The 288,358-nt window shown below is 45.2% G+C and overlaps 2 protein-coding genes across 4 annotated transcripts; one reads left to right on the forward strand and one right to left on the reverse strand.

Moving 5' to 3' along the window:
• Positions 1-78,216: 78,216 nt before the first annotated feature.
• FLI1 (Fli-1 proto-oncogene, ETS transcription factor) lies at positions 78,217-198,061 on the forward strand (the record flags this gene model as incomplete). Of its 3 annotated transcripts, none has more annotated exons than XM_084251093.1 (9): positions 78,217-78,282; positions 145,201-145,412; positions 154,986-155,140; positions 159,821-160,024; positions 168,311-168,376; positions 192,442-192,507; positions 194,087-194,146; positions 195,952-195,999; positions 197,532-198,061. In XM_084251093.1, 9 exons carry the CDS (start codon positions 78,217-78,219, stop codon positions 198,059-198,061), a joined length of 1,407 nt encoding a protein of 468 aa, XP_084107219.1. The 3 variants fall into 3 exon arrangements, with proteins under 3 accessions (XP_084107219.1, XP_084107220.1, XP_084107221.1); XM_084251094.1 differs by having other exon boundaries at positions 78,217-78,255; XM_084251095.1 differs by lacking the exon at positions 78,217-78,282 and adding an exon at positions 138,054-138,101.
• Positions 198,062-227,158: 29,097 nt separating this feature from the next.
• KCNJ1 (potassium inwardly rectifying channel subfamily J member 1) lies at positions 227,159-228,277 on the reverse strand (the record flags this gene model as incomplete). The annotated part of the gene is made up of 1 exon (XM_084249276.1): positions 227,159-228,277. The coding sequence occupies one exon, from the start codon at positions 228,275-228,277 to the stop codon at positions 227,159-227,161; it is 1,119 nt and encodes a 372-aa protein (XP_084105402.1).
• Between the last annotated feature and the right edge of the window lie 60,081 nt (positions 228,278-288,358).

Here is a 288,358-nt window from a genome sequence, read left to right on the forward strand (position 1 = left end):
GCGGACAGCTTTACAGGCACCAGGGAGGGCCTCTTCCTGCATGTTTTCACATAGCCATCTTCTTGTCCCTATGTTTATTTAAATTTTCATATCTCCTTTGCATGTTTTCCCTGCCTTATCTCCCCAGCTAGAATGTGATTCTGGGACGGCAGGCGCTGTGATATTGACATTTTTGTGTCAGTTGTAAAGTGCATCCCCAGCAGACTCCCTCTAACATAACGCACATTAATATGGGCTGGAGGAGGATAAAATGCTATGGCTGGACAGGTCAAAATACAGTATGTGCGGTGTGACACCATGATTTTGAAACCTAAGAACAAATCGCCCAAGTATCAAGTGGTTATTTCTGATAAGGGAGATTTCTTATTTCATTCTTGTGTTTTCTGATTTTCATGCAATATCTTCTTCCATGTATAAGAAGAAAGAAACTAAATTTCATTTTGAAAGGTGTGACTTTAATAGTCTGATTAAAATTATAGACAAGCACAATGTTCGAGCACAGCTGTTCGATCACAGCTGAGGTTAAACCACCACAATTCAAAGCCCAGCCGGGCTTCTGTTATGGACCAGGGGCACCGGATTTAAAATCTCTAATCTTTACCTTCCTCATATATAAAATGAAAACAATGATATTAAAGGCGTCAGGGGTCCTTGTGAGCATTAAAGTGGTAGTGGGTGCTACACATTTAATTCATTGAGCTTTTACTCAAACTGCAACCAAGCTTATCAATGGCAGGACCAAAGTGTTGCCCTCACCCTCCAAGCATCTTCAAGGGAGGACCCCCAGGGGCTGCTCCTCCCTCTTGGCCAGAGGGTCAGTGTGCTGATGGGCAGGGGAGTCTGATGCAGCATCCAGTAATGGAATTAGGACATGCTGGCTGAGAGGTGTCCTGCTGAGTATGGAGGACAGCTGCAGCTACGTCTTAGTGGCTTACAAGTCATGTCTTCTGCATAAATTTTTCCTTTGGAAACAGTCCACTGATTACAGATTGAGTCAGGAGGGAATCAGGACTCCCTCCTCAAGACTACAGCAGTTTCCCCAAGCATGCTTTCTAGTCTTGATTTAGAAGGGAGTCTACCGGAGGGAGAGTAAGACCATGAATAAATGTCTTCTATACTGAATAAAGCAGTCCTCGCCCCCTCCTCTTCATGGAATGATAAAAAGGCTTCTGAGAGGCAGTGTGAGCTCTGCGTTCTCCAAGTGCTCAGGAAGCCACCACCTCAGCTCCAACTGCACGCTGTATCTGTGACCTGGAGCTCTCTACACGTGCCCTGTGACAGGTGAACTGCGGCATCTGCTTAGACAATACCTGCTTCCCAGAAGAGGACCATCATGACCAGCAATTCGAGAAGCGAGGAGTTTGTGAGATGGGAAGAATCTTTAGGGATTCTGAAATCTCATCACCTTTCAAATAAGTAAACAGTGTTAGAGATTAATGCCTTAACTGGGAGAAAAATGGTAAACAAATTCACTGTGTCACTTCAAAGTTAAATTATTAACCCATTTGTAGGAACCATCATCCACTGCATAGAGATCATCCTGGGTGATTCTTTCTTTGTAGCAAGGATAGCAAGTACTGAAGAAGTAAAAATCAAATGAATGAAACTGTTGACAAAGTAATTCTTACATTTTCACAGCAAATGCCTGGGGATTCAGCGAGTAGCATGGTCCCCAGAACACCAAGGAGAAGAAAGAATATCTGATGTACCACAAAAGATCATCATGGGTTTGCTGTTTCAAAACATGCTTAGGACCAGAAGCCCAGCAACCACAGTCAGCGGCAGCCACGAATGCTTTGAGAGATTTATAGAAAGCCACATTCATCGGTTGTTAATGTGCTCGTTATTTTGCCCTGGTTCTGATGAATGATTAGAACTAGATTGGATTTGATTTTCTGAGCTTTTTTGGAAAACTATTTCAATCAAATTCCGGGTTTGCTGCTGACATCTTTATCTAGGATACTTCCCTTTCTTTCTCAACATAGTCAAGACTGTTCCTGAACTCAGGGACCAGGGAGACAAGATCCAGATGTCTCAGGCATTCATATACATCTGGTTTCAACCTGAATTCTACCTCTGCAAGGAGATTTTCTCTGTCCACCCCCATCTTTTTTCTCTCACTAGATTTGTCTTCTTCTTATATCTACTAATAGTGTACTATTTCTTCTTTGTAGAATCATATTGCAACTATTTGTGTGATGTAAATCTTTATTGTAAAATCATAGGGGCAAGAAATGGATCCTTGTTTACCATTGTCCTATAATTCTTCTTGTGCCTATAACCTAAATTAATACTATATAAATATTTGAAGGCTGTATAAATGAGTGGATGGATGGATGGATGGATGGATGAAGGACAGATGATTAGATGGGTAAAGAGATGAGTGGATGGTTATCTATACAAGTTAACTATATACTTTCTAATTTATTTATGATTTCCTAACTTTGGTTCTGTGATTTTTAATCCTTCTGTTGCCATAAGACATTGTACCAAATTTTGACACTCAAGTCTGCCCTCGAATTCATGTCACACTACTGTTTTTGCATGAACTTTTTTTCAGTCAATGAGAAAACAAACTTGTCAGGAGAATCATTTATCTTTTAGGAAGCACAACATGAACTAAAGAACTGACAATTAACCAGAAAATTCAGGCTGTGTAAACACCCTGAATGAGTCACCACTTCACACCAGATTTCTTTTAGTCTGTTATCAGGGTAACTCAGTCTACATCTGGTGAGTTTTTCCTTTCCTATGTAGCTCCCTCAATACATTGCTCATCTTGTTTTTCCTTAAGTAAAATAGAATCAGTTAATTTGGGATTTTGGCTGATTCTAGACATTTGTGTTTTATTTCCCTCCTACTTTGTTTTCCTATAGTTTCAAGTCTGAGAAATCCCTGATATATGTCCCTCATTCTTATTAATGGCTGCTGGCTTATTAATGGCAGTGCACAGGTGTGTAGAAAGGGGATCCCAATAGTGATTTGGAGTGGGATGAGCATAAAGAATGGAAAGAAGCACTTTGGTTGTATAATCCAGTACTTTAACTGCCCCCAAAGCATATAAATCAGTTACGTATTGCTGCATTAAAATATAGTCAGCTAAGGAAATCACATAAGCTTAAACTAAACCTTTGCACCAACCAGAAAGCATCTGGAATAGCCAAAGATGCTGACCTAGCTCCAGGGAGAGACATGCGACTGGAGAGAATCTGGCATGCTAGCTAATGAGATGGAACTCCTAATGAGGGCCCTCTCTTACAACTAGCATCATTACTCATCTCTGGCCAAAGCACAATATGGTGTAGTCCCGCATGCTTTATCTTATTCTGGTGGCATGCCAAAAATGAGTTTTTCAAAATTCTGGGTGTTTGGGTAATAGTTATTTCTAAAGTGAGCCAATAGAAACAAAAGGAGGGTTGTTTTTTTTTTAGTGAAAAAGTGTTACTGTTCCTTGTTTAGACTGAGGCAAGATCTTTTGATGCTCCAGAGATACAGAAGACTGACTCTTCTTCAAATTGAAGAGGTCAACTCTAAAAGTGACCAAAATTCAAGAAACTTAGAGTGAAAAATCTATATTCGAATTATGTTCTTCCTCTAAAATCACTTTGAGGGCCTCCCTGGTGGCACAAAGGTTAAGACACAACCTATGAAGCAATCCGCAGCTACTGCAGCACAAGTTCGATTCCCAGCCAGGGAGCTAGCTACCCACATGGCGCAGCAGACCTCTCCTGACTCGCCCGCTGCTCCCCTCAGCAGTGTGTTTCAGTCAATCTGTCTGTTCTGTTCCCCACTCTCTCTCTGGTGAATCCTCTCCCCCCACACACACCTCTGACCTGTACCCCAGCTTTTGTATGCATAAATAAATAAATCTTTTAAAATAAATAAATAAATAAAATCACTTTGCAACATTATAGTTCAAGGACTTTTCACATGAATCTAAGAGTAATTCTGACTTCTACCTTTTTTCTAAATAATTACTATCATTTTTAAAGTCCAAAAGTAATCAGTGTTTATTGTTTAAAATTTATGAACTATGAAAAAAGTAATAACAGAAGATCAGATTCATCTATAATCCTTCATGTAGAGATATCCTTTGATAACATTTCAGTAGTTCTTTCCAGTCTTCCTAATAGGTATTTTTATTTTATATCAAATCAAATAGTTCCTATTACTCGCGGTATTTTTAATTATTTTTTCTTATCTATAAATTTAAAAAAAAACATTTAATACCATTAAGTGGTTACCTTCTACAGTATGTTTTGTATGCTGCCTGGTATGTACTCACAACTATTCGTAAAACTCAGAAATTTAGAATAGAACTAAGACTTTTTTTAATTTATTATTTACATCACTTTTTATTTTTGCACAATGTACGCATTTTCATCTTTTTTATAGTACCCATATAATTCCTACCCTGCCTTCATTTTATACTGACATTTCTAGTAAAGGAAAGAATCATGAGACCGGGATTCAATGCCTAGTTCTACTAACGAGTTATAAGTATAGAGGGCAACATCTCTGGGTATTGATTTTCTCAATATAAATAAAATATTTATTTATAAATTTTATTTCTCAATATGAAATAAAATATTGCATCATTAACATCTAGAAAGTCCAAGAGGAGGGTTTCTGCTACCTAAAAATCATACAATGCCCCAGTTTTTTTTTAAACTGTTTCGCTATGTCTACCCATATGAAAAGGATTTCCCCTTTCCTTCATCCTTCAATTTGTTTTCCTTTTATTTTTCCATTTCCTTTCCCCTGACAACGAAACATGATACCTTTGATGTGCTCACCAGAAGATGGGTGGTTGGCTGCTTCTTCCATGCTCCCACAATCTAGGCACCAACCTCCTGCTGTGAAGGTCTCTTTGAGCCCCAGGCACAAGGCAGGTACTTCCATGCTTGTTCCTGCCATCAGACTCATTTGAGCTCAGTGTCCCTGGGGCAGAAAATGAACTCCTGGATCTTCAAGTAAACCTCTGCTTCTTGAAGGCTCCAGCCAGAGAGAGACTATGAGAAAATGTAAAAGTCACACTCATTTTCTTTGGACCAGAAACAGAAATGCTAATCTTTTCCTCTTTTAAAGGGACCAGTAAGGATTTTGTGTTCCACATCAAAGTGAAGCTAAGAAGAGAAATGTTTTTCCACTGTAGCTTATGAAAATGAATGGAGACCTCAATTTGCCCATGACTTGAAATGTAAAGGAATTCCTGTGGTCAGATTCAGTAGTTAATAGGAAGATTTGCCAGATTTCCTGAAACTTTCTTAAAGAATCCCCCACAACGGAGATCTTCCGGTATGTTCCAAGACCATATCCTGAAAGGAGTGGAGCCCTACTCCCCCTTCACTGCCCCTCAGATCCCACCAAGTTACTCTACTGGCCTAAGGCTAAAAACGGATCAGTAGATTAAGTACAGGTTTGAATTTTATCTCTGAATATTTCTGTAGTCTACCAATTTGGGTATCTCAAAAAGAGCCAACCTCTGGCCAGAGTCTCCTATAGCATATTCAGAGGGAAGATACAAAGAAGCTTCTGATGTTTTGCTTTTATCATGAATTCCATTGACCCTAGAGATTGTGATTCTGGTGTGAAATAGGAGGGGAGTGAGGACTAGTCACAGCATATTTCATTATCTCAGGAGGTGCTGATATTCCCACATTATCAGCAGGCAGGATTCCAAAGAATGATGGCATCAGATCACTGAGCATCTTCTGAGATATTTCCTCCTTGATTGTTTCCCTCCCATCCTTGTCAGTGTTATTAAACATAGCAATACTATTCATTGAATTAGGCATCCTCCCTACCCTTGCCTTTGCGCTTAGTAGAAGGTCCCTTTTCTCATTGAGAAGTTAAAAAATAAAATGAGATAATAGAAAGACAAAATGCTTTGAAAGTAAAACACTTTGCATATGAAAGAGAGCATGGGTTTTGTTTATGGTAGCTCAGATGAATCCTGCCTTGTCTTATCGCAACAGTCTGTTACAATATTTCATTGTTGGAACTGAAATTGCCTCATAATAGACAAGTGTCATAGAACTTGGATCTGTACATAAACATTGCAGGGAAGCATATTTCAGATCAAAATGCTGAAGTGCTTTTGAACACTTGGAGCTATTCAAAAAAGAAATGAATGCCTGGGAAATCACAAAATACATTGAAATAGAACTTTATGATCAACCAGCAGGGATGCTGTAGAGAAGTGGCTTACATAAAACCAGAAGACAGCTGAGCTTCCATTGGATTCCAGGAATCAGAATCCACTCCACTATCACGATTACCTCTACTGTGATTTTAAATTATTTATAGGCTGTAAGGTAGACGAGAAAGTGTTTCACTTTGAAGGCATCAAACTAAACCTGATAGAAGTTATGGGAAGGCAAGCTTTAGCACAACCCAGAAACACTGTCCCGACAGAAATGGCATATAATTAATTAGAAATGTCATATAATTAATTGTTTCAAACTCCTTTAGAGGTGACAATCACTCAATAATCCTACTAAAACTAACCCAGCAGTGTTAAAACTCAAACTACTGATGTTTAATCCAGTTCTAGTTTCCTTGTCTCACATGCCTTCCCTGATCCATGGACATACATATTTGGCAAATTTGTATTTTAAAAATCCAAGGAAAGCCCTATATTTGTGGCCATCTTCTGCCAGCTCTTTTCAAGTCGTGCTGCTTATAACTCATTCCTTCCTTAGTCTCTCTCAAAGAAGATCAAGTTAATGTGCTCGTGCTACTCTCAGACTTCCAGAAACTAAATTGAACTGGACCAAAACACTTGATGGGAATTTTCTATTGATTTTTGGGGACTGCATGTGGCTATCACGATCTGGAATGCTCTCTTCTACCTTGACCCCAGTGTAAAGTCTTATTCAACCATCACCTCTTCTCCTTTCTGAATCTTCCCTACCTGACTTTAATCTTTCCAGAACCAAAGACAGCATCACTATGGAATCAGGTATTCACATTCCCATTTACCTTGTAGACAAATTTAATATATATTTGTTGTCTATGCTATAGATTTTTCTTTATATTCAGCATAAGGACTATGATTTACTTATCTATCATTCACTAGTGTCTTCCTTGGTAACTGGTCTTTAGGACTTCTGAGGATAGGTTTACTTGGTTGAAAGTACACATAGCTTTTCATCTGTTTTATTTTATTTTTTTTAAAGATTTATTTTTATTTATTTATACATGCACTGGGTACAGTCAGAAGCGCGGGAGGGTGAGAGAATTCACCAGAGCCAGAGCGGGGAGCAGAATAGGCAGAAGGACCGAAGTACACTGCTGAGGGGAGCAGTGGGCACAACAGGAGAGGTCTGTCGTGCCATGTGGGACCCTCACTGGCCGGCCGGGATGGAACCAGGGCTGCAGGCTGCAGATAGCTTCACAGTGCGGCGCTCAACCGCCTGCGCCACCAGGGGAGGCCCTCACCAGGTTTTTTTTGTTTTTGTTTTTTTAAAAGATATATTTATTTATTTATACAAGCACTGGGTACAGTCAGAAGCATGGGAGGGTGAGAGAATTCACCAGAGCAGAGCGGGGAGCAGAGCAGGCAGAAGGAAGGACCGAAGTACACTGCTGAGGGGAGCAGTGGGTGGCAGGAGAGGTCTGCGCGCCATGTGGGACCCTCCTCTGGTGGCCGGGGAGCAGCCGGGGATCAAACCGGCGCTGCAGAGGCTGCGGGCAGCTTCGCAACCCAGCGCTTAACCGCTGCGCCACCGGGGAGGTCCGGTTTTCATCTATTTTAGAACCTAGAAGGCTAGTTACAAATGGATCATGTGACTGTCTCAAATGCAACAGAACTTTAGTATCTTAAAGTTTTGAATAGAGTTAACAGTCTCCAAAACATCTTTTTTAAATCTACTATAGGAAAGATTCAGGGAGCAGGAAAGCTCCTACCCCAGGGCCTTTGCATTTGCTCTTCTTGCCACACCTCTGCTTCCCCTCATTTCATGTATGTCACATGAAGATGTGAACTTATCAGTGAGGTCTTCCCTGACTGTCCTATGTAAAATAAACCCATCTGTCCTCACCCTCAGTACTCCCCACCCATCTTATTTTCCTCCATAGCACTTTCATCATCTGGTATACTATGTATCTAGTGCTTATTTATAGTCTGTCTCCTGTCTCACCAAGAGGAAAAACATACAGCTATATAAGAATGTCATATGATGAAAAATAGAATGTGCACTAGCTTTAACCAATTCTTGCAATAAAAGAAAGACAATTTGTTGGATTTTAAAACTTTATTATTTTTATTGTCACTCAGGTTTAGTGACATGGAAGTATGTTCATTCTCTAGTCTAATTATACAACTTGGTTCTGTAATTAGCCATCTTGATATGACACAATATCGTACTACAAATGCAATTTCAATTGTTAGGATGGATCTTTAAGCAAAGTATGACTGACTTAATTATGTTTACAGCATTGAATATCAGTATCATAACTTTGATGATATTAAGAGGTGGCTTCACATGCATGAGATAAAGATATTGTATAAAGTTGATGAATCAAGAAATGAAAAACTGAGGTATATTATTCAAGGTTATAACACTAAAAAACTAAAAAATAAAAACATCACTTAAAGATTGGGGAATGTATGGGGCATGGTATAAATCAGCTATATATTTTATGTTCTATTTTGGTGGTCAATTGGTACAATTTAAAGTGATTAAGTCAAGAAGCCGTAGTAGGAGTGTATTACATATAATATAGAATTAACTACCAAAAACCTAAAAATAGTTTAAGTGGTTACGTTCTTGACTGGCTGTGGAATGAGACTGTGTAGTTTCACTTTTCATTTCAAAATATTCTGCTGTTTGACTTTCCATTATCACATAATATAACATTTTTATACTTTTAAGAGTATCTCTGCTTTTTAAAAGAAAAGACCACTTATATTGGAATGTGCTGGCTTATAGCTATTTCACTATGACTTTTGCTATAAAATAAATCTGAGCAAAAAAAAACAATAAAAATGTGGCTTTATTTTTCTGACATGATTTACAAGTTGACTAGGAGGACCTCTGAAAAAAATCAAAGGAAACAATAATCCTAAAAAAATTTTGATATAAATTTCTATGCTCCCATCTTCCCACCCTTCATTGTGGTCCTTGACCATAATGTTTTCCTCCTTTATTCAGAACCTCAAGGAGATGAGACATTCAAATTTGAAACTATGAGAGACTCTGCCAGTGGTTGTTTTCAGCGTGTCTGAGCCAGGAATTCTGGAATGGAGTGGGACAGTTCTTATGAGTGTTCAGCATGCAAATGAATGTGCCAAATGTTTAAAGTGTTCGGTGTGATTTCTAAGTCAACAAGCTCCAGGGCTCCCTGTGGCAGAATCAAATTTCTACATGAAGATCTTCTGAGGAAGCTACTGACTTACTGCACACTCTGCAGCCAGCCACCCACGCAGCTCAGAGCACACACAGGTGGGGCAGGGTGGTGGATGGAGCTTCCGTTTTTGTCCAAGCCAGCCTCATCCCTCTATCTCAAAGACCTAGATTTTAGGCATTTATCAACAGACTGCAGGTAACCTTCCTTTCTATTGCATCAGCTCTGAGGACAGTGGAAGGTATCCTGCAAAATTCCTCGTTCCCCATCTCAGTGCGTGGCCGTCCTCTCTTGTAAACAAAGGGTTCTCCAGTTCCTCTGCCCAGAAGGAATGGCATGTCTGTGGGGTGCGCTGGGTGGCAGATGGGGGTAGACAGGAAATATACAGAAAGTGGAAAACAAAAATGATTTGTATAAATCTTCATCTGGAAGCCTGCATTCCTGGTTGCTTGCATTTATAATATTAAGGAGGGAAATTACAAATGAGGCAGTCAATGAGTTGGTATGAATCAGAGCTTTGTTCCTTGGCAAACCCTGCCTGGAAAGCTGAGTTCAGTCTTCTTACTGACTTGCAGCATCAATTTTAAAAATGGCTTTAAAATATGCCCAACACCCATTCTCTTCCCACAGGCCAGAAAGAGTAAGAAGGGATGACCACACAGCTGGTCAAGCTCATGAAAGGGGTGAGTTCTCTGCAGTATCTTTGCTCTCCTCCCAAACTGGAAAGGAGGTGAGAAAATGGTCCCATGGAAGGACAGAACTCATGGAACATAGACAGGGAGCCAAAAAGAGTAATAATTCTCTAAGCTCTGTGATATACCACCCACATCCACGGGCTAGATTTTCTCCCCAAGTGCCAAACCTGCCCTTCCCAGTTACGCTGTAGCCAAAATGTAGCTTGAGAAAGCAGCCAGAAAATTCTACAGTCCAGCAAGCAATAGTGCTTGACTAAAGGCAAGATCCTGAAGATGAAAGAGAGGGAGGTGAATCATTTCAGACCTGTAGATTCCTTTCTAAAGTCAAAAATGCTTGTACCTTTAACTTGCTTGTCCTCCAGGTGAATTTGTGGGACAAGTTGTATTTTTCTCCACATAGTGAATAATGAAATGGAAGCTTTGATTTGATTTGGATCATAGTCCATCTGTATAGATTGAATTGCATGCTGTTCTTGAACCTTCTTGTTTTATGGTCTTTTCCGGGGACCATATTATCAGTAGACAAATGCTTTGCAATAGAAATTCAAGGGAATTTTCTTCGAGTCTGTCTTCCCTACACAGAGCTGGAAGAGCAGATCTCATATTCCTTCCCAATTCCATGCCTATATCCTTTTTCATGGGCACTGAGGCCCCTCACTGCCATCCAGACCTTCTCTCACACTCAGTCCTGCCCTGCCCCCATGGAGGTTTCATATTTAAATTGTCATTATTATTTACTTAATTGTTATTATAATTTTTTAAACTGTTATTATGCTTTACTTTGTTATTTGTGACTTATCCCTTCTGCTCAAGTGTCTGCTAAGACATCTTAGACCAGGTGAGTTCAGTATCACCCATTCTAAGTTTAATTTCTATATGTAGAGAATAAACATGTCTGCCGTGATAGCTCATTTTCCTGTGCTGATGGAAATTAAGATTCAGCCTTTCTCTCACTGGACAGCTTGCTGTTTTGATACTCCTGCCATTATTAGCATGACTGTTGTCATAGCAGTTAGCCATGGAAAGACCCATTAGCTCATCTGATCCCATCTCCTTGCCAGGACAGGATATAGGCCCTAAAATACTTCCTGGTCTAGTGAGTGTTTTAAGGTTTATTTATCTGAGATTACAACAAACATGGCTTCAAAAAACAGGAAATAGAGCCCCATCTTAGTTCATTTTGATACCAGTTATAACAATGTAGTGGAGGCTTTCTGGAAGCAAAGCTCACACTTCCATACAAGGCTGTGTTAGAACTTCTGCGGCCATCAGGGAGTCGTAGTCTGAATCTGTGACAACCCTAATAGGACCTTAGGAGTGTTGGCTATTCCTGCTTTTACATTCCACAGGGCCATCAAAAAAAAAGAAAAAAAAAGAAAATTCTATAAATTTGTGAAGTTGTTAAATTCGTCCTATTTCACTAAACTCCTTATGGGTAAATTAATTGTTTTGTTTGGCTTCAGTTGTGGCCTGTGCTTATGATATATTCAATAAAATTGTAATTAAGACTGATTGAAAAGGAAACCAACCCAAGATTACCAGGAACAAGGGGGAAGAAAGTGCACAAGGATTTTTGGGCTCATTTGTTGTGGGGGGAGGACCTAGATGAATAATGTCTCAGCTCAAATTCCAGAAGCATTTTCCCTACCAATAACTACATTGTTAATGTAATGAACTATATCATTATTAACTACAACCTTAATAAAAATAGCACCTCTTGCACATTTATTACTTATCCAGCTCTGAGCTAAACATTTGACATGCATTGTCTCATTCAAGATCCATTGAGGGAGATGGTATAGTTATTCTCATTTTGCTGAAAGGGGAAAAAAAACACGAAGTTATAGGAGATAAAATAATTTGCCAAAGTCACATATAAGTAAATCTAAATCAAATTCAGGTTAGTCTGACTCTAAAGCCCACCTTTTTCACCACAATGCTATCTGTACTGCCTTTCTGCTCCTGCTTTATGTTTGGATAACCAGTGTTGTCTCAGAAAAGAACTAAGAGATGATAATTTTGTTATTATTCATCAGATAATTTTAACTCTAACTTCATATCTGAGAGGTAGTTGTTTTCTTTGCCTGCCCCCATTTTTCTTTAACTGACCCTCACTAGGTTTTCTATCACTCCTTTCTCCCACTCTCTCCTTAACCTTTTCCTATCAAAACTCAACAGATGGTGAGCTAGGAAGCATGGTCACAGCAGATGACCATGGATAACTCCACTTTCCTTCGATGCCTGCCATGCGCTTAGAAGGGGAAATAGTCTCTTGTGTTCTTTCTCCCAAGAATCAACAAGTCTTATTTGTGTGTGGTTCATCCAATACCTTCATTCTCATTGTCTTCTTTGACATATGGGGCAACCATCTAAATTAGATCAGACAGGATTATTAACCTATTTCACAGATAACAAAACTGAAGCTTTAGAAATCAGATACAATTAGGATTTAAGTCAAATCTGGGTTCAAATCTCACCTGTTTTCCACAAAACTGCAACACTGTCTCAAGAGAATCAGAGCTTGCCCACTCATGCCATCCTAAAAATATGGCCACTTCACCTGGGACGTCAAGATGCCACCCCCCACCCCCATGGAGCAATGATGTCATTCATGCAGGTGAAGTTTCCTTGGTGAGCAGAGGTTTTCTGTAACATCTTGTGTTTATGATGGGTGGAGCCTTATTCTTCTTGCATATAAACTACATTATTTTGGTTTCCTTTAGTTGTTTCTGCATTGCTTTAAACATTGTCTTAGCAAAAATGGTCTTAGGTATTGATGTAGAGTTTATCAACAAATCTAAACAGAAATGCACATCTATAAATACAGACTATAAGATGTAGTGAAATGCGAGTTGAAAGACCTGGATGCTAGCCCAGATCTTCCAGGGTTTCCAGAAAGCCTTGGGAGGGGCATCTAAGCTCCTAAACTCTCCAAATCTTAACATACAAAGAAAGCAATAGCAGTAGACTAGAGAATCCCTATAGGATCCTCCAGCATTAAAAACCAGTGTTTTTAGGGTTCTTGGCTATGCTCACTCTGATCTGGGCAAGGATATTTGTTCTGTGTAATTAGTGTGGTAGAGGATCAGGATATTTTTTCCTGTGGTGTCTGTACTTAAAAGTGTATGTAAGAATGGGTGCCCTGGAGCTGGGTAAGAGTGAGCTGGTCTGAGGAAAGCACAGAAATACTGAGAAACTTCTCTGTGATGCTGGTGACTCCATGCATGGCCTCAAAGTCTCTTCCTTCTAGGAAAACTGTTACAAAATGGGCTTAGCGAGATCATCTCACCCAAACAACACGTCATAAGCCCGTCTGCTTTCCAGATATTTGATAAGAAAAAAAATAAAAGATAAAGTAAGATCTGTTCTTAAAGTCATTACAGTTTATCAGGGAAACAAGTAACAAGATGATCTACATTTTTTTGTGGAGTTTTGTCAAGAGTCAGAAGAGGGAAGTTAGGGACACAATCTCACTGCCCCCGAGGATTCTTTCATTTCCCAAGTCTGTATCCTGCTCTCACTATTGGAGCACTACACATTTAGGGCATTTTCTGCAGATCATTTTGCAGATCATTTTCTGCAGATGCTCCTCATTTACCTCCTTGGGTCTTGAAACACAGTATCTGAAGCCCTGAATTCCTTCCCTCGTGGTTTGGCAGGATATGTCATTTTACACCAACCCCTAGTGTTCTCCAGTCACATCATGTGTGGTAAATGCTAGTTCCCCAACTACATAAACACCTGCACTCTAGCAAGACCAGGATGTGTGTTCATTTTGTTTGTCTAAGAAGATCTACGCAATGTTACGCACATCAAATTTGTTCACCAAATTCTGTAGCTCTTTCCCAATCTTGGCACTTGGTAGAAGCTCATGTTCCTATGCCCTGGAAATTGGGAGTGGCCATGAGGTTTGTTTTCACTGATGAAATCTAAGCATTTCTGACAGAAGCCTGAAGAACGTGTGAACAGTTTCAACCATCCTGTTTACCTCTCTGGTGTGTGTCAGGTGACAGCTGCTTATCAGGCTGTGGCTCAGAGTAGCTCAGATACTATGGAACAAGGCCCCCTGCCAACCTGCCATGTCTGTGTAGTGCAGGGAAGAAGTGTTGCATCAAGCACTGAGGTTTGGCACTGGTCACCAAGGCATAACCTGGTTCTGCCTGCTTGGCACAGAAGTGTTTAATAAATATTTGCTGAGCTCTGTAGCAAGGGTTCAGCCATAACATAAGTATGAGGTAAATAAATTACCTTGACAATGAATTGGGTGAAGGCAGCATCCACTGAACAATACTTCACTAGCTCTCATTCATGTGCAGCTGCTTTTTTTTCTAAAAAACATCACTCAAAGTCATTGACATTCCCCATCTGTTGGCATTTCTTCTACTTGAGGCCACTTGACCTTAGCAAAGGATGTCTCATTCTTTGCCTACAAATTTTAATAGTCAGAATAAGAAATGCCATGATATATGCTAGAAAGAGACCAAGAACTTTGAGAAGAGCTAAGCTGAGAAAGTAGGCAAAGACTGGAAAGGAAAGCTTCATGGGGATCTCCAGCCCAAAACCACTGAGAAATGGAAATCAGTACAGAAATCCTGTGGAGCCTGGTCTCTGCCGTCAGCAGAGCTTGTGTTGAAGTTCAGTATTTCCCTCACCCACTGGGTGACTTTGAGCAAGTATATTTAATTTCTCTTTCTAACCTTCATCTGAGTAAAAGAGCAAAAGAAACCTGTTCTTAGAGCTTTTGAGGACCTAAGGAGATATTGTTTCTTATAATAAGGAAGCATTTTTATAGCCTGTGCTTTAAAACAAAGTCTTAAAGATAAGTAAGATCATTTTCCAGTGATCTTAGCCCCGTAAATACACCACAGAAAGTCTTCCAAACAAATGGGAGTGTTGGGAAAATGAGAGGATATGGAAGCATAACTGAGGACCTTGGGGCATAAATGGGGGTGCTGTCCAAGTTCAGCCTCCAGGAAACCATAAAATGCTTGCCCAGAGCAGTGCTGTGGCCCTGGGTCCTCACACCACGCAGCAGATATCAGGACTTACCCAAACTCAGCCAGTTAAAAGGTCTCTCTGAAATGTGCCCCACAGGGCTGGAGAAACCAGGAAGATTGTGGTGAGTGAAGGTGAGTGAGGGCCCACGTAATGTGAGAACCTGACTTCTAGAACCTTCCAGAAGTTGGAAGTTTATTGACCTTTGTTCTGTTCACTTGGCTTTGAGACTTGGCCAGAGGCCTCAAGACCAGTGAGAATTTGGAAGGTTATTTGACCATCTTCATCTGGGACCACTGAATTAGGCTTTTGGATGCAGCTCCAGAAAAAGCAGAATAAGATGGAAAATTTTGCTGCATTTTGCCCTCCTCCTCCCTGATGGGAGTATTTTACCCCACACTCTCTTACAAAGCACAGCCCCTGAGAATATTGTTCCCCCTAGGGAAGTGGAAAAAATAAAAGATTTGTAGTTAAATAACCAAATCTGAATGCTTTCACATCAGCTCTTTAACTTATTGTTCCAAAGCCTCAATCTCCTGGAAATAGGAATAAACACCTCCAAGTCTGATAATCATTTTATTATATTATAGTAATAACAGAACTTGGTTTGATTTAAACAGTAAAGTTTAAAAAAAAAAAACCAAAAACAAAAACTAGTTTCATTTCTGTTCCTATAGGTGCAGTAAAACCTTTTCTACTGGGTAAAGTCCCCTAACTTACATATGCTATTAATTCTTCTTCACTCAATTAACATTTCTTCTGTGCCAATGATTGTACTAAACAGTGTTCTATAATGTGGGTGAAAGGATAAAACAAAGTCCCCAACCTCATGGAACTTCCAGCCAATGGAAGAAACCAGACATAGAAACAAATTGTAAATCAAAGCAATGGATGCAGTGTTTGAATGTGAGCAGCACATCACAATGCAGAAACCCTGGTTCATCCTAGAGACATCATGGAAGACTTCCTGGAGGAGGAAAGTCTGCCCTGAGAGTGAAATTGGTAAGGGGGCAGGAGGAAAAAGAAAGTGAGGAAAAGTTTTACTCAGGCAAAGGGAGGCAAGAAAATGAAGGAAGACAAACATCCCATGTTGTTGAAACATTAACAGAGAATCATGAGAAATAAAGAATTTTTTTTTTTTCATCCAGAAAAAATCTTCATTAATAGAAAGGGAACTAAAAGCACCTTTCCTTCCTGGAAACACCTCTCAGTCCTGTCCTCCCTCACTGCCTAATTCATGTGCAATTGAAAGGAAAAAGAAAATGTGATCATTGACATGTTCAAAGCTCCCTCAGCTCCCCTCTCACTCTCTCCCATTTTCTGTCCCTTTTGTGAGCACCAAACTCCAATGGTAGGAAGCATTTGTCTAAAAATAGCCCTTCTGAAAGACCCAATCTTTTCTGAGTTTCATAAAACATCTGCTGAACAGTTTCCTATAACCGTTTTTGGCCATTAAATCAAAGCCTGGAGAAACAATGTTCTGTTTCTGTCTTTATAGCAGAGAATCGCCATCAGGCCTTCCTCTCAGATCTCCACGACAATGGGGCCAGAAATAGCCTGGGGAGGCTTTGAAACACCTTAAGGCCTGAGTCCAAGCAGGGACTTACTGGTGTCTTGTTTTTCTTTCTTTCAAGAGTCTGCTCACCTCCAGAGAGCAGAGCAGAGGCTTCCATAGGCAAAAGCCCTTGGGAGAGGTTTCCCCACCCGTGTTCATCACCACCTGCACAGGCAGGCCGGTGTGGCGTGTGCAGACGCCAGGAAATGTCTGGTACAGGGTGGGCAGGGACAGTCACCGTTGTCGGTGGAACAGAGTGTGGGGTGGCCAGTAGCTGGCTGTGTGGTGGTGCTTGCTTCTGGGTTGCCCCTGAGGGACTCCCACTTGTTCATGCAGCACACAGACTCCCACATCTGCTGTTCCAGGGGACATCTCTGACACCAGTTTAAAGCTCTGGTAGGTTCTGTGCAGAATCCCAGTTCACCCAGGGCCTTGGCAAGACATTTCACCCCACTAGCCCTGTCTGTGTCCTCACCTGGAGATGCAGGCCATTCTTGGGTGAACAGGTCCTGGTACAAACGCTGCCAGGTTTGGCAAGCAAGGCAGGAGGAGAGGAGGAAGCTGATTTCCTTCATTTCTCTCTCCTTCCTTCCTCCCTCTCTTCCTTCTTCTTTCTCCTTGTTTCCCTCTGTCTCTCCCTCCTTCGTGATGCCAGTTGGGATACCAAGCACTCTGAGATGCTGACATGACTGAAAGACATAGATTAATATTTTACTCAAAGTAATGGAGCTAAAATCCAGTTAAGGGGAAGAAATCACCCCAACACAGTTGTAAAACCCTCAGATAATCTATCTGAAAAGCCACGATTCAAGAGTTGCCTGCAATCTGAGCAAGTGATCTGAAGCCAGCTAACATTTTAGCTTGTTTGTAAAATCGTTTCTGCACATGTGTCACTTTTTGAAGCAAAATGCAAAAACTATTTATAGATCTGTATTTATTTGATAGAATAGCAGCAGCATTGAATGGGCTGCTTTGGGATTGCCTGTTGCAAATTAAGTGTGTGTGTGTGTGTGTGTGTGTGTGTGTGTGTTCGGGAAGTAACTATGAATAACTGGAGTGGTAGCACTCATAGTCCTGAGTCCCCAACCCTCTCGAAGCCCGACACCTTACTCTCCCAGCTGCTGTGCACAGAATCCTGGGCCTGCCTGGTCTTCTGTTGTGTTTCTTATGAGCAAATTGTATCTAGGTCACTAGGGAAACAGAAGCACACGTAGCTAGGAAGAGGCAAGTAGCATAATATCAAATGGGTCATAACTGTAACTGGGGGGGGAATGTTTCATAAACAGTATTTTCTTAAAAATGCATTCATTTAATTTGTCGTTTTGCTCTTAGTTTGCCTTCCCAGGGAGACAAAAGATAAGCCCCTTGCTGCTGTACATCAGCCATGCTTCATTGACATGCTTAGGCAATGGCCAATGGACTTGTGAGTGGGTCACAATTCCTAAACCCGGTGCCTGTCACAGTCCCAGCCACACTGCCCAGCCTGGAGCAGGTGGCCTGGTGACCACCACTGGGATGAGGTGGGCACATTTGAAGACTGGCGGAGCTGACCTGGACAAGTCTCTGCCACAGCTCTGGAGGCTGCCTTTGGCTGCACACCTGGCAGACTCACACATCTGGATCTGGCCTGGGCACAGGATGGGCATCATCTCCCCTAATTCTCCACCTCAGCAGGTTTAAGGTGCTTTCCACTTGGCTGGGGAGTGTAGCACCTGGATTTCCCAATCTGCTTCTAAAGAACCTCTGTCTTGCCTCCTCCTCACCTTTTCCCTCCCTGTAGGAAAAAACCAGCATATTCCTTGTGGGACACAGCATGACCCCTGCTGTGAATGGGAAGGAGCGGGGAGGTGTGGGGCACTCAGCTGTGTCCATGTGGGCTGATATTACTGAGCCAGGAGGCAGCCACTCCTGCTGGGCAGCAAGGACAGAACAGGGTGGAGCCTTTTTGTTTGGAAGAGCCTGAAAGAGCTTCAGGTGGCTACGTATGATGTGTGACATAGAAAGTCTTCCAACGCCATGTCCTCTGGGTCCAAAGAAGCGGGACTTTGGGTGGTTGTTCCCTCAGAAGCCAGGGATTTAGCATCAGGGTGGAGAGAGCAGCAGGCAGGGGTGAGCACTGGGGCCTCCAGAGTAGGTTTCTTGGGAATAAAGAGTAAAGGTTAGGGAAGGAGTCACTTGTGGCAGCATTTATTGTGACTGGGCTTGAGGATAACCAGAGAAGGCAGCTCTGGCCAGCCCCCCATCCAGGGAAATAACACAGATAATCCAGATCCTCATGCACTCACACACAACACACACACATATGCACACGCACACGCACCCTCATACACACAGCCAGGCAGACCTGGGTTCAAGGTTGGCTCTCCCTCCTCACTATGTGTATATGGGCCATAGCTTGACCTCTGATCCTCAAATTCCTTCATCCAAAAAAAGACAGGTTTTATAGTAATATTTCATAAGATTGCAGTGACATCAAACAAGACAGTTCATAGAGTGTTTCATATTTATTCATCCGGTACTCAGTAAGCACGTACTCTCCATGGGTCTCTGCCAGGCACAAGCAACACCCCAGGGAATAAAGCAAACACTGTAACATGGAGATACAGTCCGAGGGGAGACAGACAGTAAACCAGTGAGTACACATGAAGTACATATTTACAAACAGTTACCACAAGCTCAAAGGGTCGTCCTGTAAAGGGCCTGGGGCTGGGGTGAGGGTGTGGCAGCCTTACCCTCTCTGGGTCCCTGAGAAAGTGGCACTGGGCCACCCCAGAGTGTGAGCAGGGCAGCCTTCCAACCCAGCAAGACTGCATTGTGACCAGATGCCAGACGTGAAGACAGGGGTCCCTGCTCTAGCAGTCCTACACCCGATGAAGAAGACAGTGAAAAAGAACATAGACATGATGGTGACGGCCTGGGGTGAGCAGGGCAGGGCAGAGGGATGAGGAGGCCAGAATGGTCACAGAGGAGGGCACCTGCCCACTCTAGATGGTTCTGCCATCCACCGCATCCAAAGAAAACACACTCTAGTGTGTAAGAACTTTAAGGGAAAGGAATTTTAATACAATTTAGTGTTCAGTAAAAGGAAGAAAAGGGGAAGAATAGATAAAATGGTTTCCATGTGAAACACCCAGCTACTCATCCTCTCAAGGTAAATGCCCAGCCAAACAGGAGTGGCCCAAAGCAGGGCTCTGAGGCCCAAAACTCTGTCACAAGTCTAAGGGGGGACCCATAGGAAAGGAGCAGCATGGGCCAGGCAAATCTGGAAGGAAAAGAGCAAAATCAAAACCAAGATAAAGGCTGCCATTGTCAGCCTCTCCACGGGTCACCCACAGCTGTTTCAAGTGTGTCCTTCCATGTCCCCAAGTCCCTGGTACAAGCCTAAGGCCGAGAAGCAAGTGCAGCTTCTTCACATGTCTCTCTGCTCCATGTGCTTCCTCCAGGTCTCCTTCTTGGATCTCCTTCCTTCTGTTTTCCAGAATCCTCTAGCTTCTCCCTCCTGCCAGCTCCACCCCACTTTAGGATGAGGCAGGGAACTGGTCCCTGGGGATTGCCCTGTGACAACAGCAGGCCATATTTGAAGGTGTCACTTGAGAAAGATGAGGAAAGAAGACAGCCTTGTTCTGTCCATCCAGCTTCTTGTGAAGCAAAGTGGAGCCAATAGGAGAGCAAGGACAGATGGGGCAGGCCATGAGAACTCCATCTGAGACTTCGGGGGCTCAGTCTGGGAGGGAGGCAATGCAGGGGAAAAACAGCTGGACACAAGAAAGATAAACTCATGCCATTCACAGCAACGTGGATGGAGCTAGAAAGAATTATGCTCAGTGAAATAAGCCAGAAGGAAAAAGAAAAATATCGGATGGTTTCACTTATAACAGGAATATAGGGGAACCAAAGTAAGACATCAGTGTAAAATAATAATAATAACAATGCAAAACACAACAAAGCAAAAACAGACAATTATAAACCAAAGACATCCTGCAGGGGAGGAGGAGGAAGAGGGATCAGAGGGAGGGAGGGAGGAGCACAGGGGACTGTGGTGATGGTGCACGGGTGCCTTGGGGAAGGAAATTCTATGGGGACTCAATCTGAGGGGGTGGGGGGAAGCAAATATTGTCTAAAAATATTTTTAAAATGATAAATGTTAAAATAAAAAAATAAAGTAATAACAAAACAAAACAAAACAAAACAAAACAAAAAACAACTGGACACTTGGTCTAGCTCAAAAATAAAGTTGACAGGATTGTTGACTTGGAGTGGGGTTCCAAGACACAGAAGATGCAAGCACCACTCGGGGGTCCTGGCGTCAGCCACTGGAGGCATAAGGGAGGAGACAGGCTGTTGTGAGGTGGCGCAGGCAGGAGGCCGTTTGCCCCATCGTGGCCTCATGAATTCCGAGAGGTCCACTTTGTTAGTTTTATGAGTGTGTCTGGAGTTGAAGGAAGTTTGGGCTGGATTATAAATGTGACGTTGCCAGCTCCCAGATGCATCTAAAACCATGAGTTCACCAAGAAGGAGAAGAGGATAAAGAAAAAAACTAAGAGCTGAGGACTCTGTGGAGTTAAGAGGGGAGGAGAAGACGAGGAACTGGCAGAAGGGGCTTCCAGGGTGTAGTGGGAGGGCTGGAAACATGGCATCCTGAAGGCCGGGAGGGAAGGGGAGCAAGGAACAGAGAGGGAGGGAAGGTGTCCCCGGCCTTGAGGGGAACAGGAAAACCAAGACTGAGAATTAACATAGTTCATTCAGAGTGAGACTAACGGGAGTCTAAAGCTTCATACCTACCCCCCAGGCAGTTTTCTGTTCTTGGTTGGATCCCACCTCCCTGCCTAGGCCTGGGATTCCTGCCTGGAATCCTATTTTGTCTCCTAGGGACAAAAAAGCAGAGGCTGACTCACAAGTACATTGATGTGGGGAATAGAAGGGTCTAGCCAAGACCTTCCACTCAGAAGGTGGAACAAAACCTGGGGCAAGGGTTTGATGGCTGAAACACTCTGACAGGAAAGGTGTGGAGAACAGGGACTGAAGAGAGCCCTCAACCTGAACAATTTTGGAATAATTTTTAAATTTCTTTCTATGCCTAAGCTCCTCTCATCTGAAGGCATAGGGGGACAAAGGCAATTGAACACCAGAGAGGAAGCCCTGTTTGAGCATCACACCAGCAGCATCTGTGATCAGGGGCCGAGAAGGGAGAGCAAGCTGGCCAGCCTCAGTTGCAGGCCCTGGAGCACCCTTCCTGCCCCCCTGCCCACCTTGTTTATGCATAGGAAGGCAGCAGGGCTGGGCTACAGAGAAGAAAGCAAAAGCCCAGGTCTGCTTGTTGCTGATAAGTGATTCTTCAAGACAAGCAGAAGGAATCCAGACAGAGATCTAAGAATATCCAGATGCGGGCACAGCGGGATGGTTCCTGAGGTATAACGGGCTTTCATGTGTGCCCCAGCTCCTGGGGAGAGGCCTGGCTCTGGGTCCTCCACCCCAGTACAGACCCAAGCCCCCTGGGCAGGAGGGGGTCCCTGTCTGTAACCTGATCTCCCCAATCCTGGCTGCTTCTCCTCTGCAGCCCCCTCATCCCCACACATGATCCTGGCTGTGTGTGTACAGTTCACAGAATTGAGTGTGAGGTGTTTAGTATGTGCTTAATAATTGAAAAAAGGAGTATGCATCTGGCTCCATGCCAGGCACTTTGGAGACTTTAATAGATTCAATCCTCACACAGGAATGATCTGTGAAGTAATTATTATTTGGGTTCCATTTAACAAATGAGAAAATGAGGCTCAGAAAGATGAGGTAACTTTCCCAAGATTACACAGCTAATAAATGGCCTCCCTTGGTTCACATCCAGTCATGTGAATTCCATGGTAACCCGGGCTTGCTCACTTAGATGCTCACTGAATTAGCTTTCTTGATATCCGGGGAGAAAGAGAACATTCAAACATTACCTATTCTTGGAGAATTTTGCACCAGGACAGAAAAGGAGAGAGGATTTAACAAAGCTATGAACTATCTATCAAAAAGCACAGTCCAGGGCCTCCCTGGTGGCGCAAGGGGTTAAGTCTTAGCACTATGAAGCTATCTGCACCCACTGCAGCATGAGTTCAATCCCTGGCCAGGGAGCTACCCACATGGAGCAGCAGACCTCTCCTGACTCTCCCACTGCTCCCCTCGGCAGTGTATTTCAGTCGATCTGCCTGTTCTGCTCCCCACTCAGTCTCTGGTGAATCCTCTCACCCCCTGTACCTGTGGCCTGTACCCCAGTTCTTGTATGCATAAACAAATAAATCTTAAAAAAAAAAAAAAGCACAGTCCAAACACTTCTGGGTCTTCCCATCCCCACAGTCTCCCTTCCCTAGAAAAGGAAAAGGAAATTGCCTAGTTCTTTCACTCATGAACATGACAACAAAGAAGCATAAGACAAGAGCAGGGGAAGGATGAAGTGACAGGCATAGAACTGTGGCAAATCAACCTGACCCATATGGAAGGGTGATAATTGAAGCAAGGTCTTTCCAGGTGCCTGGGGGAAAAGATGAGCCCACAGAGAGGCTGTCCTGGGGATTCTGTGAACACAGGGAGGAGAGGAATGAAGCAGCAGAGAGAAAAGAATGGAGTGAAGGGGGGGGGAGAGAGAGAGAGAGAGAGAGAGAGAGAGAGAGAGAGAGAGAGAGAGAAAGAAAGAACACCAAAGGACTGGGGACGATTAAATTTATGGTCTCTTCTGAACCCTCAAGTTTGGTGATTTGGGGGAGGGGGGTGGCCCAGAATCTGGACTCCAGGGTTTTCACTGGAAAAAGCCAAGTGGAAAAAAAATAAGTCTCTAGGTCTTCAAACCTCTTGACAAATAGTAAGTAGCCAAAGACAAATAAGGATCACAGGGAGATAACTTGGAAAGCAAAAGACAGGGATGCAAATAAATGAAAATGGGTCAAGGATGAGCAAAGGACAAACAATCAGCAGCGTGGATGTGCAAGTAAGATGACTCTGATCACCTAGTCTTACTGCTGTCCGTGACCTTCATGTCCAAAGCAGGGTCGCATGGTCCCCTACCTGTTTGCAGGACCCTGTTTGCAGGACCCTGTTTGCACCTGCCTGGCTCTAAGATCCATCTGCAACTCATTAACATGTTGGGGATGTTAGTGAGTCCCCCATTCGATGGTGAGCTCTGTGAGAGCAGGCAGGAAGGACAGTGATACTCAGTGAACATGGTTAGGATGGACGGACGGACGGACGGATGGACAGACAGACAGACCGACAAATGCACAGGAGAGGTCTTTCATGACCGGGCTGATGCTGAAAATCTCTTGATATCCCAGCCCCACTGCCCTTGCTCAAAGCTACCTTTCCCAGGGCTGCATTCCTGTTGGAGTGACTACTTCTGTCCCTTCCTGACTGCCAGCCCTGCCTCGAAAGTGTCCTCACGTCTAGTGTGAGACGCCTCCCGTGGAGCCAGGAGACAGAAAGGGAACTGGCCCAGAAAGGAGATAGCGGAATTGGTAGAAGTGTTGTCTTTTGTGTTCCTTTGTCTGCCTTCCTCCAATCTGTGCCATTATTAGGGGAGAGGGTGGCAGGTGAGGGTTGGAGGTGGAGAAGAGGGCTTTCCATGGATCCTGGAGGAGTGGAGCATTTTAGCCAGAGACCCATTTTTTTATTGCAGGGAAGACAAGGGTGTCTTCTGCAAGCTGAGCCCTGGATCAACACCAAGTAAAAGGCAAAGGACTCAAGCAATGTGTTTGTGGTGTGGGATCTTTAGGGTCTGTACCAACTGGCATTAAGTCAAATCCACAGTACATTCCTATAGTTTTTCAATAAATATATGCTGCTCTGAGCCAGACACTCTGTATACCCAGTGCCAGGAAAAGAGCAAAAAATAACACAGACTAGGTCTTTGTCCAAACTGTGCGTAAGACCCACTGGACAGAGCGTGTTGACAAGGAATTACCATATGATTGCACTTTCAATAATGTGCCAGGAAAGAAAAGTAAATGCTCATAACCCATAGAACAAGGGAATGTGACTCAATCAGGAAAAGTGCTCCCTAGGGAGTAACTTTTAATGTTCCCCTAGGAAGCTAAGGGTAAGCAGGAGAAAACCAGTGAAAGATAGTGGATGAGATGTCCAGTGCAATGGCGCTGGGGGGAAGTGGTCAGGCCCTGTCCAAGAGATGAAAAGGCCACAATGGCTACAGGGCAGTGAGTGAGAATGTGCCTGGGTCCCTCTACTGAGGACCTAGAAAGACTGGAGAATCTAAGACATTTTTGTTTGTAAAGGCCTTGAACTTTAAAAGTAACCCAGAGCCACAGATATGCATGTGTGTGAAGTTGCATCATCCCCTGAGACTTGTGACTCAGGAGCCATGTGAGTCTCCGAGAGACCCACTGCGCCTTCAGAAAAGTGGGGCAGTGAAAAGAGTAAAGCTCTGGAGAAACTGAGGCCAGGGCACCTCCCAGCTATGGTCCAGGCACTGGTCTCACCTATGTGTAAGCAAGTACTAAGCTATGCTTTAAGGCTGAAGACATTGCAAGGATTCAGTCTTGGAGAAGAGCAGGACAAGGTTTGCATCCTAGCAAGGTGGGGGTGCAGGTGGGGAACACAACTGGATTCAGTGACAGGTGTCAGGGGCTGGTGGGATGGGTCAGGGAGACAGGTGCCTGGCCAGGGACCACATTAGGGGGGAGCAGGGGTGAAAAGTGATGGAGCACTAGGCATGGTGAGCATCAGAATGACACAGGAGGAAAAAGAATTCCAGTGATGATGTGCAGTCTAGAAGGGGAGGAGAGAAGAGCTAGTTAGATGCTATAGCAATCCAGGCCCTAACAGGATGGGACTGAGGTTACCACCGCTGGGAAGAGAAAGGGCCACATCTAAGAGACATTTCCAAGGCTGCAGATGGCAGCCCACCTGTGGGAGGTGGGCATATGCACCCCAGAGCACTTGGAGATCTGGAGTTCAAATGACTGGGAGGAAGCTTGCAATATCAAGGAAAGGAGAGAAGGGCGGTGGACCCTGATGCAAGAGGGAAACATTCAGTTGGCCGAAAATGTTGACCGAAAAGTCAACATTCGCCAAACTTTATTTCATGCAGCAAATAAAATGTTAGGCAGAAACCTAATACTTAAAATGGATGGAAAGGGATGCACTGGTTTAAAATGAGTCAGGCAAAGCCCCTCAGCACCCGACCTCCTGCCCCTCTGCTCCAGAGAGTTCCTTAGAAGAAAGCCAACAATCCTCTGCTAGAGGCAGGAGGGCGCCCTGAAGGAGATTCAAGTCAGACATGGGATTTGGGATCCTCAGCATAAAACTGATACCTAAAGACTGTTATTATCAGACAATTATAAACCAGAGACATCCTGCAGGGGAGGAGGAGGGAGATGGGTGAGAGGGAGGGAGGGAGGAGCACAGGGGACTGTGGTGATGGTGCACGGGTGTCTTGGGGAAAGAAATTCTATGGGGACTCAGTCTGAGGGGGTGGGGGGAAGCAGACATTGTCTAAAAAAATTTTAAAAATGATAAATGTTAAAAAAAATTAAGTGAAAAGGATTTCAAAAAACAGACAAACAAGAAAAAAAAAATAACTGATACCTAAAGATATTTGTGATGTCTCCAAGGGATGCTGAGCCCAGGTCCCAGTGGGGACAGTCCCAGGCGGGGACAAGGCATGCAGGAGTGACCTCAGGCCGAGCATCTTGCCTGCTTGGCCTTTTCAAGGGTTAGTTTCATGTGTAGGCAATAGACAGGGCTTCTCAGCAGAACTCTGCTTCCCCTCTCTCCTCCGGCCTGTTCAGATTGCTTTTCATCTCACCCTCTTTTTCTGCACCTCCCTTCGTACATACATTCTCCCTCCCTCCTCCTTCTCGCCTGTTGCCTGTTCTGCCTGTTGCCTGTTCCGTATCTCCACTGTCATCCCTGCAGGTCTGTGTCCTTGCTTTCAGGGCTGCGGAGTTCCCCGCCACCCCCTGCGCCACCCCTCACCCCAGCCTTTCTAGTCCTGGTTTATTTTTAGCTCCATGCCATCCTGAGGATGTGAATATTCCTGAGTCATGGTTTTGCAAGGAAGCAGGGACAGACAGCTAGCTCCCTTGACATCTCTGGAGATCGCTTATCACCCCCTAGCCAGGCCTGCAGGGAGAGAGCTGAGTCTGCTGGTTCCTCTTTGAGAGGGACCCCCACCTCTGCCTGAGTCAGAGAAGCAGCTGCTCCTGCTGGTCCCAGGGAAGCAACTTGAGCTGAACTCCTGGGATCCAGTTGCATCCTCAGCAACGCCTGTTTCAGGAAAAGGGGAGCGTGTGGGAGCCTCTGCTGTCAGGGTGATTGAAAGCAGAGATGAAGCTGTTCAGAGAAGGAAGGCTTTAAAGAACCCTGAATTTGAGTCCAGAGACTTGGGTTTTGGGGCTCTGGACACCTTGTCAATTCAACTCAAGTATTTACAGAATCCTGCCCCTCTGGGACACACTAGTTTGGGCTCTACTTTCACTTGGGCAAAAGGAGATGCTTAAATTGGGTTTCAGGAAGGGCTTCTATCTCTTGAACAATGTCCATGTGCAACGCAACATGTCATGTCAGAGACGCTGACACTGTCCAGGGGAAGAAACTTTACCTCAAAGATTCAGTTAGAGCCACGTAGCCAATAACTTAGAATTAAAAGTCATTTCAGTGTCCTCCCAGGCACGTCTGAGTTGTCACCCTGCCTCTGTGGGTCTTGTCCAGCTCCAGCCTCTACCTGTACTCAGGGATGGAGAGTAACAAGCATCTGGGGAGTGCATCCACTTGCCAGGGACTCAGGCTGATTGTGTGACATGAGCAGTTCTGGGGCTCACAGAAATTGGGGATCTAGAGACCCTTTGCCCTCTGGACCACATCCGAGCAGATACCATGTTTGGCCAGGCAATGACGAACAAGCCCCTAGGTCAAGGACGGACAGTCAGACATCTGAACACCTACCATCCCTTGCTACCAACATCCTGGAGTGAGGGATAAAGAAATTTTGTTTCTGGCCCTCCCTGGTGGCACAGGGGTTAAAGACAGCGCTATCAAGCTACTGGCAGTCACTGCAGCACAAGTTTGATCCCTGGCCGGCCAGGGAGCAACCCCCATGGTGCAGCAAACCTCTCCTGTCTCGCCTGCTGCTCCCCTCAGCAGTATATTTCAGTCAGTCTGCCTGTTCTGCTCCCCACTCTCGCTGGTGAATCCTCTCACCCACCACACCTCTGACCTTTACCCCAGTTCTTGTATGCATGAATAAATAAATCTTCAAAAAAAAAAAAAAAGAAATTTTGTTTCTGTGATACTGTTTCACCCAATTCTCTAACCCAAATTATAAAAAAAAAATAATGGAATTAAATGTGGTTACATAACACCGCGTGTGATAGGATTATTAATTAAAATTAGAGTATTACATCTTGGAGACCCAATTCTTCATGAGTCTCCTTCTATCCCCTTCTACATTCCCCCTATCTTCACCCCCCTCCTCTTTTTTCCTCTCCCTCTACCTCCTTTTCTCTTTCTCCTTTTCTTAACATCACTCCCTTCCCCCAATACACATACACCTTTGGCTGCACCTCAGGTACCATCCTGGCCTCTGAGAACTCTTAACAGAAAATATAAAATGATGTGTAAACCACATAGCTGGGTGAGAGGTGGGAAAGAGAAATAAGCCCTGAGTCCAACTCAGAGTCTAGTTTCTTCCAGATGGACATAAACTATCCCAGGGGCTGGTCTGCTGACCCCGATGCTAGTGCTGGGACCCAACCAATCCCTGTAGGATATTAGTCACTCCCTCAAACCTCCAGGCCAGTTTCCCAGGCTGCAGCGCCCTATAGCAATTTCCCATAGGGTCTCAGAGCCTGAGAACCTTTGTGTCTGTCTCACTTTTGTGGGGCTTCATGTTGCATCAGATATGATTTGTTTCCTAGAACGCGACTTAGCAAATGTTGCAAGAGAAAGATACACACTTTCTCAAGTTCTCTCACATAGAGCTATAGGACCCAACCCATCACCTCCTCCCTGCAGCCACAAAAGCAGTTCAGAGCCCAGGGGAGTCCAGAGTATTCCCCACATGTGTTTCTCCAAGAAGGCTTATACTGGAAGTCCCCAAGAGGGGCCTGGCACAGGTGATGTGCCCACAGAGAGCTGCAAGAAGGCAGCCTGTGCACCCCCTCCATCCCCAGGGCCAGGCTATCTCTGCAAGGAGCCCAGGAGGCAGGAGGTATAGACTCTGAGATTGCAGATTAAAGATCACCCAGAAAACAACTCCCTCTCCCCCCAGCATCCCCTTGGTGGATGTGTTGAGAATTGGCTTAAACTCCACCCTCCCCTCTGCAACAACCAATTTCATCTTTGGAGTCTCTTCAATGCTGTAACATTTCCCTGCTGCTGCTAATGGAGTGGATGGGGTGGGACAGAGGTCACTGGGCTATGCCATCAGTGACAACAAGGGAACACGCCTGTCCATTCATTATTCCCTCCGACCCTCAGCACTAGTCTCTGGTTCCATGGAAAGAAATTTAGATTTTGAAGACAGTACCATCCCAACTAATGGAGACTCAGTGAAGAAAGGAAGGAATAGGGAACGTGACCTAGATGGCAGAAAAGGGCTGGGGTGGGTGGTGGCAACTATACCAGCTAGAGGTCGGGCTCTGCTTCATCACTGAACTCAGGGATGGGGCTTACTTAGGCTCACAGGCAGACTGTACTTGTCTCCACCGAACATGCAGTCCTGGGCAGTAACCACACCCTGGCCACATTCTTTTTTTTCTGCCTGGGCCACCTGCCTCCTGAAGCCTTGATCTTCTCCAACATAACATGAGCAGCCCAGGATGAAGTTAAAGACATTTCTCCTAAAGAGCAAAACTGGTATTTTTACTTGCCTTCTTCATAATGAAACCTGTCGATCTGTCACTTTGGCTGTGAGGCAGCAAGAGCAACCAAATAACATAAAACCACAAACGGATTGCAGCATCTGAAGTGGTATCTTTTATTTCGACCCCCATGAACCATTGCTCAGCTGCAGTGAACTTTCCCTTTAAATCCGTGGAGGAGGCTGGGGGATGTTCCCCAAACACACCTTTTCTCTGCTTCTGGCTATCCCCACTAAGCTGGAAGTCCAAGTCCAGAGGCAAGGGTGAGAATGGTAAGACAAACCTGGAGACAAAGAGAAAATGACCAGGCCCTCAGCCCTAGCTGGACATGTTCTAAACCAGCCTTCTGAGGGCTTAGGGAATCTGAACCCCTGGGTGTTAGGCTGATTTATACTGGCCTGAGGTGACTTCCTGTTATTGAAGAGAAGAAAAAGGAGGGTAGAAACAGAGACATGTTCTGGGCACCAGTCAGCTTCAAAAAACAGCGCTCTCCAGACTTCAGCACAACTGGGGCAGACTGGAGAGGGAAATTTTCACAGACAAGAACTTACTAATATCAGGCAGGCCTTGGGCTTAGTGGGGGCTAGGCCCCAGGATGACTGAGAATCAGCAACAGGAGGTGGTGTCTGCCAGGAGGGGGCTTCTTTGTGCTTGTTCCCTATTTAATGGCAAGAAAAGACCTGGGGAGCAAGCAGGCCCCTGAGCAGATGCCCTGCCACTGAAGCACACTCCCAGGTCAGGAAGGCAACACCCATGCTGAATTTTCTGGGCAAGACCGAGGTTCAAATTGCCTGAGGGGATGTGTCCCTAAATAGAAGCTCAGACCAGGTTGCCAGGGGAACACCAGGCCTACTGGGGGGGAGTTGGCTGTGGATCAGGCATGGCCCCTCCTCAGGGGCACCGTCCTTGACCTCACCTCAGAAAACAGCACGGGCTCCCTCACTGAATGAACTACTCTGTGTTCTTTCTCTGAAGGGCTGCCTCTACAGCCACCTGGCATAGTGCTGTTCGCTTGGTCTTTCTCCACTTCAGCCCTGAAACAGCGAAGAGTCGATAAGTAGTGGTTAGAAGAGTGAGTCCATTAGGAGTCTGTGTTCACAGAATACGCTTCTGAAGCACAGGGCCTCTGTCTTAGAATTCTGTATCCCCTTGTGCCTTGTGTGCACACAGGAGGGGCTCTAGTAAAAATGAGCAATTCTAGTGGGCTCTGAAGGAACACAGAGGAATAAGGAGCAGAAGACAGAGGGCTGGAGGCACTGCCACGGTTATGCCGGGGACTGCCAAGAAAACATATCAGACTCTCTACTTTGGGTCCTCGCTCAGCACCCCCTGCCTGGGGCTTTATACTTTGGGTGCCCACCCAGCACCCCCTGCCTGGGGCTTTGCTTATTCCAGCCCATAGCAAGCCGTGTGGGCTCCTATGCCCCCACCCATTTTTCTCTAACACTATGTTTACATAAGTTCTTTCCACCCTATACTCAGTATTACCCGGTCCCATGTAGTCTCTAAACAGCCTACACCCTAATCTACCAAACCCTCTCCTCCCTGCTTGCAGTTTAAAGAAATAAACCCTTGGTTTGACCTAGCAACCCAAACTAATCGCAGTCAACTTTCCCCAGGGGTGAATTTCGTTGGCTGCGAAAGCACAATACATTCCGGGGTGCACTAGGAAGAGCAGGGAGGGGTATACCAGGGCTCACCTCCTATTCCTTTAAATGCCTAACAATTGCAGGTTTGTTTAGAATCTGTTGCACTCAGCACCCACCTGAGGATTGCATTAGCACTTCCATTTTCATCTCAGGAAACCTAACCTGGGCCCCGTGGACAGGCATTGACTACTGGGTCATTGTGGGGACAGTTGGGGGTCAGAGGGACCTGAGCTAACAGTGAGACCTTGAAAAATGTTTTAAACTCACTAAGCATCCATCTTTTCATGTGCAAAGGAGAGAATAATATCTAACTCACTGGACTGAGTGCTAAGGAAATTAGACAGCCCTGGTCAGGGTCTCATCATTCCAGGTATTTGATCAGGCAAAATGAGTGTGTGAGCCTTTAATTGTCTTGGAGAATATCAGGTACTTTAGAAGCCCCCCCAGAAGATTAACTATCCAAAAAGAGGAATAGATAAAGATGAAGGCTGAAAAAAGGAAGAAAAGAAATGAAAGAATTAAAAAGCAGTTATCAGTACATTTAGATGGACATGGTAATGACAATAGGAAGGTGGCAGCTACTTGGCAGGATGGAGCAGGTGTAAGAGGTAGAGAGGTGAGCCTCTGGGAGGGACAGGCACTTCCTGTAGAGGCAGGCCTCAAAGGCTCAGATTTGAAATGGGACCTTATGGATGAGGGAGAATCCAATAAGAAAGGGGGATAAGGCATTGTGGGCAGACGGGATCACACAAGCAAAGGCATCACGGCAAGAGCCTTTCTGTCCTGGCCTGTCTGTCCTGGCCTGACCTGGCCTGTCTGTCTCTCTTGGCCTGTCCTGTCCTGTCTGTCCTGGCCTGGCCTGTCCTCTCTGGTGGTCTACATCACAGTGTGCACATGACACCATGAGAAATAGGACCAAGGGGCAGCAGACAGTTTTGTGAAGGACTCAATTTGCTTGACTGTGCAGTGGGACTTTATCTGAGTGCTCAGAGTTTTGCAGGAGGGGGAATTCAAGAGATGTGGCCAGATTAATTTCAGGGAGATGACTCAGATGGCTATGTGCAGTCACTGATGGGGGGAGTTAGATCAAAGGGACAGTACATGGCCACTAAACACAGAGAAATCATAGAGGTGGATGGTCCTGTTCTTAAAGGAACATAATCTGCAAAGCCAAGGGCAAACTCAGGGTCACTAAAATCTAAACTGTGAGACCAGCTTCTTAGAGTGGCTTATTTCTCCCGCTCAGTGCAAGAACCCTATCTCTGCTTCCCAGCTGCTTTCTAATCCCAGAGATAAAGGTGAGTAATCCAAAGGAAAGGGCCCCCAAAACCAAAGGGAATATTTATTTTAAGTAGATTGACGTCTGTAGGAAGGAAAAAAAACCCAGCTACCAAGGCCTGATTGGGGAACCATGACATTCACACAGCCTGACCATTGTGTAAAGAGAAAAATTCCTCAAGATTGTGTTTGTCCAAGAAATCAGCCAGTTTACGGTCCCTGAGTCAAAACACTCAAGGATTGGAAGCCAGAGTTTCCTGGGCTGAACCCAGTTACTAAATAAAATGAAAAGGAAAGAGCAATTAGATGCCATGAATTGTTAAACGGAGCGTGGGTTGCCAAGACTCCAACCCAGCAGATGCGACAGAAGAAACTCAGGAAGGGGCACTTGGGTTTACCAGCTCCTCCCCATTCCACACTGTGCCTCCCCAATCAACTGGCACTGCTGGTGCTGCTGAACCCACAATGAGGGCTGCTGGTCTCGGAGATGCCCTGGGACCCTGTGGAGGCTGTGAGCCTGGCCAGGTCTTGAAGGGCAATGAGATTATCAAGGACTTGTCCGAGATCAAAAGAAAACCCTCTTACTAATTTGACTAATATTCTTTATTGATGTCTGGCAAAGAATACCCCCCAAGAGCAAAGAATACCCCCCAAGAGCAAAGAATACCCCCCAAGAAGTCCGCGCCATTCTCCTTCATCCTTATTCAAAGTGCTGTCAGGATGGTGGGGGAACATATATATATATATCTGGAGGAAGGAGGTTGCAAAAGGAACCTGTCCTGGTAGCAATGGTGGAAAGGAAAAGTGGAGACAAGAGTGAAGAATGAGTGGCAGCTGCCCCATAATATTTGGAGCCCATTCACCTTCTTCTGCTTCCCCAGCTGCTAGACCCCAGGGGGCTCAGGAGCCTCCCTGTAAGTAAAGAACTGTGGCGTTCTTATCAGGACCACCCTGGCTGAGCTCTGGGGGCGGGGAGCTGTGGGGTAACAGGGACAGTGACAGGTAAGAGAACCGCTGACCGTGGAGGCCCCATCTGGACTCTGAGTCACTAAATATGACCTGTTTGTAGCAACCTGGAATCCAGCTGCCTGCTGCCTGGGGGAGAAGCCGCCCTGGCCATTCCTGGCAGGGCTGGGTGCGTGTGGGGTTGCCCAGTGACACTGGACATTGCTCAGATGTCTCACACATGATCACACCTCAGAGGGGTGAGCTTTTTGAATTGGGGGTAGTGATGGATGGGAGGTATTCGCTGCTGCTGAAAGACTCCCCAGAGCCCTGGGGAGGGTTTCCTCAGCTGAACTGAATGCTGGGTTCCACTCGACTTTCAAAGTAATTCGAAGTCCTCCGAAGGAGGTGTGAAATTTCTTCTCAAAGGTGAGGCACAAAAACATTTCATAAACAAAAGAAAGAGGAAAACCCCAGCCAAAGTCTGTAAACTATTAACTCTACCCCTGTTTATTTCAAAGAAGCAGATGGACTCGACCAGGTTTTTAGAAATTAAATGGTTCCATTTTCTCTTCCTTTAAACTTGGTTTTAAGGGAAGCTCCTTTTTCACCACTGCTCCTTCTGAGAACAGAATTAGGTGTTTTCTGTAGTCAAATCTGAAGCCCTCAACATTTCCAAGGGGTGGTTCGCCATCACCCACACCTTGCAGCAGAAACAGAGGTGCTGTTAGACCACACGGGTGCCATCAAAGTGCTGGTGGGTGTGTGATGAATACTCAGCTGGGGACTCGGCCTCACCCTGTGGAGCCCTGCTTGTTCGGGAGGTGTGTGAGTGGGGGAGCTGTTTCGAAACAGCATCAACACTCTATGTGGACACCCTGCCTTTCACAGAGGGTGGTCCTCAAAGCAGCCCTCAGGGCCAGGACCTGCCCTGCAGGAGCCCCTCCTTCCTTCTTCTTCTTGGTCACTGACCTTGCTCCTCCTGCTTCCTTCCCCCTAATGTTTTCAGCAAAGAAAGAAACTGTTAGCTAGCTCCCTTTAAGACATTAGGGACAAAACAGCCCTCTATATAGGAGTGTTTGCAAGGAGCAGAGCAGAAAAATTCAGGCCAGGCTGCAGGAGCTGGATAGTGAATATGAAGCCAGGAAGGCCAAGACCAGAGTGGGGGATCCTAGGTTGGGGTCTTTTGAGTGGGCCCTGGATTCTACCAGATTGGCAGAAATTGTTCTGCCAGAAGGGAGGAACACGTTGATAAAGATGACTTTGGAGAGGGAGAAGAGGCCCGGGTTGGGGGAGGCGGCAGAGCAAAAATGAGCTTATCAGCACCGCCCTGGGCAGTCGGGCAAACCAGAGGAGAGCTGGTGGGGAAGCTGAATGGATTCCATCTTCAGCCCTGGCTGCAGCTCAGCAAACACTGAGGATCTGGTCACTGAAAGATTCCTGAACGTACATCAAAAGTGCTAGCACACCCTTTAGTAGCCTTGTAGCGTCGAAGCCACCTTGACCTGCTGTACCCAGCAAAACAGGGATAAGTACAACAGAGACTGTCGGATAGCCAGAGATGGCTAATACACTTGAAGGGGCCTTCATTTAAAAATGGTCAGAAAATGTTTGGCAAATTACTTTCAAACAGTGGGATTGGAAGCATTTTCTTTAAAGTTTTCTTTGATGCTTAGCTTATGCCTGGAAATCCAGAGAGAAATAGCTACCACACCTTTTATAGGATAAGAGAGTTGTCAGGGGGCCCCTCTGACAATCTCCAAGAACACAAGCAGTGACCACAGTGAGGCTGACCGATGTCAGAGGCTGGCATGGGGTCAGGCCAGGGAGCAGGGAGTGGACATGGCAATGCCTTAGGTGGACGCTGGCCAGTGTTCCAAGCATCAGGACACGTGAGCTTTCCTGTAAAAAGCTTCCAGGGAAGCTACCCAGTTTGGAACCTCCAATTTGGCAAATAAGCAAAGGAAAAATTGGTCCCAATTATTTTCCAAAGCTTCCATTCTCTCTGATGTGTTAGATTCCTGTTAGCATTAACCACAGTCAAACATTTGTTTTATCTTGTTGGTGGACAGTCAAGTCATAAAACACCTCCCCCAACAAAGTTAAGATTGTTGATTCTGATACTGGTGCTGTCTCCAGAGTTGGTGTTGGGTGTGTGTGTGTGTGTGTGCGTGCTGTGTGTATTTTAAGATAGCTTGGTAGTTTTCTTTTAAAAGTACATTGAGCAAAGAAACAACACACATTGCAATAACCTTGACTTCTGAAAAGTTCTCTCATTCCTGCAAGGGAGCAATTTTGTTTTTTAAGAGGTGTTTTGCCATAAAGGGAAAACTCTTAGCAGTTTGAATTTCAAGCCTTCGAGTTTTTCTTTTTCTTTTTTTTTTTCAGTCCTGCATAATCTCAAAGTGCCCAGGTCCTTTGGTAGGGAACTTGGTGAATGCAGCTCAATGGCGCCCTCTGAAGGCTGATGGGGAGGGGTGCAGTGAAAGAGGGGAAATGAGAGGCTAAGGAACCTGATGCTTCCCTGCTGGCTCAGAAAAGTCAGCCTATAGGCCCAAAGGCAGAGTCAGCAAAACCAAATGGCCATGTTACTGCTGGGCTGTGACATCAACAACCTGGGTAGGAATGGGCCCACGTAGCTGAAAAGTTGGGCTGAATTTCAGCATAGTTCCTTAAACTCTCTGACTCAGTTTTCCTTTCTGTATAAGATAGAAACACGGTAGTATTTTTTGATTTCTTCCTATTGCGGTAGGTTTCCTTTTAAGTGCTTAGCACATGTGAACCATTTCACCCTCACAGAAACCCTATGATTCATGTGTTATTATTTTCCACTTTCTATACATGAGAAAACAGGGTCAAGAGTAAGTAGACACCTCCATAATAGGTCATGGGCAAAAGCAGATTGGGGGCTTGGTGCTGTGGTCAGGAGCCTGGACATAGTCATTAATCTCACTGCCTCCCATGCTACCTGGCGGGGCCTCTGTGAGGACTGGGAATAAAGCATCCACTGCCTAACAGAGGACATGCGCCGTGAACAGTAGCTCTTTGGGTTCTTATTCTTAGTTGACAGCTGCCATGCAATGACATTTTGACTGCTCTGTATCTCAGTTTCCTCATCTCAGCCATTTTATGCTAACCTAAAAACCTCATGGAACCAGACAAATCAATCACTTCATCTCTAGGACAATTCCTCATCAGTGAAAAGTGTTTGGTGATCCTTCAGAGACCTCCGGCTCAATGACATTGAAATCACTTTGGTGACCTTTGAAAGAGACATGGAAAGTAGGCATAAAAGCCAGCACCTGTGCTTTGTCCCTTTAGCTCTGTCCCTTGCTGAGGACAGGAACCTTTACACAGGAAGACTGGTTAGGAGTCTTTATAAAGTGATTAGAAAAAAAGTCTTGGTGGCAAAGAAGACATCCAGAAACTCTTGAACATTCTGATCCTGCCCTCCTGGCTCACAAATCCACCCTATAGCATAGTTCTGACATCTCTTCCATCCTCACTTAGGTGTAGTGTAAGAAAGAAGAACCTCAGACGCAATGGGTCTCTGGTTACTTAACTCCACTACCCACTGCTGGTGGAAGAGATAATCCAAAATGATTTAGTATCTAGCCATAAAATTTACCATACAGGCAGGAAATTGGTAAAATGAGATAAATTGGTAAAAATGAGATAACTAAGAGGGAAAACTACATTTTAAAGCTCCACTAACTCTTTTGTGATGGGTTAATTTCCTTTAGCATGATGTGCTTATTTCAGTGAGTATAATGTCTTCTAGGTCCATCTATGTTATCACATATAACAAAACAACCTTTTTTACTGCTGAATAATATTCTGTTATGTCTATACCACATTTTCTTTCTCTGCTCTTCCTTTTATGGACATTTGTGTTGTTACCACATCTTGGCCACTGTGTGAATCATGTTTCCATGAAGCGAAAGTGCAGACAACTTTTCAACATTCTGACTTTAATTCTTTTTGATGAATGCTCAGAAGTGGGATTACTGGACCATAGGGTAGTCCTATTTTTAATTTTTTGAGCCACCTGCATATTGTTTCCCATAGATGCTGCACCATTTTGCATTTTTACCAACAAGGTATATGGGTTCAAATTTCTCCACATCCTCACCAACGTTTGTTGTCTTTTGGGTTTTTTTTTTGGTCACTAGTCATCCTGGCAGATGTGAGAGGATATGGTGAGGAAATACCACATAACAAGTTTCAAATTCAAGCATAAAGAAATAATACCACCTCAAGAAATAAATTAGGTATAAACCCCAAAATTCAATGAACTCATACTATAAATTGTTTGTGCTGTTGTTCTTTATATTGTTCTTTATATTAACTTGTGACAATAGAAGAATTTAATTCTGGAACAACTTCCCAATTATAACTCTTACACACACCGTGTGTGTGTGTGTGTGTGTGTGTGTGTGTTATTATAGAGTCTCCTCTGCATACTTTGAAAGAGAAGGACAAGTCAGTTGAGGGCCAGGAGGGGAAAGGCAAGAAGCTGTCTTCTATGGGGAAGTGAGTTTGAAACACACTTACTAAAGGAAAGTCAAATTTAGGTGATGTTTCTTTCATGAAGGGGCTCTGAGTTCTTCTCCAGCACAGCAGTTAATGAGCATACGCTGGATTTTCTAGGAAGCCTGGCTCCTGTTCCTTACTAGGAACCTGTGCTCTGCGCTGGAGAGACCCCTCCTGCCCAAATGCTGGTGGTGCAGCCAGTGTGAGCTGGCACAGAGATAGTTGCAGGCAAGCAGGTGGACACCAAAACCAGGTGGAGGGGGATTGAGCAGCCCCTCTAATCTGACCAGTCACAGCCCATTCTGCTCTTCTGTGCACACTTCAACGCCCACCTCGGGCCCACTGCTGCCCGCCAGGATCAGTGCTGGGTGCTGCTGGGACCAGCAGGAGGGCCCTGTGCATTCCCTTCTTCGGCTGCTTAGGGGCGCTGCAGGAGAGAGCCAGGTGCTCTGTGGCGATCCTGTGGGTGGAGGGTCTTTGCCAGAGAGCAGAGCAGGACAGTGACACCTGTCAGAGGAACACACAGAATCCTCTCAGAAGGGGACCTATTAGTGAGGATGGTCCATCACAGAAGGGCGAAAAGAGCGGTTGAACAGAGAGTCCCAGGGAAGGCAGCCTGGGAGCCAAGAGGGTTGTATGGGTGGGACTTGGCAGCCAGAAGTGGTGGGAATACAGCCTGGAAAGGCAGAATGGGGGCCTGGAAGGGCCCGTGTGCCACACCAAGGTTTGAAATGTGTCCTCCCGGCAGTGCACAGCCTCTTTGGATTCTAGAGGACAAAGAAGACCTCTAGGGGAACCCTGTATTCCTCCAGGATGCAAGGCTGGCCTGAGGCTGGAGCGACACTGGAGCAAAGTAACAGGGCAGAGGCCTCCCAAGGTGCCAGGCCATCTTCCCTTAGCCTCCATTTTTTCTGTTAAATATCGTTTCTCACCTGAGGTCAATAAGATACATTCATGCCCACAGGGCCTGGCCTGTGTATCAATTTTCAACTTAAAGCACAAAATTGCTGCAAAGAAAAGAAAAATCTCCAGCACTCCATGGGACTTCAACGAGAATCCAATTTGGAAGAGGTTTGCCACCAAATAGTTTGCATATAAGGAGTCTAAGAAAGATAAATCACAACAACTGGAACACGTGTGACTCTAGAGATGGAACAGATCACACAGGCCAGAAATGAAATGACCTGTGGACCACAAGGCCCAGACCTTTAGCATCTCTATAATTTTTAAATGCCCTTAAAAACAATGGATCCTACAACCCCAATGGAATAACTGACTACGAGTCAGAAGCCTGAGTCCAGCTCAAGCAGAACTTGGCCACGATGACTCTAGGGAGTCTCCAGCCCTGGAAAAGCACCTGAGGGCTGCCCATCACACCCCGGACCTTGCGCTCCTCCTTCTGTCCTCCTGCCATCTGGGCATCCCAGGTGGAGAAATGTGGAGCAACCATTTGGCAAATAAGACCGAATGGAGAGATGACTCTGTTCCTCCAGAGCTGTCCAAAGCAGCATCTCATTGCTTCTGAGCCACATAGGATTCAGGGGATGCAGGGAGCACCCCAAAACCTGAAAACTCCCCACACTGGTCCCTTGAGGCCTTCCCCTTCCACAGGCTCAGCGGAGGAAGACTGTGGACAGCCTCAAAGCTCCTGTTACCAAGTCAGGTAACATGATCCTCCCTGCGCCTTCACCCCCTGGCTTTCCTGTAAACCTGGCTGCCCTGGAAGACAGACTCCAAAACCACTGACAGTCCTCCTGGGAAGGAGGAGATGATCCTGAAGGGGTCCTTCCTCCAAGGCTCTGGCCAGGTCAGGGTCAGCCCACTCAGGCCACAGTATCCAGGAGACTACACAGTGAACCCCAAGTTTGAAGAGGACCAGACCCCACTCCCAGAAAGGCGGGCTGTGCCTGGTATATCTCTATACTTCCCCTGCCTGGCACATCCCTGGCATGCTGTCAATGCGCACACATAGTTTAGTGAGTCTTCCTCATCACCATCATCACCATCACCAAAACAGCCTCAGCAAGGGTAGCACTAAAGCTTCCCAGTCTAGTATCCAGGATCCTGCACTGTAGGGTGAGTTGAAATCTCCCAGCTGCCCCATGAAGGGGGTTCCATCATCCCATTTTGCAGGTGAGTGTAGTAGAGCCGGGCTGGCCCCTACCTCTGCGCACTGGAAGGTGCCCCCTCTGGGAGACTCAGTCCTCATTAACCAAGTCCCCAGATTCTCAGAGGTCCTGAGATAGTGCCCCTAACCAGAGGGGGTGATGTGGTAGGAGGGAGCATCTTCCCCACTCACACACCCGGGTCAGAGTGTTGTCCTGTTCTCCCACTTGGTCTTTCACTACTTAGCTATTAATGGTCAGGTGCTTCCTGGGGTGTTATGCTTGGAAGGTGAGGGCAACAGCATCATGACACATGTGGGCTTTGTAGGGGTATGTGTGTGTTTTACAGGGGAGCAGGGAGTGAGTACTGGAGAGGTGTTACAAGGCAAGGAGAAGGACACCCAGAGACCCCAAACCTGCCTGCTTTTAATGGGTTCTGCCATCTGCCAAATCAAGAGAAAACATACTCTAGTGCATAAGACCTTCAACAGATAAGAACTTTAACACAGTTAGTGTGCAATAAAAGGAAGGGAAAGCATGCACATGAAACACCACAGCTACCATCCCCTTGTAGTAATGCCCAGTCAAACAGGGTTGGCCTAGAGCAGGGCCACTGAGACACCAAAGCTTGCCACACATCTAAGGCACCTTCTGGTGGGACAAAAGGGGCCAGGCAAGTCTGGAAAGAAAAGAGCAAAATCGAAATGAAGATAAACACTGCCATTGTCAGGCCTCCCACCCATGTCTGTTTCAAGTGTCTCCTTCCATGTCCCCCAAGTCCCTGGTGCAAGTCCAATGCTGAGAAGCAAGTGCAGCTTCTCCACATGCTTCTCTGCTCCATGTGCCTCCTCCAGGTCTCCTTCCTTCTTTCTCCCAGACTTCTCTCCACCTTCTCCTTTCTGCTCAGCTCCACTTTCCCTTGGGTGGGGCAGGGAATCAGAACCTCCCCTTTCCCTGGGGACCACCCTGTTACAGTGTGAGCAGGAATTATGACAACCAGATCAGCACCCTAACTAGCCTGCCTGCCTCTAACTTTTATTTCCCCCCAAACCATCACCCACCCCCTAAAGCCTGCCTTCCTAGCTGACATCCAGGGAAGCTTGACTATTAGTATCCATTGCGCCTACTCCTGAATTCCAACTTCTCACTATTGCTGACCTTCCTGGGCCTTGGTTCCCATTTGCAAAATCATTTCCCCTTTGGTGCTGTTGCTAGGTGAGTTTCAGTTGGTACAGACTGGATCAGGAAGTCAACATCAAGTAAGGGAAGAGAGATGAAAGTGTGTGTGAAGAGAGGCACTTGGGGCCTCCCTGGTGGCGCAGGGGGTTAAGATGCAACCTATGAAGCTATGCGCAACCTCTGCAGCATGAATTCGCTCCCCTGCTGGCCAGGGAGCAACCCACATGGTGCAGTAGACCTTTCTTGTCTCGCCTGCTGCTCCCCTCAACACTGTATTTCAGTCAGTCTGCCTGTTCTGTTCCCCACTCTGTCTCTGGTGTATCCTTTCACCCCCCACACACACACCTCTGGCCTGTACCCCAGCTCTTGAATGCATAAATAAATAAATCTTTTAAAAAGAGAGAGAGAGAGAGAGAGAGAGAGAGAGAGGCACTTGGGAGTGGTGGGGAGTTGAGAGGGCTAAGGTGGGGAAGGAGCACAGGCAGGTTTATAGCCGAGGGGAGCAAGCAGCAGAGAGGGAGTGGTCAGACACAGGAGAGGTCAGAATGCCTCCTGGAAGACACAGAAGGGCTGGCATGTGGTCAGGGTGGAGTTGGATGAATCAAACTACAGGAGGCTTCTTCCCCTTCTGCTGGGAGCTGAGTAGGCAGGAGGGAGGTAGAAAGCTCTAGAAAAGATTATGTAGGGCCTCCCTGGTGGCTCAAGGGGTTAAGACGCAACCTATGGTGCGCTCTGTAACCACTGCAGCATGAGTTCGATCCTCAGCCAGGGAGCTACCCACATGGCACAGCAGACCTCTCCTGTCTAGCCCGCTGCTCCCCTTAGTAGTATATTTCAGTCAGTCTGCCTGTTCTGTTCACCACTCTGTCTCTGGTGAATCCTTTCACCTCCCACAACTCTGGCCTGTACCCCAGTTCTTTTATGCATAAATAAATAAATCTTTAAAAAAGAAAAAAAGAATATGCGTAACTAAGTGGACACATGGAAAAGAAAATTCCTGGTAGACTCCCTTTTCTGTCATGAAATGGGAACGAGAACAGTGGTGGAAAGCAGGGGCTGGCATATTTCAAGAAAGCTGGAAGTGAGGGGAGATGATCTGGGCCAGGCATCTCGGGGGATGGATGAAGGGGCTTGACTAAGGGCCAGGGAATGAGCTCTGAGTTCTGGCTGAGTTAGAAGTGCATGGATTTTAGCTGCAAAATTGTAAGTTTCTCTTTTTTTAAGTTAGTGGAAAATGGTAGAGGATAATGGAGAGTTTAACCGAGGATTCCTAGGCTGCAATAGCAAGTGCCAGGGAGAGGAGATGAGAGACAGAGGAGCAGGGGTTTAGCAGAGAAGAAAAGAAGATTGAGGGGGCCAGGGAGGAAAGAAAACAGGCTGAGGGTTGGGAAGGGGGAGCCTTTGTGCGATGACCCGATGTGTTAGGGATAAATGGCATCGTGGGGTGCAGTTGACCTCAAATACTTAGGCTTTCGACCACATTATTTTGGAGTCAAAATGAAATTATTTTGGATTCAGGGCAGAGTTAGCCCTGGCCTAAGCAGAAAGGCCATTAGGGCTGCCTCTGTGCCCTTTTCCACATTCTCTATGATTAGAATCTGTTTCCCATGAGCTCTCTCCTAGGTGGGGGCCATGGTGAGGGCCAGGGCATAACCAGGCAGGAGGTGGCCCGTGCAAGAGTAAGCGTCTCAGTGCCCTGCAGGCTACCTGGAAATAATGATCAGCCTGGGCTAGTCAGGGCTCCGCGGAGCAGGAGGAAGAAAGCAGACACCTCTGGGTCTCAGAATTTGCATTCTAGCAGGTAATATTTTAAAAACAAGCATAAAAATCAACTGGGCAATAAACATGCCCTGCCTTTGCCAGGGGTTAGGAATCTGGTACATTCCTGTTCTGGTTTAAGGGTCCATAAATGATGGGTGCTGTGAGGACCTGAGCCACCATCAGCTTGGCTTCTTCACTTCACTGCTAGCTCCACCAAGAAACATTCTCAACCACCTCCCAGGTGCCAGGCAGTGTGGGGTCCTGAGCGGCCGCCAGGAGTTTTCAGTTTGGCACTGCGACCGCGCCCCCTGGTGGCCATTGCTGTGCCTGCAACGTTCACGTCCACCAAGACCTGGAAACCTCATCTGAGCCGCAGCCCCTTCCTTTCCTTTCTCCCCACCTGTTTCCACGAATTAGAAGCCACTGAAATGTAAAAGTAAATAAATAATGCAGCTTAGCAAAAACAACCGAAGAACCTGAGAGAGCTACTGAGTGTACCCTTGGCCTTCATCTGAGACGGCCACAGGCAGCTCGGGAATCTCACTCTGGAGGTGCCAAAAGCCGCAGGAGCCACTAACCAGAAATGCGCGGGTTTCTTCTCTCCCCTTCCCAGATGGGTCATTTTTCCTTTACCTCCAGCCTGCACATGGCTGCCGGGAAGTGGGGTGGGCTCCCAAGCTCGGAAAAGTGACAGCTTTGGGGGGCCACACACGCTCCATGTGCATCCACGAAAGGCTATACCTCCATGTGCATCCACGAAAGCTATATATATATATATATATATATATATATATATATATACACACACACACACACACATACACACAAACACACACACACACATATATATATGTAAAGTCCACCTTGTCTTAAAAACAAGCAGAGAACTGGCCGCACCCAGGCGTGTGTCTGTCACCACCCCTTCCCTGGCTCTGGACGGCCAGATTCCCTACGCTTCCTTTTCTTCTACAAATGAATGAATCCCAGGGAGGCAAAGATTGGTAAGGGGGAGAGAGGTCTTGGCAAATTATAGTTGGTTCTATCATTGTCAAAAGCCAAATAGGAAAATCCAAGAAAAATATTCCTGAATGATTGGATTTGGGATTTAATGACCCATCTGTCAGGTTTCGCTTTGTGTGATGGCTGCCTTGACACAGCCACAGGCTGGAACAAGATGCCCTCAAAAGCCTTTCTGTCCTGTCAAAGCACCCAGATCACAGGAAAATGTGTGACTCTGCTAAGATTACTTCTTCATTTCTCAATGCCCTGGACTTGACACCCTTTTTTCTTCCTCCTTACAGATAAGAAAACTAGCAGTACTGTTGATCTCATTTGCACACAATGGAGATGCTTACTCAAAACATCACTCAGTGCTTACTGCCTTAATCCTCATGGGACCACACCTTCAGGGGGTCTTCTGACAGCACAGAGTCCTTCTCAGGCCTCTCTGCTCCCTGTGGGCCACACCCCAACTCTGGGGAGCTGTTTTCCCTGCCGTGCCCCACCCCTTATTCCTTGTTCTCCTATAGCTTCCCTCAGAATCCCTCCCTCACTGAGTCCACTGGAAAATCTTTCCCTTCTAGTTCCTACTCAAACGTCCTGTGAACTTGTCTCTGGCCAGCCCCCTCGAGCCCCCAGGGTGTGGCACTCGGCTCAGTAACTCTCAGTAACTCTTCTTACTGCGTGGATGGCTGCTGGCTGCTCTGTCCTTCACAGTACAGGGACTCCCAACAGGCAATGTTCATCCTTAAACCCCAGAATGTAGAGACCACACTCACACTGTGACAGGCACTCATACTTCCTTGTTAAATTAATAGGTGAATGAACAGAGAGATGAGACATAGAGAAACAGAAAAGGAAGGAAGATAAGAAAGGCACAATGGGAGAGAGAGGAGAGAGGAAGCAGGAAGGAGAAAACTGGACTGTTTCCATTTATTGGTACCCAAACCCATGCCATCAGGAACCCTCACTGGGGTTTCCGCCATATTGAATCTCCAGATTAAATCTCCAAATTCCCGATATCCTGGAAAAATCAAATGTTTGGGATCTCATGCTTTTAGGACTCCTGTGTGTAAGGGGTGGGATGGGGTAACAGAGAAGCGAATTCATACTGTGGTATCAGGAACTAACATTTACCTCCTCTTATTTAACATTTGAAATTGCGTCGGTCTTTGTTGCCTTAACCTCATAGAGTAAGTTGTGAAATGTTGATTTCTCTGTGAGGGCACATATTTGTAAGGCAGAAGGGAGATCAGGGAGCTTTTTAATGAGCTACAGGTTTTATACTGCTTGTATGATTGCACCAAAGTAACCACTTTATCCAAAGCTGAAGTAGGCCCCAGGGGTCCCTGTCCTAACACAGGCGCTTGAACCAATGTCTCTGAAATCCTAGTTTGGAATCTGCAGAGGAAGTCTGAGGATTTGGGGCAAGTGGGGAATGGAGTAGAGAGATAAGGGAAAAGAAGGAAGGAAACGAGACAAGAAAGGGAGGAAGACAGAACTCCTTTGGGGGCACTCAGTGCAATCTGATTCTCCTGCTGTCCATGCTTCATCCATGAGCCAAAAGCCTTCACAGGATATATCAGTTCTGATGGAAACAGGAAGCTCGTGAGGAAGTTTCTAGAAGAGGAAGAAATGTTTCAGAAGATTAATCAACATGGTGGAAACCAGAGGTGGTGTTTGCTTGGGCACAAACTAAGACAAACAGGACACCAAATGATCCTCAAAACAACCTGTAGTGGGGACCACACCTCGGGACCCCCAAGGCTTTGCAGCTGCCACTGCTGTTGCCACAGAGAGGATCCTGAGATCACTATCCGGATGTATAAGACCCCCAAGTGACTTTTCCTTAAGCACTTAACCTTTCCAGCAAAGGAAACCTACCATCCCTGACACCTGTATGGAGCTTGGTTCCTCACTTTGCCCCTGTGAGCATAGAGTCTAGCACAATTGCAACTGCACTTGTTCCCACAGCATCCAGGAAAGTTGTACTGTTTTATAATTTCCTGATGCTGTAAGTTGCAGTGTTCTGTAGTCACCTGATTCTTACCTGAGTCCCTGACTATAAACACACCAACAAGACAGACACTAGGTCCTGTTGACTTCATGTCCACACTTAGTCCAGTGCCTGAGAGCAGATCGATATGCACTTGCTGTCTATCAACCAGCACAAAAAAGACATTCAACTAATATGTGTCCAATCGAGTCCAGTATTAGCCTTGCTTAATAATAACAGCAAATATGTCTCTAGTGCCCACTGCTATGTGCATTTTGAAGGTACCGGCTCATTTAGTCTGCACAATAACCCTCTGAGGCATGAACTGTGTTTGACACACAAGAGAGCAGAAACACAGAGAGATGGAGATCATACCCACAGAACCAGTACCTTTGCTGTCCCCAGTACATAGCAGTGTCTTGTAACTTCTAGAGACATCCAGGAATGGGGGTGTCAAGGTGTTATCACGCAAGCCAGCAGCATTTAAATATATTATAAAGACCCAATATTTGCTTTAAACCGCAGTTACAGAATTCAGTGCAAATGTTAGAAGTAGTTTTAAAGGAGAAATAGAGTGTAAAACTGACCGTTTTTGCCATCATAGTCTAGATTAAAAACTCAGGAAAAGGATGCATGAAAAAGTAAAAACAGTTTACATGCATTATCTCCTCCAGGAAATGCTTCAAAAACAACTTAACTGCTGACTTTGAATAATTAAAGAAATATAGATTAAAGGTTTTTTTTTGAAAAACCAACAGTGCTGTTAAAAGCGCAGTGCATTTCCTTCTAAACCGCTTTCTCTCCACTGCAGTTTAGTGTTTGACAAATCAACTGTGTCCTCTCTCCCCTTCCACCAAGCCCACTCCCACCTACAGTCAAGCACGTTGAATGCTTGAAACACATTGATATGTATTTCCACCCCTGCTAACCTGGTGGCTGTCCAACTTGGTTGTGTATTAGATCAGCTGGAAGTTATATAAACTATCTCGTACTTGTGGTCAGGTCAACTCCCTGAGCTTCTGATTTAATTGGTCTGGAGAGTGGTCTTGGCATTGGGACCTGCTAAGGGCCTCCCACAATTCCAGCACAAAGTTGGAACCATGTTCACTGAAACTCTGCTGCCCTTCTCAGTGAAATTTCTAGAAGTTTTTCATAAACTTCCCCTTCTCCACAAATACTCCCACAAATGAACTGCCAGTCTCTGTCTAGATGGCTGTGGAGCCCCTGGAGGCTCTCTTCAGACCCCCCTGATCTCACGAGAGCTTGCAAGCCATTTATCTCAGTCGCCTAACAAAACCCTGTGGTGACTTCCCATTTGTCTCAAAAGAAAAAAAGAAGATCCAGAGGGGTCGTCTCACTTCCCTCAGCCTCAACCCACTACTCTCCTCTTAACCTCAGCCCCCAGTCTCCCCTCACAGCTCTCCTTTCAGTCTCATCCCCTTCTCAGCCTCCCCTCCCCTCCCCATCTAACTCCCTCAACCCGCTCCTCTCTCCCTGCATTCGGACTATGGTCACCTTCCAGATCTTCAAATGCCAAGCTACTTCCTGAACATGATCTTTCCCCATTTTTTTCCCTTTACAGAGAAGGGTTCCCCCATCCCTTACTCCAGCTAACTTCTTATCTTTGCCTCATCCGCTGAGACATCATCTCTGCATGGAACCCATTCTTCACAGATTATGCCCCCTCCCTCCTGTCTATGCACAGGTGTAGAAGTATCCAGTGGCATCCTAACATCTTGCACATCTCCTTTCCTTTACCATAAGCACCTCTGCATTTGTCTCTGTGGATTTCTGACTGATATCTGACTTCCTGCATCAGACTGTCACAGGGTTGGTTTTGACTTAATGTCCCCAGAACCTGTCACTGGCATGCAGTAAGTGCTCAGTAAATGTTTAATAAAAACAGATTCTGAAAACCATTTTATAGGGCCTCCTGGTGGCGCAAGGGGTTAAGCACTACACTATGAAGCAATCCACAGCCTCTGCAGCACGAGTTTGATCCCCAGCCAGGGAGCTACCCACATGGTACAGCAGACCTCTCCTGACTCTCCCGCTGCTCCCCTCAGCAGTGTATTTCAGTCGATCTGCCTGTTCTGCTCCCCACTCAGTCTCTGGTGAATCCTCTCACCCCCTGCATCTCTGGCCTGTACCCCAGCTCTCGTATGAACAAATAAACAAATTAAAAAAAAAACATTTTATAAAATGCAAGTGATAAAATAAGACATTGTAAGAAATTACAAGAGAATATACAAATACACCTAACTAGATGTTAAATTCAATCTCAGCGACTTTGAAAATAAATATCATTTAATAAAAATTCTGTCACTTCAATTATTTTTTAGTAACTATATTTTCATATGGAATATTCAGGAAAAAAATTAGAATATTAAAGTTGGGTATAACAAAATCTTAATTTTTATCTCTTCCTTAAAAAAACTAGAAACAGATCTCCAAAGTGTTAATAGTAGTCATTTTGGGTAGTAGAATTATGGATGATGTTCATTTTTTATATATTTCTCACATTTTTTAAGTTATTAACAAGAAAAATATTTTAATCAGAGACAAGTTTTATGAGCCAATTATGCTTTCTGCTACAGGTTACAGAAAACCAAATTCAAAGCGGCTTAAATAATAATAGGAATTTATGGCTAACATAATTGAGAATATTTGTTTATGGATTAATCCAGGTCCTGGTTTTATTTCCTGCAAACATTTTAGGTCTATTCCTGTGTATAGTTTAATTCCCAAATTGACTTTTCTAATACTGACAAAATTACTGCAGAGACTCCAACCTTCCCATGCCTAGAGAATGCAATACAGAAGGAGGGAAGGCATCTGTGCACCTATTTTGTTAGCTCAGCTTAGGACTTAGGTCTACTTGACTGAAGGGTTTTGCCAGGTAGTAATGTCTCCCTAGCCAGTACTAAAGGTGCGCTCAGATTCCCCTGAAACTTACAGATGAACAAACAGAAATCCAGGGCTATTGGAAATAGGCAAGGAGGAAATGGGTGTTTGATAGACATGTCACTACAGACTTTTAAAGTAAAATGCCTGTGTGCATAATTTAGAAGATTATAGGGCACTATGATGCAGCAAGAAGGGCATTTGTACAAGGGAAAGATGTCCCTTTCGTATAAAGATTCGTACAAGGGAAGATATACAGATTGAGAAAGAAGACCAAAACTGTCTCTGCAAACAACATGATTGTCTATGTAGAAAATCTAAAAGCCTAAAGGAAAATACTGGCCCTTATAAGAGATTATCACAAGATAACAGCACACAAGGTTAATATACAAAAGTCAATTGCTTTCCTATAGACCAACAACAAGCAAGTAGAATTTGAAATTAAAAACATAATACCATTTATGTTAGCACCCAAAAACCTGAAACACTTAGGTATAAACTAACAGAATTTTTAAAAATGAATTAACAAAAATATATACAATATCTAGATGAGGAAAACAACAAAACTCTGATGTACAAAGTCAAAGAACTACATAAATAAGGACATTCACAGAGAGGAAAACCCAATATTTTTAAGATGTCAGTCTTTTCCAACTTGACCTACAGAGGCAATACAATACCAATCAAAATCCCAGCAAATTACTTTATGCATATGAATAAACTGATTCTAAAGTTTGTGTGGAGAGGCAAAAGACCCAGAATAACCAACACAACATTTAGGAAGAACAGAGTTAGAGGACTGATATTATCTGAACTGACTTCAAGATTTAATGTGATGCTGCTATGAAGTCGTTAATACAGTGTGGTGCTGGGAAACAGACAAATAGATTATTGGAACAGAATAGAGAGCTCACAAATAGATACATATAAATAAAGTCAATTGATCTTTGACAAAACAGCAAAGACAATTCAATGGAGAAAAGATAGTCTCTTCCAAAAATGGTGCTGAGACAACTGGACATCTACATGCAAAAAAAGATAGGAATCTAGACAAAAAACCTTACATCCTTGATGAAATTAACTCAAAATAGATCATAGACCTAAATGTAACTGCAAAACTATTAAACTCCTAGAAGATAACATAATAGAGATCTGAAATGACCTTGAGTGGGGTGATCCTTTTTAAAATAATACATCACCAAAGACACAAATACATGAAGAATATAACTGATAAGTTAGACATCATTGAAAGTCAAATCTCCTGTTCTATGAAATACAACATCAAGAGAATGAGAAGACAAGCCACAAACTAGAAGAAAATATTCACTAAAGACATATCTGAGGAAGAACTGTTATCCAAAATATGCTAAGAAGATAAACGAAATATACAATTAAAAAAACTGATTAGGGCCTCCCTGGTGGTGCAGCGGTTGAGCCCTGGGCTGCGAAGCTGCCCGCTGCTCTGCAGCGCTGGTTCGATCCCTGGCCGGCCAGCGAGGGTCCCACATGGCCCACAGACCACTCCTGCTGTGCCCGCTACTCCCCTCAGCAGTGTACTTCATCAGTCTGCCTGTTCTGCTCCTGGCTCTGGTGGATTCTCTCACCCTCCCATGCTTCTGACTGTACCCAGTACTTGTATAAATAAATAAATAAATCTTTTTTTAAAAAAGATTAAAAAATGGGCCAAGGACATTAACAGAAACTTCACTGTAGAAGAGCTGCAGTAGATAACAAGTAAACATGTAAAGAGAAGCTCCACATGTAAAGTTACCAGGGAAATGCATATTAAGACAACGAAATACTACTACACAATTATAAGAATGGCCAAAATATGGAACCAAACCACACCAAATGCTGACAAGGATGCAGAACAATAGGACCCTCATCCATTGCTGGTTAGAATACAAAATGGTATAGCCACTGTGGAAAACAGGCAGTTTCTTACAAAACTACCATGTGGTTGGGTAATTGAGCTCCTTGCTATTTATCCAAAGAAGTTGAAGGTCCAGTCCACACAACAACCTACACAGATGTTTATAGGAGCTTTGTTCTAATTCTACTACAAGCCAAAGCTTGAAAGCAACCAAGATGTCTTTCAGGAGGTGAATGGACAAATAATTGTGCTTCAGACATTTAACACTAAAAAGAAATGAGTTATCAAGCCAGAAAAAAGACTTTGAGGAAATCTAAATGCATACTAAGTGAAATAAACCAATCTGAAAAGGCAATATGATATATGATTCCAACCATATGACATTCTGGAAAAGACAAAAGCATGAAGACAATAAAAAGATCAATGGCTGCCAGGAGGTGGCGAGAGGGGAGATGAATAGTCAGAGCACAGAGGAATGTCAGAGCAAAATCCTCTGCATGGCCTCAGATAAACTATGGACTTTTGGTGATTATGATGTGTCAATGTAGGTTCATCTTCAGTAAAATGTTTTTTAAATTACCATTTTAATGTATATTGCTGATAAAGGGGGGCTCCATGCATAAGTGGGAGCAGATAGGAAATCTCTGCCCCTTCCTCTCATTGTTCTTTCCTTTAATTGTAAACCTAAAACTCTAAATTAAAAAAAGTCCTTTTTTAAAAATGGAAATGGGACAAAAAGGGTGCTGGAACCCAAAATCAAAAGACTTGAGTTCAAATTCTTTTATGCCTTTTCGTAGGTGTAAGAGGTTAATCTGTTCTCCAGATCATTCCACATGTTACCTGCTCTGTAAAATAGTGACCTCCTCCACTGCCATGGGAAGGAAGAAGAGAAATATGGAGGCAGATTTGGTGACAAGAAGGCAAAGCAGTTCCCACTTAGTGACTTGTATTTTCTCAGTGAAGTAGGATCTGAGATCATCCACAGAGCAGGAAGAAAAGCAGGAGTGTGAATGTGTGGAGAGCAGAGAAGGCTTAACAAGTCTTTTTCATAGCTCACTCCAGAAGAAGGTAGAGAGATCACCCCTCACAAACTAAAAACTCAATAAATATTTTCTGAATAAAGAAAGACTAGCTTAAAACATTTTAAAGATGAATCACAGTTTTATAATTAAAAACAAGCTGTAGGTGTAAAGTGCACTAGGCAAATCTAAAATGGAATTATGAGAGAATGGAATTATAAAAGGATTCACCTACTAGATATTTGCTTTGGATCTTCTAAAATGCAGATGTCCCATTTCAGGGAGACCACCTTATAGAATTGTCAGGAAGTATTTTCACCTGTATCACTGCTAGTCCTGTGCATTTAGGACTAAGGACTAGGTAACATGGTAATTTACCTAACTATTGAACATCATCAGGACTAAGCAATTGTTATATAAAATTTCATTCCACCCAGAAAAGATAATAGAAAGATTTTTTTTTTCAGAAAAAAAAGCAACTGGCATTTTGCTGGAGTCAACAGAAGGGAACTGTGATAGAATGAAATAGCAAGAGAATGTACAATTAGGGATATATTCTGTAGGTTGCTGAGAAAGGCGAGTTTTCTGCACAGGCAGTGGGTGAGATTCTTCCTGAATCCTCTTTTCTCCCAAGGCAGGGGGTTGTGGGGAGGAGCAATATGAAGAGCTATTAGGTTATTCTTCAAAGACTCCAAGTGTTTTCCTCTTCTCCTGCACTCCTGCCCCCTACCAACTTCCATCCTAATGAAAACTTTGCCTGGCATCCCAGCATCAGGGAAATTAATCTCAGTGGAAAAAAATTAATTCTTACCTCTTGTCCCAATTCTCAACAAGAATACTATAGCTGTTTCTTGTGAGCACTGCAGTCTTGTTTGACAATATAATGGGACCTGGTTAAACAGATGAAAAATGCCTTAACCTGAGTGTTTATCTCAATCCTGCCAAAGTTTTCAGCCCCCCAGGCGCTCCCCTCTTTGCAGAGAGGGTCAAGAACCTTTGGTTGCAGCCCATGGCTGTGAGCTGGCGTCTTGCTACACCAACTCACTTTTGCAATAGCAGAAGGCAGTAGTTTCTGTCAGATTGAATTTCCTGATGTGTGCTGGCCTGTGTCAGGATCTCAGTGGTGTCTGGGGGCAGTTTGTTCTTCAAAGTCCTGTAATAGAATGGAAAGAGAAAGAAGACAGGGAATGCAAGAAACCAGCAGAAGAGCAGGTTGGCAAGAGATGCCCTAGAATGTCCATCTGAGGATGGGCTGGAGGTGCAAGGATTGGGACCCACCAACAAATTAGCCTAAGAAGGCAACTCTCCAAGTTTCCAGCCCCATGTCGAGGCAGAGTTTGTGATTCAGGGTGATGGATTGGCAATTCCTTGAGTCAAATCTACAAAGAATACAGTGAAAGGAAATTGGAAATTTTCTAATTATAGCGTCAACAGGTTTGTAACCAGTCAGGATAATTTGAATGAAAATGCCACTTAACATCTAAATATTTAGTGTGAGAAGTATTGTGTCCTATCTGATGATTTCCAACCCAGCCTCCTTGGGGTTTGCCTCTGACCAGGTCTTCCTGTATCCTCTAGCCCAGATCCCTAACACTTAGCACACTGTGTTGTGTTGTAATTTTCTTTTTCTTTTTTAAGATTTATTTATTTACTCATGCAAGAGCTGGGGTACAGGCCAAAGATGGGGGGTGGTAAGAGGATTCACCAGAAACAGAGTGGGGAACAGAATAGGCAGACTGACTGAAATACACTCCTGAGCGGAACAGCGGGTGAGTCAGGAGAGGTCCACTGTGCCATGTGGGTTGCTCCCTGGCTGGCTAGGGATTGAACTCCTGCTGCAGAGGCTGGGAATTGTTTCATAGTGCGGTGCTTAACCCCTTGCACCACCAGGGAGGCCCTGTGTTGTAACTTTCTATGTAATAAGACTTCCCTCTACTTTGACTGAGCTCTTTGAAGTCAAGGAATTGTTATCTCCCACAGATCTCCCCTCCCAGAAGATGCCATATAATACACTTTAGTTGGCTTAATCAATGAATGAATGATCACATTAGGTCATTGAACACACACACACACACACACAAATAACACTTTGGGTCTCCGGGAACCACTGTAAGAACCACATAATCATGCACATTTATCAGACATATGCCAAATAAATGGGTTTCTTTCAGCTCAATACCATTTTGCCAAGTGTCTCCAAGAGAAATCAGCTTCCCCTCCATGTCCTGTCTAGTGCTGGGCAGTGATGTTACTGTTTCCCCCTTTAAACCTGATTTTAATGATGTCCAAAAAAGACTCTGGAAGGAATAGAAAGATGCTAATATAACTACATATTCAAAATGTTAGTAGGAGATATTTCAGCCAGTTTTCTTTGTTTACAATGCATTGTATTGTGAGTAACTTTATCCATGTTTTGCTTTCACTAGCCTGTGGCCTCCTTCTAGGCTAGGAACTTACTGTAGAGCTAGACTCATCCTCGTTACTCAATTTTTGTGGAATAAATAAGCAACAATTATTTAGGAATGTGCTCAGAAGGATCTAAGACATATTTATTTGACTTTGCCTTTCTTTATGGTGGATGTTGTCTTTCAGTCATAAACTTATGTGCCTTGTGTGGTTCCTAATATTTCTGTGTCTATTTGTTTGGGGGCATTACCGTGTGTGTGTGTGTGTGTGTGTGTGTGTGTGTGTAAGTGAAATGAACACCAAATCATCTCAATTGCACAAACTGCCTTCCTCAGATAATTGCACAAACTGCCTTCCTCAGCCTGCCCAACACGCAAGCAAGAGAGATCTTGAAAAGGACAGAAAAGCCCAGGAACACAATGGAGCAGAGAGAGAAGAGGGAAACCAAACAGTGGAACAGAACAAGGTGGAGGCAAAACTAGCAAGAACAAAGGAGATGGATGTTGCCATTTGCCCCTTCAGTTTGTTTCCACAATGTTAAAACTGAAATAAAGCTGCAAGTTGCTCCCAAAATTGAGATATCTCTTTTAAAAATGATCTCTCCAGTGATCACTGGGGCAGCTTGTGTCTGGAGGGTCATTAACCTTCCGCCCTCCATCCTCATCCCTGGGACTCAGGGGGTCCCTGTCTCAGAGACTGCCTTCCAGAGGGGGTCAGTATTCCCTCTTCAGAGCCCCCAGAGCAAATGACTGAACAGATTAGGACGGATTAGACAGATAACAACTCAGACCCTTTTACAAGCACATTTTTCACTCGACACTCAAATTCCCTTCTGTGCCCTACAGTCTCACACAACCCAAGGACTGGATAGTATTACTGAAATATCTTTGCGCCCGTCGAGTGCGTGGAACTGTGCAAAGCCAGATGTTCTTGTAGCCCTGTTTTACTGAGTTATTTATATCCATATAATATTTGACATTTCCTGTGTTGTTAAAGAGTTGGGGGCCCTTGACTTATTTTTAAGAGAACAGTGCCGACTTTTCATTTTTTTTCTTTGATGCCCTGTACCAGAAATAAGCAATATAGAGAAGGCCTGTATTAAACATGCTGCATGTCTCAAGTCTACATTGTTTTCATGCCTTTCATCTTAAATGATCTTCATGAACACAAAGATGTTCGAGTCCTCTGGACTGAACCTGTGAATGAAGTCTACCGTGCAATCAAAGCACATGCCCGTGGGCCTGACAGATGTTAGCCAATAGGCAAAGAGAGAAGTTTTAATAAATACTGAAACTGCAATCCACATTCCCAGAGCTAAGCTTTAATGCAGTATTGATACATGAACTACACATCTCTTTGAACTTGATAGATGTGGAAAGGGCTAGTTAAAATTTCTCCAGGCCGAGTAAAATATTAGCTGGCAGATTTCTCTGGCTAAATGAAATAATGGAAACTTTATAGAGTTGAAAGTACTTGGTTGATGCAAAGTTGTAGGTGTATTTAAACTGTGTATGAAAGTTGATATCATAGAAGGTAATCATTCTGCTTTCCTTGTTTATTATAAGATTTGTTCACAAACTATTCTTTTTATTATTAGGATCTCCAGACTTTAAAAGAACTTTTTCCTTTATAGGATGTGACAAAAAGAGAGAAGTCCTGAGCAGTCAATTCTTGGTATCCCTTGCTGTTTCACACTGAATGCAAGGGTTATAGAAATACACCCAACAAGACATATGAGTTATTTGGGGTCTCTCTAGCTTTCAGTGTTGCTTTATAAACTTTCCCCAAACTCCCTACATAACCTTTTTTTTCTAGATCAACTTCCTTTCCTAAAAACAGAGGAGGTATACACATGTCACCATGCAGAGAAACTTCCAGAATACATTCCATTTTTCCATTTTCCATAGTATATCTAATTTCTTTTTTTTAATTTCTTTTAAAATTTTTTTTTATTTATACAAAAGCTGGGGTACAGGCCAGAGTCGTGGGAGGGTGAAAGGATTCACCAGAGACAGAACAGGGAGCAGAACAGGCAGACAGACTGAAAGCACTACTGAGGGGAGCGGCAGGCAAGACAGGAGAGGACTGCCTTGCCATGTGGGAATCTTCCTGGCCAGCCAGGAATCGAACCGGCGCTGCTGAGGCTGCAGACAACTTCACAGCACTGCGCTCAACCTGCTGTGCCACTAGGGAGGCCCCAGTATATCTTATTTGTAATCACCTTACTCTGTAACCCTCCCTACCCTTTGAAGACATGGCCCTCCTGACAAATCAAATCCTTCCCACCAGTTTAAGAAAACAAGACCACAGGGCCTGCCAGTGCCCATCTGATGAGAGCAAGCTTGCCCACCCCATGCAGCAATCAAATCCTTTGCAAATCCTCTAAGCTGTGATAAGCCTCTAGTCTTCAAATAAGATCCAAGATCCTCTTGGAGTGTGTAGGTCAGGATGGCCCTCAGGGAACAGACTGCTCAATTGTATCACCAATTCCCCAGCCAATCATATCAGAGTCTACTCTGAGTGCTCCTCATTTGTTCCTCTGCAACCACTGCAGTGGGGGTGAGGGAGTGGTGTCAGAAGGTCAGCATGATCTGGACCACCTATCAGATCTTATTCTCAATCTGCTTCTCCCAGATTCTTTTAGCACCTATTAGCCACTAGCGTCTGGCTTCCAAGTCAAGGTTTTTTCCTACCTCCTGAACCATTTGATTTTTCTCCTTCTACTCCTATTCAACAATTTTCCTTGAAGTCTCTCTGGATGTCTTGTTTCCTTTGTCATAAGTCATCCATCATTCTTTTCTATTTACCTCTGAACTTTCTCCCCACTGCCACTGACAACCTCTGTCTTACCCTTGAGAATCTCCCTCTTGGAGCTATTGTATTTCACTGGTTAAAACAGTCTGAATTTGTTGGCCAGAGCATTTGAGAGAAGGTAGAATTGTGTTCACAGTCTTCCATAACCCATCAAATTCACACATTAAGTATAAGCCCAGGGAAGCATTTCCTTTTCTGAAGTATGAATATGAACACCAAAACATAATCCTCTATTTCATCAAGCACCTTGGTGGAAGCAAAGACTCAAGTCCAGGAGGGACTACCTCCTGAAAAATCTAGTCTTTTCCTTAAAGAAATCAATTGATTCACCTAGTTGAAGCCAGATTTTATTAAACAAAGGTCCCAAGGCTTGACTTTGGTATAAGAAAGCTCATTTCACATCAAGACTTTCACAGTCATCATTAACACTAATAACCTAGCAACCTCTCCATGAAAGTTGGACGATAGGATGTAGATAACATAGGATAATCCAGTAACACCACATGGAAAACAAATGAACTAAAAATATTATACTGGGCTTAGTCAATGTAAAATTTCTAAATGCGAGAACCAACAGTGGAAGGGAAAAAAATGACATCAATTCTAGAAGAGTTAAGAGCATCACATTTTAGCATATGAGAACTGAATAGAAATAAGAGCACACATGGCAAGAGTCTAGTACCATGCCCGTCACATAATAAATTCTGTGTATTTCAGCTGGAGTCCTGGGTGCGGCATCAGGGACAGGCTATATCTCACCTTCAAAAAAAAAAAAGAAATGCAGGCACAGAGAGGAAAAAATGACTTTCTGACAAAAATATTTCTACTCCTACCCCAACTCTACTCTCAAAGTCCACACAGTCTACTCGACTGGCCAGAAAAGTCCCCCAATTCCTGATTGCTCTTCTCTAAGCATACATTCAGAAATGCTTAAAAAACAAACATCCAGTCACCAGATGTCCCTAACATCTGGCTAAACCCATAAAACTATCCTCTACCACCACTACCTCCTTCCCAAATCCAAAGTGTATGTTTGGGGTTGGGGGCGACTTATGAAATCTCTGATGTAGTGAAATAAAATCTTGACATAGTCTTCTTTGTGATTTTTTTTTCTTTCTTTGTTGTACATCCTAATTCTCTCCTCATTGTTAGGAGGCAATCACATGGTTGTAAAGAAAATCTTGACTTCTATAGCAAGAGGATGAAAAGGAAAGAAATTCTAGCATTTTTTTCTCACTGAAGTTTTAACCTAAGCCCCTGGGAATTGAAAGGGAAGGTCTGAGGTGTGTGAGGATTACAATGCATATGTCAGAGCAAAGACAAGAGAACTGGAAGGAGAGGGACTTGATCACCCTCTCTACCCCACAGAGACTGGTGAGGGTAATCTGGGTTGGGAGGAGAGGAGTAAAGATGCTATGGTCAGGACCTGAAAACCACAGGTTTTGGGGCTGATACAATAGAAGTAATGTCAGGGGGTTAAGAAGGAAAGGGCAGAGTCCCCATGGAGACAGTGAAGCATCACCAGCAGCTAACTGGGGTCCCTGAAAAAGCAGGATGCCTGAGGACCACCATGCCGATCAAGTCATGCACATCTGAGGATCTCAACTCTTCCAGGGAACAGCCGTCCACCACCAGTTTCCTGCAAGAGAAATTTGTCTCCTCCAGCAGGACTCCCAGCCAGGTTTCAAGATGTTGCTGAGCCTCAGCATAGGTGTGAATGTGTGGACATTCCAGGACCCTCATGTAGATCCCCTAGAACACGATGGTTGTCTGTTTCCCAACCAAGCAGGAATAGCATAGAATGAAAAAATGAGCACCGATCCTTCAGTAAGTCTAGAAAATGGTCTCAATCTCAGCACTATTGCCATTTGAGACTGGATCATTCCTTGTTGTGGGGGGCTTTCCTGTGCATTGTAGGAAACTCAGCTGCATCCCCTCATTCTACCCACTAGATGCCAAGAACAAACCACCACCTCCTTGTTGTGATAATGAAAATGACTCTATATTTTGCCAATAATCCCCCTGAAGGGGTGACAGGCACAAAACTCTCCCCACTGGAGAACTATGCATCTAGAAACTAAAGTACAGAGCCCCCCTCCTCCCCATCACCCTGAAGCTGTACCTACCTGACAGCTATAATTGGTGACCAGCAAGCCACCATTTCAGACACTATCTTAATAAACACATTTTTAACAGCCTTAAAATATTTGAGGCATCCAATAGTTCCATTCATACCTCAAAACACGTGCATGTGTGCATACGTACACATGCACACAAGCACGCACGCGCGCGCGCACACACACACACTTTAAGAGGTGTGGTATAAACCAGCTTCCTGTACAAACTTATTTCTTTTCCCAATGCAGTAAATGGGTTCAGCAGTTAAGTGTAAAGGGGAAATCTGTGTTAGCTTAATGAGTTAGGGTGCAATAAGAGGAAACTAGATAACAATGGCATGAATGGTGAAAACGAAAATGAGGACATTCAAAATGGAAACAAGTCAAACACAGGATTTGGGATGGGCAGCAATTTTTGCGGCATTGATAATTTCTTGAACACATGCTTGGGCAATTATCCTTCTCCTCAAATAATCATTAGTAAGCCCCTCATTTACCATTTGTATAATACCGAAAAAAAGTGTGAATTTTTCTAATGCATTTTCTTCATCTTCAAAATGGGGATATAACAGTATATGGGATTGCAGTGTAGATGAAATGAAGAGTCAGGAAAGCAATTAGTGTAGGGAACAATAATACAATAATCTCTTGATCAAGCTAACCACTATTATTTTCATTATAATAGAATAATGGCTTCAACCAACAAATGTTGGTAATAACATTTACACCTGTCTTGAAGCACTTAGCTGGTCCTCCCTCAGCCTTATGACATACACAGAGAGGTCATTGAACACGCTTTAACACATGAATGAAGTTCCTAGACATAGGTTTGGAGGTTCCAGTCTGTGTCCTCGGATTCTCCCATGAGTTCTCTTTCACCAGGCCCACTCCCCACCACGCTGGGAGTTCAAACCCCTAGATTAGGATGATTTTTGACTGACTTGAGTAGCTAAAATAATAACGAATTCCATTTGCTCATTTAACTGGAGGCCAGAACCTGGACAGATTTCAAGAACATGGTGTCAGGCCTCTGACAACGCTTTCCAGAGACTCTTGAGCTGCCTTCTCTGGGTGGTTTCCTTCATGGTAGGCCACCAACCTCACTGAGACAGAGAGAAAATGGCTATTTGCTGCTCTTCTTAAAGTGGGAAGGAATGTTCCAGAAGCCTCGGCAATCTTTGCCTCCAATGGAATAAGGTCCCATGACTGCTCCTGAGTCAAAGGTGTTCAAGAAGGATGAAACTTCCCTGGTTTAACATAGTCAACTCATAGCCCATGCCTGAGCTAAGGGAGGCTCAGCCACCTCACAGAAACTCAGAAGAGGCACACAGTCAAGATTTCCTCTAGAAACACCAAATCCTTTATGGTGTTTTAGACTTAAACTTCCTGGTGAGGACATTGCCCAGCTCCTACTTTTGATGTGATGACCATCCATCACAGAGTTATAGGTGAATCTAATAAAACTCCCAGCAAGGAAGTAAGATTTGAGGGGACTCTGAAAGAACGGACAGAGTCATAGACCCCAAAGATCTCCTGGAGATATTGATCAAAAAGGAGAAGCAACCAGTTTGAATGAAGAGACACTAAATGCATGGAATCCTCAAAAAGAGGAAAATTCCCTGTGGTAGATTTTCAAAGTCTCAGATACCCCACCAACTGCTTCATGGTTCTTTCTGTCACTGAATTTGCTCCAAGTAATGGAAAAGAACTCTACACCCTCCTTTTGTTATTTAACACGTTGCAGAGAAGTTGGCTCATTAGCTTTTTATGAACAGTTTCTCCTCTGAAACATCATAAATCCTTAGCAGTTCTCCAAGTGTGGGGTTTGCTCTTTGTTTGCAGGTTCTAGCAGCAGCTGATCTGCAGATTCTGCCTTGTAATGGTCTGAAGATGTCCCCTGAGGACAAAGATGAAGAGCTGAAAAAACCCCGGCCTGCATGCCTAGGGAAAACAATTACTACAAAATGCTTTCCTGGTGGATTTGGGGTTTGTGTTCAATTCTGTGGTGAAAGTCACTGCTCTCTGTTGTCCTGTTGGAAGGTGCAGGAATCCAGTGGAAGGCGGGGTGAGAGAGCATTCTTCCAGTTCGGAGGAGACAGAAGCATGGATTGGATGAGTGAGGTTTGCTGCTGCACAATTTCTGAATATGCCCAGAGCACACCCTGGGGTGAGAAGCGGTAGCTGAAGAGCAGTGAGAACCTCCCAGGTCCCCCGCAGGACACCCAGCCTGTCACGGTACATGGAACCAGCAATGATGCAAACTCCACCCTCCACATCAATTAGCAGACCCCTGCCCGCATCCTCACTGCACTCACAAGGGAGTCCTAAGAAACAAGTTCACTAGGAGGAAAGAACAGACCCTGGCCTTATGGGTAAATAAGTCCACTGCCCACTGCCTTCAAACCAGACTCTCCCAAACCACTTGCCACCATGACCCCTGCAGCCACATCCAGTCTTTCTAGCACTGAATTGAGAACATTCCATCCGGCATGTCTGTAACCGTAATCTCCAGAAACTCAGTGTGCAACTGAAATCTCTGTGAGCAAAACCCCAAAGTCTTGCAGGTAGGAAAGGCTGAAAAGAGCTTGTTGGTAGACTTTTGCCAGGCCTGCCGTGCCTTGGAGCATTGCACAGCTGGGCCCAGGTCTTAGGCTCAGGTCTGTGGCGCTGGGGCTGCGGGACAGGCAGAGACCCCGCCGGTGGTTCAGCTCACGGGCTTCCTCCCTCACTGCACACATGTGCTCGTGAAGTTTTGCGAACTCTAGCCTTCTGTTTCTGTTTATTTGTCTTGTGTGGTGTTGTTTTATTAACCAGGAACTTGAAAAGGAGGCTTTCTTTGTTGTATGGCCATTTGGCAGAAGACTAGAGGTTACAGTAGCAAACAGAGCCTAAACATTTTTTTTCAAATCTCCATGAAAGTTCCTTCCAGAGAGAAAAACTATATCCGATTCCCTGTCTTCCATTGAACCTCTGAAGGACTCCCCACACCTTACCTTTAAATAACAGAACCCTAGCCAAGGAAAATGGGAAAACATAAATTTTTGCACGTAAAATGAAAAATCAGAGGGTGCAGACAGGGCTGTGTCAACAGGGTATTTTTAGCTATCAGTGAATTTTTAGCATGGACTTTTAAGGTTTGGTCCACTGCAGATGGACTTGGGATATTTTTTAGGACCTCTGCTACCTGTGGCTATCTGCATCTCATTTTCAACAGTGGATACTGTCCCCACTTGAAAGCCTAGGACAAGAGAGGCCAGGTTGGGGTGGCGAGGAGAGAATGATGCACTGAAGTTCCCAGGGACAGAAGAGCAGAGAAGAATGTTTATGCAGAACAGTCCCTCCATGGCGCTGACTTCTTCATGTCCCGTCTCCACTTCTTATTGACTGTCTCCCTAGAAGTAAATCTCACCCTTTTATTGTCCATTACTTTTTTTCTTGCTCCATTGCAGAAATCCTCATCCCTGTGCTCAAAGAAAGAAGAAATTAAATGCAAAAGAACCCTCTTGTAAGTTCTCAGAATCTCTGTCCCAGGATCCTCACAGAATGGTTTTGAAACAGAGGGGGTGACAGTGAGTGACGGGCTCTGGCTGGGGTTCAGTTATCTCGCCCGCCCCTTGTGCCAGCAGAGGAGATGAACGCAGAGCTCAGTTTTCCCTCTATTTCCCTCAGCTGTCACGGGTGGCTAAGTCTCAACGATCAAGCTGTGGCAGTTAGAGGCAGGAAATGGAATCGGAGAAGGGAGGCTTAAACTCGCCCACCATGGAGAGACAGGGTGCTTCAGCTCTCCCAGGTCCCAAAGCCCCCAGCCGAGTTTGCACCTGAACAAATCCTCTAGGACTCCTTGGACCCATTGCCTTTGCTGAACTTGTGAACATGTGTCTGCGTCCCCACCAGTGAGGGCTGTCCAGGCACCTTTGATGGGCTGTCCTGTGCTTCCTGCAAACGCACTCAAGAGAATCAAATAATGTTCAAAATTCTGAGCGAGGTGTCAAGAGGGGTGGTCACAGTCATGCTTCTAACCAAACGAAATAATCTGAATACAAATCGCTTTCCTTGTGTCTCAGTGTTCACCAGTTCTGAGCACGGATCTGCTGACCTGAGGTTGGAGACCCTTCGGTCAACACCTTCCATTCAAAGTTTCTTTTCTAAAGTTGGTGCTGCTGCCTTTGATCAAACATTGCACGTGTGGGTGAAAGGTGACCTCTTACACCTAAATGGCAAGAATTTGGGGATCAACAGAAGCAGCTTTTCTTACAATCATGCAAGAGTAATGAGCTAAGAGAGGTCTTTTCAAAGCATGTAAGCAGGATTGTTTGCAAACTGATCTAGATGAAGTCTTAAAACCAAAACTCACTTTTCAATCGGTGTATGTTCATATTTGTGCCTATAAACTGAAGGAAGCTTTTCTTATGCTGATGATCAGTTCAAAAATGCTAGTAGTTTATCATGCTAGTGCTTCTTAAAAATCAGTCAGAAAGAAATACAATATTAAATTTTTTTTAAAAATTAGTCAACATTCAGTAATAGCACCTTCAGTTTTTTGGGTAAATGACAATTTAGGATTATACCCCTTATCTGTAGACAGATTTCAATGGAAATAATTTACTGGTGTTTTTATTAGAAGTTTTCCCTTCATTTCAGTATAGGTACACCTTGGCTACTTGTAGCTGCTGAGTTCTGTAGAGTTTTGTGTCAGTAAATTTCATCACTTAAAACCACAAAAAGGTAAAATTTTTTAAGATAAAAAGCTGTTATTAATATAGCTAGTATTTGTTGAAACTTAAGTTCCAGACACTGTGTAAGTGTTTTAATACATAAAATAATTTAGTCTGTGTTAGAATCCTTTGAGATATTGACCCTTTTGCTGTGGCTTTACTTTAATGAGGGGAAACTGAGGCTTAGGAAAGTTAACTAACTTAACTAGTTGAGGTCATACAGGCAGGCACTATGTAGCAAAGCCACTACCCAAACCTAGGTCTCTTTGATGCAGTATAATAACCATCAGAGTTGCCTGTGATATTAGTGATGGTAGTTTAATAGTAATTATAAGCTTATTTGTCACAGCTCTAATAGCAATCAAATTTGATATATAAATTTATGCTTAATACATGCTTACATTTATATACATCTTCCCTTTCAAGGGGTTTTCCATTGGGAAAAAAAGGAGATAGGCTATTTTCAATTACAAATATAATCCAAATATAGGCAAAAATAAGCCTTTGTGTATCTATAACATTAGGTGACTGCTTACATTTCACTTTGGAGACTAATTATCCTTAATCTCTTAAAAATACAGGGTAAAGTTATGTTTATAATTTTATCTCAGTATTGAGCTATTTATAAATACTGATATTTGTGGCTCATATTAGTCACTAGTGACAAAGTTGAACAAAAGCAATATTGTTTAATGCAACAATAGCAGTGTTGTACGTGTAAATTCTTTAAAAGAAGCACTCAGATGTGTATATTTCTCAATACTATTGAGATATCATTTTGCTCTGTTCTACCTATAGATTGAATACAATCCCGGTCACAATTCTAATAGGCTTTTCAAAATATCAACTAAGGGATTCTAAAATTTATATGGAAAGACAAAGGTACTAGAATAGCCAAAACAATCCTGCAAAAAACTAGTTATAGGACTCACACTATCCTTTCACACTATGATTTCAAGACTTACTATAAATCAACTGTAATAAGACAATGCAATATTGTCCATTGACATACAGATCAATGGAATAGAATGGATAACTCACAAATAGACCCACATAAATATGGCCAACTGAATTTTTGACATGAAAGAATTCAATGAAGAAAAGATACATTTTTCAACAAACAGGGCTAGAAACTTTAGGTGTGTATATGCAAAATAAATTAAGTGATTAAATACTGAACCACTACACATTCCTTACACTTTATGCAAAAATTAATTTAAAATAAATTAGGGGGGCCTCCCCGGTGGCGCAGCGGTTGAGCGCTGGGTTGCGAAGCTGCCTGCGGCCTCTGCGGCGCCGGTTCGATCCCCGGCTGCTCCCCGGCCACCGGAGGAGGATCCCACATGGTGCGCAGACCTCTCCTGCCACCCGCTGCTCCCCTCAGCAGTGTACTTCAGTCCCTCTGCCTGCTCTGCTCCCCACTCTGGCTCTGGTGAATTCTCTCACCCTCCCGCGCTTCTGACTGTACCCAGCGCATGTATAAACAAAACAAACAAACAAATATAATAAATAAATAAAAACATGCCTCTATTAAAAAAAAAAAGTTTAAAAAAAAATAAAATAAAATAAATTAGGGACTTAAATGTAAAATTCAAAAATACCAAGTATTTCAAAAATACCAGAAAACCTAATATCTGCATATTCTGCATATGACAAAGAATTTTTTAGGCATAACAACAAAAGCAAGATTCACAGAAAAAATAAGCTGGAGTTTATCAAAATCTAAAGCTTTTGCTCAGAGAAAGACATTTAAGAATCAAAAGACAGGACACAAAATGGAAGAAAGTATTTGCAAACATAAATCTGATAAAGGATGTGCTGCTAGATTATGTGAAGAATTCTCAACAATTTGAAAAACAAATTACTGGACAAAAAAATCAGAAAAATCACTTTACTAAAGATTATATAGACATAAGCACATACAAGAAAAGTTGGTCAACATCATCAGTCATTAGTAAACGAAAATTAAAACCAAGTGCCAATAAATATTTAAAGTGGATCTTTTAGATCTGCTAGCAGAAATTCAAAATGATACAACCACATCAGGAAATGGTTGGTAGTTTCTCAGAAAGCTAAATATTCACTTGCTATAAAATCTAGACTTTCTACTCTTAGGTATTTACCCAAGCAAATTGATAATTTGCATATTGGGCCTCCCCGGTGGTGCAGCGGTTGAGCGCTGGGTTGCGAAGCTGCCCGCAGCCTCTGCGGTGCTGGTTCGACTCCTGGCTGCAGACTTCTCCTGCCGCCCGCTGCTCCCCTCAACAATGTACATCGGTCCTTCTGCCTGCTTTGCTCCCCGCTCTGGCTCTGGTGAATTCTCTCACCCTCCCGCGCTTCTGACTGTACCCAGTGCTTGTATAAATAAATAAATAAATAAAAATCAAATCTTTAAAAAAAAGAAAAGAAAAGAAAATTTGCATATTACCCAACTCCTATGTAGTTAAAGCTATAATAAGTAGTTACAGCTTTATTCACAAAAAATTGGAAATAGCCTAGATTTCCTTCAGTGGGCAAATGGATAAATAAAATACAGTACAACGGTACAATGAACTGTTACTTGACAGTGAAATATTACTCAGCAATGAAAAAGATTATGCTATTAATTCGTACATCTTAAACACATTTTACCAAATAAAAGAAACTAGACCCAAAGGCAACATATTGAATGGTTTCAGCCACCTGACATTGTGAAACAGGGAAAACTTTGGGGACAGAAAACAAGCCCCTTGGCCTCCCTGGTGGCGCAAGGGGTTAAGCACTGCACTGTGAAGCAATCCACAGCCTCTGCAGCACAAGTTCAATCCCCCGGCCCTTCAGGGAGCTAACCCACATATGGCGCAGCAGACCTCTCCTGTCTTGCCTGCTGCTCCCCTCAGCAGTGTATTTCAGTCTGTCTGCCTGTTCTGTTCCCCACTCTGTCTCTGGTGAATCCTCTCACCCCCTGCATCTCTGGTCTGTACCCCAGTTCTTGTATGCATAAAAAAATAAATCTTTAAAAAATAAAAAAAAATCAGAGACATTCTACTTCAAAAATGTCAAGGTCAGAAAGAAGGGAAGACTGAGGTGCTGCTACAGATGGAAGGAGACTAAGAAGACCCAACACTTACATGCAGTGTTGTAGGGTCCTTAGATCCTAGAACAAAATGCAGGCATCCCAGGAAAACCAAAGAAGTGTAAATAATCCTTAGTTTTACTCATCATCTTGTACTACTGCTAAATTTTCATAATTGTATCATGGTTTTAGAATAGGGTGACATCAGGAAAAGCCCAGGGAAGGGTGTGTATGAGCAGACGGTCTCTGTGATCTTTACAACTCTTCCTCTTGGGATGAAAGGAAGAACAATAGAAGGTAACAATGGATGTTGTATACGTAGAGAGGAAGGGGGTGGGGGTGCTATGGCATCGTGAGTGAGCAACCCCATCACCACCTTAAGGAGATGGGAAATTAATCTCTTTCGTGGTACATGGTGACAGAAACTCAACAAGGAACTATGAGCTTCCAAGTTAAAAGTCCTAGGCTCTAGTCAAATCTGTGGCTCACTTTGAAGTTTGATAAGTGACTTACATACTGATTTAAATAATTTATAAAATACATTACTTAGACATTGTAGGAATAATGATTCTAAGAGACCTAAGTATCTCACATGTGACTAAATTTTCACTATGTAAAAGATGGTGACACAATCACCATGTCCCCTAACAGCGTATTTAAATGTTGCTGGCATAAAAAAGAGAAGTAATTTCTACTTGAGATTCTGCTTCTTATTCTGGAAAATTGAACAGGAATTGCTCTGAGGTCCTTTCCAATCCCATATAATTCTAAGTGCTATGGCTTTTATTGGCTCAGATTACCTTTTCAATAATTCGCTTATTAAAACTGGTATAAAATGTACCCTAAAGATAATGTAAGAGGGCCTCCCTGCTGGTGCAGGGGTTAAAAACAGTGCTATCAAGCAATAGCCAATCACTGCAGCACAAGTTCAATCCCCAGCCAGCCAGGGAGCAGCTCATATGGTGCAGCAGACCTCTCCTGTCTCGTCCACTGCTCCCCTCAGCAGTGTATTTCAGTCGATCTGCCTTTTCTGCTCCCCACTCTCTCTGGTGAATCCTCTCACCCACCCCACACCTCTGGCTTTCACCCCAGTTCTTATATGCATAAATAAATAAATCTTTAAAAAAAAAAGATAATGTAAGAGGTGGGGAGGGGCAGTCCTCTCACAAACATATTGTTTACAAAATTTTTAAATGCTAGATCATAGTATTCATATAAATGTTTCCACAGGACCTTAAGAGGTAACCCCATTTTCATATACTCCATCTAATGGCAGTTTCTCCAAAAGCCTATCAGTTTCATCAATTAATGTCAGCAGAGCACTGGACCAACACGGTATTGGAGTTTTGTGTTAAATGTGTGTATGTGCATGTGTGTATTCAAATAAGAGACTGTGGCTTTTTTTCTTTATTTGATGTTAAGTTATATGAAAAGTACATCTGGAAAATAGCTACCCCCTTAGCTCTGACTCACACTCTTGTTATCTTGGTGGGTGCCACTGTCCAGCCCCCTGCAGCTGTGATGGAGCTGACATAACGGGGCCTGAGCAGCACTTGACATGTGCTCCCTCCATTCCCGCCCCAGTGGCGCAGGCAGGAAATGCCAGCCTCCTCACAGGAAAGTCTGTTGTGGTGAGATTTCCCGATTTACTTTATAAACGCAAGAAGGCCAGATACAGGAGGAGATAAGCACTCAAGATTGCAAAGTGCTTATCATCTCTCAGGGTTCTGAGTCCCACAGCAGGACCAGTTTCTCTTCTGAAATGCAGGCTAAATTTCAGTTGGATTCCAAATCGAAAGGACAGCCCAACTGAAAAATATGATGGGCGCCCACACTTATTAGTCCTTGCAAGGAAACCACTCCAAACCACTTGCTGGATTTTTTTTCACTAGTTATGGTATTCTCGCCTTGGAAATTCTGAAGCTAATTTAGAGCATCTCCCTCTCCACCATAGCTGCCCCTTGGAATTGACTGGGGGCACTGTAAAAAAGATGGGGTATCTGGTTCCCCAAGCTAGTGGTTGAAGTCAGGGTACCTACTTGATGATTGTCTCAAGCGACTTGCAAACTTTTTTTTATTTTTATTTTTATATAAATATTATTTATTTATTTTTTTTACATAATTGTTCATTTTTAAACAATGTTTGCTTTCTCCCCCCACCCCCAAGTGTCACTTTTTAAGGGAACTCTTCTCCCTGACTATGAATTTTCCCTGCTGGTGATGTTTCTATAAAAAATGTACTAGGAGGAAGAGGGTAGAGGCCTCAAAAGGACAAGAGGTGGCTAACTGAGTTAATAGAGGACAACTTCTTGTCCTCTATAGTGCGATTTATATTCAAGAATGTTCTTCTAGACATATAGGCCAATCCATGCCCTGGTTGGTGCCTGGGAATTTGAGAAGGTGCATTACATACTGAAAGGGGAACCCTATTCCTTTAAGGTTTGCTCCATTCCACCCTTCTCTTCTAGACACTTTTTGCAAAATAGAACCAAATATCACCCAAAGAAGCATCATGAAGACTACATAGAGAGTGAAATTAATTTCCTGCTTTATCCATTTCCATGTTATGAATTATTTTGGAAAATTGAGAATTTGAGAGTCAAATATACAGTTCATCTGTGTGTTTATCATGAGTATGATATTAAAAAAAAAAGAAAATGGGGTTTGGAATACAGCTATGCTCCATTTTCCCTTGTTCAAAAATCTAGAAGTCACTTTACTTCACAGGGTCTGATTTTAAACCATACACCAAGAAAACGAAAACATACCATCTACTTTTGATCTCTTATCTAGAGACACCAGGTTTGCTCAGAGGAACTTGCAAGGCTGGGAGTCCCCAATGTTTATTGTGTTAAGTGGGGTGCATTGTTTCATGCTCAGCTGTGAAGCACATTGAAGTGATACCGGGAAGCCACGTTCTCTTAGGGACCCCACTATTGCCTGTCTGTCAAAGTCGAGGTGCACCAAAATAATAATGACACATCACACCAGTATCTGATCGGGCAAGTATTTATGCAGCATCTTTTCCCCCTAGAATTTGGAAACATTTGAACAAATGCGCCTCAGTTCTTGAAAGACCATCGTTAGGGAATAGTACTAAGGATATTATTTATACGTCTCTTCATTGAATTCTCAGTCATACTTAAACCCCACTCCTCCCATCTGCACTAAAAAATATACTCCAAAGTTGTTCATGTCACATATCACTGGCTTTGATCCAGTTCAACGTTACTGGGTAGTTTTTCTGTTTTTAAATTGGGGTCATGAAGAACAAAAAGGGGCATCTCTGCTTTGGCAACACTGCCCTTTTATGCTCAGTAACCAGAGTAAGTATACTTTTATTTCTTGGGATTTTTCTCAAAGGGCAGTTTTCACAAAGGGTGATTTTTCTTTTCAACAAATGCAACCATCTTCTATCTCAAAGTTACACCAATGGGTCCTGTTGTCCCACTGTAGGCAAGTAGACTGTGAATCCTTTAAAGTCACTATTTTCATTCTCCTTCCAACAGTGATGGCAGCTTTTTCTACAAGAGGGTTCTGAACCTAATGCTTCCTTTTAATTCTGTTCTTTCTTCTTTTTTAGGGTTGAGTAAGTCGAGATTGATAGAGCAAATATACAATAGACTTTGCAAACCTTTGCCTTCTCAGAGAGAGCAAAGTGATATTACTCAGATCCTTTTCATGACCTATGCTCCTACCCCTGGCAAACGAATGAATGAATGAATGGAGGAATGAATGATATTCCACTTAGTCAGAAAAGATTCACCCTGCCTGGAACCATACTGGCATGACTACAAAGGATTAATTCCATTTTTTTTACAGGAACAGGGATGGAAAACACCCCTGATAACTTGGAAAAATATAACCCTAGATGAGTGTGTATCCACGCACATATATTTAGTCTATCTATCTATCTATCTATCTATCTATCTATCTATCTATCATAAGTAATTTACTCCTTAGAATTATTGAACAAATGTAAGCTGAATTGTGTCTCAGGGATAAACTAATAAAATTCAATTAATTTATTAGCATCCACGAGGAGATTGCTTAAGGAGGAGAACAATTTGCTAAGGGAGTTGGAGGGGAGGAAGGTTTATAAAATATAGACAAATGTTTGTTTTCAAGAGTTCCCCTTTGCTTTTAATGCAGTCTAATTCATTCTCCAGTAGCCTCATTTCTTTATCTCCAAGTCTTGGAAACTTTATGTGTTGTTTTTTTTTTTTTTGTCTACAGGGGGAAGGGATAATCTGTTAGTTTAGGGGAGACCCTTCCTCTTGCATAAGTTTGGATCAAAGCTCTCCTCACAAGTCTCCATCCTTCTTGTTCCAAATGTCCCCTCCCCCATTTTGTATCCCAAACTATCCATGGTAAGCTCCCTTTTTACACTGAAAATACATATGAATGTCCTCATGGTGTGTGTGCTTGTGTGTGTACACACACACACATTGATATATGATGGGAATCAAAGGTCTGACCAGGTCACAACATCTTAGAATCTGAAGAGACCCCATCTGACTGCTCTTCTCATGGAATGTGTTCTACTGGCTGCCTCTATTTCCTGGACTTATCACCCTGAGCAGATTTTCCATTGCTTCTTTCTGTCTCCTCGTAATTTCCAGGAGAGCAATCTAGGAAGCTTGTCAAGGGTTACAAGAAGATACTGATAATGAGAGATAAAGAGGGTGATACCCCATTGGCTACCCTTCAAAATCTGAAATTATTTGTTGGAAGAGCAGAAAGCAACTTCCTTCCTTCCTTCTTCATCATTAAAAACAAAAAGAATAGAAAATCCAGAGGAGACTGAAACTCAATGTGGCTTTGGATTATATTTGGTTTGGAAAGAACCCCAAAGCTAGGTACACGGCTTTAGACACATAGCTATCCATGACCCAAAATATTGTGGATGTCAAAAAAAAAATGGAGATTGCTCATCATAGCAAAGTTCTAGAAGACTTGAGTGAAGTGGATCAGTGTTGTCAATTCACTTTAATTTGCCTGGAGAAGCCAAATCATGGCAAAATACTATACTTCAGTTGTATCAGTTTGTGTGGACTAACATAATTAAAAAACAATGGGCTGGGTGACTCACACAACAAAAATTTATTGTTTCAGAGTTCTGGACACCAAGGTAAGATCAAACTGGCTGTGGTTTGCTTTTTCCTGAGTCCTAATTTCTTGGCTTCTAGTCAACTACCTCTTGCTGTGACTTCTCCTGGTCTTTCTTTGGTGCCCCTCATTTTTGTGTCCTAATTTCCTCTTCTTAAAAGGACACCAGCAATACTGGATTAGGGTGTACCTCTTTTACCTTTTTTGCCTCTTTAAAGGTTCTATCTTCAAATACAGTCACACTGTGATGTACTGGGGTTATGGCTGTAACATGAATTTTTAAGGGAAAACAATTTAGCCCCAAACAAGTCATCTGAAGCAGAACCAAGACTCAAACCTAATCTTTCTAACCTAAGACTATCAATTTGCCTTTGATATACTTTCTTTCCCAGGTTAAATAATCTGGCAGAAGTATATAAATAATCTGGCATGCTCTAATTGGAAGGTAGCTCATGATGATTTAACTATAGCTCAGATAGCTCAGTTAGGTGATTTAATTGATCTAATTACTGAATAAGGAAATGGAGTCCTTGCTTAGAATGATAGAACCCATGGACAACCCAGGGTATTGCCACCCAGTGACCATCACCTGCTCCCCTTTCTTGGATTCCAATCTCTTGCTCTCCTAAACTCCACACCAGCATTACTCAAGCTCTGGAGTGCAAATTTATGCTCCAAGGAAGCAGTTTGATACAAGCTGATGAAAGAGCAATAACCTTGGATCAAGAAACTCCTTGCCTCTTCTTCTGAAAGCAGTTGGAGGGATAAGCTGGTTTTAATGAGTCTTCCCCGCTCTTTTCCTCCAATCCTCTTCTCCCTTGCGCCTCCTTTTGACAGCTGTTACCAATTTTAGCAATTTACTTTAGGCAAATTGAAGGCTCCAGGTGACAAAGAGAGTTGACCATACCCTCCTGGAAAATGAGATTTCCCATGTCCTCCTCCCAGCCCACCATTGCTCCCAGATTGGGTGGTTAGGGCCACAGACACTTCCAGTGTGCACCCGTGACTCTTTCCACTGCACATCTGCACAAGCAAGGCAGGCTTCCTGATCTGCATCCAGCTCTGAAACCCTATCTGAAAGGAGCTCCAGATTATTCCTCCCTTCATTCTCAGCTCACTTGTTCTCCTAGGACAGCCACTGAGATTTTTATTTGCACATCTTTTGGAATTAGTACATATTCTGGCTCTTGAAAGTATAGGAAGAGCGGAAAATAGATCACCAACTCCTGAAGAAGTTGGTATAGAACTCAGAGACCAGACAGCTCCATCACATGACCACACTCTGAGTACTTGGAAAGAAGAATGGCTTCCATTTCCCTAGTGAAACCATTTATGTAAAAATGAATCCAACACATCAGCGCTGATTCCATGTAACCTTGCAAAATAGAAAATGAATCAGTATCATTCAGGTGAAATTTCCTGTCAGTGCTTCCTTAATAAAAATGTAATGGTTTTTTTCATTTTATATTCCCTTCTTCAGGTATGGGCCCAAAGGAAGGATGTAGCTAAGTTGCTCCACTTCACTATCAATTGCAGTGTGGATACTAGATATTGGCTGTGAACAAAACTAACCCCTGCCTTCAGGGAGTTTCCAATGTAATGAAAGGAGACAAACCTCAGACAGATCTACAAGGAAGGATGTGACAGTGTTATCCTTCAAGAAAAGGAAAAAGGGGGGAAGACGGGCAGACAGACTGGGGGAGAGAGGAGGCGGGTGGGGTAAGGAAGGAAGGAGAGAAAATAGAAGACCACCATGTCAATTTTTAAAAAATAAAATTGACTTCTCCAAAGAGGAAATGCAAATGGCCAACAGGCATATGAAAACTGTTCAACATCACTTGCAATCAGGGAAATGCAAAGCAAATCTACAATGAGATACCATCTTACACCAGTGAGAAAGGCACATATTAAAAAAACTAGCAGCAACAAATGTTGGCGAGGGTGTGGAGAAAAAGGAACTCTCCTGCACTGCTGGTGGGAGTGCAAACTGGTCTAACCACTATGGAGAGCTGTGTGGAGATTTCTTGACCTACTAAAGATAGAGCTTCCATATAATCCAGCAATTCCACCCCTAGGTATTTACCCAAAGGACACAGAAACATCAATTCCAAAGGGCACCTGCACCCCTATGTTTATAGCAGCACTATTTACAATAGCTAAGCTTTGGAAACAACCCAAATGCCCCAAAATAGATGACTGGATCAAGAAGATGCGGTACATATATACCATGGAATATTACTCAGCAATCAAAAAAGATAAACTCATGCAATTTGCAGCAACGTGGATGGCGCTGGAAGGGATCATGCTCAGCGAAATAAGCCAGAAAGAAAAAGAAAAATACCAGATGGTCTCACTCATAGCAGGAATCTAGAAAACCTAAATAAGGGACCAGGAAAAAGAATAACTATAAGAAAGAAAAAATCAAAATCAACAAACAACTATGAACCAGAGACACACTATGGGGGGGGGGCGGGGAAAGAAGGGATTGGGGTCAAAATAAGGGGGTTGCAACTGTATAGGGGAACATAAAAATAAAATTAAAAAAACTGTATTTTTGTGTCATTCAAAAAAAATTGGAGTAAAAATTTTAAAAAGGAAGAACCAAGGAGAAACGATTTCATCTGAGTGGTATGGCATTAATTAGACAATTTGTTTAGTTCTCACCTCCCCTAATATAGCTCATTTTCAAATCACCAACTTTCTTGAAAAGGAACTATGTTTAAAGTGCATGAAATTACATCAGCAGTATTATCTGATGTAGGAGTGCCTCCTGTTTTATTTGCGGTTGTGTGGAATAGTGTGCTCGTTCCCTTTGGGAGGGGAGACGATCTCTTCAAAAATTCCAAGAACAAAAATACAGGGGGCCATGGCTCGGGTACCTCTTCAGCCCCTTCCCCTCCCCAGCCCAGTCTTGTTTTCCTAAGCTGTGGTCAGGAATGCGCGGGGCGGGGGGCAGGGTGGCCCTCAGCGCTGAGCCCAGGCAGCCCCAGTCACGGTCCCGGGCTGGCCTTTCACCTCATAGCTCTCCCGGCTGCTCTTATTAAGCAGCAAAATGTTTCAATATGTTGAGCTTTGGGGGAGGGACGCAGAGAAAAATCGGGATATTGTTGAGAAGGAAATAATGAATAACCCTGACGCCAGTCCTCATACCCCCCACGTGGGGAGATGCGGGTGATAAGTGTGCTTTCTCCTGAAATGGAATCCTAGCAATTGCCTTTTGCTCGGGAATCTTCAGAGCCAGCTGGGGGTGGGAAGGGGGAGGTAGTGAAGAGAACGCAGGTACTAAACAAATTTTCTTAGTGCTGGGGACCAAAGTAGTCAAGGATGTGAGTCCCTCGCTCCCCCCCAAACACAACAAAACGAAAGAGGAGGGGGCAGTTTGAGAAATTCAGGCCACTTCTCTAGGTTCTAGGAATTGATATGCTCCCATGTCTACTCTTACCTGTCACCTCGGCTTCCCCTTTCTCATCAACAAGTTCAAGGGCTCTAGTACCTGTGTATTCAAGGCTAGGGCCTCCTCCTGAGCACTTCCTGGAGATCCAGGAGAGGAGTGAGAAGAGAGAGAAACCCACTCGCCAGGGAGGGACCCCAGATGCCTCAGTCAGCAGTGCTCTTTATTTTGTGGAGCACAGACTTGGGGTGGAGCAACTGCAAGACTGAGTGTGAACCCCATTAAGGGCCAGGTCTACAGTGGAAGAAAAGAAAGGAACAATACGCCAAATTTCAAGAAAGCACAATTTTTGTTTTTCTTTTTTTATTATTTTTTACATCATTGTTCATTTTTAAACAATATTTGCTTCCCCCCACCCCTCAGGTGTAGTCCCCATAGAGTTTCCTTCCCCAATGCACCCGTGCACCATCATCTCAGTCCCCTGTGCTGCTCCCTCCCTCCCTCTGATCCCTCCTCCTTCCCTGCAGCATGTCTCTGATTTACAATTGTCCCTTTCTGCTTTGTTGTGTTTTGTACTGTTATTATTTCTTTACACTGATGTGTGTGTGAAAACACAATTTTTAAAAAAGACTTATTTATTTTATGCATACAAAAACTGGGGTACAGGCCAGAGGTGTGGAGGTGAGAGGATTCACCAGACACAGAGTGGGGAACCAAACAAGCAGATCAACCGCAGTACAATGCTGAGGGGAGCAGCAGGTGAGACAGGAGAGGTCTGCTGAGCCATGTGGGTAGCTCCCTGGCCAGCTGGGGATTGAACTCGTTCTGCAGTGGCTGCAGACAGCTTCATAGGTTGCTTCTTAACCCCTTGGGCCACCAGGGAGGCCCCAAACACAATTTTGAAGACTCAGAAAGGGTTCCTTAGCAAATGTTTTTAAATGTGTGTGCTGTGCACGTGGTGTGTGTGTTTTAAAATTAAAGTCCCATAATAAGGTTGTTTCTCTGACACCAGCAATCCATTTTGCATTTCTATATGCTGCCTAGGAATCACAGGTCAAAAGGAGGTGTGTTCCTAGCAAGGCCCAAAGGAGAAGAAACCTTTTAATAGGAAAGCATTAAGGACTTTAAGATAACAAAGGGGACTTGATCCATAGTATAGAATCCCAAGAAATAATTGTGTGCAGAGCAATGATTTGAACCATATAATCAGCTGGTAGGAGACCTGGGTCTGCATGTCTCCTCCTGGCTTTAGGTAGCTGCATCTTCACATTTTGTGTGTGTGGTTTCTAGGATTCCTTGACATTTCCTAGTAACACAGAGAGGTTTCTGGAAAAGCAGTTAGAGGCAGATGGGTGGCTGCCTATTTGAACAATTCATCAGACAGCAGTTGAAATATTGATAAGAAAACGGAAATCAAATTAAAAGACGGGAAAAGAGAGAGGAAGAGGGAGTGGAGATCCAGAGAGCAGGAGAGAGGCAGCGAAGAAGAAAGCTGAACGCATGAACTGGAGTATTTCCTACAGCCCCCCAGGATGTGCAGGGACTGAGACCATCAGTCTGTATGCTCTGGAAAGAAAGGGAAACTGACTTCAGGCAACCAGCACATTTAATTCTGCACTTCCAGGGTTCTGGGGGCTCTGGCCGCATAGAATTTGCACCAAGAACGGAAAACGTCCTGGCATTGGCGGAGTTGCTCTCCTGCGGGCTTAGGACAGGGTGTCCAAGGTGAGGTTATTTGTGTGGGATCTCTGGGGGTGCTGCCCGATGCAGGCTCCTCTCTCTGCCTCATGCCTACTCTGGTTTGTAGTCGGGGAAATGTAGATTATCTGAAGCTCTTTCTTTCTTATTCTCTTTGGGGGTTTCCCTCCCTCTCTTGGAACTTTCTCGCAGACTTTAAAAGAAAATGGGGGAGATGCTAAAGCAAAGGCACTGGGCAGAGACAGTGACTGGGAATCTGGGTGCCAGCCTGGAGAAATGTACCTTGCCTCTGAACTGGTGTGTGTCTGTTGTGGCTTCAGGAGCCAAAAAGCTGGAATTTGTTAGTAGAGAGAAAAGTGTTTTATCAGAAACATATTGGCTGAGGGAGAAGCTGTGCGCTGCCACGTTAAAGATAAAGTTTTGGAAGAAGGAAGGAAGGGTAGAGGAGAGACAGCCGCCAGACTTGGCAAGGCCGGGAGAGACTCCAGCAGAGGCACCTGGCATCCCAGGGGGTTCTTGCACCCTGCAACCCAAGTATTCAGCATTCAGACATCATCTCTCCTGCCACTGAAAATAAGACATCATTCATTGTCTTTGTCTCTGCCTGGAAAACCTGCTTTCTTTCGGAAGGGTGGAGTATGTATGCTCTGGGAAAAGGACATTCCCAGATCTAAGGAACTTGGAGCCAACCTTCCTCCCTAAAAGGTGAACTGGGAGCAGCTAAGCTGCTGACCCTGGCAGAGGCATTGGGGGGAGGTGAAGAGTCAGGCTGAAGGTTTGTGCCCTGAGGGCTGGATCGTTGGCAGCTCTGTGCATATCTGTTTCCTCCGGGCTGGGGTTGCAAAGTGGGGAGACCTCCCTCCGTCCTGAAAGGCTCTCTTCTTCAGCCAAGAAGGGCTTCAAATGTAAAACTACCCGGGTCTGGAGAAGGTGGGGGCATCTGATGACCAGCAGCAGAGGGTTCAGGAGCTATAGGGAAGAGCCCCAAAGGTGTAATTTGTTCCTCAATCTTCAAGGTTCCTTAGTTTGACATCTGGGAGCAGAGGCACTGAGCGGGCACCTGCTACCTGGGCACTCTGACCCTTCTTCACTGCTCCAGGCAGCCTCTCTTTTGTTCCCCTTATCACCTGCACCCCACCTACTCACCCTTGTTCCACTGGCGAGTGACTGAGATTTCTCCTATCCAGGTTAGTTCTTGGACCTTCTCAACCCTTCCTCAACAATTCAGGATGTTTCAGACAGTCCCCGACACGTCGTCTTACGTCAAGGTAAGACCTGACAGCGTCTTTAAACAGGTAATGATCCCAGCCCCTTGCCTCTCTGGTCTACGGTTCTGTCTTTCTCCCTTTCCCTGGAAAACGGTGCAGGGAGCAGGCTGAGCTCTCAAAAGGTGGTTCTGGAGCTAGGGCCATTGGCCACCAATGGCAGAGATCTTCTGGAATCATTGAAAGAGGAATAACTGACGCTCTTGGCTGCTTCTATTTGAGAGACTGGAAGCAAGCCGGTGAAACTGGTAACCTCTGTGCAGGGAAGCAGAGACCCGGGGGCCCTTGGAGTAAGGAGAGTTGGGTGCCAATGAGTGGTGAGCTCACGCAGCTGGCGCACAGCAGGATCCCCGAGTTATGGGTGGCGTGTATGGGTGTGTGCAAATTAGTTCGCGTGTGCGAGCGCCCGTGGGAGGGTGTGTGCCAGTGTGAGAGAGATGCGCTCGATAAGGAGTCAGTCCTCAGATCCACCTTCCTTGATCCCAACCGCTCCTTCAGAGCGAAGATTGCTATATTTGACAGCATATGGAAGTTTTTTTTTTTTCTTTTCCACAACAGTTCCCAAGAATGTAAATAAACCGAGGCCAGGACATCTGGGTTACACGTTTAATGAAAATCCTGCTGAGGGGCGGGGCCCAGGGCGTGGGCAGAGCGTCTTCCCTGGGGTGGGGACAGAGGTGAGGTCTTTCCGCAGCTCAGGCACAACCTTCTTGCCTCCCAAGTAGCCTCACAAAACGGGGGACTTTGGGAGCCTTCCAGGGCACCCAAGGAAAGACTCTCTGCAGTTCTGCAAAGGTGCTCCGCCCTCTCCTTCCCAAACTCCGCCTACCCAGAGCACCCCTCAACCCCACCTTGGAGCTCAGCTCACTCCAGCATCCCAGCTTCTGAGATGGCAAGGCAGTATGGGTCTGTCTAACCCCACGTGTGCACTTCAGTGGGACTCCCCAATTTCCAAGGAGGGCCAATTTTCCCTATCCCCCCTATTCTAGGATTTTTCTAAAGGGGAACCCCTCCCCCATTTCCCAGCGTGACATCCATTTCCCAGTGTGACTTTGGGGAGGCTAGGTGAGGGAGGCTTGACTGGGAAGAGGCGTTTAATCAGCCACTGGGCTGGGAAAGGATGGCTCCCAGGAGGTGCCAGAGAGCGCATGCTTGGGGTCCTGAGTCCAGGTTCCAGCCAGGTTAAGCACACCCACCACTCTCAGTGCACCCAACCCAGCTAAAGGTGTGCTCCTAAATGCCTGTCCCCCACAGCTGCAGTCTTTAAACACACACACTCCCACGCACACACACATGCACCCCAGAGCCTGCACTCATATGGGGACAAGAAGCCTCAGGATGACCTACCCCACAGGGACAAGTGGGAACCCAGGAGCCTGACCCAGGCAGAGTCAGAGAAAAAGCAAAGCTGCCCAGGAGAGCTGAGCGGCAGGGTGCTGGGAAGGGGAGGGAAGCAGCAGTCCAGCAGCTGTAGGCCGCCAGAAGAGCTTCTGGCTGCAGGAGCTCTTTTCAAGGGAAAAAAATGGGTTTTTCAGCAGCCACAAAGTTTGTATTGTTGCACAAAGGGGTGCATTGATGACGGCGAAAGGTCTACTTGGCAGGGACAATCTTGAGTCTGTTCTGCAGGCTCCCTAAGTCGACCATTTGCCAGAGGGGCATAAACAGTCCTGGGCTGCCAAGCTCCTGCCACTCCAGTCAAGGACCCAACTCTGAGGCTGTTGGCAAACACCCCAGGAGCCATGAGCCTAGAGGCCCCCAGAGCCAAGGGTGTCCACCCCACCCATGCAGCCATCGGGACTCTAAGAACCCACAGAGTGTTCAGGGAGGTGCCACAGGAAGTGCTTCAGGCGGGGTAAGAGGCTGGAAAGAGCAAAGGAAATCATGAGCCCCAATAGGTGAATAACCGTGGTAACATTAACATAGCCCTGATCTTTGCCAGACCCTGTTCTAAGCATTGTATTTGTTCTAATTCATTTAATGACAACCTTAGGAGGTAGTCCATTTGCAGATGAGAAACTCAGGGATGGAGGGGTGGAAGGGGTGGTAAGGGGCAGAGCCAAGACACAGGGCCAAGCTGTGCTAACTGACAGGTAAGCTCTAAACACTCACTTTGTCTTTACTAGAGCCCCGTGAGATAGATTCTAACACCAGTGTATACATGTGGACACTGAGGCACAGAAAGGTTAAGGAGTTTGTTCAAGGCCACACAGCTTGTCAGCAAAGAGCTAGAATTCAAACTCAAGTCGCCCAGCCTCCCAAATGAGAGAGAAACTTCAACCAGAACCTTGGACTTGGCAGATACCGAAGTTCCATGTAAATGCTTATGTGCACAAAACGCAAAGCGCTTGCTGATCCCAATGAAGAGCATATCCCTGGAGGCCCCTTTCTTGCCCCACACTATACAGGCAGGGTCCTCCACTTCCCTATTGTTCTGGCTCCCCGACCAACCAGCCCATTCAGTCTATGCAGCATTCTGGGGGAACCACCCCCTAGGAGACCACGGGAGACTGGTGCCCCCAGAATGTTCAAGCAACACCAGAGCCAGCATCTGCCCCTGAAAGATCCTAAATGGTCCTTTCAGGAGCACGGGTCTCTACTTAGAATGAATGTTGTTGGGAGCAGAGTCTGGGAAGCAGGGAGAGTGGAGAATGTCTAGGCTGAAATTCCCCCTTCGCCCAAGTCCCCCCTGTAGGCAGTGACACTGGGTAAAGGTGCTGACAGCACTGGCTGGTCTCCACGCCTTGTCAGTCTGCCCTCTCTGGTCTGCTTTGGACCCTTGGGATTTCCTCATCGACGCCAAGTGGTCTGGGGACCGGGCCCTGGAGCGCCTCAGGGTTGGGGGCACACAGACCCTCCTCCTCCTCCTCCTCTGCCTTAGGACCCCCGCCCTCCTGCCGCCGCCAAGGCCTCCCACGTAGCATTTTGAACCCTTTTGGCGCTAAGGCAAGAAGGAGCGTGGGGAGCCGGCAGGGTGAGCAGAGGCTCTAAATCTTCCTTCAATCTGTGAGTAGATGAAGGCTGAGAAACAAATTCAAAGCAGGCGCGCCTGCAGAGCCTTCCTGCAGAAATATTCCCCGGCATTCAAGCGCATCCAGGGGCGGCTCGAGCTGCCTTGTTTGGCTAAGGTCAGACGAGACTCGGGTTCTCCAATAAAAATAAATCTCAAATTAATTATGGCCTCGAGCGAGGGGCCAGACACTTGAAGCTGCAGTTGTGCAGTCTGGAGTTTTGGCGCTTGCTTGCCCCATCCCTCCCCCGCGCCCCCCTGCCTGGCCCACTCCCCACCCCCTTGCCAGCTCCAATACCCGCCAGGAGGGGCTGGCTAGGAGGGCAGACGGAGGGGGAAAGATCGGCCCAAGACGCTCTGCCAGGCCTGGCATCTTTTAGGGTTTCAAGTGACAGAGTGAACCTGGGTCCCGAGGAATCACAGGGACCTGAATTCTGCTGTGTGTCCTCTCACCCCCAACCCAGTCTGGGACCAAAGAAACCCAGGAAGTCAAGTCTGGAAAGTCTTGACCGGGTCAAAAGGGCTGACATTGAGCTAGCCAAGACACGTTTCACGCCGCTGTGCTGCTGCTTCCCTCCAGAGGGAAGCAGGACTTCCGCATCTTTGAAAATATTGTCAAGTGTTGACCGTGTGAGGCAAGTCATCCCACTAACGTTCTGATGAAAATGGTCCAAATCCAAATGTTTCCTGAATATTTGCCCCCATGTCCATGCCTTCTGTAAGTGACCCTAGACTTAGAAAGGTGTGCTGGGCTGTTGGCTGCTGCCCTTCTGCTGCTGGTAGCTTTTGTTTCAAACGCTGGCTTCCTTTCCTTGTCCCTGAGCTTCCCGGATTCAAAGTCAGTCGGGGCTGGTGAAATGGGCACAGCCCTAGTTCCTGGGCACCAGTCCTGCCCTGTCTGGGAAAGAAAGAGGCAAGACAGCTTCTGGTGAGCCAGAAAGAGGGTGTGTGCAAGTGTGTGGGCTGGGGTAACCAGTCTTTAGCCCGGCCACTGGGAGAAGGGAGAGAGGAAGGTGGGTGAAGATGGGTGGAGGGCAGAGGGCTGAAGATGGGTGGAGAGAGAAGGGGTGGAAAAGCAGAAGGGAGAGTCCTCCCCGCTCCACCAGCTCCAAGACAGTTTTCATTTGTAGTGGGCCTCACCGCAGGCTCTCTATCAATTTGTCTCAATGCAAACATTCGAAATATTCTCTTTGGCTGCTCGTGAAAACAATGTGAGCTGCCAGGATCAAACCATCTTTCCAGATGTCTGGTGGTAACCACATTAAACAAGGCAGACTTGTTTACTGTTGTGTTTGGTTAGGGCTCTCCCCCCCCCCTTTTGGGGCTTAAAAAAGAAGCAGCAGCAGCAGCAGCAGTAGAACGGAGCTTCAAACCCAGGGTTACATAAGTGGGGCAAAGTTGCCCACCAGCATGTCAACAGGGAATGGAGGGAATCTCAAATTCCCTCTGAGAGCAGTTCAGAGTTGGGGATAGGGGTTCTGCTTTCTGGGTGCAGAACCTTGTGAATAGATAAGGCCTCCTCTTGGAAGGGTTGGTAAATAGCAAAAGGCTTGGTACCAGTGCCAGTCCTGGAGTCACAATGAGAGGGTAGTTGTGCCTATGCCAGCCCCCTTCACAAGAACAAAACTGCAGGACTTTGGTGTAACAGGCAGAAATAAAAAGTGCCACTGGTTCCACAAAGGAGGGTAAGAACTCATTTTAATCTGATTCCCTATTGAGCACTCCCAATGGGAGACAGCTCCCACCGAAAATCCTTGGGGGTGCCAGGGATGTTGGGGTGACTGTACTGATAAATACAGTGAAGACAATCTGTCACTTGTAGGACGCATAGGAGTTGGGAAAAGAATCCTAGGCAACCGTGCTACCGCCGAGGTGGCGCTGAGGTGGCCTTCTGAAGCACTAGCAGTGTGAGTAGAAAGGGGCACAGTGACTGCTCTGGGGGACCATCAACCCCCTCCATCTCCTGTTTGCGCAAAGTAGGAACAAGGACTCCAGGTGGTGGGGTTGGAGTCCTTTCTGCGTAAAAGAGGGGCAGTGGGGCAGGAGATGCCTGGGTTGCTGGCCAGGTCGGTGGGAAGCAGTGGTCTCCCCGCACCCGCCCCAAAGCCCTGTTGTCGTTTGAAGGTCGGCAGAGTCTGGGCTGAAAAGGAAACAATTTGGGGTTTGAAAGGATGTAATTCATTCTTCCTTTCCCTTTAACCTCTTTCCTTTCTGGAAAGCATGTGGAAACGCTGAAGGGAAGAGGGAGAGAGCAGGCTGCTGGCTGGCTGGGGAAAGGAAAGGGTTAAGCCTGATTTCTTTTAATTGAACTCCAGAACTGGTGGCCCCAGGCAAAGGGGGGGACTGACCCCGCTAGCGGTAACCAGATGTGGCGGTCTCAGGGGAGCCCCAGAGCAGACCCCTGGATTGAGAAGCAGACAGGAGGTGGGAGGGGGGGGTCGGCCCGGCCCCTACCCCCTCCCCCACTCCACCCCCCATACACACACCGAGTCTCAATTGCTGGCAGGCTGCACCCGCCACTCCAGGTCTGGTCACGTCCAGACCCGTGTCTGTATTCGAACCCAAAATTGGAGCTGAATTGATGAGACTAATTTCGAAAAGGGGTGGGGGGAGGGAGGGAGGGAGGCGAGCGAGCTCTTGGGCTCCACGGCTCCTGAAGAAATAAAGAATTAATGTCACCTTTTTCGCCGCTGTGGACACCCATTTGAAACTTTTTCTTTCCAATTGACTCGGATCTCCTCTGGAATTTTTTTCCTCCTTCCCCGGGTGGACTCTTAAATAAAAGTGAGAAAGTCCAAAGCGTGTTCTGGAGAGCGCGGACCAGGTAACCTGTTTTGGAAGTCGGGGTGAAGGGCGCCAGGCGGAGAGCGCCCCGGGGTCCCCTCGCCGAGCCCGGAGCCCGGAGGCGGCCCCAGCTGGAGCGCGCGGCCGCCCTGCGGGGACCCCGGGGAGGTCTCCGCGCGCAGGCGGACGCCGCGGGCGAGGGGGAGGCTGGCCTCCCCGCGGGGTGGGGAACCCGGTCCCGAGCCCCGGCCCTCGGGGCTCACTCTGGGAGAAGCCAGAGCCTTTGCGACGATGTTGCGTGCCGCGCCCCGCAGACCCGTTGGGGGCAACCAGCGCGGAGGCCACGTCCCGCCGCGGCGGAGGTTTCTCGGGGCACGGGGTGGCATTACCAGGGCGGCTCTGGCCGGGGAGTCCGGGCTGGGGCCTTGGGGTCCGGGTCCCGGGAAGCGTGAGGGTTTTTGACTCCGGCGGGCGCGGTTAGGTGGCCGCGGGTGCCGCTGGTTGCCGCCCTCCGCCGGCGCCGGGAGCGCTCCAGAAGCAGAGGGCCCCGGCGCGCCGCCCTCAGGGCGTCCCGGCTAACAATGCTCCGCGAGCGCCGTCCGCGCCCCGACGGCCGAGGTCCGTCCGCAGCCTCCCCGAGTCCGCCTCGTCGTGCGGCCGAGCGGCTCCGGGGCTGCGCCGCGCCTCGGCACCCGAGCGCCCGGGGTGAGCCAGCTCTCATTGGATGCAATTTTAAATGGTGGGTTCGCTTCGCGCTGCGCCCGGACCGTCCCCGGCAGCTGCGTCCAGGTTATCCCCAGCCCGAGTCAACTCTCCCGCTCCCACCCCCTCCCAAAAAAAAGTTTGACTCCGGCTGGAAAAAGCATTAATGAACGTATCTGTGGGAAGAAACGGAAAGCGAATGAGTCAGGAGGGCCACCTTCGGCCAACGGCCCCAGGAAAAGGAAGGAGGCCAAAGGCGCTTGGTTTTGGACTTTGGGGGAAGGTGTTGGGGCGGGGGTGCAGACTGCGGGAATCAGGGCGCGGGCGCCGGGCGTGGGCCCCGGCATTGTTCCCGGCTCGCGCTTATCTCCCAGGAGCAAGTATCCTGTGCGCGGCGCACGAGTGTATCTGGGCACCTCCACATATTTATATACTGTGTGTGATGCAAAAAGCAGGACCAGCGGAGGGGAGGAAGAGGGGGTGTGGGGGAGGGAACACGAGGGAGAGAAGGGAGAGGAGAGCGCGAGGCAGAGAGAGAGAGAGAGAGAGAGAGAGAGAGAGAGAGAGAGAGAGAGAGAGAGGAGAGATAGGACTTCCTCCCCGATTCGCAAAGTGAAGTCACTTCCCAAAATTAGCTGAAAAAAAGTTTCATCCGGTTAACTGTCTCTTTTTCGCTCCGCTACAACAACAAACGTGCACAGGGGAGCGAGGGCTGGGCGCTCGCGGGGGGCACGCAGGGAGGGCCCAAGGCGCCAAGGAGGCCGCGCCGGGCTAATCCGAAAAGGCTGCGAGGTCAGGCTGTAACCGGGTCAATGTGTGGAATATTGGGGGGCTCGGCTGCAGACTTTGCCAAATGGACGGGACTATTAAGGTAAGCGACCGGGCGGTGGGTGCGCAGCGGCAGGGCGGGCCAGGGTGGCCAGGCGGCGGGCGGACTGGGCGCGGGGTGCCGGGGTCCCGGAAGACGTGGCCACTCTCCCTTCCTCCCGCGCCCCGACTGTGCGCCGTCTCCTCTCGCTCGCGGGTCCCGAGTACCACTCGCGGGGTGGACACGCAGACTCCCGGTCCAGGCGGTCGCCCCCTCTAGCCCCGCCGCGGAGCCCGGCCCCCTCCCACCTCGCTTACCGCCGGGCTGCGGGCGGGGGCGGCGTGGAACCTGGGGACCCGGGGCGCCGATCGAAGCCAGTGGCCGGAGCCCTTCGGGTCCAGCCCTCCCACCCGGGAGGAGGGTGCCCTGGCCCTGATGCTGGGCACACGCCCGGCGACTGGTTTCCTCTCACCCGAGGCCGGAGGCGGCTGAGGCGGGAGCTGCAGCCGCCACCAGCTCGCGTCCCAGGCTGTGGGCCCCGGGGCGGGCAAGTGGATTGGTTGCAGGCGGATAGGCGTGCAAGTGAGTGTGTCCTGGGGTCTGTCTGAGCGGGCTCCTCCAGATGGAAACCCCTGTTTACATGTCAGCGCGGGCGGTTTCCCTTCCTCTTGGTACTTCTGTTGCCGGGTTCTTGGCGCTCCGGAGCAGCGGACACCCCAAGACTAACCAGTCGATTTAGCTGCTTCTGGGGCGGGGAAATCTGCTTCCCTAACCTAGGTTTGCGCTGCTGCTCCGCTCCCGATCCCCGGGGCTTCGCGCTCAGCATTTGCGCCAGCCGGGAGAGAAGGCCCCCCAGGGTCTGCTCAAAGAGGGTCCTGCGCACTTTAGAGCCGCTGGCCTTCTGGTGGCCAGCAGGCCTGCCAAATCCAACCTATCCTCCCCACACCTGATGCCCGGGTCTGGGATGCAAAGTGCAGTCGAGGGACGGGTGAGGACCTGGCTTTCATGTCAGGCTTCAGGAAGGTTGACTACATGCTCCCTCTGGAAGGGAAAAGAGGGGCCACCAGCAGAGAGAAGGGACTCCCCCCTTCTGACTGGCCTTAGGGAATAGAGAGGAATGAATGGGACCAGGAATCCCCTGCGAGGACTGCCCCTCAAACCCAACCAGGAGTCTGTCTGGAAAAACTATTAGACTGGTGAGGTGGGGACTGGCAGAGCCCGCCAATCCCCAGAACCCAAAGGAATCAGCTCCGTGCTCATGACTGACTATGAGGAGGCTAAGATATAGGCTTGGAGAATTCAAGAGATTTTTATCATTTGGGTGGGGTAGTGGTTTTTATTTTCTAAGGTTTTTTTTTCCCCTGAAATATGCTGATTTAGGTAAAAGGCGCCAACCGAAGGAACTTGAAAATCTGGAGATGAGATAACTGATTTGCAATGGGTTAAAGGGAGCCTGTGTGAGTCTGGTTCCTCCTGGGTGAGAAGAGGGTGAGAGGATTCCTATAGCAAGGGGGATTGGTTGCTGGCGGCTCCATGCCTGTCTCCACATTGGTGTTTGTATGCTAGTGTCTCTGAATCTCTGGCTTAATAATAAGGCACACTGCTCTAGAAAACTGGCCCTCATTAGGACACTTACACTTACCCAGAAGGGCCCCTTCCCATCCGGAAGGGTGGTAAGATGGCTCCAAGCAAGGTCTTGATGTGGACACCCTAAGGAGAAGTGAAGCAATATCTCCACGATGCTCAGAACTCTAAGCACAGGCCCTGTGCAGAGGGAGGAAGCTGTGGTCTTGTACCCAGGATGTACTAACCTCTGTAGATACACACAGGGATTGGCATGGCAGGCAGTGAGAACAGGCTTACCCCAGAATTGGTGGGTGTGCCAATTCATCCCATGAATTGGGATGGGCATGGAGATCTTCTTTTCATGTTGATGGTAGCAGAAGCCTGTGATTCCCTGCAAACCCTCCCAGCGGGACCCTTGCCTCTCATCTAGCTTAGCTGGCCACACAGACCCGTATGCACAGAGCAGGGGCTTTTCAAGCAATCTTGGGTCCCCAAAATTCTAAAGGATGGAGTCATTAGTGTATAATTTGTGTTTAGATTGTGTGAAAGCCACAGCTTCCTGTTCACCTGTTTTGGGGTTCCCAGACCCCACAATCAAAATGGTTTAAATACTGCTTGGAGCTGACAGTGGACAAAGAGAGGCCAAGCTGACTTCTGGCTTCCATGAGAATGCACAGTCCAGTAAACCTATTTGAACTTCAGAACCATTGTGAAAATGAAACAGTGGGACTGCATTACCTGTACAGGCATATCTTTCCAAGCCTTTCCATCCTTCAAACATTAGACTTGTACACTCTTACCAGAACGCTTACCCATATGTCCACAAAATCCAGCCCTATACTGATAGGGATCTTAAGACATTGTATACTCTATCTAACTTGTAGGCACAAATCTATCACACGTGTTCCCGATTTGAGTAGCCATGAAAAATCATCTTTGAGTAATTATGGGGTGTATTAATTTAGGCACCTGCATAGTTATTCCTCAAAGAGAAGGCATATCAACATTTCAATATACTTGTGTATGACAGCACTCAGATGGTGTTTCGTCCAGGATGTCAAAGAAGACTGGGTTTCTTTCCAGTAGCCCTTTATTTTGTATATAATTTTCATGATTCTGTGTGGTTACAAAATCTCAATCATGTTGCACTTGTTATGATAGGTCCTTCTGTATCATGTTTTCTTTTCCTGTCCAAGAATGTCTCCTGGGAACCCTCGGAACACCCAAGTTTGTGCGAGCTAATCCACTCTTCTTTTGCCAGACAAGTTAACCTGTGATATTAAACAACATGCCTCTCTACCCCTGTTCCCCGCAGTGATATTATCAGTGTTGAGAGCACGTGATACTCGCTGCTGCTTTAAGAAATGACCTGGTTTCAAAATCTGCATCTGAATTTTCAGCAGGCCTCTGTTGAATCCAATTATTTCATTCATGGTAGCTTGATTCAATGCGCACGGTGCCATTAAGAATGGGGAAGCAGAGACTGTGAATGAAATAGGGAAATGAACAGTAAACTTGGAGTCAGAAAGTCTGGGTTCATTCTCAGCTCTACTCTTTAATTGTTCTTTGGCCGACAGCACAGGATTTGCTCCTTGAGTCTCAATTTCCTCATCTGTCAAATGGAGCCATAGAACCTCTTTGCCATAAGTCAAGGTAAATGAAGTCTTTCACTTAGTTGAATGCACATTAGTTGAATTTCTCCTGGGGGATAGAGCTTGTGGGGGCTGACTGGTCAGCAAATTAGATCACAGGCCTGCATTTACCATAATGCATTTTTTCATTAATCCAACAAATATTTATGATGTGTCTCTTATGTTCCTTAGCTCTGTTTGATGTGTTGAGGATAAAACCAGGATTGAAACCCTGTGGGCATTTGCAATCTAGTTGAGATAACAGACAAATATATAATTCTATGTCCAGGGATGATACATCTCCTGAAGAACAAAAAAACAGGTTAGGGAATAGAAAGTTCTGCAACTATATCAGCCAGCATGGTCAGGAAGGATAGGAGCCTCGAAAACATGGCAATGGAGCAATGAGTTGTCATCCCTCACCTCAGCAGAGTGCAGCACCACAGTCAGTGCATGAGAGGTGAGCACAGAAGGATAGAAAGGTTGGTGTGGGGATGTCTGGAAACCAGCAAAGAATATTTTCATCAGACTGGCTCAGGAGGGCAGGTTCTCCTAGCAAAGCAGTGCTTGTCTAGTTGGGAAGTTTCAGGATAGTACCCAGGGAGGGAGAAAGAAGCAAAGTGAGGAATAAGGCTTTACTTCTGTCCTGGAAAGTGGGGCTTTCTTTTAAAATGCTTTTAAAAGAAAAATCATGATGTGTCTGATGCCTTCACTTTGAAGGGTGAACCCCTTCTTCTCTCTGACCTTTTAACCTTTATATCACTTAGATTTTCAAGAATTCCAGGCAGGATAGACTCTGTCTATCTATCCCCATGACCATGAAGAATTGCCTTCCTCAGGGCCTCCCCTGGTGGCGCAGTGGTTAAGCACTAGGCTGTGAAGCTGCCCGCAGCATCTGCAGCACTGGTTGGTTTAATCCCCAGCCATCAGCGTGCGTCGCACATGGCGCGACAGACCTCTCCTGCCGTGGCGCTGCTCCCCTCAGCAGTGTATTTCATCAGTCTGCCTGTTCTGTTCCCTGTTCTGGCTCTGGTGAATTCTCTCACCCTCCCACGCTTCTGACTGTACCCAGTGCTTGTATAAACAAACAAACAAACAAACAAACAAATAAATCTTTAAAAAAAAAAAAAAGTATTGCCTCCCTCAGGAAATCAATTTCCAAATGGTGAATTTGTTCTGTTTGTGACTAATTCCTCCAAAAAGCTTTCTTTCCATTTCTGCTGTTATTCAAGTTCAGATATACAGGTTGACAACTTCAGAGATTATTTAACCCTGTAGTTGCATTTTTATGGATGGAGAAACTGAGGCTAGAGTTGTTTAATGAATTATCCAAGATCGCACACAACAACTGACTAGTTTCTAGGCAAGCTTCAATTGAAGCTAATCATTTCTTCTATGGAAGCTTGATTCAGTACAAAGATGGGGAAATAGAGAAAATGCAGACTTGGTGAATGAAACAGAGAAATAGGGCAAGCTCCTAATTCACAGGCTAGTGCTCTTTCCACTATACCATTAAGATTTCATGTACTTTCATTACATTATTGTGAATGGTTGAATTCTAGAGTTGATGTATTCGTGTGTGGGTGAGAGACAGAGACAGAAATGCTTTAAAAAAAAATCATGACGTGCCTGATGCTCTGAACTAAAAACACTTCTATTATTGAATGAAAAATGCATTGCTACCATTTATATTAAATCCATACTTTAAAAAAAATATTTTAGGGTAGGATTTTTACATTAACTGTTTTCTAAAAGAATTCCTTTTCCTGTAAATAAGCAAGGTCTCCATTGCAAGGAAACAACAAAAAAATTAGTATTTTACTTAAATAGTCAATATGCCCCTCTTCAGACCAGAGGCAGTTAGGCTGAATTTCTATTTTAATTCTCTTCATAATTGAATGTTTGATTATTCAAATAAAATATATTTTGATGCACTAGAACATATCTTATGGACCAACCTTCCAGACTATGCAGCAAGTAGATATTGAATAACAATCTCATTAAATAAAATTTAAGAGTTTGAGGTCTCATTCTGTTTGGAGTTGGCCAGTAAACTTGGCATTGGCTTTAAGAAATGGTTGATTTAAATCAAGCCTAATTTCTAGAAATGTAACATTATTCTACTACTAGTACTAAGTTGCCCCAGCAAAAAAAAAAAAACAAAACAAAAAAAAAGAGAAAATTTGAGAAATATACCACCAGACAGAGTTTCTAACAGATTGAGGCCTCTATCCTACTTCATACTCCAGAAAATATCCTCTGTCTTTAAGTTATCCCTGTAGCCACTTGCCAAATCCTAGTCTTTTCTGGGAGAGGTCTCATTCTAGCTGAAGTTTGATAGATTTTTAGATTTGAACTATGCTAATATAGGGTTAGAATGGAAAATGTACTATTTCTGTTTATTTTAGACAAGCAGCTACATTCTGTAGATATAGATCAATGCTTTTGTCTTGAATAACATGGCTTTCTTCTTTTGTCCTGTGCCAAAATAGTCTTCCTAAGTCTATTCTTTGCTTGGCTTTTTTGTTATTGTTGCTACCTTGATGATATTTTCATTTGTGTTTTTATCTATTTTATTGAGGTAACTTTGGTTTACAGCATTGTCTGCGATTAGGAGCAGAGGAACATACCCTTTCTCCCCATTGTGCCCCCCACACCCTTCGTAGTTTCATGACATGTTGAAAAGACTAAAGAAAATTGACAAAATATTCAACTAGCCATTAGCTTTTTTAGTAATCTCAGAACTAAGATTGTTCTGAGGTGTTTTTGCAGGTGTTTTTTCCTCTGCTGAAGACCACACCCTCTTTCATATTCTGTTGCCTTAATGATTTATATCTGAAGTGTTCATCCCAATGTCTTAAGATCCCTATCAGTATTCATCAGTGGGATGGTATTATGAGGTGATATTGCTCTAATTCTGCTACTAACTGGCATCATGATCAGTAGCCTGTGCACTTTGTGATGTTTCTCCAGAAGCAATGGGGTTGGTTTGTTCTCACACTGTCATTCTTGAGGCCACTGTTTTAGAAGTATAACAGAATTCCATGGAATTCTATGAGGATCTATGAAATCTGTGTGCCCTCTGCTGTAGAAAGCTTGCTGACCCCATGTGCATTAGTAAACTGACCAACTGAATTAATGCAAGTCAGAGAGGTCTATTTCTTGACTGTTATGCAGGGACTGGACAAGGTAACTAAGTGCTGTCAAGGTACGACTCTGGTGGCAAAAGGGCTACTGGCCTGGAAATCCAACAGAAGGATGAGCTGTGAGTGTGTATGTATGTGTGTGTGCAAAACAGAATGCAGTGTTATATTAGCTTTTAAGAAGGAAAGAGCAATTTCAGAGAAATAACTAGTAACAATAATTATTTATACATCCCTTGTGTTGCCACAACACCTTAACATACACCCTTGCATTTAATACTCACAACAGCCCTATGGGAGTTAATATCACATCTCCATTTTACATGGGAGAAAGTAAAGTTCCAAGAAGTAAAGCAACTTGTTTAATAGGTGATTAGCTGACAGCTAATAGGTGATAGAGTTGGGTTTCAAACCCAGAGTTTCTTATTCCAGAATATTACTTCTAAACACACCAGCCATACTTCCTCTTGGTGGATATGAACCTTGGCTTCAAAGGATGGATAGTACTTGCCTGGGAGGGAAGGGTCAAGGATTTTATAGGAAAGTGGAGTACTTTGGTGGGAGGTGCATGAGAAGGAGAAGGTAAGAGTGGAAGTATCAAAAGGAATTGAATTATGCTTTAACAAAGAATCTGAGTCTTATGTGTCTGTATGAAAGGAGCAATTAGCATAATTTTACTAGAGGAATGATCTACATAATTCTATAAACCTCGTAGGAGCTGAATCCTTCCCTTGTTTCCTACTCCTTGGAAATGAAGATGGGGATGTTGCATCACTTACCAGAAAACAGAAGTGAGCAGCAGTCAGGATAGAAAACCTGTGATAGTGTCAGGCAAGCAAGTCATACAACCAGCTCTCTTTAGAGAATCTGTTTATTTAACATGGGGTAGGGGAGTGAGGAGAAACTGTCTCACTAGATCCCATAAAAAAAAAGTGTTGATCCTTTTTACTCCTCTAAATATATTTTTTTGGGAGATTTCACCCAGTTTCAACAGGGCTAACACTCTTGGATTACCACTTGGTTCCTTTTGAGAATAAATTGTCAGAATATAATTGAAGAGTCAAAAGGGAAAGTTGTTTCTTGGAGAACCAAATGAAATTTCTATGGATAGTCAGACAGGTCTGACATATTTTCCTAGGTCAATTGAGTCCTTCTCTTCATTTAAAAAATACTGACATTTCACCCAGGCTAACCAAAAACTCAGAGAGTTATCACCATCATTCGAAGCAGGATTAGAAATTAAGTGTTCAGATGCATTTTCAGACAATTCAGGTCAACTTTACAGCAGCTTCAAAAGTGCTTATATCTACAAAAATGAACCAAAATACTGAAATATGTAAAATATTTTCCCTCATTGGTAGGCATTGTGCCTGCCATTTAGTTCGTGAGCAAAGTCCCAGAGTGTGTGCTGTTTTCAAGCCACCTCCAAGAGAATGCAGACTTGAAAACTGAAACGCTTTCCCAACAGCAGGGCCCATTTACTCAAACGGCACTATGTGGCCACCGTAATGAAAGACCTCATGTCACATCTCGGTGCACACATGCAAGGGGCCAGAGTTACAGGTGCCATGGGAGCTTTAACCTTGAATTTCTAGACACGTGTGGGTTTCACATGTCTACTGGAATCTAACATTCCAGTAGCAGAGTTGTTCTGTCTAACTATATGGGTATTCATTGATTTTACAGGTGAGGAAGTCTAAAAGTGAATGATTTTGCACTGTTGGTCATGTAGCTGAAAGGCAAAAACAAGCAGGCCAATAGTTGTAAAACTACTCAGCTTTAGAGTTGTCTTAAAGTCAATATTACAATTTATGTAAGTGCATATATTAAGACTGAAATTTTTATTCCTGCTGAGTCATTTTTGTCTTTAGGCAGTTAGCACTTAATTTTTACTCACTCAATTATTTATTGCACCAAAAGTTGAGTACTGTCAGGATCAGAACTCAGCAAGATGCCTATCCCATTCTTGCAGACCTCTCAGGTTACTCTGATTTTCTAGGCTTCTACTGACTTCTAAAAAGATATGCAAGAAACTGTTAATTTTGAACTCTGATCACTGGCAATCACAAAAGACACTCATTAGGAGACATCTTTATCTATGGTTTGTTCTTGTAAGAAAATGCGAGTACATTTCCCCAGTTTGTAGCTCCTATTGTCTCCTCACTCTTGGGTGATGCTGGTCCATTGTATGAACATTTTTGGAAAATATTCGTACAATCAAGTTAGCTCATCTTCTTTTCTCAGCTTTAGTTCCTCTACTTATATTTTTAACATAGAGAAAAATACCACAAGTAAAGCAAAAAGATAAATGAGAAATTGAGAAAAATATTTCTCAGGCATAAAACAAAGAACAAATGCTACAATATACAAAGACTATCCACAAATCAGTAAGGAAGAGATAGAGCACTTGGCAGAAAAGTAAGCAAAAATGTTGTGAATAGATAGTATTCGAAAAAGAAATACAAGTGGCCAGTAATATGAAAAGACTCTCAAACATGTGCATGAAAATATTCAAATGAAAATAATGAAATTCTTACATTTATCACCTGTGGGAATAGCAAAGATTCAAACAACTTAAGAATGCTTTGTGCTAGAAAGTAGCAGGGGACCCGTGACTCCTTAGCCCTGATGAGAGCACAACTTGGTATAATCGTCCTGGAGGGCAGTTTGTAAACATCTATAGAGATGTTAAATATTTACACACTGATTCAGAAAAATTTGCCCTACAAACACGTGCACTCAGATATCAAAGATTGATGTGCAGGATGGCTTTTGTGGCAAAATTTGGAACAAATCTACATAGCCATCAATGGGGACTAGATAAATAAATCATGGATGAGTCATATATAAGAAAATATCAGGTAATGGTGAAATTCAATTGTATTTATATGATAGTTTAGAAAGTTCTCCAACTTGCTCATGGAGAAAAGCAAATTCCAAATGTTTGGTCCTATTTCTGTAAAAGAAACAGTTGAAAAAACACACCTATGATTATTTGTTCATAGACAATTTCTGGGAGGATATGCAAAAACTATTAATAGTGGTTGCTTCTGGGCAGGGAGAATTTGACTTTTACTTTTCACACTAAAACTTCTGTGATGTTTGATTTTTTTCCCCCAGTGTGTCAGGTCTTTCCTGTTTGATTTTTTTAATCATGAGTATAGATCACTTTTATAATTTAAAAAAAAACTGATATAAAAAATAAAAGGGACTATTGGAAATAGACTTGGAGAGAATGAGCTGGGTGCCATCGTTCTACCCCAAATGTGTGATCTCAGAGACTTTTGTAGTAAATACAGATAGAATAACTCCAATTCTAGGAACTGGGATCTGAATTCTACCCCCAAAACGCTATAGGATCTTAGGCAAATTGCTTCCCTACTTCAAAATTCATCAGAATTTCTCATGTGAAAGATTTTTCTCCTAAAATAAAGGTATGGTTGTAAAGATTTCCTTTTTAGCTCCCACTTTAATAGGACTTTGGTTCTTGGCAGATTATAAAGGTATCTCTTATTTTGGGCATGAATAACTGAACTTCTCCTAGTCCTTCTGTCTGTGACCACGTGCCACTACTGCTGCCCTCCCAGGGTGAGGTGAGAGGTGATCTTCACGAAGGCCAGTTAAAGCTGGGCTCTTGGGTGACTTTCTGTGAGCTGGTTGTTTTCATTACCAAGTGACACTGGAGCTGTGCTAATCCTTTTGCATTAATGCAAACTAAGAATAGGGCCTGACTCTGCTTTGGGGTCTTACAGTCTTTTCCAAAAATTGGTCTCCTTTAAAACCCAAAACACATTCGGCCCCAAGCGCCTGTCCCCTGGACTTTTTAAAAAGTCCTGTTTAATTGAAGGGAAATTGAATTTGTCTGGTTTTCATTCATTTACACTTAACTCTTAAAAAAAAAAACACAATATTTTGAGGACTTATTTGATGTCCAAGAAGAATTTTGAGCCTCTTAATGAGCTTTCTGGATGGCTTTTTTTTCTTCTTCTTAAAACAGGAAGTGGTGCTGTGCTATGGGCAAACACAGTAACCCAGAAAGGCCCCAATTCAGTTTGAAACTGTATCACCCACCATAGTGTCTGGGTCCCTTGGTCCTAAGCTTACTTAGGGGTCTCCACTACTCACCTTCCATCTAAGGGGGAATAACAATGAGGAAGATCAATAGTAGTCATAAGAAAAAGAATAAGCAATTTATCTAACTCTTACTGTGTGCCAGTATCTGTTTTGAACTTAATCTGACTCACATTGTGTCATATCAGACACATGACATAACCTTTATAGCCACTTACACTTGGCCCTGTAACACTCCTGTGATGTCTGTAGAATTTTCATTTTGGAAAGGTAATGGGATTTACCTAAGCTCATGCAGGTAGAAAGTGGTAAAGCAATAATTTGAGCCTAATCCTGTTTGCCTCTGGGGTTGCTAGAGCTTGAGTACTGTGATGTGTCACCAATTCACACACACACACACACACACATCTGTGTAGTTTAGGCTCTAAATTTAATGCATCTCTTGAGGACTCATGGGATTTGTTTTGTCCTTTAAGTGACTGATCCCTCCTGCCCCATACACACAGCCTACACTGATCTTGCATTGCTCAATTCTCCACCACCCTTTATCAAGAAAGCCTAGGCCCATATTTCCCAGGTAAGAGTTGACTTTGTTAGCAGTTGTACTAGATAGCAAGCAAAGAGAAGCCGAAACCAATAGGTTCTACTTTAGTAAACTAAAGAGGTGATAAAAAGTTTTCTATGTGGCTCAGTAGAAAACAGCACTTTATTTGGTTCTTTGACAATACTCTTTCTTCTACCCACCTACCTTTTCTCTCTCTCTTTTCCCCTCTTGCTCTGACTCTTTCTTTTACATCCTAGTTCACTCATACACACACAGACCATATACACTTAAAAAAAAAAAACAGATTTGGAGAGGGTTATAAAAACGCACAAAGAAGGGAATGTTTTGCAAGATTAAAAGGAAATCATTGAGAAAGGCTAACTCCAGGCTCCAGTTTCTCCTGAATAGCATTTCTTGTTATTTCAAGGCTGATTGACTTATAACTGCACCCACGGCCACCTCACATCAGTTCCTTTTATCAGCCCAAGTGAGGCTTCCTGTGGACTGGTCCAGCTTCCTGATGTATTTCCTTTTTCCTTTGGCAGAACAAAGAAAACCATAGCTCCAAGGATCCTTGGGACCAAACATAAGTTAGCACTGAAGAACCTATTATTTTAAAATTTTCATTCTCAATGCATAGGACCAAGGGTCAAGTACCTGCCTTTGCATTTTTTTTCATATTTGTACAGCATGTTTGTGATGGACCCCATGTGCAAATATCAGGGGTCAATAATTCACCCAGGTTGTTGTTTGATTTTATTCAAAGAGGAAAAATTAATCCATCCTCCTTATCAACACCAAGTTAGCATCCCACCCTCACCCCCTACACATACAACTTCAAGAATTATTTGGGAAACCTCTCTATATTGGGGTGACTCTCCTGTTGCCCTTTTTCAACACAACAGGTCAGTAAAGAAACCCTTTTATTTAGAAATTTCATCCTACCTGTGTTTGAGACTCTAACTCTAGAAACATAACATATAAGAAAAGAAGCATCAAAATATCTCCAAAGAATGATGGAGTCAATTAAAGAATTCCAGAATTTGGGATAAGGGTGTTGTGTTCTTCTTTTGCATGGAATATATCCTTCCACTCCTCACCATATGGCCTCACCACCAAATTGTCATCCCCACCTACTTAGCCTCACCACTGGCTGTACACATTATTTCTTTTTTTTTTTTTTAAAGATTTTTTTTTTTTTTAATAGAGGCATGTTTTTCTTTATTTGTTTGCTTGTTTTTGTTTTGTTTATACATGCACTGGGTACAGTCAGAGGGGCGGGAGGGTGAGAGAATTCACCAGAGCCAGAGCGGGGAGCAGAGCAGGCAGAAGGACCGAAGTACACTGCTGAGGGGAGCAGCGGGCGGCAGGAGAGGTCTGCGCACCATGTGGGACCCTCCTCCGGTGGCCGGGGAGCAGCCGGGGATTGAACCGGCGCCGCAGAGGCCGCGGGCAGCTTCGCAACCCAGCGCTCTACCGCTGCGCCACCGGGGAGGCCCTGTACACATTATTTCCCAGAGACATTTAGGCACGACCCAGGGTCACAGGGAGCACCACCAGGAGAGTGGGTAAGGCTTGTGTCTGTCATAGTTCCCACAGTTTGTACTATGAGTTGCCAACCTATAGTATCTCTCAGTTCCCTTTGTGTATAAGGGGTCACTGCCCAGAAGAGCTAACTAAGTCTTCAAGAAGTGATGTGTTTCAAGATCAGTAACGGGTCAGACACTCTGGAAGCAGACCTGAGATCCTCATGGTCTCAAACAACACATCACACAATAAAGGTATTTCCAGAAGCTAAGATTTCAAGATTCCAAGATTCTTGGAATCCACAGACATTCATGCTTTCCTGACTCACTGGGCCTTATTTCCTGACCATTGTCATAGTGTGATGGGGAATACGATCTTTTCCATAGGAACCAGCTGGGCAGCTAAGCAATCACGTAGCCACCAAAAGTTACTAGAGCAGGACTTTTTTTCTTTCCAAGGATCATTGCTTTGGAAGAGGAGATAATTGAAACTGAAATATAGCTTCTCAAAAAGACAAGAGATATATTTCTGAAACAGTGTGATGCACCGTGGTTCGTTCATAGTGACTTCTCACAAATCAGTGTGGAATTTTATCACCTATAGGTGAAAATGAGCCGAAGAGGTGTTCTCAAAGAGGAAAATCACCAGAATGTTTATGGCATGAGGTGTTCTTTGAGGGGGGTGTGGGCATGCTTGGGTGCTGGACTTGACATAACCTGCTTTAATGATGCCACAGAGAATGGGCTAATGACTGCACCTCTGCATGTGAGTACGAGATCTTTTTGCCCCAGTCCTGCATTCCGGTCTCGTAGAGCAAAGATCCAGGTGCTACATATGCCCCTCTCCCAGTTCTGACTATGTTGTGTGTAAAGAACCGTTTACTGACCTTGGCTCTCCCCCCAATAAGAGCATATTTGGGTCATCTTGCTCAAATGGGGACTTTGGTGCAACATTGAACTTCCATAGGAGTCAAGGACTTAAGGGGCACCTGTAATTTCTGCATTTTTCTAGAAAAGGGAGGGAGGAAGAGCAGACTGCTTTTCTGGAAATGTTGTTTAGGAAGCTGGCATGTGGGGAATTTTCCCAGGATGCCTCAGGGACGGCATCCAGGCCTGTGGATTTGCTGCTCTGGCCACTCCAGCCTCTAAGCTATCCCTTCTGGAGAATGTGGATCTTTGTATACTTGCTAGGTCTGTAGGATGTAAAGGAATACCGGAGTCACCCCTCGTTGCCTTCCCACATTTTGGCTCTGGAAGGTCTGTGGACAAGCCATGATCAGGCAGTGGGGCTTAGAGCTCATTGAAATTAATCGTTTCTTCCCATCAGTTTGGGCTGGTTATGACCCAGACTCTTTTCTGCCCAGAGTACCCCTTTAAAAAATTTTTTAAACCCTGTGTGTATTTCATGGGAAATTTCACATGCCTGTTTCTGATTCACTTCCAATTAAAGGCTCAAAATGCTGGTTTTGTAAGAGCTCTTTGATGATTCTGATTCTTGTTGGTTCATCTTTTTTTCCTCCCTCCTAAAAGTCTACAGAAGTTTAATAAATGTTACTCAGACATTTGCATGCTTAATTGTTAAAAATAATTAGAAACAGGGGAGAATGTTTGACTAGCATGCAGAAAAAAAACACATTGACAGGGCAAAGAGAGAGACAACATATGGACCAGTGAAGGTGAACGCCTGTGAAAAATAAGGGGTATCACTGGGCAAAGGTACGTGGGTGTGCTCATCAGGGGGAGGGTGACTCCAAGCACAGGTTCCCTGGAGGCGTCCAGGCTGTATTACTTGAAACGTAAAAGTCCCCCTACCTGCAGCCAGAGGTATCAACAGGTGGTCAATTCAGTGGTCATCCTCACTTGGTGATGGAGCAGGTGGTGTTGCATTTTCCAGATGCTAATGTTGTTTGGAACACCATTCTGATCATAGGGAATTAGTTGTCCTGCCTTACAGCAAGCCTCATTTTCCATCTCCTTCCACATCATTAAAAAGCTTCGACTTATCTGGGTACACCAAATGCAGAAGAAACTGACAAGGCAGAGGCACGCTCCCTTAGGAGAGGTCCCATATTAGAGCATGTTTTGGTCATTTTGTGTTGCTGCAGTGGACCCTGAGTGGGGGCCATCGAGTTCTGCCATGGGCTGGCTGGGCACATTCGACAAGTTATTCTCCCGGTCTTAATGCAGTGTTTCCTTGCCCCTAAAGAAATCAGACTAGTACTAATACAATCTTCTTCCATGAACTGGGTAGAACTGGAGTGATGGATTGCTTTGAGTTTCTTGCAGAATAGTGTTAATTAACTGCTGCAATTGGACTATTGGGTAGCTCATTACATGATTACTCTTGTAGCTATAAATCATGTACTATTTCCATTTCTGCCTCTCTTACTTGAATTTTTTACTAAAGAGAAATTCCTCCCCACCCCACTGTTTTTGCCAGGGGTTGGTTAGCCATATCCAGTTGACCAGACTTACAAAATGTAATTTTGTGTTCATAGTGAAAGACGGGAATGCTGTGTGCTGTGTGGGCCTTCTTGCCTAAGAAGATGACACACACAAAAAAATTGATAAAACCTGGCAGCGAGAGGCTGGAGTGTTTTGCAAATTGTTGTGACAGTGGCAGGATGGTGCCATGAAAGCCTGTGCAATTTAGTATGAAAACCTGGGTTTAAACCAACTTATTAGCTGTGTCATCTTAGGCCAAATACTAACTTCTTGGATCTTCCTTTTTCCTATTTGTAAAATAAAAGTAGTGATGATGGTAATCACATGTAATATTAAGTTTTCTACTTGCCTTACGCCTAATTACAAGAATCAAAGGAAGTGTGGAAGAAAAAGCACTTTTTGATTGTGAAGTGACGTGGGAATGATAGTTATTATCTCAGTTATTTTTTTCAGCCAGGTCAGTGTGGGAACATAACACATAATAAACGTTGCTCAAAGTGAATCCATTGGGTTGCTTTTTCTGTGGCTCTAAGGACTGCAGTGCCATGTGCATTTGGTTCATTTCATCTATTCGGATGCAAATGCATATCTTATGCATATCTCTCTGCCCTTATAGACACCGGCTCCATAAAAGCACCAGTACAGACCAAACACGGCATATTCCTCCTTTCCCTCCCTCGTATCCGGCCATTGTTCTGCTCCTGAAACTCCCATCCCCATCAATGGGGGTTTTACGTAAAAACTGATGGCAGGATATGAGTGCAGCTTCAGGAATTCCAGGCTTGTGCTGCTGATAAAAAGTTATGTCAAACTGAAAACACCAGAGAAACAAACTCTCCTGTCCAACCTATGCTACTCAGTATTGTTTTAGGTTTGTTTCTGCCTTTAAAGAATCAAGAGCCCTCCAGAATTTAAAACACATATCTTTTATAGCATACCATTGCCAGTAGATTTTAAGTGTCCATCTGGCTAGCCAGACAACTCTGGCTATCCCCACTTATTCACCTGGGTTGCCTCCTCTGTTATCTCCTACTGTCCTCCTAGCAATGGGTTAAGGGAATTTAGAACCAAACCAGAAGTTGGCTAACTCAGAGATTTCAGTCCATCTACTGCTTGGCTTTATCATACCCTTCCAGAAAGAAGAGTTTCCTAACCTGGGAGTGACAGTAGAACTGACCTGCGATTTTGCTTGGGATAGGAGGGTCTATCTTAGGCATTGAAACTGCTAATAGGTTTAACTGAAGAAAGTTTGTGTGAAGGGACAGAACCAACAAAGTAATTTCTCCTGACCATGGTTCTCTGCTAGTGCTTAGATTAGGAATAACAATGCCTTTTCTCTGGAATGAGGACAGGCATGTTTGATCTTTATTCTCATCATGCATCATTGGTATCTTAGGAAAAGTTGTGTCTCTGGTCTTCTGTGCTAATTTATTCCACCAAATATCACTGCACCTAATATGGCCCATTACCCCACCAAATATCATTATATGAGTCAAGTGAAGTGAAGAACATTTGCTTGTATCCTACCCACTCTGAAATAACTAAGTGATGAAGAGAGAAAGGAAAATAAAGTTGACCCTTTGCATTTTTTTTTCCAATTTATGTTTTTTGCCTCTTTATAAAGTTGAGGTTACTCTGAGTTACATTATTTGTGTCATAGAGGTGTAGCCTCTCCGCTTTTAGGTGTTGCTACTACACCAAACCCACCACCAAAGCCCCCACAGTCCATCCCCATAGTCCCTTGCAGTCCCTCTCACTTGGTTCTCACCCCTTCCCTTGACCCTTTTCATTTTAAAATGTTCATGCAGACATTTAGCATTGAGATTAAGAGCTTCTCAATTTTTTTTTTCTGAAAGCATTAAATTATATATCTGTGGTTTATTCCTAGCCAGCAGAATTGGGATTTCAAAGTCCCTGGGGTTGGACAATGAGCTGCTCACACACTGATTTGTAGTTCCTTGGGAAACATGGTCTAACTAAGATTTTCTCTTCCTATGAAAACAAATGACCGCCAAGATCTTGATACTGCATTAAAGAAGCATTCTGTGCTTTTCTACACCAAAACCGCAGAGTGAAGGTAAAGAGAACAGTGAGCATCTCACATACATCATGCACTTGTCACTCTATATTTCAAATCATGAGGAACATCTGGCATAATGGAAATAAATGCAGGCTTTCAGGAAAGTCATTTTGCTTGATGGTGATGTCTACCTTGGTGAGGCTGGATTGTGAAAAGTTTCTGACAACCTCATCAGTCTTACAATGTCCTATTTCTTGCCCAAATATTTACAGATCTGGAAATATTGTGACATTTTCTGATAATTTTGAAGTAATTCTAAACTTCTATTTTAAATGTGATTTGCATAAAAGAAGGCAATAATATTTTCCTGGACTGTGGAAGACTCAAGCAAATCTCTTTTGTAAATACTGATGTAGCTTCATGAAAGATAGGAACTTTGCACAAATTTTAGGACAAGCGATTTGGGAAACTTCATCAGTACTTCTCAACTTTTTAACCTTATAAAGGCAAAAACCAGGAAATTAAGAAAATTGTCTTTATAGTAGTGGTCATAGCTTTCCAAAAGAACTTTCTGCAAAGATAGCATCCATCATGTTATTCCACACTGTCCAATATGGTAGCTGCTAGGTCTTCAGATGACTTCTGCGCCATCAAAATGTGGTGGTGAGTGCAAAGGGAACCTAAAATTTTAATTTACATCTTTTCATTTTTTTAGTAATGTAAATTTATTTAGTCACATGTGGCTAGTGGTTATTGATTGGACAATGCGGGTCTATATAGTTCAAGTCAAAATGTTGTCTGAAACTCCAAATTCAGCTAGAGATTATATTTACATGGATTATTTTTATCTGAGGTCAGTCAAGTATTGTCTTCATGGAGACTAACACTTCCACTTATGCTTCTGACTAACGTTAAAACAAAACAAAAAGAAAAATCTGTGTCTAGCACTGCTGGGTACTTTATTGCCAACACTGGTCTGAGTGGGAACTGAGGCTGCTGTTATTCTCCTGGTTTCATCACCAAAAAATATAGTGTTTTTTCCTCCCTTCTGTTAAAGGGGGCATTTGGGACTTAGCACAGGGAGATTTACAAATAAAGATAAAATGTATATTGACCTTGTCAAAGAAAGGTATGGACTTTTTCTTGTATACCTTTTCATTGAAAAATGATTGTGGCCAAAGAGAATACTATAGAATGTGACTTTAACTTCCTCTTTAGGTAAAATACTGACTTTATGCATGACATTATTTGATTTAACTTATTTATTTATATGTATTTTTTTATTGAGGTAGCATTGATAACAATACCGTGTACGATTTAGGGAAGATGTATGTCAACACACCCATTATCAAGGCACCCACAGTCCTTTATCAGAGACTACTGGAATCCCTCCCTCTTGTGTTCCCACCCCCACTCCAAAATTATTTTAAAGATCATTTTCAGCTCTAATGCTTTGTGCTGTCATGAATAATATGTTTGCTTAATATGTAGGACTCTATCCTATTAACAGATGGTTGGCTTTTCTCATTCCCAGATCCCTATAATTTGTTGTGGAAAGATTTCTCCCTAAGTATAAATGCGAACAAAGCAACTTAATTTAGCAAATAACTAACTGGAGTGATGGTCTCTGAACCCCAGTTTCCCTCCAGGGAGTGTTCCTTAGGTTTGTGCGTTTCCTGGTATAGTCAGTTAAAAAGAGCCACAAGTGTGATATCTAAAAAACAGGAGTCAGTTTCTTTCCTTACTTTGTGGCCTTTGCCTACATATAACAGGAATGTATGACATACTATGCCTGTGGTTTTGGAATTACTATGAGGAATAAATACCCCAGAACCTCCTCTGAGGGAGATCTTCCCTCCTTACTAATATCTATCTAGAGAACAGACCTACTGTGGCTTTTGCTTTGGAAGACCTAAGGCTGACATCACGTGACTGTCAATCTGGTGTCCATCACTGAATTTGTGGCATGCATTTCTGAGTTGAAATTTTTAAAATTGAGATGGACAGACACCACAGTCAACGTTCTCTGTGGTCTAAGTCTACATAATGATTTTAGGGGTGATGAGCCATTGTGGTCTTCTTCTCACTCACATTTGCCCTGCAGAAAGGATAAAATACAGATCAGCCCACAAAACCCAGTGAATGCCCAATTAAAGTCTCTAATAGTCTTTACTGATTACATATAGATTTCTTCATTGACTCAATATTTCTATGACTCAAGCACTTTGGGAAAAATCTCTCTAGTTTGAAGAATTCCTCCTTGGTTCTTTTTATATTGCATCTGGAATAAGATGAGAAAGTATATGGAGAGTACAGTTCTGTGACCATGGTGATTTAGTTACTTCTGTCAATTTGTTTCAAGCATCTAAAGGCGGATTTTTAATGTTTTCTGTAAGCTTCTTGAGAGAAGACTCTCTGCCAATTTGTCTTCGAAACCCCAGCACTTGGCACCTTTTCTTGTGTTTATTGAGGGTCTTCTACGTACTGGGCACTGAGATACAGCAGTAAAAAGAAGGTGTATCTCCTGCTTTAACAGAAGTTACAATCAAGCAGGGAAAACAGTTATTTAGACAGTTGTTATAAACTCAGAGAGTTCTGTGAAAAGGGAAGTGCAGGGTGCTACAGGAGAGTATAAGATGAGGGCCTAACCTAGTCTTGAGGTCAAAGGCTTCCCTAAAGGAAGTGACATTTAGACTGAACCTTGAATGATGAACGGGAGTAAGCATGCAAGAAACTAGCAGAAATTTTCTGCTGAATGAATGAATGAGTGAATGAAATGGCAGCTTCTCTACAAGGCTGTATCTAGCATTGCTAAATTAAGTATCACAAGCTTAGTCATTCTAACCATAGTCCTTCTAGACATTATGTGTCCATAAGTCATTTTCTTAGCAGCTCTATTCTTCAGTCAAGTCAAGTGTAGTGAAGAATATGGTGAGAAAACAATTACTTTTGAAGAGTTTATCAGCTAGAGTTTTAATGAATGCATAGAGTACGTATGTGTTGACAGCCTTTAGTATGCAACACATCCAGAAATACCAAGAGCAACAAGATTTGAAAAACTTATGCCCACCTTTGAAAATCCCAGTCTGTAGAATCACTTGGTCTCAACTGGGTACAAAGTAAGGCAGCCCTTTGGCAAGTAAACTGGGGAAGATGTGCTTGCTACCTTTGGTATGAACTCCTATCTGTCCTTAGGCAAAGGTCTGGGTCTTTTCACACTTTGGTTTCCTCAACTGCAGAATAAGGAGATTCTGCTTATGATAACCTTACCTCGAAGTGATGTTGTAATAAAGATGGCTGTAAAAGCATTTTGCAAGATCAAAAAAAAAAAAAAAAAAAACAAAAACGCCTACTAAACAGGCATGCTATCTATATCTGATGTTTGCTAGAATTTCAGAGAAACTCTATAATCTTAGACTATAGAGCGGCTAAGAACTGGGATTGGTTTGTAAATCTTTTCTGGAATTAGTGTGCCCTTTACTTCATTATTTCTTGAAACCAACTTTAACAGGAAATATCAGTAATAATGGTGATGTTGATTGAGCTGTCACTAATGGACCAGGCACTATCCTGAACACTTATTGCATTTTAGGACCTCAGTCCCACCACAGTGCATGGATTATTAGACACTCTTTACCAATGAAAGGAGACAATTCTGGGGACTTGCCAAAAATTAGGCAGTTAAATAGGCCCTGTCTGATCCCAAAGACTTTACTCATGACATATGTGCAATATTTTGAGCTTTTCAGAATAAAAGCTCAGGGTTGCTAAGTGACTACACATATACAATTAATTATCCCTGCCCTGGAATACAAGAGTGTTAACATTAGCAGAAGTTTATTTTTGCAGTTCTTCTGGTGTTCCCACATGCCTCCACCCCTTTTCCTAACTGTAGTACTACTCTTCTGTTATTTAAAGAAGAAAAAGTACCTATTTCCAAACTTGTCCAAATAGAAAATAACTTGCAATAAAACCAGTGAAAGTTGCTGTGAAGAACTGAAAATGTTGACGTGTCCTTCATGTTCGGTGAGACCAGGCTATGGAATTGGAGGAGCAACGCCAGCAGACAGACTCTGCTTTCTCACCCAGATCTTAAACAATTTCTAAGGGTCTTTTTATGAGCTCCTTTATCCCCATACCCACCTCCTTTTGTGGGACGCTGTAGAGAGAAAACAGTATCTCTACCTTCTCGAATGGAAACAATAGACCTTGCCTGTGCTACTTTTATTTCCCCACTAGGGAATCTGAGAGATGACCTGTTGGAATTCCACTAGTAAAGGTCATGCTTTGAATTCAAGGCAGAGGAAAAAGCGAAGAAAACATTTTGCCATGGTACCCCCTGGGCCCTGAGCACAGGGGGGCTCTCCTCTCTACGCTGTGGTCCGCTGATAAGGCTAATGTGGATGCCAAGTGGAATATTTTCAGGACAAAGGAAATTCCCTGTTTCATTGTGTAAAGGAAAACACAGTCCGCTCAGGAGAGCAAGATTTTGGGCATGGACACAGATTTCCCTGCTGGCAGGTTGGGGGCTGGGGGGCAGAGCGAGGCTCCTGGCACAGAGGGAATGGGGAGCTGCCTGCTACTCCTGAGCACGTCTGTCCCTAATTTCATCTGGGGAGCACTGGCTTGGTTGGAAGTCAAGAAGGGGTCATTGCAGTTTATGGCATTCATAGGGGTGAGACTGTTAGCGAGGCAGGCATAGGGCTGGGAGAGTTAAAAGCCTGATTCATACAATGTGGCCCATTGAGGAATCACAGAAAAAGCACCAGGAGATTTAGAGAAGTTGATCTGGTTTTGAGTTTAAATTCTGGACCTCCTTCTCTCCCCACCCCCTCCAAGCCAAAATGTCAGAAAAGGGCCTGGTTTCCCTTTATGGAGTGCAAAATAAACAGATCTTCAGCAGCAGGAGAGGGGCCCAGTTCCCCAGCCCATAATGCCAGAGCTGGGGGTGGGGGGCCGTGGGGAAAAGCAGTTATTCTTCTGTCTGGTTAGTATTTGGCATTGACTTTCATTTTCTCCAACCTCTGTTTTCTAGAAGACTGCCTGTACGGGAAGTACAGGAATAAAAAAGAAGCTGATCTTGGGGGTTTTCTTGCCAGACTTCAAAGGAGGTGGGTTTTGGATTTTTGATAGTTTGGGGAGGCATTTCCGAAATTAAAACAGCTTTAGGGAATTGAACCCCTAGTCTGAGACCTTAGCTGTTTGCCTCTCTGGGAGCACTGTTCTCCCGATGGAGCCGGCGCTCCCTGGGCTTCCTGAGCACCCCCCCCACCCCCAGCCCAGGAGCCCACAGGGCCTGGGCACGGTGGGGTCAGCTGTGGTTAGCCTGGCCACTGGGCTCTGCATTCCTCTGGGCTTTGCTTGGTTTGGGTGGGTGTGACCACGAGTTTACTCTGGAGAAAACTTAGACAAAGAGTCTAAATTGGGCAGGATCTCGAATCTAATGACTTGTTTACAGATCCTGTACTTTTTCCAGGGCAGGGAGGGCAAAGAGGAAAGAGCTCATCCCGCCAGTGGGCATGGCATTGTTTTTATTCTGAGGAGGTTGGATAGGTCAGAAGGCAGCTGGGCATCTGCTCTGCAGCCATGGAACAGGCAGCACCCTGTGTAATTTTCCAAGGTGGGGAGGACACCATGGTGGCCTGGTCTCTGGCCTCCAGCTTGACTTCCGGGGAGCTACTCTGGGGAGAAAGTCTGACCCGCCACATAAAGGGCCTACTTCCTCCTACAGCGGCTTTGAGCAATGGGGGAGATGACCCACTTCATCTCTGCTCCAAATACACCCCTAGCCAGAGCACCCAGAGAAGAATGTGCACCTGTGAACTGACTAGGGCAGCAGCACAGCTTCCCAGAAGGCCCTCTCATAGGAAAGCTGCTCCTTACATTTTGCTATAAGTTGACATTTAATGATTGTCAACTGTAAGAAATTCATCTGAAGACTGTTCTTCCAAATTCTGGAAGGTCTTCTGGAGCTCAGAGGTGCTGCTTTCAAGACATCCAGACCCCTTGGGCTCAGCCCCAAAGGCAGCTGGACTGCAGGGAGGTGTGGGAAGCGTCCACAGCCACCTGTGCTCTGGGCACTTTGTAAATATTTTTTTTGGTTCTCACACCAATCCGCAAGGCACATGTTGGAATTACCATTTGATGAGGAGGAAACTGAGGCCCAGAGAGGTTAAAGCATTTACCCAAGGCCAAACAGCTGCTAAGGTTGTCATGCCATATCAGCTTTGCATGCAGGCCTAACAGGTTTACAAGGTGAGACAAAACCCAGGTGTGCCTGTGCACTCCTGTGAATGCAGCCTCTGACTGTGCTGTCCCACTGGGCTGTGGCTGATTCAAAACTGTGCTTAGGAGATTGTGCTGCAGTTAGAGAGACACGCAAGATGCTCACATCATGGTCTTCTTATCCCAAAGTCTTCCAGATGTTCTCATAGGCACATCCACAGTGGTGCCAGGGGTGTTGAGAGTGGGGAGTAACCCTGGTAGCCTCTGTACCTTCCTGGCTGGGAAGCCTCATAAAGAATGACATCCCCAGAAAACTGTTTGGAATGGGAAGGGATTCAAATTAGGTGGCATTAAATAGGCTACTCACCAGAATATGTAAAACCACAAGAGCTAACATTGACTTTCTATTTTGTCATTTAAAAGCTCTGTGATTACTATTAACTCACTTGAAGGTTGACAGTAAGTGCAGCAACTATTATAATGGAAAAGAGGGAACACAGAGGCTGGTTGCTAATCCCAGCTTCTGTCTTCAACCAGACCTGTGACCTTGAACAAGTCACTGCACATCTTCTAGTCTCAGTTTATTCATCTTAAACATGAGGGCCTTGCCCTGCAAAATTCCTCACACTGTGGGTATTGAGCTACAGAAATGATTCTCTCCAACATTCTGATGTTCCCCCAAAGCTGGCCATGCGCAGTGGGCTACTGAGTGCCCCTGGCTCTTCCAGTGGGGTGCAGCCTGAACAATGGGGTGGTCAGGTCTGTGGCAGGAAGGGATAGGTGGCAAGATTGCTTTCCACTTGTTTCCTGCACCTGGACAAAGATCAGAGGCTGTTATTGGTTAAGTTTTTGTTTACTTTATTGTTGTTGTTCAACATTACAGAAAAAAATACTTGTGTTTTTTCAAATTTCAACTGTTCTTCTCTGCTGCTAGCCCCAGCTCACCTCTGTGTCAATCACTGGCTAAATCTTAGTTAAGAGCAACAGATTTTATTATTTATCTGTACCCGGGGCTATAGGTGGAGAGTCGGTGAAATGGGAGAAGCCATAGAGCAGCTGAGGTTGGACTCAGTGGAAAATCCAGAAGTGCAGATGTGGATCCAAATTGGGCTGAAAAATCTCATGAGATCAGGCTTTCTTGGACTTCCTGCTTTTAGCCTAAGCAGTATGTTCAACATAAACGAACTTTCGGTATTTTGAAACTTCCGTTTCTGATCTCAGAACCTGGAAGTAAAGAACTGTTGTGAACATTTCCACAAATTTTGTCATGGTAATTCTGGAGGCCAAGTTGCACCCAATAATTATGGACCCTGGGGCTCATCGCTACCACCGCTGTTACTGCGAGACGGGAGGGAGGAGGCGACGGGAGGGAAAAGGCGCTTGGGTAAAGAGTCAGACTTTGGAGACAGGCAGGACTAGCTCTGCCACTTCCTGCCGTATGACTTAACCTCTTAGCTTCTAAGTTTCCTCATCAGTTAGATGAAGAAAATATATCATTTCATAATGTTAGGACAAACTGGTGTGTAAATATGTGTGTGTGGGTGCATGCACTCTCCCTTTTTCTCGTATAAATATATGATGTGTGCATATGTGTGTATATCTGCACATGCACCTACACTCACATCTATACATATCTGTGAACACCTCTATGTAAAATGTGTCTTCATTTATCTATTTATTAATTTATTTATGCATACCTTGAAACAGTTCTCTGGGGAGTCTAAGGCAGCCAACTCCTGATAGATGTGGTTTTGGAAGTTGCTGACATCTTCCTAATTAACTGTCAAATGGTGCTTTACACAAAGGCAGCCAGGGCTCTGGATGGAGACAGGATGAGGTACTGATTTGAGGGGCGGGGGCGGGTCTCCTGTGACAAGTGAGACTTACACTGGACTTTCATCACATCTGCTTTTGCCTCCAGGGCCCACTTGCTGTCCTGGAACAAACTAGGAAGTAATGCCAGGCAGGCAGGTGCTGTAGGAAAGCAAGGCGCTATGGGAGAATGCACCGTCATCACTGAAATGAACAGCACTGTGCAGCGGGAGTGAGGAGGACAGAGTCCAACACAGTAAGGCAACGGGAGACAAATCCACAGCACTCAGAGTCTGCTCCTTTAGCAAGCATTCAGTGCTCATGCATTCAATAATACATTTTTAACTCAGTAAATGTGTTATTAGTTCTTTGGTATATTTTAAAATCATGTTTTCCAAAGTTATACATCATCCTTATAAAAAAATTTGGAAAGGAAAAAAGAAAAGTCAGGAAAGGAAAAGATAAAATCATACATGGTCTCACAACCCAGCAAGTCACCTATTGATTTCTTGGTGTATTTCCTTCCAGTGTTTTTAATGCAAATAGAGAGAGAGAGATGTGTGTGGTGTTTACATATCACCAGAATGATATTGTTCAGTAACCCCCTTGAGCCTCTTAATTTTAAATTATAGACATTTTCCTTATCATTATTTTAATCACTACTTCTTAATGGTCATCTAGTAAACTATTACATGGACGTTAAGTGCTGGATTTTAAAGAGTACACGTCATCGTCATTCCCAGCTTCTGGACCTGGCATGGCATTTTGTAACTGCGCTCAACATTTCTTTTTTATTTTCATAAAATATTCTTTTTAGGTTTTAGAAATGAATCCACATGAAATGCTAAAAAGCGATGTTAAAGAAATCCCAGAGTCCCCTTGAGTCATAAGACCGGAGGCCCTGGGGCGGGGTGCGCTCACCTCCTTGGGCTAGCCCCTGGAAGCCCCTGGGAGACCCGACTGCAGGCACACCCAGAACCTGATCTGATAGCACAAAGACACCCACAATGCTGAATTTCCTGCTGCCATAAGGCCTCATTTTGCATAGGCTGTTTGACTTATACATACGTGGAAAGCAACTGCTAATAATAGAAGACTTGCCTCCTTTCTTCCGTTGTCAAGCTCCGCAGTCACTGCTTAGAGACTCGGGGCTGGGGCAGCTGCCTGCCATGGCACCGCCCCTCACAGCAACAGGGTCAGCCTGCTCCGTGTGTGGTAGAGGTGGGGAAGGTAGTATTCTGAGGGCTCTTTGTCTGGAGAAGGAAGGGACTTCTCTGCAACAGGAACCCCTCTGCCTCCACCCCTGCTCACCCCCTGTACCCAGCCCATTTCATCTCCTCTAGCCCCTACTAACCTGAGCTTGCTCAACTAACTAGGAGAAGCTGGAATCTCCTGGTAGTTTTGGTAACATGTGTCTTGCCTTACTGGGTGCTGAGTTTGAGACTAAGAATTCTCTGGGCTCACCCCTGCAGAGAGCAGGAACATTCATTAATGCCTGGACTCGCATTCATTCATTCTCCTAGTATGTAGTGTTTCCTATCCCAGGCACTGTGCTCAATGTAGGGAAAAGATGGAGGATAAAACAGACAAGATCCTTATTCTCAACGATTATAAAAAGGCTAAAAAGGGAAGCAAATAGAATCGACAAGTCCACCGTGAGGATATCAGGGGAAATACCATCCAAGTTATAAAAGATCCTTCATACTTCTTGATCTGAGGTTGACAGTGGAGTCATGTCTTAGCCATCCCTTCGAGTTTGGTTCAAGCTCACTGTTCTTCCAGTCGCTGAGCTGCCGAAAGACTAGATTCCATCTCTGTGCAAAATCAATTATGGGCAGGGAGAGCATGCTCAAATACACAGGCCCACAGACCCCTGTGGTCAGAATTCCTAAATGAACTTGAACCTTTGGGGGCTGGGCTCTGTTTACTCTTGGCACATTGGGATTTCCTGTTTCTAAGAAAGTGGACTTAAATGCTCAGCTGCATTAACCAAACAACATATTGACGCAAATGAATCTGAAACTTGCTGGCTCTAGACTCTAGAAGATTGAATTTGGGAATGAAGACATGTGGGTGACTTTCCAAATTCTGAATTTCAAATCAGGTGACTCAGGTCAGGTATTCACTGGGGGGACGCCTCTCCCTACCCTTCCCACCTAAAACTCTGCTAAGTGACTCTAGAGTAAGAAACTTCCTGGTCATCCTGAAACAGGAAGGGGGTGAGGACCTTTCCTCTGTCCACGGCTGACCTGAGAGGTAGACAACCAGGTAGCTATGGTGGGATGCTCTCAAAGATCCCTCCTCTCAAAGCGTCCATCACCAGTATCCTGTCTGCCTGAAATGGTCATCATGAGCTCATTCCTTTGAGGACTCCAGAAGGCTTATGTCAAAGTGCAAAAGTTATCTTTTGACATGGCTTGAGTGTTGCATTTACTAAATGAACTTAGCTTAGCAAGGTCCTGTGAATGAGACAAATCTGAAACATTTTGACAGGGTGGGGAAGCAGAAGGCAGAGGAGAAGCTGCCAAGGATTGCTTTTCAGAAAGGCCCAACCAAGAAAAGGGGAGCACCATGGTTGGGGTACAAGTGGAGGATGTTCAGACAGGACAAGAATAGGCGGGGGACACCAATTTGATGATTTGTAGATACCAGGAAACTACCAGGCCTACTTATCCACAGTTGGCCTTCATGCTGGGCATCTCATCTGTGGCCCTGGTGGTCTGAGAAAAACTGCAGGAGTGTGAGTGCTCAGGCTCCAAGGGAAACCCCTCCCTCTGCTGGGGAGAATTTTACAATTGTTGTCAATATTTGGACCAAGAGACTAAGTAGTTTGTTTTTGACAATTAAGTACAACAATGTGAGACATTTAACATAGAAAGTATTGGAGATTTATTCCGTAATGGGAGCTATAGTCATTGAGACATTGCTAACTACTATTGATCAATCGCTAGTCTGATGTATAAAGTTCCCTTGGGAAGACCCACAGTCTGGGGAGCCATGCAGTGTGCAGAAAGGCAATGTAGAAACAACGCATACAGTCATTCATTTTGTATTCTAACCATGTTTCCAGTATTGTGAACCAGTAGGAGTAGGAGTCTCCAAAGAATCAGGGGAAAAATATCCATGACGACTGTAGACAAGTCCAAAACAACAGCACAGCAGTTAAAGAGAACAGAGGAACAAGTGGGAATCAGGCAACACAAGCAGGATAAGCCAAAGGAATTTAAAAGAAAAGTTTAATGTGGACTAGTGTGGGAGGACTTCATGGAGGAGGTGTGTTGTGAGCCACATCGACTCATCTTCCTGGCTGCTATGTCTTGGGTAATAAAGGGCCTGAACCATGATTTTTGCAAATATTGGAGACCCAAGAGCATGATGAGCAGGAATGGCTGTGGATAATTTTATGGAACTTTTGATAATAGACATTTCAGAAAAGGAAATGAAAGAACCATATTCCTGGTTCATATGTGCACTAAGCTCAAGGAGGTGGCCACATGTAGGAAAGGGGAGGGAAGAAGAGAGACAAGTATAGGAAGACCCTGTTTGTGATTCCAAGGGATCAGTCAATGGAACCCACTTCTCCTTTCATGAATTCAATCATCATATATTTATTGAGCACTTACTATGTCTGAGCAGTGTGCAACATGGAGAATGCAGGTATGCGGAAGACATGTCCTTATCAGATTAACTCAAAGTCCCCTGAAGAAAACAGTCATGAATGAATTCTCACTCTAAAAAACAACAAGCATTTTCACAATAATAAGTACAGTGTCCCAAGAGACTAACTGCAGGAACAACTCACTGGACAGGGCTGGGTGCATAAGAGATAGCCTCACATAATACAGGAGATTCTGATTTTTTAAAAATATATGTGATTAAAAAAAATTTTTTTTAAAAGGACATGATTTTCAAAATGACTTAGGATTTACCTGGCAGGATGTTCCAAGGAAAGTGAAGCATAATGTGGGAACAGGGTACCCCAAGTGAGGGGAACAGGCAGGGAAGCTGGAAAATAGTTAGGATCTGACCCTAAAGAACATTTCATATCAGGCTACAGAGAATTTGGATTTTATATCATAAATGACAGGAAAATATGTACATGTTTTATAAGAGTGGATGACAACTAGCTACTTCATTCAGTTAAGGAAGCATTAATAGAGGGCCTACTACATGCAGCACACCCAGGTGCTAAGTCATGCATAGAGAACATGGCCCAAGCCCCCCAGGGTCCACTAATACCCTTGGGGAAAAGCAAGTAGAAAGATAGGGTGAGAAGAAACAAGACTAAATTGTTTGAATGTAAGGTGAGTGCCTTGTTCTAGGAGAGGCATGAAGAAAGGTTTATGGCTGCAGAGATTGCCAAGAGCCCAGGGGTGTTCCTGCCCTCCCAGGTCAAGGCCGGCTTGATGTGGAGGCCCAGCCATTTCTCAGTGCCTTGCCTTGGTAATATCATCATGACTCTCTCTCCTCCCACCAGCCAAAGTGTTCCCGTTGGACCCACAGGGGACTATGGGTTCAAGTGGAAATGCCAGCAAGTAGACAACATGCAAAACCACCCTAACAAGGCTGAAAGCTTCCTTCCTAACAGACCTTCATGCTGTAGAGGCCTGGGGCTATGACTCTAGGTGTTCTGTTAGTTTAGATAAAAACTATAATTAGCTTCCATGAATTCGAGTGAATGTGTATGTGTTGGGGGCGGGAAGGGGGGGTGAGTTGTTTATTCTGTATTTGTTTATTTCTGGCTCCTCTTCTTGCCTCTAGTCTGTGTCTAACTAAACCCTTAGGTTTACACTCACCAAGTAGCCCACTAGATGGACTGGAACATGATCCCTCCATTATACTTGGAAATTGATAAGGGCCCTCCCGGGGCTCCCTCTTCCTCCTCCTCCTCTGCCCAATCCCCGCCATGTGCATGTTGGTGAATCCACACAGGTGCACACATTCAAGCAGTACATAGACAGCTGGCAGGTCCCCTCAGATTATCGCCAAAAGTTTTCACCCATCACAATTCATCTGTGAATGCCCACTGACTCTTAAAAGTGGTTGGAGTCCTTACCCCGTGGGAACCTGGCAAAGGGGCCAAAACTAGGACAAGATGACCACGTGGACATTTTAAATATAATAAATGATTTCCAGAAAGCTATCATTTCATCCCTTTGATTCTCTTCCTTTTCTTTCTCTCTCACTCTCTTTTTGACTGAGTTTTTGGTGGTTTCAAAACTAGCAGCTGCAAACTTATGAAGGAAAAAAACCCAAACCACAAAACCTGTCTTTTGAAAACTGTATGTGCCAGTCTAAAAGCAATAGGCCGTGCGGGAGGAAAGCCAGTTAACTGGTCAGGAGGACAGAGCAGAAGGGCAAGGATCGCAGCCATGTCTTTAGAGTGGAGAAGAATTATGATGTGTCCAGAGCACAGGGGAGGAGCGACCAGGCAGGAGAGGACTTTAGGAGGAGGGAGGCCCTGCCAGGCAGGGATGCCCTCTCGCAAAAGCCTCCCTGTAATTGGTTGAACTGTCAGAAACAGTCTGGCCTCCCTAATGCAAATCAGACCAGCTGTTAATTACCACATTACTGGTATCTTCTTCCAGGACACCCAAGGTCCAGCCTCTATTCTGAGTGAATTCTGAAGCTTTCGAAGCACAGAGTAACTGTGACTAAGTCCCAGCTCTCCTATCTCAGCCCCATCCTCCCAGCTAACACCCACTCCTACTCACCTACATTTTCACACTTTGCAGAATACCACTGATTAAACAGAAAGATACCTCCTCAAATGCAGCCCAAACTCCTACTCTATTGCTAGTTTCCACTACAACTCAATCTGTGGGAGAAGGAAGCAGGAAGGACGTGATGGGAAAGGCTGACCCCCTTTAAAAAGAATCAAGTCCTTGTTTGGCCCAAGACTGGACAAAGGAAGTCCTGAGGAGTTCCCTTGACTCTTCAGGCTGGAGAGAATTGTTCCTTAGTGACATAAGCTGGCCCGGGCTACTGCTCCTGATCTCCTCCCCAAGGCCTGCACCGATGGCATCTTTGGCCAGAACAAGGAGGTAGTTTGGAGAATGATCTTGCACCCTGCTTTGATTGGGGAGAGCTATTCATTGATCAAAGACAAAGGAGACCAGCCCCCAGAGCCCCCTTATGGATAAGACTCCTTGTCAGGGACAGTGGGAAGCGTATAAAGGAGAAGGGCAAGGTACCTTTTCATGAAGACACAAAGGACTCCAGCTATAAAAATAAAGCAAAAGAAATGGAGTGTAAAATTGAGTGAAGTATTTGAGGAGAAGCAAAGTTGGTGAAGTGATCAAAACTGGGTGGGGTTAATGAGAGAAAGCTTAAAGGAGGAAGTAAGTTCTGAGTAGAGGTTGAAGGAGGGGAGGGACATTTGGGGTAGAAGAGGGGAAGAGGAAGTGTGTTCTGCGGGGGAGGATGGGTAGTTTATCTTGGGACGGGTGCTCCTGACGGCATGGTGGTCTTCGGAGCCCTCAGTCCACGGTGCCACACTTGAAGGTCCCACCCAGAGCTAATATCTGCATATATTTTCAAGGAGCAAGAATATTATTATTTATCAATACAAGGTATATCATGCAGTGGAAAGAACATGGACCTTGGAAAGAACACCTTTTGAATCAGACAGATCTGAGTTCAAATTTTAGCTCTGCTTCTTATAAGCTGGGTAACCTCCCAAGCTTCAACTTCTGCACCAGAAAATGAGGAAATTGTTTCATCAGGCTATGAATGAGAATGAAATTAGCTGAGACAACTTAACGCCAAGTTCCATACCTGCCAAATAGTAGCTCCCAAATCCATAGTGGCTGGTATTATATATTTTACAGCTTGTAGATTAGAAAAGCAGCCACTGAAAACTGCTTTAAGTCCCCCAGGGAAAGATAAAGGAATTGGGATGTCTGGATGCTAATCTCAGCAGGTCCCGCCCTCTTTCAAGTGTTCAGTGTGACCAAGTCAGCCAAGATTTGGGTAAATTATGGTGCTAGGTCTATGGTTGTAGTTATAAACAGGGCTGACAGATGAGCTTCAGAATCTGGCCTGCTGTAGCCTGAGACCTCAGCACACGAATTTAGGTCCCATTTGATTGAGAAGTACCCAGGCATGGGTTCTGATAAATTCTAACAACCAGCTCTCCTGGCCATAGGTGGTGTTCATCTATGGCCAGGGTGTAAATGTACCCTCTGTGCTAAACTTCAAGCTACCAATGTGAGGGTCTGAACAGGAGTTGGGGAGAGAGGCCTGTAGTCAGCTCTCTCAAACCCACATAAGCCAGCTCCAGCACCATTGTCCCATCAACTGGGTCACAAGGGCCAGCCATGGTCATCTCAGAGAACATGGGTCCTATCTCGTGTGCCTGGACTAGACTCTTAGTGGTTTGTTTAGAGGAGCAAGTTATTGAAGGAAAAAGAAGAGTAGCATTCCTGCTGTCTTCTCTGTCTTGCATTGGGCAGAAGTAAAGTTTACCTCCCAGGACCCACTTCCCTCAGTGCAGTTCCATACTGACTAGCAAGTTTACTTTCCTCACAAGCTGATGCACAACAAAACAAACCAGGTGGCTCTCTCCAGGGGACCTTCAGCAGAGTGGCCTTGCTTTAAGAGGAAGCAGGAGGCGCAGTCCCAAAGGCAGCACGCTCCTTCAGGGAACCAACATGTCCCCCACTCCTGTGCTGTGCAGGTGGAGTGGCCACATTTGGCTGCCTGGACAGGAGGAGCTGTGAAGAGGTGCACTTTTGGTTTCTCTTTAGTGGTGGCAGGGTCTGACTTAATCCTTAGTGAATTATTTGGTAGTGACTGTCACAGATTTCCCAGTACACCAGAGCCCCAAATTTCTTAGCATTGTCTGTGTGCCCCGTGGCTGCCTTGGTGAGGGTTCTGCGGTCTCAGCTAAGTCACATCTAGAACTGGCCTCTGTCTCCTGCCTGCTTCAAAATGGCCTTCCTGGACACCAACACTCTTTCATTTTCCCTCCATTTCTCCTCGAGTCCCTGAGACCCCGTGAGTACAGCAAACTCAGGCAGGCTCTCTGCCTTCCTTTCTGGTATAGTCTCCACAGCCCCCTGCGCAGACTTGTGGACTCACTAACAAACCAGCTCTGCTTCTGTTTTGTAATAAGGAAGTGATAGAAGGAATGGTCAGAAAAGGAGCAGTATCAGGGCACACCCCCCACCCCTCCATAATTCTGTGTTGGGATCCTTCCTATAGTCACAGGGAGACTCATGTCTCCATTCCCCATTTACCCTAGCAGGCACCACCAACTTTACCTGGATAGCAGGTAAACCTTTAGCTACATCATGTTGAGGGCTCTACTAAACCAAGTAAACTTAACCACATTCTACTAACCCACTAGCTCTGTGTGTGTGTGTGTGTGTGTGTGTAATAAATACAGAAAATACAACTCTTTTCAGCTCAGCTCCAAACACCAGAGAGCATGCATGTCCTTCTGCCTGTGTTCTTGGGTTCATGGAGCTGAGAACCTCCACTTTTGGCCTCCAGTGCTGACAGATCCTGTGCCTGTCTCCTGCACAAACCCCAAAGACTGGCCAGCTATGTGAGTCTCCCCTGCAAGGAGCAACTTCTGCGAGGCATCTCTGCTTGGTGACCCACTGTGGGTGAGGACACTGGGGACACCCCGCCCAGTTCCACCCAGAGACCTCATTATGCTCTGTGTTGAAAAGAAGCCTGGTAGGGGGAGGGGTTAATAGAGTGACAGGAAGTGAGCTTATTATATATATAAACAATGAGCCATGTTCACATTTCAGGTGTCCTGATTTATCTCGCAGGTGGGAGGGAAGCACTGCTGGCAGCCTGTGGCTCAGGCTCTGAGTTCGGGAACAGGATTTCCTCTGCAAGTTGTCTGAGATCAGATAAAAGTCTTAATCTCAGGCACACACAGCCTCAGGCTTGGGCCCTGGCCACTGTGTACTTGACTTTCAGTAATGAAATTGAGCAATGGTTTGGGACTCAGGACAATTAGGAGATGGGATGGAGAAAAGGATCAGACTTGACACCTGGGGGACCTCCATGGGAAACGTGGGTCCATTCAGCAGGCTCCACAGCAATCCTGTTGCAGTAATTTTACTCCCTTTCGCCTATTGGTACCAAGTAGAAAACATGGACCTACCATGTTTTCTTAAAAAGATAACCAAGATGAAAATGCATACATTGCACAAAAATGAAAAATGATGCAAAAAATATACAAAATTAACCCCCCCTCCCCCCAAAAAAAAGATAGGAACAAGAACCGTCAGCTCTGTTTCAAGACTGAGGACTCCTGGGCCTCCCCGGTGGCGCAGCGGTTGAGCACTGGGTTGCGAAGCTGCCCGCGGCCTCTGCGGCGCCGGTTCGATCCCCGGCTGCTCCCGGCCACCGGAGGAGGGTCCCGCATGGTGCGCAGACCTCTCCTGCCGCCCACTGCTCCCCTCAGCAGTGTACTTCGGTCCTTCTGCCTGCTCTGCTCCCCGCTCTGGCTCTGGTGAATTCGCTCACCCTCCCGCGCTTCTGACTGTACCCAGTGCATGTACAAACAAACAAACAAACAAAAAAAAGACTGAGGACTCCTAACCAGCCTGGGAGAATGTAGCCCACGCATTGGCTGGCCAGACTGTCAAGTTGGAAAAACTTATCAACCATTCTCCAGAAAATTTGCACTAAAGGAATACCCATTTTCCCAAAATGCCTCTTTAAGTTTAATATCTTTTCAGAATAGGAAAAGCCAACACTTTTAGGTGTCACATTTATTAAGTGGCTCCATGTTAGAGAGTGATCTGAGGAAATGGATTGAAACACCCAGTCCCTAGTCTCACAATACAGAGCTTGTCCATGTTGGATGAGCCAGGCAAAGGGTTTAAGGACTTAGAGAAGCTGAGAATCTTGAAATCAGAGACTAGACCTTGCAGAATTCTTACTGCTCCAAAGTTCTATTTTTTCATATTCTTACAACCTCGACCTTAACCAGCATACATCATGCATTGGTTATGTGCACACTATGCTAACAACACTTCTGTTCTCTCCTCTGGTCCCGACAACCCCATAATAATTAATCTGCATTTTTACAGAGGAATCACATAGACGTTTCCCGATTTCCCCCAGGTCACCCAGCATGCACTTCAGAACAAAGCCTTTACACCCACTTGGCGGGATGATTTCTGGAGCTCCACTCTTCCTAATATTCATGTCGATGTTTATTCAACAAGGGAAAGCAGTGTGGTAAAGGGTAAATCATAACTTTAAAGTCATGCCCCAGCCTTGAGAACATGTTGATGAATTAACTGCCAGCTCCAAAGCCGTGGAGAAGGGCTCTGCTGGGGTGGGGGGTGGAGGTGATAGAAAGAAGACCTCTTTCCTTTCCTGTTGTCTGCTCCTGTCTGTGGACAAAGGTGATGTGTGCTGTGAGGTCCTTCAAGCCTAGACACCCTCAGCTCTTCTGTGGGCTCTGCCTTTGGTGGGTTTTGGAGGACTGAGGCCTAAGACCCTGTGAGACTACAGCAGAAAGGATGCATTTATTTGTGGGGGGACATAATAGGGGGAAGCAAAGACTAATTAATGAATTGCAAGGGAATGCAATCTATGGAATGAATGATTTTCCCAGATGGTGGTATTTAGAGTCTCATGGAAATTCTGCATTTTTCCATTGCTGTTTCCCATCCTTTCTCGGCCTTGGCTGAATGCATCCGGAAATCCTTTGGAAAAGAAAGCACGCTGGTCTGTTCACCTTGAAAATAAAGAAGCCAAAAAGGGGCACTGTCCCTCTTCCTTCTCAGATGGAGTGATTAATTTCACAAGCACCCCAGGTGGCCTTGCGGAAAAGACAGATGCCATGTCCTCTCCCAGTAAAAAAGTTCATAATCATCTGTGCAAAACAGCACCTTTGGATAAACACAATGTGGCTATATATATACCCTTGGCTGCTTCCTGTTGCTCTTGCAGCCTGTGCAGGCTCGAAAGGTAGGGTGAGGCTGTGACCATAAGCCACACAGTGACATGTACATTAGCCATGCCCTCTGCTTCCTGTGCTACTAACAGCCTAGGCTGGGTGAAGCGGTGCTGCAGTGCTGCCCAGGGGGCGGGAGCACTGAGACCTGGTTGTGGGGTGGCAGAGAGGTGCTTTCTCATTTCATCAGATTGCTTAGCTGCAGGCAGATGTTGCTGAGACAAACACCAAGGAACCAGCATGTGCGTCTAACGGTCTACTGGTCTGCTTGTGTAATTTTTGCACCACAAAACAAGAGGTCAAGTAAGAAAGGGTGGTTAACAAATTGAACAGTCCTTTAACAGTTCTGTTAAAGGGGCCATGTCCTTAACAATGCTTCTTTAGTGAAGTTTTACCAAAAATCATTTGGTAAAACCCAAGACCATGCACTAGAAACCCACAGTGCTAGAAATAGTAACCATGATTTGGACTTTTAAATTGCCTCTCCTCTCAGGATTGCACAATGCTAAGTAGACATTTTAGAGTGTTATTTTGGAGTGGAGAATGGGGCTCCCATTTTCCCAAGCAGTGGAATTTAGGCACAATAAAGTGCCGAGAGAGGTGACCAAAAGCTGTAGCAAGGCAGAAGAGACCAGAATAAAACTCAGCAGATCCCTCCTTTCTCCATCTCCTAAGCCAGTGCTTGCTTATATTACTCTTGTGGGCCTCTCCCTCCCTTCCCATGTAGGAGAACCCGGGTACAATTGTTGCATTTTTTAAAAGCTTTCAGGGAAACTCTGATGTACAGGTAAAACCACTGTGAGTCTAAATACTTGGGTCTCGTGTTCTTTATGACCCGCTAAATTCAAACTCTAATTTATTCATGCAACAGATATTTACTGTGTGCTTATTGTCCGCCACACATTATGCAGTCCTCTGTGCACAGGTGAACAAGCAGACAGAGGATCTCCCTTCATAGAATTCAACCCAGTGACGTTCATCTAGTGACACTTATCTGGAGACATGAATCGTACTTTTGCACAAATGAATACATAATTATAAAAGGGGTATGCAGCGTGAAGGAAAGGTAAAGAGTGTGCAGAAAAAGAAGTTAGGACTGGATATAATTTAGATTGGTACATTCAAGGAAAGCCCTTCTTGAGATAAGACATTTCCACCTGCATGAGAAAGATGGGAAGGAGCAACAGGCTACATTGCTTCCAGTGTAACAAGCAGTGATTCTAAGAAGCAACTGATAACCAAAGGAAAAGAAAAACATAAATCACCTCAGCAGCTGTGGCCCCAGGCTCCATGCTGCCTTCTCACAATAACTAAGGTGGTTTATGGCAGGAAAAGAGACGCGGGAGACCCAAGGAGGTGTGTCCTCTGATGACTTGTGATAAAGAGTCTATTAAGGTATTTCACAGCTTCCAGAATGTGTCTGAAGGATGTTCAAAAGTGCTCTATGCAAACAAGTTCTGTGTTCATATTTTTGTGGGGAACACTGGGGTTCTACATCACTAGATCTGCAATGGCCCCAGAAGTTCCATCAGCACCTCAGGTGATCTTGATGCTGCAGGTCCCGGAAGCTGAGAAAAGATAAGAGGACTCCTAGGGCCTCTTAGCATCTCTGCACACATTTCTGTGACAAGCTTCCTGGGCTTCCCCTCAGTCCTTTTAACCTGATTTGCACTGAGTGAACACAGCCAAGCTTTTAGGTCAGGATTCCTATAAAAACAAGAACCTTGACCACAAAAGATGATGAAGATGATGGTGATGATGATGATGATGATGTGATAATAAGCAAAGGGAATCCCAGACAGCAATCACCCTTGGGTCAGGATCTGCTGGGTGTCACCATCATGATGCCAAGGCCGCATTTGTCATTTGGACTCAGTTGGCAGGAACGTCATGTGTGGTATAAGATGCTGTGGTGTGCATTGAAAATTCCTGAAGCTGTACAAATACAGGATCCAGCCGACTTCTTTCCAATGAGCCCATCTGTCTTTGTCTAATTAGTCTGGTCTCTTTGGCCGCCTCCCTTCCTTTCAAATGGAACAAAGGTACCCAGAAAGACACATCTTGGTGCATTCATATGCAAAGAATTTTTGTCTTTTATTTTCTCTCCCTCTTGTCAGGCCTATCTGAATGAAAAGGGCTGGAGAAACTGGCTCTTTTCAGAGAGGCTTCTTTTCCCACATGCTCCTCCTATCTGGGCAGCAATCAGTATGGGGTGGGGTGAAGGGAGGTGGTGTCAGAGCGCGTGATGGTGACGGGTTTGCTGCTAAGATGCAAGGGTTCAGAGTACTCTTACCTATGTCTCCACAGGCTTCCTGAGCCCCTAGTGGTCCAGAAAACACCGTTGTGTCATACACAGAGGGAAAAAAAAAAACCTTAATGCCATTTTCCAGAGATTTGAATAAGTTTAAAGGAGGGGTGTGGGAGGAAGAAGATACAGAAAGGAAAATGTGAGAAAAAGTAGTGCTCTCCTGCATGGTCAGGAGCACTGCCTTGTCCTTCTCAAAACATTCAACTTAAAACTTTAGGGGAAGACCCTTATCTGTGCATGCTCAGAGCCTGAGATTTAGCGAAAGACATGTCTACAGATGATTTTTATGTAAGAACATATTATTTTGTGTGAGAATAGGCACACAATTGAACTCATTTAAAACCAGGGGGAGAGAAAGAAAATAGGTTATGTGTCTTCAAGGATGGGTGCAAATTGAACGTGTGGGTCCTTGTGACCACACAGTCTGCATTTTGGTGTGTTTTGCTTGGTTTGCACTAATGCGCTGACTGTTGGTCACTTACTCTTAGTGGCCAGTTTCATTTCCTGGTTTTGAGAAAATGGCAGTGAGGGCTGCTGCTTAGGCACACCGTGTCACTGAGGGAAGTGAGCAGTTTTAAAATGTCCAAACCAGCAGCCTCGTGTCCAGTGCATGCCATCAATCAGCAATGTCTCTGAGCCTCTGATGAGTCCCTTCCAGTTTAAAATGGTAACTTAAGGACAGATAAGGATCTCGCTTTACAGCTGCTTACACTTGAACTAAGGGAGCAAGATCAAAAGGGAAAGAAAAATGGCATCGACATGAGAAAAATAAATGTACTCACTGCCATAGTGTTTGGGGGGCATGGAGTGTGTGAGAGAAGGGAGGACCCTGTGGATAGGGCAGGTGTCTGCATCAAGAGAGCTGGGGTACACTTTGTTCTACTAACCAGCTTTGTGACCAGGAATGAGGTCTTAGACTTTCAGAGGCTTCCTATCTTCATCAACAAAGTGGGGGACAGGAATAATATTACCTATTTCTCCAGTTTATTGTGGTGAGCAAGTAAGATTATAAGAGTGGAAAGGCTCCTATTAAGATGCATATATGAGCTATAAAAGATCTAAAAATCTGTTATTAATTGCTATAGTATGCATAGAGGGAAATCAGTGTAGAAAATAGATCTTCCACCATTTCTATTAAAAAGAGAGAGAGGCAGAGCCTGAACCAGTATAGGAATTAAAGTAGCCCAGGACTTTGTTCGAATCTTTGTCGTATACTTATATTCCTCTGTGATAACCTAAGGGTAATCACACTGAAAGATTTAGGATGAATTTATCATTTCATAGGTTTGGAGAAATATAGTCAAAAGAATGGACCCTCTAAGTTACCATTTGGTTTTCATTTTCAGGGAGCTGACCTCCTATTTAGAACTTTGTGACTGTGTAGTTAGTATAATTCCTTGAGGGATCAAGGAGGGGGAGAAAGGGGCCAGGCAAGTCTGAAGTAAAATGAGCAAAATCAAAACACAAATCAAATAGCAACTACCATCATTAGCCTCCCCACGTGTCTCTCACAAGTATCTCTTCCAAGAACCTCTACGTGTCTCCTTTCATGTCTCTCAAGTTCCTGGTGCAAATCCAAAGTAGAGGAGCAAGTGAGACCTTCTCCATGAGTCTCCCCTCTCTATGTGTCCCAGAGTCCATCTGCCTCCCCTGTTACATAGCCTCACCTGGCCACTCATTAGGTGGGGCAGGGAATAGGGTACCTCCCCTTTTTATGGAGATGTCTCTGTTACATGAACACTAAACTTCATTCTGGTACCCAGAGGCCAAATCTCAGTTCCATGGGCATCATCTTTCTGTATATTTTACGGTGGAGACTTTCCTGTTTCAACCTTTCACCCACCCCCACAAACAGGAAATGCAAACCACTTGAGCTTAGCATGCAGCTACCCCCCCTTCCCAGGTCCCCACCTCTACCCCACATAAGTACGTTATTCTTAGCTTTCCATTTTAAAGACCTATACATATTCATTTGATATATGCAGGACAATCCCTTAGAAATTGTTAGAAAAAGACCTGGTAACAATTCCTGCACCCAGGACCTAAGTTTGAAAGGGGTGATGTGACCTGATAAGCTGCAGCTTTTGATGGTGACATTAGCCCTTGGCTTCTATGAAACCTTAAGATATGTACTTTCAGCAGCAGGCTTGTAGTACTTGAAATTCTGATTGTTGATTTGATATCCAGAATAGGGTTGTCATTTGAGCACTTTTAATGGTGAATGCACAAACCTGAAGAGAATTCTTGAAACACACCTATTTCAGACACACCCAAAAGCATGTACTGGAGATAAAAATCTCCACTAGAGCTAAACCATCAAAAACAGGGTCCTATGACTGATAATATTCCAATATACTTAATTTTTTTTTACTGTTTTTCTAAAGCAAATGTTCAGCACTACTGTATATATGATCAAAGGAAAACTAGAAACAATGACTCTTTTTCTGATTCTAGAAAAGATAACTACCTCTGTGTTTATGAGCAGACTTTCTGCTATAGTTCTATCTGCATAAGTTAAATATTTGTATTGAAATGTTTAGTAGTTTTAAAAATGCACAGTCACTAGTGGGTATCTGTGTGTGTGCAGGTGTATGGAGGGCGCCATGAAAAAGACAAAGGCCTCATGTTATTGGAAGTAAACCTGACTCAGCACCCCAAACCAATCCAGCCCCTAGTCTGTGTCCCAAAGGACTTTACCAACCAGAGGACAATGCTGAGTCTCCCTCGCCTCACTCCACCAAATATTTTCTAAAGGATCTTTAAGACACTCAACACTTAAAGCACTAAACACTAGAAGACACCCTTAGAAGAGTATGGGGTGTCTCTCTGAGCTCAAGAGGCACATATCTGCAGTAGATTTGAATCTTAAACAGACAAGGACTTTCAAAGACCTTTTTCAAATATAATTTCTTGGATCCAACTAGCTATGCAATAAAGATGTGCTGTGCCCTCAATGGAAGAGGAGAAATATTTCTTAATAAAGAACAGAGAGAAGAGAAGGAGGCCCGGGGACTGGCCTGTTTCTACTTCCTCCTCTGTAAAACAGGAATCCCGAGCAATGTTGTCCTCAGGACCATGTTAACTGGGAACTGGAAAAACAAAAGCACAAAGCAAGGTGCGGTGAGACTGGCATGACAGGCACAGATGGCTTGCCCTGCAAGCCTGCAGAAGGCTCCACCCCCAAGCGTCAGGTCCCTGCAATAGGGTGCTTCCCCCTCATGGTAGCCAGTCCCACAACTTGTACAAATCCTTGTGAGCAATCTTCTCCAGCACCCAATTTCCAAACCATGATTTCAGCCTTGAACAAAGTGCACTTTTGAAAAACCATCTTTTTAAAATTAAATTTATTTATTTTCTTACATTGTTATTCATTTTGGGACAGTATTTAGCTTTTCCCCTCCAGGTGTCATCCCCATACTTCACCCACCACCACAGCACCCATGATCCATCACCCTAGTCCTTGTGCTCTTCCCTTCCCTCTTTTAAAATTCATTTTTAATGAAATAAATAACATGTGAGCACATACTTATTAATATAATTTCAACAGAGAAAGAGTCCTCTTGCCTCACCATACCCCACAGTTTCATTTTTCATCCTAGAAGCGGCCAGTGAGGATTTATTGCGATTCCCTAAACAAATTATTTGAAGGATAAATCAACTGTTTACTTCAGCAAACTTTCTTTTAGGTTAAATTTCAGTTATTTTTGCCATAACGTTACTTGTGAGGTTTTGGTCTGTGTGTGTGTTGGGGGGGGGTACTTTCTATACCCAGGCAGATGACTTCTTGACAGTTATGTGTATGTAGTATTGAGGGTTTGGCATCAGGAGCAGACTTGCTTAATAAATACTTTTTTTTTGGAAATAACTTGCTATCTTTATGTACGTAAATAAGCACCAAAAGATCTCTAAGCAAAAGACTCCCACATCAGCAACACAGAACTTTGGGGCCAGGGAGTAATAAATAGCAGAGCCAAGTTCCAGCACTGTACTTCGCATCTCAGTCTTAACAAGGCATGTCAGTGTCTTACCATAATATTACCATTGTGGTTGTATAATTCTTAGAGAATATGCTCGGGGGAGCACACATTCTACATGCTACTGTCATCCTCCTGCCTCAACCTTTGTGCTTTAGGTGTATTTCATTCCTGTCCCTCATTTTATAGAAGAGGAAATGGAACATTAGAGTAACCCTTGCTTAAGATCCCAGAGCTGGACACTGGCGGAGCAGAGATCAGAGCTCTAGATCCCTTGTTCCAGTTTTCTTTCAACTTTGTACTACACCTTTGCATGTGCTTCTGGCTCACACCACATACCAAGAAATAAGGTTAACCAATGCATTGAAATAGAGGGCAGCCAAGCCCTGGCTTTCTTGCATGACTCAAGTGCTGCAAAACTCAGAGGTCCCCCTCACCCTCAATTCATCCACTGCCTCCCCCAAGCTTTCCAAATGCTTCCAGGCACAATGCTCAGGTTCAAGATCACTCCAACTTCTGGGTATCTTCTTGGTGGTGATCCCCTGCATTGGGTAGAATGAACAGAACCCAGTTCTGGCTTTACTCCTGGCACCCCCACTTCAAGCTTTGTGACATGAAACAAATCCCATAACCCCATGCAGGTTTCATTTCCTTACCTGTAATTCATCTGTCCTCCCTTGAAGAGTTATCATGAGGTGCAGATAGTGCAGCGCCTGTAAAAAGCATTTTGGAAAAGAAAATGTTATAGGTAGTTTGTCATGGCTATCAATGTTTGGTTCATTCTTTAATGTCCAGAACTGAAAATATCCCCTCCATTGATGTCAGAACAAAAAAGTCAAACACAGACGAGCCCCAGGACAGCATTTCTTCTTTGGAGCCTCCTGTCGTATAGTATATAGGTTGGCTTTCCAGTGTGTGGACTGAAACAAAACAAAAAACAAAAAAGAAGAAGAAAAAGCATCAGCAAATATTGCTTGGTTTTGCATTTTGCCTTCTGTTTTCTGATTAGAGTCTCTCTGGCCCATGAGTGCAGAGAGAACCTCAAAAGATTGTGTTTGCTGCGGATAAGCACCAAACTCGATGTTTATCAGCACTTATCTCCTGCAAACTCACTCCCTGGAGGCTTCAAAGACCGGGGAGATCTCTCAGCCTCGCTCAGAGGAGGGGCAAGCGCCTGCAGGTGTGGCCCCAGCCCTTGCTCTGTCCTTAGGAGCAAGGTGCTCCTCTTCCTCCCCATGCAAAAGAAGGAAGCAGCAGGTTTACCCAATGCTTGGGGATAGGTACGGGTGTATAGAGAACTACAAAAGAAAAGGAGTATTTTGAAACAAGCCTAGAAAGGCTGAGAAAGTAGGTAAAGTGGAAGTGGGGAGAGAGGCAGCCTATCTACCAGACTACCCAGTCTCCCCACCCCCTTTCTAGTCCTTAATCTACCAGAAAAGCTCATGGCACATTCAAAAGGTGTTTAAATCCCCTTCATCTGCTCCCAGCTCACCTTCCCTACCTTCTTGGACATGCCCACTACTCTCAATTCAGAGATTGTTGGCAGAGAGCAGGGCCAGAGGGTGGGAGGGGGTGGGGGAGGGGGAGAGTGGGAGCCAGCATTTTATTAGGCTGTTGAATTTGATTTATTAGGGGGGAAAAATCCTTCGCTTGCTTGCCACACAGGTTATTCTCAAAGTGAAAACTCTATTTTACTTTGAAAAAAAAAAAAATAACGGTGAAAGTGCCTACAGTTATGAATGGAGCTCTTTGTTACCTTCCAAATCGACAAGACAGACTGTTTGGTTCATGTCTGTGCACCAGCAAAGGATTGCGGGGGCCTGGGAGACAGATGTGGCCTTAATTGCATGGAAATATTAGAAGATCGTTAAGCCATTTTGACAGGATTTTCCTCTTGCTGCAGGAGCAGAGAGGGCCACGTCTGAGCTGCATCAGGCCTGGCCAGACCTCTAGCTGGGCCTCTTGCCCCCCCACCTCCCCCCCTTTCCCGGTGAGGCACACATGGGCCTTGATTCACTTGCCTTGATATTAGAAGCAAATCGATGTGTCCTTGCCACCATTTCTGTGTGTGTCTGTGTTCCGTAAGTGCAGAGAACAAGCTCCCAAGAGACCCTCTGACTCAACACGCGGGTCAAAGGAGAAACTGTATATTGAGATCAAAATCCAGGAATGAGTATGTGTGTGTACATGAAAAGAGGGTGCAGAGGTTGTCTTTAAACTGAAGCCTGTGCACCATGATATAGGGACCCACGGAGGCCTAGAGAGTAAATGTCTTAGCACAACAGATCACGGTATCAAAGACAATGTCTTTTCCATCTATTCCCTTTCCCCTTTGGATCTTACATGGGGGAGCTCACCGAAGTAGTGGCCTGTTGGGTGTCCTGAAATTAAGCCAGAGAAATCCTTCAATGATGTCGGGTTGTCAAAGAGCAAGGCCCCATAAGAACAGCCACCCTTGTTTCTCCCAGGCTGGTGACTGTACTCTGAGCCACCATCCCTTCCCTTACTTGCCCCCATTAATGTTCTAGAAAATTCAATTTTTTAACATTAGCCCAAATTAAAAATAAATTAGGAGAATTAACCTGCTGGGAGGTTAGAGGGAAACCTTTAAAACTGTAGTTCAGTGAGGCCTTCTGGATACCAAGAGAAAATGTTTTGAATCAAATCTTTCTCAATTAGATCAGACCATCAAGTGTTGGAAGTTGGGTCCTGGAGTTGATTAATATTATACAATCCTCCTTTATAGGGGTAAGATCATCTGAGCATCCTGAAAGTTGGAGGTCACCACTCAGAGTTGGTGTGGTAGGTGTTTAGATGTGTTTGGGCCAAGGCTGGGAAGCTTGGGAACAGGGTGAATAGAAAGAAAGAGCAGTGGAGAAGAAGTTTCAGGCAGCAAAGATCCTGTTTTCATGCAAATATTTTGTTAACCCAAAGGGAAAGGGACGGGCTACCAGACAGAGGTGGCACCCCAGAACCACCAGACTATGCCCTTGAGGCTGCTGCTCTCCCTGGGGCTTGCCATTTGAGAAGCACCAGCCGCATGTTTCAGGGCCATGAGCATTATCTTGGAGCTCCAGTTTAATGTACAGTCACCCTGTCCATGGGGTTCAGGACTCCGGAGCCCCACTGGCTGGATGCCAGTGGGAAGCAGGGGCATCTCACAGCAGGACCCTACCACTGCTCCGCAGATTCCCCAGGTGCAGGCAACACTTTAGGCCTCCGCAGAGAGAGCCACCATGTTTTACTAAGTGGAGACAGTGCCCTTCCAAACTCTATGGGAACAAGCCTTTGGGGGCACAGGGGGAGAGTCTCTATCTCTTCGCCTGCTGTCCCCTCTTTAGAGGAGGGCATGACATGTTTCATTCAAGTCCTTGCTGGCTATTTATGACCAGGAAAGTCCCTCACCATACAGTTTTTGAGTCAGTGGAGTGTTAACACCTGGCCCCTTGGTCAGATTCCTGCTCAGTTCACTGCTTTCTGCCCCCTGAAACCCCCCTTCCTTGGTTATTGGTTGTGCCATCTCTCCTCATGGCCTGCCACCCTCTCAAGAAGCAATGGGTCAGCTGCTTGATTTACTTTCTGACATGCCACACAGGGGTGCCTGGGGAAGCCTTCATCCCTATTGTTTTCTCAAGCTCCTGGGAACAATGCTTCATAGTTTCCAGAGTTCTCTTGCAGACCTTGTTCTTATTTCATTTTAATTCCATTCCACAATTCCCACCGTATTTAATTCAAGCCCTTCCCCTCCTCCCTTCCTCACATCACCTTCTAATCATGAGTATAGGCCCCATTGATACAGCAAGCTGACTTGATGCAGCTGCTTCGTGAATGCCTTGTATGTATCTATTCATCGGTACCCTGTGCACAGAGAGAGCCCGATGGGTGGACGAGAAGTTTCTACAAATCTTCCAATTTCAAACTAATCAACAAATGGTATTAAGACTCTGTGGTGTTTTTTCCATTGAAATAATTTCCATTGACTTTTATCTCAGTGCCTGGTTCAAAGCATGTGTCCAATAAATATTTGTTAAATGAATGAATGCATCAACGAAGGAATGATTTTTTTAAAAGATTTATTTATTTATTTATACAAGCACTGGGTACAGTCAGAAGCGAGGGAGGGTGAGAGAATTCACCAGAGCCAGAGTGGGGAACAGAACAGGCAGACCGACGAAATACACTGCTGAGGGGAGCAGCAGGTGTGGCAGGAGAGGTCTGCGTGCCATGTGGGACCCTCGCCAGTGGCTGGAGATTGAACCTGCGCTGCAGAGGCTGAGGGCAGCTTTGCAGTCCAGCACTCAACCGCTGCACCACCGGGGAGGCCCATAAGGAATGATTTTTGATGACAAATAGGTTTCGTGATTTCCTAATGAGACAGGATGCACTAAAGAAATACACAAATGTCCATTGCCTGTTTTGAGCAGTCTGGCCACCAAGCCCAGGTGTCTTGTCACAGCCTGTGTTGGCCAACCTGGTGGCCCCTGTCACCCATCTGGTGACATGGAGTTATTTCAACTTAAATTAACTAAAACTGGAAAACTCAGTTCTTCAGTCACATTAGATACATTTCAGTAGCTGCCCATGGCCAGTGCTTCCATATGACATGGCACAGATTTTAGAATGCTTCCTATCACAGAAATTTCTACTGACCCACACTGGGATATAGTGCCAAATTAAAGGGTTTGATTTCTTTCTACAAAAAAGAATTTATGTAAACTCTTTCTTCATCAGATTTTATTATAAGAATGAAACTGAAGAATATGCTTTCACTGTTGTTTACCGGGACCCTCAACACCTTTTAAGAGCCATTCAGACTGTTAGATCTGAAACCTTTCTTGATTCAGAATTGGAAAGAGGAAGGTGACCACAATGGTCCCCCAAAGGCATCAGCTCCCACAGTTTCCTGAGACGGGTATGACTGGGAAAGTTGACATCATTGACTTTGGCCTTCACATGAAATTCACCAAGCCTGTAATGAATGTGGGCGATCCCAATCCTGCAGGAAATCAAGCAGAAGGAGCAGTGTAAGAACTTGACAGGTCTTGACAATGGACCTGAAAGGAAAGGTTCTATGCAGGAAAAGAGAGATGAGAAGTTTTTTGATGAGGTTTTTGGACATCTCCCAGCATTCCCAACTGGAAGTCAGTTTCCCATTTTCCATACGCTTTTGTTATGTCAATGATTAAACCTCACTGCCACCATGACACACATCCTTGAGACAGACAGACATGATTTCTTACTGGGCAAGGCAGGCTCTTTCAAGCATCCAAGAGTCGAACACTTAGTACCCTTTACAGAGTAACTAAATCCCAAGCCCCAGGAACTGTCAGTGAGTTTCAACTGGGTTTTCTGTTCAGTTAACTTTACTGAGATTGACAAAGAAAATATCTCCATGTAATCCCACTGAGATGTTTTCATTGGAATATCACGGCAGGACTTGTTCACAAAGTATCTGCTTTTCCTATCGATGGATGCCGAGAGACAGGAGGCCCCCATGCCAGACTGCCTAGGTTTGGCGCGCAAGTCAAACAAGGATGAAGGCCAACCCGTGGGCGACAGCTAGGAGGGTGGCTGCCAAGTGCAAGGCCAGCTGTGTACCGGAGATGGAGTCTGAGCTCCAGGAGCGGGTGCTTGGCTCTGTGTGTGGACCAGGCTGTCCTCGGTTCCCCTTACCTCCTCCCTGGAAGGGAGATCAGGGATGACGATTGGTGGGGCCATGAAGTGAGGACACTTAGAGATCTCCAAACTTACTCAGAGATGGCATGGCCACAGATGCACCCTCTAGACTGGGAGAATCTAGACAGCAAGAGGAAGCATTATTAAAAGTATTTTCTGGAACAATAGGCATACACCAGGTTTGACCCAATCACATCGGATTGTAGGATCACACACTAATAGATTTTAGGATTGAGGCCCTGGGAGGGCTCTGGCAGATTCTCCAGGTCCATTCCCTTATGATCTAGGTAAAGAAACAGTCCCAGAGAATGAAGCACTCTTCCTATATTCGAACCTGGGAATGAGAATGAGAAGATTAAGCTTTAGGAGCGCTTCCTGTATGACAGGCATGAGTTAGAACACTATTATTATCACCATTTTACCGAAAAGGAAATTGTGGCACAGAGAGATAAAAGAACTTGCTTAAGGTCAAAGAAGTAACAAATGATAGATGTAGAATTCAGATCCTGATAGTCTGGCTCCAGAAGCTACATCTCAAAAAAGAAGGACAGCTCAGTGAAGGGACATTGTAGGAATGAATCACTCATCCACCCATCAACCTGTTTTTTTTTCCATAAAGATTTATTTATTTATGCATACAAGAAATGGGGTACAAGCCAGAGGTGTGGGGGTGAGAGGATTCACTAGAGACAGAGTGGGAAACAGAAAAGGCAGACTGACTGAAGTACACTGCTGAGGAGAGCAGCGGGGGAAACAGGAGAGGTCTGCTGTGCCATGTGGGTAGCTCCCTGGCCGGCTGGGGATTGAACTCATGCTGCAGAGTTCAATAGTGCGATACTTAACTCCTTGCACCATCAGGGAGGCCCCCATCAACCTTTTGAAGTAGGTTCCATCATTGTACCCACATTCAGGAAAAGGAAGCCAAGATACTTAATACGTGTTAATAATGTCTGTGGATAAACCACAAAGAAAATCCATCCTGAAGGGTCTACAGTTCAATTGGAGAGAGAGAACATGAACTTGTGAAAAACTGCAGTGGACAAAAGTTAAAAAAAATTAAAGCAATGTGATGAGCTCATCTAGATTAAAGTGCTAATTGGAGGTAGATCTAGAAAGCACTACAGCCTTCAGCAGAATGAGAGGTTCCCGTGGGCTGGAATGGGCAGGGAAACTTCCTGAAAGGGATGGGAGAACTGAGGTGTTCTGAGAGGTCCCCTTCCATCTACCTCTTCAGGAGACCTCGCCTCTGCCCCTCACTCACTCTTCTTTCATCCAACCCACACAACATTGCCATCGAAGTCAGTCTTCTCCTGAGACTTGGGTCGTTGAGGGGAGGTCTGTAATTTTTGAGTCTCATTTACCTTTGTCTCCAGATCCTAGGTGAATGCCTGACACACAGTAGTTGCTCCATGAAGGCCTGATGAATAAATAAGATTTGATGAGGCAGAGGGTGTGTCCCTACTCAATGCAGGGACAGCTGGATTCAGCAAAGGAGAAAGTAGACTTCTCCATAGGAACACTCAAGGAAATGTGTATCAGGTATGTGTCCAAGGCTACGAAGGCTGGAAGATCTTATACCTTAAGAAGAGAAACTATTTTAAATAGGACATTAAAATGCAGGAGGCAAAACAAGAGAGAGGGATGGAATGGGAGCAGGATACAGGTGAATGAAACCAGAGGGCAAAAATGAACAGGAAAAGGAACAGAGGAGCAGAACAAAATCAAGTGCAAAAGGCAGATATGGGCCCCAGGGCTGCTGACCCAGCCAGAAAGTGACCTTCCCAGGCATCGCCTCCCCGTCACACACCCATCCTCAAGGTCGTAGCCATGAGTCGTGCAGCAATATGGCAACCATATGCTCTGGGGCCACAAAAGAACTAAACACCTTGGAGGAGAATGGTTCATCCAGATGTGAAAGTTGGAAATACTGTATACACAGGACTAGGGGTCACCAGCATGGGAAGGAAATAGCCACTAAGAACTGGGAAACGGAGTCTGGGGGTTCCTCATTTCCCAGTGCCCTTTGTGGATGTGAAATAAAAGTCTCATGCTACTCCTAGTCTGCCATAAGGGTGAAATGGCACCACCCCCACTCCAGTCTCCCCCACCCTCCCACCACCCCACTGGTGCTCGGGACATATGTCCTGACTTGTGTGCGTAAGGTCGGCACCCCGCTTCTAGAGGCTGGAGTGGTTTTCGTCTTCCCACGAGGGTGCTCCTGGGTAGGGCCGGGGAGAAGAGAGCAGAGGGTCCCTTGTGTACATGTCTCCTCCTGGGCTTCCTGTGATGATGAGGGCGCCAGTTGCCACGGAAACTGTCACATGAGGAAATTGCCAGATAAGATCACAGCTTCTAGGAACAGGACCCCAAGTGCTTGTTGGGGGGCGGGGGCCAAGGAGCACATGTCAGTAGCTTTGTGTTTAAATTTGAACAAGAAATGGTCACTGGATGTGGCCGGTAAGAAGGTGGACAAGTCTTGGGGGGGCGGTGTTGAGGCTTAATGGGAATTGCTCATAGCAGAGAAAGAATAGGAATTCTTGGCACGTGGGAGGGGCAGGACTGGAGGTGCTGGGTGAGACATCTGTATTTCCATCACATTCTGGGGTTTTATCCATTAAAAAAAGCAATTGTAGACCTGCCAGGTGCCAGAAGCACTGCTAGCAACTGGGGATGACAACAATGAACACAACTGACTTGTTCCTCTCTGGAGGCAGAACTGGTCTTTGAGAAAAAGGATGGGAAATTTCCCATGACCCCAGGAGTCAAAGAAGTACCCAAGGGCACTTGCCACCTACACTTCTCATCTCCCCGGAGCTTATAGCAACTTCAGGAAGCGCCTTCTCCACCCCTGGTGGACCAGTGTCTGTCGTAGCAGAAAACAGGGTTTGTCTCAGATCTGAACTGCCACCCCTCCCTTCTCCGGTAACTCCTTCCACCACAGGCCCAGACTGAGCCTCTCAGTTGCTGCCAGCCAGACCCATAAGACCAGACCCCAAGGGCAGATCTTAGGGTTCCCACTCTCGAGCACTAAGAAGCTCAGGAACTTTATCCTGACTCCATCATTTCTGCAGTGGATGGAATACAGACTCGTGACACGCTGCAGCCGCTCCCCACGGAGGACGCTTCTTCCAAGCTTTCAACTCTCTGTGGTCAGGGCAGTGCGGCCATTCATCAGCGTCAAAGAGCGTTAAACGTCTGATAGAAGACAGTTAAAATTTTCCAAGAACCAAGAAGTTAGGTAATTTGCTCAAGTTGCATAGCCAATAAAGCTCAGCATTGTCCAGGCTGGTAGCCGATGCCTTTATTGGAATAGATTTTTAAAACAGTACCCTCTGGGGTGAAGAGATCATAGAGGTGCTTGGTTTTCTTTGCCCTTTGTCTTTTGCTAGCCTCTGCAGCAAACTGGGCTAGGGGTCCATTGTGGGAAAGAGGTTGCTTCCAGCCCAGCAAGGCCCAGATCTTCAACGAACCTTATGTGCCCCTGCTTCTGTGGTCAGAAAACCGCTTTCCAATTCAGAGAAAACATTCAAATATAAAGCCACCTGCATGGCATAGGGTACCACCACCCCAGAGCCTTGACTGGCATGCCAACCACTGACCCTTTAGTTCCCCCAGCAGAGAAAGGAAAGGAAGGACTCAGCAGCAGTTATCTGGCCACCCAGATGGATATATTCCATGGCTGGTCTCGCCACCCCTGTGAAATCATGCTGAGGGCAATCCTAGTGCAAGCAAAGGACAGTGACAAACAGGGAACCATTTCTGCTGGCGACTAGGTCCCCTCCCTGACTGCTCTTGACTCCCAAGACTGCTCCTTCCCTGCCGGCTCCCTCCATGGCATCTGGATTTTGCACTGATTTGATAGATGACAGTTTTTTTTTTTTTTTTCACTGCGGTCCCTTTGCACTACAGAACCCTCCTGACCCATCAGAGCTAGCACGAGAATACCAGCTCCATCGCACAGAAGAGAACATCTAATCTTCCTAGCCAGAGTGAACCTCAATATCTACCTCACTCTGCCCTGCGCCTTGTCTCCAGACGGTCCACCTGTGTGGTCAGGTCACCCCCCTCTTATCTTATCCAAGCTTGCTCCCGGGTTTTCAAATGCAACAAATGCTCCATAACAGATCATTGCCGGTCCTTTTGTTGTCCCTACTGTCGCTGAGAAAAAGCAGAATGGTCAGACTTAGAGTAAAGAAACAGTATGTCAGGCATTCTGTACCATTTTCCCTTCTTGGGGTTCCCACGAGCCTTCAGTCCCCTTTCCTGTCTGTTAGTCTCCATATTCAGCACTTTTTTCTTTTCAGCAGTAAAATCATTCTCTGTGGGAGGAGAATTTAACTTTGATCTTCTGAGATGCCCTTTAAATGTGGTTATGGTCAAAAAAGTGACTGTGAAAACTCAAAGTCAACAGACAAAGGTAAATACCCACAGGAGACCTGGAGAAGCAGCTAATGGGAGACTGATTAACCGAGGCTGCAGCTCTGGGTTCTGTTACATGGCGTGTCCTTCCAGAGCTCAGAGACCCTCTTTCTGAACTCATTTAGGCTCATTCCCTTAATTTATTAAACTCCATTAAATAAAGTACTTTCATCTGCAAAGGATGCTAATTCCATCTTCCCGGAACTTGGCCGGCGGCCTTTCTCTGGGTCATCCACCGCAGAAGCCCCCTCCCCAGTCAGTGAAGATTTAAGTGACAGGGAGGGAGTCAGGGGACTGGAGAGAAGGGGCAAAGTTCAGTAAAATACTTCAGAAAATAGCCAAGCTCCCTGAGTTTCCAGGCAGACTTGGTTGTGCCACACAGCCTGGGAATAGAGTTAACAAAGGGGAGACGGTCTGGGGGAAGAGGCAAATTTTGCTGCCAGGCTACCAGCCAGGCTACCAGCTTAGAGATTCACTTTTGAGGGACCTAAGGCAGGTACTGAGCCTCTTTAAGCCTCATTTTCCTTTTCAATAATATGAGGAGCCTAACTAACATCTTAAGAGGCTCAATGAGTAATGGTTGTTCAAGTTCATGTCACCAAATAATATTAGTTCTGTTCTTTCTAATTTAAAAAAAAAATGGTCCTAGTTTGTTTTCTCATTGTTGCTTGTCTGGGGGTGACTGCACTGTATGGTTATCAGAGGAGTCAGGTTTTAATGCTGAAATTGGCTCTCCCTCATTGTCTGAATCTAGAGAAGTTGCTTCTTGCCTCAGTTTCTCATAGTGCCAGTTGCTGCCATCCAGGGTCAGGGACCTTGTGAAAAGGATACTCACAGGAGGATGCTCTGTGTCATTTGAATATGGGCTCTTGTTGCTGATTAAAGTGAAAGAAGATGTTCCAGTTACTATGGCTACATAAGAAATTACCCCCACACCTAGTGGCATAAAATCACTATTATGTCCATGTCTCAACCTTCTTCATCTGAAGATTCCTTGAGTCGAGTCTGGAGGTGGAGGGCTGGCGCCCGGTGGCTCCTGGCCTCCGCCCCTCTCCTGTGGCCGCTCCTTTCATCTCCCCTGCTTGGCTGGTTTGGCTTCCTCATAGCAAGGTGGCTGGCTTCCAAGGACCAAAGGCCCAAGAGAGAACAAGAAGCAGGTGGAAGTCGTAACACCTTTTATCACTTACGCTTGGAAGTCATGCAAGGTCATTTCTGCCACCCTCCGCCTGCGCAGATAGTCATAAGGTCCTATCTGGATTCCAGGGAAGGGAAGTAGGCCCTGCCTGTTGATGATGGGGAGTGGCAAAGATTGGAAATATTGCTGTGGTCATTTGGGGGAAAGGCAGACCGCCAGCTAGGAGTGCAGGTGGCAACTGCAGTGTGCCCGTGTGGAGGAGCTTTCAGCTAATATTTGCTGACTGATGGATGTTTCCACTGTCTCCCTTATCCAACTTTTCATAAAACTTAACTCCTCCTTCCCTTTCCAAGTGCCCTCTGGGGATGGAAATAATGAGCAAGAAGGGAACACATAACTGGCAATGAGAGCAGAGGGAAAAGCACAAGACTTGAATTAATTCACAGCAGCCACCACCTCATGATAATTCAGATGTGACTGTCATGAGCCTTTACCCCAATGCTCCCACTGCCACAGAGCCCACAGGTTTCCAAAAAGCAGAGAACACAGAGCACTTTGCTCCCTGCAATCTTGTCTGCATTTTGTATGCTCTAGCTGGCAAGAGAAGGGACTTCATATCATTATGCAAAAAATGTAATAAAAAGCCAAATCCAGTGTGCTGCCTGCGGGAACCCAGAGATCAGCTTTGCAGAAGCTGGATCCAGAGGCCTGGTCTGGGGGTCAAGGATAGCTGGTCTGGCCTCCTGGGACTCACCACCAGCCACAGAGTGTGTCATTACAGATTCAGCGCAGGACCAGGGAAAGGAAGAAAGAGGAATCAATGTCGAATTAGTGTTTCTGGGGCCCCATGTCTTGGGTCATTCTCTGTACTAGGAGCAAAAGCTCAGTCCAGTTGTAAGGCTGAGAGGAGGGAAAAGAGTTCCTCTCCTTAACAGTCTGAAATTTTCCTTCTCTAACTCCATTTGGCTCATAATGGTGGATGGTTTGTGTGTCCTTATTTCTGCAGCAGGGAAGACAGCAGAAACTTCTCTCTTGTGTTCCTGAATAGAATGGCCAAGTCCTCAGCATACCCTCTCCAATATTTCTTTGCTACTCTGGTTCAGCTTTGCAATCCTTTATTTGCCATTAATACATTAATCAGCCACTGCGGCAATGCTCTGAACACATCCTTGTCACTCAACTGACATGCACATTGGTGAACCACATTTGAATTAATGTAAAGAAAAGAAATGTTGGAAGATACCTGTGATAAGGAAAAAAGGAAGGAGGGAGAGAAGAAGGGAGAGAGGAAGGTAATGTTATTTAGATGACAAAATCTAAAATAAGTGCAGGGTTTTTTTTTATTAATGAATTCACAGACATACACTTGGCATTTCTGGTGTTAACTGCGCACACCATGTGTCAACAGAAAGATGAGTAGGTGCCATTCTCCTCTCCCCATTGACACTCTTTTTTAACAGAGCCTTATCTATGCCACCTAGAGGCCAGAATTCAGAAGCCAGAAAGACAGACAGGGCTGTCGCATTAATGGAACATCCCTGGTCTGAAAAGGAAGAGTGGAATCAGTGAGTAAGGTCCATTCTCTAGAAGCCCGTGGAATTTGCATTTCAAAGTCTTCTATCTGCAACCTGCTGATTTTGAACGTTGGGCATCTTGGTTCCTTTAAAATAACCAATGCAGAGGAAAAGCGGGTATCTGTCTGGCTTTATCTCCTCCCCTATCCTACTCAATCTCCAGTTTCTCACATCAGCCTTCAACATTGGGCATCTTTTATTAAATTAAAAAAAACCGAAGTGTTTATATGCCCTAAGAATTTTAAGTGTTTGATTTGTGTCCTTATTCAGTGTTTATAGCTGTTAGCCCCAACCTGCACATGAGTAAAGGGGTTCAGGGTGTGTGAAAAAATTTCAACAGGGGGTGCACTAATAAGCGACCTATGGGACTGGGATGGAAACTCAAATCTCTTTGAATCTGAAGATTGTGCTTGAAGTTCAGTAAACACAAGTCACCCTCAGGGAGATGAGGGTCGACTTGGGTGGTGCCCAGGAGCAGGCCTTAATTTAAATCCTAGATCATACTCACTCACTGTGTAACCTGAGTAAGTTAGTTAGTTCCCTGAATATCAATTTTCTCATCTAAAAAAACGGGTGACAAATACTTCCCTCATTAGAATGGCTGGGAGGATTAAATTAGATTACGCTTATAATTGAATCTATTTAATAAGTGTTTTGATCATTGTCTGCTACTTTGCTCTATTTTCTAGAATGAGCACCCTGGGTATATTATAAATGAGTCTCTTCCAAACTGGGCAGGAAGGAGAGTCCCAAGTAGGACAGGTACCCCATGGCCATGGACCTCTGCTGCTGCCTGGACCAGCAGGGCGTCTCAGGAAGGAAAGCTGACTAAGCCAGCCATTATGGCTGTCTGATAGCTCAGAACTCACTCTGCCAAATAGTTGCCTTGCCTGAGCTCTCTGGTACAGGGGCCCAGCGGGGCACTAACATTCTGGGCCACTACATTGCTTGGAGTCAAGGGACTATGTGCCTCCCTCTGAATCTAACACTCAGTGGCCTGAGGACTAGAAAATTGGGAATGACAAGCCTGGCTTTCCCAGCATTCAGCAGAGCAAAGGGAGCTCCTCAGAACCAAATTCCTAACCAATTCAAGATTCACATAGGCAGCTGTTGGGTCAAGGAGAAACCCCAGAGCTCAACACCAGCCAGGGTTAAAAGCCCACACCTTCTGTCTTTCCCTCTTTGAAGTCAATTTCTGTGTAGCATGCTCCAAAGGAAACTGGGCTCAAGCAGTCTTTAACAGAATACCTTGTGTCCCCTGAAGAAAAGGAGCAGTGTGGTGTCCTCATCTGTAGAAGTAAAGTCTTTAAAAACTGAAGGAACCGAGCCACTCAGGATGGTTGGTGAATTCTTATGCTGGTGTTCGTTACATGTTCTGTCTATCCGCCCAAAGTGAAATACTTGCCATTTCCTCAGTGAAAGATTCTGGAACACCCACAATGTACTTATGCCTGTAAAGAGTTTTAAGTGCAAATAAGAGTTTCAAGACATGAAAAAGCTTTGAGTTTAAGTAAAAGTAAACAGCCTTATCAGACATGCATGCAATAGCCATGCTACACGTGTGTGACAAGCTTCAAGTATGCAGTTGAGATGTCTGCCAGCTCCTCACCTGATAAAAGCAGCACCTTGGGGCCCACAACCACATCTATTTACCCTCTGCTGAGTTCCCTGAGCCCGCAACAGTGCACACTGTGCTCACACTAGTCTGTCCGTCTGTCACCTAGCGCCATACTCCAAGCTGGCCTCTTCCCGCCCCATGTCCGTCTCCCCTCACTGTGCCTGCTGCTCTCAGAGCCACCTCGAAGGCTCCTCACTGGCCCTGCCTGTCATAGAGGTGGTGGCATACTTGTCAAGGGCATGGTCTAGGGATGCTCTCGTAACTCTCAGCCTTGTCTGGCAAAAAGGTAGCTATGTCCTGGCATAAAATGTTCTCTGCAACTCTAATTTTTCACCAAGGCCTCAGATCACCTTGCTTAGGGACTTGTCTCCCCAAATCTGTAATTACTACTTAGCAGCCCCTCACCCCTGCCCATATTACATTTTCTAACTCAGTCTAGCAGGCCAGAGAGGGAAGAGTTCTCCTTTATCTTCTCTCTCTTCCCAACCTCCATCAACCACCGATTCAGTCCTTCACACTGTTACCAGAAAAATTAGGGAGTCCTTTGTTTAATCCATGATTGCAAACAGAAAAGTGTGTGTGTGTGTGTGTGTGTGTGTCTTCCAAGCAGTACTCTCATTGGGTTTTTAGAAGCTCAGTGAGTCAGAGGGTATGATCAGGATGGGTTTCATGGGATAAGGAAAAACTCATTTATCTAGCAAAATGGGAAGAGCTGGACTGGCATCTGAGTAGGAGGGTAAAGAAATGATGCTCACAGCACCAGGCTAGCAAGCTCTAAGACACAGAATTGCTCCGAGTGGGGCTCATTTGGTGGAGCAGCGAGAATGGTGAGCATTGGACAGGAGGTGCAGCCGGGGGTATCATGAGAGGCACGGGGGCAGCTGAGGCAAAGCCGTGGTAGGTAGGAGTGAGCTCGCAGAGGTACCAGCAGAGTTGCGCAGGGTCACAGAAATGTTTACAGCTTTCAAGGGACCTTGGTTGGACCAGGGACTATGTAAGGTGGACTGCACAGGGAGGAGTGGGGAGGTGTGTGGTCACAGAGGAAAGAGTCTGGAAGAGAAATTCTGAGGGAAGCACACATGTGTGGACCCGGCACAGACTGGATAGAAGAAGTGTGAATGTTCTTGAATAAATCAGAGTTTTCTCTCCCTGGGGTGTTATTACTTGACTGAATTGTGAACTATATTCTAAAGGAAGCTTCTACTGAAAAATGAAACTGGAAGTCCAAGGTCAGAGTGTCAGTGGGGTTCTGAGGCCTCTCTGGCATGCAGGCGGCTGGCTCTTACTGCCTCTCCACGTGAGCTCCCTGTGCACATGCATCCCTGTATCCATGTGTTCAAGTTTCCTCCTCTTATAAGGACACTAGTCACTTTGCATTGGATCAGAACCCAAACTAATGTTCTCATTTTAACTTAATCATCACTTTAAAGAACTACCTCCAAATACCATCACATTCTGAGATTCTGGGGTTAGGGCTTCAATATATGAATCTTAAGGGAACAGTTTCGGCCTTCACAGGTGGCCTAAGAGACTGAACTTGAACACTAATGATGAATTTAGCAAACGCTTATTGGTTGCCACGTACTATGTTCCAGAGAGTGTTGTAAGCATTTTTGTGTATTATTCCTTCTTCTTTTTTTAATTAATATTTTATTTTATATAATTCTTACATCATTTTTCATTTTTGCACAATGTATGCATTTTCATTTTGGTTATATTCCCCATACAATTGCACCCCCCCCCTTATTTTGACCCTAGTTCTTCCTCTCCCTGCCCCTCCCTCTGCCCCCGTAGTGTGTCTCTGGTTTACAGTTGCTTGTTGATTTTGATTTTTACTTTGTATTAATTAGTCTTTTTCCTGGTCCCTTATTTAGGTATTATTCCTTCTTATCCTGACAATTGCAGAATTGTATAATTCTAGATTCTATAGACTCTAAATTAATTCTAGATTATAGGTTATTATCTTTTCTGAAAAGTGGTCAATTTAATTTGGTGTAATTATGTGACAGAGGGAGCACCATGCCCTTGTTCCATGTCTCAGGGTCCCTGCGATTTGATGACACTTGGAATAATAGAACAATCTTGCTGTGCTTTGATTGGTAGAAGATTTCTGGAAAGTGCAATTCATTGCAATGTGGGATCTCCACGAATCAAACCTGCCTGCTGCTGTTGGGACAGTGTGTGAGGGAAGACAAGACCACCTCCTTCAGAGGGTCTTCCCTTTTTGTCCCCACCCACATAGCTGAGATTCCAGACCCCTTGTTGCGCAGGCTGAATTGCCACAATTAAGACAGGAAACTGTCATCTCAAGGAGTCAGGCAAGAAAGCATGACAGAGCACTATGCCCTGTGGAGGCCAGCAGCCTCCCACCCACATTGTGTGGGTTACACCAGCACACCCCAGGGCCCCCAAGAAAACCGCTGGGCATATCTAGCAAGCTGGAGACACCTGTACATACAGCTTCTCACTTAGTCCACCTATCAACTCCGAAAAAAGCTATTCTTATTCCTGTTTACAGATAAGGAAACTGAAATTAGTTGGGGCCACAGCCCTGGCCCCACCCTTCCTCTGTGTGCTCTTAAGCTGATACTTAATTCTTTGGATGGGTCTCCCTGGCCTCGCCTACAAGATAAATGCTTGCACACATGCCCTTTCATAGCTCCACTGCTCCATGCAGCTCCTGAGAATCTTACCTGTACCCTGTAAGCGCATGCTCAGCCATGGCGCTCTTTGAACAGGGGGTGGGACCTGGCTTCTCGGCCTCCCCCTCTCCAACCTGCTTTCTGAGAGTCCCAGTCTACAGGCTCAACAAGTAGACACACTCTTGAGGGTCCCCCAGTCCAGATTCCCTGCTTACCAGAGAGAGAACCCATCCACTTTGCATAACTTGCCCCCCGGAAAATGAGTCAAAAAGCAGTTGGGACAGGCCTCCTTGGCAGCCGTGCCACTCAGCCAGCTCAGAGGGAGAGTGCTGTTTGACTGCACAGAATGACACCCACCTCTCTGTCTCTGTCTCTGATCTTCCAGGAGGCTCTGTCGGTGGTGAGCGACGACCAGTCCCTCTTCGACTCGGCATACGGAGCAGCCGCCCATCTCTCCAAGGCCGACATGACCGCCTCAGGGAGTCCTGACTTCGGGCAGCCCCACAAAATCAACCCTCTGCCCCCACAGCAGGAGTGGATTAACCAGCCAGTGAGGGTCAATGTGAAGCGAGAGTATGACCACATGAATGGATCCAGGTAAGCCCACCGGGCCCCCACGCTGCTCAAGGTCAGACCCAGCAACTCACTCCCCAGGTGTCTGAGTCAGGCACATCTGACCAACTGGCTCCTGTGTGTCTGAAGCAGATGGGTCTCTGGGCTGGGCCAGGGAATCTGAGTTGAGAGGGGCATTAGACCTGGCCCTCTGGGCCCCAGTTCAGAGGCCTTGGTGGCCTGCACACACTGCTTGAACACCTGTGTTGTGCCAGCCTAGGTATAGCCCCTTTTGGATAACTTAACACCTAGACTCTCTTCCCGTCTTGTTGAAGACACTTAAGCTCTCTGGGTAGGTGGCCCTAGTGCAAGGCTGGCCAAACCATTCCTAAAGCACAAGTCTAGGAATGACGATAACACTGGATATAGACAAGGGCTCACCGTGCAAGGGAGGACACAGTGCAATTGGAAAGCGTGTTTGTTGCTTGGGGCAGGGAGGACTGTACAGATAGAAATGGAAGAAGAGAGCCTAAGAGAGAAAATCATGTGGGCAGAGAAGTGCCCACTGGTGGACTGGTCCAGGCTCTGCCTCTTCATAAGTTATTGACCTCTTCCCTAAAATAGGGCTGGCAGATCTATCGACACTTCACAGGCTTGGTGCAGGGTTATCACGGAAGCTGTAGGGGAAGGACACAGGACAGTGCCTGGGACTCAAAATTGCTCCATCATGAGGGCGATGGTTATGAGTAAAGGTTTGAAAGGGAGAAAGTATCTTCTCATCCTGAAACACCAGGCAATCCATGAATGGATTTGCAGCACAGACCGAAAAACGGCAAATGAGCCTGGGCCCTGAATGGCAGGCTAAAAAACACGGAATTTATTTTATAGGCAGACACCAACTTTAAGCACTGATGTGACAGTTAGCATCTCAGAGCTGTGATTTAAGACAAGAGAGCAAGCAGGGTGGGGAAAGCCCAAAAGGTAAGCTCTTGATAGATCCCAGATAAGAAATCATAAAGTTCTGAACCAGGACGATGGTAATGATTATGGAAATAAAAAGAGATAGTTATACAAGGGACATTCCAAAGAGATAATTCATAAGGTTTAAGTGAGTAACTATTAAAGCATGTTAGGGGAGGGTTGAGAGAAAACACTAGAACATTCAGCAGACAGTAGAACATTCAACAGACAGTAGAAGAGCAGACAGTAGAACATTCAGGTAGAATTGCCTTCTAGCTTTGGGAACTGAAGCACAGATAATATTTGGAGGCTGGAATTAGGTTTGGGTATCATCTTCATAGAGTTGGAACTGTGAGTATGGATGAGGTCTCTACAGATACCAGGGTAGAGAGGGATGAAAAAAGGGAGCAAGCTTGTGGCTGGAAGGAGACCTCCCCCAGACAAGCCCCTTGTGGAACAGCCAGCCCCACCACATTGCAATCCCACTGACCAAATCTAGTGACTGGGATCCCAGCCACCTTCCCAGAATCTTAAGATTTCAGGAAGGTTCAGCGGTTCTTAGCCAGGAGCACCTGGAATGAGTTTCTTTTTTCATAGATAATAAGGGTCATGTGCTTCTCCTTACAGTTCAGTAGGGCAGAGTTTGTGAAATATTTTCCCCTATTATCTTTTGCTCCTTACGCTATCCTCTGAGGTAGCTGTTGTAACTGTACTTTTTTTATTTAAATATTTTATTTTATATAATTCTTACATCTTTTTTCATCTTTGCACAATGTATTCATTTTCATTATGGTTATATTCTCCATACAATTGCATCTCCTCTCTTATTTTGACTCTAGTCCTTCCTTTCCCTGCCCCCACCATAGTGTGTCTCTGGTTTATAGTTGCTTGTTGATTTGGATTTTTACTTTGTATTAATTAGTCTTTTTCCTCGTCTCTTATTTAGGTTTTCTAAATTCCTGCTATGAGTGAGACCATCCGGTGTTTTTCTTTTTCTTTCTGATTTATTTCGCTGAGCATGATCCCTTCCAGCTCCATCCATGTTGCTGCAAACTGCATGTGTTTTTTTTTTTAATTGCTGAGTAATATTCCATGGTGTATATGTACCACATCTTCTTGATCCTGTCATCTGTTTTTGGGCATTTGGGTTGTTTCCATACTTAGCTATTGTAAATAGTGCAGCTATAAACATAGGGGTGCAGGTGCCCTTTGGAATTACTGTTTCTGTGTCATTTGGGTAAATACCTAGGAGTGGAATTGCTTGTTGTAACTGTACTTTGAAGTATGAAGGCACTTTGGGCTTTGAGTGGAGAAGAGTCTAAGGACTGGGAGGCAGTGATCTCCCATCAGGACCCACGCTTTCTGATTCCTGCCCTATGAGCTAATTTCCCACCCCTTCCTCTCCAACTGAATATGGGGTTCTTGCATCCATTTGCTCATTTACACTGCCCCCCAGTATTGAAGAAGGCAATTCCACAATGATTCCCAATCTGACCTGACCCCAAGAGCATGTTAGAAAGCCAGACCCCACCCCTGGAGGCTTTGGTCTGTGGTAGCCTGTATCCGACCACCATCACCCGCTGCCTCCCACCCCCTTCCAAGCTGCAGCTCTCTTCCTAGCCCAGGACGTAGCCCTGTTCCCCCACTTCCTCTATCCTTCCTGAAGTCTATTCTTCAGAGAGCATTAAATATTTTTAATATTTAAATATTAAATATTTAACTCTCTCACTCCAAGGCCTTTAATGACTTACAACAAAATCCAAAGTCCCTTGGGTGCCCCATCCTTCTCCCTTTAACACCTGCTCCCCACCCCCCATCCCACCTTTTCCCTCCATACCACGAGACTCTAGCTGCTCCTGGACCCCACACACATGCCCACCTGGGAGTCTCCTCCTTGGTGTTGCTTTTTTCTGGATCATTTCTGCTCCATCTAGTCATCTGACTCCCTCCCTCACTTGTTTTGGGTCTTTCCCAGAATGTCACCTTCTTGGAAGTCTTGCCTCCACCTGATCTAGAACAGCACTGTCTCTCATTACCTAGCATTGATTCTTCTTCTTCTCTCTTCCTGGTTCTTGTTATACCCCTCAGTAAAATGTTTTACGTACTGAGCAGTGCCTGGCCCATGATAGGTGCTCAGGAAATCAAACAAATAAGTACCCACGTGTCTGGCTAACCGGATGCAAAGGTGAAGATGCTTTCTCAAAGTCAGGTAGGTCCTGGGCCAGGACAGACACAGCCTGGTGATAGTCCCCAGAGCAAGTCTGCGTTTGTGCTGAGAGGCTGCATTTGGAAGCTGACTATGCTGTCCCCTACTCCCAGGGATGCCACAAGTCCTCCAAGTTAATCTTCCTGGGAAAATAGGGTCTCCCAAAGAAACCAGTTTTCAGAAGTCACTTGTCAGGTCCTCCCTAGCTCCAGTCATACCAGAAGGCAGCTGGAGTGCTGTGCTGCCCAGAGCAGACCTACTCTTTACGTGGTTCTCATTGCACAAAGCAGCCCCTGCTTTTGATTTGCCTGATTGACCCAGACTAACAGCAGGTAACAAAGTAGGTTCAGAAAGACAGATGTCATCTCACCACTGCTCCCCACTTTGTTGGAACAAAGAAGACACAGTGGACTTTCAGAAACACAGGTCAGGCACAGCCATCACCAGCACCTCATAAATATCCTCTAAGTGCTCGCGTGTAGGCTGGGCTGGTGGGCAGCAGAGAGCAAGGGTTTTCAAAAAAGTCTTTGCTTAGGATGGAACCATGTCAGGTCCCACAATTAGATCATGCAAAAGTAACACAATGAAACAGATGCCAGTGAATTTAAATGTCTCACCCTCCAACCTGGGCTCTTCAAGTCCCCCAGTATTACTGATAATGGCTGCATTTCTGGTTATATGGTTTGATGGTTTTCAGAGGGCTGATTCACCATGATGCAAAAGATAGTTCTGACTACAGACTAGAAAACCAGAGCAGAGGTTGTAATTTGGGATTTCTTGGCTCATGGACTAGATTTGTGCTGTGTCATGCTGTAGCCACTCACACAGGTTGCTGTTGAGCACTTGAAATGTGGTTACACAAAAGTTGACCTGTGCCATGGATGTCAAATACATACTAGATTTAGAAGACTTAGTATGGAAAGAAATGCAAAATATCTCATTAATTCATTTTTATATTGATGATGTTGAAATAACCTTTTGACTATTGAGCTAGTTTTTAATACATTGTAAATACACTGTTAAAATCCATTTCACCTATTTTTTAATTTTAAAAATATGTCTACTAGAAAATTTTTAATTACCTATGTGGCTCATATTCCACTTTTAAAAAACAATTTTTAAAGATGTATTTTTGTATTTATTTATGCATGCAAGAACTGGGGTGTAGGCCAGAGGTATGGGGAGGTGAGATGATTCAGCAGAGACAGAGTGGGGAGCAGAATAGGCAGATCTACTGAAATACACTGCTGAGGGGAGCAGTGGGAGAGACAGGGGAGGTCTGCTGTGCCATGTGGTTCAGCTCCCTTGCCGGGTATCGAACTCTTGTGCGGTGGCTGATGATAGTTTGATGGCGCTGAGACTTAATCCCTGTGCCACCAGGGAGGCCCTCATATTCCACTTTGAAAGGATGGTGCTGGGCTGGAATATTTGGGACTGCCCTGTGTTTCACAGTAAATTCTCTCCAGTTCTTTGGTAACTTGGGTTTCTCACTTAATTTTTCATGCGTATTGGAGGTTCCACAGATATTTGGGTCTCTGGAGGAGGCAATTGTGTGCCTAACGCTACATGCCTTCTTGCTTTTTATTGTAGCAGCAAGTCCTTTGGGCCAGCGGCAAAGGTCAAGTGGAGGGTCTGAGGTTTGGGGACTCAGAAAAAGTCAAGTTAGCTCAGGTTGTGAGAGATTTACTCTCCTTCCTATCTTACTGTTTGGGGTATCTGTTAGGGTGAGTTTGTCTTAAGCAGCACAGGCCATAGGTTCCGTGTTGGACGGAGACTTCAGCAACTTGATCCAAGCTGTGGTCTGCACATAACTCTCAGCTGCATCCTGTCTCAACCACGGGATTGGGGAAAACATCCCACGGAGCAAAGAATATCAGTTTATGGTGGGGAAAGGCAAGTGCTTGCTTGCCTGGGTGTAGAGCCTGAGGCCTCAGCAGCCTGCCCCATCCTCCTTGCATGGCCCCCCAGGCTCCAGATGCCTTTTGAGGACACCCAGAGACTTCCCGTCTCACACAGTATGATCAGCATCACACACCTGTTCCTTGTGTCTCTCTGTCCACAAATCACGGTTCCTGGGTTCATTCCGAAACTTACAATATGAAGCGTGTCACACATAGTCTGGGTGGGAGGTTATGTTCTGGATTCTGGAGGAGCTAGGAACATCTACAATGTATGGAGATGAAAACAGCTGTTAGTTAGGGTGATGGCTTTATAATGGATGATTTCTTTTCTTGAAATTCACTTTTAATCTATTGCATATAGTTTTCAAAAACAAAAATATCATATGCACACTTCCACATATGCATCCTTTGGAATGTCTAAAGACAAGAGAGATTGTTGATTTTTGTGCAATGTACTCATCACATGGAAGACACTCGTGAGAGTTCCTAATACAACTGTGTGGCTTGGGGAACCTTTGAACTGTCACATGGGTGGTATGACATTTGGGTCACTCTGTTATTGAGAGTAAATAAGTCTGGGCTTCAGATTTGGGGATCTGGATGATATGCCTTGAGTTAAATCATCTGGGTTGAATAGAAAGTAGAGAGGATGTTGCACAAAGTCTAAAGAGGTTACCTTTGGGAGAAATCATTGAAATCTTTTATCCAAATATTTCTCACTTTGATTTAAATTGCTTAGCAGCTTGCAAGCCACTTTTGGATAACAGCAACAATCTTTGTAAAACAATGTTCATTGAATATGCAAAAATGGTCTCTGAGTAAAGCTCCTATGTCCTGAGGTGAGAATAAAGGACAAGGCTGCAGAGTCCGCATCCCTTTGCTGTGGCCTCCCAGCCACGTCTCTCCCTGGTCTGAGATGGAGATGCTAAGTGACTCCCTCCTCCCTGCTCTATTGTAGTGCTCCAGGCCCTCTTGTCTCCTGTCCCAGCGCTAATAGCTGCTGTGGGCCCCAGCCCCATGCTAGCTGTAAGTGCAGGTCTCAATACAAATTAGCAGCAGTGCAAGCAAGCTGAATGGCACAATCTTCCCCTGGATCCATGCTCCCCCCCTCCTTCTCGCTTGTTTTCATTCTGGGCCCTCTTCAGAGGCGCCAGCTGCCTCATTAAAAAGCAGCTTTTATGCTGTGCTTCACCTGTACCCACCCTTAGCAATAGCTGGTGAGCCCAATGGCTGCATGCAAGGGATGTACAGCGCCTGGGAGCTGCAGACCAGAGAGCTGTGTGACAGGCCAGCAGTAAAGGTATGGCTTTCCTTCCTTCTCTCCCGGAGCAGTCAGAGTTGGGCTGGCCTGGGCATGGGAAGCAGTCCAGAGCTGGTGCCAGGGCTTCTCCGAGCAGAGCAATCTGGGACCGAGGACAGAGCCTCACCCTGTCCTCATTGGCTGGGAGAAGCACCAAAGGGCAAGTGACCAGGCAAGATCACCTTGCCCAGTGGCAAGCAGGTGCACCCACAGGAGCTGGAGGAAGGAGGGGAGAGCTTCTATGGGATAAGAAACAGGAGGTTCCAACCACTGATGGCCTCCAGCAAGAGGGCCCAGGTCCTAACAGCAGTTCTGATGTTGTCCTCAGGAGCTGGCCCCGCTGCCTCCCCTGCACCCACCTCCTACCCTAGCAGGTGCTGATCTCTTGGGTGCTCTTCGCTCCTCTTCTCCCCGGGTTACATACCAGCAGCTTTTACCAAATTCATGTTTCTCTACTCCCGGCACCAGGGACTGGCCCTGCGCGGGACAGGAGCCTGCACAGAGAGAGTCACTTCATCTGTGTGATCCCTCCGGTTCTGACGTCTCACCTCTACATGGCCAGGGGTCAGGTTTGGGTTCAGAAATCCCCTAGACCAGGCGAATGAGGAAACAAATTTTTCAAAACTCATCTGTCCATGTTCCTGGCGGGAGCGCAGCCTGAGGGGCCGGCCCCTCCTCTCCCAGCATGCCCCCGCCTGGAACATTGCTCTTCTTGCTGAAAGTTCCCTCGCCCCTGCCCACAGCCCTTGCACTCCAGCATCCGCCCGGGGAAGTGTGTGCTCTGACAACCCCACCCTTTGCCACAGTGTTCCCAGCCAATGAAAACGTTGCTGTCTTGGGTAAAGGCCAACTTAATCCTCCAAACTTCTGCTGCACTTGGTTGTTTCACAACTGACAAGTATGCTGGGAAAGGCCTCCAGACCATAGTTGGGGGCGTGTGTGTGTGTGTGTGTGTGTGTGTGTGTTGGGGTACGTGTGTGCGTGCATGTGTGCGTGTGTGCATGTGTATGGGTGCACACGTGTGCATGCATTTGTGTATGTGTGTGCACGCATGCATGTGTGTTTGTGTGCACACGCGCCCGCTTGTGGTTAGCCCTGAGGAGGGTGTGGGACCTGGCGGGCTCAGCCAGAGCTCAGCTCAGACACAGGACCAGGGTCTTTCTGGGACTGCTTCATCTCAGGCCAAGTCCTTCAGCAGCAGAAGCCAAAGGGCCAAACTCTGGTGAAAAGCCCCGATGTGCTACTGCCTCCCCTCAGACTGCCATGGGGACATTAAACCTTCAACAATCTGGGCCTCTGACGGCTGGTTCTTGGTTCTCTGCCTGGAAAAACAGTAGGCGAATAGTAAAACCTTAAATTCTAACATGTGTAAGTTATACATCTTATTTTCATTTTCAGCCCATGTTCCCCTCTGTAAAACATCAGGAAAAAATTACCGTCTGACTTCTAATATCTCAGTGGAGCATTTATCTCCCAGCTATGATAAGTGATCTTCGATATTTTTTTCCTTTCAGATTAGGAAACAAATTCATTTAATTTTCTTTATTGAATGTGTTCGGGCCCCCGCCCCCCTCCCCACACACCCGCCCAAGTCCCCGCCCTCCTGGGCTGTGGCTTCTGCTCTGGCTTAGTGAAGGCTCTCCCTGCTTTTGGAGCGGCCGCCACCACGTGGCGGGATGGGCAGGGCCCTGCAGGGCACCACCCTGACCCTGAAGGCCTCCCCCTGGTCCCCTCCTGCCCACAGCTGCGAGGGTGGGCAGCAGCCAGGCCTTTGGAAAGCTGGGAGAGGTCTGCGGCCCCAGTGTTGGCCGGCTGTAATCTGAACCTTATCTGAACTTGGTCTGAAGGCCTGGTTTAGAGCGCTGGGGAGAACTGGCTGTCTCCCAGCTTGCCAGAACTGATGCTTCCTGCTCCTGCTATTCCTTATCTTCTTTGGCCCTGCTGCTGCCGAGTGACAGAGTGGAGGCTTAAGGCAGGGCAGGGTGGCACTTCTCCCCAGGCATGCTGGGAGGATTCAGGAGCCATGCTGGGTGGGGGTATGTGTAGGATTCTGCCAGTCGCTTTAGGGCACCAGATGGCTCCAAACGGGGTGTTGGCTCAGCGCTCCAGACAACTGTCCGTGGCTGAGCTGAATGAGCAGCCTCTCTGCTCCCAGGTTGCAAAACACCAGGTGCTAATTGAGCCCCAGACTTCCAGGCGCAGTTGGGTGATTGCTTCGTTCCGTGTGCATTTCCATATGCTTCTCCGGGGAGCGTGGTGGCGGAATGCCATGGGGCCACGGCCTCTCTGTCAGGTTGAAGTTCTTGAAGTCTATCCTTCCTCCACTCAGCAAACAGCACTTTCGCTATGTGTTCAGAAAGAGAAGCTTAACCCCCAAGGCCCAAGTCTTCATTCTACTTCCACCTTTACAAGCTGGGCAACAATCCCCCTACCCCAGAAGTCACCTCAACTCCCAATTTCCTTAACCATAGAACAGGAGCTATTAACCCTTGCTATGCCTCTCCTGGAGTGTTATTGGGAAGTTCAAATAGAACAGTGTATGAGAGAGTGTTAAAATTATATACATGCCATAGATATAATTCACTCAGGAGATATTAATCACTCACATTCTATGCAACGCACCTTATTAAATACTTGAAATTGAAAAAAGAAAATAAGGACACCATCCCCAGGAAACTTCCAGTCCAGCCAGGGATAGGGCACCTGAACGGTATGACAGTTGGCCTCCCCTTCCCAGGCCCTTTGTGTTTGTTTTCCATGGAACCTGGGTCTCCTAGGACTACAACCGCATCCAATTGTCCTGGGCCAAATTCTAGGTGACAGGGAGTAGGGTCCAGTGGGACAGGAGAGGGGGGGACCTCTCTCCCTCAAGACAGAAGTGAGGTGCCGAGGGAGCATAGAGAAGCCCTGCTAGGGAGCAAGAAGGAAGGCCAGTGCCTCTGAGGTGTAGGCGGCCAGGCAACAAGGCTAAAAATGAGAATGACAGTCAGGGTGGGAGGGCTGCAGTACTGGACGCAGAAGCCAGGCTCCAGGCTGAGGGCAGAGGAACCTGCCAAAAGCCTTTAAACATAGTAATTATAGGATTGGGCTAGAAGTTGGAGAAAACCCCAGTGGGAGCGTGGAGGATAGAAATAAGGTGACAGCAACAGCACCAGATGGGACTGGGAATGGCTCCACGGCTGTCCGAGTCACCGGCTGGGGTGCGCTGTGGCCATGGTCACTTCCTCTGGGTTTTGTCTCCTCTCCTCCAGGGAGTCTCCGGTGGACTGCAGTGTTAGCAAATGCAGCAAGCTGGTTGGTGGAGGCGAGTCCAATGCCATGAACTACAACAGCTACATGGACGAGAAGAACGGCCCACCGCCTCCCAACATGACCACCAATGAAAGGAGGGTGATCGTCCCCGCAGGTACTTTGAGAACCAAGCTGCTGGCTGGCATCATCACCCTCACACTTCTGGGCTAATAGTTGAAGGGCAGACCTGCCCCTCCCTGGGGGCACATGTACCTTTACCAGGTACCCTCTTCTCTTTGGAAACACTTAACTGGGAAAGATATCCGTCTCCCTCCCCCCCACCACATAGCTGCCATCCAAGGCAGTATCTCAAATGGCACCAGAACCCTAAAGTGCACATTCTGGAGTCTACCCTCCCCACCCCAGCTCACATCACACTCCACCAGCGTGCCTGGTGCCGTAGATTGCAGCCGGCAAAGAGCAGAGGCAAGACCGTCTGAGCCCAAAAGGAGTTCTTGCAACCCTGGATGGGCCCACCCTTGCCTTTCAGAAGACTAGCTTCAGAAGTCTGCCTTGTCCATCAGGCATGTTCTTCCTGGCATCTGCAGGGTCCTACCTTTCCAGAATTGCAGCCAGCTCTTTCAGTTTCAAAATAGAAATAACTATATTTAACAAATGGAGAACCTTAACATGTGTGCAGCAAGTTACATCACTATGTAAAAATAGCCTGTTTCTCCTAAGTCTTGGTGCTGTTGGTACAGAAAATAAAGTCATTGTTCAAGCCGTTAGCCCATGGGCCGGACGCTGCCTTGGCTAGACCAGCAAGCTCAGCAACCTGGTCAAAAGGGAGTCTGAAAATTGCAGCACGCAGAGTTGGTGCCAGGTAGAAGGAGTAAGAACATCCAAATCGTAAGCAAAGTGAATTACAGAGCAGGGATTAAAACTAATCCTACTGAAATAGCTTTACCAAGAAGGCAAAACTCCTTCCCTTCGGAAAAGAGTTACCGCAGTTGTGTCTGAAGGCAAAGGATTAGACATCTCTTTGAGGCAGCTCAAAGGGATTGGTTTGCCAGTCTCAAAGGTGTGGTTTTGTAACAGGCCTCCCTTCCCAGTCCTTTCAGTTCCTTTTCCATGGAAGCTGTGTCTCCTGAGGACTACAGCTGCATCCATGTGTTCTGGGCCAAATTCCAGGTGGCGGGGAGTAGAAGGCAAGGGGCGAGAGGGGCAGAAGAAGGGTGGGCCAATGGGGACCTTTCTGTGCCCTCAACGACTTGAAAACTACTCAGGGGCATTTTTAGGCTCCTTCCACAGGCATATGACCTCACAAAGGAAGAAGGAGAACGGTGCCCCCTTTACTGAGTACTTCCTAGAGGCCAGACACCATGCTAGGGACTTTATCTGCATTGCGTTACTTATGTTATATAATGTTTGATATCCTCCCTCTCTCAGGACACCAGGGAGGGATGTTTAGCTCAGGTGCATTTATATAGTTTAATAAAACTCTGCCTTCTCCCTTCTCATCAAAAGAAGGCAGACAATGCAACTGTACTACAGTGAACATGGAGGTTTCCAAAGGCAAGCAAGACTCCTAGGCCTTTGCTCAATTGGTGTTAAACTTTTTGCTTTCCCAAACAGTGGTCATCCAGGGAAGGAAATCTTGAGGACAGAAAAGTTAGGGAACAGAGAGCTGTCTGGACCCAATGTTGACACCATCTTGTTTGGTAGTCACTGAGAGCAAAAGTAGCCAGACAACGGGTTGATCCTTCTGCATTGCTGTTGAAATACTTTCAAAGGGAATAACAAGATGTCAGTCTCAGTAGGCCAAAGTAACTCCGGCAGTAATAATAAAAATTGTGTAAACTCCTAGCAAAAGGTTTTTAAAGCATTTGGTGTAATGAATTCACTAGTTACAGATTGACTTCATCCTATTACCTCTGGCTAGATATTTAAGCTTTATCCTCAGATATTTTGACTTCCTCCAGGTCAGCCTCCTGGACATGAAGGAAAGTCTCATTTGGGCAAGTCCACAAATCAAAGCAATAAAACACTAGTGGAACAACCGATGGAATTTATGGTGGGATTTTAAGACAAGTATAAACGAGGGCCATAGTTAATCACCAGTTCCAAGTTCAGATGGGAAGAAACCGGGACTAAATCATCCAGGAAATACATTTGGAAGAGTTTAGTATGATCCAGAGTGGAAGATTTATAATTCATTGTGTTGTAAAGGGAGAGAAATAATATTGTGATAGAGCCCAAAGCAAGGGAGGAAATAATAAAATAAATAAAATATATGGTAAAAAATTGATTTTGAGGTCTTGGATACTAGAAGTGAGGAATTAGGGCAGGCAAAGGAGATCAGATGAAATAATATGCAATATAACCTGACTCCTCCTAGGATATTTTCTTTTTCAGAATTCTGAAATGGTACAAATTTATTTTCATTTACTAGTGGTCTATGCTTTTTTTTTTTTTTAAAGATTTATTTATTTATTTATACATGCACTGGGTACAGTCAGAAGCGTGGGAGAGCGAGAGAATTCACCAGAGCAAGAGCGGGGAACAGAGCAGGCAGAAGGACCGAAGTACACTGCTGAGGGGAGCAGTGGGCAGCAGGAGAGGTCTGCGCGCCGTGCGGGACCCTCCTCCCGTGGCCGGGGAGCAGCCGGGGATTGAATGGGTACCTTAGAGGCTGCAGGCAGCTTCGCAACCCAGCGCACAACTGCTGCACCACCGGGGAGGCCCATATGCTTATTGTTTTTGAAAGTAAAAGAGTAAAATAAGGCAAGAAATTTATCTGAGGGGTGAATGCAAACTTGAACAAGGGAACTTTTAAATCTGGTTTTTGGCCTAATGGCAGAGGAACTCACAGGTGATTTAAGGCATGAGAAGACAAGAGCAGGGGAGACTTTGGGTTGGGGGAACCTAACTCAAAGTTTAGGTCCTTTGCACAAAGTGAAATCCTGGGAGGACTTTGCTGTATCCTCACCTCAAAAGTCCCACCAGCAGTGGGACTTTGGATCAGTGACTTAGCCTCTCAAGACTCTACTTTCCATCTGCAAAATGGGGATAGCAAAACCATTGTGTAGGATTTCCTGGATAAGTCAAAAACAGGACCCATGGAACAGCTGGCGCATTGTAGGCACCCAACCTGAGCCCTTACTTGTTACCAGTACTGGGTTGATGATGTGAGAGTGGCAGCCTGTGACCTGGGTCATTCTCTTCTAACCCTTCCTCTTTAGCTAGTTCCTCCACCTCCAGCACAAATGCAGCAGTCCTTCCCATGCATGAGTGTGCAAGGCACGTTGCAAAGCCAACTCAGCCCCTGCTTCCTGGATTCTCATATATAAAAACCAAGGTGAAGGGAGCACCCACACCAAACAAGGGCAATCAGCAGAAGCTCTGAGTAAAAGCTATGGGGAATGGTCCCTGGCAGCCCAGCTACAGGGAGGGAGGGAAACAGCAGAACTTGCTTCTTTCTCCGCAGACACTCCTAATTATCCAAACCTGGTTCCCATTTTGACAAGAGCTTTCACAGGCTCTGAGAATGAGAGGGTGAGCAAGCAAAGATATTTCTGCCAAATACAAATGCTAATAAAACAGGTCCAGTAGAAGCTGGGGGCTAACAACAGACATATAACATCAAATCTCCTCCCCACCTCCAGGAAGCCTTCCATGTCTTTCCAAGGTCATATTATTCCTGAGCTACCACCACGGAGCTATGGCTTAATTCTGTGCCTTCCTACCTAAGTATTCTTGTGAATAAGACTTCCATGGGGCCAAGCGCCCTGCAGTTTTCTTCTATGATCAGCATATTTAAGGTGATTATTGGCTATAATAATAATTGGTTGCCAAAGAAAGAGATGGTTTCCACATTGTGTTAACTGATAGGATATAGGGGCTCTACCTACTGTGGAAGTTTCTGGAATTCATCACCAACACCCAAAGTATGCCCACTCAACCCACTTGCACATGAGCTGAGAAGCTATAGGGCAGAGTAATTATAGGATTGGGCTGGGGATGACTTCAGTTCTTACATTATGCATGTTCCACTCAAGGCCTGAAAGATTTTCTCTTTGATACCATTTCTCATCTGGGGATGGTCTGGTAGAAATTTCAATGCTGGTCCCCAAACAGGAGAAACCCAGGTTGGATTTATGTTCAAGAGCAACACCACTAGGTTTTCCAAACGCGCAGACAGTTGTGGTAACAGTGTACGTGTATATTCCTCCCCACAGCCCTCGAGGGATCGGCTTCCCCCTCGAAGTCGGTAGTGTTCTTGAGGTACAAACGGCTTCCTTTTCCAGAGACACTGGCCCCTGGGTCTGTGGAACTGTATTTATTTTCATGTTGGTAATGCCAATTCTCAGGCAAAGGTGTCAACGGCTCTCCAGAAACTTGAAAGAGCGTCCTGACAGCATCGCAGTGAGGCATCTGAGAGCCTGCCGAGTGCTGAGTGGCTCAGGCAGTGCCAGATGCCATGGCTCCAGATGGGAGTTCTGGGAGGACCATCTCAGTGGGAACCCACTTTCCCACTGAGAGAGACAGTGTGGATGAGGAAGGGAGGAGGGGACAAAGTGGGGAAGGGGGGCGGATGGAGAAAGACGGGTGGGAGAGAGGAAAGCAGAGAGGAGAGGAAAAGAGAAAATAGAGAGGGAGAGCAAGAGAGAGAGGGAGGTCGGGAGGGAGAGATCCAGAGGGAGAGAGAAGAGAGAGGAGAACCAGGAGGAGGAGGGAGAAAGGGCAGGAGACAGAGGACCGAGGCAGAGATGGAGAGAGAGGCTGCCCAGGTTGCTTGAAGGGGAGGTCACCCAGCTGCCTGCGGCCCTCACTAACAGGCTCCTCTCCTCTGCAGACCCCACCATGTGGACGCAGGAGCACGTGCGGCAGTGGCTGGAGTGGGCGATAAAGGAGTACGGCTTGATGGATATCGACACTTCCTTTTTCCAGAACATGGATGGCAAGGAACTGTGTAAAATGACCAAGGAGGACTTCCTCCGAAGCACCACCATCTACAACGCGGATATGCTGTTATCACACCTCAGTTACCTCAGGGAAAGTAAGTGCCTTGTCAGTTCCTGGGCAGGAAACCCCCAGAGGGTGCAACCTACCTCCCGGCCAGGAGCAAGCTGCCAGGCCCACTGCTCTGTGGTGAAGATGGGCTTCCCAAGGATCAATCCAAATGGGTTCCCCAGGTCAGGCCTTGTGCCGCAGGAGCTGCATTTGGGTCTGTAAAGTTACAAAGGTCATGGGCTCCTACAGGCCCTGCAAGGAAGCTGATCTATCCTGTAGAGTCAAGGGAAATAAAAGGATGGAGAGGAAGCAGGGTGCTGTACTCAAGTTGTCTACCAGAGGCCGGTCACACTCTTCCCTTGAAGATCTCTTTCCAGAAACGACTTTACCCTGTAATTATATATAGATGGATGCCGTGGCTGGTATTTTCCTAATTGAAAGCTCCTACAGAAACTTCATGGATTTAGTACTTAATTTTTGAAAATCTACACATTAAATCCCTCTCACCTTGGGGCCAATCTCTGCACTCCCTAACCCCACCTTTTCCAACTAACACCTCCTCCCCTTCTTTGCTAAACAGGGAGAGTAGCAAAGGATCTACTGAAAGCTTCCTCCTGAAACAGTCTGAAGGGAAGGAATTTTGGGGGGAGGCATGAATTCTACCACCAAATAACCAGCACCTCCCTCCGCTGCCCCTGGAAAAAACTTTAGAAAAGGAGAGTTTATGAATTTATGAAAGAAAGTGCGAGGTTGACCAATGGATTTACCCAATGGGAGGGTTCTCTAGCACTGAGCCCCCATCAATTTGATATGAAATATACACAAAGATAAGAACAGAATTCTTTTTAAGGTCTGCTAATGACCTTGGCCTTAACTCTTCACCAGAAATCCAGGCCAGGTGGGTATATCAGTGACACTAAGTATTGAAAGGGTATCCTGTGGCTAAAAGTGGTGCCAGGATCAGGGAGCTGAAGACAAGGAGCTCAGTCCATGCATAGCTTTCTAACTGTCAGCCTCGGTCCTACAGTCTCAGGTTGCTGTCAGTGGCCAGGGCTGCTGGGACACTTGCAGGGCTTAAGTTTCAGAAGGAACACATTTGATGATTTTTTAAAAAAAAAAAATTATTTATTTATGCATTCAAGAGGTGTGGGGGTTGAGAGGATTTACCAGAGACAGAGTGGGGAGCAGAACAGGCTGAGGGCAGCAGCTGACGAGACAGGAGCTGCTCCATGTGGGTTAGCTCCCTGACCGGGGGTTGAACTCTGGCCGCAGTGGCTGGCAATAGCTTGATAGCGCTCACCTTAACCCCTGAGCCACCTGGGAGGCCCCGCATCTGATGATCTTAAAGATTCTTCAAAGCTGAGATCCTTGGACAGCAGCACAGGTCTGCTTTTCCTGGCCTCCTGACCTCTGGGTATTAGTTCTTCATTTGCTACCTGCTGCTCGTTGGGTCTTTGGCTGGCCGTTTCTGTAATCTTCCGCCTCATTCTGCAGCAGTGTGCAGTGCCCTGTGTGGGCTAGGGACAACACACACTCTGTAAAAATAAAAAAAAATAAAAATAAAAAAGACTTCGGAAGTTTCCACCGATGCCTCCGGGCTCTCTGGTCACCTCTCGAAGGCGTCTGGTAACCAGTGGGAGTGTGGATGAGGCATATATGTTAACACCAGAGCGATTACCTCATGTCTGAGTCTTGCTGCAACATGAGGTCAGCCCAAGAAACAACAATTTCAAAAAAGGAGGCAATTTTCCACCCAGTTCTCTGAACTTTGGAGAATGAGCATTTTCTAGCTCTGTATTTCTTAGCCTTAATGCTTATAGAACTTTTTAAGAAAGGATCTTTTCACAGAATTCTGCAATGATGCAGGGCAGGGGTGGGAGTGGGCATGCAGACATTGGCACAAGGAGACCAGCAAAGCCCAAACACTGGGCGATTCAGCCTTTCTGCTTCTTCAGGCATCGTATGCAGGGGCAGGAAGAGTCACGGGGTCCCTTTTCTTCTTCTGTGGGAGAACAGATGCACAAAAGCATGGATGCTTGGGCTCAGAACTCTAAAAGAGCCCAAGTGTCTTGGGCTCCATGGCAGATGCCCCTGTTGGAGATATGTTCTAGCACATTCTGACTTAATGTGGGGAAATCCTATTCTGCCATATAATCCCAAACCATGCCTTCCAGTGGGGACATAAACAGCCCAAGTGTCTGCTAGGACTTCCTGTCATAGAAAAAGCAAGCTGCAGAGACTCAAATGAGACCAGAGTTTTTTCGGAGGAATGTCATGTCAAATTGCCCAGGAATGTCATGCAGGAGAGCATATGATAAGGGCAAGCAGGTTGTAAAGGAATAGAGCTCAAGAGTCTGGTCTTTGGGCAAGAAAAAATATGGATTGCTTCTCCTTTCCTTCTTTCTTTTGGAGAGTATTTATAGATCTTAAAGAAGATGTCTCCAAACAATAAAACTATGAAGTTTCCAGAAAGGAGCTTATTAATAAAACAAATTTCCAGAGTTGAGGGAAAATGGAACAAAGCATATATATGATACAATGTTGAGTGAAACAATGAAATAGAAAGCATTTGGAGCCTTGATATAAAATCCATGTCTACCTGCAGTGAAATAATTAAGATAGTTGCACTGAGGTTCAAAACAACTTGCTTCCGCATGGTATTGTAGTGGTCTGTGAAGGCCTTTTGAGGGTCCTAGTCTTTACATGATCTACTATCATAGAAAAAAAAAAATGTGCTTCATGATGCCTCCTAATTGGAGTCTTAGAATCTAGAGCCCTCGGGCGTTGGGTGGTGGTTGGCCTGCTCAAATGCCTGCAGGAGTTCACGTGTCTGTGTCTGGATTGCTGGGAAGTCCCTACTGCTGACCAGAACGCCTTCAAACACTTATTGTTTTTCCAGACTTAAAAGTCTAACGGATGTTTTTTGCTCAGGCAGGGAGGCCAGTGCTTTGGGGAGGAAGGCCGGGGCAGCTGGACGGAGGCAGGGAAAAGGGGTGCTAATTCCTTGTGCTTTGTCATCTGCCCTTTTGTTGAGAAGGGGAGTGGGGTTTAAACATTTCCACTTTTGGCAAGGGGTGGAAGGGAAATAGCCAAGATCCTCAATACAGATGGAAGGAGAATTATAGGACTAAGGAAAGTCGAAGGAGTACTAAGAATGGAAGAAATGGGACCATGTCACTTAGCTGAAGGTTTAGAAAGTCCAAATAGTTGCACTTCTCCAAAGTGACTGATCTTTCTGGACTTTAAGAGAAAAAAGGGCAACCTTGTAGGAGCAGAAGCTTTGGCATCAAACTTATAGTTTCACTAAAGGTGCCTGAATATTTATTCTGGTTGCCTGAGAAGGGAGTTAGACTTACACATTGGATAGAAAAAAGTGTGTTTTTCCAGAGTGGAGAAGAAATAGTCATGTCTTGGGCCCCTCTATCCCTGTCTGATGGCCTGGCTTGCTAAAATTTGCCTGGTCTGCCTGGCGGTGGCTGTTCTTCATTCCTTGGCACTTCAACTGTCCCTGACAGAGTGGCTGTGACCCCCCAACGTCCCTGTGTAATACCCACCCCACTTGAAATTCCAGGAGGATGTCCTCTGGTGAGGATGCCCATGGTATTTGGGATCACTCTGGAGTCTCCTGAGGGACACTAGGGCACAGGCAAGCATGTCCACAGATGTTGTTCCCTTGACATGCACTGGGTGGTCCCTTTTGGACACCACGAGGACACCTATTAATAATCCCCATTTTAAAACCAAAGCCACGGAGGCCAGGAGTGCCTTGCAAATTGGTTCAGAGGTGAAAAACTGGTGAGCAGCCTAGATCTAAAACCCAGTCCTCTAAGTCACATGGCCTGTCACACTGCCTTGAATTGTGACTGAAGAATGGAGGGCATGAGCTCACCTGTGCCATGCTGGTCTTCTCTACTTGAAAGTTTGCTCACTCCCCTAGGGCTTTCCCCGTGAAGGGCCAGTCACTTTCCCCACAGCATTTTCTGGTTTTATTTGTACCAAGAGATAAATACATTCTGGAAACTTTCTTGTGGCCTCCTGGAACATGGCAGATTAAGCCAAACCAGTCACCCTGCTAACCCTGTGTCTTTTTTTCTTCCCTCTGGTGCCCCTCTCCTCCCACCCCCTGCTCCCCACTTTGGATATGACTGCCCCCGGCCCTAGCAGTATCTCTCTCAGGCACGCCCGGTTTGGCAGAAGCCCTGTTTACCAACGGGGCTGCAGGAAATGAGATTGGACCTCACAAGGCAAGACTGGACCCGGCCTCAGAGGGAGAGCTGTGCCCTCCTGGCAGTTCAGACTCAGGGCCACTGGGGGGAGTTTAGGGTTTCTGGGAGCCCTGCAGTTCTGGGCAGGGGTGGTCAGAGGCAGAAGAAAGAAAAAGAATCTTTTTTTATTTTCTCAAAAGTTATGTTCTGTCTGCATATTTGGGTCTGAACTGTGGAAAAATACTAAGAAACTGCATTTTAAAAGAGTGGCAGTGCAAGAGAATGAAATATATTGTATGACAGGGAGACCACAGAAAAGGTATCTATCTTGAGTCCCAGTTTTAATTTAAACCTAATGGAAAACACATTTTGTGCGTTGTGGCCTTCCCACTGGCAGCCTCGGATGGCTGGGCAAAGGTGATGGGTCCAGGCAGTTAGGCTGGTGAAGGATTATCCCTTCCAGGCCCAAGGTCTGAGCAGTGCAGGAGAACAGGATCCCGCCAAACAAAGGCCAGCCTTCCCTGGACTCAGTACTCAGCCAGCCTGTTGTCTAGAGACAAAACCTTCCATCCCTCCTGCCTCCCCCTTCCTCTCCCACCTACACTTCAGCCTGAGCCATTGACGGCAGCGTAGAAAAAAGACCTGGTTTCAATAGGCCAACTGCGAGGGGATGCTGGTGAGCCCTCTAAGAGGCTGACACAAAGGCTTTGCCCCTGGACCCTAGTGCTCCTTACTCCAGGTGTCCCAGATGAGCAGGTTAGGCTGGGGGACTGGAGAGCTGAAGAAAGCTCTATTGTTATGGGTCAACTCCACAGCTGCAAGGCTTTACTCTGTTCGCTTCCCTCTTTCTTTGGATCCTTAATGCTGTGTCCAGTGCTGGATGGACTCAAACATGGAAAATTCCTTTTTCCTTATGCTTTCACTTTGGGAAGGCCATGCCATTCTCAGCAACAGTCACTTCATGCTTTTTCAGAGCTAAAGGGACCCCAGATAAATTCATATATATGCATGTGTATATATGTTTATATGTGTGTGTATGTATGTATGTATGTATACATATGTAAACAATATATATGTAAACAAATAAGCAAATAAACAAGTATTTTCACTGTAGTATAGAGATTGTAAAAGTTATATACAACTCAAGGAATGATCACAGGCTGAATCCATCACTTGTAGTAGCACCCCCACATCAAGGGGTAGAGTGGAAGGCCCCTCGTGCCCTCTCTCCATCACTACCCCCTTCCTCCTCAAAGGTGACCACTGTGCTGACTCCCAACACCAAGGCCGTTTTTGCCTGTTTCTTAGACTTTGCCTGGAGGCTGAAGAGTCTGCTGGACTGACAGCAGGTTTTGCAGGACAGACATCTGTGCTGTGTGCTTTCTGGTTGTGTGACCCTGAGCAAATTACTTGACTTCTCTGAACGGAAGAGGATAAGCTTCCACCCTTATGGAATTGCACGGCTCATGGAAGGATTAAGTGAGAGACTAGAGAGAAAGCATCCATTACACAGTACACTTTCTGAGAGCGCTGGCTTCTCTTCTCCCCTCACAGACTCTTTACTATGCTGGTGTCAGGAGGGGCAAGGAACAGCAGTACCGCTAATGCTCACAGAACAGTCTCCTAGAGGAGAAAGAAACCTAAACCACTGAGTGGGAGGGCAGGTTCCGGGAAACCTTCTTGATTCAGAACAAGTTCCCTTAACAGTGTGCTGGCCATCCACTGCCACCTGAGGAACCAGTTAAATAAGAGCCGAAGAGAAGGGAATGTTGATCCCTTGGGCGAGAGTCCAGATGCCCCAACCAGCCCCTCCACATCCTTCTGGGAGTGAAACTTGAACCAAGAACAGTCTTCAGGGCAAAATCCCTTTCCTAGGTTACCATGAAATATGTATTTCATGCAAGCTTTGCTGAGGTCAAACGACCCTTTCTCTTGGCTTTCTGGGAGTTTCCTGTGGAATTCACGTGTGCCCAAAGAAGAACTTTCACCAAGGGGGAAATTTAATAAATGTGGTTTATCTGAGCTTCGTGCTCCAGCTAAATCTGCCCTAATGACTCACACAGCTTGCTCCTCAGAGACCAGCATTTTTCTTTATATGCTCCAGTCATGAGCTTTCTGCCTGAGGGAGAGAATGTCGGGGACTAAGAGGCAGACATTCTTGGTCTTTCTGCTCAGAGTTTTTTCTACTCCCTTGGAACGTTGGGTTCCATTTCTTAACCTCCTTCCAGCCATGGAGGATTATTTCTTATTGCAGCAGAACCCATTCATAACTCCCATTCCAGAGGATAAAACCAATGCCCAGCAAGCTCTTGAAAAAGGGTTTATTGTATGTAATTGTGGTGTCTGTGGGAGAGGGATCTAAAATTAGCCATGATAATAGCTAGCATTTATTGAACACATAGTATGGGCCAAGGTCTATTATGAACCATTTACATGTTTGCTTTTATCCAATCCTCATGATGACCATTGTTAGCCCATTTTATATATGAGGAGCTTATGGCTTGCAGAGATAAGGTAAATAGATGAAAGTCACATAATAAGTAGTAAAAGGCCAGTCCAATTTTAACTTCTTATTTGTATAACAACTTACACTAAAAGAGGGTTGTCCTGGCCTGACTTGGTCACTGACACTTTGAAGATGGGCTAACCAAATGCAGCTGGTTCTTACATGTGACCTGCATGTGACTGTCTCATTTCTAAAATGGTGTCCACATCTCCACACTTAAGCACAGAACAGCCTCCATACAGTGACCACCCCTCCTCTGCTGTCTGGACCTATTTCAAAGCCAGAAGTAACAGTCACCCAAGCCAGAAGTCATAGGTTCTAGGCAGTTGGATGATTCTAATAAAATGCTCTCTCATCGTCTGGCCTGGTAGGGCACACACTTCCTTGGAGGCAAGCAACCAGACGCCCACAGCTGGGTGAGGCGGCAGCTCCATTCCTGCATGCCTTCCATGACCGGAGACTAAAAATAGGGCCGTCTGACAGCCCACTCTGTGTTCCAAGCCCTGGCACCCAAGTCAGCCCACTCAGCCACAGGGAGCAGAGAAAAGGATTATTTAAAAAGACTTGCTTAGCCTCCAATGCCCGTGTCAAGCTGATATTGTCATTTGTAAAAGCAGAGCCCTGGCCTGGTCTTGAGAACACAGGCACATTTCCCCAGGAGACGCTCCAGGAGAACAACAAAAACGCCTGCATTTTATAGAATGAAACTCTCGAAATCGCTTGAGACAAAGGAAGCAGTCCAGTGTTAGGGAGGAAAGGAGAAGACTTTTCACATGTAACAACCACAAACAATATCAAGCCTTTAAAATGCCTAGACGAGTGTCTGTCATTGAAGTTTGAGAGATTGTGAGCATCATGCTAAGACGACAGGAAATTCACTGCATGCCCCTCGTGTTCAGCTCTAGTCACTTAGACACATGCTGAGGGAGGAAAGAATTAACCCATGCTGCCCCCCTTCCCAATTCCCCTTCACCAACAATGAATATCCAAGAAAGACCTGCATCCAAACCCAGAGACTGTCACAGTAAGAGGGAGTTGCACTGTCTTCTCCCTGGGTGTGGCAAACTACAAGGTACAGGCCAAATCTGGCCAGCGCTGGCCTGTGGACAGAACAAAACAAAAACAAAGAAGAATGTGCAAGAGACTGTGTTTAGCCCACAAAGCTGAAAGTATTTACTATCTGGTCTTTACAGAAGTCGTTTGCCAACCCCTGTTGTAGTCCAACCCCTTCATTTTTCTGATGAAGAAATCAAGGTCTAGACACATAAAGTCACTTGCCCACAGTCACAGGGGGAGTTAGTAAGAAAACCAGGACCGATCCTGGCTTTCTGATTCATGGTCCTGTGTCACTGCCATGATGTGACGCAGACACCCAAGGGCTTCAGAACCACAAACAAGTCCCACCCACCAGTGCTCTGTCCTAACTTACTGGGACCCTAATTCCAGGAAGCGATGACACTTCCCCCAAATGGATTATGTTAACATTTTTTTTCTCCAGCAGTCATCTGTCCCTCTCCCTTACTCCCTATCTCTTCCCCTTCCCATCCCTTCTCTGAACATCTTGTGCTCTTGCTCTCAGAGGAATGTTCTGGTTATAACCTGCTTTTGCTTTGCCTTTCAGGTTCACTATTGGCCTATAATACAACCTCCCACACAGACCAATCCTCACGGCTGAGTGTCAAAGAAGGTGAGTGTTCTGTCACATGCACCTAGAAAGTTCCATAGTGCCAGCTGTGGAACACACGGTTCAGGCTGCTAAGGGGGGCATGGAGAACGTTGGTTCTACATACCTTTCAGCATTTTCTAACACACAAGGCAAGATGCCAAAGCTTATCCCACTGGTGCCACTCATTACAAAAAATACTACAAGTTTTTAAAATGTCTTCTCATACCATAAAGATTGGGCTTGAAGTAGTTACTCCATTAAAGAAAGTGTGTTACTCTTAGAATGCTCACTTTCAAAGCTGATGTTGGGAGATTTGTCTGTGGAAGATCATGAAATGAACATTTTAAGGATTCCTGCCATGTCATATCTTAAGGGATTTTTTTCCCCCAAACACATTTTAGCAATGTCAGTTAATTTTTCAAGTGGTCATTTAGGAGTTTGGTATGGCTGGTTTGGTTTGGTTGAGAGAGAAAGAAAGCAATCTCTTAGCAAATAGGGTTTTAGCAAACGTTACAGTAGTGTTTTTCAGAGGCTTTGTTTGTGAGATGTCAATATTTACTGCTCCAGCTATATTTACTGTTATATTCTAGGCATTTATACAGGTGTATGATTCAAGATACCTGGCTTAAGGCAGAATAAAATGTAGACAAATAATTACCAGGAAACAGGCAGTTAAAAAAAGATCCTGCCCAAAGCAGAAGAAAAATTCGATGGAGCAGGGACTTTTTGATGGCATCTTGAAGAATGAATAGGAGTGCAGCACACAATCTCTTTTCTTGCCTTTGGCTCCTTCACTGCTTCTTCTTTGACCCATACTCACCAAATTCAAAAAGAAAGGTAGAATTTTTCAGTACCAGTTGCAATTAGCACAGCATATTTCAGAGAAACGTAAGTTCTTCTAAGGGAAGAGGCTTGGAAATCACTTGGTTCCAAATTCGCCTGGGTTGTGGAGGAAATAATGACCCAAACAGTCTGAGTGTCATCTTGGCCAAGGTCACACCTTTGTATTTCCTATTAATAATCAGGAAATATAATCACACGATCACCAGAAAATTTAGTGGAGGAAATATACAGCATAATGAATCTGCTTTTAAACTTCTGTGTTCTCATCTGCTTCCTTCTCTGTCCCAGCTTGGACCAGTCCTATTTATACAACTATTTTCCTTTCCAAATCAGATTATTTATTGGTCTTTGCCATAAAAACTGCTGTTATACTGAGTCCAGCCACATTCTATAGTCCAAGCCACATTGTGTTTGAAGCTATTTACCTCATGATGTAGATGTCCATAGGAGAGAAAATTCATTATGGTTACAAACACGATAAATTGGAGGTCAGGGCATCTTTGGCTTTTTTAGGGGTGATCACTTCATGTTGTGAACCTCCATTTGCTCTCAAATGATGAGGAAGAAATAAATCAGAAGACCTCAGCCCTGACAAGAGATGCCCTGGGGCTGAAAGTGAGGGCTCTGTCTTTATTCAGAGCCTGGTTTACTTATTGTACATTATTTCATTTGCAATAGGATCTGCTTTTTGGAGGGAAGGAAGAGGGAGGGGACAGAGAAGGGAGGGCAGGAAAGGAGAGGAAAGGAGGGTAGGAGAGAAAAGGAGAGAGGAAAAGAGGAAGAGAGAGAAGAGAATAAGAGAAGAAGGCAGGAAGAGAGGGAGAGAAGTACTCCTTAAAATCTCCTCCCATTCGGGCCTCTCCTGGTGGCACAGGCGGTTGAGCGCAGCGCTTTGAAGCTGTCCCCAGCCTCTGCAGTGCCCGTTCAACCCCAATCGGTTGGCCGGCCGGCTGGCGAGGGTCCCACATGGCGCAGCAGACCTCTCCTGTCACGCCTGCTGCTCCCCTCAGCAGTGTGTTTCATCAGTCTGCCTGTTCTGTTCCTTGCTCTGTCTCTGGTGAGTCCTCTTACTCTCCCCCGAATCTGGCCTGTACCCCGCTTCTTGTATAAATAAATAAATAAATCTTCAAAAAAAAAAATCTCCTCCCATTCTAGACAATGAGACCTGCAGACAACATCAGAATTAACCAGTGAGACTCTGGGGCAGTCAATGAGAGAGTTTCTGGTATTGAGCTTAAAATACAAATTTTCCTTTAGAAGCTAGTTCATAAGAGTTAAACTGTGTTGATAAGCGACTCATTATTCCTCCAGGGGTTTAGCTTTTCAGTCCCCCCCTGTACCTGTGACCTTGCATTCCCCTCCCTTAGCTCTTTGTGTGTGGTGAGTGCATTTGTACGGCCGCTGGGCTTACTGGGGCTCATTGCAGGAGCAGCTCGCTCTTGCTTGCTGGGTAGCAGCCCTCTTGTGAGATGAATTAACTGTAGTCCCCAGGCAAAAGCACGCTGCCAGGACCTCTTTCAGGTGGTGCCCGGGCATTTATCTCCGACATTGGCCTTGGCCTCTAGAGACGATTAAGGCTGCGCTTTGCAGGTGCATCTTTTGTGCCAATAATGCTTTCCACTTGAGCTGTCTTGCTGCTGTAGCCTCCCTCCTGCGAGGTGGTCTGAACAAGCCATCTTGCCACAAAACAAAGTACATTAGCAAGACAAAGCTAACGGGGCTTTTCTCTCCTTCCTTTTCACCCTCCTGCCCACCTCTCTCTCTCTTTCTCTTTCTCTCTCTCTCTCTCTCTCTCTTCCTGCTTTTCTCTAATAGCTATCTTTATTTCTTAACATATTAAATGAAAAAATAAAGAGCAGACATGGTGCAACCTTGTTTGAATAAGACACACACACAACCCCAGACAAACCCAGAGATCATCAAGAGCACCAAAGTGCTGTGTGTGTGTGTGTGTGTGTGTGCATGGCCTCACTACACAAAGGACAGGTGCTGCCATCCAGTGCAAAGAAGTCGAAGAGATGATGCCTATTAGTGTTTCTTCGGTGCACTTATCAAATCAGAATGCCTTTTTACTTGAAAATAGCACAATGACCCTTGCTGCTTGTCTTTTGAAAACGGTTGCAATCTCTAAGGGCTATTTGTGGCCAGGAAGTAAGGCTAGATTTTAAAAATTAATCTCTAACTGTCTCTAAGCCCCTGTAAATTCAGTTTTCTATGGCCATGACTGGCAGCCGGGTCTCTCTACCTTGGGTTATCGAGGCTTGTGAATCTTTAAAGTAAATTAAGGGTCAACCCATGCTTGTCCATTTCCAACACAGCTATCACTGTCTCTGCCCTGGACTTTACAAAGCCTCATGCACTTCATACTTTGTCTCTCAGTTTGTTTTTGAACTTTGCAACATCCCCAGGAGGTAGATAGGACTATCTCCATTTTGCAGTCAGAGAAAGTGGGGTTCAGCAATATTAAGGAGCTTGGGGGAAGGGGACAGACACAGCTATTCAACATCAGAGTGAGGGTTGGAAGATCTCCCTGTTAAGTTCAGCCTTTCCTTCCTGCTGACTTTTCATAAAAATAATACTTGGCCTAAATGTAATTTGGGTAGAGATTTGGATTTTCTCCCATTGTTTTTCTCTGTCACTATTATCTCTATCCACATCCTTACATGATTCTATTTGACCAAAGAAATTTATACACAACCCTTGCACAGCACCACCCCCTTGTCCCCACCACACAGAGAAAGTTGGAGACCTTTGTTAAAAGTACTGATGCCCGGGCCTCCCCAGAGGCGCAGTGGTTGAGTGCTGGGTTGCTTGCGAAGCTGCCTGCAGTGCGTTCAATACAATCGGCGCCTGCTGGGCGAGGATCCCACATGGCACGCAGAACTCTCCTGCTGCAGAACTCTCTTGCTGCCCGCTGCTCCCCTCAGCAGTGTACCTTGCCAGTCTGCCTGTTCTGCTCCCCGCTCTGTCTCTGGTGAATTCTCTCACCCTCCTGCACTTCTGACTGTACCCAGTGCTTGTATAAATAAATAAATCTTTTAAATTTTTTTTATTTTTTATTTTATTTATATATATAAAAAAAGATTTTATTTATTCATTTATACAAGCACTGGTTACAGTCAGAAGTACGGGAGGGTGAGAGAATTCACCAGAGCCAGAGCGGGGAACAGAACAGGAAGGCTGACGAAATACACCGCTGAGGGGAGCAGAGGGTGACAGGAGAGGTCTGCGTGCCATGTGGGACCCTCGCTGGCGGCCAGGGATCAAACCAGCGCTGCAGAGGCTGCGGGCAGCTTCGCAGCCCAGCGCTCAACCACTGCGCCACCAGGGGAGGCCCAAATAAATAAATCTTTGGAAAAAAAAAATGTACTGATGCCCCAGGACAAATACTTCTATGTCCCCGACATAGGAGGTAGCTGGAGTAGATCCTGGAGACAGAAGGTAGGACAGGGCCAGTGGATGGCCCTGGGCTTAGTACAGTTTCAATTTCAGGGGAGGAATAAACTCTGGCAGTGATGGTTGCACAGCAATATTAATACGCTTAATGCCTCTGAAGTGTACACTTAAAAATGATGAAAATGGTAAATTTGATGTTATGTCTGCTTTATCGTAGGAAAACAAAAAATGCAAAACCAAAAAAAAAGTAAGCATTAAATTAATATCCTCAACAAGACCAATTCATTCAGAATCCCAATTAATTCACGTGGGCATTGGGACCTCTTTAAAGCTCACCAGGTTCCTCTTAAAACCTGCAACCAAGGTTGAGAAGTCCTGCTTTAGAATGCAGGCAAGCGGACCTCCCTGGTGGCACAAGGGGTTAAGCATTAGCTCTATGAAACTATCTGCAACCACTGCATAAGTTCAACCCCGAGCCAGGGAACTACGCACATGGTGCAGCAGACCTCTCATGACTTGCCCTCTGCTCTCCTCTGTATTGTATTTCAGTCAATCCGCCTGTTCTGTTCCCCACTCTGTCTATGGTGAATGCTCTTATCCCCCGCACCTCTGGCCTTTACTGCAGTTCTTGTATGCATAAATAAATCTTTAAAATAAGAAAAAAAAGAATGCAGGCAAGTGAGAGAGAGGAAAATGAGGGTTTCTTTCTGGCCCCAGATCACCCTAGAGAAGGAAGAGCAGGCCTGTGGAGATACTGAGGACATGACTTTGACCACAGTGGCCAGGCCACAGTGAACTTTTTTCATTATTCTCATTGATGATGTCGTTATTGCTTTGGACAACTATACACTGACATGTCACTTTACATCTCAGAAATTCCTTTCTTACGTGTCCTCATGTGGACCCCTAAAATGCAAATACAGTGTTGGTTACTGTAATTTACAGAGAGGGCACTGGGGTTCTAAATGTTAAATGGCCTTTCCACCCACAGAGTCCTGGAGCCAGAACCACTAACTCCAAACCTTGTTCTCTCCACCCTCCATGTGGAGGTGTGTTTGGCTGATTAGGCACAGATCAGAGCTCCCTCTGCCTTGCTTTTCAGGGTGAGGCCTGCCCTGGGCCTCCTGACATACCCAGCTAGACGATGAGTACGCACGCATCAGCAGGCCTCCCCCAGAGCTGCTTTGCATGCTAACCCTCATTTCCTTGGCCCCTCATGCTGGATCTGTTTTAAATGCCTCTGACTCTCCAAAAGTCAGAGGATATTGAGCTCCTTGTTTATTAACTTCTGGAACTCATAAACCCGCCAAGGACCTGGGTAGCACTGATCTAGCCCCAGCCTGGGAAGCCTTTCAGGGACCGCTGCTGAAAGCGAACGGCTTCTCCACTCGGTGGACTGTCTGCCTATGGAATAGCCATCTCCAGCAGTTGCCATGGCTAATGGATAAAAAGTCTGTCCACTTATATGCTAAGTATGGGAGAGAAAGGGAAACTACCTTTCTGAGTCCTTTATAGTGCCATGCCTGACTGTGCTGCAGGCCACGTGAAGGAGAGCCCTGCTTCTCTCAAGGAGATTTCCAGATGGCCAGGCATGCACGCATAGCAAGGAGCCGCTGCTGCAGCCCTTTATTGCTCGCCAAGCATTTGCACATCTATTATCTCCTTTGCGCCTCACACCATTGCCATGAGACAGCAGGGCTGGCGTTATTATCCCCATCCCGTGGAAAATGAAAGCAGGCCACAGAGACATGCCAGGCCTCATTTGAAGTCACCCAGGATTGGGGACAGAGCAGGACCCAAATCTAGTTCCCGGTTGTTGTTTCCTGCCTCCAGGCTGCTTCTCACATCATTATCTGAGATATTTAATCAAGCATTTGCCAGCCTACTAAATATTCCTTACTCGATGCGCTCAATGTATCTAAGTCAGGTATTGATCTCATATTTCAGCAATGTAGCATATTGATTAAAAGCTCGGGATATGAATTCAGACTGTGTGAACTTCAACAAGCAACAGACTTTTCTGCCTCAGTTTCCTCATGTACAAAATGTGGATCATTTTAGTGACCCTTCAGGGGAAATATACTACTCATAAAGCACTCAGCATGGTGTCTGAATACTAATCAGTGGTCAATACCAATCAGTGGACAATACAATTAGCTCTCTTAATAATAGAGTAATCAGGATTATTATTACAAAATGATTAGAATGCTTTTGAGGTTTTACATATGTGAATACCATGCCAAATGTTGTAAAGGATACCATGTCCTGCCATGTGGTAGGGTAATGCCACAGAAGATACAGCCAAGTTGCTTAAAATCCTATTAAGGCAATACACATATGGAACTATTAAGGAATAATATGAAACTGCATATAACCAAATAGAAAAATATGTGCTACATACCAGAAGTTCTCTGAAAGTAGTAAAGAGATGAAAAATCATTAAATGATAAAGTTAAACATTCACTCCAAACTTTTCATATGATGGAAGAGATGTGAGCTCCGAGAAGGTCTGCGTCCTGCCAAGGTCACACAGGGGCGAATTGCTATTCACAGAACTAGAAGTCATTCAGTACCTTGGTCCAGAATGGACCTACTTTCTGTGATTCATCCCTCCTCCACCCATTTATTCATCTCTTCATTTACTAATGTCCTACTCTGGATGGGACACTAGGTGAGCCTGGAATGGGGTACATACCCTCACCTATCCAAACAGGCAGAGAGAGGCGCAGTGAGAGATTTATCACTTCCTCAGGAGTATGAATGATACATCCCCAAATCTTGCCATTTCTCCTGCCTCTACATCCTCTCTGAATGTCCCCTAAGATTTAATTCTAGAAGTCATGTGATAGATGAGAGCACTCCAGAAGTCTGAGGCGTGGTAGTGTTGGAAACGCATAGTGAAAGGAAAAGTAGGTGGTAGACACCAAAGATGCCATCCGCAGGGCTGCGTCTGTGTTGCATGTGGGAGCTGGGGGCAGGGGTTGTGTGTGTTCAGATTGTGTTTGGGGTGGGACCTCGCACACATCCTGTGGGTATGTGCCCCTTTGGGGGCACCAAGTCCTCAGTGTGTGATGTGTGGGAGAGGTAGCTGTGATGGGACTCTGGTTTACACGAAACCAAAAGACCCAGTACCCTTGAGTGAGATAGGCAGAGCAGCCTAGAGCCAGGGATTTATTGCAAAATAATTTTTGCTAAGGTGGGGGGAGAGGGAGTGGGTGGGAGTAGAACTGAAATAAGATGGACCATGAGTTCATGCTGGTTAAAGCAGGATGAAGGGCTCTCTGGGGTTCAGTGGACTTTCCTCTCTGTTCTGATCTTGGAAATTTTAAATCATTTAAAAGATGAAGTTTTGTTTTGATGAGAGGACATGCAGAATATTTATTCCTAAGGCCATGCCCTGGATTTATTGTGCAGTGAATGATGGTGATGAGTTTGGTGTGTTGCATGCTGGGGTGGTAGGCTTGGCGGCACCCTGATCGCAGTATCTGCATGGGGGCTGAGTGAATGCATCACCCCGAGTGTAGTGCCTGCGTGGGGGCTGAGTGAATGCAGCACCCCAAGTGTGGTGTCTGTGTGGGGGCTGAGTGAATATAGCACCCCGAGTGCTGTGTCTGCATGGGGGTTAATGAATGCAGCACCTTGAGTGTGGTGTCTGCGTGGGGATTGAGTGAATCAGCACCCTGAGTGTGGTGTCTGCATGGGGGCTGAGTGATATGCTGGTGCAGCCAGCCCGGGCTCTGGACACACTGCCCCTGGGGAGGGTGGTATGTGGGGGGTAGGTCTGGAACATGTGGCCGAAGGAAAAGGCCTGTAATACTGTGAGGTAATCTCTGTTATTTTGAGGGCGTAAATAACATCTCTCACAGAGCAGGTTATGTGGCTCCTCAGGCTCCGTCTGTCAACTAAATGTACACTGAAACTTTGAGGGTCTTGAGGCGTCAGAGGAGGGTCTGTTAAGAATTTTCTCAGTATATATTTTTCTTTCATGATAAAATACCCCTAATCCATTTTTAGCAAAAGCGGGGATGATGGCTGTGTGTGTGTGTGTGTGTGTGCAGACGAGCGCGCACACACACACACACACACATGCACGCTGTTTCTGTGATCCAAAGGCAAGATTTATGATTATAGAATAGACAGTAGCTCGCTCTCGCTGTTTTATTTTTTTAATTGTTTTCCTTTGAAATTCCACAGTTAATGTTTTGTCTGCTTTCCATCTAATCCTCTTTGGAGAGCTGCATGTTTTCGTGTTGTGCTTTTTTTCTTCCTACCAGAGAGAGATGGAAGGAGAGAAATTGAGATTGAGAGAGAGAGAGAGAGAGAGAGAGAGAGAGAGAGAGAGAGACAAAGAATCGTTGTCTCTAAAGCTGGAGCAGGCAGGAAACCCCAATCCCGAGGGAATTTAGCCAGCCAGCTCTGTCCTGAAGTCAGATTCCAGCTCTCTGAATTCAGTTTGACAGCTTGTCTGGGACACTTTCTAAGTAACCATTCTCCTTCCTTTCTCTGAGTAAAAGAGCTGTTATTTTTTCCGTGGCTGTGCTATGTGCGCTGTTATCACACGTGTGGGTTACACAGTGACTAGGACACGCTTTCTCTAAATTATTGGAAACACTTAGCCTGTTTCCGAAGACAAGTGTAAGTTTGTTCCAGGATAATGGGGCAGTTGCCTTTCAGTGTTGTCCCACAGCCCGGTTAGATCTCCTTAGTTAGACCTCCGGGGGGAGCTTAGGGTATAAGTATCCTTCTTTGAAGATGCTCATCTGTCTCTGGAATAATTCAAATAGTGTATGTTTTATTCCTTTGAGAATTTTTTTTGAAATACATACAGATATCTTCCGGGGATCCTTTGCCTCTGTCTCTGTGTTTGATGGATTAGTTGATTATCTGAAAGCAATACCCCACCATATGTCTCACTTCGGGAGAGACTTAGAGAGACCCGTGTCTAGCTGTGAGCCCCCAGGGGTCATGTGGGGCAGACAGGCATGCCGAGGGGGACCACCTCAGGGTCAAAACTGACTATGCTCCATCCTGTCCCCCCTAATTACTCAGAACAGTTTACTTCAGCGCCTCAGCATGAAGGATTGTATAGCCAAACCAACCTTTCCTGTGAGTGCATCTTTTCAGGCTGTCCCAGGTGCAGCTACGCAGGATGGCCAGGGGCATGGAGCCCAGAACAGTCTAGAGCACCTTTGTCTCATAGGTATGACCACTCTGTGGTCAGTTTTGTCATTCAAAACATTTGTCCTTCCAAGGTGAACTGATTTTTGTCTAGCCTCTTTTCAAATCCAAGTTTGAATGCTTCCCCTTTCTCCCTTTACCTGGCATGCCCTTCTCCCCCTGTCTCATCCCCAACCCCAGCCCCTATCCTTAGAAGTCACACTTGTCCTACAAGGGCAAGGTCAAGTGATATCTTTACCCTATGGGCTAACTCACCCCTTTCCCACTGCACTTCAGTCACACCCACTGTTCTCCCAACCCAGCATTCACCAGATTGTGTCGTGACAGTGTATGTCTTGCAAGACTTAAAACATCTTGGAGGTGGCAACTGTGTCTTAGACCACCTGTGGATAGATGATGAAAATTATAGATGGGGTACCTTAAACTGCTCCCCCAGAGTTTACTGTAAAACTAACCCTTGGTGATGTTTCTTAAAATAAGAGTGCTATTTTCACTTCATCCACTGCATGTTGGCATGGTACTTGCCTCTCCTCTCTACCTTGCTGCCTTTTAAGTCTATCACTTGATCCCAGGGTGATTCTTCCATAAGTCCAATCCATGAGTAGGAGGGAGAGTTCACAGGGAGCAGATCTGCATCAAAAAATGCTAATTCCAGGGCCTCCCCCGGTGGCGCAGCGGTTGAGCGCTGGGCTGCGAGACTGCCCGCAGCCTCTGCAGCGCCGGTTTGATCCCCGGCTGCTGGCGAGGGTCCACACAAAAAAAAAAATACTAATTCCACTGCACACTTTGGTTCATTTTGAACTCCCCTTGGAAGCCCCTCAGATCTTTGTCCTCAGTCTGCCCATGAGAAAAGAGACAACAGGACCAGACCAAGGAAAAGGAATACTGCAGGGAAAATTGAGTTTCCCATTTCCACCTTCTTTTATTTATTTATTTATTTATTTATTTATTTATTTATTTATTTATTTATTTTTTGTGGGACCCTTGTCGGTGGCCAGGGAATGAACCAGCGCTCGCAGCCCAGCGCTCAGGGAGGCCCTCCTCATTCTTTTCTATACCTTTTTTTTTTTTATCACCTTCTCTCAGTAACAATTACAGCTTATGTGCATTGAGTGCTTACTACGTGCAAAGGACTTTTCCAGACACTTCACATTTAAACTCTTAACAACCTTATTTAGTTGGCATTATTATTATGATTCCCATCTTACAGAAAACTGGAGCAGAGATAGATTAACCCGAATCTCAAAGCTGGTGTGAGGCAGATCAGTGTCAGTTACTACAGCTCCCTCCTGTCTGCCTATCGGTCAATGACTAATTCCACTACTGTCTTTTCCTGTTCCATCCACCACCCCATGGAAACCCTTCCTTCCAGGTAGCCAATGCCATCTAGTTGTTAAGATAATGTGATTGAAGGCCTCCCCCAGTGCATGTATAAACAAACAAACAAATAAATAAATAAATAAAAATACATGCCTCTAAAAAAAAAAAGATAATGTGATTGATTACATTAATTGATTTTGACTATGCTCTAGAAAAAATCAGGATTCTGACTCAATGTACTCAGTTCCTGTATTGCAAGAAGTATGTCACAGGTGTTCTTTTCATTATTATGCCTTATAATTTGCATAATATTACACATCCTTTTGTGTCTGGTGCTACATTTAAAACAATAAAGGGTAAAAGAAGAGATTTGGGAAAATATCTGATATATTGAGTGACATTCTGTCCATCAATAGAGACTGTGATAAACTTAATTTTTAAAATGATGGGGGAGGTAGATATTAGTCTGATCAATCTTGTAAAGTTTCCTTCAATTACAGCATGTAGGGCCTCTCCTGGTGGCGCAGGAGGCTGAGCACTGCTCTCTGAAGCTGTCCACAGCCTCTGCAGCACCAGTTCGATCCTGGCTGGCCGGCAAGGGCCCCATATGGTGCTGCAGACCTACCTGTCGCGCCTGCTGCTTCCCTCAGCAGTGTATTTCGTCAGTCTGCCTGTTCTGTTCCCCGCTCTGTCTCTGGTGAATCCTCTCACCCTCCTGCGCATCAGGCCTGTACCCCGGTTCTTGTGTAAATGAATAAATAAATCTTAAAAAAAACCCCACAAATTACAGCACGTAAGCAATCCTTGCCTCTATAATCTTCACTGACCCGTGATTCTCAAGGAGGAGAAAGAAAGATATCAAAATCACCTGGGACCATTTTAATTTTTTTTATTTTTTTAAAGATTTATTTATTTATGCATACAAGAACTGGGGTACGGGCCAGAGGCATGGGGGTGAGAGGATTCACCAGAGACAGAGTGGGGAGCAGAACAGGCAGATAGACTGACATACACTGCTGAGGGGAGCAGTGGGTGAGAAAGGAGAGGTCTGCTGCGCCATGTGGCTCACTTCCTTGGCTGGGGATTGAACTCATGCTGCAGTGGCTGCGGATAGCTTCATAGTCTGAGACTTATCCCTTGTGCACCAGGGAGTCCCCATTACCCAGGACCATTTTAAAGACATTGCAAGATGGTGCAGTCACCCCACCCCAAACTCCCTTGTAGATTCACATGTGCCCTTGGTAGGCAAGGGAGCTGGGAGGAAGTTAGACTAAACATTTTTGTTCTTAGAATAAGCTCCTTCCATTGCTTCTGAAATCTTCTCCCACAACACCACCAACAACCCCCACCCCAAATACCAAGAGTCAGTGCTTTATTCAAACTTAATGGAGAAACTTCATTCAACTAAGTGGAGTAGACGAGAGCCTCTTTGTTTTACTTTGGCATCCTTTCTGTCACCAGTGAGTTGTCCTTTTATTTATCCCTGTGCCAGAAATCAGGCCCCCGATAGTGTTCCTGGCTGCTTAGAAGCCCCCACCATGGTCTCCCTGCCCTCTTTGTGCATGTCTTTTGTCTTTATGCTTATCAAAGCTGCTCTTAGATGTCCCTGGAGAAATCAAGAACCTCACAGGCATCCACTCGCTCTGCAACATTAATGATGATGACATTTTAGTAGGAGAAAGGGCTTCAAAGAAACTTCAGAGGGAGGAATAGAAATGGCGCTAGTGTATGGGAAAGGCATTTGGGGGCATCTTGACTTTCAGAGCTCCCCTTCAATCAGACTCAAGCAGACAAATGCTCCTCCTATAACTTATAGGGAGCACTCCCCTGATCATGAGTGTGCAAGTAGGGTGAGGCCCCACCACCGTTACAACAGTCTCCCAGTGGCATTTCACCCTTCCTGAGTGGGCTATTCAGGTTTCACATTTCCAATTCATCTCTAGATTCTTGATGATTGCTATTTTAAGCCTCCCATCTCTACCAAGTTTCATTTGACTCACACATTTCATGGCATTTCAGGTAGCACATAGCAGAGTTAAGACCCAAAATGAAATTAATCTTGGCTGATGTACTTCCATTTCTACATGGAGGTTTTTTGGGGAGCATAGTAGCTAGAAAGTATTTAAAAGAAACATCCAAATAGTACTGTGAGCTCATGCTCATAAGCCAAATCCTATCTATCTGTCTATCTACCTGTCCATCTATCTGTCTGTTACTATATCTCTCTATGGAGACAGAAAAAAGAGAGGTTGGGGGTTTGGTAGTATCATCTAGTCAAAAGCCAGGGTATAGGATACACCATTCATTATTTTAACATAAAATTTTTCCAAGTCCTTTTATAGTTGTAACAATTTACTCTTTTCAAAGAAGCCTTTATCTAAATTAACAAATAACTTATTTCTCATGAAATATCCTTTTGGGAGAAGATAGTCTTGGAGGAAGTAATGCTATGGCTGAAACACCAACCAGTGGGCTTGTCCTGTCCAATCTCAGGGGTCCCTTAGCTCCTACATATGAGGATCAATAAAGAGTTTAATATGCCTCTATGATGAAGTTCGAATTCCTGAGTCAGACATACTCTAAAGAGAAAGTGGGAAAGTAAATAAGATTATTACTTTACCAAAATCCAACACACCCTTCAGAGTGCAAGTCAGTTCCCTTACTCCCTAAGACTAAACTCTCTTCTCAGAACCCTGCCATACTCACAAGCTAAGGAGCTAACAACATATGACCGTGGAGTCTTTAATTGTGAGTTTTGTCCTATATCCTTTTTTCCAACCTTGTCGATATTCATGGAATACCATGAAACTTGATGGATTCATCTGGAAAGCAACTTTTTGTCAATTTAATTATTTGCTCAATCCTCCTGCTCTATTAAAGAAAGAATCAGAGTAAATTAGTTTTGGTTGACACAAAAAAGATTAATTTCTTTTTTTTCCAATGAATTTAACCCTGAAAAAGAAGAGCATCCATAACTCCATAGGATATTTTGGAGTATATAAAGCATTTTCACATTTCATTTATTTACAGTCAACAGACCCCTGGGAGGATTAAATGGGTCATTTGCATTTCCAAATGCTTAAATTATAAAATATTCATTTTTTTCCCCTAAGTATTCACCCTTTACAGGTGAGATAATTGCAAGTCAGAGAGATTAAGTCGCTTGCCTAAGGTCACACAGCTCATTAACGCAGAGAGGGGGACAAACCAAGCAGTTCTTTCCACTGCAATGAATTAGACCCCTGTTTGGAATGAGAAATTATGGAATTCCTTCCCCTGAAAATCTTTCAGAGCCATTAATAGCACCACAACATTATGTATGATAAGATTTAGGTAGCACTGTTCCAAAAAGATGAACATCATTCTTGATAAAATTTTGAAAAATCTTTAAGCTTAAACTTTCTTTGGCCTGCCTGTAAAATAATTATCAGTCTTGCCCAATATCCTAGAAGAGTTTAGAGAAAGGCAGTTTTTATGCTATGAGTCAGACTTTCAATTTCTATTAAAATTCTTATATGGTCACATATGCTTTCTCTCAGGCTTTAGGCCTCCAGGCCTGTGCTAATTTGCATGTCTGGTTTAGATAATGTCTGAGGTCCCTTCCAGTCTGAAAAGAAGCCTCTGATTCTATGATATAAGTGAGACTACATTCCACCTACCAAGAATTGATGGTTCTTTTTCTTTTACTGCTGTGATTTTGATGTGTGGATAGAGGACACAGGGATAGATGCATCTCATGCTCACCTGCCAGGCCTCAAAGATGGCCCTGCTCCTTCAGGGTGAACTCACCTGTCATTCCCCCTACACTGACTCCAGAGAACTGCCCTTCCCGCAAGTTATGTCACATATGGGTCAAGAGTTAAAACATAGAAAGTGTTTCGATTTTAATTTTCTTAATTTGAGTGGCAATCCTAAATCGGCGTGAGTCAAGACCATAGATTTGACATTTACCCTGATTCTAAATATGCAAAATTAGTGAACTCTGGAATAGACAAGGATCATCTCTCCTTTTTACTACCCCTCACCCAATCATCAAAAAGATGCTGTTAAGTTTTTTTAGCTAATTTTATTGTTGTCTAACAGAAGGTAATTCTCTCTAAATAAAGAACTAGTAAAAGAAATTGATTTTCCAGAAGGGCTTTGAGATCAGGGTAGCACAATGCAGTCACTTTTCATAAGAAAATGCAGGCGCCGTGGAAAGCTCTATTTTTATGACACTAAGCAGGTCAAGTCTCTGCTCAAGTGATATAATATCAGCGAAGCCCTCCCCATCCTGACACTGTCTACGTCCTTTCCCTGTTTTCTTTTGCTCCTTAGCACTCATCACCTCCTAATACACAATGTAGCTCACTATTTGTTTTGAATGGAAGCTCCACAGGGTAAGGATGTTTATCTAACCACCATTGTATTCCCAGCACATAGAATAGTGTCTGGCTCAAAAGTAGACATTTGATAAAATTTTTTTGAAAGAACAAATGTGTTGTAAGATATACGATATATTAGGTCCAATAAGCTAGTGTGGGGGGAGGTGAAGGATCTTGGGGTGGGAGAGGGAGACAAGGGTGACTAAGATACAGTCCCTGTCTTCCTAAAGATTATCACCAACCTGAAGAGATAAGTGCACAAAGCGTTACTAGAAGACTCAGTGAGACAGGCACAGATAGGAGATCCTCCCCAGTCAGGCATGACCTGCAGGACTTTGGAAGAAAAAGAAACAAAAGTGCCTTGTTGAACAAACATAAGATCAGAGCCCCAGTTGCTAGAAGACAGTGAGAAATGCCTCACTGGGATGATGCTGAGTGAAATATGTCAGAAGGAAAAAGAGAAAAATCAGATGGTATCACTTATAGGGAGAACATAGGGAAACTGAACAAAGGGTCAGGAAAAAGACAAATATGCAACTGACCATAGATCTGAGGTATCCAGCAAGGGAGGGGGAGGGAGAGGGAATAGCATAAGGGACATTGGTGATGGTCACGGATGCCCTGGTGGGAGAACTAAGGGGACTACATCTGAGGGGAGAAATCAGATATTGTACAAAAAATGAATAATGAGGGCCTCCCCTGGTGGCGCAGCGGTTGAGCACTGGCCTGCAAAGCTGCCTGCAGCCTCTGCAATGCTGGTTCAATCCCCAGCCACCAGCAAGGGTCCCACATGGCACGACAGACCTCTCCTGCTGCGCCCGCTGCTCCCCTCAGCAGTGTATTTCGTCAGTCTGCCTGTTCCGTTCCCTGCTCTGGCTCTGGTGAATTCTCTCACCCTCCCGTGCTTCTGACTGTACCCAGTTATTGTATAAATAAATAAATAAAACTTTAAAAAAAATGGATAATGATGCAAGAAAATAAATAACAACAACAAAAAAAGAAAGTGTCAGTGTAAGAGGTCGGATGAGGTCTCTCAGCAGCGTGGAGGGGTTGAACAGAGACCTCTTCTCACTGATCCTCCAGCCTCATTACCTAAGTGAACTGTTATGTTTTCTTTTTCCTGCCTGGAATCCTTTTAAATCTGAGGCAGATTTGACCCAAGAAGTATTCAATTCACCTGACCCAACGTGGAGAAAAGTTTTGGCAAACACCCAATTCATCTAGTCAGTAGGAATTGCTTTTCCACATAAGGCTGGCCCCCAAATCTGCATTGAGGTCTTATCAAAATAAATCGGTCATTTAGACTCCTGTGTCATTTAGACACTGAGCCCAGGGGAGACACAGAATGAAGGAAGGGTCCAGGCTCGGTGGGGAGCCTCGCGTGACTGGCCAGGTTGTGCCTGGTGAAAGTGCCACATGCCTTTCCAGCCTTTTCATATTTAAAAACCATCCATTTTCTCAAGCATTTTTCTCCTGTGTGCTTTATTTCCTTTGCACATATAATATCTTAAACAGTGCCTCCATTATATTCCACGCAGCAGGGCCCGTTCTGAGACGGAGGGGCTGTTTGGATTCCAGGACAAGATCCTTGAGTAAAGGAAATCTGATCCAGGATGTTTTTTTTCTTTCTGCGAGTTCCAAGTTTGAGTACAGCCTTCCCTAGATATTTTCCTCCTCCTGAGGTCTCACTGGAAGGCAAGAATCTGTTGCTTTTTGGAACATAAGCTGTCACTGAGGTGAAGGTCGAATTGCCCCTATAGGATGGTTTGAATGAGGCAAGGGACCCAGCTCAGGTATTCAGGCTGGCTCCCAGAGACAGTCCTGGGAGCAAGAAGGATGCTAGAAAATACCTAAGTCTGATATTGCAGCAAAACCACCACCACCTTCTACCATCAAAGACAGTGATTCTTAAACCAGGGTCCAGGGAAATCCATTTCTTCTTTCAAGAGAGGCATCCTTCATGCCAATTTGGAAATTGCAGATCTAGAAGCACCAGAACGAATCCCCCCTTCCTCATGTATGGCCCTCAGCCTTCTCTTCCTATTCAACTTCTGTCTTGTTGATCTTTTTGATATCAATTCACCAAGGTAAACATTTTAGAAGTGCGAGCGAGATTGAGCAGAATGTATGTACGTGGTAGATATGTAATGATTCTTTAACCTCATAGCAACCCCATGAAACCTTTGTTATGAATTTTTTCAGAGATACAAACCTAACGTTCAAAAGATAGAGTAGGGCCTCCCCCTCCGGTGGCGCAGCAGTTGAGCGCTGGGCTGCGAAGCTGCCCACAGCCTCTGCAGCGCCAGTTCGATCCCCGGCCGCTGGCAAGGGTCCTACATGGCGCGACAGACTCTCCTGCTGCGCCCGCTGTTCCCCTCAGCGTGTACTTCGTCAGTCTGCCTGTTCTGTTCCCCGCTCTGGCTCTGGTGAATTCTCACCCTCCCGTGCTTCTGACTATACCCAGTGCTTTATAAATAAATAAATAAATCTTAAAAAAAAAAAAAAAGATAGAGTAATCTTTGGATCAGGATCACTCAGCAGAGTGAATGGCAGACTGGGATCTGCTGAACCTGGGGCTCACTGATTCCAAACCTTGTGCTGTAACAACTGAAGTAACCCCAAGCCATAACCCCAAGCCCAGCAGAGAGGATCCTATGTCCTGCTAAAGTTTCCTTGCATAGGCCCTGCTTGCCTTTGACTGTTTTAATGTGGGAAGCCAGGCTGGTGGGGGACACACCTTGTGTGGTTGCCCACGGGAGTCACAGAGGGATCTGTGGCAGACAAAGAAGGGTCAGGGGGGCTGTGCCAGCTTCCTGGGTGCAATCAGCGGCAGCACAAAGGGTTGCCCAGAGAAAAGCAGCCTGAACTGGGTGGTGGCCAGGAGGGCCTGCTGTTCCTTCGAGACGAGGCCTGTTAGAATCCCAGGACTTAGGGAGAAGGTGCTTTGGAGTTCATGCAGTCGAGGCCTGCACAGGTTTGTGGGGTCCCCTGGCACCCATCAACCAGGACAGCCACTGTCCATAAAGGTTTTCCCCACGAGAGTCTGGGTGATGCGTCTTCCTCCCGGCTAGGCTGACCTCTCCTTAGGAAGTTCAGGACTTCATGTCTCAGGGACCCACTTTATTAGCTTTCTGCCTGAGGCCACCTCAGTTTTCCAGGAGAGGGGGTCTGGGTCTGACAGACAGGTCCCCGCTCTGTGCACAAGCAGCCTGCCATTCCCCTGCTGAAAGGTCTGCATTCAGAAGCTGAGCTTCCCAAGGATAAACAGGGGAGGGTGCTGCCAACCTTTTCGGCGGAGACCAGAAATTTGATGAGAAGTTTCAGGGAAAATTCATCTTTTTCCATCAAGTAACGGAGAGCACGGCCTTATGTCGTCAGGGGTGAAGAGAGACGCTTTTGTGCCTGTGTTCCTGCAGCTTCAGCCACTGCATGAGGTCACAACAAAGCAGGAGCCGCATGTTGCCTGGGCTTTTGGGCTGTCACACAGGGCATCAGAGCAGAAAGAAATGCCTTCCCTGCGATGCTAGCCACATTTCTGGGACCAGCGTACAAGTTTCGCACAGAACCAGAGTTAACACCGGGATGTCTATGAGAAGGTCATGTCCAGCAAAAGCTTTCCCCTTCCAGCAGGGACTTTGCAGAAAAAAAAAAAAAAAATCTCCATGATCATATTTCTGTACCCTGGGAGGCTCTCCTGGAATCTAAGAGGCCATTTAGTGTCAAGTTCAGCTGCACCAAGGATCACATAATGGAGATACTGTTCAGGCCCTGATAGACTTAAGTCTGAATTATCCACAATGCCTGGCAGTGCCCAGGTGCTCCCAAACAAGGCTCTGGTCTCCTTGCTTTGGCAAAATTTGATCTCAAGCTGCCTGAAGCTAGACTTCAGGCGAAGGCCTTCTGGTGAGTTCTCTGCAAAGGAGTCCAATCAGATTTGTCATCTTGGAACTCTACAAGCCAGAAGTGTCAGCCTTCACTGACCTAAAAAGTGTGTTTGTCAGAAGCAGGGTGTGATTTTCTGCTGATAAAGCCATCTGCCACCACACAGAAGTTCTGAGATTGTCAACTGTTTTTAACGGTCCCTGTTGGTCTGTAACGGTTACGTATTTTTGCACACGGTAAGCTTGGCTACTATTTTTTCAGAAGTCAGTTCTCAGAAAGCAGACAGCATGTGCTGTGCTGTACCTAGGGGACATCAGTGCTCACTCAGACTGCTTCCTGGATCAGGTACCCCCCCCAACCCCCCCCCCCCACCAGAGAAATCTCTACATGCTGACTGGCTGCCTGCCTGGAGCTCAGACACAGCCAGGTCTCAGACCATGGAAGGGATGGCGTTTGTGCAGGAATGTGAGTCGCTGGGTTAACTCGTCCCCAGCCCAAGGTTTTCCATTTTAGTTATGGACGTTCATACAGACGGTTTAGGGACATGCTTTTAGCCTAAGCCTTTGTTTGTTTGTTTGTTTTTAATAATAAATTTTATTTTTATATTCCCCATACATTTGCAACCCCCCCAATCCCTCCCCTCCCGCCCCCCACCCCCCAAATAGTGTCTCTGGTTCATAGTTTTTTGTTGATTTTGATTTTCACTTTCTTATAGTTATTCATTTTCCTGGTCCCTTATTTAAGTTCTCTAGATTCCTGCTATGAGTGAGACCATCCGGTATTTTTCTTTTTCTTTCTGGCTTATTTCGCTGAGCATGATCCCTTCCAGCGCCATCCATGTTGCTGCAAATTGCATGTGTTTATCTTTTTTGATTGCTGAATAATATTCCATGGCATATATGTACCACATCTTCTTGATCCAGTCATCTATTTTTGGGCATTTGAGCTGTTTCCAAAGCTTTAGCCTAAGCCTTTGAAGACATGGATTATTGTCCTTGAGGTTCAGAGGCACCCAGAGTTAACACCGTCTATGCCCTCATCACCCAGACTAAAACACCTAGAGACTGAGTTTGCTGGGGAAAAGTCAGGACACAGAGCTTGAATTCTCTTCAGCCAGTAAAACAGTGAACAGTAAGAGGAAGTGTGCCTATTTAGCAAGGAGGAGAAAATATTGGCCCACCCAGTTTATTCATTCATTCAACAAATATTTCTGTGTGCTGGCTCTGGGCTGAGCAGTAGTTTAGTCAGAGGACAGAAGGAAGATCCTAACCCTTGTGGACCTGACATTCAGATGGGAGATGCAGACAATTAGCAACAAACCTGAGTTAACTACTGATGAAATTAGGTGATAGGTGGAAAATAAACAAGTCAGAGTAAGAAGGATGCAGGGATGAGGTGGGGGAGGGGAGGGAAGGGTTAACATGTATTTGGTGGGACTGGCAGACATTCTTGTGAGTCATGTTCTGAGTCATGACTCAAATACCTAGAACATTTTTAGATCTATGACAATGATGCAAATGACAATAAATTGCTGCCATCTCCCGAGGCGGACTCTGTGCTCTTGCTTTGGACATCTCATTTAATCTGCAAGGCTGCCCTGGTTCTTCAAGCCTCTAAGGCACAATACCTGACTTGGTTCTTGGCCTCGACCTTCACCAACTTCTGCTTCGTCTTTGCAGTGGCATATACTTCAAAAATATTGGTCTTCATTTAGTTCTTACACTTAATAGATGCCCCAGTATCCATGGATCACATTTGTTAAACTCCTCAGTAAATGGACCAGAAATGTCCATTATAGATACAGGTACTGGTGGCAACATTTTCTAGGCAAACAGATGGGAATGGGTGGAGACTGGTGGCCTTTGTTGCCCTGCTTTACACTCTGCTCCAAGACTTTGGTTCACAGCACAGTCTATGCTGTTGTCACTGCCGACTTCACAGTGAGAGCACAGAGACTAATGGCAGGTGGTCTCTGATTATGTCACTTATTTTTCCACTGATCAGGACTTGAGGGTTGGTTGGGACCTTGCAAGTCCTGGTGCTGAGAAAAGCCTGTGGGAGAATTATATCCACAACTGTCAGCCTCCCAGGAAATATGGGGCTGCAGAATGTCTCTCCAATCAAGTGTGGACCTCAAACCATGATTGGATACTTAGAGTCACAGAAAAACCCAGCCATGACCCACCCGTCTGTTGTTAGAGGGAATTCAATGTGCATCCGGTAAATTCTGTATGCCTGTTCTGTGTCTGGAGCTAGGATAGAAGAAGAGGAGGAAGAGTTGATAAGAAGTCAATGGTAACTTTAGCCGTGCCCATAATCTGGGTAAGAAAAGCTTCTTTTGAGTGGGTATTGCAAAGTTTCGGATGAAAGGGAAGTCTTCAGTAGAGTGATCAGGGAGTAGAAAAATTGACCAGAATGCTTTGAGACAGATTTTATCAGTGCAGTAAATCAGGAGTCAAGTTAGAACTTCAGATAACACACACCAATTCCTGGAACTTGATGACTTCTTTTTGCCTGAGTATGTCACTTTCTACTCTACTTTCTGTTCTGCTCCTTCTAGAATCACCTCCTTCCCTCAGGCACTCTAATCCACCCTTCACCACACTTCGTTCCTCCCCCAAGTCTGTTGCCAAGGCATTACTGCCTTCCCAGAACTTCTCTTGGTTTCCACAGCCTGTAACCCAAGGTCAATGAGCTTGCTTAAGTGCCATGGAGCTGGCCTTGAACATGGACTTGGCCTTCTCTTCCAGTGCATACTCCTTCCCCATCAGTCATGCAGTTCCACCCAGGGCTGTCCCCGGACATCACTTTCAAATCTCGTCACCCACTTCTGATTTGTGCCTGCCTCTCCAAAGAGGTCTCTCTCAGGTCCCATGGCCCTCATGAAAGTGTCTGGATCTGATTATTCTCACCTCTCCCTCTTTATCCTCCAAAGTGCTTAATATTTCCATCACTCTTTGGCATATGATCCATATTTCCTCATAATCTTAGTTAACTTCTCACATTTAAATGCAAGTCCAGGGAATATGTCTCATAGACTTTTCATATCTTCTATGGCCAAGTACACAATGCAATATAGAAGTCACTCCCAAATAAATGATTGAAGGCCTCCGCAACCCAAAGAAAGATCTTTAGTAATCTGACCTTTCCTTTCACCTTTGCCAGCACTGCACACACTGCTGACCCCTCCCTGAAATGCCCAGAAATGCCTAGAGACCCTTTAGCCTCATTCCAAGCTTGCAAATAATTCCGGGTTATTTTGATTGTTTTGTTTTTTTTTTAAGGAGAATTTATTTGCAGGACAAATTGTGCGTTGGTGGGGGGAGTCAGATTAAAAATAAAAACAGAGACTTAAAGGAGTTGAGCTTTGCTTCTCTTTTTCCCCATCCTTGCCCTTCCTCCCCATACCCACCCCCCCTCACTTTCTGTTTTGCTTTTCATGCCAATTGCTAAAGACTGTAATTTAAAGAAGGCACTGGCTTTTCCAGAGTCAGAGGAATGTGCATCCGCACGTGGATTTTTCCACAAGAAAATAGTCTCTGTCTTTTGGTTCTTCTTACCCAGAGACAATGAGAATGGGCCCTCGGAGGAGCCCGTCCATCTTTGCAGTTCTTATTCCAATTTGCCTGAGAGGCTCTGAAGGGGCAGAGGGGCTGGTTTGAGTTTCACCCTGTTAGGCTGGCGTTTGATGAGGTTTGTGCTCCATTTGTTCGGATGGTTTTTATGGTTTCTTTGTTGTTCATGGAAAGACTTTGAAAGTTTCTATCCTTAAGCTCTTCTGCTATTCCTGCTCCGTGGCTCTATGGGATCACACCAGGGAAAGGAAAATAGGACACTCCCAGTCTGTTTCTGTCATTAAGGCATTTCTGTACATGGTTATGGAGACATGTGGATTCTTACAAGAAAGAAGTTGGGATTGCAAATGTTGGAGACCGGTGTATTATCCTCCAAGACTGTCTGGAACAGGTTCGGGTTCCTACCGGGCAGGAAACATCTCTCCCTCCCCTTGTCTCGTCCTCCAGCCACACCTCTGGTCTTTTCTTTTCTCTTTCGTCATTAAGCCCAGTCCTCTTCACTATCAATAAAATTGTATGAGAGGCTGGGGAGAGCCAGGATGTGCTCACACCTCTGGGGTATCACCCATCACATCAGTGGCTGAAATAGGGGCTGGAATTGGCCTCCAGGAGTGCAAGGACCTGTACCTTGAGACATTCTCCTTGTGGAGTCTTCCTTCAATCTGGACATCATCCACCTTCTCATGGCTGCTAAGGACTTAACTACATAGCTACAGACCTTTTTTTTTTCCTTTCTAAACTTGTATTCGTTTATATTTGTAGACACCTTTATAAGATGTGCACATGTATCATCTCATTTGATTACTACCTATCTTGTTAGTTTGGGCTGCTGTAACAAAGTACTATAGAATGATGATTTATAAACAACAGAAATTAATTTCTTATCTCTGGAGACTGAGTAGTCCGTGATCAGGGTGCCAGCTTGGTCAGGTTCTGGTGAGAGCTCTTTCCTGGATTAGAGGCTGATGACTCTTCTTATACCCCCAATGGCAAAAAGAGGGCAAGCAAGCTCTAGAAGGATTCTAATCCTGCTCATGAAGTCTCCATCCCCATGACCTAATCACTTTCCCAAGACCCCACCTGCCAATACTATTGCCTTAGGAATTAGATATCAATGTATGGATTGGGGGAAGAGGGTATACAAACGTTCCATTAATATAATTAGTACAACTCCATAAAGCAAATTAACTGAGTATTTCTGTTTCTGCATGAGTGTTAAGTCTCAGAGGGGAGTCCTATGATTCATCCAAGATTCCACAAAAAACAGTGGCAAGGTTGGAATTGGATCCCAAGCTCTTGAATTCAAGTTCAGTTATTCCTGTAACCTTGGCTTCTAATGAGAGTGAAATGTTTCTGCCACTCACCTGACTCTTAACTCCAGGGGAAGGGTACACTTTTGGAACTTAATGATGCTTATAAAATTATCACTGAAATAATTTAATATTTTCTGGCCACTGAAAGATCACTTCTATGCAACCTTTCTGAAAAGCAAGAGATACTGACAAACCTCTCTTTGCTGTTTTTTCAGACCCTTCTTATGACTCAGTCAGGAGAGGAGGATGGGGAAATAACATGAATTCTGGCCTCAACAAAAGTAAGTAAATGTTACATCATTCTTTGAGAAGAAAGCATTTTTCTGAGGACAGGGGTAGAAAGTAGGTTCATGAGATAAAGAAAGACAGGACATCAAAAGGAAGAATGGACACCAGACTTAACTGCCAATTTGGGCTGGTCAGTTCTTGGAAGATGATAGTAAAGGATTTTTATTCAGACCTTTGTTTCCCTGCATTTGGTTTTAGAATTTTTGAAGTTGGAAGGTGTCTCTGATAAAACTCTGTGTCCATGAAAGTTCACTGGGTTTAGATTCTATCATTTCAGTCACCATATGACCTTCTATAACTTTGCTTCTCTAATTGCCAGGGCTTAGTCATACCAGTGTCTCTCTCCTGTTCCATGAAAGGCTGCGATGGAGCAACTGATAAGGAGATGATAGGGGCCTGAGACATCAGTTAGTGTTAGGTCTGGCCCATAATCTCCCATGAAGGCAGCAGTCAAAGAGAATGACTCATCAACTGACCTAGATGTGTCGATCTTGCTACCTTTTGGAAATAAAATATAAAGCACATAAATGAGTGATGAAAGGAAGCCTTTCAATAAAGAAGTTGGAATTACAAATAATGGCCAAGCAACAACCAGGTTCCTTTTAACAATATGTATTAATTCATTGTTTACTCTGGGCCCAGCAGTTGGCATTATGGGATTCACAAGGAATGAATGAAACAGACCACTTTCAAATAGGGCAGAGGAACCATGCCACACACAGAACTCTTTTCATCTAGGTGGTGTCAAGGAAGGCTTGTGGATCTGGGCCCATTTGAGTTGGTTCTAAAAGGAAGGGCAGGATTTAGAACTCCCGGGAAAACAGAGCCCTCAGGAGAGGTGGTCACCAAGGGATAACATCAAGGTTGACATGTCTGACAGCCAGTGAGGACTCTGGGTTCCTGGAGTTTAGGGTTTCTGAAGGGAAAGAAATCTAGAAAGCTGAGGGAGAGTAGCTCAGATGATGCCCTGAAAATAGACCTTAATTCTTTAGGAAGTGAGGAGTCACTAAGGTTTTTGGATGGTGGAGTGAAATGGTCTTGGGAGATCAAACCATCTAAATAGCATATGATGGATCTGTGGGAGGAGAGAGGAGTTATGAGGATACCAGCAAGCCACAGATGGTGCCAAAAGTAATGCATATTTAAAATAGAAGAGGTCAGGGTGAGTAAGAGAGCTACCATGGAGGAAAGTTCACAAGACATGGGAACACAGGAAGCAGGTCATCTTAGCTCAAGTGACAAAATTTCCTTTTATAAAAATTAAATTCACAGCCTGATACCATTAGACATGCTACACTATATATTCTTTGCTGTTTGTCATTATTTTCCCCACCAAAATATATGTTCCATTGCAAATTGCTGATTCATGGCTGAATCTCTCGCATTCAGAGCAATGTTAGCACATCATAGATTCTAGATAAATATTTATAAACTAAAATGTTTAAGTGAGTGAGTAGAGTGAATGAATGAATGAATGAATGAATGAAACAATGAGAAAATACATTTGTCCTGCTTCTAGACAAGCTGTTTGTATCTCCTCCCACTTACTATATTTCTTTTCTCTTGCCATAGGCCCCCCGCTTGCAGGAGCCCAAACAATGAGTAAGAATACTGAACAGCGGTCCCAACTAGGTACTGTCCCTGATGTGTGTGTGTGTAACTCCTCCTTGACTCTTATGCAGCTGTTGATTATGTTGTCAACAGAGGAGGATTTTAACAATGTACTGCATTTGTCATCACTTTTCTCTTTCTCAGAGGTTCTATATTTGACTCTCTGCAATCCATCTGTGAATAACAGGCACTGGCATTAGGTAGAAACTTGTACTAGCAGAAGGGAAAGAACTTAAAAATTAAACGTTCCAGCATCACGTTATAAAATAGAGAAACCAAGGCTCAGAGAGGTGAAGTGATTTGCCAAAAGCCACACTGCTGGTTTATGAAGGAACTAGAGTCTGGGGATATAACCAAGTTGCTCTCCAAGTGTTCATGTTTCACTAAACCTTACTTTAAAAACCTTACCTTCATCCTGTGATAGCTCTATTTAACAATTAAGGCAGAAGAATTTTTGAACTCACAGAATTGGAGACTTCTTAGTATTAGAGCAGAACTGAGAGACATCTAGGTCTTATGATGACCTCTCCTTTACTTCCGTAGTAACAGGGAGTTCAATATCTAATTAGTCTCAATTCCACTGTTTGAGCCAAAGTCCCCCTCTCTATATTTCCATTTCAGCTTCTTCGTTTGTCATCTGGAGAAGTCTTCACCCCATTCTATAGGAAGGCCCTTCATATACCTGAAGACAGCTGTTATCCCCACTCCCAAGTCCAAATCTGTCTTAATGCTAAAGAAAAAGCAATAAAAAATTGACCTACTTTTCATCAGGAAGGTTAAGAAAGACCTTACTAACTAGGAAACACAAGCCAGATGAAATGGATTTGACATAGAGGATCAAAAGAATCCCCAAGGACAAAATTAGACATTAGACATCAAAAATTTTTCAAGTTTTCATACTGTGTGGAAATAAAAGCATAGACTATATGGCCTTAAGGATGCTTCAAATTAATTTATGGTTCTAAGTAGAAATCCAAAAATCATGTTGATGTTTCAAAAGTACAATTATGGCTGTAAAAATAGTAAAATTGTATAAAACATTTGACACGGCAAGTTGTGATCCACCTATCATCATTTCTTCACCTGAAAAAAATAAGACAAAACTCACATAAACCAATATTGCAATTTTTTTATGGCTAAATAACCATATAAATTTAAAGTAAGTTGAGATTTTAAGAATAGTCATTTTATAGCTAAAATAGGAATTTGGGTTAGTGTTGACATTTCCAGGCTTCGAATCACAAAATGTTCTAGAAGGGAACTGTGGAATGCTGAAGCCCAAGCAGCTTATTTTGGAGATGAGAAAACTGATACCCAGAGATTGTCCAATGAGCTATTTAGTTTATGATAACCCTGGGGCTAGAACCCAGGCTGCTTGGTTCCTGACATTCTTTTTTTAATGCTATGTCAGAAAAACAGGGCTGTGTAAAGTAATTAGTAATAGGTCGAGCTTTAAAAGACCTGTAATCATTAGACCTACTTTAAGTTCATCTAAAAGGGTTCCTTCACCTTATTCATTAGGATTTAATGTTAGTCCTTTCCTTTCCAAGTGGTTTCATGACAGTGCTTTACATAATAACATTCTCTACAAGTTTTAGATATAAAATATGAAAAAAATGATGCCATGACTATTCCTTGTTGTTTCTGTAATTCTGGGGTGCAGACCAAAACTGTGATCAAGATATCTGAGGTCTGCACATTAGCCAGTAAAGTTTTCTGAAATCATACTTACCTATGATGTTACTATCAGGTTATTCTTATTGCTAATGCTGTTGTTTTTACATTTTTTATAACGGTGAACCAAATTTCCTTTACTATTTCCTTAGATCCATATCAGGTCCTGGGACCAACCAGCAGTCGCTTAGCCAACCCCGGTGAGTTTACTTTGGCTTGCATGGATCTGTTTCTAGAATATTCCATAGCTTTGCGAGGTCATAGAAACTTCTGTCCTAATTTCAGGTGTCCATTCAGACACCTGAATGGAAAGTAACATGTATATCTTTCCTTAAAGTAGTCAGCATCTGCTTTTATAATTTACAAATGTGAGGCTTATTATTAGGTGGCAATAATGTCCATTAGCTGAGCACGCCTCAGGAAAACAAACACATTAGCCCCACTTTGTAGTAAGTGGCACAGGTAGAAATTTCAGTGAAAAAGGTGGGATGGGCAAGAAGTGCACAACTTTAGTGGGTTCTCGCCCTCCTCATGCAAGGCACCAGTGAATAAATATTCCAAAAGCATTTTATTCTTAACTTTAAAAGGATGACAGAGTTATCTGGATTATGAAAGAAGCGTAGCCTTGAAAAGTTATGGATAAATAAATTTGAAAATTTATTTCAAGGGTTAATTATTAGACATTAAGTTATAATACTTATATGTAACAATAATTATAAAAACAACTCATAAGTGAATTATTTGAAACCAACCCACTGACCATATAAACTAATAAACTATTTACAGTAGTGAGTTTTGCATTGCCCCCCAACTTTCACCCCAGGGAGCTAATGCTGCCTGTGTCTCCAGGTCTCTTCTTTCCTGCCAGAGGGGGAAGAAGCTCTCTGTTGCTATTGTTCCTTCTGCCCAAGTTCTTCTCTGTTGAACCAAGAGTTAAGGGCTGTGAGCCAAGCATTAAAGCTCCCCTAAGGAGTGTTCCATGTCCTCATATCTGTGCCACATCTTCTCCCTGAAACACTGATAGCATTCTCCTGGCCCAAACTCTCTCAGTTGCTCACAGGGAATACCTTGAGGACCTCACTTTAATCACTAAGTTGACATTAAACAGTGATTCGGGCCTTTCTAGAAGAGATTCCAAAATTTTTCCAAAAGGGGTCAGGAGTGACAGCCATCACACAGCATCTCATTACCCACTCTGCATTTTACCAGGGCTCGAGCAAATTATCTTAAGATGGGACCTTGTTTATTATGCCAAATTCAATGACAAACCTCCAAACAAGTCAAAGATCAAAGAAGGGGCTGCCCTGTATGTTCTGACTATACAAGGAAATGAAGGCTTTCTGTCAAGGGCAAGAATATCCTTGCCTTTAGGAAACTGGATTCTGCCCTTTCCAAACTGAGACAGTCTTGGGGCCTCCCTGGTGGCTTAGGGGTTAAGGCTCAGCACTATCACCACTATGGCCTGAGTTCGATCCCAGGCCAGGGAGCTGACCCACATGGCACAGCAGACCTCTCCTGGCTCCCCCTCTGCTCCCCTCAGCAGTGTATTTCAGTAGATCTGCCTGTTTTGCTCCCCACTCTGTCTCTGGTGAATCCTCTTGCCTTCCGTACCTCTGGCCAACACCCCAGTTCTTCTATGCATAAATAAAACTTTAAAAAATAATAAAATCTTTAAAAAAAAAACAACAGACAAACTGAGATAGTCTTTCTCTCCTTGCCTCCCTGCCTACAGGAAGTGGGCAGATTCAACTGTGGCAATTCCTGCTGGAGTTACTCTCCGACAGTGCCAACGCCGGCTGCATCACCTGGGAGGGAACCAACGGGGAGTTCAAAATGACGGACCCCGATGAAGTGGCCAGGCGCTGGGGGGAGCGGAAAAGCAAGCCCAACATGAATTATGACAAGCTGAGCCGGGCCCTCCGATACTACTATGATAAAAACATTATGACCAAAGTGCATGGGAAGAGGTATGCCTACAAATTTGACTTCCACGGGATCGCCCAGGCCTTGCAACCCCATCCAACTGAGTCGCCCATGTACAAGTACCCGTCTGATATCTCCTACATGTCTTCCTACCACACCCATCAACAGAAGGTGAACTTTGTCCCTCCCCATCCGTCCTCCATGCCTGTCACTTCTTCCGGCTTCTTTGGAGCAGCGTCACAATACTGGACCTCCCCCACGGGTGGCATCTACCCCAACCCCAATGTCCCCCGCCATCCTAACACCCACGTGCCCTCACATTTAGGCAGCTACTACTAGAAAATTAATCATCGGGGGTTTCTAGCAAAAGCCCCATCTCTCTCCTTTCCCGGATACTTTGTGCTATAAAGGACACATGTAGCCGCGAAGCGAAAACAAAACTGGATCTTGATGACAAGGAACTTTGTATTTGTTCTTTAAAAACAATCTTTTCTTAGTGTTGGTAGCTCTTTCTCTGTCTCTCTCGAAAAAGAAATGGAAAACTCCATGGGCCAGTACACCAGATTGGAGTCTCAATCACATATGATCTTTTAAGTTGAATATTTAGATTGCTGAAATGGCTGCATCATGGGTCTGGGAAAGAAACTGTAAATTTTCTTTATATTTTTGTGACTCAAGCAGTTCTTATCAACACACAGGTCTCATCAGGGACCTTATGGGGTGCTGCACGATAAGGAATCATGGACTTAACCAGATACGTTCTGCTTTGAGATTTAGTGAAATTCTAAGAGAAGCTGATAATCTTATTTTAACAGGAATTAATTCAGTGGATGGCAACTGGAACATTGGTAGGAAGGCCAGTGAAGTTTTCACCCAACTGGAATTTTAAGGAAAGAACGTGTGTGTGTGTTTAAGAAGCCGTGGGCATTGCAAAATCCCTTGCAGTGAGCAACACGCACTAAGCCAACCGTTCTCTCTAGAAATAGTCAAGATATGAACTGATAAATGTTAATGCAAATGCAAACATTCCTGAAATGCAGAGAATTAAGTAACTACTTTTTTTATAATAATGACAATGGTCCCAGAACTTTGATGAGTCTTAGGGATTTCTGAACACAAGTAGATTCGCAAGTGCTGTGCGCTTGTCAGACCTTTGGCCCAGGCTCAACCAATCGGAAGGCAACTTTACTGTATAAATTATGCAGAGTTATTTTCCTATATCTCGCAGTATTAAAAATAAATAATTAAAAAAATAAAAAGAATAAATAAACGAGTTGACCTCGGTCACAAATGCAATTTTCCTATCAAATCAGTCGTCGTTATTTTTTTAAATGTAATTTGTACATCTTTTGTCAATCTGTACATTTGGGCTATTTGTACGTTTTTATAGCTGATTAATGTGACTATTGTGGGAAAGATAACAGGGAGTTTAAGTTTCTGACTTACTAGAAAGAGAAGCACTGGTGCAGTTATTTAACAGGCCTGCACAAGTAAGTAAATGCAATCCACTGAAATCTTTAATGCTTTGGAGATGTTTGTAAATAACCGTACTGCAATAATCACAACAGTGACAAGAATAAGCAAACTTTCCCTTGTGGATAGAGGGATTTTCCCACCCCATATATGCAATATATTTTTTAGATATTAAAATATATATAATTTTGCAAGTACTTATTGACTTTTTGAAAACTATATTAAGTGTTAAGCTGACAGTTGACTTTGCAAACAATGTTGTAAAATAATTTGACTAAATAAATAATTGTGCCTTCTCTTAAAACTGAGAACACTGTTTTCTTATTTACTCCCAACTAAGCCAAAGGGTTTTCCCAGGTAAAGTTACATACCTACTGCAGTGCAGTTGAAAGTACTGGTTTTTATTGTGGTTTCTATTGTGCTTGTATTAGTCAGGGTTCTTCAGAGAAACAAAACCAATAGGAGATATGGATAGATAGGTAGGTAGGTAGATTAGATAAATAGACATATAGTCAATAGGTAAAGATAGATATCTCCTAGAGAATTGGTTGACTTTTTATGAGACATTGGTTCACAATTATCAAGGCTATAATGATTTGTAGTCTTCAAGCTGATGACCCAGGAAAGCCAGTGATATAGTTCCAATCCAAGCCTGAAATCTTGAGAACAAGAGAGGCTAATGGTATAAGCACCAATCCAAAGACAGAAGACCAATGTCTTCCCCCTAAAGCTAGCAGGCAGGAAGGAAAGAGATGAATTCCTCCTCCCTCTGCCTTTTTGTTCAATCCATACCAACATCAGAAAGCCAACTACTTCATTGAGTTGAATGATTCAAATGCTAATCTCATCCAGAAACACCCAACCATACATACTCAGAAATGATGTTTAATCTGGACACTTTGGCCCAATCAAGTTGATATTAAAATTACCCATCACATTGTTGATCATGGTCATAGTGTGTCCCTTTTTTTTTTTAAGGTTTATTTTATTTATACAAGAACTGGGGCACAGGCCAGATGCGAGGGAGGGTGAGAGGATTCACCAGAGACAGAGCGGGGAACAGAACAGGCAGACTGAATGAAATACACTGCTGAAGGGAGCAGCGGGCGAGACAGGAGAGGTCTGCTCACCATGTGGGATTCTCGCCGGCTGGCTGGGATTGAACCCGCACTGCAGAGGCTGCAAACAGCTTCACAGTGCTGCGTTCAACTGCCTGCACTACCAGAGAGGCCCATAGTGTGCCCCTTTTTTGAAGTTATTTAAATCTTTGCCTAAGCCTTAAAAGGGTTTCACAGGATGGTGGCCAAGTCCATGGATAATCTATGTCCAGGAACCAGAACAAATCAAACAGGTCTGTCCAGGATGGACCTTGTCCATTTAACTTCCCTCTGTGCATCCATCATGCACTGCAAACCCAAATGGCCATGCTCTTGATACTACAGCAGGTTCCTTCTGGTTCCATGTCAGGATTTTATGGGCCATACAGGTTTTCAATCTTCCTAAGGAAGAAGCTTTCTTTAAATTGTGTCGCTGTTAGATAGTTCCCCCATTCAACTCTTCTGCAGATATGCCATAAGTTTATTCAGTCTAACAAACCTTGCAAGTCAGGCAGAGAGGAGCACAACAAGTCTACGAGCAGTTCTAATGGGAATCGTTCTTTCCAACAATTTAGAAACATGACCAAGAAGCCTTTGGAGCAGGTGGACTTTTTTTTTATTGTCAAAAAATATTGTTTACTCCCATCCAAAGAAAGATGTGTTTTTTTTTATTTTTAATAAATTCATTTATTTTTCTATATCATCGCTCAAATTTAATGTAACATTTGATACATACAAAAGAGAGTATGTAGGAAACATATATGTAAATTCAAAGTATCCTGTGTATTTCTTTCCCACCCCATCTTCTGGTCTATTTTCCATAAATGACTATGATGCTCAACACTCCACCCCAAAGGAAATAATTACACATTTTTCTCAAGCACACACAGAATTGTCTCAAGAAGAGACTACATGTGGGGAAACAAGTCTCAACAAACATATGAAGGATATCCTTTAATCACAATAATATGAAGCCATAAACCAACCACAAATTTCTTTAAATTAAAATGTAATATACATAACAGCAAAATGTACATATATTAATTAACTTTTTTAAATTACACATTTTTGTGATCACACTTAGATCAAGATAAGGCATGTAATTGATACTCTAGGGCCTCCTCATGCTCTTTTCCCTGTCAATCCTTTTTCTATTCCCACTATAAGTTACCTCTGTTTTGACTTATATCATCTTGGATTAGTTTTAGAATTATTAAGTATATATTTTGTGTCTGCCTTCTATCACTCAACATTTTATTTGCAAGATTCCTCTATCTTGTCATATGCATTTATGTATTAATTCTTTATCACAATTAAGTGGTATTTCATTGTATGAATAAAACTTGCAATTTATTTATTCATTCTACCATTAGTTGACATTTTTGTTGTATTCATTTTTGGGTTATAAAAACTAAAGTTTCCATGAACTTTCCTGACCATGTGTTTTTTTTTTAATTTTATTTTTATATTCCCCATACAATTGCAGCCCCCTTATTTTGACCCCAACCCGTCCTTTCCCCACCCCCTCCCCATAGTGTGTCCCTGGTTCATAGTTGTTTGTTGATTTTGATTTTTTCTTTCTTATAGTTATTCTTTTTCCTGGTCCCTTATGTAGGTTTTCTAGATTCCTGCCATGAGTGAGACCATCCGGTATTTTTCTTTTTCTCTCTGACTTATTTCGCTGAGCATGATCCCTTCCAGCGCCATCCATGTTGCTGCAAATTGCATGTGTTTACCTTTTTTGATTGCTGAGTAATATTCCATTGTGTATATGGACCACATTTTCTTGATCCAGTCATCTATTTTTGGGCATTTGGGTTGTTTCCAAAGCTTAGCTATTATAAATAGTGCTGCTATAAACATAAGGATGCAGGTGCTATTTGGAATTAATGTTCCTGTGTCCTTTGGATAAATACCTAGGAGTGGAATTGCTGGATCATGTGGAAGCTCTATCTTTAGTAGGTTGAGGAATCTCCACACAGTTTTCCATAGTGGTTGGACCAGTTTGCACTCCCACCAACAGTGCAGGAGAGTTCCTTTTTCTCCACATCCTCGCCAACATTTGTTGTTGCTAGTTTTTTTTAATATGTGCCATTCTCACTGGTGTGAGATGGTATCTCATTATAGTTTTGATTTGCATTTCCCTGATTGCAAGTGATGTTGAACATTTTTTCAAAGATGTGTTTTTAATATCTACTGTTTTCCAAGATTTTTAATGGTCAATGACTACTAGAAATTTAATAACATGTAAAGATAAATGTCATGCTATTTAACCAGTTATAGCTACATGCAATTAAACAACAAATGTATATGATGTTTATTTAGTCCAGAAGTAATGCACAAAGTTTGGATCAGAAGGGGTGTGACTAGCTTAGACCAAATGAGATCAAGTGGTTCCCAGAACACCAGCTGGAGCAAAAACTTTTGTCTACCAAACCAAGGTGCTGCCAGGCCAGAGATTGGGGAGAAAATAAAAGACAAAAGCAAAACAAAACACAAGTAATCTGTGAATCTTTTGTGACTTGATTTCACACCCCACTTCCTCTAATGTCTAGTCATCAACAACCAGCACGTAAACATGTTATCTTAAAAATGATGGAAAAGTCACCCTGGTGCGTGGCTCCTCTGCCATCCAGCCCTGTTCGCACTCCTAGAAAGGATCTGCCTCCACTGCCATCAGCCACAGTGCTGGGCTTGTACCTTTCCCTTTTTCAGGAGGAGGCTGGTAAAAAGGGTGGTGACTAAGTGGGAGAGAAAGGGTAGGTGGTAAAGTATTAGGGAAACCAGGGAACATAGCTAAGGTGGATAGACAGAGGCTTTAACTCTTATTTAGGAAGGACTATGTGTTTTGCAGAAAGCACACAGGACACTTTATAATTTAGAAAGCTACTGAAATTGACACTGCGTGCCTTCAGCCAGAGACTCCAGCTAAAGGATTATGAAAGGTCTTGATTTCAAGACTACAAATCCCAGGCTCCCTTGGGGGACAGATACTTCTGAGAGGAAGTGGGTTAGCCAGTCAAACCTCTAGGGTTTCACCCAATTGAGAAAGAATATGCAGGGAAGCTTTTAAAAGGAATGCTGTCCGCATGCCTGCAGTCTGTCTCCCTCTCTCACTCTTACTTGGCCTCCTGTCTAATTGTTTCAGTCTGTCTGAGCTGGTAAATTCCTAAGCACATAGTCAATTTACACTTAGCTTAAAAGCTCTAGGGGGAAGCAGAAAAAGTTTCCAGTGAGACCACTTGCTTACCTACACTGCTAAACTAACCTTCTGGATTTTAACTGAGTTGCCACATGTGTCTTCTTAGTAGGAGGAGAGAGGCAACCGAGGTAGACAAATGAGCAAGGCTATAATTCCAGAGGCTCTAGATTCAAATTCTGGCCCTTCCACCTACTGAACTGTGAATGTGGTTGGTGCGTACTATCTACTGTAAGTGTTCCTGTCAGGTATTAGATGACACATGTGGAAAACCTTTTATGAAGTGCTGTGCTGGAAATATATAGCTAATCGCTGTTATCTGTACTCATTTGGAGCTTTCCCCACAATCTTTTAAGTCCCTTGCTAACTGGGGAGCACATTGTTTGGGGATTTCCGTGCGATGTCGACTTCGTTTTGTGGTCAGAAAGGCATTTTCCAAATGAATGAAAGGTGAAAGTAAATTGGATTTTCAGGGAGTACTGCGTGTTCCCCACCCCAACCCTCCCCATGCCCCACTTGGGGTCTGGTTGGTCCTGTGAACACCTACAGCCAGTAGAACACACAGCCAAGCTGCAGGATGCTGCAAATAAATGGATATTGTTGCTGAAGAATGTTAAAAACGCACTTTGTCAGAAAGACTGGGAGTTTCAAAGTCAGCTAAGAAATAGATGTTTTGAGCTGAGATTTTATGCCTCGCAAACTTGGATCCACATTTTTTTTACAGACACGAAGCAGCAGCAGGTAAGCAGGTAAGGGAAGGGCTGTCAGTTGGTTTGCAGTGTCAGCGGCAGCACACAGTAGTTGGTCAGTCAATGTATGCTGAGTGAATACGCGAAGACTGGGACAGGGTCAAAGAGACCTGGAGCCCGGGTTTCCAGGGCTCTGTTGATGAATCATACTTTTGGAGCTGATTTCCCCCTCTGTAAAATGAGGGTTAGAGTCACAACTGTACAAGGTTTTCAGGTGAATTAAGGAAGATAAATGCGGGCCTCCCCTGGTGGCGCCAGTGATTGAACGCAGTGCTATGAAGCTGTCCACAGCCTCTGCAGCACCCATTCGATCCCGGCAAACCTGCGAGGGTCCCACATGGCGGGGCAGACTTCTCCTGTCACGCCCGCTGCTCCCCTCAGCAGTGTATTTCGTCAGTCTGCCTGTTCTGTTCCCCTCTCTGTCTCTGGTGAATCCTCTCAACCTCCCGCACATCTGGCTTATACCTCCGTTCTTGTATGGATAAATAAATAAATAAATAAATAAATAAATAAATAAATAAATAAATAAATGAATGAATGAATGAATGAATAAATAAATAAATAAATAAATCTTTAAAAAAAAAAGGAAGATAAACTCAAGTAAAAATATTCTCTGTGCTTAAAAGAAGTAGAAAATGCAAACTACTGTGTCGGTCATAGGCAGCTCCTCTATATCACTGAAAATTCATAACAGGGTTCTCTGATAGCATAAGACAGGGTTAAGCCACACCCCTCTCTAATTTCGCTTATTATATATACTTTTTTAACTTTAAAAAATTGAAATTTTTTTTTAATTTGAAAGCTTACAGCACAAAATAATATTTTTCATTGAGCCAATAGAAAGTGTGTTGCCAGACTGATGCTTCATCATATCCAATTGTCTTAGTGTGTGTTTCCTACAAACTCTGCATACTCCTCCACAATCAAGTACAGTCATGAAAAGTCAGAAAATTTACTACCATGAAATCCTCGGGCACAGTTCCCTCTTCACTAATTGCTTACTAAGTATCTTTTGCAAAAGGCTCCCACTCAGAATCACATATTGCATTTAGGAGCCATGCAGCTCTAACCTGGAAAATTCCCATGGCCTTTCCTCAACTTTCAGGACATTGACAACTTGGAATATTAGAAACCAGATATTTTGTAGAATTTGGAATTGTCTACCATTTTTTTCATACCTAGATATAGGCTAAGCATGAAGAACACAGAAGCAAGACTCCTTGCAAGTTCCTGCAGCCTGCGGGTGGCACACAATTTTAACTTATTATTAATCATGTTCATTTTGATGATTTGATTAAGGGTATGGTGGCTGCCAGGCTTCTCCACTGTGAAGCTTTCCCCCTTATAATTAATAAATATTTTGTGGGGAGGTACTTGGAAAGTATGTAAATATCCCATTCATCATCAAATTTCTATGTTTTCATTCATTTATTTATCTCTCCAAAGACTTGTGGTTGCCTAATTTCAGAGGACATGATGTTATTATTATTTTGATGATTGCATTGTCCCAGAGAGAAGCCATCCAAGCTTGCTTCTGAGTTCTTTACAACTCCCCATCCATCTTTGAGCCCTTCCTCGTTTATCCCTCAACATTTGGGCTTCCATTCCTAGCCATGGAATCAGTCATTTCTCCGAATATTACTGATTCTTTTTTTTTTTAAAGATTTATTTATTTTTATACAAGAGCTGGGGTACAGGCCAGAGACGCAGGAGGGTGAGATAATTCACCAGAGATAGAGCAGGGAGCAGAACAGGCAGGCTGATGAAGTACACTGCTGAGGGGAGCAGCGGGCTCAACAGGAGAGTCTGCCACGCCATGTGGGATTCTCGCCGGCTGGCTGGGATCGAACCCGCACTGCAGAGGCTGCAAACAGCTTCACAGCGCTGTGCTCAACCCGCTGCACTACCTGGGAGGCCCTATTACTGGTTCTTTTTAATAGAAAATTATATATAGAAGCCACTACCTGGGTGTCAGGTGTGCTCATTGCTAATGAAGTGTCACTGCTCCTAGGCCCTCTCAGTGCATGGAGCAAGGCAACATACATACATGCATGCATGCATACATACACATCCCTTATAAACATACACAGACACCTGTGTATATAATCATATGCTTTACTAGTTAGGGGAAACAAAACCAATAGGATAGAGAGAGAGACATATAAGAAGAGATTTATTATGACAATTGGCTCATACAGTTATAGAAGCTAAAATTTCCAGTCTCCTGGTCCTCTTCCTGAAGGACTAGGAAGGCAGGTGGTATAACATTCCAAAGCCCCGACAACAGACGGAGAGGGCTGGGGGAAGTGGTATAAATCCGGAGGGGACACTGGAACCCTGAGAACCAGTATCTGAGGGCAGAAGAAGTTGGAGGTTTCCAGTGGAACAGAAACAGAGAAAGGGAATTTACCCTCCTTCCCCCTTTTTATTCTTGTCAGGCTCTCAAGGAATTGGATGAGGTCACCTACAGGGTGTGGCCCATCTTCTTCAATCATTCTATGAATTCAGATGCTAATCTCTCCCAGAAACACCCTCAGGGGCATACGCAGAAATAATGTTTCACCAACTAGCCAGGGAACACATAAAATGAACCATCCCATCTGCATAGACATTTAAATTGACAGTTATATTTCTGTCTGTATATATTGAAAATCTCAAGTTCATTGGGGCCTCCCTGGTGGCGTAGGGGTTAATTCTCCGCCTTATCATGCTATCATCCCTGTGGCCTGAGTTCAATCCCCCACCAGGGAGCTAACCCACATGGCGCAGCAGACCTCACCTATCTCTCCCCCTGCTCCCCTCGGCAGTGTATTTCAGTCAATCCACCTGTTCCATTGCCTGCTCTGTCTCTGGTGAACCCTCTCACCTCCTGCACCTCTGGCCAACACCCCAGTTCTTCTATGCATAAATAAATCTTTAAAAAAAAAAAAAAGAAAATCTCAAGTTCACTCAAATGCACTCATTTCCACCCTTCCAAACAGGGATCACTTTAGTTTTTCCCCTTCCGCATTTATAATCCCCTTATCTGACAACATGCATGGCTTCCATTAAACACAGCACATGCACTTTTCAATCCTGCAGGCAACCAGTCTCTTACTTCTGCTGCAATCACCACCCTCATCTGGCCTTGTTCTGTGTCTCTTTCCCTGCTCTGATTCTCAGTTCCCATGTTGGTGGCCAGCCTCATGGATAGTCTCCTTACCCTACACAAAGCAGTGCCTCCGTAAGAATGTCCTGCTCGCCCTGCTCAAGCTCTGGGTCCTTCCTATGGTCTCTTTACTCTGCTTGAGCATGAAGAGTGCAAGAGGACCCTCCTCATGGATGCCCTCCTCATCCTGTTCAGCCCTGATGTCACTACACTCTGACACTTGCCTTGCTCTGCTCTACCTGTGGCTTCAGGAATAAATAATTCAAGGGGTGGGGGGGTGGCAGGAGAAAGGGGAAAAAAGGGAAGATCCAGGAATACGTTTACTCCTGCACGTATCTTCTCACTGTATGCAACGTGTTGGCCCACAGTGAGGACCAGGGACTACAAGATTTATTTATTTATTTTTGTTTGTTTGTTTTTATTTTTTTTAAATAATAAATTTTATTTTTATATTCCCCATACAATTGCAAGCCCCCCATTCTCACCCCAATCCCTCCCCTTCCGCCCCCCACCCCCCAAAAAGTGTCTCTGGTTCATAGTTTTTTGTTGATTTTGATTTTCACTTTCTTATAGTTATTCATTTTCCTGGTCCCTTATTTAAGTTTTCTAGATTCCTACTATGAGTGAAACCATCCGGTATTTTTCTTTTTCTTTCTGGCTTATTTCACTGAGCATGATCCCTTCCAGCGCCATCCATGTTGCTGCAAATTGCATGTGTTTATCTTTTTTGAATGCTGAGTAATATTCCATGGTGTATATGTACCACATCTTCTTGATCCAGTCATCTATTTTTGGGCATTTGGGTTGTTTCCAAAGCTTAGCTATTGTAAATAGTGCTGCTATAAACATAGGGGTGCAGGTGTTCTTTGGAATTGATGTTTCTGTGTCCTTTGGGTAAATACCTAGGAGTGGAATTGCTGGATCATATGGAAGCTCTATGTTTAGTAGGTCCAGAAATCTCCACACAGCTCTCCATAGTGGTTGGACCAGTTTGCACTCCCACCAACAGTGCAGGAGAGTTCCTTTTTCTCCACACCCTCACCAACATTTGTTGTTGCTAGCTTTTTTAATATGTGCCATTCTCACTGGTGTAATATGGTATCTCATGGTAGTTTTGATTTGCATCAAGATTTATTAACTTGTGGGTTTTGCCTGCCTCTGCAGTCCCCCTCAGAATGAGTGTGTAAGTGCCATGTGCTAGTGCAGGTGTGCACAAGGGCCTTTCATGGACACACATGGTGCCTTTCGAGGTGTGGGATCTGGAGAACAGTTAGAGAAAAGGGTGGGAGTTAACCAGAAAGGCTAATGAGTTAGGAACTAGTTGGGATATGAGATAGGTAGGGAAAAGGAAATAAAAGATCTTGAGCTGGGTACCCAGAGAGGTTGGAATGAAGAAGGGGCTTGGGATATGGCTGGTGAATGTGGAAAGCAATGCCCTGGGTAATTAAGGTTTTGTGATAGAAAGTGAGGTAGAGAACGCATGACTCCTTACTTTTGGTTATTGAGCAATGCCAAGACATTATTCAAGACCCCACCATCTATTTATATAGAGAGATCTGTGTCCTTCTTTATACTATGAAGGACACGAAGGACAGGAACCGTGTCTAATTTCTTCTTTTTAATTCCTAGCACCTAGCAAATGCCTGGCTTTAGAGAAGGCTCCAATGCGTGTCTGTTGTTTGTCAAACTGCACCTGCTGGCCAGAAAGTGTCCAAAGCCCAGCTGTCCAGCCAGCAATTCCGAGATACAGAGGTTTCTGCTCTGCTCTATACTATTAGCCACAGCGACAGAGAAAAGAAAAACCAGGGTGTTCCAGCTAAAGAAGAAGAGCAGAGAGCTGTCATAATCTGCTGGCAGTTTTCACTGAGTCAGTGTTTGGTGTCAATTGGTTTCCCCAGAAAATGCAATTTTTCTTTCCCCACTGGTTATTCTATTGCCCGAAGGCCCTGGCTTTCAGAAATGTTTAATCCAGCATCACATGTATTCTGGCAATTCTTTCCAGACACTCCAGCTCTTCCTGACAAAATTCTCTTCCTTTGTTCTCTGTCTTTTTAAGGACCTTTTACTTATGTACTTTTTTTTTTTTTTTAGTGACTCAAAGTTTTTTTTATTAAACGATCATAGCAGAACAGATGACCGTTGGGAAAACAGTTTGCAGCAAACATCCAAGTAAGAACTTTAAAGGGAATGTAAACTCTCAATTGATCAATAGGCGCTTTTAGGGTAAAGGGAAGGTACATGAACTTGCCACCAATTTTTGAAAAGCAAAGCTAATTGGACTACAGCTTAAACTTGCCTGCGGAAGAGTATTTCCCATGATTCTCTGCCTTTTCTTTTCACACTGAATCTTTAAAAACTTAAGTGATGACCTGATCAAAATACAAGACTCAGCACTCCAATGGGTCCAACTTTTCAAGGGGCTTCAACCCAGCAACCAACTCCTACTGTTGCTCCTTCTGTTCAAAGGCTACACTCAAAGGTTTTGGGCATTTGAGAATGACAATGAAATGGTGCAGGAAAGTAAGAGTGTCCATCTCGATAATGAACTGCATGACCAAGATTACACTCATCCTCTAAGCTTTGGAGCCTGCATACCTACAAGGGTTGTCAGGGACAGGCATTCATTCAGGTTTCCTCAAACAATGGGCATTTAAAAAACTCATGGGAAAGAGAGAGATGGGAAAACTCATTGATATGGACAGACCACCTCATGGAGCCTGGAACAAGAAAACTACTAGAGTCCAAGGGATTTGAGGGAGAATGTCCTGTGTTCCTGTGCATTTTAGGGGAAATATTACTTTGCATGGAAGATCTTTCAAGGGATCAGTTCTCAGCTTAATCAGCCAATTACAAATGGTCCCACTGCTTTGCATTAGCAAATGCCCAGAGGTAATGGAGAGAAAATTGGAGTTAAAAAACAGTCTGGTCCTCTAACTCACAGACCATAGGTCTCTGGAGGGAACCTATTCCACCTCAGTATTTTGGATAAGCAGAGCAGATGGACAAACATCTTTTATGCATGAGGGCTTGCTAGTTTTCCTGGGAGAAACCATGTCAAAAAGACAGGAACAGATAGCTGCTTTCTAGGACATAAGTTTAATGATCGGTGAAAATATATTAGTTTACTTGGAGTTCCAGCATCTTTAGAAGGCAAAAACCATCTCTTGTTAAATTCTCAATGATCTCAGTCTCTGAGGGGGAAAAAAATGGAAAGATTTGGCCTAAGCATGGAATTTCCTGGTCTTACTGGATTTACGACCAAAGATCCAGTGGATGACCCAGGTCAAAACTACTGGCTGCACAGCAAATTAAATTATCCCAAATTCCAACAAACCACCCTTCATCCTGTCCCTCACCCTTTACTTACCCTCATCTTTCCTGGGCCATCAACCCCCACTGGGATGTCCAAACCCAAGTGTAATCTCTCAGCAAAACTCAGAGCTAAGAATCAATGTTGAGGGTGTCTACTGGGGGGGAGAAAGTCACATTCTTGATGAAGAGCAGTGACATAAATTCAGTCCCACCCTGGCTTCCCCTCTCCCCAGTCATCTCTGAGGACAGAGAAAATAGCATTAGGGGACTAGCAGTTATCTTTCAGAGTTTTCCAGGGAATCTTCTGACAACCTGGAGGCCTTACTAACTGATAAAGAAGGAAAACTCTAGAAATGTTTGGGGTTTTACTGCCACTGTGCCCTTTACATGCATGTTCTTGGTTGGTCCGTCTCCCACCCTCTAACCTGGCCAATATCCTTATAGCATTTAAACAGAATCGAATTAAGATGGGTTCTTTGGGTTGTCAGGGATGGACATTCAGGGCATTTAAAACACTGGACATTTAAAACACCCATGGCAAAGAGAGAGATGGGAAACCTCATTGAAATGGACAGACCACCTCATGGAGCTAGATTCCAAGGGATTTGAGGGAGAATGTCTTGCGTTCCTAGAGCTCATATGCCCGCCTCCTATCTTTTCGCTGGTTCTCCCATTATCAAGTGCCTAAACTCTCCATATTTCCCTCTTAAAATGTCCAAGAGAAAGGTCTTCCTGCTAATTACTTAGTAAGCTAATCACTGTCACCTCACTCTGAATTGCTCAAGGTTTCCTCGAAGTCTATGAATGGGTCGTGCTTGGGATTACCCAGTGGTGGTGGCTGGAGGATCACATGTCACAGAGCAGCCTGGCTTCACCCCTAGGGCACAGGAGATTTTGAGTGGCTGGGATAATCATTCCTACTGCCTGAGTCAGGATGACTTCAAGTCAGGATGACCCAGAGCTGCATCTTCTATGAAAAAACTGCAAGGTTCCAGCTTCTGGGATTTATTTGGTCTCCATGTGTCACCTAGAAATCTTAAATTATGTTATGGAAAGTCTAAAAATATCCTGTTATAAAAGGATACCATGTCACCACCGGGCCTAGACTAAAATGTGATATTTGTGGAGGGAAAGAAACTACCATTGAATGAAGTGTATTACTGATTTTTACTCAACCCTGGCAACACCCAGGGAGGTGGGCATAATGGAGCCCAATTCACAGTTGCCTCAGAGGCTCTGCAGGTACACTGGGGGACTTAGACCCATACCTGCTGCTGGCACCACCCCCTGAGACATTGATTACAGAGCTGGAAACACCTTCTGACTCTTTCTAGGATTCTCCTCTCATCTCTTGACACCTGCTCCAGAGAAAAAGAGCTATTTCCACTTCAGAGCTGAAGCACCAACCACTTAGTTTTCAAGGCATCTCACCTGCCTTCTTTTCCCTGTAGCATGTGTCATTCCCTAAGTATTTTACCTGTTTGCTTATTGTCTTTCTCTCCTTTCTAGAATGTAAGCTCCATGAGGGCAGGGTTTTGCCCATATTGTTCCCTGCTTATCCCAGCACCTAGAATCATGCCAGGCTACTGGAGGTGCTGAGCACCCACCGCTGCATGAATGGTTGTGAGACTGGCAGGTTTGAGGCCCACTTCCCAATGAGGATCTCCAGTGCCAGCTGCAATGGAGCTGCATGTTCTCCAATCCTGACTTGACAGGGTAGATGCTCCCTTGCACAGAAGAGAAGGCTACCCTAGGAGTTTCTGGACATCGATCTCTGCAGCAACACTGGGCTCACCAAAGAAAGGTTTTTAATTTGCTTTGTTTGGGGAAAAGTTCCTGGAGGCGCTCCCTGCCTCCATCCCCCACCCCCACCCCAGGCCTCAGAGAGCCAGGTCTGAGGGGAACCAGCCACCTGGCAGCGCCCCTGCCCAGCTCTGGCCTGACCACCCAGGGCCACGGGCTCCCTGCCCCTCCTCCCCCGAGCCCCACCTCGGGTCCCCCCTCCAGCCCTCTGTGAATCTAGCCCATTTAAAATGCCTTTTGAAAAGGTCTCTGTTTGGGCGAGCCCCGCGTGGTCTCTGCCTGGAGAGTGCAGATTATCTGAAATAGGTGTTATTGATTACAACCAGGTGGTCTTTGTGGAAAGGGGTCCACTTGAACCAAAATAAATATTTGCCAGCACAAAGAACAAGCTGGTCCCTGTGGCAGGGCGGGGGGTTCTCGCGGCCGCGCCGGCAGCCGGCGGCCCTTTCTGGCCTCCCGGCGGCCACGGGGCGCGTCGCTGCGCAAACCCCGGATTGTGTTTCTTCAATTAGGACAGAAACGCGCCGGGGGTGGCCGAGGGGGAGCACAAAGGCCCCGCTGGTTCGAATGCCAAAGGCGCACAGCCCAGGGCCGGCTGCAGGCTCGAAGCCTGCTTGGGCCTTGGAATTGTATTTTCTTTGGCTTTCTGGCGCGCTCCTTATTATTTATTTCTTTTCCCTCTGTTTTATTTTTATTTTCAAGTTGCCGGCCGGGCTGGATGCCGTCCATTCACCCCGCTGCCTTGGAGCGCGGCGTGCAGACAGCCGGAGCCGGCTCAGGCTCAGCCCCGCGGCCGCCGGGCCGCCGCCGGCACCCGGGGAGGGGAGGGCGCAGCCCGGGGCGCTGGGGGAGCGCAAGCCTCGGGGCTGGGGGACCGAGGGGGCTGCTGGAGGAGAGGGCAGTACTGGGGGGAGGGGCTAATAGAAGCCAGAACGGAGAGGCACCCCGGGAGGGGGTTAGGATGGTGGGGCGCAAGGGGGGGTGCCAAGGCAAAAAGGCCGGTGTGCCAGGCTTAGCCCCTAGGGGTCTGGCTGAGGCGACAGAAATTCAGCTCTAGGGATCCCAACCCAGCCCAGCCCAGAGCTCACGTGACTTGGCCTTAAAAATGCGGGTCTATTAAAAAAATAGTAATTCAAGGTGAGTTAGGGAGGTCAGCTCAGGAGGACGCTGAAAGGCTGACCCTCGCTCAGGTCTCCCCCATTCTCATTCTCTGTCCCTGCCTCCTGCCTGGGTCAGCCGGGCATGCCTGCAGGGGGGTTGCCTGGCTTCCCACTCTTTCCCCTGAGGTTCTGAGAAGTCTCCTTTTGCCTCTCTAGATTCCAAACCTCACCTCCCAAGAGCCAGTGGTGGCTGAGTTGGCAGAGGGGGCACTCAGGAGAGAAGGGCAGGAGGTCCCACGACTCCGTGCAGGAGGCCAGAGCACAGGGCCATAACCAACATCTTGAAGAGGCTTTGGGGAGGTGCCCTTGGCAGCCAGCTGGGTTGTGCTGATGCCAAGGGTGGAGGGGTGGAGCTGGCAAGGTAAGGGGCATAGGAATCAGGAAAGACCTGAATGGGAGAGACTGTGGAAGGCAGAAGAGTTAGAGTCAGAAAGAAGAGAGCCTGGTGGGGTGGGGAGGAAGCAGAGGAGCCTATCAGGGTGGACTGTGCCGGAGAGTTATGGGTGCCTTGGTGGTGGGTGTGATGTGGTAACTTACATGGAAGAGATTTGAACCTACAACCCTAAATCATATACTATATTGTAAACCAGGCTTACTTCCATAAAATAAATATTTTTAAGAGGAAAGTAAATAAACCAAAAGAAAGGCTGAAAAGGAGGAAACACTCAAGGAGATGAGCAGATGCAGTAAACCCTCTGTCACGCTGAGGTCACAAGAGGGCAGGGTGGCTACCCTGAGACAGGCAGGAGAGGGAGGAAGCAAGAATTTGTCACAGCTATAAAGACTTTGTATGACAGACCTGGTGCATCCCTGCTGCTCAGGGGTGAGTCACAAACTCCTCCCTCCTCAGGCATCCACTCACCTTTCGAAGAAGATATTCCTTGTGGCAGTTTGCTAAGTGTTAGAAGAAGTAATTTCAAGATAGTGATGTCTGCTTAAAAGCATCTCTGTCACTGTATCTCCTGGGCAAGGATTTCTTCTCCTTCTAAATTCTAGCCGGAGTCACCATTAAGTCCCATGTGACATAAGCAGGTCAGTCCCTAGGGAGTTAGGATGACTTTCAATCCAGAAGGGAGCCCAGGGCACAGATGGACTCCAGTAAGCCCACATGACACCCATGCTCTTCATCTTTACTCTGGGGTGTCACCTCTGAAGGGAAAGCGTGGCTACCATACCTGAGTCCCCTCTAAGCCCCCCCCCCCCATCAGTAATGAGAACAGCTAGTTACAGGAACCCGCATCCCAGGATCACATTAACTTCTACCTCACTAAGCTGGGAACATGTCAGTGGGCTCAGCCATGAGCACATAAGTTCACAGATTTGCAAGGAAAATGTGTTCACAGCCGTGGGCACCACCCTGTGAGTAATTCAGGTGGCAGCCAGAGGAGATATTTTAGAGGGAGAGAGAAATGATCATTAAGGATATGTAATTGGTTGGTTCCACCACTCGTTAGAAAGCCAGTGTCCAGGGTGCAGGTTTTTGGATCACCCAGGACCCCTGAAGGTCCTGATTCCAGAGGTCTGCAGTGGGGCCCAGGGATCTGCACTTATAACCAGCGATTGTGGCCACAGCTCAGCTTGGCAGACACCTGCGGGCATGTACTGGTAAGTGCTTAACAGCTGGCTCTTGGTGGAGGTAGGGCTGGGGAGGACAGGGGAAACAGGGGCTTGATTTGTAGGGTTTGCTGCCTTCCAGGGTATGAATGTTTGGATTGTGGTCAGTTTCAAGGAACCATTGTGAAGACTCTGAACTTGGAGATGGGAAGAAAAACATACTCTTATCACTTGGACCCTCCTGAGAAACCCAAAACAATGCAATGATGAGCTTTGATGGGCAGAGCCAGAAGAATCTGAATTTAGGGCTCTGCCCACCACACCTCTCTGTCCCTTGGTTAGCACAAATTAACACCACATAGTCCAGGGGTCAGCCCCACACAGGTGCTCTTGATCGTAGCCAGAACAAAATCAGGAAGCAGAACGAGACAAACATGTGAAGTCTCTATTTCCTTCCTCTTTACTCTACTACCCAGTTTTTAAGAATGCGCTATGATGAGGGGAGATGCTGCAGGCCTAACTCGCAGGCTGTATTCTTTGAGAGCAAAGTGGAAGAGGCAAGAGAGTGATTCAGGGTAATATGGGGAAAAGTCCCAGGAAATCTCAGAGGCTGAGCAGCAGGCATTTTGCTCCAGGGACAAGGAGCATTTGTGACCCTGGGAGGATGGCAGGGTGAGGTCACGCTGGGAGAAACCAGGCAGAGAGAAGTACATGGTTCATCATTTTGTCTTTCACTTAGAGCCAATAAAAGAAAACCACTGAAATTAGGTTCCTGTGAAAACTAAATTAAAAAACAAAAGAAGCATCTGGTAAGGGCCTTCAAAACTCTAGACATTGAAAATACTTGTCCCTGGGACATTTCTTTGCATCAGGTTTCTAATTGTTCACACCTCTGCTGATTCCAAGTTTCCACCCCAGAATTGCAGAATTATACAATTCATTTTAGAGATGAGGAAAACCCTGAGGCCCAGAGAGCTCATATAATCTGCCCAAGATTGCACCTCTCTCTGTTAGCCCAGGTCTAGATCCTCATCTGCACTCCTAGACACCACCATTTTTTTGTTTGTAAGTTACCTTTTGATCAAAATCATAAATGCAGGCCAACAATAGAATAATAGAAAATATGCAAAATACAGAATATTGAAAAATGACAATAAAGGTGATCAGGCTACCAAAGGTGACCAAAGAACCACTGGGAATCACTTCAGCTCACTCCACCTGGACTGCTGGTGCTCAGCTTGGCTGAACTCTATTCCCCAGGGGAGTTCGTAAAATCCTTATGCAGGACTGAAACTCCCAATGCCCAGATTGTACCCCAAAAGGAATTAAACCAGAACTAGGGGTTCAGGGCAGCAAGCACCGGTATTCTTTCAAGCTCATCACATGGTGCTGGTGTGTGCTCTAGGTTGAGGACCACTGACCTAGAACATTCCGCTCCGCTGTCTTCAGCTGACTCCTTCCCACTGGTTAGTTAGAGCCTCCCCTCCCCACTCAGTATAAGCAGCTCCCTCCCCTGCATGCATTCTCTGTCCAGAACCTTTTTCATTTTCTTTGTGGCCAGTATCATTCTTTGTGTATGCATGGATTTATTTATTTTCTGCCTCCTTCCACTAGAAAGTAAGCCCATGACGGTAAGGTCCTTGACTTTCTTCCTCAAGGCTGTACCTCCACTGCCTTTACGCAGGCCCCAGCACTGCGGGCCCTCAAAACACATTTGATGCAGGGCCTCCCCGGTGGCGCAGCGGTTGAGCGCTGGGTTGAGAAGCTGCCCGCGGCCTCTGCGACGCAGGATCAATCCCCGGCTGCTCCCCGGCCACCAGAGGAGGGTCCCACATGGCGCGCAGACCTCTCCTGCTGCCCGCTGCTCCCCTCAGCAGTGTACTCGGTCCTTCTGCCTGCTCTGCTCCCCGCTCTGCCTCTGGTGAATTCTCTCACCCTCCCGCGCTTCTGACTGTACCCAGTGCATGTATAAACAAACAAACAAACAAATAAATAAATAAATAAATAAATAAAACATGCCTCTATTTAAAAAAAAAAAAACACACACATTTGATGCAGGGAAAGATGAATGAATGAATTCATGGTTCTTTTCTTCAGTCTTTCTTCATAGGTATGTATATACATACACACATATATACATATGTATAGACCCACCAGCGTGTGCAATGAAATATGCTTGTTGAATATTTCAAATTAAAATTTAATATTTTTAATTAAAATTTTAAAATTCCATTCATTTGTAATTAAAAGTGGTGTTTATAATTGGGGGTTCACGCTGCTTCCACTGGACATTTTGAGACCATTGTTTGAAATCATTTAATGTGTTCTGTGTGATTTGTAATGCGTTGTGCTCTCACATCCTGAACTTGGGACATGTGTTTCCTCTTCCTGGAGGACCCCCTCACCACCACCCCGCCCCCCATCTCTTGGCTAGCTCTTCTTTCTGCCTCAGGTTTCACTTGTGGTCTGTTCCTCAGTCAGGTTCTCCTTGGTGCCCCTGAGTCGATTAGGAGCCCTTGTGCCTTTGACAACTGTGTTTCCTGTCAGCTGCCGCTGGACTATGCACTCCTAGTGCGTTTGTTTTCCAGCCTTTAGGACTTTGCTGAGTGCCCAAATATTTGTTGAAAGTAGCGTAGTATTTCCTCCTATTATGGTCCACACTGCATTAACTCATTTCCCTATTGTGGTACACTTAGATTTTTCATCTCTACAAATAACACTGTGGCCAACAGCCTTGCCTATGTCTTTGTGTGAATAAAGTTAATGGCATCTGCAGTAAAAATAATCCCCTAAATTGCTTGATAAGTAACATTGCATTTTCCCGTTTGCTTTCCAATTGATCTTCTCTATAATCCTGTGTGGTTGTTTTATTATCCTCATCTTACAGATGAGAAAGCTGAGACTGAAGAGGTGAAGTGACTTGGCAAATTTGTAAGAAGGTCCCTGGAAGAATCAGGATTGGAACTCCAACCTCTAGGAGAAGGGAGCTGACCTACTATTGAGGAAAATCCATGAATTTTGACAAGGTGCTCCCTATGCTTGCATGAGTGTGTTGTTCCTGTCTCCTCTGGTTACTGTGAAGACTAAGTAAGCACATGTAAACATTTAATACATGTATATGTATGTATGTATACCAGCTCCGCCCTCACTAACCTGGACAAGGACCTTAATTTCTTTCAGTTCTGTTCTTCTCATCTGAAAATATAACAATATTATTTCAGCTTTACTCTACAGAAAATGCAAAGCACCTGGACTCTAGTATTTGCTGTTAATAAAGGTAACAACTTTGTTCTCTGCTACTCCAGTCTCTCCAGTATAAACTACATAAAGTACAATTTAGTTTTTCAAAAATTTCATTGTCATTTTAACAGCCTGACAATGATTTGATGGTCCAGATGGCTTATGTCTCTCTGTTAGATATTCCAGATATTATAAGAGCTATTAAAGTGCTTTCTGGGGGTGGCAATGCCCTCTCTCCACCACTTACCTGTTGGAGTCAGACAATTTTTCCATAGGGGCATGTTCATTTTTATTATCTGGAAGCATATGGCGCCACCTCCTGGCCAGAGGTGCGCTGCACAAGCGTAAAGCGCCAGCCTGCTTCAGATCGCAGGCTTTTTATAAGTCCCCTTTCTTTACCCTTCTCGTTACTTCTCCGCAGTAAGTTCAGTGTTATCACCCCATTCTACTCTCTTAGTCACCATTGGGAAGTCTGAAGTACAGGCTGGGTCAACAATTGTCATTTTGTGAGGCTCATTAACACTGGTAGCTTAGGACCTCCCTGGTGGCTCAAGGGGTTAAACAACATGCTATGAAGCAATCGCAGCTTTGCAGCATGAGTTCCATCCCTGGCCAGCCAGAGAGAAACCCACATGGTGCAGCAGACCTCTCCTGACTCTCCAGCTGCTCCCCTCAGCAGTGTATTTCAGTCAGTCTGCCTGTTCTGTTTCCCGCTCTGTCTCTGGTGAATCCTCTCACCCCCTGACCTCTGGCCTGTACCCCAGCTCTTGCATGCATGAATAAATAAATCTTTAAAAAAAAAAAAAGACTAGTAGCTCAAGCCATTTCCTTCTGCGTCTTTAGTTCACCATTTGCAAAACAAGGCCCACAAGGGTGGGCCCTGGGTTTGCCTAGGTCTCTCACTGCTAAGCTTTTACAGGAAGGTGAGCTATTCTGTCTTAGGTCAAGGAGGGAGTGTCAGGGGAGGGAAGTGAGAGCCCAGGGTACAAGGCAGGACTTGGGGCTGGTCCCCTCAGCCCGGCTCCCCCGGGCTGCACCTTTGCCTTCAGCTTCATCATCATCATCAGGAAAAAGACATTCATCGGGAGTCTGTACTCTGTGATCGGTGCTTCACGTAGTATTTCATTACACACTATTCTATACCCCTGTCCTTACAGAGCCCTTTGAAGGTAGGTGGTGGTATTATTTTTCACCATCAGGAAGGAAGAAATGGTTCCAAAAGGTGCAGGACTTGTTCAAGACAAGACTTGTTCAACAAGAAGCTGAGTTTGACCAAGTCTTCAAAGCTGAGTTTGACTAAGTCTTCAAAACCTCTGAACCTCACACTGTTTGTCCAGCCTGGAACTCTCTTTATAACCTACACTTTTTCTTCCATGCCTCCAAGAAGGGATGTTTTTAAAAGAGAGTCACAGGGTCAGGCTCTGTCTGGCCAAGGTCAGTCATGTGGGAACTGAGAGCCATCGGGGTAATTATGGCCTCTAACTGCCACTTTTAGTTCAACTAAAACCAACCTTGCAGGTGGTCCAAACAGGCCACTCATTAGAGAATGATTCCCTTTTCACTTGGTGAGCACACATGAAGTCACCTCTGACCACAGAGCCTCTCACCTTCTTCCTGGGGTTCTCAAACACCAAGTGCAAAGGCAGATGCCTGTGACTGCTGTGTCCCCCCATCCCCACCCCTTGGAGGTAGTTCAAGGGGGGTGATGCCTTCTCCATTCCCCAGACTCACTGGCCTTTCCAGTCCTTGCAAGCAATGCCCTAATTTTGGTTGCCACCTGCTGGGTGAGCTTTCTTCAGAAACAGAGACCCCCAAATATGAGGCTTGTGAAAGGCCCCAGGAAAGAGCACTGAACTGACTAGAAAGCAGGAGTTCTAGCTCCACCCACAACCAGGTGACCTGGGCATGTCGGAGCCTGTTTCCTTCCTGAAAAATGGAAAAGGAAACATTTCCCCCTTCTTCCCTAGAAAGCTAGTTTCCATCGCGAATTTCTTCTCTGGTTCATCCTGCACACCAGCACAAGGGATGTATTCCTGAGACACTCATGTAATCATGTCATCGCCCCCTCCACAGTTCTGCTGGTTGACAGAATGAGGATTCAAACACAGATCAACACCAGACCTCCAAGTCCAATGACCATTTGGTGCCCTAGCTGCCATGTGTCAATGCCGAGCTATGTGAGCCAGCACGGCACAGCCCAGTGGCCATGCCCACATACACCTCATCCTGTTAGTCTGGGACCTGTACCCCATGGTCATCCACCTCTACCCCTCCCCTGGCACTATCTCAAATTTCACCCACCCATTAAGACCAGTAACCTGCCATCTCCTCCAAGAAGCCTCTCCCTGACACCCTCAGCACTTTTCCCCCCTACTTCAATTGTAACATTTTATTTACTTCATTCATTTAATCACCCTTCATCTTTTTTTTTTTAAAGATTTATTTATTTGTTTATACAAGCACTGGGTACAGTCAGAAGCGCCAGAGGGTGAGAGAATTCACCAGAGTCAGAGTAGAGAGCAGAGCAAGCAGACCGACGAAGTACACTGCTGAGGGGAGCAGCGGGTGGCAGGAGAGGTCTGCACGCCATGTGGGACCCTCCTCCAGTGGCCGGGGAGCAGCCGGGGATCGAACCAGCACTGCAGAGGCTGCAGGCAGCTTTGCAACCCCGCGCTTAACCGCTGCGCCACCGGGGAGGCCCAAATCACCCTTCATCTTAATGTACCTTTGCATGAAGTTTTATATGCAATGATGGGTTCCATGACCCCCCAACCACCAAAGGGACCCTAATCAAAAGATCATCCAGCCTGTCCTGGGAATGGAGTCCCCTCTGCCTAGCAGATACCCACACCCACCACTGGGCTGAGGCTCTTTCCCTTGGGCACACCTGTTGTGATTTTCTATCCAGTCAGAATCCTTTAAAGAGCAGCCAGTCCGTGGGTAGATTAAGGCCTGCACACTCCCTGTGTGGAGAGGCAGGCTTTCAGGAATGCAAGCCAGGCATGTCTCCCAGGCTCCAAACAGCAGGGCAGGAGCTTCTGGAGTGAGATTCCAGCAACTACTACAGAAGCACCAGTGAAGGAAAGTGGGGGTAGGGGCACCCACAGATGTTAGATTTAGCAGCAATTTTCCTTACAGAGTGATCTGCAGGATATATTGTTAAGTGAACGAAACACTGCAGAACAATGCTACCTTTTGTGTGAGAGTGGAGGGAAGGATGTAAACTATATGCATTGCTTATATTAATAAAAACAGTCACAGGATCAAATTAATAAAAATAATAATCATTATATAAAGAGAAAGGAATTGAATAGAGGGCACAGGAATGGAAGTAAGCTTTCTAAACTCTGATTTTTGACTCACAGAGCTTCTTTGGATAATTCATTTTAAATAGATAAGTAAATTTAAAAAAATAATAAACCAGCTCTAATAATTGGAGATGAACTGAAGTCTGTGAACCTAACACTATGTCGAGTTAGTACAGAATCACACAGAAAAAGAGAGAACTCCTTCCAGAGCCAGTAAGATAGTTTGCTGACTGTACAACCCAAGTAAAATATATTTGAGAGAATTTTTAAAAACTTTAATGAAAAACAATCATCCATAGTCATATTGTCAGCAGTAATGTCGATATTGGTTGCTGGAAACTATTATGAAAATGTTGCAAAAGGAAAAAGTACTCTCCACCATTAATAGTTCTCCAATTTAGTGCTAGTCCATGAGGGGGGAATTAAGCCCCCCCCCCCAGCCTTAGGACAGTGGCAGGAACCCCCTGGCTCCCTCATGCTCTCTCCCCAGTGCTTGGCTCATAGGAGGTTCTCAATGAGCATCTGTTGGGTTGAAGTAAAGGCCAAGGCACAGGCTTCTGCTCACATACCCCCCAGCTCATATTCTGTCCTACATGAAGTGGGACACAGAGACACTGACACCTGTACCTGGAGGTCTCTTCTGAGCTTTGTCACAGTCCTGCCCAGAGCACTGCTTTCTTTGCCTGTGAAGCATCTGTGGAAGATGGACTGCTACTGCTACTTTCTCTCTCAGCAAATCCACACTCCTACCCCATCTTGCCATGCCAATGGTATGTCCCTTTGACTAAAGGATTTTTTTCACCTATGATTTCCTTCAGTTTTCCCCTTAACCCTATTTCAGTGTTGCATTTTACAAATAAGGAAACTGAGTATGACAAGCTAAGTCATTTTTGGTCAAGGCCTCTCTACTGGTAAATGATGTATCCTGGTCAAAAGTTCAGATACATGTACGAAACCATGATTAGCCATGCTACTTTGAACAAATCATTCATTTACTCATTCACTCATCACAAGACCATTTATTGACAGTGTGAGGCACAGTATAGGCACAGGGGCCATATTGGTAAATATAGAAAAAAGACCCTTTTCCTCAAGGGTAACTGAGACTCCGTTTCACCATCTGCCCAAGTGAGAATAACAGCTGGTACTGCTTCAAATGAAGGATTGCTCAGAGATGAAAATAAAACAGCATGTATGTAATTAATGCATATTTATATACACTTACTATATCTCTAGATATAGGAGAGTAGTTTATACTAACTGGCTATGTAGATATTCAGGATGTCCATGAAACTTCCAGATGCCAAGTGGACAGATTAACCAGTGGTCCTGGCAAAATGCTGCCTTTTCCTAGAACATATAAGTTCAGAGGTGTTTGCTAAATCCTGGCTAAGGGGTCTACCCTGCCCTAAGCAATGAGGGGGTTCTTCTCAAAATGTCTCAACAGGACCAAGAACATGTACCTGGTTTTCACGGTTTCCAGCTAAGTGTCTGATAGTCCCAGTGAGTCTTGTCAAAGGGTGAACTCTGTTAGAATGTACTTGAGAGATTTTAAACTTAGGGACTTTCAAGACATGCAGATGTGAGTTTGAATCCCACCTCTGCCATTTACTAGCTAGTGACTAAGGACAAGTTCCTTAGCTGAGCAGCCTCAAGTGAAAAATAGGCATAATAATAATACTGACTCATTGGGACTCATAGACTCATTGGAAAAATTAAATGAGGTAATGTATATAAAATGCATAAAATAGGGCCTCCCCTGGTGGCGTAGCGGTTGAGCACTGGGCTGTGTAGCTGCCCGTAGCCTCTGCAGCGCTGGTTCAACTCCTGGCCACCGGTGAGGGTCCCACATGGCATGACAACCTCTCCTGCCGCGCCCGCTGCTCCCCTCAGCAGTGTGTTTTGTCGGTCTGCCTGTTCTGTTCCCCGCTCTGGCTCTGGTGAATTCTCTCACCCTCCCTCGCATCTGATTGTACTTAAATAAAATAAAATAAAATAAAATGCATAAAATAGAGGCTAACATATCATAAGTCATTAGTAAGTAACCCCTTTATAGTATCTTCTACATAGCACAAGTCTAGGGGTTTCTCACTGGCCTAAAAGAAACTATGTCTTCTAGAACATCCAATGCAGTCAAGAGTGCATTGGAGGGAGATGCAGACGTGGCCCACACCAGCTCCTAGTCCTAGCAACCCCATGCAAAGTCTCCTCTCAGCAGGCTCAGCTCCAACGAGTCCAGCTGGGTGCATCTGGCTGGAGAGATTAAATTATTTTTGAATTCCTAACTGAATGTTCTTTTAATGGAAACTTAATGACAGGCATTGAAATAGATTTCCTCCATAACCCCTCCTCCCACAGCGCCCCCCACCCCCTGCTCTGTGTTGCACAGTTCCCGATAACCTTTATTCCCTACCCCTGGACTTTTATCTCCCCAGTGACAAACAGCCCTTGCTGGACAGAAAGAGGAAATTCCAGTCATTGTTCTCAAACTTCTGGCTTCCAAAATAAAATGCTCTATCTCTCCTGTCAAGCTTTGATTGACATACACTTCCTGTAATGGCAGACAACAAAGGCCGGGGCGGGGTCAGGAGCTCATTTGCATTCTTTGCATCTAAGGTTTTCATTAAGTTTTTCTAAGTAGGGGAAGATCCCCAACGATAGTCCCAGAATCACCCTTTTGAGGACCCCTCTCCTGTTTTATGGAAACTCTCTTCGACCCTCCCGGCCACCCACCAGGGAAGTTCTTTTCTGTCCTGTTAGACATGCTTTGGCCATGGAAGCAGACAGAAGCACTAATTGTTTCGCTTCTTAGATTTGGCAACTTGGAAAGCATCTTTTCGGTTCACCCTCTCTTGAGGAATAAGTTTTTAGACAGTTTTCCAAATCTTAACTAAGTATTGGAGCTTGAGCAACCAAAGTCCTACAAGGTTAAACCAAGGTCAGCCGCTCCCTCTCAAAAGCCCCACAGCAACAGAAATAAATCAAGCAATTCAAGGGGACTCCCTATCAAGGAAAACTTTGAATATGGTAATGCATCTTGGGATGCTGTTTTTCTTGAAAGGAGTAAGAGCTGTTGACTTGTTTTTCAGATAGGAAGATCCATAACTATAATAACATGGCACTGGATAGCAATAGCAGTAGTGATGAGTGGTCCTAGTGCAATAATGTCACCACATTAGAATAAAAGAACTGCCATTAGCCTGTAGATAATTTGTCCTTCTGGAACCTTCTGTTTTCCATTTATTTTCTTTACTCACTGAACTCTTGGTAACCCCCTGTGTCTAAATGTCCAGGGTCCTTGGACTGCTTTTGGGTTCTAGCCACCCCTTAGAACAATCAAAAAGTAACTGAGGCCTCATTTCCCTAGGAATTTATTGGACATAAGGTCCATGGCTTGAGGCTCAGTGGGAATTTGCATTAAAAAGGAGACTCCAAACATGAAATGCCTTGATTCTAATAAAGGAGTATTTAGAATCAGACAGGCTTCTACTGAATAACCCAGAAACAAATGCCAATCACAAGGATTCCAATTTGTTGCACAGAACAGACCCTAAGGATGTGCTCTGATGTGAAAGACCTGAGTTCATATATTTTCCACTAGTTTGTAAAGAAACTACAGAGTCACAAAACCTCATGACAGCAGAAAACCTCTGGGTCAGCATAGTTTTAGTTCCCACAGGCTTGTGATACCTGATTTACTCTAGTTTTATCAGTAGATTAAATTGCAATGCCAGCAAACTTCCAGGCACAGGGCAATCTCCTCCATGGGCCAGTTGCATCCATTGTTGTGTTGTGACAAAGTAGGTGGGCCCAAGCCCCTCAGATTCTCTATTGGTCTTGGTCAGGAGGACCAGGGTGCATATATGAATCTGTACAAGATCAAACCCCAGCCTGGGAAAACAAAGCCATCCCTAATAACAGCTGCCACATTATGTGCCAAGACTCACACTGGAGTGATGAGATGGAGCTGAAGAGGAAGGGGCGTGTCTGGAGCACAGACATCTCCTCCTGGGGAAGCTTGACAACAAATGTGTCCTGTTTGCCATCTTCCTTCCCCACCCTCCACTCCCAGGGGAAAGTTCACCCTCAGCAGGATTTCCAGCAGTCTGAATGCACAATAATGACACATTTGAAAAGTGTGTACAGTTTCAGAAATTTAATATATTAATCAACACACTGAAAACATTTTGATTCATAAGCAGCTTTGAGTACCACTCTCCAGAATACATTCATAACAAAGTAGGTGGGTAGTGAACAAGACATTCACAGTAAAATCTTCCCCTAAAGATCAGTCTTTATAGTCAGTTGATCCTTTTCAGGAAGATGTGGTGTTGACCCTCAGAGAAAGTGGAGGGGGGCACTCTTCTTACTCTGAGGTCACCTCCATTCCTTGCCCTTTCAAGCTCCTCCCAGCAATAGCACTTCAGTAGAGCCCCTAGGCATAAAAAGAAGATGCTCTTTTTCTCAGAAGCATTATTAATACCTCTAAACTGACTTTGCACCTTCAAACTCTCATTGCCTTCTTAGAAGAACAGGAAATACTCTTTTGAGAGATTAGGATCCCTTTATGCCATTTAATGCAAACTGGAAGAAATATCATCACTATTTTCAAAACAAGCTTGCTTTCTTGTAGGAAGATGTCATCAGGATTCTTGGTGACTTAGCCTCTGTCTAATGTGCCACAAGAGATCACTTGGGCTTTAGCCCACTGAGAACATAAAGCTCAAAGCTTTGGACTCAAAGCTCTGCACATTGGGTGCTTAGAGACACAGAGTTCACGGGCTGAGGCTTCCCTGCACCTCTTGAAACACAGCATGGATACAGAGTGAAATGGAAGCTCCAGAAACCAGGGTCTGAGAAGACAAGAGCTTCTCAATTGTTCTTTGTGTGGTCATCCTTTCTTACTGTCTTTGGTTCATCTCTCCCAACCCAGGAGACAATTTTCTCTTAGTAAAAGCCAATGTTAAAATACCAGTGACTTCTTTCCTATCAGAAGAATTAAAATGAGGGTAGAGTTTTTCCCTGATCCCATCTGCAGCTCACAATTTCTTCAAGACTTTCAAGAGGATTTCATTTGGCCTGTCCCTGAGATTCTTGATGATTTTCACTGTTCCCATCAACATTGCATAATTTCAAATAATCATATTCAAGATTCCAAGTGAGCTCCTGTGGCTCCCTACTTCAGTTTCATAGAAATATGTTGCATGTTCTAATGCAGTTGCTTTTTGGTGCTATGTCACTTATAGAATCATGGTTATGGGTTCAGAGACATGGTGCTGGCAGACTCGGAACACTCTTGTCTATTTTCATACCCCAAAGTGTTGATTACTTTATCATCTTCTAGTCACTAGGTATCTTTGCCACTTTGTTTTACTTGTGTCAAAAATTCACTGTCACATTTTGGTGTCATCTGTTTCATTGACTTCTGATAAGATGAAGTTGGGGTTATCGTAGCCTCTCTTTGCCCTGGCTCGTGCATCCTTCTCATTATAATGGCACATGGCACAGTGAGGAGTTTCCACCTCCACTGTCTTGCTGAAGTTATGAAAGTCCACTCGGTATTTCCCTTCCTTGGTCTTGGATACTATGGGAGCAAAACGGTAGCCCCAAAGCACCTCCTCTGGGACATAGGATGTTCGAACTTGGCAGGTAGCACTGGTTGATTCCACGGTGCCATCTAAAAACACTACTAGTTCAAAGTCCTGCTGGGGGAGGGTTTCTGCTGCCATGTGGAAGAAGGGACTATTATGGTCGATGACGTGGTAAATGGTCAGTGGGGAAATGAAAAATAAATTCTCATTCCCGGCATCAACTACAAAGTTGATATTGATCTGGTCCAAAATAATGGTCTCTCCTTCAGGAGTGACTGTGGTCCTCAGAAGTTTTCCATATATGTGACTGCCAATAAGGAGACTCTTCCTAAGATTAGCCACCCGGATCAGGAGACAGAGCTTTCCACCCCGCTTGCTAATCACTGCATTCTTGCTGAATGTGATAGTCTTGGCACATTTTTTGGATCTGGAGATTTTTGCTAAAATGGCACCACACATGAAAGAATTGATGATCACTCCGAGTATAGACTGAAAGATAAGGAGGAAAATGGCTGTGCCACATTGTTCTGTCACGCACCTGAATCCATAACCAATGGTCACTTGAGTTTCTAGTGAAAACAGAAACGCTGAGGTCAAGCCATTAATGTTTTCCACGCAAGGGGTATGGTTGACGGAAGGATGGAACTCTGGGAGATCTTTGTGAATGTAGGCTACGGCATACCACAGAAGACCAAAGAGGAACCAACTCCCCAAGAAGGCTGTGATGAAGATGGTCATTTTGTATCTCCATTTGAGGTCAAGCACAGTCGTCCAGATGTCCACAAAGAATATAAACCTCGACTGTGCGTCCACATTGCCAAATTCTATGTTGCATCTCCCATCCTTGGAGACCAGCCTCGCTCTTTGCCGAGAATGTCCCAAAATTCGAGTGACAAACCATTTCCGGAGATGTTTGAACATCCTTTCTATCAGCACCCTGATCTGAAAACACACCAAAGGAAAAACATTGTGGTTATAATGACAGCGAACTAGGTGTCTTAGATAAAGACCTAATTAGATACGAAAAAAGCATGCAAAATTACTTGGGTTGCTGATCATTTGGATAAGCTGACAAGTTTATTCTGGATACACAATATTGTTTCCAATAGAAACTTTGTACTCAAAAATCAAATTGTTTGATTATACAGAGGAAAAGTAATTGCAGAGAGATGAAGTGGAAGGAACGTAGGAGAGCATATCTCCAAGTGTTTCCTAACCTTAAATGGTCTCACATGCCCTTAAAAGTTTGTTGATAACTAATTATAACCAGTACTACTTTTTTACTTGATATCATTCTTTAAACTAACTTTCTTTTTTTCTTTAATAAATTTAGCTTTATGCTAATCAAAAAATCTGTGAAAGCAGAAACTTGATTCACTTTACATTTTTGTAGTATATAAAAATAAATGGAAAAAAAATCTACTTCTAAATCAACTTGTGTACTGCTATTGATAATCCACTATTAAGAGGATTCTTGATCGGATCCAATTCAGTTCTCTCATTTGTCTCAGTTTTCTGAGACTCAGAAAACTTGAATGACATGTCAAACCTAATCTGTGACAGATGACAGCTAGAGCATAAGCTTCCCACTTCCAGACCCAGAAACCTCTACAGAGACACATCCCAGGTATTGGTTGTATGTTATGTAATTAGATTCCCCTAAAACAAGTATTGGTCAACTTCCCTTTTTTTAATGCTTGACACTTGTTAGATCAGATACTTTTTGATCAAGTCCTAAAAGATGATCCCTGTTTTCTCAGTGCGTTCCAAAGCCTGCTACTACTCTGTCTTCATGCTTTGCCAAGATTCCAAAAGGAATAGTATGATAGCTCACATGTCCTTCTCTGCTCCCGAGATGAAGAACCGGGGGGGCTCTGATTTGAATAATGTTCCATAAGGGCTGAGCCAGATTTTATTCATTCCTGGTACCCCAGCTGCCAGCACAGTATAGGGAATTAATGATTTATTCAATTAATATAAATGCAATAATCCAGTGAACAAGTTAAGCTCTTCAAGTACTGTCTGCTCAACACTTTCTTACTGATGACATTAATGTGACTTTTTTTGACTTTACAAAAAAAAAGGTGAAGGGGTTTTCCCTAAAACAGTCGATGAAGGTAAAACCCAGGGGTCTAAATCCTAGACCACTTCTTGACCTAGGGGTGCCCAGCCCAGTCCCAAGGTGTGCCCACCATGGTGAGCAATATCTTTATGGTATTTTTAATGGAATGCAAATGTGCTTCTAAAATAGATTTCAAAATCCCCCTTCAAAAATATGTTTATTCATACAAACTAGGAAGCGAAACCAACTTAGTGATAAACTTAAACAAAAATGGTAAGCACACGACCTTAAACCAGGTGAAAACACAAGACGCCTTGGTCGAGAAGAAGTGGTGACAAGAAAACCACAGCTATGGGCATTTGAAATTTTGAGGACAGGTTGCAAAAATATTTAAAAAAAAGAAAATGCTACTAGAACAAACAGAAGTATACAAACTCAGAGGGCCCTGCCCTTAGCCCACCCAATCTTCACTGCCCTCAAGTCCCCAAGAGTATTAGGGCACAGTCCCCAGAGAGGGACTGCCAAGGGAAGGGTAGCCATCCTCCTTCTTCCCCAATATCTCTCCCTTTCTCTGCGTGCACATCACATGTTGAAGCTTCCTTCACATGCTGGGATCATCTCCCTTCTTCAGATGCGTGGGAGCTCACACCTTTGAAAAAACTTTTCATAAACTGGATCTCAGTTTAGATAACAAATCCTAAAGCCAATGTTAATTAGCAATTTAACCTGCATTCTCTTTGCCATATATTAAAACTCCAGAGATGGCTCCTAACACACCAACTTCTGAGTTTTCCCTTCCCCACTACTCTTCTCCAGTCTCTCTTTAATTCATTTCACTTTGAAGATAAAGAATATTTCTGGGGCCTCCCCGGTGGTGCAAGGGGTTAAGTACCTCATTATGAAGCAATCCGCAGCCTCTGCAGCATGAGTTCGATCCCTGGCTGGCCAGAGAGAAACCCACATGGCGAATCAGACCTTTCTTGACTCGCCCGCTGCTCCCCTCAGCAGTGTATTTCAGTCAGTCTGCCTGTTCTGTTCCCCGCTCTGTCTCTGGTGAATCCTCTCACTACCTGCATCTCTGGCCTGTACCCCAGCTCTTGTATGCATAAATAAATAAATCTTTAAAAAAAAGAATATTTCTGTCAGGTGAGTAAGAATCCCCTGCATGATCTCTTGGATATATTTGTATTTCATGGCCTACTTCCATAACAAAATATGATCTTCCTGATCATGTGAAGAGTTGAAACAAAAGCAAACCACCTATAAAACTGTCCCGAGATTGTCTGAACTTAGCACCATCCTAAGTAACATCTGTGGCTGAGCAAAGCAAGAAAGTGCTGCTGCATGTTGGTCTCTTATGCAGGCTGATTTTTTTAGACCCAGACTGATTTACTTTAGATTTTAGTCAGTGGACTGATACTAATTTGTACTAGCTGGAAGATATTTAATTCGATAACGGACTTGTGTGGTTTAAACCAAGGCAATTGGTTGTTCTCAGACCAAATCCTGAGTTGGATATGCACTTGTTTTCAAACCTCATGTGCCTTGAACACCATCATGCTAAGACTTGACAAACCACCAGCGAAGGTCCCTGGGAAGCAGGCATGTCCCCATCTATTACTCTGCTCCTTGGCCATGCTCTGTCACTCTTTTGCTATTTCTCCTAGGTCATGCTCAATAACTTTTTACCAAAAGCAATTCATTATTATCAACTCCCCAACCCATTTCTCTGGAATACACTGAGATGAGGTACTGTAATTTCCAAATGTTCACAACAATACAGGTGAACATGAAGACACAGAAAGTACATATTTGTATGCTGAAAGTAAGGTCACACCAGGAAGAAATAAGATCACCCACTAATCTCCCTTTACAACAGTCACTGTTATGTAAGAAACTGAGCCTTTATTGCGGGATTTATTTTATAAAATCTGCCATTTACTGAAGGTACTTTTTACATGTACTGGATTATCCAATGCTGTTAATTTATTTACTCAGAGTGAGAAGAATTGTACTTAGAGAATAGGTATAAGGATATAGGATAAATTCATCCTCTGACTAAACCTAACATTCACACACCAGATCCATTCTACTCAGCTCATAACATCTTATTTTGCATAGACAATGGCATCTAATCTAACCTCAAACAGAACCACTCTGTAATTTTTGAATTATTGGGTGATTAGAGATTGGCCCTGGTGTCTGGGTTATGTAACATGCATATTTTTAGGTTACTTTCTATTGAAATCAGTAAATCTTAATAGCAAGCAAAGGGTTGTACATTAGCTAATATTTACCAAGACATTTTTAGTGGCCTGGCAGGGAAGATAGATTATATTATTGTCAATTTTTTCTTCAATGCTCCAGTCTTCTTGTTCTGTAAATAGTCAATTCCCAGTAAAGAGACATCTAGTAAACTTTCTAAACATGGAGGATAAGCTGATTATGTAGGATATTAAAGACAAATAGAATCTGTTTCTGTTTTCAAGGAGTTCACACTGGAATAGGGATGTGAGCTCAGTAAATCAGCAATGACAATGTGGTATGGTTTGTATAATGGCCAGAGGAACACCTTTTCTAAGAGATCTCTATTCAGTGTACACCCACCCTCTGCAAAAACATTTCAACTGTCAGAAAACCCATTGCCTCCGTGAGTATTTTGACTTATTAGATGAATATTATTCAACAGGGATGTCTTGACATCCGTATATGAAGCACCAGGCTGGATAACAGAGAAAAAATTCTTCACCAAGTGGACACCATCTTCGTCATAGAGAAGGAACCTCCAGTTGAGTGTGGGGGTAGGAGAGGCCAAGTGCTGATAAGCAATCTCATGCCATGCAGTATGATATGAGCCAGATAGAAATCAGTGGGAGTGCTCTGGGGAGCACCTTATCTCAGGAGCGGAGAAGGGCCACTGAGGCCAAGATTGAAGATGGCGCTCAAGTCACACACGGTAGGAAAAAACCCTTTGTTGAACGATCGCATACCAATTAATCAATGCATGTGTAAAAGCATGGAGTTTGCTGTCCTGTATCTGCCTCCCCCTCTAACAGATATGTCAAAAGAGACGGTGGTGTGGGTGTAACCACACTGAATTGTAATGGTGTATGTGACTCACATTAAGGTGTCATTGTGTAGCAGGGGCTACAGAACAGAGAGCCTGGAGCTGAAAGCCGTGCCGGGTAAATAGTTAACAAAGTTGGGATCTCGTGAGACACTGGGCTGAAAAGGCCAGCAAGGGCCAGTGCACTCAGCACTCAGTCCACCTGTGAGATATTTTTGTTGTAGACCTAGAAGAGAGACTAGTCAAAAGAATAGTACTCCAGTCTGCTTTGGGGATCACTCATGATAACCCCTAGTCAGTCTGAAGCCTCTTCCACTTAGCAGCCCTTCAAATTCTTAAAAATAGGCATGTTTTCCTCCAGAATCTCCTTTTTACCATAATAATGCACACTTCATTTGCACGCAATGCCTACATCAGCCAAACCCCACTTCATTTTAAGTGAAGTAGCTACAGGTTATGCTCATGGGTGACATTTGAAGAACCAGCACAGAAGCTGTGCTTTTGCAGACATTCACTAGAGAATAAGTTGTTATGAAATGGGAGTTTCCTACACACTTATCACATGGCCTCCTGCCTACTCCCAGCATGCTTTGGTAGCCACTATATCAGAGATAGGAAGACAAATAGACGTGGCTTTAATTATCTGTTACTTAGAATTACAGGCTGATTCTCTATACAGATGAAAACCCATTTCTGTTGTCAGATCTCTCACAGCTCACACACACACACACTTATTTCTTTTTGGAATGCTCATGGGAGTCAAGATTTTTTTTTAAGATTTATTTATTTATGTATACAAGAGCTGGGGTACAGGCCAGCCATGTGGGGGGTGAGAGGAGTCACCAGAGACAGTGGGGAACAGAACAGGCAGATTGACTGAAATACACTGCTGAGGGGAGCAACGGGCGAGACAGGAGAGGTCTGCTGCGCCATGTGTGTTGCTCTCTGGCTGGCCGGGGATTGAGCTCTGCTGCTGAGGCTTTGGATTGCTTCATAGTGCAGTGCTTAACCCCTTGTTCCATTAGAGAGGCCCGGGAGCCAAGATTTTATGTTAGAGGTAGAAAATAGGGGCCTGAGAACAGAAAGTGAATGATTTTCTGCTAGTCCTTTGCAACGCTGGAGAAGAAATTCAAATTTCATTGAAAATGTACTGATTTATTTCAGTTCAACAGTCAGTTGAATCAACAGACATTTCTGAAGATTTACCATCAGGAGCTATGGAATGGGATTATGATCTCTCCCACTAGTCAAGATAATCCAGGGGCCTCCCTGGTGGCACAAGGGGTTAAGACACAACCTATGAAGCTATCTGCAGCCACGTAGCACGAGTTCAATCCCCGCCCAGGGATTGAAGTACCCACATAATGCAGTAGACCTCTCCTGACTCGCCCGCTGCTCCCCTTGGCAGTGTATTTCAGTTAATCTGTCTATTCTGTTCCCCATTCTGTCTCTGTACCCCAGTTGAGTGTGAGGGTAGGCCTGTACCCCAGTTCTTGTATGCATAAATAATAAAATAAATCTTAAAAAAAAAGATAATCCAGCAGATACTCTGCTTACAGAACATCTACTCCGCACCAGGTGCTAAGCTAGGAAATAAAAGATGGAAAATTCCCTGCTTTCAAGTTGCTGACAGGTAAGCCACTCAACCACTGCAATGCACAGATTGCCTTCCCTGAAAGGGTCAGGGATGGGGTTTTAAAGTGATCACCAAAGAGGAGACCCAACAGGTTAGGTGTCAAGCTTGGATGCAGCAACACACCTCTGCTAAAGATGTGAAACAAGTGCCTGTGACTGCTGCTGTGAGAACTTCCTGTTTTCTATGAAAATGATCTCAAGCTATTGGAGGATGACCACCCAGCTGGACGCTAACATTACCAAGCCACAGAGCATCCACCGGTCCAGCTCCCAGACTGCTCCTTCCTACCCAGAACCCATTGCAGACGGAGGGAGTTGCTTCCCTTTTGTCTGACAGTTTCCAGAGATGTCACCTCTAATTCTTTATCTCTCTCAGGAGGCTCATTTGGTGTCATCATGAGCTTCTCTTAAATAGAACTTGGCCAGGCCAGTGGAAACAATTTTTCTTGGCCTCATGGACATATAAAAAAGGCATCTGAACTTTAAGACTTTTCCAGGCTAGATATGGAAAAGCACTTCAGGAAAACCTCACCTTTCCCTGGGGGTGAGAAACACAGGAAGCTGCACAGTCCTCCTCCACTGTGCTGTGTCCAACTCCTTCCTAAAATTCCAGCTCTTTCCAGAGAAGAGAATTGGGAAACAAGAGCCAGGGAATCACAGGGCCTGGTGTGGTTGGTGCCCTCCTAAGGCACACCAAGTTCTGTCAGCTTCTCCGGCGCCAGTTGGTCCAGCAGCAGCATCTGAGGAGAGGCATGCTGTGTGTGGGAGATCAGAGAGGAGTCTGTGGCCCAGCTAATAATCCAGGGCAGCACAGCAGAGTGGAACTCGTCCAGCATGGACATGAATTTGGAACTCAGCTCTGCCACTTAAAAGCAAGTGACCTGAGAAATCTACCTAGTCTTTCTGAGCCTCAATTTCTTCACCTGTAAAGTGACTGAAAATATACTTTTCAAAGGTCAGAGTCCAACTTAAAGGCCACCGCATAGAGAAGGTTCCTAGAACATAGCAACCTTGCAGGGAATAGTAGCAACTATGACTATCAGTTTACTAATTTAAACCTGTGAAGCAGATAAACCAGGGGTCACAAACCTGGGCCATTTGGGGCCTTCTATGAGCTAAATGGGCTGCTTGCAGATGAGTTAAATGAAAGAGAAGCTTCCTCAGTTACAAGAGTCACAAAGGTTCTGACAATTTGTCAATACTGGAAACTGCTGGTTTCAGAGTCCACCCCCCATGTGGAAGAGACCACCTGGAAAATGCCAACATGTTTTCATAAAGGATTTGTCTACTACTAGGGCAGAAGTCTTATCTTGGAGAGATGGGAACTGGGCAGAGAGAGAGAATCATCCTTGGCAAGCCAGACAGAGGCATGGTGTGCAGGGCTGACATTGTTCTTCTCTTACACAGACATCACCTATGATTCGATGGAGTCACTTAATACATACTGGTCTAGTGAAAAAGAAATAAGCAGCCCTGACATCTGGGGCTGTCCTGGTAATAGAGCGGGGTCCTGTGTTGCTAGAGGCTCTCTGGCACCCCGAAGTAGGCCTCGGTGTTCTCTGGCTGAACACAAACAACTTCACAGAATGCCAATGTCATACAGGACCACTCTGCAATCAATTGTGTCTGAACACAGACAAAAACATGAACTTTGACCAAACCACAAAAATGACTAAATATCCCCCTATCCTGGATATTGCCAGCGCTCACTGCTTCTTGACCAAAAGCAGCTTTGGCCTCACATGAGCCTCTCCTTTTGGACAATAAATTTGTTAACATCCTCAATCACAGAATTACCCCCACTTCTTGACAAAACATCTAACCCATAGTAAAGTATTGCTTCCTTACACCTGCCCCAAAGCACCTAAAACAAGCCCCAATCCTATTTGAGTCCTTTCTAACAACTTCTTAGGGAGGCTTCCCACAGTTTCCCATGGTGGATGTTCTCATCAGCTACAAAAGGCAACTCATTCAATTACAGGGGTGACCTCTTTGGCTGGAAGGCACTGACACCACAAAAGGACACGAGAGCACAGAGAATAAGATGTGTGAGTCAGGTGTCATAAAGACGTCATGAAAGCCAATAGGTGAGAACCAGCTCCATTCTGTGGCTTACAAAAGTCACACACATGTAGGTACACTTTGTGCCCATGTTTGCTTTTGTTCCCGGATGTAAAGAATCAAAGAAATAGCCACATCTAAATACAAAAGTCATTCAGATGTGTTAGTTAAAAATTTCAAGTTCAGGTTTTAAATTCCATGTGGACGTGTTGGCCAGCAGCATTGATCATCCTAAGATAATCATACTCTCACTGCCAAGACCCCTGTCTCTTGGTGGCACCTGGCTATGGTCCCTGTGGGAATTATCAGGAAGTGTGACATTCCCACCAGCACAGTCAGTGAAGTTAGACCTAAGTCGGGTGTACTCAGGCTCTTGCCAGTCTTCGGTGACAGCATGCAGGTGCTGTGCAATCAGAAACCTACCCCTTGGAACGCAGATGATTATTCTGAGTGTGTCTGCGATTTTGTTCCCTTATTGTTCTTTATAACAATTTCTTATTTTAAAGAGATTACTTTATTTATGCATACAAGAGCCGGGTGCAAACCAGGGTGGGGAGGTGAGAGGATTCACCAGAGACAGAGTGGGGAACAGAACAGGCGGATCCACTGAAATACACTGCTAAGGATAGCAGCAGGCAAGACAGGAGAGGTCTGCCTCACCATGTGGGTCACCTCCCTGGCCATCCGGGGATGGAACTTGTGCTGCTATGGCCGGCAGAAGCTTGACAGTGCTGTCCTTAACCCCTGTGCCAACAGGGAGGCCCATATAATGATTTCTTAAGGTATTTTGGAAATACCTTTAAGTGTGTCTCAACCATGCAAAAGAGGACTGAAAGGGGTACTTCACCTCTGCCTGGTTCAGGGATTTGAAGAGATAGCAGCACATCCCGGGGGGCTGTGAGGAGTGGTGACAGCAGAGTGACAGAGCCCTAGAGGACACCTGAAACTGGTTGCTACACAGGTGAACCTACTTGACTTCTATTCCAAATAGACTTTCTAAGAATTCTTCTCTTCTAAACTTCAGAGTTCTTTCTGTACTTTGCCAAGGGAAGGTGTTGCTTTATTGGGTATAAGTAGACTAAGCTAGAGTGAACTGGGTAAACCAAGGTAAAAGTGAAGACACATATGACTCAAAATAAATGAAGAGAAAAACCAGGGGTGAGAAAGGTCTCTGGAGAGCGAAAGGGCAGGGCTGCCAGGAAGGGCGTCAGTACCCTGCTTTCAGCTCCAAAAAACAAGCCGCATTCTGTGTGGACAGCGCCCTCTACAGCACAATGCAAATAATGTCTCCCTGGAGTCTTAAATTTCTGGGGCTGGGAAAGCCTACAGTGTTGACCCTCATATTTAATTCTCACAATAACCCTAGGAAGTAGGAAACTGAAATTAAGAGAAGTTAAGCAGTTTTCTCAAGGTTACAAAGCAGAAAGTCAAAAGAGCAAAGAATAGTGGAATCTAAATCCGACTAACTTGCTTTTAATCCTTATGGCATATTCCAAATAGTTGCTAAACAATATGGAGGGAAGGCAAACATTTATTCCACACTTACTTTCCAAGCACTGAGAATGGTGACTCTCCATGCATATTCTTGTTTAATGTAGACCTCACACAGAGGGTAAGAGCTAACAGGAGCCCAAAACTTTTCTTTTCTTTTTTTATTTATTTAATTTATTTATACAAGCACTGGGTACAGTCAGAAGCACGGGAGGGTGAGAGAATTCACCAGAGCCAGAGTGGGGAACAGAACAGGCAGAGTGATGAAGTACACTGCTGAGGGGAGCAGCGGGCACGGCAGGAGAGGTCTGTCGCGCTATGTGGGACCCTCGCCAGGTGGTCAGGGATCGAACTGGAGCTGCAGAGGCTGCTGCAGCTTCGCAGCCCAGCGCTCAACTGCTGCACCACCAGGGGAGGCCCTCTTTTCTTTTCTTTTTTCTTTTCTATTCATCTCTTCTCTTCTCTTCTCTTCTCTTCTCTTCTCTTCTCTTCTCTTCTCTTCTCTTCTCTTCTCTTCTCTTCTCTTCTCTTCTCTTCTCTTCTCCTCTCCTCTCCTCTCCTCTCCTCTCCTCTCCTCTTCTCTTTTCATTCCTTCCTTCCCTCCCTCCCTCCTTCCTTCCTTCCTTTCTTTCTTTGCTTTAAAAGGGCAGGTTTATTAGGAAAAGGAGAAAGGAAAAAAGAGAGACATCTGCATAGTCACAGGCAGGCAGGGAAGAGAACCGCTCCAAACCTACTTCAGATGCTGAATCCAAATAGATAGGGTGGGGGTAGGTTAATAAAGAGGGGGCAGGTTTCCAGGAATAAGGAAGAGGGAAAGCAAAAGCACCTGAAATGGAGAAACGTGGTATGGGCAGGCAGCCCCATGGAGAGGGTGCAGGGTTCAACGACTTGGACCAAAGCATTCATGTTGGAGCTGTTCTCAGGCTCCAGTGTCATAAGAAGAACCCCTTCATTGTAGGCAAAGGCCAGACATGCTCATGCTGCCAAAATAATTAAGAGGCAATCATGGAAAGTGCTGGAGAGGCACTGGCAGGCACTGTGAAACATCTCTGGTGGTTTCTACAGATTGTCCTGACTTGCCTTAAGTGACCTAACGGTATGGAATGGCATCTTCATTTGGAGACATCTATCGATGTCTACGGGCTCAGTCACTGCAGCTTCTACAGCCAAAATTTTGTTGCACTGGTAGTGGCCAATATGGGAACAGGGACTTTTTCTCCCCTCAGGATGAGGAGTATCCTTGGCTTTGGTGAGCTGAGACCTCGTGGTCTCCCTGGACCTTGGACTTGGAGATGACCAGTTCAGGGGCATTTATTGAATGCCGTGGTCAGGCCTAGGCAAAAGGCCTAAGACATCGGGATGTACATTTGAGTCCTAGCCCCGCCTCATACAAACTGTAGATGTGGGAAAGTTGCTTAAATTTTCTGACCCGGAACCCCTGCCATTTTCCTTGTTGGGAAGACCTGCCACTCTACTCTCTACCCCTTCTACCCCCAAATACACCAGGCTGACTTCTTGGTCTCAACTTAAATGTCATTTCTCAGAAAGAATCTTAAATGTCAGTTTCTTAAAGAGAAATGAGCTCTTCACCACCCCCTTCTCATTTAAATCTGGTTCCCTTCTCTTATAATTATTTTATTGCTCCTTATTGTTTCTTGGTAGTACTTATCGTAATATTGATTTATATGTTTACTTTTGTGCTGGCCTGAGGGCAGAGAGCCCATTCATCTCCCTTGCTGGCATATCTCCTCTGCTGGCATAGTCCAGTACAGGGGTGATGAACTAGATGTTCAACAAATCGGTGTCACCAAAAAAAAAAAAAAATACACGGAGGTGTGCGTAACCTCATAGAGGTTCTGTGTGGAGGGTAACAGAGCCTAATGCCACTGTGTAATGGGGGTATTCCATAACAACTCCATGGAGCAGATGATTGGGTTACAGAGGCTTTGCCTAAGTGGCTGCAGGATCCTCAGAACCAAACCCTTATTGGGCTTTCTGGGAACATGACTCACTCATTGAGAAGTTAATGTGAATATAAAGCCACCCACCTCTGTCTGAAGAGGTGATTTTTCAAAACTTTATGTATTAGCAAAACTTGTATTGCCAACAAGAACTGCTGGATCTGGAATTCCAGTTGCTGAGCTTGAAATTTGTTAAGTTACCTTTGTCATTACTTGGGATTAAGATAAAAGCATGGTTGGAAAGAGACCTAGAGGAACAGTCTCTATGAATCCTGAGTGAAATTTCAATCAGTCTGTCCCAAGAACAAATGGCAGTTTCCATGTTGGAAAAAGCAGAAGGGTCAGTCCTGCTTCCAGCTGATGCTTCCAATTCTGATGTCAACTCAAGTTCTTTGACTTGAGGGCCACTACCCTAACAGGTAGATTCTAGGTTCTCATCAACTGATAACTGAAAATAAAAATTAACATAATGATCCCAGTCTCATAACCTTTTTATTCTCATTATTCTTTTTTAAAAGATTTATTTATTGATTGATACAGAACTGGGGTACAGACCAGATGTGTGGGAGGGTGAGAGGATTCACCAGAGACAGAGTGGGGAACAGAACAGGCAGACTGACTGAAATACACTGCTGAGGGGAGCAGTGGGTGAGTCAGGAGAGGTCTGTTTTGCCATGTGGGATTCTCGCTGCCTGGCCAGGATCGAACCTGTGCTGCAGAGGCTGCAAACAGCTTCACAGTGCAGCACTCAACTGCCTGCACACCAGGGAGAACCTCTTCTCATTATTCTTTAAAAATACCCATGCAATGAAAAAAAAAATCATTGTAAATGTCTATATATGTAATCTTATACTGAAATCAATATAGTTCTTAAAAGATAGTATATGAACAGAAATCACCTGTAGTAATTGATATTCCATAAGCATTAGGATATTAGGATATTTAAAGGAATCTTTACTGAATTAATTTGTCACATTAAAAAAATTGCACGAGGGGCCTCCCTGGTGGTGCAAGGGGTTAAGACACAGCCTGTGGAGCGGTCAGCAGCCACTGCAGCACGAGTTCGATCCTAGGCCGGGGAGGTGACCCACATGGCGCACAGACCTCTCCTGCCACCCGCTGCTCCCCTCAGCAGTGTACTTCAGTCCTTCTGCCTGTTCTGCTCCCCGCTCTGGCTCTGGTGAATTCTCTCACCCTCCCGCGCTTCTGACTGTACCCAGTGCATGTATAAACAAAAAACAAATAAATAAATAAATAAAACATGCCTCTAAAAAAAAATATATATATATATATACTTTGCTTTTAAGAAAACATCTAGAATTCCAAAACTTGACAATTTATATAACAGGAGGCTAATTCGACTAAGTCTTGAGGAAGGACATCAGGGAACTAGAATTCAGGACACTGCACCCATGGGTGGTACAGCCCATTTCTGAACACCAAGTGCTAGAGGTTGGAGGAGAATCTGGGCACTGCCAGTCTCACATGCTCATGTTTGACAGTTCCCTGTCACCAGCCCGTCAGGTGGCCTACCGGGCAGGACTTACAAAGTAAGATGGTGGGGTTTGAACATGGAGCCAATCCCCTCCATTTCTAACTGTAAGGGATGATGTGACTTCCCTGAGTGTCAATTTCTTCGTCAGAAAAGTGGGGGCACTCAGATGTATCTTACACTTGCATTCAGAGAGCTTAGACAATGGTTGGACACGGAAAGTGACCGAGCTCTGAACAGCTTCTGTAACACCACTCCCAGCTCTGATTTCTCTTTCAAGTGCTAGCCAGGCATTGAAAGAAAGATCCTGTCATGTCATTATCTGTGATGCCTTTTATTCCAGCTTCTCTCAGTGTTCAGGCTGCAAGAGCTTCCCAGAAAGGTGATAGAAAGGGCAAGGCTCTAGAACAAACCACAGGGCAGTGGATTAACTGGAGAGCCGTGTTCCTGTTGATTCTATTGCTCTGCCCTGGGGAGCTTCTGAGGGTCAATGATTACCAACATTGGCTTGGGTTCCACCGAGCCATCGGACTTACATTAATGGGGCGGCACGCCACCCACCCTCCCATGTTCAAGTGCTTTCTGGGAAAACCCTGGAGGCAGAGAGAACAAAGCCAGCAGCCTCGGTGACCCTTTTGCTCCATGCCACAGTCGTCCTTGGGCCCAAGCTGCATTAATTTTTGGGGTTCTTCCAGCCACCTGGCAGAGGCCAGCCCAGGGAGCCCTCTCAAGATGGGGACACTGCCATAGAGACCTCCTACTTGACTCTTCTCAAGGCTGATGGGCTACTAGTCATCTACCCAGCAATTCTCTTGAACTGTTCTTGATCGATTTTCATATCTTCCACTGAAACGAGGAGGCTGAGTTGGAAAAGGGGGACATGCAGCCCCAACTTCAGAGCCAGGCCATGACAGGGCAAACCTACCTCCCAAGAGAAGACCAGTGGCACCTACAGCAGATCTGCTGGCGCACTTTCTCTCATTTCTTTCTCATTTTTTAAACTTAGTAATATGTATAATGACCTAGAAAAGGTGAAGTGAAATTTACTTTATATCCTCTGATGTGCCCTTCTATCATAATCACACCAAACTAAAACTATCTTTTTAATCCCCACAATATTACTTAACCTCTCTGAGTTGTAGTTTTTCAGGCTAAAATAGTGATTATAATGCCTGTTTTTCATTATGGGAATTAAATGGAGAATACACACATCCACACAAAACCTTTGTAGCAGCATTATTCATAAGAGGCAACAAGTGAAAACAGCCCAAATGTAAATCAATGATGAGTCAATAAATAAAATGCAAATAGCCATACAAAGGAATATTATTTAGCTATAAAAAAGGAACTGACACAGCTTAATGAGAAAAGCTAGATGCCATATTATTCCATTTAAACAAGTGCCTTGAACAGGCAAAGCTATAGAGAAAGAAAGTTAGACTAGTAGTGTCAAGGAGTGAAATGGGGAGTAACCACTGATAGGTGAGGAGTTTTTCTAAGGTGATAAAAATGCTTCAGTATTGATTGTGGTGGGCCTCCCCGGTGGCGCAGTGGTTGAGTGCTGGGTTGCGAAGCTGCTGATCCCCGGCCACCGGAGGAGGGTCCCACATGGCGCACAGACCTCTCCTGCCGCCCGCTGCTCCCCTCAGCAGTGTACTTCGGTCCTTCTGCCTGCTCTGCTCCCCGCTCTGGCTCTGGTGAATTCTCTCGCCCTCCCGCGCTTCTGACTGTACCCAGTGCTTGTATAAATACATAAATAAATCTTTAAAAAAAAAGTTTAAAAAAAAATATTGATTGTGGTGATAGTTGTACTTTGTGCATATTCTGAAAAAATGTTATTGTACACTTCAAATAGGTACATTGTAAGCTATGTGAATTATATACCAATAAATTGGTGCACTGCAGTGGGTTGGGGAGAGGAGAAGAGGGATTAAGTTCAGAAAAAGGAGGTGGGAATTGTATGGGGAATATAACCAAAATGAAAATGCATACATTATGCAAAAAGGAAAAATGATGTAAGAATTAAAATTAAGGGCCTCCCCTGGTGGCGCACCAGTTGAGCGCTGGGCTGCGAAGCTGCCTGCAATCTCTGCAGCGCCAGTTCGATCCCCGGCCACCGGAGGAGGAGGGTCCCACATGGCGCGCAGACCTCTCCTGCCGCCCGCTGCTCCCCTCAGCAGTGTACTTTGGTCCTTCTGCCTGTTCTGCTCCCCACTCTGGCTCTGATGAATTCTCTCACCCTCCCGTGCTTCTGACTGTACCCAGTGCTTGTATAAATAAATAAATAAATCTTTAGAAAAAAAGAATTAAAAGAAATAAATACATACTAAAAAAAAAAAATCATTCATCAAAACAAGAAAAAAAAAAATGAAACAGGAGCCTCCTTGGTGGTCTAGAGGTTAAGTCCCAGCACTGTCACTGCAAAGGCCTCAGCTCAATTCCAGGCCAGGGAGATAACTCACATGGCACAACAGACCTCTCCTGTCTCACCCGCTGCTCCCCTCAGCAGTGTATTTCAGTCAATCAACACATTCCCCTCTCTCCCGCCCCATCCTCTTCTCTCCATTTCTCTTCCTCTGTCTGTCTTCTGGCACCAGCCTAGAAGTGCTACGCTGGCCTGTTCTGGGCATAGGCTGAACTTGACACCACCCTTTGAGAACAAGTGGTCACTATGATTCTGAAGTCATCACCGTTAAAATTCTTTTCTTGGTTGCAAGTGTCTGGAGATACAGAAATCATTTTGTATAATTGGTTTACCTCTAAACAGAAGCTCTGCTAGCATATGGGAGACATCCATGCTCCAGGCATCAATAAAAGAAATTCTTTCTCACCCTGTCCAGGTGGTGAGAGGGTGGAGCAGCTGAGGCTGAGCTGGGTGTCCCCTGCTCACCTTCACCTGGGCTGCACAGGGCTGAGAATCAAGCACATCAAGACTCTAAAGTGGCAGCTCCGGGAGAAGCTTTTCAGCTCTGCCCACTCACCTGTCACACCTCCCAGGGTTGGGGGACCAGCTACAGTTAAGTTCTTGTGAACCAGGTCTGCAGCTCCCAAAGATGGGCAGGCCCACAGGCTCCTGGACTGCCTGACGGGATGCCCTTGGGTGGGGTGGGAGGAATCACAGGGCTGGGCCTCAGCCCGCTGTCCTTAGCTGGGTCTCAACGTGGCTACAGCACTCGCAACACCTTCCACGATCACCCATCTGCTCATTCTATTCAGGAGCTTCATTTCATTCTCTCACCATTTCGCCTTCCCTTAGCACATTTCATTCATTCATTCATTCACTTATTTTTAGCATTTTGCTCTTTGCCCATAACCTTTATTCCTGGGGACAGCAACATAAAAATATGATTCTTTATGATGACCCCGCAGGACCCCACCGATAAGCCAGTCCCCACTTTGGGCCATTAAAACCTCCTCCTTGGCCCCATTTTCCCCGTATCATTCCTGCCCCCTGACTCCCACACACTAAGGGAAGAGAAGGAGCGGGGATGAAGCATGAGTGGGATGGAGTGGGGGGTCCTCCACTCCATGCTTCCTTGGCTGACAGCTGGGTAGGGGGAGCTTTGTGGAACCCAGAGTCAGGCCTCTCAAGGGAATGACAGAAAACCACCCACTGTGTGTTCCCAAGGGTTCCCTTTCCCCGAGGCAGGGCTGGATGCTCTTTGCCCACTCCCTGAAAAAAAGGCCAACACCAAGAGCAAGAAAGAATGTACCAGGTCACTCTCTCTCTATTTCCAGTTGCTTACTTAAAAAAAAAAAATCCTTGCCTGGATTAATAGAAAGATGTGTTTGATGACAACATGAGGACCAAACCTGCGTCTTATTACCTGTCACAGGCAAGTGATGGTTTGGAGGGAAGAATCTAACATCCAGCCCTAGTCATACATGAGTGCAAATTCCATGGAAAGAAACGAGGCCAGTCTTCCTGGAAAGGGAGTGTGGGTGGCGAGACTTGTGGTCCTCGTCGCCCCACAGGCTGTGGGTGATGGATCGGGCAGCTCCTGTTCTCATAGAGCTAATTTCTCCAATGTCGTCAATTAAATTTGGGCAAGGGTGAGAGGAGAAGAGAAAGATTCACTAAGAGTGGCTAATGAGCACAGAGCTCCTGGGACTCATTGTTTATGTTTGCTTTCCTTCTCTCTTCTTTTTTCCTTGCTTGCTTTTTTTTTTGGCTATGTCTGTCTCACCACTCTGCCCATATCTCAATTGCATCCCCTCTGCCACAGCTGCTGTTACCTGGCTCACTTTTTTTTTTTAAGATTTATTTGTTTATTTATACAAGCACTGGGTGCAGTCAGAGGCGTGGGAGGGTGAGAGAATTCACCAGAGCCAGAGTGGGGAACAGAACAGGCAGACTGACGAAACACACTGCTGAGGGGAGCAGTGGGTGGGCAGGAGAGGTCTGTCGAGCCATGTGGGACACTTGCCGGCCGGCCGGGGATCGAACCGGGGCTTCAGAGGCCACAGGCTGCTTCGCAGCCCAGCGCCCAACCGCTGCACCATTGGGGAGGCCCCTGGTTCACTTTTCTTATCCTTCACTTTTCTTATCCCACCATAGTCCCAATAAGTACACTCCCTTTCCAGCTTCCTTGCGATTGTGGCATGGCCTGTCTTGTTAAGGCTCCCTGGAGCTGCTCGGAGTCAGATGGAAAAGAGGCTGGAAGGAAGAATGCAGGAAGTCTGCAGAGATAGACCTGGACTTAACACTGAGTGAAATGCTGGCTGCTGCCACCTGCAGTGTGAAGCCTAAGCCATGGGCAGCACTAAGGCTGACAACATCACTGCAGAAAGCCAGCAGCTGGGGTTCCACAGATGTCCCCAAGGTAGTGAAGGGCTAGGCTGTAAGGGGTATAGACCTTTGTTTAAAACCTACTCCTTCCACTTGTCAACAAGACAAATGACTTTGCTTCCTTGGTCCTGAGCAATCCCTATAAAAATGCCTGTTTCATGTCTCTGTTCAATGACAGAAGACCTGTGTGCCAGAGCCAAGAGAGGATTCAGAGACAGAGCCCCCAGCAGAGCGTCCAGCACATGGAAACACTGGATAATGTCAGACCCCTTCCTTCTCAGCAGGGCTGATGAGCCCTGGTGGAGAGACACCCAAAAGTCAAGTTGGCATTTGGGGGTTCATTGTAACTCCAGGTCTGAATCTGAAGAGCACTGGCTCAAGAACCAAGTCCAAAGTGCCTACATGAACCACAGAGGAAATGCAGGGAAGGCAGCCCTGCAGGGGGAGACACCAGACCTTGGAAAGTATCCCTCTGTCTCCCTTCCCTGTCTTCCTAGCTCATCCAGAAGGTTTTCCACCAGAATCTCCGGGAAGGGAAGGACAGTGGGGGCCCTGGGCTGCTTTAGGGGAACTGTTAAGGAGCATCTTTGCATACATGAAGGCTTTGAAGAAGGTTTTCAAGGGATAACACTGTATCTGCTGCACAGGAGAAATTAACAAAGGGGAAAAAAGTTTGAGGATCAGAAAGAAAAAGATTGCCCACAAAACGATGAGATTAGATTAGGACATGGAGATCCAATTGTGCCAGAACAATTGAATTTCCTCTGAGGTTTGCATGACTAGTCTTTCAGATCCTGAGGCAGCTGGAGGATGGACTTGCTGAGGACGCCTGGCAGGAATTTCCTCTGAAAGCTCTTAGCGGGAATTCAGGTCCCACGATTACCGGACTGGGAGGGAGAAGAGCAAATCCACCCTTGCTTAGGGGCGTGGTCATCGTGTGTTGAAATTCCTGCTCTAATAAAATTGTCCTGGCACCCTCGTCTTTTCCTTCTTAGCACCAAATGCAACTTCAGTTACACTCATTTTGTTTCATCCAGGCCTCCCTCATCTCTGGAAATGGCCCAATCATCCACTAGCTAATGCAAGGGAAATCTGGCTTCAATCTTGATTCTTCTCTTTCCCTCAGCCTCCCCACCCCCACCCCATCTGATCCTTCAGCAAGTCTTGTCTGCTCTTTCTACACTATCCCCTTCTCTCCAGCTCCATGGCTGCCATCTTTGTCCAAGTGAGTGTGATTTCTTGCTGGGGCTACAGAAATTGCCTATTCATCCATCTTTGGGGTCTCTCTCTCTCTCCTTCCTGGGGTGCATTCTCTACCATAGAGTGAAGCATTAATCCTGTAAATCAGATCATGTTGCTACCTTGCTTAAGCCTCTCTTGGCTTCTCTTCACCCTTATGACCTCAGGGCCCTATATAACCCAGGCTCTGTCATGTGTCCCTACTACTTCATATAAGAAATGTGCCACACGGCTCCTGTGCTGCTCTTTCACACTGGCTGCTCCCTCTTTGGGGATTGCCTTACTCTGGGTCTGTCCCTGCTGCCACCTTCAGGACTCAGGACTGAGCTCCCTCATCGCCACCTCTGAGGACCTTCAGCCTCATGTCTCAGGTAGCCCCCTTCAGGTCTCAGTCACCCCTGCCCCATAGGCAGATGCTGCCAGTCTGCTCTGCTGTAGCTTCCTCCCCGTCCTATCACCATCAGATGGCATCCTGTTGTTTGCCTACCTATCTATTGTGTGTTCATATCTCATCTAGCTCCCCATCCTTGAATATCTATTCCAGGAAATCAGTCCTCCTTGATTTCTTCTGACTCTCTGGCACCTAAATCCATAATAGAAGAGGCACAGATATTTTTTAAGTGAGTGAAAGTGTGTTTCCTTGCTAGGATGAAAGTGCCAAAGTAGAAAAAAAAAGTGCAAAAGTATGTGGACTTGGTCTGATCTGTTCACCATTTTATATTCAACATCACCCGTTAGACTTCAGCAATCTCTCAAAAGAGAGGAGAGGGAAAACAGAGAGAGAGAGAGAAAAAGAATTTTCCTCCAAGTTTAGGCCAGACACCTTGTTTCCTTGCTCATCCAACTAACCAAATAAACATCCAATGTCAGTGTGAAAACCAAATGTGGTAAATTAAAAAATGTAGGTAGTAGAGAGTGATGTGTGCTCATAAGAGTTGTGTGTGTTCATGGGCATTTTTCTCCTCAGCATTTACATTAAACTTAGATTTTCTACAATGTATATGGGTATGTTTATCTCATGTATTTCAGGTTCAATTTTGTGATTGGAAATGCAGATGAGAAATGCATGTGTTTCAGAGAATTTGCTTATAAGATCACAGAACTACCCATTTTTTAATTTCTTAACTTGATCAAGGGCTTAAAATTTTTGAAAGTGCAATAGCAGTTGAGCAGTGTGCAAAAGCTGGGAGAAACTAAAGACAATGTAAATGAAAGGGAAGAAATGGAATGTAGGATTTAAGAGAGGTCCTGTGATGATTAGGCAGAATGGAAATATTGGCAAGTGAGAACAGTTGGAAATGAGGAACAAGTAAGTGTATACTACTAACCACGCAGAAGCACCCAGAGAAAAACCACCCTAAGGAGGCATGTCATGGAGTGGTGAGCCCTGAAATGAAAGATAGAAGAGAAAGCTGTGTGGTAAGTCAACTGCCCACCACCATGTTGTATTGATGGCTGACCCTTATTAGAATGGCATATGTCTCTCTGGCTACAGTTAGTGCTTGTTGAATGAGTGAATTGATGAATGAATGAAAAATGGGAAGGGGATTTTCTTTCAGTGTCATTTGAAGATGAAAGGAGAGAAGACGAATAAAAGTGACTGCCAATTAACGAACATTTCATAAAGTTTTCTTGAATCTAGTTTATGCTGAGGGTAGTTTTCCCTCTAACTCATGGATCAACAATAACTACTATTTATGGATCTTACTGTGTCCTGGTCACTAAGTAAACACTATGACGGAGACAACAGCATTGTAATTCCCAGCATTGGAGGAGAAAGTCAAAGGCCAGAGAAGCCAAGGTATTGATCCATGTTCAAAGAGGTTGAAAATGAGAATTCAGCCTACAGACATTTCAACTGGTATGATATTAAAACTACCTTGGGTTTAATTATTGGAAGAAACTCATTAAAATTCATCACTTCCAATGTGACTTTCTTGGCACAGACAGAAGGCTGGCGGTGTATTCTCATACCAGCCTACTTGGCTCTCCCAGGTGGCTGAAGGCACACTTCAAGGCTGGATTTTACTTGATGGGATTGGGGTTGAAGGGTTGAAATTACTGCACTCAAAAGGAATGAAGAGTTGTTGAATGACTGCAATGGGCTAGAAACTGTGGTAGGAGCTCTCCAGAAATTATTTCATTTAATCTTCACAGAGCCCCAAGAAGTTGCAATAGTTATCCTTGCTTTAGAAGGGAGAAAACTGAGTCTCAAAGAGGTTAAAAACCTCATATGAGGCAGAGCCATAATGAGAACATGAGTCTCACTGGATCATTCTGCTACAGCTACCTAAAGATTTGGCTCAGAAAATGAATTCTGACCAAGGTAGGGGAGGAAAGGCAGGTAGGCCTGGGAAAAGACAGGCCTTCCTAATCTATATCCTTCCTTCTGTCCTTCCTTGTGTGGCTTTCCATTGCTTGTTCCTTTCCTGTTTTAATTCTGTCAATAACTATTTGTTAAGAGTCTCTCATATGCCAGGCTCCTCAGCAAGGAGCAGGGGTTAGAACCTGAATGAGACTGATGTTCCAGGAGAGAGCTAGACATAATAAAAAGGAAGCAAATAAGCCCAGTAATTATCGATTGTGAAAAGGGCTCAGAAAGCCACAGTTACAGAGGTGACCTTGAAAGCTACCAGTAAGTAAAAGGGCACTGGGGACCGAAAATGGTAGGAGTAGTGATGCCCAGATGAGAGAGGACAGATACTCACTCAGGCTGGACAGGTCCAATCTCTGCCTCCTCATTACTCACAGCAGCACTTACTGGCTCCTGCCAAGGGCATTACTCAGAAAGTTCTAAAATTTTAGGAAGATTTAGGAACGCCTGTGAGCTCTGCAAAGAGAATGACCTCCACTTTTATATAAGCACGAATCAAGCTTTGGTTTCCCATCTGTCAGTGGCAGTAGTACCTCCCTCCCAAATCTATCACACAGATTAAATGATGCAGTGTTTCAGAGAATTCACGTGGATGACTAACAAGCCATATAAAAGTGAGTGGGGATTAAAGCAACAGGGAGTTCAGTCAGACACACGGAAGAACTTTCTGACATGATGCTACAGCAGGTTCCAATGAAGATTCTCACCTATATATTTAAATTTAAAATAGAAGTAATATTGGGCCTCCCCGGTGGCGCAGCGGTTGAGCGCTGGGTTGTGAAGCTGCCCGCGGCCTCTGCACAGCTGGTTTGATCCCCGGCTGCTCCCCGGCCACCGGAGGAGGGTCCCACATGGCGCGCAGACCTCTCCTGCCGCCTGCTGCTCCCCTCAGCAGTGTACTTCGGTCCTTCTGCCTGCTCTGCTCCCCGCTCTGGCTCTGGTAAATTCTCTCACCCTCTCGCGCTTCTGACTGTACCCAGTGCATGTATAAACAAACAAACAAACAAATAAATGAATAAAATACGTGCCTCTTTAAAAAATTAAATAAATAAATAAATAAATAAAATAGAAGTAATATTTATCTGCCTTAAATAAGAGCTTGCCATTTCATGGGCTTCACAATGTGGAAGGAATAAATGTAGAAAGGACTGGATTTTTAAGTGTAGATGTGACTTGGAGGAAGAAAGGTCTTAAGGAACTTGGAAAGTCTCTTTGGTATTACTTAGTCTGGGATTCCAAAAGATTCTCTCCAAAGAAAAGTGAAGGGATCGCCAATAGGAATATTGAAAATTAACCCTGTCAGAGTCAAGGTGGTCCTTGTGACCTACATCAACTTGATCAAGGGCCAAGATTCACAATGGCGGCCTGAGCAGTGCTATGCGCAGAGGTTCTCACGGCAGAGCAAGGGGCTAGCAGGATTCAAAGACAATAGGAAGAAGAAAAATTTGTCTAGAGCTGCTCAGAAAGTGAGGAGAGGGTGGCTCTGAAGCACACATGTGATGTGGAGGAAGGGTCTTCCTATTCTTTGAGACCAGCTGCCCAGCTCTCCACTGCCCAGCTCTGTCTGGGCCCCTGCCCAGTCTCCCCCGGGGTGCAGGCATTTTCCTTTCTGGGACACACAAGGGGTCACATTGCTGGGGCCTGCCTAGAAAACTCTGAAAAGCAGAACATCCTATGCACAAAGTCCAGGGTTGTTTTTATTAGTTCTGGGGGCAGGAGAATCAACAGTGCAGAGGTAGAACCAGCATCCTTCTGCAGGATGTGTTGACTTCTCTCCAGCACAGCCATACACAGGGCATGAAATAGTCTGTGTCTGGTCTCTAGTCACCAGGGAAATATGCATGGTGTTTACCATATCTGCATTTAGAAATTGCCTGTCCGTGGTCTGGCTGTTGGAGTCCCTAAGGCCCCCCTCAACCACATGGCTAAGCAGGCAAAGTCAGGAACTATTGCACTGCCAGCTTCTTTCCTGTCATAAAAGGACCAGCAGAAGGAATGCCCAGGGGACGGCCTCATGAGGATGAGTGATATAGGACCCAAGTGGCTTGGGGTCCATTGGTATGGTACCATATAGACAGTGTACAGGAGCATCCAGCACAGAACCAGGGCCATGCAGGGGTGAGGAGGCCAGAGCGAGAAATAGCAGGGTGAAGGGGGTGGAAGGAAAAGGGTAAAGCCTTGATCTATGGGCTGCCTGTGCTTCATGGCACCTCTGGGCTCTCTAGGGTTTCAGGCAAAAAGGAAACTGCAAGACTCATTTAAGGGGCTACCTAGCCCGGTGTCGTTAGCAACACATCCTTCCTCCTATGAGCCACTAGAACGAGAGGATCCTTGGGGATTCACCTTCCTGGTGGGAGTTGACAAGACCAAGAGTGAGGGTCATCAGGATCCTGGAGTGGGGAATACGCGTCCTGCATCACCAAGCCATGCCCTGCCTGTAGGTCACTGGTCCTGAACCAACTACCAGAAAGAGAGATGTGGATCCCCTGTCTGTATAAGGAAAAAGGCCAATAGCTAATCTCCATTTTCCCCTGAAATCTATTCCTGCCTCTCAACACCAAGCTTCTTCCTGATATTTAAACCCAAATCCTTTAGTCTGAGATTTAGGCTGTCATCTCTGTCTTCAGTAGGTAAAAGAAAACCAAGCTCCTCCTATGTTAGAAAGCAATTTTAGCCCTCAAACCTTCACCGACCTTCTCAAGTGACAACCTGTTTCCTAGCTTCTCTCCAATGTCTCTGCAGTCAGACTTGTGGGAAGGGTGTGCCACTTCATGGCCCAGGTGTTGGATCTCTGTATCCATGCACTCTAGATGCCCACCTAGACTGGGCCCAGGTCCCCGCCTCTCCCACACCTCCTCTCTCTCAGGCACAAGATATTTAAAGAAGCACCTTTTTAGAATTCCAAATCTGCAAACACTACCAGCCAAAGGAATACATGTGTCAATAAGACGGCAAACAAAATCTAAATCTATACACATTTTTCTCCCCTTCTCAGCTAGCCTCTTCCAACATGGATGTCATTTTGTGTCTTAATGTTGGTGAACACTGGCTGGGAAGGAAACCTTGAGTTCTCACACACAGTAGATTGGGCAGGACAAGGAGCATGAGCACCCCTTACTCTAAAGGAATTCTCTGGACCCTTACCCAGGCTTCGGAGTTGGGAAAGCTCCTTCTCTTCTCCATGCCAGGGAATGGAGCAGATGGAAGGGGAAAGTGAGTCTTCTCTTCTCAACCATGTCACCTAACCCGGTTGCCTTAGACACATATGGGTTAGAGGATCCTCTCATAGCACATCCCTACTCATACTGGTTCCTCCTAGTAAGACCTAAACCTCGGCCTCCCTGGTGGCGCAGCAGTTGAGTGTTGCTGGGCTGCGTAGCTGCCTGCAGCCTCTGCAGTGCCAGTTCGATCCCCGGCCACTGGGTGAGGGTCCCACATGGTGTGCAGACCTCTCCTGCCGTCCGCTGCTCCCCTCAGCAGAGTATTTTGTCAGTCTGCCTGTTCTGCTCCCTGCTCTGGCTCTGGTGAATTCTCTCACCCTCCCACGCTTCTGACTGTACCCAGTGCTTGTATAAATAAATAAATCTTTAAAAAAAAAAAAAAAAGACTTAAACCTCTGCAGAGTAGGGCCTGTGTCTTCCTATTTTAGAAAAGTTCAATACCATGTGGGCTTCCCCAAAGGTCTTCCAAGGTGATTGTCTGGCTATTCCTGTGACTTATCTCTGAATCCAACTCAACCTCTCTACACTCTATGAATAATTCATCAGCAGCTCAACCCCTAACAGCATCAGATCCCTGATCCCTGAAATGATCGGGTACACCTTCCAGCACAAGACTAGGATTACTTTTATCTCTCCAAACATCTCATCTTTGCTCTTGGACTCCAAGGGGCAAAATGTCAGGGAGTCTTTTCCAATGAGAAGCTAACCATAGTTATTCATAGTCTGAGTTCTTTCTTACTCCTCAAGGACAAGTGGTAGATCCGGATAGAGCCAGAAAGTCCCCAAGAATTTAATCAAGGGCAGTGAACCATCAGCCTGCCCTTAGGGGCAGTCACCTGAGAGAGCCTGGTAGTTCTAACTGTATTAACCTATTGCTTTCAACTGCATTGGGTTGCATATTTAAATCTGTTCCCTGGGGATATGGTGGCACATTGTTGTACCCTGATAAATAGCATTCCTGAAACCAAGCCAGAAACAGTGGTGTTTGTGCAATTGGAAAAGAAGGAAGGCTGTGATGATTGGAAATTCAAAATAAATGAATATTTCTGGCTTATATTTCCCAGAGTATTCAAAAATCATCTCCTCTGGGAAGCATGAGTGGGTGATACGCATCTAACTGGAATGCTACATTTACAAGGCTTCATAACCACAGCACCTAAGGTCGGGCGGATACTTGTACACTGAGACAGACTGTTAACAGGGAACTCTTTTAGGAAAATAAAAACAGGCTTCTTTGAGTGATGGAACTATTGATCCAAAGCAACACTGGGTGAACTCAGATTTCTATTTCTCCTGAGCAAGTCCTGGTACTCCCCCGGGTCTTAGTTTCTTCATTTGTACAAAGGATGAGCTAGAGTTGATGAACCTCTTGAATAACTGTTTAAACTGAGTTTCAATGCTCTGTTTTTTAGTGTGATATTATTGGGTTGGGTTTTATTATATTAACAATTAGAAAATTTAATAAGCGCTTTTGAGAAACATCTACTTAGATTGAAAAATCTTTGGATTCTCAATCATCTTGAAGTCGCCTAGTCTCTGCATTATTTCTATTTTTTGTTCTGCTATTCTTCAAACAAAGCCAGGGAACTTCAAATGGAGGGCATTATTTCCCTCTCTGTGCTCATGAATTCCAACAAGGCAACAGCAAGGGTGGTAATGCTCTTTCTGGGCATCTTCATGGTAAACCCAGCAAGGATGTCTGGGAGCAGAGAGTAGCTCCTGTGAGCCCTTTGATCTTAAAGTCACTTGCTGCTTATAGCTGACTTTTCTGGAGATCTGCACCCTATGAATCTCCACACTATTTTTTTTTAAAGATTTATTTATTTATTTATTTATGCATACATGCAAGAGCTGGGGTACAGGCCAGAGGTGTGGGGGGGTGAGAGGATTCACCAGAGACAGAGTGGGAAACAGAACAGGCAGATTGACTGAAATACACTGCTGAGGGGAGCAACGGGTGAGACAGGAGAGGTCTGCTGCGCCATGTGGGTAGCTCCCTGGTCGGGGATCAAACTTGTGCTGCAGTGGCTGTGGATAGCTTCATAGGTTGCGTCTTAACTCCTTGCACCACCAGGGAGGCCATCCACACTAATTTTTCCTTTACCCTTTTTTTCTTGTTTGAAGGTCTTTGTCTTTATTCTCTGTTTTTCCAATTTATACACATACTCCCTGCTTGCTCCAGAAAGTTATAAAAGCCATGATCAAGCCAGCCACATTTTGCTGTTTAGAGCAGAGGTAATATTATTCATGAATCACATAAAACCCTGGAGACTGGGCAGCTGGGAGGTATAGGTCATTTTCTCTCTACATTTGGTTTTACTATAGTCATCACAGCTCTGTACTTTCTTTTCTCAATATGTTAAACTGGAATATTATTGGCCTTCAGATGAAGGGAACTGGTCCCCTGTGGCTTTCCCTAGACTTCCTCATCCAGCTGACCATCACCTCTGCCTCTGAATAATGCCCATCTGATATGAGGGAATGTGGTAGGTAGAAGTCTTTAAAATTACTGTACTCGACTATCCTCAATTAATTATTGGGCAAACCTTGATTTCTGTGCAAGTAATTTCACTCACTAGTTACTTGATCTAGCAACTCAATGCATATTCTGGCATATGCTTTCTTTTTCTGAGCTGGAGTTACATGGCGTCTCCGTGAGGACGCCAGGAGGTGCTTCAGCTCTGCAGAGAGACATGCTAAGTCTCCCTCAAGGGGCGAGTCCAAAATAAGTCAATCAGGAATTAAACCCCAAATGACTGATTTTTCCAGCTATTCTGAACCGCGTGACCTCACTTAATATTTCAGAGCCTGTTATCCTACCTGCCAAGTGGAAGGAGGAGGCTGTGTATTGGACACCGGAGCCAGACAGATGTGGTCTGAATCCCAGCTCTAGCTCTGCTGCTTACACCTGATTGACCTGGCTCGGGTCCCTCGGCCGAGGCCCTCCTACAGCAACCTGCTGCTCACCCTGGCCTTGAGGTTAGATGTAGCCAGAGACAGTGGCCACCGGTTAGGACAACCTCTCCATTTCCCTAAGCACATTTGCAAACATCATCATATTCTGTGTGGCCAAGTGGGGAACAACTCAAGAGATAGTGATTTCAGTTGTCCCTTTAGTCTCAGTCTTCCTTATCTAAAAATTGTACCTCCTCATGGGAGCAATCCACAGGCAAGACTCAGCTCAGTCTCTGATTCAGGGTAAGTTGGAGATGTATTTGGGCAATTAATGGTAGTTACAGTTACAGGACGTCTAACTTTCAGCAGGTCTGTTATAATTGGATGACACATCTCCCTACAGTGATGGTGGAGTTCAGTAAAGTTCCAAGATAATGCTCACCATTTCTTACTATGAAAAATAGATACAGGCTTATTCAATTGAGTACTGTCCTCCCCCCAACACACATGCATTGCAAAGGTGCAGAAAAATGGGCAGAGGCTGACTCCCCATAACATCAGGACCATTGATTCATCTCTTTGCAGCCAAAGAGAATGTGGGGATATGTGAGGGTAAAGGTAAAGAAAACACTTTCACATTCAAAGTTAGTTCATGACTTGGACTTTGGGGAAGTCTCCTTGGTGAGACCAGCCAGCCCACAGTTTCCTCCTTGAAAGTCACACTTCATCCTAGTGCACTGCCAGGGAGCCTGTACCTTCAGCTTCTCAGAACCTCCTCACAGGTTTCCCAGCAATGGTTTCACCTTGCCCCAGAGTCCACCTTGCACCCTGCAGACAAACAGCCTTTCTAAAACAAAACAAACAAAAAAAAAATGACCTTGCAGGGCCTCCCTGGTGGCACAGTGGGTTGAGCACTGCGTTGTGAAATTGTCCGCAGCCTCTGCAGTGCAGGTTCAATTCCTGGCCAGCGAGGGAGATTCCCACATGGCGTGGCAGACCTTTCCTGCCTCGCCCGCTGCTTCCCTCAGCAGTGTCCTCTGTCCATCTGCCTGTTCTGCTCCCTGCTCTCTCTGGTGAATTCTCTCACCCTTCTGAGCCTCTGACCTGTACCCCAGTTCTTATATAAATAAATAAAAATCTTTTTAAAAAATGATCTTACATGGTTTCCTACCACCTTCAAGGCATAGTCTGAGCTCCTTAGCCTCCTTGTCCTGCGTCACCTGCGCTCATTCTGCAGCTTCTCTTGTCTCGTCTTTCCTCGTTCCTCATTGTGTCACCCACACCCAACCATGCCAGCTGGTGTTCCCCGTGTCTGTCATGCTCTCCCATGCCATCTCCATGTTCCAAGGTGCCCTTCTGTCTGCTCATACCATGCCCCATCCTGCCTACCAAGGGGGCTCAGGATCCTGTGAGTTCTTTGTAGACAAGGCAGAATGTGCTTCCTGTGCTCTCAGGGATTATATTGCGACTGCATTGCAGGGAGCAGCCCCTCTTCATCACAATATTTATCCTGCTAAAGCTGGAGCCTCCGTCCATGCATGTACCCCTTCAACTCTAAGTGCTATGAGAACAGGGGCAATTCAAAAATTTCTAGGACTCCTCCCACGGTTCCCAGAACATAGCAGGTTCTCTTTATAAGCTCGTTGAAGGACAAATGAGGAAAAAAACCTGGGTGCATAATGAGAAGGGCGATAATGGGAAGAAAAAAAGATAATAGTCATCATCAGCATCATAAATGGTAGACCAAGAGGATTAAATTTGCGTCAAGCTCAGAATCAGACTGCTGGGACATGTATGCCAAAGAGGTCTGAGAGCAGGAACTAGGAAGTCGCCGTGCACAGAAGCCTCAGGACAGGTAAAAGGCAAAGCCTGTGAACCAAAGCTGCATCCTTGGAAATCAATGAGCTGTGAACAGTCCAGGGTAGATGTGTAACCTAGCCCAGAAAATGGAAAATGGATTGCTGAGAAAAGGAAAAGGACACATGAGGAATCTCAAGTCTCAGCTTCAGATCACAGCCCCCCTGGCAATATCCAGCTTCCACATTAAAAAAAAAAAAAAAATCCCAAAGCTACTAACCAAACAACCAAAGCTACTAACATCAAAGCCCCAAGAACCATCTGCAAGAAACTCCCTCGCTGTTCTTGCCAGTTCAACCTGCAACTACTCTGACCTGGGGTGCATCCTCAGGCAGACAAAAATCCATCTTCATGCCTCAGGTATGACAGCCATGCTTTCCTGATGGCTGACGCCTTCCCCCTGATGCCCCTGCTCCCCACGCTTGGAGAGACAGAAGCTGACTTGGTGGAGAGACATCTTCACAAGCACCCCGGAGTATGACAAAGCAAGTCAAGCTGGTGACCAAAAGGCGCCCACCTGTGGCCAGGTAAGTCCCTGTCTCCCACGGCCTCTTAACCAAGTCTCCATGGTTTGCTTCACGCCCATCTAAAGAAAGAGACACATATTTTCCCTAAAGCCTGCCAACCGCGAAGACAAATGTCTTTTCAGCAACTGAGGACTGTAAGTCCTAGCTGTTTGGAGAAGGGGCTCCAATGGCTGTCTGTCCCCAGGCTCACATAGAGCAGAGCCAGGAACAGTGGTGCACACTAGAGAGCACCCATCACAGCAGTAATTAGGGAAGTGAGTAAATGGTGAGAAATCCAAATGCACAAACTCAGAAGCTTGCAACATTTCACAAAATGAAGGGAAGGTGTTTTGGTGAAGTAGGCAAAAATGTCTTACTAGCACTTTCCTGTCCAGATAAGCTTTTAGCCTTTGCCATAATAGACTCACAAGCACCTCTGTCCTCTCCCTTCCCTGGGAAGGCCTGAGAGGGTTCTACAAGTTCTTGCAGCAACTGAAAGGCTGCATCAAAGCCCCCTGACACCCAGAGGGAACCCAGCGTGATGCCCCCTGAGGTCTGAACTGTCCTGGGCTCAGGCTGTGAAGCCGGAGGAAGGCCAGTCTCATAGCTGGGAACACATGTGTGAAAAGATGAGGAGCATCAAGTGAGTGAGGTAAAACCACACTTCACCACCCAGGAGTAGATTCAAGGTAGGGACAAAAGTTAAATTCTCAAGAGAATTAACTCCTTCCTACAGACAGGGTGACATGGCATTTGTCTCCTTACCTCATGGGTTGCCAGAGTCAATGTGAAGACAAACACTCAATTTCTCGGTCCCAATCAATTTCTGGATCCTTGGTGTAAGGTGTGCTTGCTCGTGTGGCCCAAGAGTTTGGGTGTCTCCGGTGAGGATGCCTGAGGTCCTATTGGTTTTTATGAGTCTGTGGGTTGGCTCAGACCGGCTGCCGACTCATCTGTATGCATCAGCTCTCAAAGAACACAGTTTACTTTAGAACCGGATCCAGCAAGAGTAGGCGTGGCAGTTAAATGGGCTTCCTACACCAAAGGTGTCGAGCTGCCAGGGCTAATTAAGAAAGATTTGCTTATGGAGCCCTGGCTTGGAACCTGTGCTCACAGCGTCTCAATCAAATGCGTGAGGCCCAGTCCCTGTGCACCTGAGCCAGGTGCTTCGTGGTAGAGATGTCTGGGGTCCCCAAGGAGCCCCTCTGAGGTTTCTTCCCCTCAGGACTCACTCAGTGGCCATAGATCAGGCTGATGAGAGCTGCTCTTGGCCATTCTTCTGTCACACTGGCCCCAGTACAGAGTAGACCTCTACAGCAGGCTCCACAGGAAGGCCAACAGCAGGGAGCCAGCCTTTGCTCCACCTTCTCACCCTGGAGGTCTGTGGTGGGACATAACATAGACATATGTAAGGCACTTGGCATCCACTTGGCATTAAATAAACACTCATGAAAGTCAACCTACCCGGACACCAGTTTCTTCCCTCCTTCCTACCCCAACTCCTTCATGCTGAGGGTGGGGAGTGCCAATCTTCTGTCCCTCCTAAGTTGTTTCCTTCTCAGCGATCCTTTCTTCTCATGTGCCCTCCATGAACCACCATTCATTTAGCTGCTGGTGCAGCAGAAAGCCCCTTAATACGCTCTTCTCTTGTCTCTGTGGCGTGGCAAATAGCAGATCCCTTCACCCTCTGTCCCCTTCATCTCCACTCAGCACACACAAGGCCACCTGAGAGCAGAAGACAGCCAAAGAGCAGAAGATACTGCAATGCACACCTTGGTTTGGGGCCATACGCAGGTGATTTGGACGCCACTCTGTTATATGAGAGATACGTGTGGCGGGATTTTCATAGAGTGTCAGATGGAAGCAAATGTATAATTACATAGGAAAAAGAATCTTTGTAAACATTTCCAAATCTAACCATTTGTGGTAATAAAGGAAAATGAAGATAGTAGGTGTAAATAAATCATCTTATGGTAACATTTGCCTTGTGAAGTCTGATTATAAGAGACCTACCCTAAAGAGCAGCAGCACCTCGGGAAAAGAACAAGAGATGAAAAAGCTCCTGCCAAATAGGGCTTCCCCTTCCCAGGTGTCCTTGTGGGCAGACAGTTCCCACCTCGCACATTTATCCCTTGGCTCACCCCTCTCTCCAAAAGAATCTCCAGGCTCTATCCTCCACCTGTGGTCTCTGCCTGCCCCTCCCCAATATTAAAAATTAATTGTCTTGAGTCAGAAATTCATCTGCAGGTGAAAGCAAGTTTCTTTTAGTTTTTAAGATTTATTTTTATTTATTTATGCATACAAGAACTGGAGCGTAGGCCAGAGGTGCAGGGGGTGAAAGGATTCACTAGAGACAGAGTGGGGAGCAGAACAGGTGGATCCACTGAAATACACTGCTGAGGGGAGCAGCGGGGGAGACAGGAGAGGTCTGCTGTGCCATGTGGGTTAGCTCTCTGGCCCAGGGGATTGAACTCATGCTGCAGTGGCTGGAGATAGCTTGATAGGGGTGAGACTTTAACCCCTGTGCCACCAAGGAGGCCCTGAAAGCAAGATTCTTAGTTGAGGTCTTTAGGGAATAGCGATTCCTTAGCAAGGATGCCTATATTCCAAGTGGGGGCTGAGAGGAGACTAGAGATAACCTAATAAAATTATCTAAAAGAGGAAAGAAAAAAATATACAGATGAAAGGGATGCCTGCAGGCTAGTGTAGTCAAAGATTGTCCTCTCTGAACCCCAGTTCCTAGAGCAGATCAGTTCTGTGAGAAGGTTTGATTCCCTCTTTCGAAACTCCCTGATTCCATTGTCAGGATGTTTTACAGCGGGTGATTCATGCAGCTGTAAATTCAGGTTACCAGGCATAGGGGGCGGGAGACGTGTGTAAATTCTACTTGCCTCATGACCCCAGAATACAGTTTGGATTTTTCCTTTGTCAATTAATTTCAGGACTTCTCAGTCACCTCCTTGTTACCCTTGTTGAGCTACTGCGTCACCAAGTATCTCAAACCCAGTTCACCCATCACCTCCTCTGTACAGTGTGTCTCCCTGAGTCTGGGTGTGGGGACCACAGAACTGTACCCTGCAGACCTCTCAATGCAGGGAGATTGTGGGTCCAAGCACCATAACTGCTGTGCCCCAAAATGACTGAGCACAGCTCAGACACAGGGAGGCCAGTGCTGGAAGAAGGGCTCCTCTGAGAGCAGATGTAGCTGGAGAACCCCATCCAGCTGAGGGGGGGCCTATGGCTGCAGGGCCAGCCAGCAGGCAGCAATCCCCTCCCCAGACTCACTACCCACTCTCTGCTCTCCTTCCTGACTTCTCCCACCCAGGAAGTTCCCCAGATACATGTTCTGCTCTGTTAATCCCACTTGGTTCTGCTTCTCCTCAGAGGACCTGATCTGGCCCTTGGGCATCCCTCAGAGAGACCCTGGCTGGAGCAGGGTCCAGCAGGCCAACCTTCGGAGCCTCTCTGCCAGTGTGAGTTGAGGGCATGCCTTTTAATGTCCCAATTATCCACCAGACAGGTAGAAGTACAAACATACACCTCTCAAAGGCAAACATTAATTCTCAGAAACAGTACAGAACAAACCCAAAATGAGGAAAATAAAAGTTTCCTTAGGCACACCTCATTCATTTGTCAGGCAGGGAGGATAGAGCCAGAATGTCTCATTATGATGCAGATCAGGTCACTCTCTTACCTCTATGGCCCCTCCGGGCCCCTCCCTCAAAAGGGTCCCTTGGGACCTGCTAAGAATAAGAAAGGGCTGTTGTTGCTAAGCAACGAGGAAGGCAGGACTGATATTTCCACTTCCACACATCTTGGTTACAATGTGCAAGTGAAGACCTTTGACCTGATGGAACCCAGCATCTATCCTAAAACCAACGTGCTTCTTTTTCTTAGTCTCTCCTACCCACGTGTTCTTGGAGCTGAATTTCCAAGCTGCAGTCACCAAGAAAGTCCTCCTGGGCCTGGGGTTAGTGCAGCAAGGGCCATCCCTCTCCCCTTTCTGGGCTCTGGCTCTGCCCTGGCCCACTGAGCTGCTGGCTTACTGGTGTCACAGGTATTGTACCTGCACAGGTATTATATCTGCTTTCCATATGCCCTGGGGTCTCCCACCTCTGCACTGCAGCAAGAGGACCAGAGCCAATGGCGCAGTTTTCTATTTTTTTTTTAAAGGGAATTTGGAATATATCAAAGATGTTATTTCATTCAAGACTAATATTCCAACAGGAGCAGTTGAGATAAACAGTAGGCCCTTCAGAGTTGCCTTGCTGATTTAGAGGAGAATGGGACATTCTATTCACACAGGGGCAGCAGCACATGGCAAGGTCTGGTAGGCGAGAACCTGGGAACAGGTACAGGGGCAGCCACGGGGAAGGCAGGCAGGACCTGCAAAGCAGAGTCACAGGCCGGGTCCTGGAAGTATTGCAAACATTGGAAAAGGATGCAAGATCAGCAGATCATGGCAACACTGCCAGGGCAAGGTCTTCCTGGTCTGAGGAGAAGAGGAATCACATGAGTGAAAACCCATCTGTGCCGAGTGTGTGCCCAGCAACCCCAGCCTTTGGGACAGGTATTGCTTTCATCAATGTACAAATAAATGCACAGGCAAAGACACTTCCCCAGGGCACACACCTTGTATCTGACCAAGTTGGGGGTCAAGGTGCCTACTCATATGCATAGGCTGCTCCCCACCGTTGGGACACTAAGGAGATCAGCTTCCAGGGACAGGACTTTCCGTGGGAGGGACCAGAGCTCGGGGTCTTTGTCCTGCCCTGAGTTAAAAAGCAGTTCTTGGGCCTCCCTGGTGACACAAGGGGTTAAGACATAGCACTGTGAAGCTATCCACAGCCAAGGCAGCATGAGTTCGATCCCCAGCCAGGGAGGTGACCCACATGATGCAGCAGACCTCTCCTGTCCACCGGCTGCTCCCCTCAGCAGTATGCTTCAGTCAATCCACCTTTTCTGTTCCCCACTCTGTCTCTGGTGCATCCTCTCAGCCCCCACCCCAACCTGTACTCCAATTCTTGTATGCATAAATAAATCTTTTTAAAAATCAGTTTTAATGGCAAACTTTCAGGTACAGTCTACATTTTTGGCACAGTACTGAACTCACAGTTTCGGGAAACAGGCAAGGAAATTAAAAAGAATTTTAAGAGGAAAACATGGTGGTTTCAGCAAACAATTGCTGTTGCTCTCTCCTAAACTCAACAAAAGAGATAGTGAAGGACCCTGAAAGGTAAAAAGCTGCAAAGAGCAAGAAATCAAGAAAGGAGACAACAGCCGTCAAGAGAGTTTGACAGAATTTAGGAAAACAAAGGAACAGGAACAGGAGAGCAGCAGTGGCTGATCCCAGCACCCCTAAGGAAGCAGGCAGGAGGAGCCAGCTGCAAGCTCTCCAGGATGGGGAACACACAGGGACCCTGAAAGCAGAGCTGATGTGGGGGCTTGAAACTGGTGGCAAGTCTTTACGGCAAACAGATGCCACAGCCTAGGATGGGAGGTTTGCTCTGGAGAAAAGCGCAGTGTGGATTTGCGTTCTTCAAACTAGCTGAGGGCAGGGGTGAAGTACTTTATGGAAATGGAGGGTCAGTGTGAAATTGGGCTGCTGATCAGGAGACCCATGACCCTCATCCTCCACTAGGCACCCAGCTTCCTGGTAGCCTCCGTGCAGAGAGGGTTTCTCTAGGAAACCTCAGTGACCTGAGAGATAAGACCTGCTGGTACTGACAGCTGGGGTCAGTGAATCCGCAGGATCAAATCTCAGCCTCACATGTTCCACTGAGCTTGCTCATGCCTCTCTTTTAAATGCCCACAGGGGGCCTCCCTGGTGGTGCAAGGGGTTAAGTCCTCGGCCACTGCAGCATGAGTTCTATCCCCTACATGGACTGCCTCTCCTGTATCACCCGCTGCTTCCCTCAGCAGTGTATTTCAGACACTCTGCCTGTTCTGTTCCCCATTCTGTCTCTGGTGAATACTCTCACCCTCCCACACCTCTGGTCCGCACCCCAGTTCTTGTATATATAAATAAGAAAACAAATCTTTAAAAAAAAAAAAGAAATGCCCACAGAGAGGCAAAGTTCTCCAGACATCGAAGGGCAGTTCTAGCATGAAAGACCAAGAGCAGGACAGAACAGTAAGGGTAGCTGAAATGAACAGAGACAAAGCAGGTAGCAAAATACATGTCTACAACCCAGCCTTACCTCCAGAGGGAAGAGACTATACAGAGAACACCAACGAGGAGCTAGAAAAAAGATTCTAAGAACCAGAGAGGGCACTTAGAAATTTATGATATTAGTGCAGATAAAATAATTGGAAAACAAAGCTGAGAAAGCCTCCCAAGATTCTTTTCTAAGGATCAAGGATAGTAGAAAAAAGGTAACAAAAGTACAGGCAACGCAGGCGACTGAACCAATATGGCTGCAGAATCCCCAGTACTATCCTTGAGAGCTGCGAGGACGGCCTGGGGTGTTCCAGCTACAGACAATATAGTTGAGGCCTGAGGCTGGTCCGAGGGATGAGGCAGGGTGCAAGCTGGATGGTGGGTGTTAGACCCCTGAAGGCAGTGTAGCATGGTCCTTCCAGCACCTCCTCCTTTTCTCCTTGCCCTGGGCCAGACTTGCCTTCCTTGGGTCCCTCCTCAGTTGTTCTCATTGGCATCTCCCTTAAGAAAATCCTTACATGGGCCTCCCCGGTGGCGCAGTGGTTGAGCGCTGGGTTGCAAAGCTGCCCGCAGCCTCTGCAGTGCCGGTTCTATCCCCGGCTGCTCCCCGGCCACCGAAGGAGGGTCCCGCATGGCGCGCAGACCTCTCCTGCCACCAGCTGCTCCCCTCAGCAGTGTACTTCGCTCCTTCTGCCTGCTCTGCTCCCCGCTCTGGCTCTGGTGAATTCTCTCACCCTCTCGCGCTTCTGACTGTACCCAGTGCTTGTATGAATAAATAAATAAATAAATCTTAAAAAAAAAAAAAAAAGAAAGAAAATCCTTACATGTCTAATTCTCTAATGACACCTGCTTCTTGGAGAAACTAAACTAGCAAATGAAACCTCCAGAAAGAAAGAACTAAAAAAACAAAGGGAAGAATTTATGGGGGGAAAAAGATGCTTATTTTTAGTTTCTCAGAAGTAGAAGGCATGAGTTTCCAAATTGAAAGGGCCCACTAAGAATCCATAACAAAAAAAATTTAAAACAGGGCCTCCCCTGGTGGCACAGGCGGTTGAGCGCTGTGCTATGAAGCTGTCCGCAGCCTCTGCAGCGCGGGTTTGATCCCACATGGCGTGGCAGACCTTTCCTGTCACACCCACTGCTCCTCTCAGCAGTGTATTCCGTCAGTCTGCCTGTTCTGTTCCCCACTCTGTCTCTGGTGAGTCCTCTCACCCTCCCGTTTTGGTTCAAAATAACTCATCAAGACAATTAAAAATATTTTTCCAAACATTAGAGATAGAGAAGTATGTTACACATAGAAGATTATGAGTGATTTTGAACCAAAATGGTACCATAATCCCTGATAGCAACACAGGATGACACAAAAGTGGGGAGCAATTCCCAAGTCAAATTGAGGGGGAAAAGATTATATACTGAAGCTAACCTAGAACTAAATGTGCAGTGGAAGAAAATAATTTCAGATATGCAAATTTCACATGTTACTTCTCCTGGGCTGTTCTCTGGGATGTTATCAGAAGATACATTTTGCCAAAACAAAAGGAAGAAAACTAGAAAGAGGGATACAAGAAACCCCAAATGTAAGACACAGCACAGTGAGAAGTGGGGAGGTTGGTTTTGATTTTCACTTTATTATAATAACTTTTTTTTTCTGATCCCATATTTGGACCCTGTACATTCCTCCTATAAGTGAAACCATTCGCTACTATTTTTTTCTTTCTGGCTTATTTCACTGAGCATGATCCCTTCCAGCTCGATTCATTTTGCTACAAATGCCATGAGTTTATCTTTCTTGATAGCTGAGTAATATTTTTATTGGGCAACAAGCAACTATAAACAAGAGATATTCTGCAGGGGGAGAGGAAGGAGTAGGATCAAAATGGTGGGAAGAACACAAGGGACTATGGCAATGGTACATCAGTGAATTGGTGATGGAAATTTCATGGGGACTATAACTAAGATTGTAACAGGGTGGTCCCCAGGAAAGGGGGAGTTTCCAGGTTTCCTGCCCCACCCAAGGGAGGGTGGAGCTGAGCAGGGAGAGAAGAAGCTGCAGAGGAGATTGAGGAAGGAAGGAAGCAGGATGGAGCCAGAAGGAGACCTGGGGGAGGAACATGGAGCCGAGAGACATGTGAAGAAACTACACTTGCCTTTTGGTCGTGGACTGGGTGACACAGATGTGGGTGAGACTCCTGGGGAGGTGACAGTGGCAGTTTTTGTCTTGATTTTGATTTTGCTCTTTTCCCTCTAAACTTGCCTGGTTGTTTCTGACCCTTTACTGTGGGTCCCCACTGGAAGGTGCTTTAGACTTGTGGCAGGCTTTGGGGCCTTGCTCTGGGCCAATCCTGCTTGGGTGGACTTTTACCCACGAGGGGACGGGTAACTTTGGGTGCTTGATTTAGAAACTAGATTCTTTGCCTTTCCTGTATTGTTCCCTAATTGTATTAAAGTTCCTTCCCATTAAAGTCTCCTATGTTTTGTGTTGATGCGGCGGATGGCAGAACCTATTTAGAGCAGGCAGGTTTGCGGGGTTTGGGCTGCCCCTCTCCCTGCCCTGTAACAAGATGAGAAAGCATACATTGTAAAAAAAAAAAAAAAAATCAAGGGCCTCCCCGGTGGCGCAGCGGTTGAGCGCTGGGTTGCGAAGCTGCCCGTGGCCTCTGCGACGCCGGTTCGATCCCCGGCTGCTCCCCGGCCACCAGAGGAGGGTCCCACATGGCGCGCAGACCTCTCCTGCCGCCCACTGCTCCCCTCAGCAGTGTACTTCGGTCCTTCTGCCTGCTCTGCTCCCCGCTCTGGCTCTGGTGAATTCTCTCACCCTCCCGCGCTTCTGACTGTACCCAGTGCATGTATAAACAAAAAAACAAACAAACAAATAAATAAATAAAAACATGCCTCTATAAAAAAAAAAAAATCAAGAAAGATGCAAAAAATATATTTAAAAATAAATAAAATTATTTTTAAAAAAAAGAAGTGGGGAGTTGGGTCTGGGTGGTGTGAAGAAGCCCGCAGGGTGGTGTGAAGAAGCTAGCCCACCTAGCTCTCCCCAGGGTAAGTCAGGCCAGGTACATGGCTGCTTCTCAGGGAAAACAGGACAGAGTAGCAGGCTGTGTGCGAAGAGGAGGCTTGTGGTTCTGATGGAGAGTTTCAGGACAGCCTGGCAATGGACATAATGAGAAGAAGAGAAAATTGTCAACTCTGCTTAATTCCAACATTTACAAAGAGAAGATAGAATTATAATACAATATTGATTCAGCAGTGAACAGTATTTAGGCCGCCATAGTAATATAAATATTGAGTTTTGAGCTAGTAACATTTTTAATATAATGATCTGGCGAGGCCGGGGGAAGGGGGTGCAATGGGAAGAGGATAAGGCTAACCCCTCACCTTCCAGATGAGGAAGTCAATAGAGTCCTTTTAGAAAAAAATCAATCTATGGCGCTCTAAGCCCTGTATTTTCAAAGAGGAAGGTAAATATTAAAAGACTGTCTTTTACCAAAACTGTGAGATCTGAAGGTGGCTCCTTCAGGAGCTCTGATATTAAGGAATCTGCTGTTTTTGTTATAAGCTGTAATTTTTGGCTTTGTAAACTTTGCATGTACATTACTTTGATAAAAATAAGGACAAATTCCTTTCGTCCTTGTAGAAATCACAGGGAAATTAGGCAAGAGCAACAAAGGTACCACAGCAGCTGCAAGGGTCCCTGAGATGTTCCCTGTGGGGTCAACAGCACAGATCACAGCCCCCTGGGCAGGTGCAGACACTAACACTGAGTGACCTCATGGGTGGAGGAAGCAGGACAAATCCTTCACTGCTATTCCCTTCACATGCCTATGAGCATCTCCTTACACTTCCTCATCACATGTTCTCCCCAGGGGGCCCCTTTTTCAGAAACACACCTCCAAGGCAAGTGTTCAATATTTGGAGCATATGGAAATAACCTAGTGAACCATCCATTCCTTGACTCTCACACTAGAGGGTTTAAGTGTGACTCCCTCTAGCATTCTGGTTTGTCCCCCAGGCTGACAGCAAGAGTCAAGCATTATCTACTTTGAGACTTACTGACTTACGACTTTGTGGCCTGAATCTTATGCTTGTAAAAAAACAAACCCATTAACATGCTGTCTAAACACAGTGAGACTCAGTTGGAATCTTTTATTACCCAGCTGCAACCCTGCGAGCAGTCTGTGCATAAGGGGAGCAATTTCCCAGATCCTAGGCCATCCACTCGTACAGATGGCGACCCATTGGGCACACCCTTCTTTGACTTGGGAAAGGCAGCAATGTCAAGTCTACCAGAAACACATCACCCCCTCAGCCTCCAGCCCCTAGATAGAGCAGGACAGAGGTATACATTCTTTCATCTTTGCGACTTGATTTTCTGGAGAATCAACGTCTGGTGAAAGGATGGTGGTAAGATCTGACAGAAGAACTAGACAACCCCACTGAGAAGACAAAAAAGGAAAAGCACTGTTACGTGGGTTCCACGAAGGGAAGATTTGCAAGAGGTGGAAGATTTGGACTCTGAAACACTCTGTGTCATTCATGGTAGGTGAAGGCACATCGCCATGTGAGAAACTCTAGATCAAGTCCAAAGACACTTTTTCCAAAAAAGAAATAGAACTGAGTGAGGAGAGGGTTTTGATGATTCCATTTCATTCATTAGAAGCTTGCTGAAGTTCTTACTAAATAAAAGGCACAGGCCAGACTCTTGGGGGAGTTACAAAGTTGAATAAGACGTGTCTCTTGCACTACAAGAGTTTGGCATTTTGTAGAGAAGACAAACATGGGAAGGCAAATGCATGGGAAGTGTTATGAGTAAATAGAAGAGGTTCCTTCTGGTTGGGAAAACTGGAGAAGCTCCCTAGAGGTGGAGACATTCAGATAAGAAGCTCTGGGGAGGGTATAATGATACCAGCTGCTTGTGTGAGGTGGGACGTGGGAGATGGAGAAATAACCTGGCCACTAGGGAGCAAAGGTGGGTTTGGAACAGATGGATAATACTCAAGGGTAGAACTTGGTAAAACAGAAGCTGTGTCAGTAGATGAGGCAGGAGACAAGTATGGGGAAGAAATGGCAGGAAGACATAAGAAATTTAGGGTTTTGACCTTTTATTCACATCTATGTCACTCATATGGCTATGTGGTAGTGAAGCAGGAAGTTTCCCAAGTCTGCAGCTTGGGGGAGTCTGCTCCTTAGATTCTGCTGCTTGCTGGAGTGGAGAAGTTGCTGGATGCACACTGCACTGCTTGTTCACGGCCACGGCTACCTTGATTCCCTTCCTGAACAATAAAGAATGCTTATGCTATGATGGATGGGAAGTTTCCTCATACAAACTGTGTAAAAGCCCTGCCATTTTTATTCCTGGGTGCTCAGCCTTTTGGGAGCGATCCCACTGAGCCTGCCGGTGTGACAAGTAAATCTCTCTCCACCTCTCTGAGTGCTGAATGATTTCTCCCAGAAATTGACGTAACAGTAGCTGGCCCTGAAGAGGGGCCAGATGCTTGGAAAGCAAAAGCACTGGGCCCCTACATAAGATGACACTTAGGCTTTTTCTGTATTTAGCATTTTCTATCTTGAGGAATTTCATCATGCGTTACCCAGAATGTCACACTTACATGTACTTATTGCATATTGGAATCTCTCTAGCATGTTTTTTGACAAATAGAAAATGGTTCCTCCTCTAGGACATCCTGGGGACATATCCTGTAAGCCAAAATCTCATATGTAGATACACAGCCCTTTATTTGTAGACTCCACACCTCATGCCATCCAGAAAGTGCCATTAAATTAGGAAGAGGAAGTGCCAAGAGACTGCAGGCTGGGCCTCATTCCTTGTTCTGCCAAGGCTTTCCAGCAAAAGATGCCATCCTCCCCAGTGCCCCCAGGTTCAGTCACACTCAGGGGACTAACCAAACTCTAGTTGTTTGTCCCAAAACCAGTGCTGCATCAATGCTAAGCAGCAGCAGCAGTATTTTTCCATCCCCCAGCCCTTTGAGATAAATAGACATAGCCACAGGCTGCTTGCTTGAGGTAGACAATGGCGAAAGACCAGGACTGGGTGTGACCCTGCGGTTTTCCAAGATCTGAGGTCTGCAAGCAATCTTAGTGCTAGAATTCAGGAGACACTGGGGTCAGGGTCCTAGCTCTGTGTCTTGTTTCACCAGCATTTCTGCTCCTGATTGTTTTACTCATGAGAAGCCCAGGAGGCACCCTGGGTTGTGAGGTGCTTAAGGGAAAATCTTCCTCTCTCTTGGCTCTGCAATTCCCAGGCACTTTGTTGTTCAGTTTTGTCTGTCTCTGTAAAGGGGCGGAGAGTTGTTTTCCTAATCCTCATTTTAGAAAGGAGGAACCAGGGACTTTGCAAGATTGGTTCCTGTAGGGCCTTGAATGCCCTGGGAATCTGGGGTTGACTGTTAGACCTGAGGTTGAGAATGTGCTCAGTTACCATGTGAACTTGACTGTTAACATAGCTTTGATTTCTAGATTACCAGGCCAGCAATCTGAAAAGCTTTGCATTTCCACACCCCCTGGCAGCTACCTTCTCAGAATTGAAAGAGAAATGCATAGATTCAGAGAGCTTTGCACTGAAGGGATTGTAGAACTCACCTCTGGCTTGCTCACACTGCTCGACTTTTCACTCTCAATGACATAACCCAAACCCTCCACCTATCTATGATTTTCCTAAAACCTTGCCGTTGGGGCTCAGGACTCCAGAGGTGCATTCCAACTGTTAGGGGGAAGAGGATGTCCTAAAGCTAATTCCATACAGGCTTTGTGGACTCCACCCCCACCCCAAGCCAAAGCCAAAGACACTGGGAACTCCAAATCCCATCACCACCAAAGGGAAGGTGGCTGGGACCTGAGGGTGGGGTTAAGCAGCCAGTTTGGTATAAAGCCAGACACGTGAGCTTTGGAGGGGCCCCCCATTTTGGCTCTCTGCCTGCTCGCAGCGTCCGGCCAGCTCTGACAGTGATTTTTGGGTTTCCAGGTCGTAGGATCAGGTAGGACGCATTAAAGACTTTATTTCCCTATTTTCTCCCTGAGTTCTACATTTTCCTTATTTCCTTTTTCCCTTGTAAATAAACCTTTTATTAACCTTTTGTGTGTGCCTGTAGTGGAGTATTAATAAGTCCCTTGTAAACCCGTTCAATATCGGGCTGCCCTATAACACAACCAGTCCCAGTGGAAGATAACCATCACCTTCTTCATTCTAGAGGCAAGGGTTTTATTAACGCCCCCTGTTTTGTTTTTTTGTTTTGGTTTAAAAATGTCAAGCACTCCGTATATATCCACAATTGCCTGATGGACTTATTTTGAGTTGACTTGCACAAACCCACAAATAAATAGGGGGAGCTAAGACTCAAATCCAAAATTCTAACTCCACTATGCTATGGAGGTATAAATGTTAGGCAAAACACTCCACCAGGTCCTTCCTGGTCTCTGAGCATCCAAGAACAGGGCAGGCAACTGGGTAAATCTCAAGGAGGAGCAAGTTTCATCATGAAATTACAAAGGTAGTTTGCAGAACCCTCCCTATTTAAAATTTTCTTTTCTACTTCTCTTCTTTTTGAAATATTTGTGCTTTTTTAAACAATCTGAGAGCACTTGTAAAAAAACATGGATCACTTACTGTAAGTTTTAAACAATAAATACATTAAAATAAACCTTTGAAAAGGAGGGAAAAATATATAGATAGGTCATCTCAGCACCCTGGACTGAGAGGCTGCCTGGCAGACAGAAGCGATGAATACAATGGAGCAGGAGCCGAGGGAGTGGCTTCCACAGAAATCCTGCTTTTCATCCTGAGGACCAAGTCTCACTGCCCCTTTCCCAACCTCTGCTCTCCCCAGTGAGCAGAAGGGAAGACAGAGCTGCCTCCAGAAGGCTTGTCCCAGGAGTTCTCAGCCAGGAATCTGGATCCCCATATAGCAGCCACGGGTCTCTCCTCCAATTCTTGCAGCATGGAGGGCCTCTTGCCCCTTTTCTCCATGAACTCAGCTTTCTCCCCTGTTGATTCAAACTCCTGCTGGCAGGAAGGGGGACCAGACAAGCACCTGATGCAGAATTCTTGGCATTTCAAAGTCAAGCCGAAGTGAAATACCTTGTCAGAAAAAGATTTTTATGATTAACATGGAGTCTCCTCTTCCCTTTGCCCTGTATCACCTGAGGACAGAGGATGCCTATTTCCTGCCAAGCACCACCAGTCCACGCACACACAAAAATATCACTAGCTGATGTTCTGGAAATCACGATGGGGGCTTGAGTGGCACATAGCGTTCCACAGATTTTCTCTTTCTGCTTCCCCTCCCAGAGGTGATGTCCAAAGTCATCTCCCATTACCCATGATGTGGCAAAGTGAACAGGGCATTGTTCATTTGGAGGGGCGAGCGGTGAGTGTTTTGTTTGCTGGAAAGTCACCAAGATAGCCTTGCTAGGAAAGTCACCAAGACAGCCAAGACACACATCTGTGGAGGGGCTGTAAGGCCAGCTTTAAATGGCCTCCACCACACTGAGCTCATATCCGCTCTTTCCCTTGAAGACAGGGGTTGCTGCCTGATTCCATAGTCCAGCCCATGTTTCTCCCTCCAGGCTACCAACCCTAAGGCACGCAGACCACCCACCACTTCCTCCTCAGTCAATGGTGCCCAGCACTGTCTGGAACCCCACAGAACTCAGGTCAAGCCAGGCTGGCTGACCAGGGAAGGAAAGGGCAGTGGGTGGCCTTGCTTTTCAAAATCTCCTGTTTGGGGAGCAGATCTGGAACAGGTGCAAGATAATGTGTAAGACCAGATGGTCATGCCGGGAACTTCTGGAAGCCAGGGAGAAGGGCCCACAGGGAGTCCTCATTCTCCAGCAACTTTGCATTTCTCACTTCAGGGTCCCAGACACATTCCAGATTCTCGACTGCTCAGTTGTCCCCATTAAATCAGAAGTCAAGACAAATAATTCCCATGTCCCCAGTCCGTTAGCCTGTGCTCACTGAACATTCAGGGAAGGGAGGGGTTGGCAGGGAGCAAATTCCCCTGGAGCAGAAGCTTGGCAGTCACTTTGCCCGGACACGCATACTTATGACGGTGTCAGCTTCTTGTCCAGGGCATACAAACCCAAGCTCTGAAAATTGCCCACTTCCTCAATGACAACACACAAGTGCCTGGGCCAGTCTGTGACCTTGACATTGGTGCCTTTTTGGCCCCATTAACTGAAGGATGGTCTTTTCCTACCAGGTGACCAGTGATGGCCTCACCATGTTGCTCAGAGATGCCCCGTCATTGCACAACTGTCCGTTCCCACAGTGCCTAATGATAAACCATGAACCCCAGCCCTTCCAGAATATCTAGAAATCCCTATTCCAAAGAGAGGGTCTCACCAGCCTTTGTACCAGGCTCCCTGTGACTTTGGGTAATAGGTAATGGAAGACAAAGAAGATGTCTTTCAAGGGGGACAAATGTGCTTTAGGATAAGGGCCCCACAGTTCAGGATGACAGCCTCAGGGGGTCTGGGTTGAAGGAAAACATTGAACTTGGAGTCCAAATATCTGGACCTGAAGGCTGACTCTGTTACTCCATGGCAGTTTCCCATTGGGATAATTACCTAATTTCTCTGCATCTCAGCTTCCTTATTTGAAAAAAAGACAAGTTATACTAACCTTGCACAACATGTGAAAGTGCCTTTTTACTGCTAAGTACTATATAAACATCCTTGCTATTATCATTAGTATTATCTGTAATGCTAGAATCAAACATAACCAGGGATGAAGAAACTCTGGCATTTGCACTAAGTCTTCTGCCAAAGCCCAGAAAAGGTTAGGCTGTGATCCCCAACTGTAATGGAGGGGAGAGAGTTGGCTGTGGTCCCCGGAGCATCATGGGCTGTGGAAGGGGAAGTGCTGAGGCTGGGATGCTCACTGGAGATTGGACCTGGGCTTGGATACTATGATGCAGGGCTGTTTCCTCCCTTCAGGCAAAAGAATCCCAACATTGAACTCTAACTTTTTAAAAAGGCTCTTGACATTGTTTATAAAACAATGTATATAATGACTGTTTATAAAACAGTCATACAGTAGCCACCTTTTATCTGTCTGTTTTACAAATGTTTTACAAAACATTTCTGTGAATATTATCTTCTGGGATCACTTTAACAAAGGAAAGTAGCTGTCCTGGAGGTGGAGGGCAGGTGATGAATCTGGCCTCATAGCTCTAGGTCAGGTTAATGATTTTGTCCTCATTACCCCAGCTGCCTTGGTGTCCAGGAACATAAGTGATACAGACATGGGCAATTCTGTCCCTACTCCAAAGCTGTACATCTCACCAGCCCAGACCTTGCCGCATTCTCCCTGGCTCACTAGGCAGAAGCCATGCCTACCTGTCCCCATAATCCTTCCAGTCTTGGTCTGCAAATCCTCAGCGAACATTCCACCTGGACACTCTCACAACAGCTTTGGGTACTAGGGAAAATGACCATCAGGTTCCCTGAAGATGAGGAAGACCTTCTAGAGTCTTGGCAGACAGCCAATTTCAACTCCAGGAGACAGCCAGCTATCACCATTAGCTGAGTGCCCTTTCTATAGAAGCTTTTATTTATAACTATTTGTTCTCTCCACCACCAAGGCAGGCATACTTGCAAGGAGGGGATGTTCTCTTATCTATCACGGCACATCCAAAACCTAGCACAGCCCCTACTCTATAGTAAGAGGTCAACAATGGATGGGTGATTAAAAATAAATGAATGACTTGAGTGTAAAGACGGTGAATTAAAGAATTGCATCTAACTTTCATTTGAAATTCCCTGTTATTCATATAACTGTTATTCAAATAACAGTTTAAAAAAAAATTTTAGCCCTCAAAAGTAAGAATAGCTAAACAGGAGACAATTAACAATATTTTGAAAATCATAAAGGAGATGCATTCTATGTTTGTACAGGAAAAAAACCAGGAGCCAGTATAATTTACATTCAGGATCCCCAAAACTTTAGTTAGCTGTAGTACTGTCTACCTCTGGAAAAAGGGGGTGACAGAAACAGCTAAAAGAAGAAGCATTGGTTGAATCATTTAGGAAAGACAGTAGTTAGATTTCCAGAAGTCCTCCCTGATTAGATACAGATAAGAAACTTTTCCTGGCTTTCCCTGGCACAAGACAGGAAATTCATTTTTGAAAGAGAGTAAACCAAAGGACTTCTGAATGGAGGGCCACATCACCATTAAAGAGAGGCTTATCTGACTTCAGAAGGGAAGAGGGAGAAACACACCTATTGTAGAAATCACAGCCCTCAAGTCTCTCCCCCAACCTGGTTTCAGAGGCTGAAAATCAGGAGGCTTGCCCTTCTAAGCCAGAGATTGAAAGGGTTGTTCCTGATTGTTCCCAGAAAAAACTGCTATCACAGTCCAGCAGTGAAATGGCCCAGCGAGAGCACCCCGGGGGCCTGAGTCGCTCTTAAGAGGTCACCAGATATGTAAAAAGTCAAAATAGACATGAAAAACCATCTTGGAGGAAACAGAGACTATGCAGACAGAAGAAAACGGCAAACAGAAAGGATGCTACCCAAAACATTAATTTTAAGAGAATGAAAAATGAGGGCCTCCCTGGTGGTGCAGGTGGTTGAGTGCAGCACTGTGAAGCTGTCTGCATCCTCTGCAGTGCCAGTTCGATCCCCGCCGGCCTTGGAGCAACCCACATGGAGAGCAGACCTCTCCTGACTCGCCCTCTGCTCCCCTCAGCAGTATATTTCAGTCAGTCTGCCTGCTCTGTTCCCCACTCTGTCTCTGGTGAATCTTCTCACCCTCCTGCGCTTCTGACTATACCCAGTGCTTGTATAAATAAATAAATAAATCTTAAAAAAAAAAAAGTGGATTGGGGATCCCAAGTCCCAGATGGGGTCCAGATGGGGTGCTTATCTACTGGAAGAAGCAGCCCACCAGACCAAAGTGAGTAGAAGACTCCAGGAGATAAAATCTACAGGATACCTGACACATCTTACAGGCAATTTAAGCCACAGGTAGAAATTTTTTATTGACATAGGTGTCGAGAACAAAGGAAACTAAGCCAAGGACCAAGATAATTAGTGACTCCAGGGGAAACAAAAAGTCGGTGCAGGAAAGAAAAAGTTGTCTGGTCTACTGCATGGATCAGATGCATGTAGAGTTTTATAGACATAGTAGCCCTAGAAATTACTATTTACCAAATGAAAATTATGACATAATTCCATTGGGAGAACAGGCAGCAGGAAGGACACATATATGGGTAGGGATGGCAAAGTCCCTACTGGTGAGAAGTTAGTCCTCTGTGGTAGGAAGCTAGGTAGTTTCTAAAACAGAAGTAGCTATAATTATTACTACAATTGTGTCATTTCAGATGTGTGATAAAACCAAGGCATAAAAATTGCAGAAATGAAAGTGGGGACCTCTGATGATGGAGCAGGGGAGGTCTTTTTAATATAAACTATTTATAACATTGTGATGCATCAAATATATGCATACATTATTTTTTAAAAACTAAAAATAAAAGTGAAATGAGTAAATAATCATCTGTAGTCTACCTAGTGAGAAATCTCCTTTAACCAGTAGATGGTGCTATTGGTCATTCTGGAAACAGTGCAGAAAGGGCCCTTGCCTTTTCAGCATTTCTGTGGAGTTTTTCACAAATCAGAGTAAAGCGAGATTTTATGAATAAGTTCAGAAGGAATTAAAGTTGTTTATTTTCTTTCATCTTATGCCTCTTCACCAAATGGGAAGAAAAAAATCATTTCCCCCCTAGTGGTGTACTAACTGAAAAGTCCATGCTGGTGACCAAATCCAAAGCCTCCTAGCTTGTGCATGTCCACCCTCTGCAGCACAGATGTTGATTGAATAAAATTTAATAAAATTGACTGTGCAGACAACTGTGGTAAACATCTCTCTCTGGCACTTTGGCATGGATTCCTGAATAAGAGGAATTTCAGGAATGGTAAGCTTTTGCTTCAGTAGAGCCAAAGCTACAGTGAGTGCTAATATCAGAATTCAATGAAATTCAATGAAAGGTGGATTTGGAATTCCAAGTTCCAGATGGGGTGCGTGTCAACTGGAAGAAGCAGAGGCCCAGGCATGGAGATCAGGCTTATTTCACATATCCTGCAAAGTTCTTAACGACATCTTGACAGTCTGAGCAATTGGATTGTTTTTTAAAGATTTATTTATTTATACAAGCACTGAGTACAGTCAGAAGTGCAGGAGGGTGAGAATTCACCAGAGCCAGAGCCAAGAGCAGAAAAGGCAGACTGATGAAGTACATTGCTGAGGGGAGCAGTGGGCGGCAGGAGAGGTCTGCGCGCCATGTGGGACCCTCGCCCAGCAGCCGGGGATTGAACCGGCGCTGCAGAGGCTGCGGGCAGCTTTGCAACCCAGCGCTCAACCCCTGCGCCACCGAGGAGGCCCCAATTGGATTTTTTAAAGCTCAGTTCCGTCTTTCTCCCCACTCTTTTGAAATCAAAGCCAACCTCAAAGTCCCAATCTTCTCTCTCTGCACAGGACATTCCAGAAGCTACACCTCTGTCCTCAGGTTCCTCCTTAAGGCCAGACATCTATCCCTTCCTCAGACAATTCCATTTAAGCAAGTGGTCCAGCCTTTTCTTACCACCACCATGTTGAAAATCAAACTTTGAATCTCTTCTTTGCAAGCCACCTAACCCTGACTATTGTGTCACAGCCTTTCATGCATTGTGCATGTGCTCAATTTCATTTCCTTCATGTTGTGACCTATGACAGTTACAAATCTGACTGGAGTCTACCCAAAGCAGTTCTGAAGTTCGCTTAGTCACTGTGCCCAAGAGAGGGTTCTCTACTTATCCGAGCTCAGTTTCCTCATCTGAGAAAAAGCTCTAATATTACCTCCCTCTTGAGGTTAAGAAGATTAAACGCACTTACTTCTGTGAGGTCCCAGCAGTGCTTGGAGTGTGGTGGGCACCCGGTTCATTAAAGCCTCTTGTCACCCTGGCTTCTTACCTACCCTTATTCCCAGAAACACTTTCTCCCTTAAGTCAGAAAGTCAGATTCTTGAACACCCTGGGCCTGGACCACCCCCTCTTGTTGTCACATCCCTGCCTCTCTTCATACTCAAATCCTCCCAACTCTCTAGAGTGGGAAGTCAGCCCTCTGCTCCTACTCCCCAAGCCTTACCCTCAGCTCCACACCCCATCCCAACCAATTAGCACCTACATATTAAAATCCCAAGTTGCTAATTTGCTGGCTAACTTTTCTTGTACATAAAATGACCCTCTCAATTGGACTGTAAGGCATTTTAGATCAAAGCCCGCCCTTATATATTTTCATTTCCCACACAGCATCTATCAAAGTATCTCTCCAAGAAGGCTTTAATAAGTCAGTCAAAAGAGCTTATGAATATAAAAGTACTTATAGATGGTTGATATCCACTAATGAATGTGTATGTGATGAATGAATGTGTGTTTTGGCATAAAGAAACAGAAGAAACCACAAGAAAGGCCCAATTAAGGCTACTGATTCTTTTTTTTTTTTTTAGATTGATTTATTTATTTATACAAGCACTGGGTACAGTCAGAAGCACGGGAAGGTGAGAGAATTCACCAGAGCTAGAGCTGGGAGCAGAGCAGGCAGAAGGAACAAAGTACACTGCTGAGGGGAGCAGCGGGCGGCAGGAGAGGTCTGCGCGCCATGTGGGACCCTCCTCTGGTGGCCGGGGAGCAGCCGGGGATCGAACCGGTGCTGCAGAGGCTGGGGGCAGCTTCGCAACCCAGCGCTCAACTGCTGTGCCAACGGGGAGGCCCAAGGCTACTGATTCTTGAGAGAAGAGGCTATAGGTGATCCAGTGTGGATTCAGCTGTGTTACCAATGCCATGTTTTGTTTTGTAAACTGGGTGATATTAATAATCAATCACAATTAATTACTTGACATATTATTGTCATACCTTTTGGTTATCTTTAATCTTGCAAATTAATATTCATTAAATGGTATCTATCTGCTGTTTATAGAAGGACTTGTTAACATACACAACTAATGTGTGAGAGGAAATATTTAAAACATTTGTCTTCAACGGAAGAATTTTAGTTAAGACTTCAGAGTATAAACAAATCTTTTAATGAATATTTTATCTGTCAGGAAATATTTATAAGCATGACCAGCCTCATAAATGCAAATGGAATTTTTATAAATAGGAGAAGAAATAGTTCCATGTATATTGCGATTTTACCACTTGTTCAAAGAAGGAAGGTAAGAGAAGCAGATAAAGGACAGAGGCAGTGGGTCTGCAATCTAATTAGCCTGATAACAGAAATTCTGGGCAACTTTCGATGCCTCATCAATTTTCAGGCACCAAAAGACGCACTTAGTACCTTCCAAGGCCCCAAAGTGGTTCTTCTATTATGTCTGCACCCCCCAGATGTCACCTGTGTGCTGGGAGCTTCCAACGTGGAAAAATTAAGGCTGCTTGGTTTGTAAAAGGCAATCAGACCTAGAACCCCCATATTTCTCATTTTCCAATCCTAGGCTGAGAGTTAACCTGTTTTGTCTTCTGGTCCAAGGTCATGTCACTGAGAGAATATTTATGGAACAATATTTCCAGGTCCCCCAATATTTTGCTAGGAGCCAGTCTCTCCTCATGGAGGCAGGAGAAATTCTCCATCCTTTATACTGAATGCAAGGGTCACTGTGACCAGGGGACAGAGCTTTTCATAGGCGGAGGAAATGCGCAGAGAGTGTCATCTGAAACACACAGCTCCACAGCCCAGGCCTTCACCAGAACTAGGAAACAAAGGAATTAAGATTTTTCTTCTCAGAGTGTTAAACCGCAAAGATCAACAGTAATGGCTGTGCAGGAAGACAGGCTGATCCCTAAGGGGAATGAGAGATTTCCTAGTTAGTGAGTACAGATTGCAGCCACATTGAATTATCACCCCACCATCACAGAGAGAGGAGGGGGTCCAGGAGGCAAGGCCTGGTTGGTGGGGTGGTGGTAGGGGCACTGTTTCTGGGGAGGGTGTCTCGGCCTGTGCCCTATGCCTGCTGGTCTCTGAATAAAAGGAGCCACAGCTTCCCCTCCAGTACTAAGCTTCCATGATGTGCAGGAGGACTGGCTAATCCCCTAAGGGGACCCAGAGATTTCCCGGTTAGTGAGCCCTTACTGGAGAACATAGGTTTGGTGCCCCTTCCACCCACCTCACTCACCCCCAGTGACCAGCATTTGTCTCCTGGCAGTTGAATAAACCAGTTGCCTGGTTGACTGTGTCCACTTAATAAATATCCATTCATCACCTGTGCTAGGTGCTGGGGCACAGCAGAGAGTAAGAGAGTCACAGCCCCTGCCTCAGAGGAGCTCATTATCTCGTGGACAGTGGCTCCACACTTGATTCATTGTACCTGCCCCTGAGAGGGGAGATCTTCTCAGGGCCAAAGACAGGAGTGCTTAACCCAAAAGGCTGGGCTCAGACCCAAGGGATCATTCCTGGGAAAAGACTGCCTGCCCTCCCCAAGCAGCCCTCCTGCCCAGCCTCCCCAGACAAAGGGTGTGACTTCCGCAGCTGCCTTCCTAACCACTCGCAGGAGTTAAGAATCAACCTTGCAAGCATTTTTCCTCCAGGCAGGGGGAAATCAAAACCGAGGGCAGCGAGGTGATTTCCCTGGGTCACGCTCCCCAGCCGAGGTGTGCATGCAGCATCCGCGAGCTCTGCCTCTCCAAGACCAAGACCTCTTGGTCATTACTGCTATTCCTGCCCAATCACCTGCCCCTGCTGCGGCGAGGACGTCGAGGGTGGGTGGGTGTTGAGCCGAAAGCCTCCTGCCTCAGCCCCGCCTCCGGTCTCCGCAGCCCGGCCCCATCCCCAGAGAGCAGGATCGGGAGCGCCAAACTCACTACCCTCCCTGCCAGTGCAAGAGCCGTCCGGTGCCCATGCAGCGCCTAGATTGTGGGTCCCCCAGCTTCCCCAAGAAATGCCTCCTACCTGCTCCATGCCATCTAAAGACAGGTAACAAAATTTTACCAAGCACCCACTCAGTGCACCGAGGAGCTCCAGGGCAGCCACACCCCTCCCACCCTCAGGCTCCATCCCAGAGGTCTGCCCAGCTAGTTTCCTCCTTCTTTCGCTCTGCTCCACCGCACCCACCAAACCCGCGCGACCGCACACGTGCATGCGCGCGCGCTCACAAACGCACAGGCGCGCGCCCCAATCCCGGTCCTTTGCATCCCGACCAGAGCAGTGGAGGAGCCCTCGCGGGGGTGCACCTGGGAGGTGGCCCTGGCGGTGGCGAGGGCTAGGGGAGGGAGAGAGGGAAGTGGGTCCAGGGGCAGAGAGCAGCCTGACCCCTCCCCCGGGTCTTTCCTCCACCTTCCCCTTCGCTTCTTCAGAGGACTGGTCCCCAAGCGCAGGGAACCCCCTACCGTCCCCAAACTCCTACCACCTTCCCCAGTGGTCCTTTAAATCCTTATTTCTCAAAATTACACAAACATCCCTTTGTACTGGGGGCTGAGGGGGAGGAGACGCCAGAGAGAGGAGGGAGGGGGAGGGAGGGGGGCAGAGGGAGAGAGAGAGGGAGGGAGAGAGAGACGCGAGTGAGTCCAGCCTCCCGCAGCTCCTGCTAGACCGAGAGAGTGACGGAAGGGGCCGGCTGGGAAGGGACAGGAGGCTTCGGCTGACTCGACAGGGAGAAATTCTAGGCAATCTGAGGCTGCGGCAATGCCCGGGGCAGGGGAGTCCCCTGAAGGGCCCTGAATGCCCCTACACCACCTCAAAGAGACACCCCAGAAGTTAGCATCAGTGGGATTTGGAAGCTCCGATCTCAACAAGTAAGTTACCTTCCTTTCCTCCTGCATTTCTCCCCCAGCTCCCAGCTGGTGGAAGGCGGGACAGGCACCCTCAGGTGTGCATTGCCCAAGGTAGCTTGCTTTTCATGCCAGGCACCTGCCAGGGTGCGAGTGGATGGGGACAGAGGAGGGTTTAGGGCAGTACAAAGTTCAGCCAGGAAATCAGAGATGTCATAGTGGCAAGTTACCCTGGGTGTTGGGGGTTCAGTCTTCAGTGAGTTGTGAATGTCTGCGTTCTGATACCTGGGGGCACTGAAGCATGGTGGGAGCCCCCCTTGGTGCTGCAAGAGGCCAGGGCAGTGGGAGGAGAGTTATTACCCTGGATCCTGGGTTGTAGGTCTGTCTTAATGGGGGTGTAGGGGGCCAGGGTTGGGCACCAATTCTGTCAACCTGAGCCTCAATTTAATCTTGCTTTCTCTTTTAAGTCTGGCCAAGTCCTTGCTATTTTTGCCCTCCTAGCTGCCTGGTCCTTCTATCTCTTTTTAAATATCTCTCAAATGGTTCCAGAAAGACCAGGGATCAGGCTCCAAGGGCAAAGGTGGGAAATGAAGAAACGCAAGGTCACTATTCCCATTCTCCCCAAATCTATGTGTCTACCCCGGGAGCTGTCTGAGCCTTCCCTCAATAGAACTGGGAGCAGACAGTGTCAGCAGTGTCAGTGCCTGCTCAGGCCCCCCAAAGTTTCCAAACCAGGTCTGGTCCTCAAACATCAGGTCGTGCAAAGACAGCCGGCACCTGTTCTGAGCACACTTTCAAATAGAAGACTTGTTCATGCTTTGAGTCAGACTAATCTAAGAGCTCTGCTCTCTTCCAGTCCATCCTCAGTCTGCAGGTGAGAAAATTGCAATTCAGAAGGCTCTGAAACTTGCCAGAGGTACCCAGTTGACAAGTGAGATTCCCAGCCGGGTCTGACTCTAACCTACCTTTTTTTCATCATTAAGCTATGTGTCATAAGACTTTCTGGTTCACAAAACACTTTTCCATGTGGGAGAGAGGCAATGAAAAGAAGTTAATATTTATGGAGCCAAGTAGTGAGCTAGCTATTCGTGTGAGTTCATCTGGACACCAGTCTTGTGAAGCAGGGGCCTCAGAGATGAGATCAATGCTGAGAGAGTCCTGGGCCCTCGCACGTAGCAGAATTATGATAGCAGCCCTGTCCTCTGACTTCCAATCCAGAGTCTCTCCACGATCAAACACTAGCCCTGAGCGGTGCTCTGGGCTTCTCAAATTCACACCTTTTCCTCAAACCCAAGTGTAAATCCCATCATCTGCTTGGATGAGGCACTTCCTAGAAACTGCTGGAAGAACCAGGCAGAGCCAGGGGTGTGGGAAGAGAGACCGTTTTTGGAGACTGACATGAAGAGTTTGGTCAGCTTGACAGGGATTTGGAAGCATTGATATGACTGGACGTGGCATCCCTCTGCTCAGTGTAAGCCCTAAGGGGTGGAGGTGAGCTTGTTGCCGAATTATTAAGGAACTGTCATTTATGGAATGCCTGCTATGTGTTCTTATGCATTTGATGTATGTGAGGGGCTTGTTTTTTCTTCTCCTTCCACTGCTATTGCCATTATTCTACCCAACCTCCCTCTCCCCACCTCATCCAGCTCCCCTACACCATCCTGAACCCAAACAACCTGAAACTATATTCCCCGAGTAGAGACTTACAACCCAAGGCTAGAAGCAGACAGACATTCTTTTACCTTCGGAGGAATTCTTCTTGGCATTTATCAAGCGTTTATCACTAACCGGGTTCTGCCCATTACTTATGAGATGGAAAATAAATTATGACAACAGCATAAATTATTAGAATAGCACCAGGGCCACCATTAAAGGAGAAAATCACCTAAGAACTTGTCTGTATGTTCCATCAAAGTCCATGCTCCCACCCTTCCCCAGGCCATGTTCTAGACCCACCATCTGGCTCTCCTACAGGACCTGACACCTTAGACATAGCTTTCTCCTGTCCTCCTAACAACCGCTGGAAGCTGCTGGCCTTCTCCATGGCAGCAATTCTTATTTAAGAAGCATGCCTGTGTTAGACAGAGAATGAACTCAGAGCAGCTGTGAGGGCAGCTGCAGGAGGATGAAGCATGAGTACAGAGAAGGATCTACCTCGCACGAACCCAGGGCTGTCCCAGCAGCGTCACTTCACAGGCTGGTGGGTGATGAACTCAGATCTCAGTGGGATTCCCCAAGCTGGTTCCCCTGGGGCCACGGCTCATGCCTGGGGGAGAGGAATTCTTTCCTCTGTGAATCTAGCAGAAATATCAGTGAGACTGTCACAAACACCTCTCAGCTCCTGCCTGTTGGAGCAGGGTCCCTTGGGGCTTTCAGCAAGCTCCCGCCTGGGTTTCTGGACCAGGAATGCAGAGGCTGCTCTGGTTCCCAGCCAAGTTCACCTCACAGCAGGGAAGAGACCACCCCAGTGCACTTCCGCCAGGTCCCATTTGCTCAAAAAGTGACCTGGTTCCACAACCCTTCTCTGGTCAGAGCTATTAGGCTTAGACGGTGCTCTCACCTGCTTGAAGACTCTGTGTGTTTCAGGTTTTTCTTTTTAAAACATTTCTCTCTCCCCCCCACCCTTTGTTTGGTCTCCTAATGTGGGCTGGGAATAATAACTTTTGGAAACCTGTGAATAGGAACATTAGGACAGGGCTATCCCTTCCATATTGGAGAATGTTAGTTTGCAATTTCTGAGTGATACTGACGAAATATTCAGACTGGACGATGGGGAGAAAGGAGGAGGCCCAGGAACCCATGAGGTAGCCTGAGGAGCCATTTTTGTTTTTTTATTTATTTTTAATTTATTTATTTATGCATACAAGAACTGGGATACAGGCCAGAGGTGCGGCGGGCTGGGGCAGGAAGAGAGAATCCACCAGAGACAGAGTGGGGAGCATAATACGCAGACCTACTGAAATACACTGCTGAGGGGAACAACAGGTGAGACAGGAGAGGTCTGCTGAGCCATGTGGGTAGCTCCCTGACTGGCTGGGGATCAAACTCATGTTGCAGAGTCTGCGAATAGCTTCATCGTGCTGTGCTTAATGCCTTGCCCCACCAGGGAGGCCCAGGAGTCATTTTTTAGATTAAAATGTTCACTGTGCATGAGCTCCAGACAGGCCATGGTGAGTAGACACTGTTCCTGAGAGCAGCCCATCCTCAGATGTCTGCAAAGACCGTCGTCAGTCATGAGGAACTGCTCTGTTTTTTCTAAAGACAAGATAAGAAGGATGGGTTTTCAAACACAAAAGATTATAGTGAGGCACTTGGAGAAAGAACACTTGAATGTGTTCTTCTAAGAGGCTCATGGAGCGGTGTTCTCTGGAGCTATTTAAAAATGAACAAGACAGCTTCTCCCTCCTGAAACCCTGGCTACTGAGGGATGAGTGCGGGCCCTACCAGGGCAGCTTGGCTTATCTTGTTCCTCCTGCCTTGACATTCTGATAAGCGAGCTATTCTAGTCCGCGGAGCCCAGGACCACAGCTACCCTTGCCAACAGGCGTGTTACATTAAATGTCAGCGCCAACCTTCCACACATGACCCTGGAGATCCTGGCTGGTGCTTAAATACTCAGTCCCATTATCATTCCAGATGACAGCAGGCTGAGGGGCAAAGGTCATGGATAATGTGAACTGTTTTGCAGGTGGCAACAGCACTTCCTGGTCACCGAGGGTCAACTGTATGGTGGCCAGAAAGGCTGGGGGAAGAGGGGAGTGAAAAAGGAAATGGAGGAGTTGGGAGAGAGAACATGACAAACTTGCAGTCTCTCCTTCTTTTTCCAGAGAGTCGGTTGTTGGGGCCACCTGTACTGCCCACTCCATACCTTCTGTCCTATTTCAGGCTCTCTACCTTAAAATCACATAGGCCCTGGGCCTCCCTGGTGGCTCAGGGGTTATAAAGTCTCAGCGCTATTAAACAATCTCCAGCCACTGTGCATGAGTTTGATGCCCGGCCAGAGAGGTGACCCACATGGAGCAGCAGACCTCTCCTATCTTGCCCACTGCTTTTCCCCTCAGCAGTGTATTTCAACAGATCCACCTGTTCTGTTCCCCATTCTGTCTCTGGTGAATTCTCTCACCCCCTGCACCTCTGGCTTACACCCCAGTTTTCATATGCATAAATAAAATAAATCTTTTTTAAAAATTACATGGGCCCTGAATTCCACATTATTTCTTGATGCCTACAAAGGAAAACAGGGGAGCAAACAGGAGCCAGGTAAGCCTCAGATGCTGCTCTAAGAGTTGTCCTCTAAAGCTGCAGCTATGTCCTCCTCAGAGGCTGCTCCCCCAGAATGTCTCTCTCCACAGAAGTGTTGCCTGTACTCCAGGCAGCTGGCATACAGCGGAATAAAGGAGCCCACAGGTGCCTCACTGACAAAGCCTGGGCCAGGCCGCTACCTGAGCTGAGGAGACCGCCTGCCCACACCAGCTGTACGCGCCTCCCACTCTAAGTCAGGCTGCTTCAGCCACTGTGGAAAGAGGCCTTTATCGGTAGAACTTAAAAAGTCACTTCAAGAATGTGTGCAGAACTCTCACAGGCCAGCCCTCAGGTAGAAAGCTGTGAAGAAGACTCGCCTGTCCTGCCTGGGAGCTTTCTCAGAGACTGCCTGGGAAGCCTTAAATAACTTGGCAGTCTTTAGAGTTGCCAAGAGGGCGCAAGAGAGTCTGGGAGAGAACAGTATACTCACGGTCCCTCATGCCTCAGTTGCTTCATCTATCAAATGGGAAGAACGATCTCTATCGCCTATCTCTCAATGATTCAGTGGAACATGGAAGTGTTTAGAATAGAGTCTGGTGTCTGGTAAGCCCCCAACAGGTTTTGGTTATAATTATTAGGATTTTACCTGTTGTGCCTATTTTCCTAGTCTTTCTCTTTGGTGCAATTACCTTTTTTCACCCTCCCATTATTTTTACTTATATGTAAGTTTTCTCATGTTCAGATAATCTTTCTTCTGTGAGATTTTCTCCTCTGTTACGCCTACCTCATCTTCTCTAATTGTCATTGATAAATTGGCACCAACCCAGGAAATCTGTCCCTTGAGTCCTAGAGAGAAAACAAGTGGTTTTTCATTTTGATTTAATTATTAATCTCTTTTATTATTTATTGCAGAATACATAGTCCCAGCGCAGGGTTACCATGAATAGAATGTATTAGAATTACGCTGCTCATTTTTAAAGAGAGAGCAGGCTGAAAAAGGAAAAGTACTAGATAGACAGATACAAATGTGGAGAAATGTAAAGTGAATTAATTTGATTTTTCATATGTCTTCTGCAGGGGCTGGGCGGGTAAATGTGGATCGTGGTCAGTGAGTCCTGGCTAAGTATTAAGATGAATAGAAGGGAGCACCCTGGGAGTGGCCCAAGCAGTCTGCCAGGGAGGGCAAAACAATATTCCATCTTAAGCAAATGTGAGCCAGACTAGTTGGGAACCTGAGCTATAGCTTCCAGGCTTGTTCCATAGATGTGCTGCCTAATAATTAGGTAATATGGAAAGATTAAATTGTCTGAAAGGTCCTTCTATGAGATTAAGCCTTTCAAATCTATATTCTATACCTCAAATTAAGCCTAATTTCACCCTTCTAAACATTGCTGAATGTATTTGGACTCACTTAGATATACTCAAATGGATCTTCTAAATACCATCAGAATAGTCTTTTTGTCTCTGTGTTTCCTCTCAAGAATTGAGCTCCATGAAAAAATGCTGCATCTGTCTGCTCTCATTCTACCGTCCTTTAAAACCTCTTCAGTGAAACACCATTTAATCCTTCTCTCGTTGCCTTTTTACCTTTACTGTGAAATCTCAGTATTGTTGTTGTTGTTATTTTAGAATCAAGAGTTGTTTATTGAGAGTGCCAAAACCAAAAGCAGAATAAACAAAGAAAAACATGAATAAAAAGAATGAGTTTTACCTGTATTCAGTAATATGTACTAGCTACATTAAATGATGTCAAGCTTTGTTTTAATGTGTTGATTTTGCCAATTTGATGTTAAATATGTAGACTTCAGTAACCTGAAAGTAATGAACTCTTTAATAAAAGAACTCAAGATGACACAGAGTAGTGCTATTCTCAGATTTCTCCTTTGGCCAACTAGCAAAGAAGGTTTCCTGGACTTTCAATAAATTATATCAGTTCTCTAGCTAGTCTAAGTAGCAGTCCCGCTGAGGGGAGCAGTGGGCGCGACAGGAGAATGACAAAGAGAGCACGGGATTAGTCCAAGAGCTTCTAATAGGGTACATGATTCTCCACAGATACCATCCAATAATGCAGGAGTTTGACTATTTTCTTAGAATCTTGATGCACAGTCCTCCAAAGATAAGTCTGAATAAACAGCAATGTTCTCCTCCCTCTGGGCCACCTGAGGTTCTGAAGGCTCATATTCTGGTGG

This window comes from Talpa europaea, assembly GCF_964194135.1.
Source record: "Talpa europaea genome assembly, chromosome: 12".
Lineage (NCBI taxonomy): Eukaryota > Metazoa > Chordata > Mammalia > Eulipotyphla > Talpidae > Talpa > Talpa europaea.